Genomic DNA, 253,475 nt, shown 5'->3' with positions numbered 1-253,475 from the left:
AGAAATATTTAAGCAGAGACCTCGGGATGGTAATTTTTCCTAATGAAACCAACCACACAGAAAAATACAAAGAAAAAAAACATTTTTTGCCTTTTGTATGATTTTTTTGGTATTTTTAGAGATCCATTGAGTACCGATGTTAAGAAATTACAATACAAACACCTTTATTAATGCTTTTATTAAATTTCAAAGCAAAAATTTTAATAAAGTATCTAGAATCTCAAGATATAGCTATTGCTGAGAACCTAACATTAACTCGGCCTCTGAACAGCCGTTAAAAGAGACTAATAACAGTGATATATGCCACTTTAGAAATGAAAGAACCCTAGGAATTGTAAGCTTCAAACAAATCTAGCAAGTTAATATTAATTTTGTTCGTCTGAAAAATGTTCACCATGATAATAAAAACTGGCATTTAAGTTCTTGATTTTCCTTTGACTGTTGTTAAGGATTCATCACATCTTAAGTCTGAACAATAAATAAAGTGTTCTTAACACTGGAAAACATATTTCAGGTCACCAGGACATCACCCAGACTGAATATTTAAAAAAAAAAAGAGTGCTTAGTAAACCAATAAAAGAAAAACATCAATACTATAAAGTTCTGAGAGTCAGATTCAAATGAAGACCAAAGCAATCTTTACTCAACATGCACAATGCCAGCCCTCGTTTGTGAATATTTATAAAGATTTCCTTCTTCCTTATTGGCTTAAAGTTCTAAGCCAATAGGAAAAGTACAACACATCTTTTAAAGGGTGAGCCATCAGCGTTAGGTTAAAATGTTGGCTAAACGGATTATCATGTTTTTTCTCGTTCAAGATCATGTGTCTTAATTTCAAAGAAGAAATTTGACAATCTTTGAATTCTTGAGTATCTTGATGACTTTAAATACCAACGTGCTATTCCTGATCACACTCTGCTCTCTGTACTCTTCAATTGGTTACGTTACAATTAAGTTACAATATTTAATTCTCTAAAATGCCAGATGAATCTGAAGAATGGCAAAATGCCTACTACTTAGCACTTTAAATAAGATGAACCCTGGCATTTCTTTAGATAAAAGACTGGCCTTTAAGGAAATAATAAAGTTTATGTTTTGGAAAATGTTTGGATTTTTATAAATAAAATGGCCAATGCATCATAAATAAATCTTTTATATTTATAGTCTGAAGCCATCATTGGTCTATTTAACGGCTAAATTCTAAACATACTTGTTAATGTTTATGTTCATGTTTAGAACATAAGTATGATTTCCTCTCAATCAAAAATAATGTGTGCCACCTTTGCATTCCTACACTTTGATTTTGACTTGGAACATTCTGCTTAATTATAATTATTTACATATTTATAATTTCCCTTAGTAGATCATCAATTCCTTGAAGGTAGGTTCTGTTTCCCATTCAGCCTTGTATTCCTCTCTGCCAAACTCAGGGCCTTTCACAAAATAAATACTCCATGGATATTTGTGGAATGAAAGAATGAGTGAGCATTACTCTATGACACAGTATATGGCAAATCAAAAGAAAATCTGTTTCAGGATTTTTTCCTCCCCTACATAATAGCTGATAAATACTTGTTTTCATTCCCAATTAAACTTAGAATAGCACTGTTGCAAAAACTTTACTGAAAGAAAATAGGAACAACATATGCTGGAACTCCTGTGTTTTTCAATTTTAAATCTGGTGGAAACTGGATAGTGGGTAATATTGCTTTTATCTAAAGTAAATAAGTATTGGGCCGGCCTAGTGGTGTAGTGGTTAAGTTTGCACGCTCTGCTTGGGTGGCCCGGGAGTTGCAGGTTCAGATCCCAGGTGCAGACCTACACACCGCTCCTCAAGCCAGTTGTGGCAGCGTCCCACATACAAAACAGAGGAAGATTAGCACAGATGTTAGCTCAGAGCCACTCTCCCTCAAGCAAAAAGAGGAGGATTGGTGACAGATGTTAGCTCAGGGCCAATCTTCCTCACAAAAACAATAAATAAGTATCAATGGGCTCATCTTTAAAGAAGATTGCTTTACCACACTCAACAGGAGCTGCAAGCTCTGTGGCCTTGGGAAAATTACGTTAAGCCCTCTAAAACTCAGTTTTCTCATCTCTCAAATGCATTCATTATATCTAGTACTTTCTGATTAATTAAAATAATGAAAGCATGTAAAAGTAGACGCTAAATAGATGGTAGTTATTATTACTTGCAGATATTAGTGGACTCAATCATGAAGAAAAAGTAATTTTCTTTGTGCAATTATTTATCTATAAAAGGCAGGCTTAAAGTGCTATTTAAAAAAAAAAAATGAGGAAACAAATATCCTGAGGGAAGGAATAGGATACTAAGAACATCTACCAAGAAGAGATAACTTTTAAGAATTGAAATTTGCTAAGAGAATAGATCTTAAGTGTTCTCAACACATGCACACACACACACAAGGTAACTGGTGAGGTGATAGATGTGTTAATTAACTTAATTGTGGTAATCATTTCACAATGTATAAGTATATCAAATCATCACATTGTACACTTTAAGTATATACGGTTTTGTCAAATACCGCAATAAAGCTGGAGTGAAAAATGAAGGAAAAAAAGTCAAGCTACTATTATAAAACCAAACAAAAATAACAAAAGAATAAACAAACAAACAAAAAAATAGCAAACTAAAACAACAAGAAAAAAAATTAAGGAGAACGATGGCATTCCAGGCCAAACGAAAACTTCACAAAAAAACAAATCTGACTGTGTCTGTCTCAGAAACTTCACAGCTCTCCAGTATTCATATTAGCTTTTCTCAAAATTGTAATAAGAATTATATGAGAAAATGCATAAATGAGGGGTGAATAAGTTATACATTTCTTTTAAACTAGAGGGCTTCTCATTGCACTCTGCTTTTGAATAAATTCTCAGAGCTTTTAATATGACAATGTGCATTATAAGTTCTAAGAGAAGGATACAGTATTAAATATTTCCAAACTTACTTGACCAAAAATCCTTCATTTAAGAGAATATATCAGGATATATGATTTTATATCACACTTTGGGAGGAAACACTCTTCTATATGTTTGAAGATAAAAGCCAAACCATGCTCCCAAATCCTGCCACTCCTCCTACAGAAATGGAATTGAAATAGAACTCAAGTCTAGGTCCACTGAGGGATGTCCTGAGAAATTTTTACCCAGTTTCTCCATAAGTGAATGGGCAAGCATGAGGCAGTCTCCAAACTTTACAGGGAAGGGTGGAAATAGGATTGTCAGAGAGTATTAAAAAAGAAAATTCTCCCCACTTACATCAATGGATAGCTCATCCAGACAAAAAGTCAATAAGGAAATAATGGACTTAAATGAAAAACTAGACAAGATGGACTTAATAGACATATACAGAGCACTCCATCCAAAAACAGCTGACTACACATGCTTCTCAAGCGCACATGGAACATTCTCAAGGATAGACCATACGTTGGGAAGCAAGGAAAGCCTCTATAAATTTAAAAAGATTGAAATCTATAACAAGCATCTTTTCCAACCATAATGCTATGAAACTAGAAATCAACTGGAAGAAAATAACTGGGAAAATGACAAAGATGTGGAGATTAAACAACATGCTACTGAACAACGAATGGATCATCGATGAAATTAAAGGAGAAATCAAAAAATGTCTGGAGACAAATGAAAATGAAAACACACCACACCAACCATATGGGATGCAGCAAAAGCGGTCCTGAGAGGGAGACTCATACCAATACAGGCCCACCTTAACAAACAAGAAGAATCCCAAATGAGCAACCTTAAACTACGCCTAACAGAACTAGAAGAAGAACAAACAAAGCCCCAAGTCAGCAGAAGGAGAGAAATAATAAAAATTAGAGCAGAAATAAATGAAATTGAAACCAAAAGAAAAAAGAAAAAAAAAAAACCAGAAAGGATCAATGAAACAAAGAGTTAGTTCTTTGAGAAGATAAACAAAATTGACAAACCCTTAGCCAAACTCACTAAGAAAAAAAGAGAGAAGGCTCAAATAAATAAAATTAGAAATGAAAAAGGGGAAATTACAACGGACACCACAGAAATACAAAGGATTATAAGAGAATACTATGAAAAACTATATGCCAATGAATTGGACAATCTACAAGAAATGGATAAATTCTTAGACTCATACAATCTCCCAAAACTGAGCCAAGAAGAAATAGAGAATCTGAATAGACCAATCACAAGTAAAGAGATTGAAACAGTAATCAAAAACCTCCCAAAAAATAAATGTCCAGGACCAGATGACTTCTCTGGAGAATTCTACCAAACATTCAAAGAAGATTTAATACCCATCCTTCTCAAACTATTCCAAAAAATAGAGGAAGATGGAACACTTCCAAACATATTCTACGAGGCCAACATCACCCTGATACCAAAGCCAGACAAGGACAATGCAAAGAAGGAAAACTACAGGCCAATATCGCTGATGAACATAGATGCAAAAATCCTCAACAAAACATTGGCAAGCCAAATACAGCAATACATTAAAAAGATCATACACTATGATCAAGTGGGATTTATACCAGGGATACAGGGATGGTTCAACATCCACAAACCAATCAACGTGATACATCACATCAACAAAACGAGGAATAAAAACCACATGATCATCTCAATAGATATAGAGAAGGCATTTGACAAGATCCAACATTCATTTATGATAAAAAAAATCTCAACAAAATGGGTATAGAAGGAAAGTACCTCAACGTAATAAAGCCCATATATCACAAACCCACAGCCAACATCATACTCCACAGGGAAAAACTGAAAGCCATTCCTCTGAGAACAGGAACAAGACAAGGGTGCCCACTCTCATTCAACATAGTACTGGAGGTTTTGGCCAGAGCAATGAGGCAAGAAGAAGGAATAAAAGGAATACAAATAGGCAATGAAGAAGTGAAACTCTCACTATTTGCAGATGACATGATTTTATATATAGAAAGCCCTAAAGAATCCATTGGAAAACTATTAGAATAATCAACAACTACAGCAAAGTTGCGGGGTACAAAATCAACTTACAAAAATCAGTTGCATTTCTGTATGTTAATAACAAACTAACAGAACAAGAATTCAGAAAGATAATTCCATTTACAATCACAACAAAAAGAATAAAATATCTAGGAATAAACCTAACCAAGGAGGTGAAAGACCTATACAATGAAAACTATAAGACGTTATTGAAAGAAATCGATGATGACATAAAGAAATGGAAAGATATCCCATGCACATGGATTGGAAGAATAAACATAGTTAAAATGTCTATGTTACCTAAAGCAATCTACAGATTCAATGCAATCCTAATCAGAATTCCAATGACATTCTTCACAGAAATAGAACAAAGAATCCTGAAATTGATATGGGGCAACAAAAGACCCCGAATAGCTAAAGCAATCCTGAGAAAAAAGAACAAAGCTGGAGACATTACAATCCCTGACTTCAAAACATACTACAAAGCAATAGTAATCAAAACAGCATGGTACTGGTACAAAAACAGACACACAGATAAATGGAACAGAATTAAAAGCCCAGAAATAAAACCACACAACTACGGGCAGCTAATCTTCGACAAAGGAGCTAAGAACATACAATGGAGAAAGGAAAGTCTCTTCAATAAATGGAGCTGGGAAAACTGGACAGCCACACGCAAAAGACTGAAAGTAGACCATCTGCTTTCACCATTCACAAAAATTAACTCAAAATGGATCAAAGACCTGAAGGTGAGACCTGAAACTATAAAACTCCTAGAACAAAATATAGGCAATACACTATTGGACATTGGTCATAAAGCAGTCTTTTCAGATACCATGTCTACTCAGACAAGGGAAATAAAAGAAAAAATAAACAAGTGGGACTTCATCAGATTAAAGAGCTTCTACAAGGCAAATGAAATCAGGATCGAAATGAATAGACAACCCACCAGCTGGGAGAAAATATTTGCAAATCATATATCCAACAAGGCGTTAATCTCCATAATATATAAAGAACTTGCACAACTGAACAACAAAAAAACAACCCGATCAAAAAATGGGCAGAGGAAATGAACAGACACTTCTCCAAAGAAGATATACAGATGGCCAATAGGCATATGAAAAGATGTTCAAGATCACTAATCATCAGGGAAATGCAAATCAAAACTATACTAAGGTATCATCTTACACCCGTTAGAATGGCTATAATCGGGCCGGCCCCGTGGCTTAGCGGTTAGGTGTGCGCGCTCCGCTACTGGCGGCTGGGGTTCGGGTCCTGGGCGCACACCGATGCACTGCTTCTCCAGCCATGCTGAGGCCGCATCCCACATACAGCAACTAGAAGGATGTGCAACTATGACATACAACTATCTACTGGGGCTTGGGGTGGGGGGGAAGGAGGAGGATTGGCAATAGATGTTAGCTCAGAGCAGGTCTTCCTCAGCAAAAAGAGGAGGATTAGCATGGATGTTAGCTCAAGGCTGATCTTCCTCACAAAAAAAAAAAAAAAAAAAGAATGGCTGTAATCACCAAGACCAAAAACAACGAGTGTTAGAGAGGTTGTGGAGAAACAGGAACCCTCATTCACTGCTGGTGGGAATGCAAACTGGTACAGCCTCTATGAAAAACAGTATGGAGATTCCTCAAAAAATTAAAAATAGAAATATCCTATGAGCCAGCTATCCCACTACTGGGAATCTATCCAATGAACCTAAAATCAACAATCCAAAGAGGCTTATGCACCCCTATATTCATTGCAGCATTATTCACTATAGCCAAGAAGTGGAAGCAACCCAAGTGTCCCTCAACTGATGACTGGATAAAGAAGATGTGGTATATATACACAATGGAATACTACTCAGCCATAAAAAAAAGACAAAATCATCCCATTTGCAACAACAGGGATGGACCTGGAGGGTATTATGTTAAGTGAAATAAGCCAGAGAGAGAAAGACAAATACCGCATGATTTCACTAATATGTGAAATATAAACCAACACACAGACAGAGAGAACTGTATGGTAGTTACCAGGGGCAAGGGGGTTGGGGAGTGGGCACAAAGGGTGAAGGGAGACATTTATATGGTGACTGACAACAATGTGCAACCAAAATTTCACAATGTTATAAACTATTAAGACATCAATAAAAAAAATAAAAATAAATAAAAAGTTCCTAAAAAAAAAAACTAAAAAAAATACTGGAACCAGGTAGCACTATAACTTAATAAGAGGTAGTATGTGGGGAGTTGACTGCTTTTCATTTTCCACATTTCACTAAATAGAGGCTTTATACAATAAGAAAGAGACATTCTGACACTGGAAGAAACATATCTAAACTATACTTAAAAGAAAAAAATGCAAAACAGACACACAGATCAATGGAATAGAAACGAAAGCCCAGAAATAAACCCACACATCTATGGACAGCTAATCTTTGACAAAGGAGCCAAGAACATACAATGGAGAAAAGAAAGTCTCTTCAACAAATGGTGTTGGGAAAACTGGACAGCCACATGCAAAAAAATGAAAGTAGACCCTTACCTTACACCATACACAAAAATTAACTCAAAATGGATTAAAGACTTGAATGTAAGACCTGAAACTATGAAAATTCTAGAAGAAAACATAGGCAGTACGCTCTTCGACATCAGTCTTAGCAACAAATTTTCAAGCACCATGTCTGACCAGGCAAGAGAAACAAAAGAAAAAATAAACAAATGGGACTACATCAAACTAAAAAGCTTCTGCACAGCAAAGGAAACCATCAACAAAACGAAAAGACAACCTAACAATTGGGAGAAGATATTTGCAAACTATACATCTGATAACGGCTTAATCTCCAAAATATACAAAGAACTGATGCATCTCAACAACAAAAAACCAACAACCCAATTAAAAAATGGGCAAAAGACCTGAACAGACATTTCTCCAAAGAAGATATACAGATGGCCAACAGGCACATGAAAAGATGTTCAAAATCATTAACTATCAGGGAAATGCAAATCAAAACTACAATGAGATATCACCTCACGCCCGTCAGAATGGCTATAATTAACAAGACAGGAAACAACATGTGTTGGAGAGGATGTGGAGAGAAGGGAACTCTCATACACTGCTGGTGGGAGTGCAAACTGGTGCAGCCACTATGGAAAACAGTATGGAGATTCCTCAAAAAATCAAGGCTAGAACTACCATATAATCCAGCTATTCCACTGCTGGGTATTTCTCCAAAAAACTTGAAAACACCAATGCATAAAGATACATGCACCCCTGTGTTCATTGCAGCATTATTCACAATAGCAAAGACTTGGAAGCAACCTAAGTGCCCATCACGGGACGAATGGATAAAGAAGATGTGGTATATATACACAATGGAATACTACTCAGCCATAAGAAACGATGAAATCCAGCCATTTGTGACAACATGGATGGACATTGAGGGTATTATGCAAAGTGAAATAAGTCAGAGGGAGAAGGTCAAATACCGTCTGATTTTCTTCATTAAGTAGTAGATAACAACAACAATAAACAAACACATAGAGACAGAGATTGGATTGGGGGTTACCAGAGGGGAAGGGGGAGGGAGGAGGGCGAAAGGGATAATTTGGCACATGTGTGTGGTGGTGGGTTGTAATTAGTATTTGGGTGGTGAACATGATGTAATCTATGCAGAAACAGAAGTATAATGATGTACACCTGAAAGTTATACAATGTTATAAACCAATGTTACTGCAATAAACAAAAAATTTAAAAAAAAAGAAAGAAAAAAATGCTTAAGTTTAGTCCCAAAGGTCTATAAATTTAATGCTGAATTAATTAAATGTATTTATTTACTGATTTCAATACTTATTTTCATTAATAAAAACTAATTTCAATTAAAAAATAAATTCTCTAAGAGAACTAGAACTGCAGAATGGCAAGGATAGCTTCCTCAGGCCTGGGATAATCCTTCTGTATATATGATAGTAACCATAGGTCTGTGTCTTTGTGAGGAAGTTTTCCAGGAAGCCACACTTCAGTCCAGAAGCATATTGTGGTAGCTCTAGCTTTATCTAACTATAAGATTTCATATCATTTGCCAATAAAGAAATGTTATATCCTGTAACCATACCTGTTGACATCAGTCACATTACTCTTCCATTTGTGACAATCACACACTTTTCCAATACATCCTACTTCCAATGATGTTGAGCCACTGGCCAACCTAGTCATTCATTTTCACTTGTCTGTCTTTACAAACCCAGCTCAAATGCCCTTTTTCCTGTAAAGTTTTCCCAGATGCTCCACTGCTTCTTCCTCTATGCCCACTGCAATTTGTATATACCTTTCTTACTCAATTGCAATGGTGACTATTTGTTGGTGTGTATCTTCACTAAAACTGTGAGCTCTTTTCCCCTAGACAAGGAGATATATCGCCAGTGACTAGAAAATGTTCTCTATACATTGAAATGTAGTAGACCCCTTTTAGGGTACCTCCTAGCTCACAATTTCCCCTTTAGGTTTACTCACCGGCATTCCATAGGGTGGACTCTAGGGTATTAAAAAATGACTCCACTTCCCTGGCCATAGTTAATTAACCAAAGTCTCTATACAATTAGCCCCTTCTTGGAAAATTTTAGAATTGGGAAAGACAAAAAGCACCATTAGTAAAATCAAAAGACAAATGATAAACAAGAAAAAAAGTGCAATTCATATCAGAGACAAAGGACTGATTTCTCTAATATTACAAACACCTAGAAATCAATAAGAAAAAGACCCACAACCCAGTAGGGAAAAAAATGGACAAAGCATAAAAAAGACTGCTCAGAGAAAAAGAAATACAGATTACTCTTAAAAACTTATATGTATGTATCTTTTTTCCTGATTTTTTATTGCAGCAGCATTATTTGTAATAGCAAAAAATTGAAAAAATCTAAATGTTTATCAGTAGGGAACTGGTTAAATATAGCACATTACATCCAAACGTGGAATTCTATAATATAAAAGAAAGATGGCACTCTCTAAGTGCTGATACTGTACAATCTCCAGGATGAATTGCTCAGTGGAAAATGTGTGTATGGTATACTGCCATTAGTGTAAAAAAAAATGGGAAGAGGAGACAATCTAGAGAGATAGATGTACTTTATCACATATACATAAAATATCTCTGGAAGGAGATGGAACAAACTGGTAACATTGGTTGCCTTTGAGAAAAGGAACTGGGTAGCTAGAGGAAAGAGGCTGGAGAAACTTTTCACTGTACCTTTTTTGAACCAAAAGAATCTATTTGCTTTTTTTTTTTTTTAAATACCATTTAAGTAAGAATAAAATATTTGGGATTCTAGAGAGATTCAGTTTCTTTGTACAAATGAGCCTCTATGGGGCTAACTCAGGAGTTGGGGGCAGTTATATTCTGCATGAGTCCTGGGGAGCAAAGGAGAGAAGAATGAAGCAGACAAGCAGAGAAGAGAGATTGGAGAGATGGAGAGAAAGTATTGTCTGGGTTCTCCATAATATGGGTCTAGTCTTTCCTGGGGCCAGCTGCATCCCTGCCTTGGTTTCTTTAAAACATTCATATATTCTTATACTAAATCTCCCCTTTTTTGGCCTAAGGTAACTTGAGCTGTTTTCTCATAGTGGCATCCAAAAGAATGTAACTATTATAGCAGGTTTTCTATAAATGCTTGTTAAAATGAAATGTGAAGTTCTTTATAATGAAAACTATTGGGGTTCTCAAAATTTGTACTATTTTTTTTTTTCAAAAATCTCTCAAGTTGAGAGAGGGCAAGTGGGCAAGTTCAAGGGCATTCTGAAAGACACTCACCCTAAGCTAAAGTGGTTTTTGCTAATGGAAAATATAAACTGGGCCTGAGGCCAACTAGCACATTCTACCTGCTAGACTTTCCTCTCAGTCCCTGCCTAAGACCTGAGACTTCTCAATTAATGTTTGCTGATGGCCTGCCTGAAAGACAAATTATTGAATTTTTCTAAGGAGGATGAAGTTTGAAGATTGTGGGACATTTTTATTGGTTTGGTTTAGGCTAGTTTGTATTTTGATAGGAAAGGCATTAGGGAACAGGGCAAGAGCACCAATCCTAGGGTGAAGAGAACTTGGGTGATAATTACTTGAGCATATTCAAATATGAGTTTGTAAGACCTAGGGCACGTTAACACTTTGAGGCTAACCTTTTCAGAAAGCAGTGTCCATTTCTTTGTCCAGGTTTTCAAATCTATAGATAGAAACTATCCTTTTACTATTTATTTTATATCATTCTTCCCAGTACTGAAAAGATGGGAAGTATCTAGGAAAATTCCTAGAAGGCCCAGGATGGTATCTGTAAAGTAACTCCTAGAGTTAAACAGTCTGCAAATGAAGTTAAATATAGTTTTTATAAGCATGGTATCATAATGCACATTCCAAGAACTGCAGCATAGAAGCTTCATATATGTTTATATACCTTTTATATAAGGTGAATTTAAACAGGATGATGAAATTATCTCCGATGTAAAATAAGTTTGAATAATTGCATATAAATACTAAAGTGTAGAAGAGCACAATTTATTTTTATCATTGAAAATCCATTGAGGGCCGGCCCCATGGCTTAGCGGTTAGGTGCGCGCGCTCCGCTGCTGGCGGCCCGGGTTCGGATCCCCGGCGCCCACCGCTTCTCCGGCCATGCTGGGGCCGCGTCCCACATACAGCAACTGGAAGGATGTGCAGCTATGACATGCAACTATCTACTGGGGCTTTGGGGGGAAAACATAAATAAATAAAATCTTTAAAAAAAAAAAAAAAGAAACATGCAGTGAGTGACATTTAAAAAAAAAAAAAAGAAAATCCATTGAAAAACTAAATACCAATATATAAATACTAGGAGCTATTCTTCTTCATCCAACCAATATTTAAGAATTTATTATTAATGGTATTGTAAAAGTATGACATGGCCCCTGTCCTTCAGAAGCTTTGTTGTAATTTTTATGAGATAAGACATACACATACAAAGCATCCTCATTGTTATTTTTACTAAGAGGAACAGGATGGTGAAGTGGAAAATAATATGGGCTTTAAACTTGGTTCACATTTTTAGTTCTGCCGTGTCATTAATGTATGAGTTCTGCTACCAGCCTCAATATCTTCAATTGTAAAGTGGGGATAAGGATGCTAACCTTAGAGGGCCATTGTAGGGATTAAATGAGACAAAGTGGATGAAAATACCTAAGTAAATGCTTGATACATATCAAGTGCTTGATAAATATTAGTTTATTCTCTAACTGAACTGAAAGGATTATATATGTCTTCTAACTCATTTTTATTCGTTTATGAATAATAATGCTTTAGTTCTATCATCAGTGAATTTTAAAATTGAAGTTAGCTAAAAATTTCAATTATTTTGAGAACCAAAACTTTATATGCTTTAAAACTAAAACTCAAAGAAATATCCAGGATTTTAATCAAGTAAACTGTGTAAGAAAAAAACTTAGAATATAATTATTTTCCTGGAAAATGTTGTCATTCCAACTTGCTCTCTGAATGTAATAATATCACCTAACATAAGTGGCTTTTTAATATGTAAAACAGTGCCAGATTTTGCTTTAGGTCCCATGTAGATGTATATGAGTGTTTCAAAATATGTCCTATATTGGACATTTATTCATGGTAGGGCATAGGAATTTCTCATTGTTTACTTTAATGGATTGCTGCAAAAAACCTGTTCCACATCAGAAATCAATCATGATTTGTACGATGATGTCAATGAGTTTCCTCATTTTTATTTTGGCTAATTCCAAAATATAGAAGGATTTGATCTGCATGGAGCGTAGAAAAGGGAAGTTAAATAATAGTATTTTGGCTGAGATTGACCAGCGTTGATCACGGTAGCCCTGCTCAGTACACAAATTCTCCAGTATCCTTCAGTTTGAGTCAGTAAATATATATTCCTGTGATTTATGTTGGGGTCTTGAGGGAGCCCAGTAAATAGCATTGCTCTTCTCTGCCCAAATTGAGAATAAAGGGCAAGGGTAAGGTAAATGACAGGTCAAATGTCATCTTAAACTGATAAGGGCTAACTGGAGGATGTAGCTCATGAGAACCAACTGGCCTGTCACCTGAACCCCTGAATTAGGTAGAGTTCCCCACCCTGTTAGGCACTTTTGCCTGTATGTGTCCCTTCATCCATAAAAAAATATTTAAAATTATATTTTGTGAATGCACTGATATAAATTAAAACATATTAGTATTATATATTAAAATGTTTTCTTTGACCTACAAGTTCATTTTTTTCTTCTGATTCTTAAATTAAAATAAAACATTTTCAGTGCCCCTGAAAGTATCCCGGACCCTAGATATTGTGCTCACTGTGCCTAATGGAGAAGCTAGCCCGGGGCAACACAATGGACTAAGTAAGTCTTAAATCCTGGAAGAAGTATGTACTCTCTGAGAGCAGCCTTACTCAAGAAAGAGAAAAGAGAGGAAATGAGACAAGATGCTTCTGTCATTCTTCCTAAATTTGCCAATCAGATGTGACTTTCTTTTTCATGGGATGGGTAAAGGGATAGTGAGAAACTAGGGGTTACATCATTCTAGCTCAATCCACATAAAAGAAAATATCGGTAGAGAAAAAGCAACCCTCTCTTAGCAAGTCTGTCCTTACTACTGAAATGGTTGCATTCAGTTATCATAATTTGATCATCCTGGCCTTTAGGATTACGCATCTAACTCTTCTTGCGCCAGATTCCTGTTTACCAGAAAACTTTCTGATTACAACTATATGGCTTCCCAAATAGATTTTCCTACCAAGAAAAAATGCATCAAGCAGCGAGAAGACATACAATCTGCTCTCTGGTTACATTTATCATTGTAAATTAATAAATTAGCATTCTGGTTTACATGTTATTCTCACAAGAAATTGGTTGGCATGAGAATTCATGGATTCGTTTAACTCATTCATTTAACTGATTTGACCACGTTACTGAATCAGAAAAGTTGAGGTTCAAAACCTGAACCATTTATGGCTTAATCTAAGGTACTACAACCCTAGAGAACCCCATTTCAGTGGTCAGCAAGTCTTTGTTAGCTGCAGTTAAGCTTTCCCATTCTCTAACCACAACATACCCCTCTGCCCTCACACTGCTTCTAATGATAGTGTGTCCTTAAATTACATGAGTGCGAAAAAAAAAAAAAGAAGAAATACTCAGGCAAAATTTTTTTACAGCTATTATTTTCTTCCAATTCTATCCAATGTCAGAGGATTACGAATACATGACTTTTCTCCACGGTTCATAATTAGGGAAGAATTAATCATTATCAGTTAGTTCTGTGTAAAACAAATCATATCATTTACAACAAATTATCCATTGGAAATTTTCATTTGTTCTTAACCACCTCCATGGCCAGATAAGACGTCATCTTGGATCAAGATAAGAAAGAACTGGTGACATAACAAAGCTTATATTAAAAATGGAACATGTCAATAGTTATATTCTTTCATTAAACATATACTGAGAACCAATGATGTGCCGGTCAGTGTGTGCCTAACATAATTGGAGGCTGCGAAGCATTATTTAACTGTGTGTCCAGGAAGAAAAGGAAGCAGATTTTGGTGAATATATATTAATTTCTGACTCAACAACTGGGATTATTATCCCCAGTTTCAGAGGAACTGGAGGCAGAGAGAAAGTGACTTGCCCAAGGTCATATCTAGAAATCACGATATGATCATGATGTAGTCATGACTCAAACCCAAGCCTGTTTAGTTCAATAAACATTTATTGAGTCCCTACTGTGTGGCAGGCCCTGTGATGGGCATTGAGAGTGCAGCCATGGTCTTCCCTGGAAGAACTCCATCAGCTTCCTGCCAACAAGCCAGTAAACCTACCTGCGTGACCACTGGGGCTTTCTGCCAGCCCTTTTGGTTCCATGGGAGAGGCATAGCTTCTCCTAAGTAGGGCTACTTTTTCCACTGTGCTCTCCCTTTTTTTTTTTTTTTTTTTACTTTTTGTTTTGAAATAGTTTTAGACTTTCAGAAAAGTTACAAAAATAGTACACAGTTCATGTATACCCTTTATCCAAGCTTCTTGTAATATTAACAATTTGCATAACTATAGTACAATGATCAAAACCAGGAATTAACATTGCTACAACACTATTAACTAAACTCTAGACCTTATTCAGATTTTACCGATTTTTCCCCTAATGTCCTTTTTCTGTCCCAGGATCCAATCCAGGATCCCACTCTGCATTTAGTTGTTGTGTTTCCTTAATCTCCTCCAAACCATGATCATTCCTCCATCTTTCCATGTCTTTTGTGACCATGACACTTTTGATGAGTATTGGTAGTCATTTTGTAGAATGTCTCTCAATTTGGTTTCTCTGATATTTTCTATTAATTAGATTGAAGTTATGCGTCTTTGGCAAAAATACGACAGAAGTGATACTATGTTCTCAATGCATCCTATCAGAGGGTACGTGATGTCATTACATCTTATTACTAGTGGTATTAATCTTGATCACTTAGTTAAGCTGACATCTACCAGGTAGTAAAGTTACTCTTTTTTCCTTTCTATTGATAAATATCTTGAGAGAGTTACTTTGAGACTAAGCAAAAATCCTGTTTCTCCTCAAACTTTCACCCACTGATTTTACCACCCATCAGTGGATCTTGCCTGCAACAATTATTACTACTACAGTTGCCTAATAGAGATTATATATTTCCCTCATTTATTCTACACCTATTAATTGGAATTTTTCTGTGAGGAATAGTCATTCTTTCTCTCTAATTTATTTGTTTAATTATATTTATGTCAGTATGGACTCATGGGTATCTATTTTATTCTATGGGTTATAATTCAATATTATCATAATTTATTTTGTTTCTCAAATTGTTCAGCTTTGGCCATGGGAGCTCCTCCAGGCTAGTTTCTTGTCCCTTTGACATGTTCACTTCCTTCTTTAAGCACTTCCTTATTTTCTGGTACCACAAGATGTTCCAGGCTCATCCTGCCCCAGCCCTGGAATCAACCACTTCTCCGAGGAGCTCCTGGTTCCTTTTCTTAAAGAATGGCATTTAGGAACTGATCTGGGTGCTAGATGTGCTCATTGCTACTGGGGTATCATTGCCCCTAGGCCCTCTTAGTGAACAGAGCTAAGGAATTATATGTGTGTATATTAATACATGCATGCACACATATTTATATTTATTTCTAGCTCTCTGTGTATATATCAAAAACCATGAGTTTATTCTGACACCATTGTTTCCAGTCCAACACCACAAGGTTTATTCTAGCCTTTTCCCTTCCCTTATTTGTAACTTCTTTCTCCAACAGTGAGAAACCTGGCTGTCATTATCTACAATATATTCACTCATTTGTTCGATACTAGTATACACATACAGTAATTAGAAAATGCTAATGTGAGAAGCAGATTTACTGAGTATTTTTTTTGTGTCTTTAGTCTTACAGTATCTAGTCCATATACTGTTCAATTGTATTTTTAATATATTTTTAATGCCTCTTCTTTTTTGTTTTGCTGAGGAAGATTTGCCCTGAGCTAACATCCGTGCCAACCTACATCTATTTTTTTTTTTTTTTTTTAGCCGCCAGCACAGCACAGCCACTACCAGAGCCGTGTAGGTCCGTGCCCAGGAACCAAACCTGGGATGCTGAAGCAGAGTGCACTGAACTTAACCACTAGGCCATCGGGGCCAGCCCTATTACCTCTTCTTTTTTGTTTTCGTTTTTTGGTGAGGAAGATTGGCCCTGAGCTAACATCTGTGCCAATCCTCCTCCACTTTGTATGTGGGTCGCAGCCCCAGCATGGCTTGATGGGTGGTGTAGGTCCACACCTGGGCCCGCAAACCCAGACCACCGAAACAGAGCACATTGAACTTAACCACTATACCACTGGGCCAGTCTCCCTATTGCCTCTTCTTATCAGTATTGAAACACCTCAGCCCTCTCCCATATGAAAAACACTGTTCTCTCATCCCACGTTCTCCTTCCACTACATCCCTAGTTCTGAAAGCACTTGAATATTTCTATATTCACTATCTCTATTTCCTCCTCATATATTCACTCTTGAACTCATTGCACTCTGACTTCCATCTTCACTACTCCCCAGAAACTCCTCTTACTAAGATCACTTCTAATCTCTGTGTTCCTATAATCAGCAGACAATTTTTTGCTTGATCTCTCAAAAACATAGTTCACACTGTTGAGCTCTCTCTCTCTTCCCTTGACATCTATGGTTTGGACCCTCCCAGTTTTCCTGCTACCTCTCTAGCTGATTCTTTTTGTTCTTTCCAAGTTCCTCTCTTATCCCTTAACATGATGCTGTCCTGATTCTTTCAGCACCCTCTTCCATTCTTACTGTCTATCTCCCTGAATAATCTCAACATATCTAATGAATTTTAATTATCACCTACATGAAAATGACTCCAAAATCTAGAACTACAATTTAGATATTTCCAGTGGGCGCCAGAATCATATATCCAAAAGCCTTGTAGCCAGTCTTCACTTGAATATCTCATAGGAACTTCGGACTCAACACATTCAATTATGAACCTGTCATCAGACCTAGTTCTCCTCAATAAGCCTATTTTCAAACATTTTTTTAAAACTCTCTTCCCCTTCATTTATCTAAGACTTCAGATATAAATGAATTAATCATTTTTCATACTTTGTTTCATACTTTGTTCAATGATAATTCTGACATGTGACACATATTGCTAAAAACAACACATCTTCTGGTATTTAAATCATATTTATCTAAAATCAAATAGAGGGCTGGCCCCGTGGCTTGGTGGTTAAGTGCGCGCGCTCCGATGCTGGTGGCCCGGGTTCGGATCCCGGGTGCGCACCAAGGCACCACTTCTCCGTCCATCCTGAGGCCAAGTCCCACATACAGCAACTAGAAGGATGTGCAGCTATGACATACAACTATCTACTGGGGCTTTGGGGGGAAAAATAAATAAATAAAATCTTTAAAATCAAATAGAAATTTATATTATAACACTTTCAGAGCAGGAAAACATTTTTGTGTAGCAATGAACTACTTGCATCCAAATATCTTCTGGTTTCTCTCAATAAAAAATAATTAAATATATTTATGTTCCATTTAGATTGCATTCCTTTCAATTCCAGAAGTTTGAAAATTATATATTTAAATTTTGTTTAAAATACCAACTAATGAGGAAAATCCATCTCTAGTGTTCCTTTAATTACACTTGCAATGTGTCCTGAGGTTTCCAAAACCAAAGATACCTGGGCCTCATTCCAGATTTTTCTCTCTTTATTACACCCTTTCTACTCCTCATCAATAGGCAATCAATTTCCAAGTCCCAGACATTCCAGCTCCTACTAACCCCATTTCTCTCTGTTCTTATACTACTACTCAATTCCAGGCTACCTTTATCTCTTCTTTAGGTCACTGGAACTGACTCCTAACTGGTTTCACTTCTCCAGTCTTGCTCACCCACACACAATTAGCTAACCTACAGAGTATTCTTTCTAAAATGTAAATCCGGTTAGGTCCCTTTCCTGTTAAAACTCTCCCGTTTGTGTTTCAAAACACACAATCAACAAAGTGAAAAAACAATTCACAGAATAGGAGAAATTTTTTGCAAATCATATATCTGATAAGGGACTTGTAGCTAGAATGTATAAAGAACTATTGCAACTCAACAATAAAAAGATCAATAACCCAATTTAAAAATGGGCAAAGGATCTGAGCAGACACTTCTCCAAAGAAGGTATACAAATGGGCAATAAGCACATAAAAAGACACTCACATTGTTAGCCATCTGGGGAAGTGTATTAACCATGTGTTTCTGATGCCTTGACATTTGAGGGCCTTGCTGACCCTGCAGCACCTGCCCCTCCCAGGGCTAGCCAATTCTTAAGGATAGTAAAGAACTTTCCTGCAAGCATGCCTTTCAGATGCAAACCAACCAATCAAGAGCCCACACCCCCAACCACCTCCTCTAGCAGGCGCTTACACTCCAGGCTGCTATTTCCCTACCCTAATTACCCCAGGGCCAGGTACAAGTCCCTATGCCCCGGAGCCTGTGGAAATTAGTCCACCTAGCAATCCTAAACCTGCTTATCCCGCCTTGCCTGTTCCTTCCCACAGAAACCACAATAAAAGCTCTTGCCCACATTCCCCTCCCCTCCTGACTGAACTTGGTGCTTCCCCTTGTGGCTCCCTCTGCCACAGTGCGGCGTGCCCCATCCTCTTGGGATCTATGAGTATAACAGCTATCTTTTCAATGGCAATCTGATCTGTTGACCTTGCCATACTTGAATAATAATAAAACCTACATTTTAAAACAGAATGCAAATTAAAAACACAGTGAGATGCCATGTCACATCCACTAGGATGGCTTTATCAAAAAGACCAACAATAACAAGTGCTGACAGGGATGTGAAGAAATTGGAACCCTCATACATTGCTAGCAGGGATATAAAATGGTGCCACTGATAGTAGACAGTCTGGCAGTTCCTCAAAAAGTTAAACATATGGTTATCATATGACCCAGCAATTCCACTCCCGGGTATATACCCAAGAGAAATGAAAACATGTCCACACAAAAATTTGTACATAAATGTTTATAGCAACATTCTTCGTAACAGCCAAAAAGTGGAAACAACCCAAATGTCTATCAACTGGTAGATAAAATATGGTATATCCATGCACTGGAATATTATTCAGCCATAAAAAGGAATGAGGTACTGATACATACTGCAATATGGATGAAACTTGGAAACATGGTAAGTGAAAGAAGCCAGACTCAAAGGACCGCATATTATGATTCCGTTTATATGAAAGGCCCAGAAAAAGGCAAATCTATAAAGAGAAAAAGTAGATTAGTGGTTACCTAGGGACAAGGAGGCATGAGGGGTAACAACTAAGGGGTACAGGGTTTCTTTTTGGGGTAATGAAAATGTTCTAAAATTGATTGTGGTGATAAATGCACAATTCTGTGAATACACTAAAAGCCATTAAATTGAATACTTTAAATAGGTGAATTGTGTGGTTTATGCATTATATCTCAATAAGGCTGTTTAAAAATAAACAATGGCTTCCCACTGCCCTTAAAATAAAACTAAATCACTGAGATTAATAGGGCAATAAGAAATCTGGCTCCAGCTAATTTTTCCAACGTCATCACTCACCAACCAATCTTCTCCTCTTCAGTCAACACTCTCCTCCTTTCACTCTAATTCTAGCCATGCTGAATTTTTTTTGTCATTTCCCTAAACATGCGTGGTGGTTTTAAAATATGTTTATAAAATCTTTGATACTCCTTCTTTCAAAAATTTGAAGCCTAATTCTCCTGCCCTTAAGTATGGGGTAGATTTAGTGACTTACTTCTAATGAATAGAATGTGGTAGAAGTGTGGTTGCATGACTTCTAAGACTAGGTCATAAAAGGCATTGTGGCCTCCTTGTTCTCTCTTGGATCACGTGCTCTTGGGGAAGCGGCCATATTTCAAAGATACTCAAGCAGCCCTATGGAGAGACTCGTGTGAGGAGGAACAGAGGCCTCCTGCTAACAGCCATGTGAGTGAGCCATCTTGGGAGCAGATCCTTCAGTCAAGCTTTGTCAAGTGTCCAGATGACTGATAACTTGAAGGCAACCTCGTGAGAGACCCTGAGCCACAACCATCCCATTAAGTCATTTCCAAATTCCTGATCACAGAAACTGTGAGATAATAAAAATTTGTTTCTTAAGCTACTAAATTCGGGGGCTTAAAAAAGAGCTAACGAACACAATAGGACATGCAGCCCATTATCCCCAAGCCAAACATCATAAGACATTTACCTCACTAACGTCCAGTTATCCTTATCCTTATCAGTTTCAAAATCACTTTTTCCAGGCTTCCTTAACTACTGATTAGGTCCCCTTGCTGCTTGCTACCATAGCACATAGCACATATCCATTTAATTGAATTATTTGTACACCCCACTAGACTCTAAGTTCAATGAGGTCCTATCTAGGATCTCTCTTGTGAACACTGTGTCCTAGCACCTGCCACAGTGCCTGACATAAGTTAAACTATAAATAAATATTTGGGGAATGAATAGTTAAATGAATGAATGATTAAACTGGGGTGATAAAAGGAGATAATCTAAAGGTAATGAGACAAAGAACCCATGTGTGCAGAGGCTGCCGTGAGAACATAGAGGAATGGCACTTGATTCCATCTGTGTCACTCCCTTACTGTGTGACTTTTGGCAAGTTACTTAATATCTCCATCTCTCGCTCTCTCTAAGGGACAGTTTCCTTATGCACAAAATTAGAATAATAGTTTCTGCCCCATAGGATTGTTGAATTAATAAGCTAATACCTAGTAGAAAAAAAAATAATAACATCTGGGAATTTAGAGAAGAGCTCCATGAGAAACGAATGCCTGGGTAGAGTCTCAAAGCATGAGTAACAATTAGGCAAAGAAAGGCAGAGGGGAGAAAATCTAGGCAGAAAGAAAAGCAGAAATAAAGTTTCAGAGGTTAGAGCTAGCAAAAGTGCGTGCAGAAAACTTCATGCAATTCAGTATCACCAGAGTATAAAGTACAAGGAAGAGAAGTGGCAGAACATGAGGCTGGAGAGAGAGGGAGGTAGAAATAGTAACATGGAAGGTATCCTATGTTATATTACACCTTTGGAATTTATTCTGAAAAATAATTGGTACCACTGAAAGGGAGTGAGTTGGTCATATTTGCATTTTGGACATATTATTCTGATTGACTTAAAAGTCAATCATCTTCACACCCACTAATATGGCTATAATAAAAAAGATGGACAATAATAAGTGTTGGCAAGGATGTAGAAAAATTGGAACCTCATACATTGCTGTTGGGAGTGTAAAATAATGCAGCTGCTTTGGAAAATAGTCTGGCAGGTCCTCAAAGGGTTAAACATAGAGTTACCATATGATCCAGCAATTCCACTCCCAGTTATATATCCAAGAGAAATGAAAACACAATTTGTCCTTTCAAAAACATGTGCATGAACATTCATGGCAGCATTATTCATAACAGACAAAAAGTGGAAACCCAATGTCCATCAACTGATGAATAGATAGGTGAAATGCGGTATAGCCGTACAACGGAAACACAAAATTTGGCCATAAAAAGGAACGAAGTATTGGGGCAGGCCCAGTGGCATAGTGGTTAAGTTCACGCACTCCACTTCAGTGGCCCGGGGTTTGCTGGTTCAGATCCTGGGCACAGACCTACACACTGCTCATCAAGCCATGCTGAGGCGGCATCCCACACAGAGCAACTAGAAGGATGTACAACTGTGACATACAACTATCTACTGGGGCTTTGGGGAGGGAAAAAAAAGGAAAAAAGGAGGAAGATTGGCAACAGATGTTAGCTCAGGGCCAATCTTCCTCCAAAAAAAAAAAAAAACCAGGAATGAAGTATTGATTCATGCTACAACATAGATGAACCTTGAAAACATTTTGCTAAGTGAAAGAAACCAGACACAAAAGGCCACATATTATATGATTCCATTTATATGCAAAGTCTAGAATAGGCAAATCTGTAGAAACAGAATGTAAATTAGTGTTTGCCTAGGACTTGGGCAGGGTGGAATAGGGCGTGACTGCTAATGGGTAAGGAGTTTCTTTTTTAGAACATGAAAATGTTCCAAACTTAGATTATGGTGATGGTTGCACACCTCTATGAGTATACTAAAACCATTGTACACTTGAAATGGGTGAATTTCATGGTATGTGAAGGACATCTCAAAAATATGTTTGCTTTTTCTTAAAAAGTCAATGCTCTTTCCAGTAGACTACTGTGTTGCATGGTTATTACTATTATTATTATTATTACTATTTTATAGGTTTCTCTTAAATACATGTGACATAACATATGTGCCATACAAGGGTTACACATTTTGATTTATAATATTGCCTTTTGTAGTATTAAATTTTTACTTCTTTATCAATTTTAATGTAAAATTCCTAAAACAGAAAATAGTTTTAAAAGTTCCCAATCTAGTCACATCCTTATTTTAGTATTATTTTCATCATATTGAAATAGTAACATTTCTCTGGGCACATTGCAACTATAACATAAGGAACATTGGAGATGGATTTTCCTCATATAGTTGGTGCTTTAAGGCAAACTTAAAATATATAAATTTCTGATTTCTGGAAACTAAATGTGATCTGAAAAGAATATAAATACATGATATTGTTCAGAGTTGAGAAAAAACATAAGATAATGTTTGTATGCAAGAAGTCCATTGCTACAAAAAATCTTTTTCTTGTTCTTCAAGTGTTACAACAAAATTTTATTTGATTTTGGGCCGGCCCCGTGGCTTAGCGGTTAAGTGCACGCGCTCCGCTGCTGGCGGCCCAGGGTTCGGATCCCGGGCGTGCACTGACGTACCGCTTCTCCGACCATGCTGAGGCTGCGTCCCACATACAGCAACTAGAAGGATGTGCAACTATGACATACAACTATCTACTGGGCCTTTGGGGGGAAAATAAAAAAAAATTTTTATTTGATTTTAGACAAATATGATTTAAGTACTAAAAGTATTATTGTTTTTAGCAATATGTGTCATATTTCAGAAATATCATTAAATAAATATGGAGAAGGATTAATTCATTTATATCTGAAATCTCAAACTAAACCAAGGAAAAATATTTTTTTTTAAAGTTTAAAAGTAGTGTTTCCCTGCTCATGGAAAACATTTAAAAATATATGTAATGCTTGAAATGTTACCATATAAGTAATATGATATTTACTTAATTTTTAAGTGGGTCAAATCAACCGATTTCCTTTTATTTCTCCCCAGAACACCTTGTTTTCAGCCTGGTGAGACCTTGAGCAGAGGACCTGGCTAACGCAGGCTAGATTTCTGACCCACAGAAACTGTGAGATAATAAATGTGTGTTGTTTTGAGCCAGCCCCAGTGGCCTAGTGGTTAAGTTCAGGGTGCTCCACTTTGGCAGCCTGGGTTTGGTTCCCGGGAGCCGACCTACACCACTCGTCTCAGTGGCCATGCTGTGACAATGGCTCACACACAACATAGAGGAAGATTGGCCACAGATGTTAACTCAGTGCAAAGCTTCCTCAGCAAAAATAATAAAAATAAAAAATTAAGAAATGAACGTGCATTGTTTTAAACTATAAGTTTGTGATAATTTTTTACACAGCAAAAATAACCAATACAGAAGAGATAAGAGATAAGCCAGCTTCCCTTAGACTCTTTTTTTACTGTGGTAAAAAAAACGTATAACATAAAACTCACCATCTTACCCATTTTTAAGAGTGCAGTTCAGTAGTGTTAAGTTTATTTACATTGCTGTGAAACAGATCTCCAGAATTTTTTCATCTTGCAAAGCTGAAACTCTACACCCATTAAACTCCTTTTTTCCCCTGCCCTCAGCTCCTAGTAACCATCATTTGACCTTCTGTTTCTATAAATTTGACTACTTTAGATACCTCATATAAGTGGAATCAAAATATTCGTTCTTGTGACTAGCTTACTTTACTTAGCATGATGTCCTCAAGGTTCATCTATGCTGTAGCATACTGACAAGATTTGCTTCCTTTAATGTTTTATTTATTTTTATTTTTTTGTGAGGAAGCTCAGCCCTGAGCTAACATCCATGCCAATCTTCCTCTTTTTTTTTGCTGAGGAAGACTGGCTTTGGGCTAACATTCGTGCGCATCTTCCTTCACTTTATATGGGACACCACCACAGCATGGCCTGACAAGCCGTGCATCAGTACACACCCGGGATCCAAACCTGGGCCGCCTACAGCAGAGCGCACACACTTAACTGCTACGCCATGGGGCCAGCCCCAATTTGCTTCCTTTTAAAGGCTGAATAATATTTCATTGTTTGATATTGGATAAACATTTTGTTTATCCATTCATCTGTTGATGTACATTTAGGTTGCTTCCCGTTCTTGGCTATTGTGAATAATGCTGCAATGAACATGGGTGTGCACATATCTTTTTGATGTCCTGTTTTCAATTCTTTGGGATACATACCCAGAAGTGGGATTGCTGGATTATATGGTAGCTCTATTTTTAATTTTCTGAGAAACTGCCATACTGTTTTCTGCAGTGGTTGCACCATTTTACATTCCCACCAACAGTACACAAGGGTTCCAATTTCTCCACATCCTTGCCAACACTTGTTCTGGGTTTTTTTGATAATGGCCATCCTAATGAGTGTGAGGTAATATCTCATTGTGGGTTTTTTGTTTGTTTGTTTGTTTGTTTTGTGAGGGAGATCAGCCCTGAGCTAACATCCGTGCTAATCCTCCTCTTTTTGCTGAGGAAGGCCGGCTCTGAGCTAACATCTATTGCTAATCCTCCTCCTTTATTTTCTTCCCCAAAGCCCCAGTAGATAGTTGTATGTCATAGTTGCACATCCCTCTAGTTGCTGTATGTGGGACACGGCCTCAGCATGGCCGGAGAAGCAATGCATCGAAGGGCGCCCGGGATCCAAACCCGGGGCCGCCAGTAGCGGAGCGTGCACGCTTAACTGCTAAGCCACCAAGCTGGCCCTCATTGTGGTTTTGATTTGCATTTCCCTGATGATTAGTGATGTTGAGAATTTTTTCATATGTGTGTTGGCCATTTGTATACCACCTTTGGAGGAATGTCTAAGTCCTTTGCCCACTTTTTAATCGGGTTATTTGATTTTTTTATTGTTGAGTTGTAGGAGTTCTTTATATATTCTGGATATTGACCCCTTATCAGATATATGATTTGCAAATATTATCTGACATTTGGTAGGTTGCCTTTTCACTCTATTGACTGTGTCCTTTGATGCACAAAAGTTTTAGTTTGAAATAGTCCCATTTGTCTATTTTTGCCTTTGTTGCCTGTGCTTTTGATGTCATACCCAAGAGACCATTGCCAAGTCCAATGTCTTGAAGGCTTTGACTGTTTTTCAAATCCCAAGAATGCTCTCCAGATCCAGATTTTTCAAATTATCTATGATGAAATCCCAGTTTTTTCTTTCCAATCCATTGCCAACTAATATTTTATAAAATATAATAAAAATTTATCACTAGAAAATGAATTTTAAAAAACAGACATCAAAAATACAAGCTGAGGGCCGGCCCGTGGCTTAGCGGTTAAGTGCGCGCGCTCCGCTGCTGGCGGCCTGGGTTCGGATCCTGGGCACGCACCGACGCACCGCTTCTCCGACCATGCTGAGGCCGCGTCCCACATACAGCAACTAGAAGGATGTGCAGCTATGACATACAACTTTCTACTGGGGCTTCGGTGGAAAAATAAATAAACAAATTAAAAAAATTTAAAAAAAAGCAAAAATACAAGCTGACATTTTTATTATTAAATTCAACAGACATAAATTATTCTGTCAAATTGCTATAAAAGTTTCTAAGTGCTTGTTCTCAATTTTCATGACTATCTGAACACAGACAGGTAATACTAGTTCAAGAACTAACTTGTCCACAGTGTACACTCGGAGACTTTGAGTATCACTCCTCTACTTCTTCCTCAAGGGTGTGATATGGCAAGTAAGATAAGGTAACCACTGTGTCTTTATTCAGCCATGAATATGGCTTACAGACAGAGCATCCAAAAATAGTTAGGATTTCCTATAAACACACAAGGACTGAGAATGCCTTCAACACGACTGTTTTTCACTGTGGCAGTGCAGTGTACACTTAGTTAAAATAAGAACTCAAAAGAATTTAAAAAATTCACTCATTGCATCATAGTGCCCCATAGCAGGCAAAACACCTTCCTCCTCCATTCCCCACTTAGCCAACAAAAATCTTTTAATTAGCAAGAGAAGATCCTTTTCTGACACTGCTCATGTGTAATAGTGAGTGTAGAAATACCTGAAGAATTTTTACTTCTTTAACTTTATCTCGAGGTTTTTAGCAGAAAAATCGACACCAGAATTTAGAGGAAATGCTTCTGATTCTGTTGATGTCACATCATCTTAGTAAGAAAAGTTGTGGAACTGATTATTATAGCAGTGCCACACCTGTCCTTGTACATTTTGCAACATGTATCAATAAAGCTCTGGCATCTCAACTATACTAGGAGGAACTCACTTTGACCCAATGCTGTATGTCCTAGAAGAGACTAACTCTTGCTATGAACAGAGGAGAGGACTCAGGAATACCTATAGAGGTGCTCTTAGAAAGGCAAACTGACTGGAACGGTGACTATGGGATTTGTCTTGAAGCTGAAAGTTTGCATGGTAAGCAGGCTGCTTTTACTTAGATTGTATGTTTATACGTAGTGGCTTATGGAGGTGGGGTGGGTAGCTGATGAAGAATGTGATGCCCCCCAGGGCCAGGATTAGAGTGAAGCAAGTCGGTCACTCAACTAGGGTGTAAAATCAAGGGATGCCAAAAAACTCAGTAATCAAGATAAATAATAATTTGATGCAATATTTTAAAAAATCAAAATTGATGCAAAAACCCCCATAACGAGCAAAATATCAAAATTTTAAATAGAGATAAGATCAGTATTACTAATTTTCTCTTTTGTCTCAGGTTCCAATATAGCTAGGCATAGATAGCACTGCTTGGCACTCCCACTGGGCAAAGATTACGTGCAGACAGAATTGCTTTCAGAATACTCTTGTATTTTTTTCAAGTAAGTTTGGATAGTGACGACCAAAGCAAATGCTAGGATGTCACCTCTACAATTTTCAGAATTAAGATGGCTGAGCATTGACCTTTCTAACCTCTTCTTTTGAAAATCTCCTCCAAACACAATGAGAACAAGAAACAGAAACACAAACCCTATCTTCAACAAAACTGAGAAATATTTATACCCCCAAACCCACACATATGAAGACAAAAAGCAGGTGGAGGAATGATAACTAAATTAGCAGAGCAGAGGAAGGCCAAACTTTGTTGGAGCAAACCCTCAAGAAGCAAGACAACTCACCCCACGAAGGCTTAGGAATTGAAGCCTGTACTCTGTAAGGCAGTGGTAGGAATGAGCATTGAAAGCAATGAGGGGTGTCTGAAAAGACTGAAAAAGAAGCAGTTAGTCCTACAAGCCCCTCCTCTACGCTTATTAGTCAGGCAACCACCCGTCCCCCACTCCCACAAGTACTTAATCTGGGGAGGAAAAACCTGAGGGGCTTCTGGGGAGCACCGGGCGGGAAGAGGGCAGGGGTGAGGATTTAATGCAAGTCTGCGTACTGAGCTGTGAGATTCCTCAGTCCCTTACCTCGCCCTGCGCTACAGCGCCAACTGCCAGGTTTATCCTTCCCAGGCGGCAGATTAGAGGCTCTTTCTCTAGATAAACTAAATTGCTACAGAGAAAATACCTACGCATACTGACATTTGGGGGACCACACCCACACCCACACCCACACCCACAAGCTGGCTGACTACCTCCTCAATCTAAAAATAAGCCCACAAGCTGACAAGACCTGCCCACTCACACAGAGCTTCCGATCAGCCTTGCACCGATTCCTTTAAAAATCTGAACAAACAGCCAAGGATCACCAGATCTTTGAGGAAAGCTTCCAACAGTAAACGCAGAGACCAAAACAAATAAACCCGAGGGAGGAAAAAAGAACTCAGAGGAAATAGATAATGCAGTCAGTAGAAGAAAATTTCAAAAAGTAAATTAATATTCTCAGGGAGATAAGATTTTATGCCCATAAAATAAGACTGAAATTCTCTCAGGAAGGAATGAAAAAGAGAGAGGGAGGGAAATGAAAGAGAGGAGGGAGAAAAATTAGAGCATAAAAGGTGCTTTTGGAAGTTAAAAATGAGGGTGAAGTATAAAAGACAAGAAAATTAAAGGATCAATCCAGGAGGTTCAACATCTAACTAAAAGCATTCCCAAAAGAGAGAACAGTGGGAACAAAATTATCAAGGAAATAGCACAAGAATATTTCTCAGAAATAAAGGCCAGTCTCCAGTTTAAAAGAGCATATTGAATATACAAATATAAAATCATTATATTGTACACCTGAAACTAATATGTTATATGTCAATTATACCTCAATTTAAAAAAAGAACATATTGAGTGCCCAATATAATAAATTTAAAAAACAGCAACATCAAGACATATCAACTTGAAATTTCAGAACACCAGAGAGGAGATGGTTCTCGAAACTTTCAAAGAAAAAAAAAATACACAGAAGATTGAGAGTTAGAATAGTATTGAATTTCTGAATAACATTGGATGCTAGAAGACAATGGATCATTGCCCTCAAAAATCAGAATTAAAAAAACAATTTTAGGGGGCTGGCCCGGTGGCATAGTGGCTAAGTTCACGCTCTCCACTTCAACGGCCCAGGGTTCGCAGGTTCGGATCCCAGGTGCGGACCTATGCACCACTCATCAAGCCATGCTGTGGCACACTTCCCACATATAAAGTAGAGGAAGGTGGGCATGGATGGTAGCTCAGGGCCAATCTTCCTCAAGAAAAAGAGGAGGATTGGCAACAGATGTTAGCTCAGGGCTAATCTTCCTTACCAAAAAAAAAAAAAAAAATTTTAACTTAGATATATTTAGACACCCGAAGTATCAAAATGGTTATCTTCCTCACACTCTTTGTCAGGATGCTATTTGAGGATGCACTCCAGCAAAATAAGAGAGTAAACCAAGAAAGAGTACGTCATCAGATCCAGGAAACTGGTAGTCCAAGAATGACAGCTGTGCAGTGTCTGGAAAGAAATTAGTACAGATCCCAGTAGAAAGACAGACACCTCCAGGAGGGAGGTCTCCCTGTGGAGAGGAAATGGCAACGATAGTGTGGAAAATGGACTTTACCAGCATTTCACAGAGGGAGGATGTAGGAGGAGGTTCTTTGAAACTGGTCAGAGGTTCAAAGAAAACTAAGCAGAGGAAATAAAAAAGGGCGGGGGAAAGGGAGTTAATATCATTATTCTACACTTTTAGGCTCAGCAGTAAACAACCTTTACATGCTAGTGGTATTGAAAACTCTGGAAATTTGAAGAGGAGTCCCATATTTTACTAAATACAGAAAAACTTTTATGCATAAAGATATTACAGTAATTAATTATAAAATCAAGTATTGAAAACAATCTAAATGTCCAACAAGAGGCAGAATGTTTACATAAATTATGATATATCACTTGATGGAATTCAAATTAATAACATTACATTCTTTTCTGCACACCAAGGACTCATTACAGAACCTGCCTTGAGAGCAGCTTGTTAAATTGAAAGGAGGGATTGAGAAGAGAAGAATGAAATTTGCTTGTGTGTTACTGTTGTGGGAAACTAAAACTAAATGTGTTGTAGAAATATCAATCATTGGCCAGCCCCCTGGCCTAGTGGTTACCTTCAGCATGCTCCACTTCGGCAGCCCGGGTTCAGTTCCCCAGCGTGGACCTACACCACTCATTGGCGGCCATGCTGTGACAGTGACCCACATACAAAACAGAAGAAGATTGGCACGGATGTTAGCTCAGGGTGAATCTTCCTCAGCAAAAAAAGTAAAAAAAAAAAAAAAGAAGGAAAGAAATATTAATCAATCAAGTAAATCCAAAAGCAGGCAGCCTCAGAGCCCCATATTGTTAGTATTTAGTATTGTCAGTATGAAGTAGGAAACAGAAGGTAAATGTTTTGGTAAACCTGCATCTCATGGCTTTGGAAAGAAAGACCCAAGGATCAGTAATACCATGATCTCGAAGTGGTACAGCCTGGAAAGAGACAGATGACTGGGGCAATGTTGACCTACCTAAAGAGTGACCTGACTCCCTGTGCAATAGGAAACAAGTGGGGAAAGATCTTGGAGATAGCCAACAACAGAGAGCTCACATTCCCCTTTTCCTAGGATAAGATCCTCAGCCAATCAAAGAAGTTACCCTTTTACCCCAGCTTCTCTAGCCATGAAGTCCTGGCTGCTTCTGAACAGGGTCAGTGAGGCAAGGAGGCAGGGATTCTTGGAAAATCTGCTGGTGATTCCAAGCCCCAGAGGCTCTAAAGTCATCTGCCAGATCTCTGAGCCTTATGCAATAGGGCTGTTAGATGGTTTCAACAGAAATACCCTAAATGCTTGAAAAACTGATCAACTGGGGCTCTGCAATCCCCCCAACCCCCAAAACAAGACAAACAAACAAAAACACAATATGAGAAGTGCAAGAGTCTGGATTACATTTCTTGTCTTAGTTAAGACTATTTTGAACCAGAAACTGCTCCAATTTCCTTCAGTCAAAAAAGAAAATTCACTGTAAAGATACAGGGGAATCTCTGGAACCCATGGGCTAGAAACATAGCCAGGGAATCAGAAAGAGAAAGCTGTCATGAACCAGACAGAATGCCCTCTTAGTCTCTAGTGTCGCTCTCTCCTTCCCTCTCTCTCCCTGCATTTCTTCTTCCCTACCTTCCTCCATCTCTCCCTCTCTCTACCTCCCTTTCCCCACTCCCCTCATGGACTCTCCCTCTGTTCTCTCCTTGGGTCTGCCTCATTCTTTTCCCTCTCCCACCCATTGGCAAACCTTGAGAGGTAATTTGTCTCCTGCTCAGACTGCTTTTACTTAAGAGAAATATACCCCTTCTACACTCCCTCCCCAATAAAACTCCTCCTGAATAAAATTCTCTGTGGTTTATCATATCAACCACTTTTGACCAATATTTTGAACTCACTGGCTCAATTCTGGCAAAGTCTGGCACAAATCTGGCGCAAGTCTGCCAAAAATCCCAGCCCTGGATCAATCCAATGGTTTGTATTATCTGTAGGTGTACCTGTGCTGCTGTGGACATCTGGAGAAAACCATACTTTACTGGTATGATTGGGACCACTATGAATTTCATGGTGTCCAATCTCCCTGGGCCCTTAACACTGTCCAGGAATTCTTTGCCTCCCCTATCCTGTTCACGCACCCATTCTTCATAGATCTTTTCCGTTTTTCTCACATCTCCAATCCTACTGCCTCTCCCTCACTAGTACCAAATTCCCTCATCTCTTACTTTAGAAAGAAAAGGAAATTAGTAATAATAATAGATTACTAGAAATAATAATACAAGAGAAAAGTAATAGATAATAATAGTAGAAGAAAACTCTGTTATTCTCACCCACTAACCATTCTTTGATCTTTCTCCTGTTAAATAGACAAATCATTTCTTCCCTTACCTGAGGCAAATCCCTTTACAGTGCTCATTCAACCACCTCAGGGATCTCATCCCACTGATTGTCCCTCTTTCTCTCTCTTTTTTTTTTTTTTTTTTTGCTGAGGAAGATTCACTCTGAGCTAACATCTGTGCCAATCTTCCTCTATTTTGTATGTGGGTCACCGCCACAGCATGGCTGCTGAGGAGTGGTGTAGGTCTGCACCAGGGAACCAAACCCTGGCCACCAAAGCAGAGCACACAGAACTTAACCACTAGGCCATGGGGCTGGCCCCTGATTATCTGTCTCTTATATATAGATTGATGAAGACTCACACCCTCAGCCCTTCAACCCCTACCAGCTAACATTTTTTAATTTTTAATTTAAATAAAAAAGAAAAGTATGTCTGAAGTACTAACTGGTTTTAGACTGTGTGCTGGAGGGTATTGTGGTGAGCTAAACAGATGTGATTCCTGTGAACTTTCCAGCCCAGGAAACAGACTTTGAGTACAGAATTATAAGTCTGATCTTTGTTCCTTAACAGGAAGTACAGGGTGCTGTGGAAATATATTGCAAGGAAATTGAACCTTATTTAGGAAGTCAGGTAAGGCCTTCTTGAGGAAGATAAAATTTAAAGCTGCCACTTAGTGATGTATAAGAAGAGTCCAATAGGAAGAAAGAGGCTTAAATTCTATGCAGTCCCAACCAAAATCCTATCAGAGATTTTCATGAAACTTGACAAGCTGATTCTAAAATTCATATGGAAAAGAACAAGGTTAGGAAGAGCCAAAACAATTTGAAGAGGAATAAGATGGAGGAATTTGTCCTATCAAGACCTATTATAAAACTATAGTAATTAAGACAGCATGGTCTTGGTACAGAAATAAAATTAGAGCAATGAAACCCCCTCTATCCCTGTGCTTTCCTACTCATCCTTTAGGACACAGCATGGCTATGGTTGCCTCCAGGAAATCTCTGACTGACCCCTCCCTCAAAATCCTGCTAGGTTCCCTCTTATGGTGCTTCCACAGCACTCTTCCTCAATACAGAACCTGACACATTTACTCTGATATCTGTCTCCCCCACTAACTATTAGGACAGAGACAATTACTCTTTTTCACTGTTGATCCTCAGCCTACTGGAATTCCCTTAAGAGAAGACTTAAGTACTATCTTAAAGGTAGTATGAAGACAATACTATCCCCACCCCACTCTTGCCCATTTCTTGCTACCGTTGACTTCCCAGCCACTTTCTCTCATTGACGGAAGACTTTAGCACTTTTGACCATAGTCATACTCTCCTAATTTTCTGGGTTTTAACATCTACATTTAACCCAGCCAATTTTCTGGGTTTTAACATCTACAAAGGCAATCCATACAAAATTTGTCTTTGCAGTTTTTTGACACCCCTATCTTTCAAAAGACTTCTTCACTCCACCTCAGCCTCTCACTCAGAGGGCCATAAGTCTATCTTCAAAATCATGAATTCATCCTTTCTACTATGGAAATAAATGAAGATCACCCAAATGAGAACAAACAGAGGCTACTTATTCAGAGCTTGCTCTAGCAGGAGTCAGCCACTATCACTTGCTTTTGGCAGAGACTCAAAGGCAAGCAGGAAAGCTTTATAATACAGAAAAGAGAAAACTTCAGGTATGCTCTGCTTGGCAAACTGGCAGTCATTGACCAAGTCCTGATCATTCTGTGCCCATTGTTGCAGAGGTTGTGGTCAGAGTTCTATTGTCATATATGGTTTGGCCATTGTCCTTTTGTATATTCAGTCTTTCACTACTCATTAACCATAACCTTCAATCTTTCCAGATTATCTGTTCAATTATTCCCACTTTGATGATTCTTCACCTTACATTTGGACTGGTTACCATCTCTCTTACTGGATTTTCAACTTCTCTCTACTGGATATTTTCCTTCAATATTCAGATAAGTTGTAGTCTTTCCCAACATAAAAAACAAAATCAAACAACAAGAATAACCGAATCTGAACTCCATCTCCCCATCTCCAACTCAAGTCCCATTTCTCTACTATCCTTTGCAAGCAAACTTCTTAATTTTTCTATACATGCTTTCTGTTATGGATCCACCAATAGCCTCATTGCCAACTCTTCTCTCACCTTTTCCTGAGGCAGTTATTATTTGAAAATTGATGTGCATCGTTACCATCTTGCATGTATTTGAACTTGACCAATAGGTTTAATGTTTGATCATTAAGTTTTAACATTTGATCATTTTGGACTACGAAATAAACAATTTCATTTCATTCAAGGTAATATAAATGTATATATCCCTAAACAATATGTTTTTTTGTGTTAAAATTTTATAGAAATATGTCATAAATGTATATATACTTTTTGCATCTTGCTTCTTATGCATCATTATATATTTTTTAAACTTTTTATTTTGAAATAATTATGGAGTCACAAGAAGCTGCAAAGATAGTTTAGTACAGGGAGGTCTTGGGTACCCTTCATCTAGTTTCCCCCAACAGTTACATTTTACATAACTGTAGCATAATATCAAAACCAGGAAACTGACATTGGTACAATGTGTGTGTATAATTCTATGCCATTTTGTCACATGTGTGGATTTGTGTAACCACCACTGCAATTGAAATACAGAACTGTTCCATTACCACAAAGATCTCCCTTGTGCTACCTCTTTATAGTCACACATACACACCCTACAAACCCTGGCAACCACTAATTTATTTTCCATCACTATAATTTTGTTGTTTCTAGAAAGTTATATAAATGGAATCATGCAATATGTATCCTTTTGAGATTGGCTTTTTCACTCAGCATAATGCCCTTGAGATCCATTTAAGTTGTGACACGTATCAATAGTTTGTTCCTTTTTATTGCTGAGTATTCCATGGTATAACAGTTTATTTAACCATTCACCTATTGGGGAACATTCTGGTGATTTCCAGGTTAGGGCTATGATAAATAAAGCTGCTATGAACATTCAGGTACAGTTTATATGTGGAGATAAATTTTCATTTCTCTAGGATAAATGCCCAGGTGTGCAAGCGCTGGGTTGTGTGGCTAATGTATATTTCTTTTTTTTTTTTTTTTTTTTTTTGTGAGGAGGACCAGCCCTGAGCTAACATCCAATGCCAATCCTCCTGGTTTTTTTTGCTGAGGAAGACTGGCCCTGGGCTAACATCCGTGCCATCTTCCTCTACTTTATATGGGACGCCGCCACAGCATGGCTTAACAAGCGGTGCGTTGGTGCGCGCCCGGGATCCAAACCTGCAAACACCGGGCCGCCACAGCGGAGCACAAGCACTTAACCACTTGCGCCACCGGGCCAGCCCCAATATATTTCATTTTTTAAGAAACTGCCAAGTTCTTTTCCAGTGTGGTTGGACCACTGTACATTCCCACAAGCAATGTATGAGCAATCCAGTTTCTCTGCATTCTCACCAGCATTTGGTATTGTTGCTATTTTTTTGTTTGTTTGTTTTATTATATCTTTCCTAATAGGTGTGCAGTGATATCTCATTATGGTCTTAATTTGCATTTCACTAATGACTAGTGATTTATATCGGTATAGCGTTATCTTCCTTGGTGAAAAGTCTCTTCATGTCTTTTACCCATTCTCTATGTGGATTTTTTTTACTGTTCAGTTGAGTGTTCTTTATATATTCTCAGTATTTCATATGAGTCCTCTATCAAGATGTGGTTTGCAAATCAGAACAAAAGTTTTTAATTTTGACAAAGTCTAATTTATCAATTTTTTTCTTTTTTTATGGATCATTCTTTTGGTGTCAAAGCTAAGAATTCTTCACCAAGGCATAGATTTCAAAGATTTTTTCCTACGTTTTCCTCTAGAAGTTTATAGTGTTACATTTTACAATTAAATCTATGATCTGTTTTGAGTTAATTTTTACATTTATCCATGTTGATAACTGTAACTTTAGTCCATTTATTTTGACTATTTTTTAGAATTCCGTTGTATGACTAAGTCACAGTGCATATATCCTTTGCTGTGCTAGGCAACAGTCAGGTTATTTCCACAAACAGTGCTGCAGCGATCATCCTTGTTCATTTCATTTGATGACATATCATTTTGTGTACGCCATTCACTTCTCAACTCATTCCATCAACTTTTCTTGCTAAATTTAATCATTGCTTTTCATTTTTCCTCTTACTTGATCACTCAAAAACTGTTGACTTTTCTGACAGCTTTCCAGTGAAACATTCTTTTCTCTTGAATTTCCATTACTACACACGCTTCTGGTTTTCCTCCTACTTCTCTGGTCACTACTTTTCAGTTTTCTTTTGGAACTTCTTCTTTACCCAGCCTTTCAATGTGGGAGGATTCCAGGCTCAGTCATTAGCCCTCTCTTCTTGACACTCTATACATTCTTCCTCTACACCATGCGTTCCATCCCACTTCCATGATTTCCGATATTAAGTTAATTTCTTTACACAAGACTTCCGAGCTTCAGATCCCTATCTCTGACTCCCAACTCAACATCTCCACTCAGATGTCACACATTTGGTCATCTCAAAACTTAATATTGCCAAAACCATACTCATGCCGATCTCTTGCAAACCTAGTCTGCCTCCACTGCCCCCGTCTTGGTCAGTAACATCATTCAGCCATTCAATTATACCAGAAACCTGGGACTCATTTTGACAACTTCTTTTCCTTTTCCACTATTATACAATCAGTCAACAAGTCCTATAGACGCAAATTTCTAAATAAATCTGTGCTCTCTCCACTTACATCTCATCATCTCTACTCACATCACTTCAAGCTGTCAATAGTCTCTTCTTCCTGCTACATCTCCTTTGTGAACCACTGCAATAGCTTCTTAATTCATCCCTCTTTATTCACTCTTGCTTTACGTCAGTATATCCATAGCCATCTTCTTATAACATAAATTTAATTTTATATAACTTTCCAAGTTTCCTCACCTCTTTGAGCCTTTGCATATTTCACTTTCTCTACCTAGAATGTTCTCTCCTTTCTCTTTCATAGCTAACTTTTACTCATTCATCAAGCCTCCATTTAAATATCATTTCCTTGGTAATATCTTCACTAATCATCCCCAAACCAGGGTTATATTCCTTCTTACTTTTCCTTCATAGACCCTATCACAATTATAATTTAAGTATTTTATTTAGATAATTATTTGTTTAATATCCATCTCCCCTACTATGTGTCCTGCTCACTGTCATATTTCAAACCCTCAGCACAGTGCTTAGCACATGGCAAATGTCTAATAAATATTTCTAGAAAGAATGTATAATTTTTAAGTGAATATTTGAGTAGCTGAATGAATGAATGTTTGAGTGAAACGTATCAAGAATCTTATAAATACTTATATCATTGATTCACTAATCACTCTTCTGGGACTCATCCCATGTGAACAATACTAAATACAGGCAAAGCTTTATAACTATCTTAATTACAGTCATTTATAACAACAAAATGTACAGATGTAAATATCCAACAATATCCAAATATCCAACAAAAGGAAACATAAATATATTAAAATGAGGTAATTTCTTTCCAAATCTAGCTGCTCATCAGCACTTTATTTTAAAAAAATAGGGATTTCTGTGGGGCCAGCCCCATGGCATAGTGGTTAAGTTCGGTGGGCTCCACTTCAGCAGCCTGGGTTCATGGGTTTGGATCCCAGGCGTGGACCTACACCACTCGTCAGCCGTGCTGTGGCAGTTACCCACAAATAAAGTGGAGGGAGATTGGCATGGATGTTAGCTCAAGGCTAGTCTTCCTCAAGCAAAAAAAGAGGAAGATTGGCAACAGATGCTTAGGGTGAATCTTCCTCAGCAAAAAAAAAAAAAAAAAGGAGAATTCAGCAGTAGTGCATTAAAAAGAATAACAAGCCTTGATCAAATAGAGTTGATTCCTTAAATAGATGTTTAAAAAAATAGAGATTTCTAGACCTACAAAATTGAGCTCTCTGTAACTGGACACAAGAAAAAAAATTCCTTAGATTCCTCTGATGATTAGCCAGGTTTTGGAACCACTGGGTTTACTGGGAAGAATTTAGATTCTGAAGTAAGACTAACCTTGCTGCTTATCAGCTCTGTAACTTCAGGCAAGTAAATTTTCAGACTTCCCTGAAGCTCAGGTTCCTCATATGTAAAATACTAATGCCTAGGCATGCTGAGGAATGAATAAAATGGTGTCTGTAAAGTATCTGACATACACATTAAGTAATTGCTATTGTTGTTACAGTACATTGGCACTATAGAGTATTATACAGCTACTAAAATAATCTTTCTAAAAAAATTCTTGTTCTCCTGTGTGTTAGCCAAAGTCCTAGAAAAAAGGACATGGTACACTCAAACTGGGTAATTTGAGAGAATTTAAGAAAGGGATTATTTACAAAAGGTTTAGGGAAAGGAGTCAGGATTATTGCAGAGCTTCAGGTCTTTCAACAGCTATTACCAATCCTAGGCCTGGAGGGGAGATCCCAGCTGTATGGAGAGAGAGAAAGAGAGCCTCTGACAGGAGCTGGGACCTTCAGTAATGGGACACAGCCAAGCCACAGCAACCCCTCAAAGAGGGAGGGGGAAATAAATACCCTGACCTACTGTTCCCTATTAGCCAAATCCATACACAAGAACCCAATAGATCCTATTGATAGAGTCCTTACTGGTCAGCCTTCAGGGACACAAAGCAGAATGCAGAAGGAAGAGGAGTGGATCTGGACTAAAGTAGGATGCAAATTATATACACAAGTATTTCAACTGTGTAAAAATATATATATAGCAATTAGATTGTAAGTAAATACATCAACATTTTAATATTGTTTTGAGGAAGTGGGACTATAGGTTACCTTTCCTCTCTCTTTCTAATTTTTTGAATCTTCTAAAGTTTCAACCATAAATAATAATAGTTAACCTTTATCAAGCACTTATTATTGGTTGTACTTGTGTGTATTAATATATTTCATCTTTGTAGCAACACTATAAGGCAGGTACTCTTACTATCCTCATTTTACAGATGAAGAAACTACAGCTAGAGGGGTTAAGTGACTTGTCCAAAGTTGCACAGCCACAAAAAGTGTTATGGAGCCATGATTTAAATATAGGCATTCTGCTGTAGAGTCCATGCTTTTAAAAACTCTGCTATATTATATTCACAGTAGGTAACAAGAAAGACTTTTACAAAGGAAAAAAATGACTAAGTTTTAAAGAGAAACATTTTTATAGTACATTTTTCTGGTATTCAATTAATATTAAAAATACAGTATATATTATGTATAATAAACATAGTAGTGTATTAAAAAATATTTATACCTTTGCTTCACTAATCTCACTTCTTCTTCTTCCTTAGTAATAAAATCCCTGATTTTCATCTGGGCATGAGGCCATTCAGAATAAAGACCAAATTTTCCAAATCCCCGTGTAACTAGGTGTGGTCGTGTCTAAACTCTGGACAGTGAGATGTGAGCAGAAGTTATGTGTGCAAACATCCAGAAAGTGTCTTTGAAGGGAAAGGGTAAGCATTTCTCCCTTTGTCCTTTCTGTTGGCTGGAATGAGGGGACAGGATGACTGGAAGTTAAGCAGCCATCCTGGATCATGAGGTGAAAATGACATCTTAAGTCTGACTAAGTAGCAAGATAAGAAGAATTTGTGAAGCCCTTACCAGCCCTGGAATAACCACCTTCAGACTTTTTTTTTTTTTTTTTTGGTGAGGAAGACCGGCCCTGAGCTAACATCTGTTGCCAATCTTCCTCTTTTTGCTGAGGAAAATCAGCCCTGAGCTAGCATCTGTCCCAATCTTCCTCTATTTTGTATGTGGGATGCCTCCACAGCATGGCTTGATGAGTAGTGCATCACGTCCACGCCCAGGATTTGAACCCGCAAACCCTGGGCTGCCAAAGCAGAGTGCATGAACTTAACTACTACGCCACTGGGCCAGCCACCCAGACTTTTTTTACATAAGAGAAAAATGAACTTCTCTCTTCTATAAGCCATTGTGAGTTTTCTGTCAGTCACAGCTGAACCTAATCCTAATTAATACCCCTTGATTTTACTTCCCTTCCTTTAATCTTCTTTCTGCATATTTTTTTCCCTCTTCTGCTATGTGCCAGAAACATCTACTTTTCTCTTCCCCTCCATCACTTTCCTTGCTTTCTTGACCTTATTCAAATAAATGTTTATTGGGCAATGAGATTTACTAGATTCAAGAGAAATAAAAATGCAGAAGATTCTAACTCTACCATTTACACATTAATAGTCTAATTAGGGGTCAACTTGAAAGCAGGTGCAATATATTGCAGAAAATGCTATAAAGAGGCATGTACAAAAGACATGGAGAGACCTTCAAGACTCAACTCACGTGTAAGCTTCCTCAAAAGCCTTCCCTGCCGTGATTAAATGACCCTTTTCTGTACCCTTTAGCAGTTACCGTAGTGAATAATCCTCAAGGATTTTCCCGGAACTAAATCTGTATATTTCAAACAAGAATCTTTTATCTTTTCCTTTTTTCTTTATATCAACTGTCTTTCTCCTTCTCTAATATGTTAAATGTTATAGTGGTAACATAAAAAAAATGATGTGAAATCGGTATTACTAAGCTTTTGGGCACGCTCTTTTTCCTTTTGGACCCAAAGACCTTAAAAAGGAGGTTGATTTGAAATTGATGTTTGTAGAGATCATCAAGAGGCCTTAAAATATTGCAGGATGATAGAAAACCTGCAAACATGAAATGTGAAAATGTGGATCAATTGGTAGATTTAGAATCTTCTATTTTTTTTAATTGTTTTTTTATCTATGTGTACCACGCATATAACATCAGGCACTCAGAGGACTAAAAGATTAAACAGAACACTATCTGTGCTTCATGGAGTATATGTACTTAGTGGATTACAGTAGATCAGAGGGTAAGGGCCAAAACAGAGGTTAAAAGTGCTCCTTGGGGCTGGCCCCACGGCATAGTGGTTAAGTTTAGCATACTCGCTTCGGCGGCCTGGGTTCACAGGTTTGGATCCTGGGCGAGGACCTACACCACTAATCAGCCATGCCGTGTTGGTGACCCACATACAAAATAGAGGAAGATTGGCACAGATGTTAGCTCAGGCTGAATCTTCCTCAGAAAAAAAAAGTGCTCCTTGAGCAGATGTTGGCACAATTAATTCTAATTTTTGAAATATACTTACCTATATAATTATTAAAATTTAGAGTATTTCTTGGAGTCTAGAGATTATAAGGGTGTGCACATCAAAATCCCCTGTGAAGTTTTAATTATTTTATTATGAATTATTGCAGACATAAAGAAAGGTACAAATATAAAGAGCACTCCTGTAGCCTCTACTCAGAGTAAGAAATAAAATATTACAATGTCAAAATCCTCTGAGTGCTCTTCCCTATCCTTAGTCTGTTCCACTTTACCAAAGGCAACCTCTATCCTGAAATTAATGATTATCATCCCCAGGTACATCTTTATGTTTTTACTCTATGCATGTATGTCTCTAAAGAATAATTGTCATTGTTTTGTTATATATGATTTATATAAATGAAATAATTTTCTTGTATTTTTCTGCAACTTGTTTTTTGCTTATTATTATGATTTTGAGGTTTATTTATGTTGGCTCACAGAGCTATACTTCATTTCACTTACCTGTGTTTTTAAAAATCCTAGCATCCCAAAACTAAGTTATAGTGATAGAAATCAGAAGTTCAGTGGTTGCCTCTGGTAGGCTGGAGCACGCTGGACTGGACACAAGGGAATTTGAGGGTAAAGGAAATGTTCTGTATCTTATTTTGGCTGGTGGTTACTGAGTGCATATAACTGTCAAAATTCATTGAACCGAACACTTAAGATCTATGCAAATTTTATCTCCATAAAATAGATTAAAAATAAACAAGCTGGTGGGGACCAGCATGTGTATTTTTTCTTTACAAAGTTCTAGAGATAATTCTGAGGGGCACCTCCAGTTAGGACTACTGCCCTAGAATGATACAAAGTTGGGGCAGGAATTAGGAAGAAGAGTCATCAGTCAAAGACCTAGAAAACTATTCATGGTATTCTACATCCTCCCTAGACTTCTCGTAGTAAAGATGGAGTTGGCGTATTTTACAAAAGCAGAAATAGCAGTGTTTGACCCCAAATCAAGCATTAATGGCAGCTAGGCCTGACTGCAATAAAGCTAAGATGTTTACAACTTGGTAATGGACACCTTAATTGGCTTTAATTCTTTCTCACACATTGGTGTAGGCACAACTAAAAATATATCTATGTCTTGCACATTTAGGAGCTATACCTCCTCAGATTATCGAGTCTCTCTCCCACCCCCTTCTTTACGTTTTATCTTCTTCTTCTCTTTTTTTTACTGGAAGATTCACCCTGAGCTAACATCTGTGTCAGTCTTCCTGTATTTTGTATGTGGGTTGCTGCCACAGCATGGCCACCAATGAGTGGTGTAGGTCCGTGCGCAGGAACTAAACCTGGGCTACCGAAGCAGAGTGCACCAAATTAACCACTAGGCCACAGGGCCAGCCCCATTTGTCTTTTATCTTTGTTCTCCTATCTTATGTTCTTTTCAGAGTCAAGTCGAGGAAAGGATCCCTCAGTTCATTCTCTACGTACGACTTGACATTTTTGCGTGTGTGTGTGAGGAAGATCAGCCCTGAGCTAAACATCCGTTGCCAATCATCCTCTTTTTGCTGAGGAAGATTGGCCCTGGGCTAACATCTGTACCCATCTTCCTCTACTTTATATGGGATGCCGCCACAACATGGCTTGACAAGTGGTGCTTTGGTCCGTGCCCAGGGTCCGTGCCCAGGATCCGAACCCGCGAACGCTAGGCCAGCGAAGCAGAGCATGCGAACTTAACTGCTACACCACTGGGCCGGCCTCTGACTTGACTTTTTAAATTTAATTTTCAATGAACATTTTGAGAAGCTGTTTTGTGCACAGCACCATTTTATTATTATCATTATTTTGGTGAGGAAGATTAGCTCTGAGCTAACATCTGTTGCTACTCCTCCTCTTTTTGCTGAGGAAGATTGGCCCTGAGCTAACATCTGTGCCCATCTTTCTCTACTTTATATGTAGGAGACCCGCCACAGCATGGCTTGATAAGCAGTACATAGGTCCGCGTCCGGGATCCAAACCTGTGAACCCCTGGCCGCCGATGTGGAGCGCACGAACTTAACCACCTGGCCACTGGCCTGGCCCCTATGCACAGCACCGTTTTAAAGATAATGGGCCTGCCTCCTATAAGTTCAGAGAGAGGCACCTCCCCAATGATGCCAACTGAGGGATTGAATTCAACCTAAGTTGAATGTACTCTCTTCCCAGAGAGGCCCCTAATGTGGCATTCCCTGTGTGCATTTCTCCAGTGTCCTGGCTAGAGGTCTTGTGCCTCCTATCTCTCACATCACTTCATTACTGAAAACCCTCTCCAAATTTTAGCTCTCCCATAGTAGGTGACTGTGAAGAGTCTCACTTTCCTCACAGACAGCGGCCCAAAGAACAGAACAATTGATTAAATTGGAATCTATTTATATTTCCATTGTAAAAAACATTTTTTCTTATTATAAAAGCAATACATGCTTGCATCACTTATGAGTCTATAATTGTAAGCAACAAATAAATTTGGCTAACTTAAGCAAATAAAAAATTATCAGAAATGTAACAGAGTTGTTCATAGAATCAAAGGAAAAACTGAAGATCTGGGTATCTGAAAAGATAGCAGCAAGGGCAGACCCAGAAGTCTAGAACTAATGACCAATCCTTTCATGGGCTGTCTTGCAACAAATATTCACTGAGCTCCAACTATACGCCTGGCACTACCCTGGGCCCAATACAATCAGACATGATGCTTGACCTTCAGGGAAGGAAAAGGGTGAGAGTCAAGCAAGGCTTTGCCAAAGAAGAAATGCTTGAAACTGTCTTAAATTAGAGTTTGTGGGGGTGGACAAGGGAAAAAACGGCATGGATCAATATACAAAGTGTCAAAAAGGATGGATGGCATATAGGGGGAGGGAAAGTGGTGAGGTAGGCAGGGAAGGATATTGGAGGACTTTATGTCCAGTCCCCAAAACTGAAGGGGGATTCTCAGGGGTGTGGAGTTTGGGGGTCAAGAGAAGAGAGAGGAACTCAGTCTAAATTGTACTCTGACAGTGTTGCTTGATGAGAATGTCTCTACCTAAAGCTTCAATTACACCAAAATCACATAAGAATGAGAACTTAAAATCAGGTGAAGTTGGTCTGAGAGTAGCTGGGTGGTGAAATGATTCCAAACAGGTCAGAAAGACCCAGAAGTCTGATATAAATTTGGTGAGTAAGAAGTCAAAGAATCAAAAAACCTGGACAACAAGAACAAGAATGTTCTGGGTGAGCACCAGAGATAGGAGTTTAATGCTCACAGGTAGACTATGTGTGAGTGAGCTAGCTCCATTCTGGAGCTAGGGATGTTGCAAACATCTTTTATGTCACGAAATATTTAGACTTAATCATAGGTGATTAGGAAGAAGAGAGGAGAAATGGAGATACTTACCATTATTTTGAGTAATTACTAATGCCAAGCATTGTGCTAGGATTTTACATACACTATATAATTTAATCCTCAAAACAATCTTATGAGATAGATACTATTATTAATGTCTGTTTTATAGGAGAGGAAACTAAAAGACAGAAATGCTAAGCAGCTAGGAAGCTATGGCACCAGGGTTTGCTGGCGCTATAACTCAGGCTCTTTCTAATTCACCATCATGTGACTTTAATCAGGAGAAGAACATCTGCAGTTTTGAAATTTGGAAAGATCCCTCTGATGACAGTGTGGAAGGAATTCAGGAGATTAAGGGTATGGCAGTGGCAAGGAGGTGAGCAGAGTGGTATAAATGATGAGTGAAGGCAGCAAGACTAATTAGAAGACTATTGTGGTAGTCTGGATAAAAGATGTTTAGGATCTGAGCCAGGGTGGTTGCAGAAGGGATGAAAAATAGAGCACGACTTAGAGGAAAGAAGTATCAGGATTTAGTGACCTAAAGCCTCGTCTTAGGGGCATGCCACGGAGGAGGGCCGACTCTGTGTGTGTGTGAAGAACCAAGTGTTGGGAGTCTGGGTCTGTGGTGATTTGGGCCAACTATAGTGAGGAGCTAAAGAGACTTCTCACTTTGTTGCCAACCCTCATACAGCAGGGGCACACACTGGAAACGCACAGGGAGGTTGTAGGGAACAGTTATTGAGATTGTGGGAGGAGGGGTAGGGGTGAAACATCTTTGGGCAGAGGCCCAGGCAAACACTACACTGAGCTTTTTGTTCATTCCTGCTTACCCATGGTAGTAGTTAGAGAGAGAGTTATGGCAGTGGTAGCAGACTCTCAGCTTCAACGGTAGATATTTGAGCTTCAGCCCTCAAGTTTCCTTGGGAAACTCAGTGGTCAGGGTGCCTCCATGGCTTACCCAGCAACCCATAAAAAGCAAGTGGAACAGGCTCTCTGGTTTGTTTGAGGCCATTGTTTTCAGGCCTGAGTGAACCCCTAGAGCTATTGGATGTATCATGAGCAAAGAAACTCTTGAAAGAAAATATACTGTCCCTTAACCACAAAGTGGAGGCTCCATGTATTTAAGTGGAACACTGAAAAAAAAATGTGACCAGTGTAGTGGCATATCAATAAAACATTATATTTCAGGCAGAGGGAACAGCATGCACAAAGTTCAGAGTTCAAAGGAAAACACTCATTTGAAACTGGTTACACTAATAAGATCTTACTACATCTACAAGCAAGCTGCTCCTCCTCTTGTACTGTTTATTCTAGTTAATGAGTGAAGTATAAATCTGGAGGATTGATCACAGAAAAAATTAAACAGCTTAAGAAGTTATCATTTGTGGTCTTATAAAACATATTAAAATGTCTTTGTTTGCTCTCATCCATTGATTCTGGAAAATTCTGAGTCATTATTTCTTTGACTATTCCATTTCATTCTATTCTCTGCTTCTGAACCACTGTTAGAAATATATTAGATTTTCTTTATTCTCCATGTCTAACTTTTTAAATTTTTCATTTCTTTAGCTCTTTATACTATATTCTGTGTATTTTCCCTAGATCAATTTTCCAATTCCTTAACTCTCTCTTTAGCTAGTTTAATCAGATGTTAGACCTGTCCATAATTTTAAAAATTCCAATGACTACATTTTTCTTCTCTAGAAATTCTGTTTGTGATCTTCCTTTCTTTCTTCCTTCCCTCCCTCCTTCCTGTCTTTCCTCCCTCCTTTTCCTCCCTCCCTCCCTCCCTCCCTTCCTCTCTCTCTCTCTTTCTTTCTTTCTTTCCCTCCTCCTTCTCCTTCTCCTTCTTCTTCTTTTCATTTTTCTTCTGTGGAGGGGTAAGTGTTGTTTTCAAAGCTCTGATCTTTTTTCAATAATGTCTTGTTTTTGTTTTAATGTTTTTGATTTCTTGTTATATGTCTTTATTATTTTAATATATACTTAATCGATATTCTCTACTGAATAGTCTAGTTATCTGCAATCCTTGGGGGTCTCCTTTTGCTGATTATTGTTTCTCTTTTTATTGATGGAGGCTAGTAGTTTCCCTCTGTGTTTTGAAATTTTTGTGAAGTAATCTCATGGTCAGCTAGGCTTTATCTTTGGGAATCCTGTGAAGCCTGGTTTAAGAGTATGTCCCTCCAGAGAAGTTTTTGTGTTTGCCAGGAGCATGCTTACAGCAGACCACTTTTTTTGTCAGCTTTATTGAGGTATAGTTTACATACAATAAAATTCACTAACTTAAAGTGTACGATTCAATGAGTTTTGATAAATGTAGACAGTCATGTAAGCACCACCATAATTAAGGTATAGAATATTTCCATCACCTCAAAAAGTTCCTTTGTGCCTCTTTGTAGTCAATCTTTTTCCCTCACCCTGGCCCCAGGGAACCACTGATTTGCTTTATGTCACTATACTTTTGCTTCTTCTAGAATTTCATATAAATGGAATCATACAAAATGCAGGCTTTTGTTTCTGGTCCTTTCATTTAGCATAATCCTTTTGATATTCTTCTATGTTGGTAAGTGTATCGGTAATTTATTCATTTCATTTACATACAATAATTAGTTTAACTATTCACCAATTGATGGACATTTAGCTTCTTTCCAGTTCTTGATTATTATGGATAAAGCTGCTATGAACATCTGTATATAATTCTTTGTGTAGACATTTGTTGTCATTCCTCTTGGGTAAATACCTAGAAGTGGGATTCCTGGGTTGTATGATAGATGTATGTTTACTTTTAAAAGAAACTGCCAAACATTTCCAAAGTGGCTATCTGGAAACTGCCAAGCTTTTCCAAAATGATGATTTTGCACTTCCAACAGCAATATATGAGAGTTCCTTGGTCCATATTCTTACTAATACTTGGTGTTATCAGTCTTTAATTTTAGCCATTCTAGTGTAATGGTATGTCATTGTGATTTCAATTTGCTTTTCCCTAATGACTAATGATGTTAAGCATATTTTCATGTGCTTATTGGTCACTCACATATCTTCTTTCGTCAACTGTCAGTTCAAACCTTTTGCCTATCTTTTTTTTTATCATACTCTTTGTCTTCTTTTTATTGAGTTGTAAGAGTTTTTAAAAAGATGTATTCTAGATACAAGTTCTTTACCAGATATACATTTTGCAAATACATCCTCTCAGTATGTCGCTTGTCTTTCACTTTCTTAACAGTATTTTTCAAAGAGCAAATATTTTTATTTTTATGAAGTCCAATTTTATAAATTTTTTTCTTTTATGAGTTGTGCTTTTTGTGTCCTGTGTAAGAAATCTTTTCCCAATCCAACTTTTCTTTTGGAAAAACTTAGGTTTACATCTATGCTCCATTTCAAATTAATTTTTTATATAATATGAGGTAAGGATGAAGCTTTATTTTTTGGTTATGGATATCCAACTGTTCCTGCACCATTTGTTGAAAAGACTATCATTCCTTCCATTGATTTACCTTGGAACATTGCCCATATGTGTGAGTCTATTTCTGGACTCTACAGTCTGTTCTATTGATCTGTACATCTATCCGTATGCCAATATCACACTCTCTCAATTCCTGTAGCTTTATAGTAAATCTCAAAATCAGGTCGCATGAATTCTTCCAATTTTGTTCTTCTTTTACATAATTGTTTTGCCTATTCTAGGTCATTTGCATTTCTATATAAATTTTAGAACTTGCTTGTCAATTTCCACAAAAAATCTGCTGAGATTTTGTTTGGCATTACATTAAATCTATAAATCAACTTAAAGAGAATTAACATCTTAACAATATTGAGTTCTCTGATCCATGAACACATTATAACTCTCTATTTACTTGAGTAATCTTCAATTTCTCTCAGAACTGTTTTGAAATTTTCAGTGTGCAGGTCTTGCACATATTTTGTTAAATTTATCCCTAAGTATTTCATTTTTAGTTCACCCGTCACTTAGAGTAGCCATTGAAAGTCTCAACTTTATTAAAGGGACTTAATTCCAGCTCCCTACTTCATGAAGTGTCAAAACCTAAGCCCCGTGGTTATCAAGATGGGAAAACCACCTCTAACTGGCACAGGGCTCCTTGAGTGAGAACTCACTTGCTTATTGCTCTGGTTTTACCTTCTTTGTTTTTGGCTCCTAAGTATTAGTTATTCATTGTTGCATAACAAACAACACTAAAACTTAGTGGTTTCACTCAGCAATGATTTATTATATCTCACAGTTCTGTGGGGTGAATGAAGGTTTCCTCTGCTGGTTTTGCCTGGGGTCATTGATGAAGCTGCATTGGCTGGAGGGTCCAAGATGGCATCACTCACAGGATTGTCAGTCAGTGCTGGCCGTTGGCTGATGCATCTCAGTTCTTCTCCATTTGGTTTCTCATCCTCCAGTAGACTAGACTTCTTTATATTACAGTCTTAGGGCAGTGTTCCAAAAATACAAAGTGGAAAACTGTAGGATTTCTTAAGGCTTAGCCTCGGAAGTCATATAACATCATTTTCACCACATTCTATTGGTTACAAGGTGTTGTATAATACAGAATTTGACTAGCCTTTGTCCCTGGTTCCTGGGAGAAAAACTCTAAATCCTTGGCATTTCCTGAGTAATAGGAATGTCTTTGTTATTCATGAGCCCCTTGGATAACACCTTAGTTTATGCTATGAGATAGATGACTTAGGATGGGGTTGGTCACCAGAAAGACCAACTATGTGATTACAGGGTTGGGGCTTTGAGCCAGCCCAATCTCCAGGAAGAGGAGAGGGGCTAGACATGGAGTTTAATCATGTGGCCAATAATTCAATCAATCATGCCTACGTAATGAAACCCCAACAAAAACTCTGGATAGCAAAGCTCAATTGAGCTTCTTGGTTGAATACATTGATGTGCCAAGAGGGTGATACACCCTGATTCTACAGGGAGAGGGCATGGAAGCTCTGCATTCAGAACCCTCTAGACTTCACCCTGTGTGTCTCTTCATTTGGCTGGTCCTTTTTGTATCCTTTATAACAAAACTATTATGGTAAGTATAGTGCTTTCCTGAATTCCAAGAGTCATATTAATGAATTACTGAATTTGAGGGGGCTCATGGGACCCCCCCAATATGTGTAGCTAGTTGTTCAGAAGTGCAGGTGGCTGGGGGACTCCACTTGCAGCTGGCATCTGAAGTGGAGCAGTCTTGTTGGAGATCGTGCCCTTTAACCTGTGGGTTCTGACAGTAACTCCAGATGGCTGGCATTAGAATTGAATTGTATTGCAGCACACCAGTTGGTGTCATACAAGGGCAGTCCAGGTTTAAAGGGTAAGGAAATAGACTCTATCTCTTGAGACAAACAGCAGCAAATTCACACTGGAAAGGAATGTATGAATTGGGATGGGAGGAACTTGTGGCTATTAAACAGTCTATTATACTAGTTTCTTGCTGGCTCAGTTCTTCATTTAAAAGAATTTTTGTTATATTTTATCCAGCACTTCTATATGTTTATAGGGAGGTTTTTCCAGTTATCAGTTCACAACATTATCAGAAAAAAAAAATCTTTCCTCATTACTTACTGTACATACTCAGATGTGATAGTTAGAGGCTAAGAAGGAAAGGCTGAAAGAAAAAACCCTGCCAGTAGCACAGAAAGATCCATGAGAGAAATCTAGAGAATAATTAGAGAAGATGATGGGATAAGAAGCACTAGTTAAACGTGTGAAAAGAATGAATTATCTAGGAGGCTGGGTAAGGGTATTCACTTTGAGCTAAAGAAAAAAAATGTATAAAATAGAAAAGAAATATAGTAGAAACAAAAAGAATGTAAAATATGAAAAGTCCATAGAAATCTTCTCTGGAAAGAAAATTCCTGCAAGAAAGATGTCTCCTCTTTTTTTTTTTTTCCTGTGAGGAAGATTAGCCCTGAGCTAATATCTGTTGCCAATCCTCCTCTTTTTGCTGAGGAAGATTGGACCTGGGCTTACATCTGTGCCCATCTTCCTCTACTTTATATGGGACACCGCCACAGCATGGCTTGATAAGCGGTGCGTCAGTCTGCACCTGGAATTCGAACCCGCAAACCCCAGGCTGCCAAAGCAGAGCACACCAACTTAACTGCCCCGTCACCAGGCTGTCCCAATAAGTCTCTTCTTAGAGGGAAAAAAAATGCTTCAAGATATTGTCTTTTGGGGGGGGGCCGGCCCCATGGCATTGCGGTGAAGTGCGTGCGCTATGCTGCTGGTGGCCCGGGTTCGGATCCTGGGTGCTCACCGAGGCATCGCTTGTCAAGCCATGCTGTGGTGGCGTCCCATATAAAGTGGAGGAAGATGGACACAGATGTTAGCCCAGGGCCAGTCTTCCTCAGCAAAAAGAGGAGGATTGGCATGGATGTTAGCTCAGGGCTGATCTTCCTCACACACACACACAAAAATACTGTCGTTTTTACCTACAGAAATAAAAATTCACTGAAGACTGATATTCTTAGTACTATCATGTTTGAACAGTGTTGTACTTCAGTTTAAAGTCATAGATACAGTGACTGAGATTGGCATAATCATACAGAGATGCATTTGGGAGTAGCAGCTGCCTTTCCATAGTAGGCCTCAGCACAGGAGTTGTTTTAATGCTGGGACTGCTTCTGCTGAATATGCAGATACACTGAAAGTACGACGGGGTTATACAGTAAAACTAGAGTCACAAATCATTGCTATCAGGTCAGCCCTTTGGCGGAAGTAGGAAAGAGACAAGCAGAATAGGATTAAGACCATTTGACAGGAGATAAAGAGTCCCTTAGGTAGTCATGGATTCCTGTTAAGACTGGAGAGTATAAACGAGATCGGTTCCCCACCTTCAGGCATCAGCAAGAACCCTTTCCTACCTGGACTGGACATGCTCCATCTCGAAGTATGGTTAAGTATCAGACGCTGGTGATGTGAAACTCAGGCCAGGCTGTTGCTGTGTTTGTGTTGAATTACCTGACCCAGCTCTTCTTATCTGTAGATGCTAGAACCCAGCTACCTTGAGGAGGTCAACAAAAGGATCAGGCAGTTATTAAACTGTTCTTTGCATCTTTATTAAATCTTCTGTGCAACACAGAGCATATTCTTGCTTCTGTACTGCAGTGAGGTGGGGAAAATAGTGGACTAAAAATCTCACATCTCTTATACAAGAATGTTCATAGCAGCTCTATTCATAATGGCTCAAACCTGGAAATAACCCAAATGTCCATCAGCAGGTGAATAGATAAATAAATTGTGGTATACCCTTACAATGGAATAACATTCAGTAACAAACACCTACAAATACATGCAACAGCATGGATGAAATTCAAAAACATTATACTGAGTTAAAGAAGATTTATGCAAAAGCATATATGTTGTATACTCTAAATTTCAATTATATAAAGTTTCAGAACAGGCAAACTAATCTGTTGGATTCATTCACCACTTTCCCATTGCTTAGGACAGGCTAGCGACACTGGCATTCTATTGGTCCTTTGAAGTCAACAAGTACCTTCCCACCTCAGAGCACTTGTTCCTGCTCTTCCCCCGAGTAGAATACTTTCTTCTCCCTTTTATCTGGATTACGACTCCAGATTACATATTCTTTTTTTCAAGGAAACTTTCCTTAAAACCCAGACTTAGGTTAGCTCTCAGAGCATCCTGCACTTTTCCTTTATCACAATTATCCTAAATATAAAACAATAATTATTCATACAATTACTTGTTAAGGGCCTGCTCTACCTTAGACTATGAATTTCTCGATGTCAGGGAATATTTATATCTATTTACTGTTCTATTCCCAGCCCCTAGCACCATTCTTGAAAATATAGTAGGCAAATAATAAATATTTGTGGATTAAATAGCCAAATGAATGAATATTTCCATATTTCCATATTCTCATCTTCTGAAAATTTGGTGATCTTTGATCACCTTTTTTCATATGACAATGGTTTGTTATATTATTTTCTATATAAAGAATGAAAAAGTAGTGTAGTCTTTTCTCTGATCTGGTTATTCAATTTTTTTCCTATTGCTAGTTTTTAAAAGTTTATTTTGGGTCCAAAACTTTTTCAGTAATATCATAGAATTTTTAGGATCATCGTCAAATTTGGGAAGCCCCTTATCAAGTTTCTTTCACGTATGAGATACGAGATTACAAGGCATCTGAAGATCTCTTGTGCAATGAAGAACATTAAATACTCTGCACTGCCAACATTCATTGACAGTTTGCAATAGCAGAGTTCCTGGAAGCCATTCCTACACTGGGACAACTGGCAATAACTTAACTATACACAAAATTGATTGCAAATTACATAAATATGTTCCACTAAATCCAAATTAAATGTACCAAATTCAATTCTCCCTCAGCCAGATCCCAAACATGCCTAGGGACACTCCAGTGCCTCCCAACATGAGGGAGGTGCCAAGAAGGGGTAGTCAGAGTGGATAGAGACAGTTGTCTTAATCTATTGTGGTTAAACATTTTGCAAATTTTACAAAATCTTATGACCGTGTGACTCTGCTAAGGTCCTTCCCAGTGGATGCAGAAACTTCAACTTCATTAGCTGCATGGTAAATGTATCTCTGCCTACCTCATTGGGTTGTTGATAACATTAAACAAGATATTGGAGGTGAAAGTACTTTTTACTATAAAGAACTATGCACAGGTAAGATGATGATGATGGTGATGATGATAATGGGCTCCCAGCCTCAGTCCAAGCTTTGTCCACTGCATATACGTCTGGAGATACCTAGTAAACTGATGGGAAGAGCTAAAAGAATCCTACTTGCAAGAAAGCAGAACGAGCTCCTGGTGAGAAAATTTGTCCTAAGAGGAGAGCCAGGATTGACATATTTGACTCAGTAACAAAGCCCTTTGTGTCTACAGTAAGAGGTGATTATTTTCTAGCTAAGCCCTCTGTGGATTATGTCTCATCCCTTTGTGGGAGTCAGTTGAGGGATGTATCATGAATAAATACTAAAATAACTATTTCATTGAAATAACCTGGTAAATCACTGGGCCAAGGAATTTTGTTGGAAAACTTTCCAAAGCTCCACTCCAGAACTTTTTAGAATTTGAAAAGTCAGGGGCTGGCCTGGTGGCATAGTGGTTAAGTTCACATGCTCCACTTCAGCAGCCCGGGGTTCGTGGGTTCAGATCCTGGGTGCGGACCTACACACTGCTCATCAAGCCATGCTGTGGCAGCATCCCACATACACAAAATAGAGGAAGATTGGCACAGATGTTAGCTCAGGGACTATCTTTGTAAAGCAAAAAGAGAAGGATTGGCAACAGATGTTAGCTTAGAGCCAATCTTCCTCACCAAAAAAAAAAAAAAAGAATTTCAAAAGTCAGAGTGATATTCTCAAACCTTAAAACAGATCAGTTGACTGAATAATAAAATACACTTGATCCTGCCTATGCAGTTTCATATTCAAATATTAACAAGAAACTATTTATTTACACGCATTTTTATATTGTTATGCATAATTAAAGCAATGGTATTTTTTTTTTTTTTTTTTTTTTTTAAAGATTTTATTTATTTATTTTTTCCCCCCAAAGCCCCAGTAGATAGTTGTGTGTCATAGCTGCACATCCTTCTAGTTGCTGTATGTGGGACGCGGCCTCAGCATGGCTGGAGAAGCAGCGCGCCGGTGGGAGCCCGGGATCCGAACTCGGGTCGCCAGCAGTGGAGCGCGCTCACTTAACCACCAAGCCACGGGGCCGGCCCAAAGCAATGGTATTTTTATTAAAACATTTTTTTAACGTGTAACACTCTCCCATTTCTCCTGGGTCTTACGTCAAGCCAATCCATTTCACGGTTGACATGATTGGATAAATACTGGGAAAAGGGAAGAAGAAGAGAGCAGCAGATTCTATATTTTAATTTTTTTAATTAACATTGAAAAAATCTAATTCTATTCCATTGTTGACCCTAATTCCTTCTATATCTGGAATGAAGTTTGGGATAATAGCAGTAAAAGTCTAATACGACTGGTTGTGCCCATAAAGTATCTCCTTCTCCTCCGCCTCTCCTTATGCACATCACTTGACAAACGTTCTGGTACATTTCTAATGAAACACCAGCACTATGCCTTGAACAGGGAAGGCAGGGGTGGTATAGCCCAATATTAAACAACAATATTGTTCACCAGTCAGGCATATACACATAGTCCAGAATTTTTTTATTCAGTTGAACAAATATTTGTTGAGTACCTATAGGTGCCAGGCATTGTTCCAGGCATTTGGGATACATCAGTGAACAAAATAAACAAATATCTCTGCCTTTGCACAGCTTATATTCTATCATAACGTACATAATAGAGCCTTACTTCCAGTTAGTGTCAGATCTCCTAACTCAGAGTCACAAGGGAGTAAGGGTTTGGAAAGGGTTCCTCTACTCTTTTCATATCAGCTTCCCCAACCCTCAACGGGCAGGGGTCCTTCCATCTAGGCCCACTGAGCCGCCCTACCTGGCTGTCTCTCTCTCTGCCAGAAAAAGAAAAAAGATCTCCCCTTTAGCCTTTCCCCTTCCTTTCTTCTCCCTCCACGACACTTGTACCCTTTCCCCAGGATCCTTTCTCTTCTTCTCCACCTCTGGCACAGGCTATGAGCCTTGCAGCTCTTTAGACGAGACCTGGGGTGTGTCAAATCCTATCAGTGGAGTATATGCAATCAGACCTTTCACATTGCAAAGACTGACCTCCCTCATGTGTTAATATTCTAAAAGGGTCTCTGTCTCTTCCTGTGCATTCAGTCACACTGCCAATTGCCCTATCTGTTCACCGTGGCATATGCTATGCCCCAGGAAGAGAACAGCACACAGGGAGGAAAAGAATGTCTGTCCTGCCACAATAACAGTGAGAGAATCAGAGATGAAGATCAGGGTACAGAAATCGAGTTTCTTGTAGATAATAGTTTTCTGTCTCATTTGAGACAGAAAAAAAGATATTGTGTTATAAATTTTGAACTTAATATATATTAAATATTATTTATTAAAATATGAATGTATTTGCTTTTTAAGACTAAAGTCTAAAGTCTGAAAATTACATATAAATAATTAAATCTAATGTTAATGGAGAGGTTTTTTTTTTTTTACATGTTGATGGGTACATTGGGAAGTTTGTGTGTATATGAGTGTGTAAATACAAAGAACACTGCTTTGGTACTACTTTAACAAAGATAAAATTTTGGTGGAGACCTTTTGGAGGATATGCCTGGTCCATGACCCAGTGATCCTTTCTTACTCTGGAAACTGCTATTGGTCTCCCAATTCATTAGCAGTGGCTCATCTAGAGGTACATTTTAGACATGACCCTGCCCACCTGGCCCCAGTTGATTAGACCAGGCATGGGCACCTGAAGAGACAAACCATAAACAATAAATATAATAAATAAGTAAATTATTTAGTACCTAGATGATAAGTACTAGGAAAAAGAAAAAAGAATTATATCTATTGTCCTTGATACTTGAGATTTGGACTAAGAAATTCTAGTTTAGTCTGGGCTGATCTAAGATGAAGGAGATCTAAGCTCAGAAGATGAGGGTGGTTTTCTTATGTATGCCACGTGAATTGAAAAGCAAAGAAAGGGGTCTCTTCAAAGAGCAAAAAATGAAGCAAGTGTTCAGAGGGAAGTAGACTGCATCCTGATAGCTTTTCAGTTCTTACTTCCATTCCTTTCCTGAGGCATAGCTGTAATTTTGCTCTTGGGTTCTCTGAGATACCACCTTGTTTATCTATCTATTATCTACCTATCTATCTATCTATCTATCTATCTATCTATCTATCTATCTACCTACCTACCTATCTATCCATTTTCTGCTCAAGCTAGCTTCAGTTAGTTTCCTTATTCCTTGCAACCAAAGAGAACTAACTTACAGCAATAATGATAATAATATTAACAATAGTAGCCAACATTTATTAAACATATACAATGTGCCAGGCACTGTGCTAAGCACTTTAGGTACTTTATCTTATTGCATGTAGATTTTATCTGTCACATTTTAAAAATAAATTTATTTTCCAATTTTAAACATTTTGGAACCATTTTTCTTCTGAACAAACTTTTCCAGAAAGTTTGGAAAGTACATAAAAGTATGAAGAAAGAAAAATGCACATCCCATAATGCCATTAACAAGAGACAGTGAAAGTTAACTTTTTCTCCTTGCTTACACCTAAGATAATTCTTCACTTCCCACCACCACCCCAATTCCACTGTCTTCCATCCAGACTTCCGCTTTCCAAATTATCAAGTTAAGATAGTACAAATACATGAAAATATAGTAATAACAGAGTAATAACACAAGAAAACTACAAATTGCCTGTTGAATTCAGGGACAATATCTTGTCCACCTCTGCATCCTCAACAGTTAGTATAAAACCTGCCAGATAGTAAGTGCTAAGTGGATCAATGAACCAAAACCCAATTTAACAGAGGTTCTTAACTGGCCTTTTCCTGTTACATTTTTAAAAAACCCAATACACATAGAGATAAAACAAATTTCCATGGAAAGTTCTAGTCTCAGTATGTGTTTGGCTCAATCAATCTCTGATTCTATACCTACAATTTTGCAAATTTAAAGTGGCTTTCAGAGTGACAACCCTCAGGCATTGGGGTATGTTCAAACACCAAAAATTCTCCATTACTTTCTTTTTTTTTTTAATAATTTTTATTTATTTATTTTTTTCCCCCAAAGCCCCAGTAGATAGTTGTATGTCATAGTTGCACAGCCTTCTAGTTGCTGTATGTGGGACACGGCCTCAGCATGGCCAGAGAAGCAGTGCATCCGTGCGCGCCCAGGATCCGAACCTGGGCCGCCAGCAGCGGAGCACGCGCACTTAACCGCTAAGCCACGGGGCCGGCCCTCCATTATGTTCTCTAGTACTTTCTAAAGACTGAAAAGAGAACTGATGTATTCTAGAAATATTTTCAATAGAATGGAAAGAAAAGGAGTTTTCTTGTTAAGTTGCAATTTGTCGAAAAATTCATTTACAGGGCCGGCGTGGTGGCGTAGCGGTTAAGTTTGTCATGCACTCTGCTTCAACAGCCCAGGGTTCACCAGTTCGGATCCTGGGCATGGACATATGCACCGCTCATCAAGCCATGTTGTGGCAGCGTCCCACATAGAGCAACTAGAAGGATGTACAACTATGACATACAACTATCTACTGGGGCTTTGGGGGAAATAAAAAGGAAAAAAGAAGGAAGATTGGCAACAGATGTTAGCTCAGGGCCAATCTCCCTCAAAAAAAGAAAAGAAAACAACCATAAAGAGCAACTTAAAAAAAATTCATTTAACAGGAAACTTCCTATCCCCTGGAAATCATGATAAATCTCAGTTATGATTAGAAAGTGAAACAGCTCTTATTAAATTTCCTGCAGACTCAGTGTTTAATTTTCTTTAGTCTCTGGACAAGTCTATGCGTAAATGAACTCGGAAGAGTTCTTCCCAAACAGTATTTATCTAGGTAACCCACATTCCAAGAACTATTCACTTTCTGGAATTACTTGGAAAAATTCAGAAGGCAAAAGTTGCACGAATTCTTGGCACATTCCTTGGACAAGTCAGATAGTGCCAGCTACCAGTTCTAATGTGGTTACACTTCCAGTTAAACCAGAAATTTGAAGGTCAGCTAATTATTCTTACAGTCTGCCACAGTTATTATCATAATGATATTTTATTGTTATAAGTCACAGAAAATATTGCACTTATAAAAATTATTAGTTAATAAAATGAACATAAAAGCATTACTTGATTAAACAAGCAGACCTTGACTTTATCCATTCATTTAGTACATTATATATTCTCATTCCTAAACTGCTTTTAAAATTCCAGTTTTGGACTTTTGCATATCAGCTGACAAATGAACACTTTGAGCCAAAGCTTGGTAGAACTGTCTGCCAATGAATAGTTCCATTTTTGCAGTTTCTCCATCTTAGTTGTATAATTATTTAAATATTTGCTTGCATATTGTTCTTATTTCATAAGAATGTAAGAAAACAGAAAAACAAAAATGCAGATTCTAGAGATAAAATGAGGCTCACAAACTTAATACAATTGAGAAAAACGTAGAAATAAGATAAGCTGTTGGTCACAGCTTTGTAAACATTCTACAGGTCTCTTTCAAAAGCAAAAATTGAGGTCCAAAAGTGAAAGTGATGAAATTTGTTTCTCAGAAGGTAAAATGCTTTTGCTTTCTTACAGCTACTAACCAACCCACTTTAAGACAAGTGTCTTTTAAGGCTGGTGTATTAGTTTCCTAGAGCTGTTGTACTTTGTATCAAAGTACCACAAACACACCACCTTAAAAGAATAGAAATTCATTCTCTTACCGCTCCAGAGGCCAGAAGTCCGAAATCAAGGTGTCAGCAGGGCCATACTCGCTCTGAAGGCTCAAGGGAAGAACCCTTCCTTTCCTCTTTCCTTGCTTCTGGTGCTTGCTGGTAATCCTTGGTGTTCTTTGGCAGCTGCATCACTCCAATCTCTGCCTCTGTCGTCACCTGGCTTACTTCCCTTCACGTCTTCTTATAAGGACACCAATCTTGGATTTAGGGCCTACCCTAATCCAGTATGACTTCATTTTAACTAATTACATCTGCAAAGACCTTACATCCAAATAAGGTCATATTTTGAGTTTCCAGGTGGACAGGAATTTGGGGGGCACCATTCGACCCAGTAAAGCTGGGTTCGTAGATCATGGTTAAGATTTTATGAAGTCCAATTGTTAATTCTAAATCAGGTCATATGTAGTGTTTATAGATCAGAAATTTACTCAAATTAACTCAAGTAAAAGGGATTTTACTGAAAGGAATTCTTATGTGGAGTCCAAGGAAAAACAATCAGGACAAAAATTAGGGCAGCTCAGGTTTCCTTAGCAAACACATATGTAGAGAGCTAAAGGCCTTTATTGTTGTGTATTGATATAATTCAGCTAAAAGTTCCATCAGTTGTTGAGTCTTAGTTCACAGCCTCTCTCATGATATTTTGTTTGGCTCAGCTCAGTCTATGGACTGCATTTTCTTGGTTCAGGTATCACTGCAGGCTCAGTCAGCTCTGTGTGTGTGTGTGTGTGTGTGTGTGTGTGTGTGAGAGAGAGAGAGGGAGAGGGAGAGAGAGAGAGAGAATATATAGGACTGAGATAGGAACAGCTCTCTTAAAAGTGTTTGCAGGAGGGGAGGCAATGATTATCCTCTCTAATACATTTCCATTAATGAATCTCTTCTGCCTTTACTGTAGTGAAGAAGTATTTGTCATAAGTTTATTTTCTTAATTATTTTAATCATATAAAACATTAGGAGGCTGATATACCAAGCTTTATAATAAAAATACACTATAATGTGGTTGTTCAAAGTTTAATTACCTGAAAATTCTTCCAGTCCTATAATCATTTATCGTTCTAATACTAACAACTTGAGGAAGGGCTGCAAATTGGCATTTGTATAAAATATAATTCCAAATAATTTCTCATTTTACTACCACTGTTAGAAAAAAATTATCAAGGGGGCAGAATTTCTTTGACTTTGAGGGACATAATTTCAAAAAATATTAAATTATAATATAAAAATTTTTTGAAATTTCCTGAGTTTGTCTTCTTCTTTTTTTTCTTTTTGTCTCTTTTGGACCTCAGGTGCCCTGAATTGCATTAATCATAATCCTTGGATTATAAACACATCCCTCAGTGGTCCACGGATTGCCCTCATTCATTCATACATTCATTCACTTTTCATATAATGAACATATGTGAAGCCACCACTCTGCCCAAGAATAAAACTTTAACAAGAATATATCTACCTATGTATTCATTCACCCATTTTGTCCCCCTGTGTTCCCTGCCTCCCCTAGCACTCCAGAGGTAACCACTACCCTGAGCCTTGCTCTTGAACTTTATAAATAGATTATCATATTACGTCACTAAGATTTACCCATGCTGCTTACACCTGCAGTTTCTTTCATATTTGAAAATATTTAGTCTTCATTTGCTGTCCCTGCTTGTTAAATAATACTTAATTTTGATGAAACAACTTTAAGAAAGCTAATATAACTAATGATGCAAGTCAGACTTCACACTTTAAATTAAAGAGAGATGTGCATGAAGACTAAGTTATTAGACAGAATTCAAATAAAGTCTTTAAATTACTATGAAAAACAAGTTAATCATTAATGTCTTGGTCATACTAGACCAAAATGATTCAGACTTCATATTTTTTGTCTTTATCAGTCATCAGTGAAACATGTCAAACTCATTTCATTCACTACAGATAGATATGTTATTATCTTATGCCTAAATATACTTAGGTTTTAGCAACTCTAAGCCAAGATATCAGTGATATCTGGAAAGACACTAAAATAAATTAAAGCACCATTTTTTTTTAGTTTCATAGTGATTATGACATATTGTTAAAATTTCTCTGTGACCAGAGGTACATGGGTGATTCATATTTATAATTTGTGAAATTACTCAGGATAGATTTAGCTAGTTACATTTCAAATTGAAAAGCAAATAAGTAATTTCAGATAAATAGAATAAACATATTTTTAAAAATTGCTTTAACTCTTAGATATTTTTACATTATTGACTGGTTATATTTTTACTTTAGTTCACCTTTATATAAATGGCTTCAGTCTTCTATTTCCCCAATTCATCCTTTTAAACTATCACCCTGCTCAACATCTGCAGCATTCAGTATGAACAGTTTATCTTCTACCCTCATCTTCTGTCAATCATTCCTACAAACTCTATACTCTAGAACTGTACCGTCTAACACAGTAGTCACTAGCCACATATGGCTGTTAGATTTTAAAATTAAATTAATTAAATTAAATTTAAAATTCAGTTCCCCAGTTGCAGTAGTCACTTTTCAAGTGTTATATATAGTCATATGTGGCTAGTGGCTATTGTATTGGACAATGCAAGTATGAACATTTCTATCAATGCATAAATTTCTATTGGACAGAACTGCCCTAGAGTTTGGATCTAGAATTTCTACAAAGGAAGAATTTGTGGTTTCTAGTATGGTTGAAATAGGGGTTTGGGATTTCTCCTGAAGCTGCGTTGGATGCCATTTTGTACACAGATTGTGTGTGTGTGTATGCGGGAGGGGGGTTAAGTGAAATTATGTGGGGGTAGAATAAGGCTCACAAAGCCACTCCTTTATGCAATCACTGTTCTAACTACACCAAACTCTAACCACCACCCCCCTGCAAAAAAAAATTTGCACTTAATTACCTCCAGGCCTTTCTTCACCTTGTGGTTATCTCTCTTAGCTATTGCCCTTGCAACAACTACTCACCACCACAACTTACCGTTCAAGGCCCAGCCTCAAATGCCCCTTCCTTTGGGAAGCTCCCATAGCACCCCTTTTCTTGGCTCCCAGACAACGTAGTTTAAACCTCTATTATAGAACATATCATGGCCTTGCTTTGAATTATGGTTTGTTGCATGTATCTGTTTCCTCCAATAGATTCTGATCCTGTCAAGGGCAGAGACTTTGTCTTTTTTGTTTTTTAAATACTTGCCCAGTGGCTAGTACAATGCCTTACCCATTGCAGGAGCTCAGTAACTGTTTAACTTTTAAATAGCTTAAATGTCTAAAAGACTTCCTGACCCTAAATCTGCTCCAAGCACAGTCCTCCCCATCTCAGTTAGTGGTAACTATCCTTCTGGTTACTTGGGTCTAAAACTTTAGAGTCATCCTTGATTTCTTGACTCCTCTCTTTTTCTTATATTGTTTTTCACCACCTGCACTATTATTACCTGGTCCTTATTATCATCTCTCCTTGGGATTTTTGCAGTTGTCATATACTTCTTCTGTTATCCTACGTCTATATTTACATCTCTACATTATTTTCAACCCAGTGGCTAGAGTGATTCTTTCATTTTATGTAAAAAAATATAGATGTAGAGCTTAGTATGTGCCAGTTACTAGTCTACGCACTTTACAAATGTTAACTTATTTATTCCTCAATAATTACCCTCTGAGATAGAAACTATTATCCCTGTTTTACAGATGAGGAAAATGAGGTGCAGAAACATTAAGTAATTTGTCCAAGGTTGCCTAGCTCATAGAACAAAAAATCATATCATGTCACTTCTCTGTTTAAAACACTCGAATAATTCCCCACCTCTGTCAGAGTACAAGCCAAAGTCCTTCCAAAGGCCAAAGGCCTATAGGCTATATGTGATCTGCATCTCCCTTCTTCTCTACTTTATTTTCCTCCATAGCAATTTATTTATTTTTTTGTCTCTCTCTCTCCCTAAATAAATTAAGCTCCACCAGGGCAGGCAGGGACTTTTGCCCCTTCCCCACTACCCATTTTTTTCTCAGTGCCCAAAACAATGCCTTGCATAGCAGGCCCTGTTTAAATAATTGTTGCACAAATGAATGTATCTCTTCTCATTTACCCTAAGTGGAAACAAATATTTAAGAAAGTAAGTGAAAAACAGGAATTTTAGAATTCCTGAATTTTAGAATTATTTAAATTCAACTTATTTATGTGTTGTAATCCTTAGGGCTTACTCTCTTTTGAGTGTTTTCAGGTCAAACGATATTAACAAAGTAATAAATTGTATAAAATTAAAATTTACGGGCATATACAAAACTCCACTTAATAATGGGTAAATTGCTTAGAACAAGAATGAAAATGAAAAGCATCACTCTTTAGTTATTTAAATGTGACATAAAAAAACACCATAAGTGAGAGGGAGAGCCTAAAAAAGAGAGTAGGCCTTGGTCAACTTAATAGTTTGGATGAAGACTATTTAAGTGGATTCTGCCTGCTACTCTAAACGCCCAAGAACAAAGCACTGACTTTTGGGTAGAGTTCTAGCAAATGAGCAATGGAGCCATGTTAGATTCCAAGATCATTGCTCCCCTGTATAATTCCTGGAAAACAATTCAGTGAGTGCAGTACCTTTAATACTTTTAAGATCAAGTAAAGGATGTGGAAGACACCAATAGATATCCAACAAGAATAAAGAAGTAATCAAATAGTTTAAACTATGATAGTGGTCAGTTTCAAGAGCTGAATCCTATTCCATATGATTGTATTCTTTTTTCAGCTTCATCTTCTGAAGTTGTGTTCCTGAGGTTTATTTGCTTCAATTTTATACCTTAAATTGCGCATACCCACGGCATTGGGTTTTACTTTGGATGAAAGAAGGTTATTCTTTGGAATATTTAAAACATTAAGAAAACATATGAGGGGCCATCCAGGTGGTGCAAGCGGTTAAGTGCCTGCGCTCGCTGGAGCAGCCCGGGGTTGGCTGGGTCGGGTCCCAGGTGCGCACTGATGCACTGCTTGTCAAGCCATGCTGTGGCAGTGTCCCATATAAAGTGGAGGAAGATGGGCACGGATGTTAGCCCAGGGCCAGTCTTCCTCAGCAAAAAGAGGGGGATTGGCAGATGTTAGCTCAGGGCCGATCTTCCTCACACAGGAAAAAAAAACAACATATGAGTTCTTTCATATTCACAAGAAGCATCTCGCTAATTTATAAACATGCTTATTTCTGGGTTCAGAGATTCTGAACCCAGAGATTCTGACTGTCTAAGTTTGGGAGTGGAGCCCATGAATCTACGTTTCAGACCATTCTTTGAGACCTACTCAACTCAATGCTCTTTTCAAATTTTGTAGCTTACAAAATATTAATTTTAGAAATCTAGAGAGGGGAGGGCAAAATCCGGTGGCTGTCAAAGGAACAAGAAAGAGCAGCCTACGTTGGGCCATGTTGCAAAACTTTTCCTCAGTTTGCAGATCTTCTGTCCCTGGGGAGGAAATCACCTCATTTTCACGGAGTAATTAACCGTCTTTCAACCAGTTCCGTCCACGTCCCTCAGGATGACCCCAAAAAGTCATGAACTCATCTCTGGGGCATAAGGTAAAGAAGGTCTGTTCGCTCTGCGTGCCCTCACAGGGCCTCAGGGACCGGGTTCGCTTCCCGCCACCCGGGCTCCTCCTCTGCTGGCCTTTCGGGTCCGGTCCTCCCAAAGCCGCTCCGCGCGGCAGGTCTTGGCGCCAACCGGGTGGCGGCGCTGTCTGCCCCGCGCGCGGCCGCCTCGGGCCCAAGGGAGGCGGAGGCACGGCCGGCGGAGGAAGGGGAGGGAGCGAGGCGCGCGCCCTGCTCTCGCGTGCTCTCGCACCGCTCGCGTGACCGGCTGGTGTGTGCGCGAGGTGCCGGCTCCTGGGGGCACGGACGGCCGGGCGCGCGCCGCTGTGAGGGGCGTCCGGGGCCGGGTCGGCGGGCCCGGCCGGCGCGAGGTGCGGGCGGGCAGGCCGCGGGGGTCCCGGGCGGACACAAGCTCACACGCTCCCGGAGGAGCCTTCTTCGAGGGTGCTCTTCCTCGGCCAGACGGAGAGCGGCAGTGTCTCCCCGCCCAGCGCACACTCGCCCCGCGTCTCCCCCCGCGGCGGCTGCTCCTCCTCGGCACCGCCAGCCCCAGCGCCGCTCCGGGGCGGGCGGCGGCGGCGGCGGGACCCGCGGAGCCGCTTTGTGTGCAGCCTGACGAGGGGCGGCGGCGCAACCACCTGACAGAGGCCCGGGCGCTCGATGCACCTTCCGCCCGCATGAGGAGGAGGAGGTAAAGGCGGCGGCGGCTCGGCTCCCGCCCTCGGCTGGTGGAGGGAGGGGACGGAAGGGGAGACCGGAGCGGGGGCGCGGGACCGAGGCCCGGCGGGGCTGCCCGGAGGTGCTGGTAAGGCCTTGGCGGCGCCGAAGGGCGCCGAACGGCCGGGGCGAGAGAAGCCGCCGCCGTCCGTCAGCCGAAGTTGAAGGAACAAAATGTGAAGTGCGGAGCCGCGTCACCCGCTTCCTGGCGTGGGGTTCGGGGTGGAGGGCGGCTTGTTTTCCCCTCCCGCGGCGGTGGGGGAGCGGGACAGGGGAGGGGCAGTAGCGTGGCGGGGACTCCGTGGGTCCGAACCTCGTCCCGGCAAGGGCGTTAGTCTCCGGGAGCCGCCGCTGCGTGTGGGTCCGGTTGGGTCCCTAGTTTTGCGGCCTAAGCCGAGCCCTATAGGCCTCGCGTCTCCTCTCCCGGAGGGGACCGGCCGGGGGGGGACTGGGAGCTTCTCTCTGACCGAGCGGGGGCCTTGGGGGCCTCGCCGGGTTCCCCAGGCCACCAAACTTGGGACCTTGGTGACTGGGGGTGGATTTCATTGTGAAAGGCGGAATAGGAAACTCCTGGCGCCGCGCGGCGCTTTTCGCGGCCACGGCGGCTGGTACCGGAGAGCCCCGTGGGCCCGGGGCTGACGGGGCCCGCGTGGGTGGGGGCGGCGGGGCGGCCGCCGGGGTCCAGGCCCGGGGAAGGGACGGGTCGGGGGGCTGCCTTCGAGTCCCCGGCCTCCCGGGAAAAGGGGCCCTTTGCAGATTAGAGATTTTTGAAATGAAAAAAGAGGTTACAAAGTCGCCCCTTTCCCGCTGAACTTTTGTTTTCTGACCGATAGAGGCCGGTAGAGGACTGTGAAAGGAAAGTTGTCCCCCAGGATGGACTTCACCGCGCAGCCCAAGCCTGCCACTGCCCTCTGTGGCGTCGTGAGTGCAGACGGGAAAATCGCTTACCCTCCGGGGGTTAAGGAGATCACCGACAAGATCACCACCGACGAAATGATCAAACGACTGAAGGTAAGCGTCTGGACAGGATGTTCACACCTCAGACTTCTGTGGTAGGAGGTGCTCTCTCCTGTGGTATTACAGTACTGCTAGGCCTGGCCTTCAGAGTTTCGCCTACTAGGTGTTTTTAGATATGTTATCGTCTTCTCTTTGACCCCCTGTGAACGGTATTGTTCTATCTTTGAATAATAAGTTCTGTAGGGACATAACCATTATGAGAAATTAAAAGGAGTGTGTGTGTGTGTTTTTAAATTTATGTTTTTCAAGCATAAGAATTCAAGTGTTTTTAAAGTGTTTTCTAGAAATATTTATGAGAATACTGTTCAAAGTAGCTTGCAACCTTAAATGTAGGGATAATTTGCTGAAGACGGTTCGTATTTTCATCAGCTTCTAAGGAGGCTGATCTAAGCACAAAAGGCATTTTCTAAATTGTCACAATTTTCTAATATCGAGAAGCTTAAATATGTATATAGTATGGTTAAACTTTGACAGAGGTACTGACTTTTCAAAATTTAGGCTTTTGAAGTAAGATGATGATTTAGGTCCACATGTTCAAAGGGGTTTTAAGACAGAGTATTATGGCTCTTTTTATAAGGAGTCACTTTATTTAATTTAAGCATGGTGGTCCTAAGGTCAGGGTTGTAAGTTTCAGCCTTATGTTGGTCAGTTTTTTTGCTTTCTGCTGCATGGACATAGATTGTGGCCACAGCCTTACAAAATAAGTGCTATTCTTGTTAAGAGATGAACTTGATGCAGTGGTTCTCAACCAGGGCATCTTTGACCCTCAGAGACATTTGACAATGCTGAAGACGTTTTGGTTGTCACAATTGGGGCTGAATTGGAGCAGGAAAAGATTGGAGGCAGGAAGTCCACCTAGGAAACTAACAGTAGTACCATAGGTGAAAGATACTGAAATCGTGAAGTAGAACTATGATAGTGGGAATAGAGAGAGAGAAGGAATGAGCCAAGAGACATTTCAAAGTTAGAATCAATCAGACTTGGTGACAGATGAGGGAAGAAACAATGTTGACAATGTTTCTACCTTGGGCAAGTAGGTGAAATGTATTTTTAGGGAATGATCTTACCCTTTTGCTCTTAGAGCTTAGTCTAGTGCCTAGTAAATGTTTACAATGTTATGTGTGCTTAATGAATATTTAAGGTATTCGTTTAGTTTAGTTTTTAAAATCTATTTTGATTCTGCAATTTTTTGCCTCTTTGGAAGGAATATGACAATACCTTCCATTAAAATAAATTTTGATACTAAAGATTATACATGAAGTGAGGTGCTTAATTGATGCTTCTTAAGGTAATACTGAGTGTTTGGAGATGCTGTAAAATTATGAAATATAAAGCTGTTAAGTAAAAAATTTATACATCTTGTAATTTTTATTGTTTCCTATTAAGAATATTGAAACTTTGAATTCTGGTAATGGATAATCTAGTTAAAAAGTTATGAATGTATATACATTTTCCACTTGAAAATAAGATTAAATATCAGAAATGCTGTTAACTAAATGGACAAATAACCAAGTCGAGAATGAGCATCGGGTTAGAATATCCATTTGTTATGGGTTTTTTTGTTTTTAAGTTATAATTTACATACGTGTTAACTAGTTGGAATGTCCTGCGAAAATTTTGCTTTTCTCAAGAATTCTTATGATTTTGTCTTCCTCCTGACTTTCTAAGTCTATTTTGAGTTTGTACTTTTTAGGGATCCCTATTTGGTTAAAATATTACTGTCTCATTGGAGGTGTAGATTTTTAACAATATTTAACTGTATTTTTAATAATTTATGTATTATTGCCAAATTTTATAAATTCAGTAGTTTATTATTATTATAACGTAACAACAATGTTCAAATGCTGTGTAAATACAAAGAGGGCTTAAAGGCAAATAAAATCTTGGTCAATGGAATTTGGAGATGTTTGGTCCATTATCTTCCGCTTTCAAGAATGGAACAAGCATTTTTACAGTGAAAACATAATTTTAGAGTTAGAAGGATCTTAAAAGGAATTCTGGAACTCCTCTTATTTCACAAGTGACAAAAGTTAGGCCCAAAGTGGCCAAGTAACATTTACCAAGATCAGTCAATAGGGCAGGTTAGTGGCAGAACCAGAGCCGATAGCATTGTATTCATTTGTATTCTTATAGCTGCTTTCTTCTCAGGAATCTGAGTAGAACTAAGGAGTTATGATTTTTATTATGCAGTTGAAAACAGCATAGTGAAAAGAGAAGGGAATCAATGAGAGTTAGTTTGGTCTTTTGCAGGGAGATATAGGACAGCATTTTTTTTAACATTGAAAAGAAACTATTGTAATGCTTGGAAGCTTCCTTGAAAATAATTCTTAAAATATGTCTTTGGTAGAGCTCAGATATGCTTTTGTATATTAGAGTTTTAATTTATATTTCTAAGGAACTACTTTAAATATTTTTGTTTTGTCCAGTCACACTGGCTCTCTGTCAGTTCCTTGAACATGCCATGTTCACTTCTGCCTAGACAGATTCCACATTATGTAGCCCATATGTACCTTTCCTCTCAGTTCATTTGTCACTCATTTGTTCTTAACGGAAGTCTCTTAGATTTCCCATTATATACTCTTTTTTTTTTTTTTTTTTGGTGAGCAAGATTGGCCCTAAGCTAACATCTGTGCCAGTCTTCCTCTGTTTCCTATGTGGGACGCCACCACAGCATGGCTTGATGAGTGGTGTGTAGGTCCATGCCCAGGATCCGAACCCATGGACCCTGGGCAGCTGAAGCATAGCACGCAAACTTAACCACTGTGCCACCAGGCCGGCCCCCCATTGTATACTCTTTAACTCCTGTATATTACTTATTACAGTTGTGATGTTACATTTATGCATATGTTTATTTGATTTATCTCCCCAACTTCTCTGTAAGCTTCATGAATACAGGTATCATGTCTGTGTTTGTTTACTTTTATGTTCTCCCGGTATGGCTGGCACATAGTTAAGTGCTCAACAAATATTAATTGAATGAACAAATAAATACTTTGTATTAACATTGGATTAGAGGGGCCGGCCCAGTGTTGCAGGTGGTTAAGTGAGTGCGCTCTGCTTCCACAGCCGGGGGCTTATGGGTTCGCATCCCATGTGCTCGCCAATGCACCACTTGTCACGCCATGCTGTGGCGGTGTCCCATGTAAAGTAGAGGAAGATGAGCACAGATGTTAGCTCAGGGCCAATCTTCCTTGGCAAAAAAAAAAGAAAAAAAGAGGAGGATCGGCATCGGCTGTTAGCTCAGGGCTGATCTTCAAAAAAAAACGACACTGGATTAGAGAAATATTTTTATTTTTGAAAATGAAGGATAATTTGAAAATATTTTGAATTGCAGCTAAGTACTTTACCTGAGATTGCATACCAGAGATGATAACATAGATATTTAGAATTTTAGAACTAAAAGGTAGCTTAGAGATTATTTATTTGGTTTTGTTTTAATGTTCCACATGAAGAAACTGAGTCTGAGAGGTTGTGACCAACCCTAGTCACATAAAGCTGAAAATCGTCATTAACAGTTTTGTTACTTACATAAGTTATAATTACATATTAATTGACAGAAATATTAAAAGCCATACAAAAGTTAGTTAGCTATTTGGAAGGACAGAAGACAGTTTACTACCAATGTTACATTAAGCATCAAAATCTATAGTTCACAAATAGCCTTCCTTCTATATAGTCAAGGATTCTGAAACTAATGCAGGGGTCATGTCTGATTTTTAAATATGTTTAAAACATGTTATGTTTTTAACACATTCAAAATGGACCTATAAACAGTGTTGTACAAAGTTCCATGATGTGCTTCTGCCCACAATTTGGTATACACAGTCTATCCCAGATCATACATTACTACAGAGCTGTATGCTACACACATTTTGTTTCTTTCTTGCTATTTTGGAGGTGAGAGGCCCTTGATAAGCCTGGGGTTTTAGAAGGAGGGATGGGCAAGGTGAAGTTTGTTTCTTATTTCCATTTTTTATTACCTGGTCTCAGAGCTCAGTGCCCCAGATTGTTCTCTGTACCCAAATCTGCTATATTCATTCTGTTACAGAGTCAAATCAAAATACTTCTTACTTTGGTGCTAAGAATTAGGAAAGATTAAATAATAGGGTTTTATTGTTCTGAAAACATCACCCATTTTTCTCCCACCAGGTGTTACTTCTCTTTTCATTGTATTTTTCTATGATCTTTCTCTTTGTGTCGACCATTCTCCCTCTTCCTCACTCTCTCACTTCTGCTTTCTATAGTCTGGCCTGTTGGACAGTTTAGTAGGAATTAGTGTATGGTGGGCTTGATTTAAGGTAAGGCATCCCCCTTTTCTCATCAAACCTAGGTTGGGAGAGGGGAGGAATAGATTGGGACTAGGAAGGCCATGAATTCTTTCCCTTTCCTTCCCTTCAGTATTCAGAAATACTTAGTTTGGTTATAATTATTTTTACTTCTATAAATGATTTTTGTTTATTCCTAATTGTCACATAGTATGTTAATTTTACATATTCAGTATGTAATTTCAACTCTAAATTTATTCATTTATTTTATTTTATTTTATTTTTATTTATTTATTTTTTTTTAAAGATTTTATTTATTCATCCTTCCCCCCAAAGCCCCAGCAGATAGTTGTATGTCATAGGTTCACATCCTTCTAGTTGCTGTACGTGGGACTCGGCCTCCCGTTGGACGGAGAAGTGGTGCCTCGGGGCACGCCCGGGATCCGAACCCGGGCCGCCAGCATCAGAGCGCGCTCACTCAACCGCCAAGCCACGGAGCCGGCCCTATTCATTTATTTTAATATTTGTATTAATGCAGAAGATTCTGCTAAGACATTAAAATTAAATGGAGAGGCAAGATTTCTTAAAATCAAGTCCTAAAGTGTAGCCAGTGTGCATTTGTGAAGTAATACTTAGTACAGCACAGTTCTTATTTTAGACTTCTATTTGTGTACAGGGACTATTTTGGTTATCCATCAGTTGCTGTGTAACAAACTACCCCCAAACCTAGTGGTTTAAAACAGCAACTTTTTTTTTTAGTTGTGGTAAAAAAAATGTATAACACAAAATTTACCATTTTAATCATTTTTAATTATACAGTTCTGTGGCATTAAGTACTTTCACATTGTTGTGCAGCCATCACTGCCATCCATCCCCAGAACTTTTTCATGTTCCCCAACTGAAACTCTGTACCCATTAAACAATAACTCTATTTCCCCCTTCTCCCAGCCCAGGCAACCACCTTGCTGCTTTCTGTCTCTATGAATTTGACTACACTAGGACCTCGTACAAGTAGAATCATACAACATTTGGCCTTTTGTGACTGGCTTATTTTACTTAGGATAACTCAAGGTTCTCCATATTGTAGTATGTGTCAGAATTAACTTCCTTTTTAAGGAAGTATGTATATAACATCTTTTATTTATCCCTTCATTCATCGATGGACACTTGGCTTGTTTCCACCTTTTGGCTACTGTGAGTAACTTTTCTTATTATCTCACAATTTTGTGGATTAGGAATTCAGGCAGGGCTTGACTTGATGATTATTCTGTTCCACATTGCTTACTGTGCTTACTCAGTGGTGTTCAGCTGGTGACTAGACTGATCTAGAAGATCCACGCTGGCATCTCTCAAACACTTGGTGCCTTGGTAGGAACAGCTGAAAAAGTGAACTGAGCTGGGCCCTTTTTTCTGTCTGTGGTGTAGTTTTAGGGCTTCTCCACATGGTCCCCCCAGCAGGGTAGTTGGACTCGGCTCCAGGACACTGTAGAGGAAGTTGCCAGTACTTTTAAACTCTTGGTTCAGAATTGGCAGTGTTACTTCTATCTTACTCTACTGGTTAAAGTAGTCATAGCCCAGCCAGCATTCAAGAGGAGAAAAGTTGACCCTACTTCTCAATGAAAGAAGTAGGAAAGAATTTGTAACCATCTTGAATCTACTACAGGATTATAAATTTAAAAACATTTAATCTCAAAAACAACAGTATATATTTGCAGCCAACTTGCTAGATTTGTAAAATTTATTCTAAATATTGTAAGAAAAAATTCGTAGGGTTCTTTTTTTGGGGAAAATTGGCCCTGCACTAACATCTGTTGCCAATCTTCCTCTTTTTTTTTCTTTTTTCTTCCCAAAGCCCCAGTATGTAGTTGTGTATCATAGTTGTGGAGTTGTAGCTCTTCTGTATGCGATGCTGCCTCAGCCTGGCTTGATGAGCACACCCAGGTCCACACCCAGAATCCGAAAGAGCAAACCCTGGGCCGCCGAATGGAAATGTGCAAACTTAAGTGGTGTGCCACTGGGCCAGCTCCTGTAGGGATTTTTTTTTTTATGTGCTAGTTAGGGAAACATTATGGGGGAGGCTCATGATTTGATCTTAAACCCCTGTTTCTTATATTATTTGAATTTTTACTGGTAGGTGTTACTGACTGATTATAATGATGATTTTTCCATTCCCCCCCCCTTTTTTTTTTAACTATCTCAGCTTTTTGAGACATTTCAGACCTCTAGAAAAGTTGTAAAAAGTTGTACCTTCAACACCCGTATCCCTTCACTTAGATTCACTAATTGTTAACATTTTGTCACCTTCACTTGCTTTTGTTTCTCCATACACATACACACACAGAGGGAGACAGACATAACACGTTTTTGTTTGAGTTACTTTCAGACATCGTGACATTCTACCTCTGCATACTTCAGCATTCTTCTTAGAACAAGGACATTCTCCTACTTTATCACAATTATCATTATCACACTGAAGAAGTTTAACGTTAATACAGTGATATCTATTATACTGTCCATAATAACGTTTTCCCAGTTGCCCTAAAAATGACTTTTTTAAAAATTGTTTTTTTTCCCCTCTATCCAAGCTCCAATATAGGATCACAAGCATTTATCAGGTCTCTTTGGTTTCCTTTGGTCTAGGAAGTCCTCTCACTGTTTTTGGGGGTGAGGGATCATCCATAACAGGACATTTTTGAAACATTTGTCTTGTGGGAGTTGCATAATCTGTTTTGTCTTATTTCCTCATGCTTAGATTCAGATTGAACTTTTTTTTGGCAGGTATACTACACAAGTGGTGGTGTATAGTTCCCTTTGCATCGTATCAGGAGGCATATAATGTCATTTTGTCGTATTGGTTATGCTAAGTTTGATCACTTGGTTACAGTTGGCCAACTCTCTCCTTTGTAAAGGTATTTTTCCCCTTGCAGTTAATAAGTAATGTTTAAGGTGACAGTTTGTAAGAATAACTTGTTTTCCAACTATTCTTATTTAACTGTTTTAGCATCCACTTTGGTGGTTATAAAATGTTGACTTTTTTGATTCTGTCAATCCTTCATTTATTAGCTGGCGTTCTGTAAAGAATAGCCTGCCTCCATATAAAAAAAAATTACTCATGGATTCTTCATTCAATTCATTATAATCCATGATTGTCTGTCTTTCTTTTGAGAGGCAGATTGTCATAAATAAGCATGCTGGCTTTGGTGTCCTTTTGAAAAGTCTAGTGTCTTGTTGACATGTCTCTCTATGAATTTGTGAGCACTTCTTTGTTTTCCGCTACAGGATGTTCACCTTGCACTTCCTTGCCCAAGATTTGGATAGGTCATTTTTTTCCAAAGAGCTCTATTTCCATTTTGGTATAGAGTAGTGTTTATAAACCAAGATCTGGGCATAGGCATTTATGTTCACATTAGGATGTAATTTCTTCATTCCCTTTCAGTGTATAGAGCTAGGAAATATACATATATACTTTAAAATCATGAGTTTATCGTTACCTTCTACTGAAATCCAGCACTGCAGAGTTTTTCCTAAACTTCCTCTGTGTATCATCCATATGCAGTGTAAACTCTCTTTTCCCTTAACTTTGATAAATTTTTTGTACTACCCTTCTGTAAGCACAGAAAAATTCAGAACTAGTATACCAGTATTCTTTGCAATTCGTTGTGTCCCATTAAAGTTATATATAATATTGTATTTGTTAGTTACTTGGATTTGAATTCTTTTGTCTGAGTGATTATCAATTTTATACACAATTGGTCTATTTCTTTCTGTATTCAATTTTTTAATATGTATATGTATACTTGTTGACTCTTTTTATTTCCACTGACACATGTAATCCTTGCTTGATATTTTTGTGTGTGTGTGTGAGGAAGATTAGCCCTGAGCTAACATCTGTTGCCAATCCTCCTCTCTTTGCTGAGGAAGGTTGGCCCTGGGCTAACATCGTGCCCATCTTCCTCTACTTTATATGAGACGCTGCCAAAGCATGGCTTGATAAGCAGTGCGTAGGTCTGTGCCTGGGATTCAAACCTGTGAACCCCAGGCCGCCGAAGCAGTGCGCACGAACTTAACCACTACGCCACCAGGCCGGCCCCTTGATTTTTTTTTTTTTTATTGTGGTTAAAAACACAACATAAAATTTACCATCTTTTTTTTTTTTTTTAATTTTATTTATTTATTTATGTTCCCCCCCAAAGCCACAGTAGATAGTTGTATGTCATAGCTGCACATCCTTCTAGTTGCTGTATGTGGGACGCGGCCTCAGCATGGCTGGAGAAGCCGTGCGTCAGTGTGCACCCGGGATCCGAACCCCGGCCGCCAGCAGCGGAGCGTGCGCACTTAACCGCTAAGCCACGGGGCCGCCCCTAAAATTTACCATCTTAACCATTTTTAGCTGTACAGGTACAGTAGTGTTAACTATATGCACGTTGTTAATACAACAGATATCTAGAACTTTTTCATTTTGCAAAACTAAAACTCTATACCCATCGAACAACTCCCCTTTTTCCCCTTTCCCCCAGTCCCTGGCAACCACCATTCTACTTTCTGTTTCTAACTACTCTAGATACCTGATGTAAGTGGAATCATACAATATTTGTCTTTTTGTGACTGGCTTATTTATTTCACTTAGCATTATGGCCTCAAGGCTTATCCATGTTGTAGCATATGATAGGATTTCCTTCTTTTTTAAGGATGTATATTATTATTCCATTGTGTATATATGTAACATATGCTTTATCGATTAATCCATTGATGGGTGTTTAGATTCTTTCCACCTCTTGGCTATTGTGAATAATGCTGCAGTGAACATGGGTGTGCGTAATCTCTTTGAGATCCAGTTTTCAATTCTTTTGGATATATACCCAGAATATATATTGCTGGATCATATGATAATTCTATTTTTAATTTTTTGAGGAACCTCCCATACTGTTTTCCATAGCGGCTGCACCATTTTGCATTCCCATCAGTAGTGCACAGGGATTCCAGTTTCTCCACATTCTCACCAATGCTTATTATTTTCTGTGTTTTTTTGGTGAGAAAGATTGGCTGTGAGCTAACATCTGTTGCCAATCTTCCTCTTTTTTTTTTTTTTTTTTTTGGTGAGGAAGAGCAGCCCTGTGCTAACATCTGCCAATCCTCCTCTTTTTTGCTGAGGAAGACTGGCCCTGGGCTAACCTCCGTGCCCATCTTCCTCCACTTTATATAGGATGCCGCCACAGTATGGCTTGCCAAGCAGTGCGTCAGTGTGCACCCGGGATCCAACCTGTGAACCTCGGGCTGCTACAGCAGAGTGCGCACACTTAACCGCTTGCGCCACCAGGCCGGGCCCCGTCTTTTTTTTTTTTGCTTAAGGAGGATAGTCCCTTAGCTAACATCTGTGCCAGTCTTCCTCTACTTTGTATATGGGATACCGCCACAACATGGCTTGATGAGTGGTGTGTAGGTCTGTGCCCAGGATCTGAACCTGCAAACAACGGGCTGCTGAAGCCAAGTGCGTGAACTTAACCACTGCGCCACCAGGCCAGCCCCTATTTTCTGTGTCCCCCCCCCCCCCAAAGCCCCAGTAGATAGTTGTATGTCATAGCTGCACATCCTTCTAGTTGCTGTATGTGGGACGCAGCCTCAGCATGGCCAGAGAAGCGGTGCGCGCCCGGCATCCGAACCCTGGCCGCCAGCAGCGGAGCGCAGGTACTTAACTGCTAAGCCACAGGGCTGGCCCTTTTCTGTGTTTTTGATGCTGGCCATCCTGATAGGTATTGGGTGATATCTCATTGTGGTTTTGATTTGAATTTCCCTGAAGATTGGTGATGTTGAGCATCTTTTCATGCTTGTGGGCAGTTTCTCTTTGGAGAAATGTCTATTAAAGTTCTTTGCCCATTTTTTAGATCAGGTTATTTGTTTTCTTCTCGTTGTGTTGTAGGAGTGTTTGTATTCAGTTCTAGGGATTACTTTTTTCATTTAATTTTACATAGTTCTAGAGTCAGAACTATATAAAAACTTAGGCTTTTCAGAAGTTTTGCTCCCATTCTTATCCCTTCCACTGCATTTCCATGCATCCACCCACTATAGATAATCATTTTCATTAGTTTTTGGTTTATCCTTTGCATTATCTCTCTTCTTACTCAAAAGATAGACCTACTATATGTACTCTCTTATACTTTGCTTTTTTCACTTAATATATCTTGGAAATCGCTCCATATCTGGAAATCTTTTTAAATTCTTTTTCATGGTGTTATAGTACTCTATGTATAGATGTGCCATAGTTTTATTCAATTAGTCTCTCATTGTTACATTTGAGATCGTTTCTAATTTTTTTTTCGTGTTTTTTGTTTGTTTGTTTGTTTTTGTTTTTTGTTTTTTGTGTGTGTGAGAAAGATCAGCCCTGAGCTAACATCCATGCTAATCCTCCTCTTTTTGCAGAGGAAGACCGGCTCTGAGCTAACATCTATTGCCAACCCTCCTCCTTTTTTTTTTTCCCCCAAAGCCCCAGTAGATAGTTCTATGTCATAGTTGCACATCCTTCTAGTTGCTGTATGTGGGACGCGGCCTCAGCATGGCCGGAGAAGCGGTGCGTCCGTGTGCGCCTGGGATCTGAACCCTGGCTGCCAGTAGTGGAGCGCATGCACTTAACTGCTAAGCCACGGGGCTGGCCCATGTTTCTAATATTTTGTGATTACAAATAATGCTAAAGTGAATAACCTTGTTCACATGTTGTTTGTATTTGTGGAGGTGTATCTTTAGGGTAAATTCCTAGGAGTGGGATTGTTGAGTCAAAGGATAAACTCATGAGTGATTTTGTTAGAGGTGGTCAAATTTCCCTCCATAGGGGTTGTACCATTTTGGACTTCCACCAGCAAGTATAAGAGCGTCCAGCCTCTCAATAATGCATTGTCAAGTGATGCCTGCTTCTCGCAATACCATGATTTATTTTCCCTATATCAGAAATCTCTAGATGTCTAAGGAAAAAACTGATTGGTGCTCACAATAGGAGAACAAGTTTAGGGACATTAATGAATTTTGTTTATGTTAGCTTCTATTTTCAGCATTCATTGTCTAAATTAAACACTACTTTGGGTAAGATTGTTGGCACATGGAAGTATGTCCAGTTGAATTCCCTGCTCAGAAAGATAAAATGAGTGGAGTTTATACATTATATAAAAGCCTAACAAGTTTTTGTTTGCTGAAGAGAACAAATCAAGAAGCTTCTAGATAACAGTTGCAATAGAAAGCTGAACACAAACATAATGAAGGAATTTGCTAAATTTCTTTCCCTTGCTCTTGGCATTTGGTCTGTTACATTAATGTGGAGCTTCCCAGCTGGTGTGCTTCTACACAGTTACAGATGTGCCTACATATAGAGTCCCTCAGCCTTTGGAGGTTACAAATATGGTATCATTTTTTTGTATACTATGTGATATTTAAAAAGTTGGGAATTGCTATAATATGTGTTATTTTTCATGTTATAAAATTATCATTAAGATCAAACATTTAAAACTTCCTGTCAAACAAAGTAGGGGCACTGATTGGTGCTGATAAGGCCAGCCTTTGAATAACATTAGTCCATTAGTGAAAACTACATTTATACTAGAATAACACTGGAATGGATTTCCATTTATATGAAGAATATTTGAGATTATCATATAACTTATCATAAGTTAAATGCCAGTTATGTGCTAGGATTGCATGTTTCTTTGGATAAAGAAATACTAAGAATTTTGGTGGTCAAGAAAAGTTTCACGGAGAAAGTGACATTTGGACTGGGATTTGAAGGCTCAGACTTTGGTTGGCAAGTGGGTGGTAAAACATTCCAGACAGATGAAGAGCAGAGACAGAGACTGAGAGGCAGAAGCATGCTTGATGTGTTTGGAGAAAATGAGTAGAAGAGTTTTGCTAGAGTTAAAGCATCTTAAAAGAGAGTAGTTGCGAGAAAAAAAGAGGAAGGTTCCTATGAAATGTTCAAGTCCTTAAATGCCAAAGAAAAGAATTTGAATTAAAAAGAAAAAAACCTCTCAGGCATTTGAGCTGGAGAGTGATGTGTCTGTGTCATGGTTTTGCATGATTAACAAAGCTAGGTGACCAGGCAGTTTCTTAAGCACATGAATACCACCCTTTCTTTGTGGCCAGTTTGTGAAGTCTTTTTATCCTCATGTCCAAACCAGATAGCATCTTTGGTTGAACAATAATCCATTTCTAATTGATACTAAATAAATCTGTTTGTTGCTGAGCATTTAGTCATATGACAGTGGTTAGTAGAATTTTATGTACTAGATGATTATTATATGAATGTTTTTTTTTGTTTTTGTTTTTGTTTTTTGGTGAGGAAGATTAGCCCTGAGCTAACATCTGTTGCTGACCCCATGAATTGGATTTTTATCACATAGGTCAGTGTGTGTTTTTCCAAAATTTCGTAGAATTTCTATGGTAGGAATTCTAAGTAAAAATTAGTAGTAAATTGGTGCCCAATTATTTTGTTAAGTTTGATACTTGAAAATAGTTCAGTGGCCATATATAATTGTCCTGTAATTTCAAATGTTTGTTGAATTGAATATCCTTCATCTAACAACTATAAATTAAGTAGAGGAGAATTCCTTATCTGCAAAAAGAAAATCATTGAATAAAATTGTTTAACTTAAGATTCATAAGGATTGAGACAGTGTATATAAGAACACTACTTTGTGGCAGAAGTTTAGCAAATGGTTTTCTTCTTGAAGCATATACCTACATAAGTTTGAAGAAAGTGTTAAAAATCATCAGGCAGTAATAAAATGAAATTGGTTTTAGATTTCTAGGAAGTAATGTTATGTAATTTTGTCTAGTGTATTCAACTTTCATCCTTTAATTGATATTTTATCTTATTTTTTGGATTATAGCACATTGCTGCTGTCTCAATTGTTCATTATATTTTTCGATACTTTTTTATTCAATTGTTAATGCTTTTTTTTTAATAGATGCTATTTTTTAGAGCAGTTTTAGTTCACAGCAAAATTAAGTAGAAAATACAGAGTTCCCAACAGTTCCCCTGCCTCCGCTCCTACTCCCATCTACCCCCCATGACATCCAGCACTAGAGTAATACTTTTGTTACAATTGATGGACCAACATTAATATGTTATCATCACCCAAAGTCCATATTCCTGTTTTTAAATAAAATTTTAATTATACTGTAAATGTATTCTTTTGATTTTTATTGAACAATATAGCATGAGTATATCCATGTCATTAAGTAATCTTTTAAAACGACTTTTTAAAAAAAGAATTTATTTTTTAGAGAAGTTTTAGTTTCACAACAAATTTGAGGGGAAAGTATAGAGATTTACCATATACTCCCTTCCTCCACACATGCATGGCCTCCTCCATTATCAATATCACTCACCAGAATGGTACATTTGTTACCGACAGTGAACCTGCACTGACGCATCATAATCACCCGAAGTCCCTAGTTTACCTTAGGGTTTACTCTTGGTGTTGGATATTCTGTGGGTTTGGACAAATGTATAATGACATATATCCATCATTATAAAAACTTGCAGAGTATGTTCACTGCCCTGAAAAATCTGTGCTCTGCTTATTCATTCCTCCCCCCTTCCTATATATTTTTTAGCATGGAAAATCCCAAATGTTTATTATTTATGTGTAGCTTATGTTTTTTACTGAAGTTAGTTTTATTGTCCTCTTAATATGCCTAATTTTGACTTTTCTTGTTTGGCCAAGGTGGAGCTCTGAGTGTCAAATTTATTCATTTTAAGTGCAGAAGATTTTATATCTCGAAGATAATCAGCATGCTCTAATCTAGATGAGTGGTTCTCAGATTTTTAGAGTTTTTAAGTATTACCTGGTGGTTTTGTTAAGAATCAGATACCTGGTAATCTCCCACCCTCCCAACCCCCAAGCCAATTTTTAGGGGTTCGCTCAATTTTCTGCATTTTTTTCTTTTTCTGTATTTTGAATAAACTCCTCAGGTGATCTTGATCCAGAGAATATGCACTGAGAATCCCACAAATATATTTTACTTTCCTTATTGCTAAATTTCACATGAACTGTTGTCAAAAATTTTGTCTAAAAAGCATTTTTAAAATGAATTATAGGATATTTTACATTAAGTTTAAATTCTTCCCAGAAACAGACTTTATTCCCTAATTATTTTAAACTTAGCTCTATCCTGAAAATGTTTTAATTTATTTGGAAGGTACGCAACTATGTATACCATGATCTTTTTACCTTATCTGGTGGCAGTCTGTTATTTAGAATGCTATTAATCTGCATTTCTGTTATACAATTTTACTAGTAGTTATAAAATGTGATTTAACAAAAGAGTCTCTAAAGGTAATAGCTTACAAGCTCATTTGATGGGGTTATTTACTTATGAAAGCAGATGTTCTTGGTTTCCAAATGAAATCTCATTCCATCCCAGTCTTCCTAATTTTAGCTGACTGCAACAAATACAGCATGTTGGAATTTTAAAAAATTCGAGATGAATTGATAATTTGTATATGTTTTACTAATGAGAGTTTTACTTTTTCCAAAATAGGAGGATCAGTAAACATTGATCTGTTTTGCGTTTTCAGTAGTGTGTGGCGTTCCAAAACTAATCATTCTTATTTATATATGTGATGTGATTCCTGTGGAATTTCTGAATCATCAAAGATAAAAAGTTGATGTGACTTTATTACTTACCACCTCATTTTAACTATTTGCAAATTGGCAGTGCTTGATATGATAGTAATTAAATAGAACATTTCAAATAGTAAATTTTCCTATCCCCTAGTAAGAGAGATTACTTTCTTCTCAGCCTGCCCTCAGAATTTTCCCTTTTTTTGACAATGATGTGTCTTTTATGTTTTTGCTTTTTTATTTTATTTACTTTTCATTTATTTTATTTTTTTGCTCAGAAAGATTTACCCTGAGCTAACATCTGTTGCCACAGTCTTCCTCTCCTTTTTTTTCCCCTCCCCAAAGCCCTAGGACATAGTTGTATATTCTAGTTGTAAGTCCTTCTAGTTCTATGTGAGCTGCCGCCACAGCAAGGCTACTGACAGATGAGTGATATGGTTCTGCGCTTGGGAACCGAACCCGGTCTGCCAAAGCAGAGCACGCTGAACTTTAACTACTAGGCCATCAGGGCTGGCTCTGTTTTTCTTTGTATTTATCTTGTTTGGGGTTCTGTGAATTTCTTGGATCTATAGTTTATGTTTCATTATTATTGAAAAATATTCAACCATTATCTTCTCAAATATTTCTTTTGCATTTTTTTCTCTCTTCTCCTACTGTGCCTCCAGTCTGTTTGATAATGTTCAATGATTTGACATAGTTTCCATTTCTGTGCTGAAATTTCCCATTGTTAATGCATGTTGTCTACGTTTTCCACTATGTCTTTTACTATATTAATTATAGTTATTTTAAAGTACCTGTCTGATAGCTTTATCATTTGGGCCATCTCTGGGTCTGCTTCTGTTCACTTATTTATCTCTTGATAATGGGTCTTTTCTCCCCTCCTCAAGTTTTTGATTGAATGCTGGACATTATGTATTAAAAAACAGAGACTGAGGTAAATGATATTAATGCACAGAAGTAAACATCTCTTGTCAGGTTGTTAGTGTGAGGGATTGAGTCAGTTCTTATCTGGTTGAGTTGAGTTTGCTGTATTTTGCTTTATTTTGTGTGTGTGTGTGTGTGTGTGTACATCTATCTATCCATCCTTTTATTTTTGGTGAGGGAGATTGGCCGTGAGCTGACATCCATTGCCAATCTTCCTCTTTTTGCTGAGGAAGATTGGCCCTGAGCTAACATCTGTGCCCATCTTCCTCTGGTTTGTACATGGGACACGGTCACAGCGTGGCTTGATGAGTGGTGCATAGGTCCACGCCCGGGATCCGAACCTGTGAACCCCAGGCCGCCAAAGTGGAGCGTGAGAACTTAACCAGTACGCCACCAGGCCAGCCCCCCCTTATCTTTTTTTTAAATGTATTTCAAAGTAAGTTGCCATCATCAGTACACTTCACCTCTAAACACTTCAGCATGAATATCATTAATTAGAGTTCACTGTTAGTTTACAGTTTTTTTGTGTGGGAGGGTAAACTTTATATACAGTGAAATGCATGTATCTTTCTTTATTTTTTTATATATTTATTTTTTTGTGAGGAAGATCAGCCCTGAGCTAACATCCTTGCCCATCTGTCTCCACTTTATATGGGATGCCACCACAGCATGGCTTGACAAGCGGTGCGTCGGTGTGCGCCCAGGATCCAAACCTGCAAACCCTGGGCTGCCCTACTGGAGCGCGCACACTTAACTGCTTGCACCACTGGGCCGGCCCCAGAAATGCATATATCTTAATTGTACTATTTGATGAGTTTTAAGACTTGCTTACTCATGTGTAACCCAAACTCTTACCATGATATAGAACATTGCTATCACTTGAGAAAGTTCACTTATGCACCCTTGTAGTTAATCTCTGCCTTTATACCATCCCCATAGAGGTAACCACACTTACAATTTTTTAAACCTAGATTAGTTTTGCTTCTTCTAAAACTTCATATAAATAGAACCATACAGTGTATGTATACTCTTGTGCAAGGCCTCTTTCACCCAACGTAATGTGTTTGAGATTCATCTATGTTGTTGCACATATCATTAATTTGTACCTTTTCATGGCTAAGTATTATTCCATTGCATGAATATACCAGTTTGTTTTACCATTCTCATATTGATGGAAACTCGGACTGTTTACACTTTAGGCTGTTGTGAATAAAGATATAAACATTCCTCTACAAGTCTTCTATTGGACATATGGCTTAATTTATATTGGATAAATACCTAGGAGTGCAGTCTTTGGGTCATAAGATAGATTATTATGTTTAATAAGTACTGCTAGTCTTTTTCCCAAAGTGGTTCTACTGTTTTACAGTCCCACCAACGATATATGGTAATACTGTATTTTCAAAGAATTTGTCCATTTCTTCTAACTTGTCTAATTTATCCACATAAAGTTAATATTTATAGTATCTTATTATCCTTTTAGCGTCTGTAGGATCTGTGGGGATATTCCGCTGTTGCATGCCTCATATTGGTTCTCTGTTTTTTTGTGTGTGTGTGTGAGGAAGATCAGCCTTGAGCTAACATCTGCCAGTCCCCCTCTTTTTGCTGAGGAAGACTGGCCATGGGCTAACATCCGTGCCCATCTTCCTCCACTTTATATGGGACACCGCCACAGCATGGCTCACCCAGCGGTGCATCGGTGCGCGCCCGGGATCCGAACCGGCAAACCCCAGGCCGCTGCAGCAGAGCGTGCGCACTTAACCGCTTGCGCCACCGGGCCGGCCCCTGGTTCTCTTTTTTTAATGGCTCTGTCTAGCAAGGGGTTTGTCAAATCTGTTACTCTGTTCAAAGATCTCACTTTCGGCTTTGCTGATTTTCTCTATTGCTTGTTTGTTTTCTATTTCATTGATTTCTGTTCTTATTTTCTTCCTTCTTTGTAGTTTAGGTTTTCTAACACAAGGTTTTCTCAACCTCAGCACTCTTGACATTTTAGACCAGATAATTCTTTGTTTTGGGAGGCTCTCGTGCGTTGTAGGATGTTTAGCAGTATCCTAACAAAATTACCCACTAGATGACAGTTGTAAGTCCATTCCTCCCATTTATGACTTCTAAAAATGTTTCCAGACATTGCCAGATGTCTCTTGGGAGGCAAAATCTTCCCGGTTTGAGAACCAGTGTTCTGACATAAGCTCTTTAGAGCTATACATTTCTTTCAAAACACTGTTTTAATTGCATCTCACTAGTTTTGATATGTTTTCATTACCACTTAATTAGAAATGTTTTCTCATTTTCTGTGCGATTTTTTCTTTGACCTATGAGTTCTTTAGAAATGTGTGATTTAATTTCCAAATATTTGAAGTATTTGTAAATACCTGATTCTTAATGATTTGTAATTTAATTCTCCTGTGATCAGAAAAATACTCTGTAGGATTCCAGTCTTTTGAAATCTGTTAAGGTTTGTTTTTTTTGCCCAGCATATGGCCTCTCTTGGGAAACATACCATGTGTACCTGAAAAGAACGTGTACTTTGATATTGTTGGATGTAGTGTCCTTTAGGTCAGGAGATTGAGATTGTTATTTATCACCTAAGTCTTTACTGATTTTTAAACTTTTTATCTAGTTCTGTTGCTGAGAAGGAGTAATAAGGCCTCAAACTGTGGTTGTGGAATTATCTATTTCTCCCTTTAATTCTGTCAGTTATTCTTTCATTTATTTCAAAATTCTGTTGTTAGGCATGTATGCATTTATACATGCCAATAAGTTGACCCTTTCAGCATTATGCAGTGTTCCTGATATCTAAGCTACACACTTTTTATGGTTTTTGTCTGCATTATATGTTTTTCCACTCTTTTGCTGTTCAACCTTTATGTGTCTTTATATTTATTTATTTATTTTTTTAATTTTATTTATTTATTTTTTCCCCCAAAGCCCCAGTAGGTAGTTGTATGTCATAGATGCACATCCTTCTAGCTGCTGTACGTGGGCTGCAGCCTCAGCATGGCCGGAGAAGTGGTGCGTCAGTGAGCACCCGGGATGCGAACCCAGGCCGCCAGTAGCGGAGCACACACTTAACCACTAAGCCATGGGGCCAGCCCCTATCTTTATATTTAAAATGCACACTTGAGCCAACCCTGATGGCTTAGTGGTTAAAGTTTGGCGCTCTCACCACTTTGGTGGCCTGGGTTCGGTTCTCAGTCGCGGAACCACACCACCTGTCTGTCAATTGCCTTGCTGTGGCGGCGGCTCACCTAGAAGAACTAGAAGGAATTACAACTAGGATATACAACCGTGCACTGGGGCTTTGGGAAGGGGGACAAAAGAGGAAGATCAGCAACAGATGTTAGCTCAGGGCAAATCTTTCCCTGCAAAAAAATAAAATGCTTCCAGCATATATTTGAGTCATGCTTTAAAATTTTTTTAAAGTATTTTATCCATTTTGACAATCTTTCCTTTAAGTTGGAGCATATAATTCACTTAAATTTAATATTGTTAATATGGTTGGATGTATGTCTACCATTTTGTACTTTTTCTATTTATCTCATCTATTTGTTGTTGTTGCTCCCCCTCCTTTCCTGCTATTTGTCTTAATTTGCTATTTTTTAGAATTCTGTTGTAATTATCTATTGGCTTTATAGGCATACCTTTTTGCTCTCTTTGTGTGTCTGTCTGTGTCTGTCTGTCTGGTTGCACAGATATTGCAATACATATCCTTCACTTTTTACAGTCTTAGACTTTTATTTTTGTACTATTTCATGTAAAATGTAAGAACGTTCCATCAGTATGAGTCCATTTATATCCCCCCTTCATGGTGTACATACATTATAAACCCTATATTAAACAGTTAGGTGTATTTTAAATAAATTGCAGGGGAAATAATCTTCTACATTTATTCACTTATTGCCATTTCTTGTGCTTTTCATTCTTTCCTAAACTTTGGTTTTCGCCCTAATGATATATCCCTTCAGCCTGAGGAAATTCCTTTTAGTGTTTCAAGTGAGGATTTGCTGAGATAATTTCACTTAGTTTTCATTTGTCTGAAAAGGTCTATTTAACCTTTATTTTTGAAGGTTATTACTTTGAGGATATAAAATTCTGGGTTGACATTTCAGGGCTTTAAAGATGTAATTCTGCTGTCTTGTGCTCTCCAGTGTTTCAGATAAGAAGTCAGTGGTTATATGTATTTTTGTTCCCTTGTATGTAATGTGTCGTTTATTTCTGGCTGCTTTCAAGATATTTCTCTTTTTCTTTGAGTTTCAGCAGTTTCACTGTGCTGTCCCAAGGTGTATTTCCCCTTACTTGTCCTGCTTTGGAATCATTGAGCTTCCTGGATGTGTAAATTTGTGTCTTTCACTGAATTTGGGAAATTTTGGGTCATTATATTGAGTTTTTATTTTCTGCCGCTTTCTCTTCTCTTTCTAGGATCTAATTACACATGTGTTAGATTTTTTTTTTTTATATTGCCCTCAGGTCACTGGGCCTCTGTTACCTTTTTCAATCATTGCTCTCTGTGTTCTTCAAATTTGATAATTCCTATTGATTTATTTTCAAGTTGATGGACCTTTTCTTCTGTCCTCTTCAACCACAGGTACAGCCTGGGAAATATAGTCATAGGGATTTGAGGGATGATGTATGTGACATTAACTTGCCTGTGTGTTTTTCCTCTCTTTTTATATATATATATAATTTACAGATAGTAAAGTGCATAAACCTTAAGTGTAACATTCTGTTAATTTTTACATGTGTATACACACATTAACCATTATCCAGACCAAGATGTAAAACATTTCTGGCACCACGGCAGGCTGCCTATGTTTCCTCCCCAGAGATAGACACTCTTCTTTTTTGTTTTTCATCAAAAAATATTATTAATTAATTAATTTTTTTCATGTTCATTATCTTTTTTTATTGCAGTAACATTGGTTTATAACATAAATTTCAGGTGTACATCATTATATTTCGATTTCTGTGTAGATTACATCATACTCACCACCCAAGGACTAATTACAATCCATCACTGTACACGTGTCTAATCACCCCTCCCCCCCACCCCGTATAGACACTCTTCTGATCTCTATCAACATACATTAGTTTTGCCATCAAACTTTATATAAATGGAATCATGCAGTATGTACTTGTTTATGTCTGGCAGTTCTGCTAAATACTATATCTGAGATTCATCCATATTATTATGGGTTACAGTAATTCTTTTTTGTTGTATGAATATACCAAAATTTATTTATCCATACTATTGTTGGTAGATATTTGGGTTAATAGGTTTTTGCTTTTGTGAATAACACTTCTGTGAACCATGTATGTGTTTTTGTTTTCTGTTTTTGTGAGGAAGATCAGCCCTGAGCTAACATCCATGCCAATCCTCCTCTTTATGCTGAGACCGGCCCTGAGCTAACATCTATTGCCAATCCTCCTCCTTGTTTTTTTCCCTTTTTCTCCCCAAAGCCCCAATAGATAGTTGTGTGTCATAGTTGTACATCCTTTTAGTTGCTGTATGTGGGCTGCCCCTCAGTGTGGCTGGACAAGCGGTGCGTCAGTACACACCCGGGATCTGAACCAGGGCTGCCAGTAGCAGAGCACGCGCACTGAACTGCTAAGCCACAGGGCCAGCCCCTGTATGTGTTTTTTGATAGAGGTGAGGACAAATTTATCTTGGGTACTTATTGGGGGTTGGTAGATTTTTCCTGTGAAGGGCCAGATAGTAAATATTTTATGCTTTTGGGTCAAGAGGATACAGTGTAGGTACAATAAGAACAAATTTCCACAAATTTTTTTTGACAAAATTTGAAACATAATAATAATGATTTAGTACATTTTTTTGTGACATAGGTCTACTAATGAGAAGAATGGAATTCTTTGGTGGGAGGGGGGTGGTTGTGGTGGTGGAACTAACATTTTACTTAATTGGGGTTCAGAGTCAGTGTTCATTATCAGCAAAATTGATTTTTTTTTTTTTTTTTTTTGGTGAGGAAGATCAGCCCTGAGCTAACATCCATGCTAATCCTCCTCTTTTTGCTGAGGAAGACCAGCTCTGAGCTAACATCTATTGCCAATCTTCCCCCCCTTTTTTTCCCCCCCAAAGCCCCAATAGATAGTTGTATGTCATAGTTGTACATCCTTCTAGTTGCTGTGTGTGGGACACGGCCTCAGCATGGCTGGAGAAGCAGTGCGTCGGTGCGCGCCCGGGATCCGAACCCGGGCCACCAGTAGGGGAGCGCGCGCACTTAACCACTAAGCCACGGGGCTGGCCCAGCAAAATTGATTTTAAATGTTCGCCTGTTAGCGCTGATCTATAATGAAATTCTGTGTATTTCGTTTGAAAATATTTTTTCACACAGGTAGATACTCCCAAATATTGATATCAGTTCATGAGCTTATGATTTTAATTGAGCATATTCATTGCTTGGAAGACACTTAAGAATTCTTTTATATTCTCCTTTTGATAATTGCCTTTTAGCATGTCATTACATTGCATATTAATTGCTTCCAGTTGAAGAGTTGGTAGAAGCTCCTCAATTGCAGTTTGAAATGGAATTTGAAATGTAGAAATTTCCTGTGCATGTGCATTGAGGTCCTAAAAATGCTTCTGGAATTGTAGTTTGAGCTTGGCAATGGGGATCTCACATTTTGTTACAACTTTTGGCAACACAGGAAGAAGGAGCTTGATGTTTCTTGTGATTCAATACATGTTGGTTGTTGAAATGACTTTACTGCAATGTGTTTCACATATAAGTGCTTAACAGCCTTATAGTTACATCTTGATTTCATTGAGGAACATTATCAAGTCTGCAGGCAAAGCTACTTTCTAAAGCCATTCAGTGTTTAAAGATACTAACAACGAACACTGTCAATTAAGGAGTGTTGAGTGCTGGAAGAAGCTGTATGCTACTGGAGTGACATTGGCAGGAATAGCAGAAAAAATAAGAAGGAAGTCCCTTTTCCAGCTTCCTGTCAAAGAAGTCTGGGCAGTGCATTTTCCAGAATCCCAGTCTCAACATCAGAGAACAGAGTATAGAAGGGTGGATTTGGAGTTGAGAGACACTTTGTAAATAATTAACACACTGTTCTACTGATATTTGAACTTCCATAGACCAAGAATAATTATTTCATGTTTTCATCTAACAAGGTACAACTATCCTTCTTTAAAAAATGAAGATGCTCTTACCTCTTTCTAGATAGTCTCGGTAGTCACACTGTCCAATTTCTAGGTGAAAACATATTCAGTTCTGGGTGATGATAATTACTTTTTTAGTTAAAACACTATTTCACCTGAATAGTCGAACTCAGGGGTTGGCAAACTCGGACCTGCAGGCCAAATCTGGCCTGCTGCTTGTGTTTGTAGGCTTGGAAGCAAAGAATGGTTTTTACTTTATTGAGTGGTTAGGGGGTAAAATCAAATGAATAATAATCTGTGATACCTGAAAATTACATGGAATTTAAATTTCAAAGGCTGTAAATAAAGTTTTATTGGAACACAGCCATACTCATTCATTTATATATTGTCTTTGGCTGCTTTCATGCTATCACAGCAGTTAAGTAGTCATGACAGGCACCTTATGGCCTACACAACCTAAAACATTTGCTTTCTTGTCTTTTTCGGAAAAAGTTTGCCAACCCCTAAACACATAAATTAGAAACCACCACCGACAATCCTTATCTAAAATATGTCATTAGGAGAAAAGAAGAGGAAAGGAAAAATAAATTAGTTAATACATCAGCATACAGCTGTTAACAAGCAGAGACAATAGAATTGCATCACTGCTTACAGCCCTCATTTTTGTGCTGGTCATAGGGCTTTAATTAACTTGCTTCTTCCACAACCCATTCTGTTTCTTTTGCCTTCACTCAGTACTTCAGCTGGAGCTGGTCACCTTTTGTTTTGTTTTGTTTTTAACTTGGTAGGTTGTCCTTAAACTTCATTCCCAAGGGGTCTGACTGAAACTTTTAGGATCCTGACTTTATTAGGACACTGTAGTTTCCTATGAACTCTTAATATTGCATGCAGAAATCCTAAGATGTACTTTAGCTATAGAGAGTGTGGTGCCAATTAATAACAGGGTAAATGCAGAAATTGAGAGTGAACGTTTAGAAATGTTGATAGGCAATCTACGGTTGCTGCAACAGCTATGTACATTATTTTGTATTTTACAGTTGTGTTGGAATTTTTTTAAAAGCCACAACTGGTTCTTCACCACCAGTGGTTTGAGAAACACTGTCCTAGTCCATCTCCTGAGTTCCAGACATATTCCTCCCTGCCACTATTGCATAGTAGCAGCCTAGTTTTCCCATAGTAGTTGGGATCAGTCACACCAGCCATTACAGTAAACCTCTTTACCTGTTGTTTCAGTGGCATGAATAGCCCAAAATGGTCAGATGGCAGTCTCAACTTTAGTTTACTGGAACCATTGTTGTGTCTTATAATAGAAGCATTCTTCTTTTGGAAACCAAAACCTCTAAACCAACAGACCAAAAGTCTTAGGGATGGAAACAAAAATTCTTTGAGTAGGGTATTAGATATAATAGTGAGAGGAGAGACTCTGATTTCCACCCTTCAATCCAGACCCATGTACTGTGGAAGAAGTGGCATAATTAATGGTCACAAGTTTAGGGCATATGTCACATCGTATAAAATAGAACCTCACTCTTTCAGAGTGTTGTCTTCTCGAATGGTATTATAATAGCAAGTTATTCCACTGTACTATCAAGCTAGCTATTAGTGAGTGATAGGATCAGTAGAAAGACCAGTCAATTCCTTGGGTACGAGCCCGTTACCAAAAAAAGATTACCCATTAAATTATGGTCTGGTGATTATAACACTTAGAAATTATTTTCTACTTGTTGAAAGAGCTCATATAGATAGACAGTTTTTACGTACATAAAGGAAAATGAGGTTGCAATAAATTGGCTGTTATTCCTAAAAATCTTCACATTCAGAATTTGACCCTTCTAAATCTTATTTTTGACTGGATATTGATGTTTGTGTTTTTCCATACAGTGTTGTCATCAGAAATATTAGTGACGCAGAAGATCTTTCCAGTGTGCTTCTCTATTGTTTCTGAGATGTTCTTCCAAGTCATTAACACTTAATGCTGCAAGATTTGGTGCTAGTGCTTTCTAGGTATTATCAGACATTATCAGCACAAGATTTTCAAACTGAAGTTTGTACAAGTGCAAGTAACAACAAGTCTCTTCAAATTTCTCTGGCTGTCACTTTTTGTAAGACCACTGATTTTAAGACACATCTCAATATCAGACATTAAAATGTGGGTCTTAGAATTGATAAAAGTATGGTAATTTTTATTTATCCCATGTATGCCGGACACTAGGCTGGGAACCTCATGTCTGTTATCTCTAAATATCACAATCTTTGAAGATTGTATTATTATATTGTCTTTGTTTTACAGGCACAGAGAAACTGAGTGATGTATTCAGATCACGTATCCAGTAAGAGGCAGAACAGAATTCACACCCATGATCTGAATAAATCCAAAATTTAATTTGTCTTCTTTCTGGGCTGTAAGGAGGAGATCAGTTTCAGAGATTAGGGTAGAATGAGTGTATATGCTCATCAGTCCTTAGCATTGCTGGCCTGGTGAACTCAGCCAATAGAAACCACTCTGGATTGCAGATTGAAAATCAAGAGTTACCAAAGTCCAGGATGGAGGTGTGTGTGGTATTGTTAGAGCATGACTGAAATGGCTACACTTGGGTGTAGGCCAATAGAAGATAAGTAAGGCAGGAGAGGGCTATAGACTATGATTGAAGATTTAGGATTCATATTGAAGGCAAAGAGTAGATTCAGTAAGAATAAAAAATGGAGGAGTTGGGAGATAGAATGTTTTGTTCTAAAAAGGAAATTTCACAGTTAAGGATGCTGAAGGTAAAACAGTTTCTAATGAGGAGGTTCCAGGTGTGACTCAGTAGGATAAAGGTGAAAAACATTGATGAGATAAATTGATGAGAGGTACTTTTAGTAATTATGCTGAGACAACAGGTGTGAATTAGGGCTGTCTAAGGTGAATTGGAGCATATGGTCATTCTATGAATAAGGAACTGCAGTGCCAGGATGCTAATTGAGTTTCTGGTCTAAAGTGAATTATAAATTTAAATTCTTAGTCTGGGAATTCTGAATTGAGAATCTGAAGATTTATGTCTAAATCCTGGATCCTCTGCTTACCAACACTGTAGCCTATGTAAAACCTTTTCTCTGAAGTTAACTTTTTTCTTCTGTTGAAAATAGATGTATTTAGTCTCTTGCTCCCTCCCCCACATTCATAGTTAAAGGTTATACTGTACTACACACACTGCAAGCTAATGTAGTTCTTTTTTTTCCCCCTTGACTTAAATTTTGTGGTCTTACAATACTGTCTGATAATTCCCTGGGTCTTTTTCACTTTATAAAAGGAATGTACTGTGCCTTGCAGAAGATTGTCCTGTCTTTGAGCCTTTGCATTCTCCCTTAGTTTCTCTAGGTGACTCTTTTTGACTCCCTCTGTTTGCTTAGAACTTGTTGGAGAAAGAGTATAATATATACTATAGATGTCAATCCCCAGTGGTTATATAGAAAAAGCCATGGTTAGCTTATTTGGCTTACATAGTCTAGTACAATTATGTGTCTTCCCTTTCAGTTATTTTCTTTCCTAATATTGGAAGGTGGCTTATGAATCACAGTTTTGTCAGATGAACCTTTCTCATTTCCTTAAAGGGACCTAACCATTTAAAATAATATTTTTGTGGAAAGATAGGAAGATTATAGGAGATCCCTCCAGTTCATTTTTTATTCATCTATATTTTCTTTTTAGAAACAGCTTTATTGAGATATAATTCACATATCGTATAATTCACCCATTGAAAGTGTACAATCACTGGTTTTGACATATTCACAGATATGTGCAACCATCACCACAGTCAGTTTTAGAGCAATTTCATTACCTCCAAAAGAAACTCCATACCCTTTAGCTGTCGTTCCCATATGTCCCTCTAGCCCTAAGCAATCACTAATTTACTTTCTGTCTCTGTACATATCCCTGATCTGGACGTTTCATATAACTGGAATCATATAACATGTGGTCTTTCGTGGCTGGTTTCTTTAACTTAGCATAATGTTTTCGAGGTTCATCTGTTTTGTAGTATCGGTACTTCATTCCGTTTTATGACCAGATAATATTCCATTGTGTGGATGTATCGAATTTTGTTAATCCATTGATCAGTTGGTAGACTTTTGGGTTAATTCTACCTTTTGGCTATTAGGCATAATATAAACCTTCATGTGCAAGTTTTTGTGTGGACATAACATTTTCATTTCTTTTGTGTATAGGAGTGGAATTGTTGGGTCATACCAAATGTTTAGTCATCTGAGGAAGTGACAGACTTTTCCAAAGTGCATGCACCATTTTATATTTTCACCAATAGTGTATGAGGGCTCCAATTTCTCCACATCCTCATCAAGACTTGTAATTATCTGACTTTTTGATTCTAGCCAACCTAGTGGATGTGAAGTAGTATCTCGTAGTTTTGATTTGCATTTTCCTGATGATTAATGATGTCAGGAATCTTTTCATATGCTTATTAGCCATTTGTATATCTTGTTTGGAGAGATATCTATTCTGATTCTTTGCCCATTTTTAAATCAGGTTGTCTTTTTATTATTGAATTGTAAGTATTCTTTGTATATATTCTGGATACAAGTTCCTTATCGGGTATATGATTTGCAAAAATTTTCTTCTGTGGGTTGCCTTTTCACTTTCTTGGTGGTGTCCTTTGAAGTACAAATGTTTTTCATCTTGATGAAGTCCAATTTATCTATTTTTTTTTCTTTTGTCACTTACACTTTTGGTGTCATGGTTTAGGCGAGAAACCATTGCCTGAACTAAGGTTTACAAAGGTTTATGGCTGTTTTCTTCTAAGAATTTTATAGTTTTACCTCTTACATTTACGTCTTTGATCTGTTTTGATCAAATTTTTTCAAAATTTGTTAATTTTTGTATATGGTATGAGATAAGGGCCTAGTTCATTCTTTTGCATGTGGATGTCCAGTCGTCCCAGTGCCATTTATTGAAAAGGCTGTTCTTTCTCCATTGCATGGCTTTGTCACCCTTGTCGAAAATTAATTGACCATTGATATATGGGTTTATTTCTAGACTCTTAATTCTATTCCATTGATTTGTATTTCTGTCCTTGTGCCAATACCATACTGTCTTTTTTCCCCCAAGCTTATTGAGATATAATTGACATACAGCACTGTGTAAGTTTGAATTGTACTACGTAATGAGTTGACTTACATATATTGTGAAATGATTACCACAGTAAGTTTGGTTAACATCTGTCATCTTGTATAGATTTAAAAAGGATTCCTTTCCTTGTGATGAGAACTTTATACACTGTCTTGATTACTGTTGGTTTTGTAGTAAGTTTTAATATCAGAAAATGTGAATGATCCTGCTTTTCTCTTTCAGGACTGTTTTAGCTATTCCATATGAATTTTAGAATCAACTTGTCAATTTCTACAAAGAAGTCAGCTTGGATTCTGATGAGGATTGCATTGAATGTGTTTATCAGTTTGGGGACTATTGCCATTTTCATGCTAAGTCTTCCAACCCACGAACATGGGATGTTTCTCCATTTATTTAGATCTTCTTTGATTTCTTTCGACAATGTTTTGTAGTTTTCAGAGTGTAAATTTTGCACTTTTGTTAAATTAATTCCTAATATAATTTCTTTCAATGCTATTGTGCATGAAATTGTCATCTTAATTTTACTTTCAGATTGTTCACTCCAAGTATTTAGAAATTTGATTGAGTTTTGTATATTGATCTTGTATCCTACAACTTTGCTAAACTTATTTATTAGTTCTAATTGGTTGTAATAGATTCCTTCAGAGGAGTGTTTATATGTAAGGTCATGTAATCTGAATTGAGATAACTTTTTTTCTAATCTGGATGCCTTGTATGTCTTTATCTTGCCTGACTGCCCTGGCTAGAACCTTCAGTATAATGTTAAATAGAAGGAGTGAAAGCAGACATCCTTGTCTTGTTTTTAATTTTAGTAGGGAAACATCCCATTTTCCGCCATTAACTATGATGTTGGCTGTGGATTTTCTATAAATACCCTTTAAAATGTTGAGGAATTTCCCTTCTATTACTAGTTTCTTGAGTATTTTTATCATCAAAGGGCATTGGATTTTGTGAAATACTTTTTCTGCATCTATTAAGATGATTATGTGATTTTGTTTTTTATTCTATTGATATGATGTATTATCTTGATTTGCGAATGTTAAACCAACCTTGCATTCCTAGCATAAATCCCACTTGATCATAGTGTATAATTCTTTTTTATATGTTGCTGGATTTGGTTTGCTAGTATTTTGTTGAAGATTTTTGCATCCATATTCATAAAAGATAATGGTCTGTAGTTTTCTTTTTGTGTCGTGTCTTTGGTTAGTTTTGGAATCCGGTTAATAATGACCTCATAAAATGAGTTGGAAGTGTTTCACTGTCTTTTATTTTTTGGAAGAGTTTGCGGAAAATTGATATTAATTCTTTAAATGTTCACTAGAATTCAGCACTAAAGCTGTCTGGGCCTGGACTTTTCTTTGTGTGTAGTTTTTGATTACTAGTTCAATCCTTTCATTTGTTATAGGTTTATTCAGATTTTCTATTTCTTCTTGAGTCAGTTTCAGTAATTTATGTCTTTCTAGGAATTTGTGCATCTCGTCTAAGTTATCTGATTTATTGGCATATGATTGTTCATAGTATTTCTTTGTAATCCTTTTTATTTCAGTAAGATCAGTAGTAATGTCTCCTCTTTCATTTCTGAATCTAGTAATTTGAATCTTCTCTCTTTTTTTCTTGGTCAGTCTAGCTTTGTCCATTTTGTTGATCTTTTCAAAGAACTAGCTTTTGGTTTTCCCTTTCATTAGCAGTCATCAGATTCTTCTGGGTAGAAGTATTTTTGGCAACTGATATAGGGAGCCTTTGCCCAGTTCTGCTTCTCTGCTGTTGTCTACTCTTTCCCACCATCCCCTTTTCATCTGGCCCCTGGGGAATTTCCCTATACAGGCATACCTCAGAGATATTGCAGGTTCAGTTCCAGACCACCACAGTAAAGTGAATATTGCAATAAAGTGAGTCACAGAAACTTTTTGGTTTCCCAGTGCATATAAAAGTTATGTTTACACTATACGATAGTCTATTGTATGCAATCGCATTATGTCTAAAAAAAAACCATGTACATACCTTAATTAAAAAATACTTTATTGCTAAAAATGCTGACCGCCGTCTGAGCCTTCAGTGAGTCATAATCTTTTTGCTGGTGGAGTGTCTTGCCTTGGTGTTCATGGCTGCTGACTGATCAGGATGGCGGTTGCTGAAGGTTGGGGTGGCAGTGGCAATTCCTTAAAGTAAGACGACAATGAAGTTTGCCACATCGATTGGCTCTTTCTTTCACAAATGATTTCTCTATAGTATCTGATGCTGTTTCATAGCATTTTACCCACAGTAGAACTTCTTTCAAAATTAAAGTCAGTCCTCTCAAACCCTGCCACTGCTTTATCAACTAAGTTTCTGTAATATTCTAAGTTCTTTTTTTGTCGTTTCAACAATCTTCACAGCGTCTTCCCCAGGAGCAGATTCTATCTCAAGAAACCACTTTCTTTGCTCATCCATAAGAAACAACTCCTCATCCATTAAGGTTTTATCATGTCACATCTCTGGGCTCCACTTCTAATTCTAGTTCTCTTGGTATTTCCACCACATCTGCAGTTACTTCCTCCACTGAAGTCTTGGACCCCTCAAAGTTATTCGGGAGGGTTGGAATCAACTTCTTCCAAACTCCTGTTAATGTTGATATTTTGACTTCTTCCCATGAATCACAAATGTTCTTAATGGCATCTAGAGTGGTGAATCCTTTTCAGAATGTTTTCAGTTTACTTTGCCCAAATCCATCAGAGGAATCACTGTCTATGGCAGCTATAGTCTTACGAAATGTATTTCTTAAATAAGACTTGAAAGTTGTAATGACTCCTTGATCCATGGGCTGCAGAATGGATGTTGTGTTAGCAGGCATAAAAACAACATTAATCTCATTGTGCATCTCCATCAGGGTGCTTGGGTGACCAGGTGCATTGTCAATGAGCAGTAATATTTTGAAAAGAATCCTTTCTTCTGAGCAGCAAGTCTCAGCAGTGGGCTTAAAATATTCAGTAAACCATGTTGTAAACAGATGTGTTGTCATCAGGCTTTGTTGTTCCATTTATAGAGCACAGGCAGGGTAGATTTAGCATAATTCTTAAGGGGCCTTGGATTTTCAGAATATTAAGTGAGCCTTGGTTTCAGCTTAAAGTCAGCAGCTGCATTAGCCCCTAACAAGAGTCAGCCTGTCCTTTGAAGCTTTGCAGCCAGGCATTGATGACTACTCTAGCTAGGAAAGTCCTAAATGGCATCTTCTTCTAATAGAAGGCTGTTTCGTCTGCATTGAAAAACTGTTGTTTAGTGTAGCCACCTTCATTAATGATCTTAGCTAGATCTTTTGGGTAACTTGCTGCAGCTTCTACATCAGCACCTGATGCTTCACCTTAACCTTTGGTGTTGTAGAGACAGCTTCTTTCCTTAAACCTCATGATCCAATTTCTGCTAGCTTCAGACTTTTCTTCTGCAGCTTCTTCACCTCTCTCAGCCTTCATAGAATTAAAGAGAGTTAGGGCCTTGCTCTGGATTAGGCTTTGGCTTAAAGGATTGTTGTGGCTGATGTAGTCTTGTATCCAGACCACTAAAACTTTCTGCATATCAGCAATAAGGCTTTTTAGCTTTCTTATCATTTGTGTCTTCACTAGAGTAGCACATACAATTTTCTTCAAGAACTTTTCCTTTGCATTCACAGCTTGGCTAACTGTTTGGCACAAGAAACCTAGCTTTTGGCCTGTCTTGGCTTTCAGCATGGCTTCCTCACTCACTAAGCTTAATCATTTCTAGCTTTTGATTTCAAGTGTGAGATGTGCAGTTCTTCCTTGAACACTTAGAGGCCATTGTAGGGTTATTAATTGCCCTACTTTCAGTATTGTTGTGTCTCAAGGAATAGGAATGCTCAAGGAGAGGGAGAGAGATGGGGAATGGCCACTGAGTAGAGCAATCAGAACACACACAACATTTATTGATTAAATTCACCATCTTAGGGCCGGCCCCGTGGCTTAGCGGTTAGGTGCGTGCGCTCCGATGCTGGCGGCCCGGGTTCGGATCCCGGGCTTGCACCAACGCACCGCTTCTCCGGCCATGCTGAGGCCGCATCCCGCATACAGAAACTAGAAGGATGTGCAACTATGACATACAACTATCTACTGGGGCTTTGGGGGAAAAATAAAAAAATAAAAAAAAAAAAAATTCACCATCTTATATGGGTGGCACCCCAAGATAGTTACAGTAAGAGCATCAAAGATCACTGATCACAGATCACCATAATAAATATACTAATAATGAAAAAGTTCTAAATATTGCAAGAATTACCAAAATGTGACACAGAGACACAAAGTGAGCAGGTGCTTTTGGAAAAATGGCGCCAATAGACTTGCTCAATGCAGGGCTGCCACGAACCTCAATTTGTAAAAAAAACCGCAATATCTGCAAAGCACAATAAAATGAGGTATGCCTACATGTACTATTGCTTATCCTCTGACTCTTACTGCTTGTACCATAATTAATTCCATCTTCTTTTTCCCAGATATATATGCTTGTCTGCTTGAACCTCATTTTTCCAAATCTTAATCCACTTAACCTTAAGAAAAGCCAGCTGCTTTTTATTGCATTTTTTAGTAAAAAGACCTTAAATAATGATTGATTATTTTAAAAAGTAGGGCAAATGAGTCACCTTTATCAAGGAAAAGGAAAGCTAGAAAACTTGAAGTTAATAGATTAAAGGCACCTATTAAGCTGCCATGTGCTCACATCTAAATTCTCTACTGTAGTCTTCACCTAACTACATTGTGAGAAAAGTAGGCTTTTTGAGTTATAGGGAACATAATCACTTAGTAGTTATGGCACTATAACGTAGTATAGTTTCTGTAGTGTACTCTATACATATGTATAGATTTTACTTTTCTCTAGTCATTTTGGATCGTCTCGTCCTACTATATTATACTACATATAACATATAGGTTAAGAGTGGTACGAGGTAGGTAAGAGTGATTAGCCACACTGCCTGGATCTGAATTTTTTTTGTTTTTTTATTTTTGAGGAAGATCAGTCTTGAGCTAACATCCATGCCAATCCTCCTCTTTTTGCTGAGGAAGACCGGCCCTGGGCTAACATCCCTGCCCATCTTCCTCTATTTTATATGGGACGCTGCCACAGCATGGCTTGACAAGCAGTGCGTGGTGTGGGCTGGGATCCGAACCTATGAACCCTCGGGCTGCCGAAAGCTCACTTAACTACTACGCCTCTGGGCCGGCCTCTGGATCTGAATTTTTATGCCCTTGAGCAAGTTAGCCTGTTTTCTCATCTGTTAAATGGGGATGTTAATAATGCCTCCCACAAGGAATCATTGTATTAGATGAGTTAATAGTACATTTAAATTACTTGAAATATGCCCAGCACATAGCAAAAACTCAATAAATAATAGCTATTAGTACTGTTATGAATGCTTCACCTATAAAGAATATGCTTTCTGAATTGAGAATTTTCTCTGTTATCAAGAAGGTCAAACTAGAATAATTAATTGGTTTGTGTCATGTTGCCTTTACTTATTTTGTCCTTCTGCCTCACAAGCACCCCAGATTAGAGAACATCTAAGGTTACGTTAAAACCAAAAGTCAAAACCTCTGAAGCCTCAATGCAAGTGTCCGACTCAGGCTTTAAGGCCACTCATGATGTTAGGACCTTATGAATTTCCCTTGGAGCTAAAAATAGCTTCTACGATGACTGTCTCTGTTACAGTCAGTATCTAGGTTATTTTTAAAACCCTAGTAGTACTGGGTTATCTTTAGAAGGTGGAAATATATGGAGTAAAACATTTCCTCTAATTTAGAACCTTTCAGGAATCATTAAAAGTGTAGTTTTGGGGCCGGCCCGGTGGCACAAGCAGTTAAGTGCATGCGCTCCACTGCAGCGGCCCGGGGTTCGCCGGTTCGGATCCCGGGCGCGGGCGGACACGCCGCTTGGCTAAGCCATGCTGTGGCAGCGTCCCATATAAAGTGGAGGAAGATGGTCACGGATGTTAGCCTAGGGCCAGTCTTCCTCAGCAAAAAAAAGGGGAGGATTGGCAGATGTTAACACAGGGCTGATCTTCCTCACCCACACACAAAAAAGCGTTGTTTTGTGGTATATGCTGATTAAATGGTATGGGCTGATAGAATGGGCCTTTAGAATAGAATTGGGTTTGGAATTCAAGAAGAAGATAGCAAAATGTGTAGCATCTAACTTTTCTATAATTTAGGTATGAAATAATAACCTTGTCTCATTAAAGAATACTAACCTTGACTAAATATGTTAGTAACAAAACAGACTATATCTTCTACTAGTCTCTACTAGTTTGTTAGAAAAACAGGTTATTGAGTTTTTCCCCAAAGAATAACCTAATTTGTTGAAATTGAATGAAATAGGTATATTGATGCTTTGTTGTTTGTTATTGTTTTTTTTCCTCCCTGTCCAGGCGTAGGGTTTCTCTCTTTTTTTAAATTATAAATTATTCAATTTATTTAAACAGAGAAAAAAGATAGTTCACTCATTTCTCCCACCTCTCACCCCACACCTCTGGCAACCAGTCTGTTCTCTGTATCGATGAACTTGGTTTTTGTTTTGTTTAGATTAGTTTAGATATAAGAGAGATCATACAGTATTTGTCTTTATATGACTTATTTCACTTAGTATAGTGCCCTCTAGGTCATCCATGTTATCTCAGATGGCAAGATGTCATTCTTTTTTATGGCTGAATAATATTCCATTGTGTGTATATATATACCACAATTTCTTTATCTTTCATCTATTGATGAACGCTTAGGTTGTTTCCATATCCTGGCTATTGTAAATAATGCTGCAATGAACATGGGGGTGCATATATCTTTTCGAGTTAGTTTTTTCATTTTCTTCAGATTAATACCCAGAAGTGGAATTGCTGGATTGTATGGTAGGTCTATTTTTAATTTTTTGTTTTATCTTAATATTAGCACTTAGTCTTGAAATGTATATTGAATGCATAGCTATTGACAAATTAAAATTTCAGAGAGGTTTCCGTTCTCAGACTTGGTCAACCACTGAAGTCTAGAGTGTGTCAAAAAGTATACTAATACTTTTCGTTTCTTCAGAAAATATTATGCACTTAGATCTTACTTTATAAGACAAATGTAGAATATATAAAACATGGCACCTAGCCTTTAGGAGATCACAATCTTCTTGAAGAGACATGATTTTTAACCTAATAACCACAGCAAGCAGACACTGTAAGATAATTGCTTTGTAATTGGTACAATGTTTTCAATTCAAAGGACTCAGTGATCTTTTAAGACTAGGGTGGTAAAGTAGGGCTTCAAAAAGAGGAAACAGACTTTGGGCAGAAACTTTAAGGTTGGGTCAGATTTTAATAAGAGTGTATGTTTGAGGTAAGGAGTGAAGTGAGGGGTAGAAGCAATTCTAGGATTGATTCACATATTTCTTCAGCAAGTGTTGAGCTCTTTCTATGAGCTCTTTTTTCTGTGCAAAGCTGTAAAGATGCTCAGGATGCTTTTAGAAGATAATGAACAAACTCAATTTGACTAGAGTGGAGAGTTGAAATATAACATTTTATATTTACATATAAATATAAACAATTGTATATATACACACATACATATATGTATATAAACACATAAAAGATAAAATGATAAATTATGATTTTTAAATGTCATAAGGTATTAGGCAGTGAGAAACCATTGTTTGAATTAGGGTAGCATTAAAATAGATGTTTTAAGGGTAACTTAGAAACAGTGTGTTTCATTTTGAGAATTAGAGAGACTAAAAACGTGTATGATTTATAAGAAGGGCCTAAACTAGGTGTGATAGAAATGGAATGTAAGTTTTATCAGCTGTACTCAGTATGAAACTAACTTACTTTTCAGACGAGCAGTCTGGGCTCTTAAGAATACTGAAATTTTCTTAAAAGGAATTTACGGTCTAGGTGCAATGAGAAGACATAATAATAATGTGATAAATTTTGTCAGTAAGTCACCTAAACTTTGAGCTTTCAGCCTAAAAATTGTTCCAGTGTGTTGAACTCCAAAATTAGAATGTATATTAGGTAGACTTGATTTTTGTAGTTCTAATGGCTTATGCATTAACTGTGCCCCTGCCTCTCCTGCTTCTCTCAGGTTTCACCCTCAAATGTGTATTAGATAAATGGATTTATGTTACAAATAATTATGAAACTGGAAAAGAGTACATATTGGCCAATAGCTCAGTGCTCATTCTAAATTATTTATTTATTTATTTATTTTTCCCCCAAAGCCCCAGTAGATAGTTGTATGTCACAGCCGCACATCCTTCCAGCCGCTGCATGTGGGACACGGCCTCACCATGGCCAGAGAAGTGGCGAGTCACTGCACGCCCGGGACCCGAAACTGGGCCGCCAGCAGCGGAGCGCGCGCACCTAACCGCTAAGCCACAGGGCTGGCCCGTCAGTGCTCATTCTAATCTGACAGTTCATGTATATACTGAGAACCACCATTTTAATATAAAAATTATAAAGCTTATTTAACTCCAAAACTTATATGTTTTCACACCCAAAGGGTGGATTTTTTGTTAAGATTGTCTGAACTACTCGTTTTATTCATAATTCAGCAAATATTGAACACTAACTATGTATATGGCACAGTTTTATAGATTCTAGTACTACACAAATGAATACATTTTATTGCCTTCAAAGAACTTAAAAGTCTAGTGTAGGAAAGGGAGAGAATAAGCAAGTAAAATATGAGAAAAATGTTGAAAAGTAAAGCCCCAGCATGTGAGAATTAAAATTGTGTCCTGGAAAATATTAGATTAGTAATCCTGAGACCTGGGTTTTAGTTTTGAGCCCTAGACCTGCTGTTAACTCATGATTCTTCAGTTAATATCTTCAGGTCTCAGTTTCTCCCTCTACTTCATCCTCTCCATCTTCTCTCCCGCCTCCTTCTCTTATTTTTAAACGGAATTGAAATTTCTGAAGTCTTTACATTATAATAATGAACTCCTGAAGCAAATCCCAGACATCATATCATTTCGTTATTAGTTCAGAATGTATTCCTAAAATATAGGATACTTTATTTTTTAAAATCACACTATGAGTATCACACCTAAAAATTTAACTATTGTTATAATTAAAAATAGCGATTAAGTATTTTCCTAAATGCATATACATATATTATGGTGGTTCTCTCGTGTATACATATATATGTGAAATATACAAAAAGTATGTTAAATACATGTATAGTTTAACAGATAACTATAAAGTGAACATTTGAATAAAGAAATAGAATATCTACACCCCCAAAATCTCATCACCCGGAAAAGTCCAGTGTGTACCTCCTATTCATAAGCTGTTTCTTCCATAACCACTATATGAATGCAGTCTCCTTGGTTTTCTTGTAGTGTCATTGTCTGTGTCGTATGTCATCTCTAAAAATATAGTTTAGTTTTTTCTAGTTTAATTTTTGAATTTTATATGAACGGGATCATATTGTGTGGTTCCTTGTGTTGTGCATCTTTTTCAATACCATATTTGAGCTTCATCCATGTTGTTGCTTGTATCTGTTTTCAATTATTTTTATTGCTGTTTAGTACTCGATTGTACTACTTATTCAATCTTCTGTTGACATTGACTTCTAGTTTTTTGGCTTTTACAAACAACATTGCTGTGAATATACTTGTGTGCATATTCTATTGTACATGTACAAGCTGCTTTAGGGCATAGACATAGACGTAGGTGAAATTGTTGGGTCATTGGGTATCCATATCTTCTACTTCGCTGAAAACACCAAAGTGGTGTACCGATTTCCATTCCAATTAACAGTGAATTAGAGTTCTCATTTTCTATACTGGACTTTTTTTTTTTTTCCTCATTTAGTTGTAAACATATTTCCTTTTTGCTTTTAATAATGTTACAATAGTGTTAACCACTGGGTGCCATGTGTCAGGTTTTTAGTTTTTTTTTCTTTATTGAGGTCATAATAGTTTATAACACTGTGAAATTTCAGTTGTACATTATTATTTGTCAATCACCATATATATGTGCCACTTTACCCCTTATGCCCCCTCCCTTCCCCTTTGGTAACCACTAATCTGTTCTCTTTGTCCATGTATTTGTTTATCTTCCACATATAAGTGAAATCATATGGTGTTTGTCTTTCTCTGTCTGGCTTATCTCACTTAACATAATACCCTCAAGTTCCATCCACGTTGTTGCAAATGGGACAATTTTGTCTTTTTTTATGGCTGAGTAGTATTCCACTGTAGACATATACGACATCTTCTTTATCCATTCATCAGTCAATGGGCACTTGGGTTGCTTCCACATCTTGACTATTGTGAATAATACTGCAATGAACATAGGGGTGCATAAGTTTCTTTGAATTGTTGATTTCAAGTTCTTTGGATCAATACCTTGTAGTGGGATAGCTGGGTCATATGGTATTTCTATTTTTAATTTTTTGAGAAATCTCCATACTGTTTTCCATAGTGGCTGTACCAGTTTGCATTCCTACCAGCAGTGTATGAGGGTTCCCTTTTCTCCACGTCCTCTCCAACTTTTGTTGTTTTTTGTCTTGGTAATTATAGCCATTCTACGAGTATAAGGTGATAATCTCATTGTAGTTTTGATTTGCATTTCCATGATGATTAGTGATGTTGAACATGTTTTCATGTGCCTGTTGGCTATCTGTATATCTTTGGAAAAATGTCTGTTCTGCCCATTTTATTTTTTTTTAATTTTACAACAGGAGCAAGCTTTTGCTCGCTATAGGCATTGGTTCCTTTTTTTTCTGTATTGTGAAATTTTTGCTCGACGTTATTGTTTGTCAGTCACCGTATAAATGCATCCCTTCACCCCTTGTGCCCACCCCCCAGCCTCCTTGCCCCTGGTGACCACCAAACAGTTCTCTCTGTCCGTGTGTTAGTTTATCTTCTACTTATGAGTGAAATCATGCGGTGTTGGTCTTTCTCTTTCTGGCTTATTTTGCTTAACATAATACCCTCCAGGTCCATCCATGTTGTTGCAAATGGGACAATTTTGTCTTTTTTTATGGCTGAGTAGTATTCCATTGTATATATATACCACGTCTTCTTTATCCACTCATCAGTCGAGGGACATTTGGATTGCTTCCATGTCTTGGCTATAGTGAATAATGCTGCAATGAACAGAGGGGTGCATAAGCCTCTTTGGATTGTTGGTTTCAGGTTCGTTGGGTGGATACCCAGTAGTGGGATAGCTGGATCATAAGATATTTCTATTTTTAATTTTTTAAGGAATCTCCATACTGTTTTCCATAGAGGCTGTCCCAGTTTGCGTTCCCATCAACAGTGAATTAGGGTTCTCGTTTCTCCACAGCCTCTCCAGCATTTGTTGTTTTTTGTCTTGGTGATGATAGCCATTCTGACGGGTATAAGATGATATCTTAGTGTAGTTTTGATTTGCTTTTCCCTGATGATTAGTGATATTGCACATCTTTTCATTTGCCTATTGGCCATCTGTATATCTTCTTTGGAGGAGTATCTGTTCATTTCCTCTGCCCTTTTTTTTTCATCAGGTTGTTTGTTTTTTTGTTGTTCAGTTGTGTGAGTTCTTTATATATTATGGAGATTAATCCCTTGTGGGATATATGTTCTGCAAATATTTTCTCCCATCTGGTGGGTTGCCTATTCATTTTGATCCTGGTTTCATTTGCCTTGTAGAAGCTCTTTAATCTGATGAAGTCCCACTTGTTTATTTTTTCTTTTGTTTTCCCTTGTCCGAGTAAACATGGAATTTGAAAAGATCCCTTTATGACCGATGACGAATAGTGTACTGCCCATATTTTCTTCTAGGAGTTTGATTTTTTTTTTTTTTTACTTTTTTTTTTAATTTTTTTTTTTCCCCCAGAGCCCCAGTAGATAGTTGTATATCATAGCTGCACATCCTTCTAATTGCTGTATGTGGGACGCGGCCTCAGCATGGCCGGAGAAGCCGTGTGTCGGTGCGCGCCCGGGATCCGAACCTGGGCCGCCAGCAGCGGAGCGCACGCACTTAACCACTAAGCCACGGGGCCGGCCCCTTCTAGGAGTTTTATAGTTTCAGGTCTCACCTTCAGGTCTTTGATCCATTTTGAATTAATTTTTGTGTATGGTGAAAGAGAAAGGTCTACTTTTATTCTTTTGCAAGTGGCTATCCAGTTTTCCCAGCACCATTTATTGAAGAGACTTTCCTTTCTCTATTGTATGTTTTTAGCTCCTTTGTTGAAGATTAGCTGCCTGTAGATGTGAGGTTTTATTTCTGGGCTTTCAGTTCTGTTCCATTGATCTGTGTGTCTGTTTTTGTATCAGTACCATGCTGTTTTGATTACTATTGCTTTGTAGTATGTTTTGAATCAGGGATTGTGAGGCCTCCAGCTTTGTTCTTTTTTCTCAGGATTGCTTTAGCTATTCGGGGTCTTTTGTTGCCCCATATGAATTTTAGTATTCTTTGTTCTGTTTCCGTGAAGAATGTCATTGGGACTCTGATTGGGATTGCATTGAATCTGTAGATTGCTTTAGGTAGTATGGACATTTTGACGATGTTTATTCTTCCAATCTGTGTGCATGGAATATTTTTCCATTTCTTTATGTCGTTGATTTCACTCAATAATGTCTTATAGTTTTCATTGTATGGTTAAATTTCTTGGTTAAATTTATTCCTAGATATTTTATTCTTTTTGTTGTGATTGTAAATGGGATTGTCTTCTTGAGTTCTCTTTCTGTTACTTCATTATTGGCATATAGAAATGCAACTGATTTCTGTAAGTTGATTTTGTACCCTGCAACTTGGCTGTAGTCGTTGATTATTTCTCATAGTTTTCCAGTGGATTCTTTAGTGTTTTCTCCATGTAAGATCATATCATCTGCAAACAGTGAGAGTTTCACTTCTTTGTTGCCTATTTGTATTCCTTTTATTCCTTTTTCTTGCCTCATTGCTCTGGCCAAAACCTCCAGTACTATGTTGAATAAGAGTGGTGAGAGTGGGCACCTTTGTCTTGTTCCTGCTTTGAGATGGATGGCTTTCACTTTTTCCCTGTTGAGTATGAGTTTGGCTGTGGGTTTGTCATATATGGCCTTTATTATGTTAAGGTACCTTCCTTCTATACCAATTTTGTTGAGAATTTTTATCATAAATGGATGTTGGATCTTGTCAGATGCCTTCGCTCTGTCTATTGAGATGATCATGTGGTTTTTTTCACTCGTTTTGTTAATGTGGTGTATCACATTGATTGATTTGCGGATGTTGAATCATCCCTGTGTCCCGCGTATAAATCCCACTTGATCATGGTGTGTGATCTTTTTGATGTATTGCTGTATTCTGTTTTCCAATATTTTGTTGAAGATCTTTGCATCTGTGTTCATCAGGCATATTGGTCTGTAGTTTTCCTTCTTAGTGAAGTCCTTGTCTGGCTTTGGTATCAGGGTGATTTTGACTTTGTAGAATGTGTTGAGAAGTGTTCCATCATCCTCTGTTTTTTGGAATAGTCTGAGAAGGATAGGTATTAAATCTTCTTTGAATGTTTGGTAAAATTCTCCAGAGAAGCCATCTGGTCCTGGACTTTTATTTTTGGGGAGGTTTTTGATTACTGTTTCAATCTCTTTACTTGTAATTGGTCTATTCAGATTCTCTATTTCTTCTTGGCTCAGCTTTGGGAGGTTGTATGAGTCTAAGAATTTATCCATTTCTTATAGGTTGTCCAATTTATTGCCATATGGTTTTTCATAGTGTTCTCTTGATAATCCTTTGTATTTCTGTGGTATCTGTTGTAATTTCTCCTTTTTCATTTCTAATTTTATTTATTTGAGCCTTCTCTCTTTTTTTCTTGGTGAGTCTGGCTAAGGGTTTGTCAATTTTGTTTCTTTTCACAAAGAATCAGTTCTTTGTTTCATTGATCCTTTCTACTGTGTTTTTGGTTTCAATTTCATTTATTTCTGCTCCGATTTTTATTTCTCTCCTGCTGTCTTTGGGCTTTGTTCTTCTTTTTCTAATTCTTAGGTGTAGTTTGAGGTTGCTTATTTGGGCTTTTTCTTGTTTGTTAAAGTGGGCCTGTATTGCTATGGGTTTCCTTCTGAGGACTGCTTTTGCTGCATTCCATATGAGTGGGTATGGTATATTTTCATTTTTATTTGTCTCAGATATGTTTTGATTTCTCCTTTAATTTCATCAATGATCCATTTGTTGTTCAGTAGCATCTTGTTTAGTCTCCACATCTTTGTCACTTTCACGATTTTTTTCTTGTAATTGATTTCTAGCTTCATGGCATTATGGTTGGAATTTCTGGCTTCCTGGCATTATGGTTTGGCATTATGCTTGTTATGATTTCAATTTTAAATTTATAGAGGCATGCCTTGTTTCCCAGCATATGCTCTCTTCTTGAGAATGTTTCATGTGTGCTTGAGAAGAATGTGTAATCTGCTGTGTTTGGATGGAGTGCTCTATATATATTAAGTCCATCTCATCAAGTTTTTCGTTTAAGTCCATTATTTCCTTATTGATTTTCTGTCTGGATGATCTATCCATTGATGTAAGTGGGGTTGCTTTATGTGCTCTGGTGTTCTTGTGTTGGGTGCATATATATTTATAAGTGATATGTCTTCTTGATGGAGTGTCCATTTTATCATTATATATTGCCCCTCTTTGTCTCTCATTACCTTTTTTATCTTGAAGTCAGCTCTGTCTGATATAAGTATAGCAACACCTGCTTTCTTTTGTTTGCCATTAACTTGGAGTATTGTCCTCCATCCTTTCATTCTGAGCCTTTGTTTGTCTTTAGAGCTGAGATGTGTTTCCTGGAGGCAGCATATTGTTGGGTCTTGGTTTCTAATCCATCCCACCACTCTGTGTCTTTTGATTGGAGAGTTCAGTCCATTTACATTTAGGGTAATTATTGATATATGAGGGCTTAATGTTGCTGTTTTATCACTCATTTTCCAGATCTTTTGCATTTCTTTTGTTTCTCTTCCCATGTGTTTCGGACTTCCAGTTCAGATCGGTAGTTCTGTATGGTGATTCTCTTAATTTTCTCTTTATTTACCATGTGTGACTCTGTTCTGATTATTTGATTAGTGGTTACCATAAGGTTTGTATGAAAAATCTCTTGGGTGTGATGGTCCATTTTCTAATGGCCTCTTATTTCCTTAGACTAAGGCGATTCAATTCCTTTCCTCTTCCCCTTCTAAGTTATTGTTGTCACAATTTATTCCATCTTGTGTTGTGAGTTTGTGTTTAAAGTGATGAGGTTATATTTATTTTTGGTGTTTTCCTTCCCTTGATCTTTGGTTTTATAATTAAGTATTTGCTAATCTATTCTGATAGAGAGCTGCAATTTTTCTGGTTTTGTCTACCTGTTTTTCTTCTTGTTCAAAACTTTGCATCCTCTTTCTCTTTTTTTGCCTCGGGCATGAGGGCCTTCTTGGGCAATTCTTGTAGTGGGGGTCTTGTGGCAATTAACTCTCTCAGCTTTTGTTTATCAGGGATAGTTATTATTTCTCCATCATATCTGAAGGATATTTTTGCTGGATAGAATATTCTTGGCTGAAAGTTTTTGTCATTCGGAATTTTGAATATATCATTCCACTTTCTCCTAGCCTGTAAAGTTTCTGTCGAGAAATTGCCTGAGAGCCTGATAGGAATTCCTTTGTACATTATTTTTTTTTCTTTAGCTGCCCTTAATATTTTTTCTTTGTTGTTGACTTTTACCAGCTTTACTGCTATAAGCCTTGGAGAGGGTCTTTTCATGTTGATATATTTAGGAGATCTGTTGATTTCATTCACTGGTGTTTCCAGCTCCTTCCCTAGGTTTGGGAAATTCTCAGCTATTATTTCTTTGAACAAGTTCTCTGCTGCCTTTTCCCTCTCTTCTCCATCTGGAATACCTACAATCCTTATGTTGGATTTCCTAATTAAGTCGGATATTTCTTAGAGGGTTTCTTCATTTCTTTTTAGTCTTAGATCTCTTTCCTCCTCCATCTGGAGCATTTCTGCATTGCTGTCCTCAGTATTGCTAGTTCTTTCCTCCATATTGTCGGCTCTGATGCTTAAGCCTTCCAGATTTGTCTTTATCTCCTCTATTGAGTTTTTCTTCTCTAAGATTTCTGATTGTTTTTTATTTATGGTTTCTTTAAGCCTTCCAGATTTGTCTTTACCTCCTCTATTGTGTTTTTCTTCTCTAAGATTTCTGATTGTTTTTTCTTTATGGTTTTTCTTTTGTGAAGAAATTCCTGATTTCATTGAATTGTCTATCTGTATTTTCTTGTATTTCACTGAGGTTTTTTATGATAGGTATTTCGAATTCTCTCGTTAAGGTTATACATTTCTGTGCTTTCAGGGTTGGTTTCTGGGTGCTTGTTATTTTCCTTCTGTTCTGGAGATTTAATATATTTTTGCATAGTGCCTGATGGTTTTGGCTTATTTTTCCTCATGCTGAAAATATTTGGTTGCAGTTTCCTCTTGCACCACTGGATGGGAGTTAAGAGCTGTGTATTCTGTGCCCACCTCGATCCATGGGTGCTCTGGTTGGCCTGCGGCTGAGCTGAAGCACAGCTGAGCAGAGGCTGCTGGGGCTGGAGCGTGGGAACAGCTGGGACTGGAGCGTGGCTAGGCCAAAGCAGCTGGAGCTTGGGCGCAGCTGGGCTGAAGAAGCCAGAGCTTAAGGGCGGCCGAGCCTCATCATGGCTGAGCAGAAGCAGCTGGAGCTGGAGCATGGGAACAGCTGGAGCTGGAGTGCGGCTGGGTTGAAGCAGCTGGAGCTGGAGCGCGGCTGGGCCAAAGCAGCTGGAGCTGGAGTGCGGCTGGGCCAAAGTAGCTGGAGCTGAAGTGCGGCTGGCCTGAAGGAGCTGGAGCTGGGGCATGGCTGCGCCAAAATAGCTGGCGCCAAAGCAGCTGGAGCCGGGGCGAGGTCGAGCCAGAGCAGCTGGGGCCGGGGTGCCGGCGCGCAGCCACCGCTGGGGCCAGGGCTGAGCTGAGTGCTGCTGAGCTGAGGCTGCAGGGCTGCTGTGCTGAAGCACCAGGCGGGTGGGTGGGGAGGGGTGCTTACTTCACCTTCCCAATCCCAGGGGTTTCTCACTTCCCTCTCACTCTCTGCTCTCCTGAAATTCTAGCTTGTAGAAGATATCCCCACAACAGTTCTGCTCCCTCTGTAGGGGGAATTCCCATGGCTGTGAGAGATCTTGGAGAGCGACAGTTTTCCCACAGAGGGGCCCCCCCGAGAGCTGTGTCTTCTCAGTCTCAGGGTCACAGTCCTTAGGGAAGGAGGGGAGCTCCTTTTACCTCTTTCCACTTCCGCTGGGGATTCCAACACGTCCGCCCTTGGATGTATGGCTGCATGGGTCCCTCAGACGTCTCTTGTGTTGTGTGAATAACTTCTGTTGATATATGAACGTCCTTTTTGTTATATCTTAGAGGGGGAGATTTCAGTGGGGGAAGCTCACTGTGCCATGATGCTGACGTCCTGCCCAGTTTTTGATTGGGTTGTTTTTTTGTTGTTGAGGTCTATGAGTTCTCTCTATATTTTGGAGATTAACCACTTGTCAGATATATGATTTGCAAATATTTTCTCCCAGTTGGTGAGTTGTTTTTTCATTTTGTTCCTGGTTTCCTTTGCCTTGCAGAGGCTCTTTAGCCCAATGAAGTCCCATTTGTTTATTTTTTCTTTTGTTTCCCTTGCCCAAGTAGACACGGTATTTGAAAAGATGCTTTTAGGCCGATGTCAAAGAGTGTACTGCCTATATTTTCTTCTAGTTTTATGGTTTCGTGTCTTAACCTTCAAGTCTTTAATCAATTTGAGTTAATTTTTTGTGTGTGGTGAAAGGTAGTGGTCTACTTTCATTCTTTTGCATGTGACTGTCCAGTTTTCCTAACACCATTTATTGAAGAGACTTTCCTTTCTCCATTGTGTGTTCTTGGCTCCTTTGTTGAAGATTAGCTGTCCATAGATGTGTGATTTTATTTCTGGAGCTTTCAATTCTGTTCCATTGATCCCTGTGTCTGTTTTTGTACCAGTATCATGCTGTTTTGATTGCTATCACTTTGTAGTATATTTCGAAGTCAGGGATTGTGATGCCTCCAGCTTTGTTCTTTTTTCTCAGGATTGCTTTAGCTATTCAGGGTCTTTTGTTGCCCCATGTGAATGTTAGGATTCTTTGTTCTATTTCCGTGAAGAATGTCATTGGGATTGCATCGAATCTGTAGATTGCTTTAGGTAGTATGGACCTTTTAACTATGTTTATTCTTCCAGTCCATGTGCATGGAATAGCTTTGCATTTCTTTATGTCATCATCAGTTTCTTTCAATAATATCTTATAGTTTTCATTGTATAGGTCTTTCACCTTCTTAGTTAAATATATTCCTAGATATTTTATTCTTTTTGTTGCAATTGTAAATAGGATTGTCTTTTTGAGTTTTTTTCTGTTAGTTCATTATTAGAGTATAGAAATGCAACTGATTTTTGTAAGTTGGTTTTTTTTTTATTATTATTTTATTTATTTATTTATTTTTTGTGAGGAAGATCAGCTCTGTGCTAACATCTGCCAATCCTCCTCTTTTTTTGCTGAGGAAGACTGACCTTGGGCTAATATCCGTGCCCGTCTTCCTCCATTTTATATGGGACGCCGCCACAGCATGGCTTGCCAAGCAGTGCGTCGGTGCACGCCTGGGATCCGAACTGGCAAACCCCGGGCCACTGCAGCGGAGCACGCGCACTTAACTGTTTGCGCCACCAGGCCGGCCCCTGTAAGTTGGTTTTATACCCTGCAGCTTTGCTGCAGTTGTTGATTATTTCTAATAGTTTTCCAATGGATTCTTTAGGGTTTTCGATATATAAAATCATGTTGTCTGGAAACACTGAGTGTTTCACTTCTTCCTTGCCAGTGTGGATACCTTTCATTTCTTTTTCTTCCCTAATTGCTCTGGCCAAAACCTCCAGTACTGTGTTGAATAAGAGTTGCAAGAGTGGGCACCCTTGTCTTGTTCCTGTTTTGAGATAGATGGCTTTCAGTTTTTCCCTGTTGAGTATGAGGTTGGCAGTGGGTTTGTCATATATGGCCTTTAATATGTTGAGGTACTTGCATTCTATACCAATTTTATTGTGAATTTTTATCATAAATGGATGTTGGATCTTGTCAAATGCTTTCTCTGTGTCTATTGAGATGGCTGTGTGGGTTTTATTCCTCATTCTGTTAATGTTGTGTATCACTTTGATTTGTAGATGTTGAACCATCCCTGCATCCCTGGTATAAATCCCACTTGATCGTAGTGTATGATCTTTTTAGTGTATTGCTGTATTCTGTATGCCAATATTTTGTTGAGGAATTTCGCATCTATGTTGATCAGGGATATTGGTCTGTAATTTTCCTTCTTTGTGTTGTCCTTGTTTGGCTTTAGGATCAGGGTGTTGTTGGCCTTGTAAAATGTGTTAGGAAGTGTGCATCTTGTTCAATTTTTTGGAATAGCTTGAGATGATAGGTATTAAATCTTTGAATGTTTGGTATTAAATCTTTGAATGTTTGGTAGAATTCTCCAGAGAAGCCATCTGGTCGTGGACTTTTATTTTTGGGGAGGTTTTTGATTACTGTTTAAATCTCTTTACTTGTGATTGGTCTATTCAGATTCTCTATTTCTTCTTGATTCAGTTTTGGGAGGTTGTATGAGTCTATGAATTTATCCATTTCTTCTGTATTGTCCAATTTGTTGGCATATAGTTTTTCATAGTATTCTCTTATAATCCTTTGTATTTCTGTAGTATCCATTGTGATTTCTCCTCTTTCATTTCTAATTTTATTTATTTGAGCCTTCTCTCTTTTTTTCTTACTGAGTCTGGCTAAGGGTTTGTTAGTTTTGTTTATCTTCTCCAAGAACCAGCTCTTAGTTTCATTGATCCTTTCTACTGTTTTTTTTTTGGGGGGGGGTAGATTTCATTTATTTCTGCTTTAGTTTTTATTATTTCCCTCCTTCTGCTAACTTTGGGCTTTGTTCTTCTTTTTCTAGTTCTGTTAGATGTAGTTTATGATTGTTTATTTGATTTTTTTTTTTTTTTTTAAAGATTTTATTTATTTTATTTTTTCCCCCCAAAGCCCCAGTGGATAGTTGTGTGTCGTAGCTGCACATCCTTCTAGTTGCTGTATGTGGGACTCGGCCTCAGGATGAACGGAGAAGTGGTGCCTCGATGCGCACCCGGGATCCGAACCCGGGCCGCCAGCATCGCAGCGCGCGCACTTAACCACCAAGCCACAGGGCCGGCCCTTATTTGATATTTTTCTTGTTTGTTAAGGTGGACCTGTAGTGTTAAGAATTTCCCTCTTAGGATTACTTTGCTGCATCTCGTATGAGTTGGTATGGTGTATTTTCATTTTCTTCTGTCTCCAGATATGTTTTGATTTCTTCTTTAATTTCTTCAATGATCCATTGGTTCTTCAGTAGCATATTGTTTAGTGTCCCATATTTGTCACTTTCCCAGCTTTTTTCTTGTAGTTGATTTCTAATTTCATAGCATTATGGTAGAAAAGATGCTTGATATGATTTTAGTCTTCTTAAATTTATTGAGACTTGCCTGGTTTTCCAGCATATGGTCTGTCTAGAGAATGTTTCATGTGCACTTGAGAAGAATGTGTATTCTGCTGTTTTTGGATGGAATGTTCTACATATATCTATTAAGTCCATCTGGTTTAGTTTTTCATTTAATTCCACTATTTCCTTGTTGACTTTCTATGCTGGACTTTTAAGTAAATTTAATTTTTCCCAGTAAGAGAGTTATAAAAATCTTTTACTCTTCCCCCCACAAGGTAGTGACTTGTAAAAAAAGCAGCTGTATTGTTATAATTCAAATACAATGTATTGTACATATTTAAAATATACATTATGATATAATAATGTATGTAGTGTTTGTTGTCAGTTTTTTAGCAGAGAGCTTCAAAAACCCTTGGAATTTGCTGCATCATAGGAGTGTCTGTTATGCTGATAATCGACTCTTGGCCCACCCCTGGATAGCTTCAGGAGGCTGGTCATGAGTAAGTCCAAGCACAGAATTAGAGTTGGAATTTTCAGCCAACTGACCTCCTCCGAGGGGAGGGAAGCTAGAGGTTGGATTCAGTCACATGACAATGATTTAATCAGTTATGCCTACATAATTTGTTGTTAGTGCCAGAGTCAATTCCGACATCTAGCAGCAACCCTGCTAGACATACAGCAGATCACAGCCCTGCCCGATGTTTTTTGCACCATCCTCTCATCTTCTGGCACTTTATCAGACAATGCTCAGCTTCTGTTCATAGGGTTTTCATAGCTAAATTTTTCGGAAGTAAGTGGCCACGTCCTTTTTCCTAGTCTGTCTTAGTCTGGAAGCTCCTCTGAAATTTCTCCAACAGATATAAGCAATAATGTGACCGTGTTGGTATTTGAAATACCAGTGGCATAGTTTTCAGCATCATGGCAACATGCAGCCACCACAGCATGACAATCAACAAGTGGGTGGTGTGGTTCCCTCACCGTGAAACAAACACATTCCATGGTGGTGAGAGCGCCGAATCTTAACCACTAGGTGCTGTTATGCATATATAATAAAACCCCAGCAAACCTCTGGACACTGAGGCTCAGAGGAGCTTCCTAGTTGGTGAACGCATTGGTGTGCTTTGGAGGGTTTTGTGTAGGTTTCCACCAGAAGAGGGCATGGAAGCTCTCCGTCCCCTTTCAGTCCCCAAGACCTTGACCCATGTGTTGCTTCTATTAAGCTGTTCCTGAGTTGTAACCTTTATAATAAAACCGTAATCAGAAGTATAGTGCTTTCAGTGAGTTCTGTGAGTTGTTCTAGCAAATTATTGAACCCGAGGGAGTTGTAGGAAGCCCCAAAGTTATGGCTGGTCTATTAGAAGTATAGGTGGCCCTGGAGACTTGCAGGTGGCATCAGAAGTGGGGGCAATTTTGTGAAGAACTTTGCCCTTTAACTTGTGGGGTCTGTGCTGTCTCCGGATAGTTAGTGTCAGAATTGAACTGAAATGTAATACACGCAGTTGGTGTCAGAGAGTTTCCATCAGGGCATAACAATTTGAGGTTTTGACATACGTACATAGCCTTGAAACCGTCATCACAATCAAGATAATGAACATATCTATCACCCCCAAAATGCTCCCTCCTGTTTTTTGTTGTTTTTTTTTCTTTGCGAGGAAGAGCAGCCCTGAGCTAACATCCGATGCCAATACCCCTCTCTTTGTTGAGGAAGATGGGCCCTGAGCTAACATCTGTGCCCATCTTCCTCCACTTTATATGGGACGCCGCCACAGATGGCTTGATAAGCAGTGCGTCAGTGCACACCTGGAATCTGCGTCAGTGCACGCCTGGGATCTGAACCTGCAAACCCTGGGCCACCGAAGCGAAGTGCACACACTTAACCACTTGTGCCACCAGGCCAGCCCCTCTCTCCTGTTTTTTTAATCCACCTTGCTGCCCATTTGTGTCTGGCTTCTTTGACCCAATATATTTTTGAGATTTATTTGTGGTGTTGCCTATATCAGGTTCTTTTTGTTGCTGATAAGAATTCCTTTGTATGTGTATACCACAATGGATTTATCCATTTACCTGTTGACAGATAGTTGGTTATTTACAATTTGGGGCTATTATGAATAAAGCTGTTATGAACATTTGTGAGTATTCGTATAAACATATTTTTTTAGTAAATACTTGAGTGGAATTTTTGGCTTAGCTATTAAGTGTGTCTTTAACTTTATGAAGAACTGCCAAACAGTTATCCAAGGTGGTTGTACCATTTTATATTCTTATCACTAGTGTGTATTTCTTTTGTAAAGTGTCTCTTCATATCTTCCCTGTTTTTACATTGAGTTGAAGGACTCTCACAGTACCTGATTTCAAAACTTACTATACAGCTACAGTAATCAAAACTATGTGGTATTGGTAAATGAATAGATACGTGGATCAGGGGAACATAATAGAGAGTCCAGAAATAGACCTACAGTTACAGTCGTTTTTTTCCCAATAAAGATGACAAGGGGCCAGCCGGGTAGCGTAGCGGTTAAGTTCATGTGCCCCCTTTGGCGGCCTGGGGTTCGCAGGTTCAGATCCTGGGCTCGGACTGACACACTGCTTGTCAAGCCATGCTGTGGCAGCGTCCCATATAAAGTAGAGGAAAATGGGCACGGATGTTAGCCCAGAGCCAATCTTCCTCAGCAAAAAGAAGAGGATTGGCAACAGCTGTTAGCTCAGGGCTAATCTTCCTCACACACAAAAAAAATAAAATAAAGATGCCAAGACAATTCAATGGAGAAAGAATAGTCTTTTTACAAATGGTGCTGTATACCTTGACCCAAAACTTACAGCACACATGTAGAAATTAACTCAGAATGAATTGTAGACATAAATGTAAAAACCTAAAACTATAGAACTTCTACATTCTACAGGAAGATTGAGGAGAAAATCTTTGTGACATTTGCTTAGGCAAAGATATTTTAGGTAGGACACAAAAAGCACAAACCATAAAAGAAAAAATTGATAAATTGGACTTCATCAACTAAATATTTCTTCAGTTAAAGCATTCTGCACTGTTAAGAAATTTAAAAGACAAGCCACAGACTGGAAGAAAATATTTGCAAAATACATATATGGTAAAGAATTGGTATCCAGAATATGTAAAGAACTCTTCAAAACTCATTTATAAGAAAAAAACAAAACAGGCAAAAGATTTGAAAGGCACTTCAAGAAAACGTACAGGCAGCAAATAAATACATGAAAAGGTGCTCAATTCTGAATTAATTTCATTAGTCGTTGGGAAAATACAAATTAAAACTACAATGAGATACTACTACACACCTACTAGAACAGCTAAGAACAAACAAAAAACTAAAACACTCAGCAATGTTGCTGAGCCACTGCCCCTCATACAATGCTCATGGGACTGCAAAATAATACGGTAACTTTGGAAAATGTTTTGGCAATTTTATTATAAATATAAAGGTGAATTTACACTTGGCATATAGCCTAGCAAGCCAACCTTTTTTACCTAAGAGATATAATATAAACATGGTCACAAAAAAGACTGTATACAAATATTTATAGTGGCTTCTTTCATAATTATCAAAAACTAGAAATCAAATGCTGGGCCAAAAAATCTCAAAAAATTTAAAATGATTAAAATCATATCAAATATATTCTCTGAACACAATGGAATTAAGCAAACTGTATCCCCAATGGAATACTTCTCAGCAGTTAAAAGGAACGAATTACTGAAATATGCAACAACATAGATGGATCTCAGATGCAGTATGCTGAGTGAATGTAGCTAGATCCAAACAACAACATGGTGTGTAAATTCCATTTATGTAACATTCTTAAAAGGCCAAACTATAGGGACAGCACAGCTCAGGGGTTGCCAAGAGCTAAGGAAGAAGTTGAGAGTTGACTTCAGAGGGACACAAAAGAACTTTTTAGGGGGATGGAAATGTTCTATGTCTTGCTTGTAGTGGTGGTTATACAACTGTGCATTTGTCAAAATTCGTGGGATGGGACACCTAAAAAGAATGAGTTTTAAGTAAATTATACCTCAATAAACCTGTCTTTAAAAAAAAGGTAAAAGGAGTGGAAGAGGATATACCATGCTAATACAAATCATAAGAAAGTTACAAGGGCCGTATTTCAAACAAAGTAGACTTTAGAACAAGGAGTAGTGCCATGGATAAGGAAGGATATTTCATAATGGTAAAGGGATCACTACACTAAGAAAACACAATAATCCTAAATATGTATATACCTAATAACACCTTCCACATACATGAAGTATGAACTGATGGAACTAAAAAGGAGAAATAAATCCACAATTATACATGGATATTTTAACACTCTTCTTTCAATAATGGATTGAACAAGTAGAAAGAAATCAGTAGGGTCATAGAAGTAGTAATGTACCAATGAACTTGACCTAATTGATATTTATAGAACATTCCATTCAATAACAGCAGAAATACACGTTCTTTTCCTGAATCATTCAAGATAGACCATGTGGTGGGCCATTAAACAAATCTCAATACATTTAATATGATCTATATTATACACAAGGATAATATGATCACAGGGAGTTAAATGAGAAATCAATAAGAAAAAAATGTCCAGAAAATACTCAAATATTTGGAAATTAAACAGTATACTTCTAAGTAACATGTGAATAAAGAAATCACAAGGAATATTAAAATATTTTGAACTTAATGAAAATGATATCAAAATTTGTTACGATATAGCTAAAGCAGTGCTTATTGAGAAATTTATTTTGATAAGCTTTTAAATGGTTAGATTAGAAGAGAACCATCTAGAATCAATGGTAAGCTTCTACCCTCAGAACCTAGAAAAAACAGCAGATTAAACCTAAAGAAAGTAGAAGGAAGGACATACTAAAGATAGAATGGAAATCAGTCAAATAGAAAATGGACAAACAATAGAGAAAACCAATAATGCCCCAAGTTGATTCTTCGAAAAGATCAAAAAAATTGGCAAACCCCTTATTAGATCATGTTTCTCAACCTTGGCTCTTGACTCATTCAGCCTGATGATTGTTGTGGGGAGCTATCCTGTCCATTGTAGGATATTTAATGGGATCCCTGGCCTCTACCCATGAGATGCCAGTAGAACACCTTCTCTCAGTTATGACAAACAAAAATGTCTCCAGACATTCACTCCTCCCTCCTTGAGACGGCTACATTAGAACAGTCAAGAAAAAGGAAAGAAGACAAAAATTGGCAATGTCAGTGACAAAAGAGGAGAACATCAGTATAGATTTTCCAGACATTAAAAGGATAATAAAGGCATATTATGAGCAACTTTATCCCAGTAAATTCAGTATGCTAAATGAAATGAATATATTTCTAGAAAAATGCAAATTACCAAAACTGACTTAAGATGAAATAGGAAACTGATAGCCTTATACTGATTTTAGAAACTGAACTTGCAACTAAAAACTTTCCCACAAAGGCCCAGATGACTTCATTGGTGAATTATATTAAACATTTAAGGAAAAAATCATATCAATTCTGCAAAGTTCAGAAAATAGAAGAGTGAACACTTCCACCTCACTTTATAAGGCCAATATTACCTTGATACCAAAGCAAAACCCACGTTACAAGAAAAGAAAACTACAGACCACGAGTGTTAATGAACAACAGAATATTAGCAGAGCAGATCCAGGCAGCCAAACAAAAACAAACCAAAAATAGAAGGAAAAAAAAGAAACCACATACACAACACAATGACCCAATGACCACCATGTCAAGATTATTCCAGGAGTGCGAATTTCGTTTAATATTTGAAAATTAATAAATGTAGTTTAACATATTAGCGCTAGTATAAAATGGAAAAACCATGTTATCATCTCAACAGATATAGAAAAAGTATCTGAAAAAAATTCAACACATTCATCATAAAAACTAACAGCATATCAGGAATAGAAGATAACTTTCTCAGCTTGATGAAAAAGCATCTACAGAAAACTCCAGTCAACATAATACTTAATGGTGAAAGACAGAATGCTGTCTACGATCTGGAAAGAGGCAAAAATGTCTTCTGTCACCACTTTTGTTCAATATTCTGGTGGTTTTGCTAGAGCAATAAGGAAAAGAAATAAAACACGTACATATTAAAAAAAATAAAATAAAACTGTCCTTATTTGCAAATGATATTATTATGTTTGTAGAAAATCCTAAGAAATGCAGAAACAAGTTACCAGAACCGATAAAGCTGTGTAGCAATGTGACAGGACACAAGCTCAATGTACAAAAATTGACTGTGCATCTATATACGAGGAACCACAGTTGGAAAATAAAAGTTTTTTTAAATTTACAGTAGCATCCAAAAAGATAAAATAGCTTGGAGTAACAAAATAAGCAAGACCAGTGCACTGAAAACTACAAGAGAGTGCTGGAAGAGAAATTTTTAAAACCTAAATTAATGGAGAGATATACTATATTCACGGATCACAGAACTCAATATTATTAAAATGTCAGTTCTCTTACCATCGTTTTACTTTGCTTTTCCTTGGCCACCACTGGGATTTATTCCCTTATTATATTGACTGTTTGGGTTTCTATCAAGAAGTGCTTAGTCTAGCAAGTCATTTATCCATTTTACAATTGGGTTTTCTTTTCCTTATTGAATTCTAGGAGTTCTTTATGTATACTAGACTGGTTCTTTGTTGGTTATGCTTGTTGCAGATATCTACTTTCATTCGGTGGCATGTCTTTTAAGAACTTTTTAGTGATGTCTTTTGACGAATACACATTAATTTTAATTTTAGAACAAGAATCAGCCATTATAAATAGTGCTTTTATGTCTTGATTTAAGAAATCCTTCCTACTCAAGGTGATAAAGATATTTTCCTTTATTTTTTGAAAGTTTCTTAGATTTCGCTTCCAAATTTTGGCTTTTATTCCATTGGGAATAATTTTTTGTGTAGGTTCTAAAGTGATCTGTCTTTACCATGACTTATTGGTAGTGGAAATTTTTAATTTAATGATATTTTCTATGGTATGGTTGAGGAGTGTGTGCTATAAAATCTTCAGTAACATTTTGAAGGTTCTCTAGATCTTAATGATGTTCAGTTTATTTGGATATTTTCTTCATAATTTTTTTTTACCTAATTAAAGAAAACTTGTATTTCTATTTATGTACAAAAGAAGTGGAAAAATAGCTTTTCAGAATAATTCATTTACCTGAAAAGATAGCTATGTTGGCATTTTTCCTTTAAAATATTTCTAACAATTTGCAAAATGTTGATTTGAGGACCACGTGGAGCCTATAGACCTGTTTTGCTTGTCCCTTACAATGGTATGAACTTTTTGGAGTTCCTGAAATTCTCAAATCAAATGATTTCACTTAAAATTTTGTTGTGTTTTGAACAACTGGATGATTTTGCAATATTAGACCTGCATTCTCACCTGGCAGTCATTAGCTGAAGCCAGCTCTGTCTCTGGATGGGGCATGTGCTTTCCATTTCTCCCAATCCTTATTTCCGTGTCCTTTCTCTTGACTTGTGACTCCTGCTAAAGACACGTGTGTAGGAATAGAGTTACTTAAAAATTGTAAATAAATTTCTAGCCAACAAAAGTTATATGCTAATTGATTATCTAGAACTGAGTAAGTTATATGCCAGAATGGTAGGGACATATAATGGGTCATGTTTTTAAAAATATATATTATTAGACTAGATGTCAAAAATTCATTTCGTGTATTTTAATGTTCTTAAAAAAAAAAAAGTTTGCATGCCTGCCCACTTTGTGCCAGTCACTGTTTTAATCATTGAGGATACAGTTGTTAACAAAACAGCCAACATTTCTTTTCCTGAAAGAAACATACAATTCTGATATTTTTTTTTTTAAGTTTTAAAGTAGAATTAGAATACTTAAATGTGATTTTATTTCCATATCATTACCATCTCTATATCAAGCTAATGATGCAGTGATAAATATGTTTATTAAAATCAGAAACTTTCTTTAAGACCAGTCTTATTTGGTGAAACTTATTATTCAATTATTAATATATGTATGTTTGTCCTGTATCATGTGGTAAATTTTTTTTTAAATTCTACTTTGATATAATTTCAGACCCAGAAAAGTTGCAAGATTAGTACAAACAGATCCCATACTTTCCAGATGTTAACTTTTTCAACTTTTATTCCTCCTTCTTCCCTCCCACGCTCACAAAGCCATTTATAACAAAAACACCCTATTCGGTTTTTTAAGATGCCATTTCTAATGTTTGTATTTAGGCTCATAAGAGATAGTGATTTACAGTCATCCTTGTCTTTGTGTTTTCCAAGTTAGGTCATTCATGCCATGCTTGTCTATATTTTATGGCAATATATGTGATGCATTTCTTTCTAAAAGTTTTGAAAACTTACCTAGCAAATTCCTAAAGACCAAATTTTTTGTGTTATTTTTTTATTACACTATTATTACTTCATCCAGAACTTTATTTCTTTTAATACATTTTTTATATATTCATGTTTGTTCCACTTGGTTGTAACCTTAATTAACATGCAGTGGAGAAAAATGTTTCCCCAGTTTTAGAAGTCGTTTGTACTGATTTTTAAAAATGTGGTAAAATATACGTAACATAAAATTTATCATTTTAATCATTTTTAAGTGTTCAGTTAGTTCAATGACATTAAGTATATTCACATTGTTGTGCAACCATCAGCACCATCCATCTCCAGAACTTTGTCATCATACCCTACTGAAACTCTGTACCCATTAAATACTAACTCCCCATTCCCTCCTCCCCCAAGTCAATGGTAGCCACTGTTCTACTTCCTGTCTCTATGAATTTGACTACTCTGGATACCTCATATAAGCGAAATCATACCTCATTCCAAAAAGGATATAAGATATTGGTAAGGAACTAATATAGTACCATTGCTTTCAAATTTTTTTTTTTTATTTTACCACAACCCACATTAAGAAATACACTTTATATTGTGCTACCCAGTTCAGACACATATGTGGTATCACATGTGTGTGATATTTATCTGAACCCAAATTTCAGCTCAATAATACCCTTACTATGTGTGATGTACTTTATATTTTCTTCCCTCCCTTCCTTCCATGCTGGTATTGATCCTGTTCTGTGACCTAGGACAAATTACCTACAAGTGCACAATTTTCCTTATCCATAAACTTAGATGATAATAGCACCTTCCTCTTGGAGATATTGTCAGGAGTAAACCATTACCATAGTGATTTGCTCCAGAGCCTCACATATCTAATAGATCAGTACTGTCACAAAATGGATGCATCCTCCCTGTCTGTCTTCACGAAGCTAATGATGCTGCTGCTACTACACGCACACAAAATGCCTTCACTTCCTACTTGCCAAGCAAAAACAGCAGAAGCAACAGCAACACAACTTCTACACTTGCACCTTCTAAATCTTGAGTAAGTGCTTCTGATTGGCTAAACCAAAATTACAACTGCAACCCTATTGCAAGGGAACCTGGGAAATGTAGTTTTTAGCTTTCCTGCCTCTGTAGTACAGAAAGGCATATAAAAAAACTGCGGAATGGATACAGTTTCAGTTAATTGTTGTTGTCTAGTAAAACAAAAACTAGTAGGTTAAGATTACTATTTCTCACAATCAATGATTTGGCTGTCCCATATGGTATCAGCTGAGATTACTCTTGCAGCTAAATTCAGCTGGGAGCTCAGCTAGGGCTCTCAGTTCTCCTCTACATAGTCTACCTCTCTAGATGGTGTCTCACCTTCCAGGGTTCTATGCATGGCCTCTCCTTCTGGGATAGTCTGGTCTTCCTAACAGTGTAGTGGCTAGGTTTCAGTAGGGAGCATTCCAGCCTCTATGTGCAAGTGGTTATCAGGCCTCTCCTTGCATCATGTTTGCTAATGTCCCATTGGTCAAAATAAGTCACATGGCCAAACCCAGTGTCATTGTGAGAGAGGAGTAGATAAAATGTAAATACTAGAAGGTATAATATGGTAGTTAAGCCTCCAAGATTGCCCTGAATGATCCTCATTTCCTTATATTCCAACCGAATAGATCTGACTTGAGTAACTAATAGGCTATTGTGGAAGTGACAGCTTTTTGAGGTTAGGTCATAAAAGATTACCACTTACGACTTGCTCTCTTGGATTGCTCAGCTGCCGTTCCATGAGGGCACTCAAGCAGCTGTCTAGAGAGGACACATAGAGAGGAACTGAGGCCTTTTACCAACAGCCAGTGCCAACTTACCAACTATGTGAATGAGTTACCTTGGAAGCATGTCCTGCAGGCCCAATCAAGCCTTCAGATACCCGTAGCTGTGGCTGACTACAATCTCATGAAAGATTCCAAGCTAAAACCACCTAGCTAAGCCAGTCCTCAACTCCTCATCTGCAGAAACTGTGTGATAAATAAATGTTTATTGTTGTTTTAAGGCATCTCTCACTGCCCACTGAACTTGCTCTGACTGCTTCAGAATACTTGGTAAGATGTCTCTAATGACTTGAAAGTCTGGCTGAGTTAGATTTGATGGATCCATCAACCTCGTGAGTGAGATATTCCTTTACTGGCTACCTCTTAACTAAAGAGATATTTTCATGAAATGCTAATCTGACCATATTATGCTATTGCTCAAAACATTTCAGTGGCTCTTTCTTGCCTTCAAGATAAAAGCCAAAATGTCTCGGTGATTTGCATGCTCTCTCCTTTTGACTTTTGTCAACTTGCGTGAGGATTTAAACTGATCCTTAGTTTACTCATCTGTAAATATGAGCTTTGATTATTTTATTGATTGAGGTTAGACAAATTATGTCTGTGTAAAAGGGATCTTTTTGTAAGATGATTTCAGGTGGCCTGACCAGTCCTGCCAAAGTGAATGTTATGATTATCTTTGATCTCTCCACAACTCTCATTTTGGTGCTCTTTACTTCTCTAATAATTCCTAAATTTCAGGTGTTTATCTTCTGTGTCATTGTTAATTCCAACTAGTTAACAATCTCTTCTGAAATGTTAATAGATAAACAAAATATAAGACTTAATAGGTATTAACTCTCATAGGGATGTTCGTACTTTAAAAGTAAACTCTCACTGACTAGTGTGACTGAATAACCAAACCACAATATGGTTACCACAAAGTTGTAACAACAGAATGGCAGGGAGGGGCTTGATATTTTAAGCAGAGTAGCTAGTACTATACATATCTGTAGACAGTTGTCTTGTTTGGGACTTCACCAATGAAACCATCTGGCATTGTAGATTTCTTTGTGGGAAGGTTTTTAATTTCAGATTCAGTTTTTTTTCATACAAACAGGATTATTCAGATACTCTTATTTCATGTGACAGGTTCCCTTCCCCTGTATTATTATTATTGGGATGAGTAACAATATGTCCTCTTTTTCATTCCTGGTATTGGTAACTTGTGACTTTCCTCTCTTTTCTTGATTTATTTTTGCTAGAGGCATGTCATTTTTATTAGTCTTTTCAACAGTCAACGTGTTGACATTGTTGATTTTTCTCTTTTGTATGTTTGTTTTCCAATTCGTTGATGTCTATTCTTGATTTTTTTTTTTTTTTACCCCTCTGACTCTATCTTCTTTTTATTTACTTTGCTGTTTTTCTAACTTCTTGAATTGGAAATGTTAGATTACTGATTTTTCATTCCTTCTTCTTTTGTAGTATATACATTTAAGGCTATAAGTTTCCCTTAAGTACAGCTTTAACTGCATTCCATAAGTATTGACAATTTATATTTTCATTGTCATTCAGTTCAGAATATTTTCTGAGTTTCAGTATGATTCCTTCTTTGATCAGTTGAACTTCACTAAATATTTAAGGAAGAAAAATAAAATGATCTTACTATAAACTTTCCATAAAATGGAAAAAAAGGGATCATTTCTCAATTTGTTTCAAGCCAGTATAATCTCAGTACTAAAATCAACAAAGTTGTAACCTCAATGCTAAAATCAACAAAATCGTTTTAAGAAAAGAATTATAGAATAGAAGAATTATAGAATAGAAGAATTTCTTGGGGGCCAGCCTGGTGATGTAGTGGTTAAGTTCTCAACGCTCTGCTTCGGGGGCCCAGGGTTCGCGGGTTTGGATCCTGGGCGCAGATGTACGCACTGCTTATCAAGCCATGCTGTGGCAGGCATCCCACATATAAAGTAGAGGAAGATGGGCATGGATGTTAGCCCAGGGCTAATCTTCCTCACAAAAAAAAAAAAAAAAAGAATTTCTTTCATGAATATAAATGCAAAAAATGAAGTGATATGTTACCTAACCAAATCTAGCAATACACAAAAGTATTATGACCCAGTTGGCCTTATTGTAGGAATGGAAACTTGGACTAGAATTCGATTTTAGGAATGCAAATTTAAATTAAAACTAGAAAACCAGTCAGTGGGATTTACTCTATTAACAGAATTAGGAGGAAAATATGATCACCTCAGTAGGTGCAAAAAAAATATTTGATAAAATTCAACACTTATTCATGATAAAAAGTCTTGGCAAAATAGAAATACACGTATAACTTCAAATTTGACAATGGAGACTGGCTAGGTAAAGTATGATTTATTTAAAGAAGAATTTTGAAGGCATGAGGACATGATCGTGATTTGATAAATGAGTAAAGAATTATAGTATAGTTATTTGCATCTTTACAGAGAAAACACACCAGCATAAAATACACAAAAATGTAAATAGTAGTTATTTTCTGGGGTTGAGAAGTTATGGATTTTTGAATTATACTTTTTTGCATTTTAATATGATTCTAAAATGTACATTTGTTAATTTGGTAACCATAAATAACAACAGAGGTTATTTTATAATTAAAGCTTTAATCAGAAGTACCACTACATAAAAATATTTAAACATGGCTTTCTATTGTGAATTGCAAAACCTATTAAAGTATGAAATGAAATAGCAGTTTTAAGGAGCCTAAATCAAAGCAACTTTGATAATAAATTATAAAAGAAACAAAATCGATAATGTTGCAAAATATCAAATGAATTTGGTTGTGCGTATGAAGCCAAGAACTTTTTACCTGGGCTAGATATAAAATTAATAATGAGAGTCTTAAATTCTTCATAAATCTGGTGCAAATGCAGATAATGTGTTCATGAGTAATCCAAAAGTTGATACTTTTTCATGCTTGTGATCTTTACCCAAATGCTTAAATGAAGATTTAACAAAAATTGATTGTGAATCCTCTGATAGTAACTAATTGCTAGTTTGTGTTGTAGTGAAGATGATTTTTTTAAAAAATATATCTTCCACCGATTCCTAAATATCAGGAGTTGATCATATTTTTCTTTTGTACATTTTTACAGATGGTAGTAAAAACTTTTATGGATATGGATCAGGACTCAGAAGATGAAAAACAACAGTATCTCCCACTAGCCTTGCATCTTGCATCTGAATTTTTCCTCAGGAATCCCAATAAAGATGTGCGTCTCCTTGTAGCATGTTGTTTGGCTGACATCTTTCGAATCTATGCCCCAGAAGCTCCGTATACTTCCCATGATAAACTTAAGGTAAATACAATTTTTACAAAATTGGTTTACTTTTATAGTTTAGCTTACCCTTATGAACATAGCTTTCATGTTATTCATCTTATCATCATACAAAGATTATATGAGATTGTAAAGCAAACCAGTCATTCAGCTAATATTCGTTGAGTATCCACAAAAATGATTGGTATTTTTACGAGACGTTGAAAGGTGCAGATCAAAACTAGTCCTTGTCTGCTCATATCTAACCTTCAGGATAACACAATGCCCAGTTGGCTGAATTGAAGGGATAAATAGTGGATTAATGACACTTTTTAACATGATAGTGTAGCAGAATTTACACATTCAGATGACTATTTTCCATTGCAAGTTATTCTACACTCAAAACTATATGCTCGGGCCGGCCCGTGGCTTAGCGGTTAAGTGCTCGCGCACTCTGCTACTGGCGGCCCGGGTTTGGATCCCAGGCGCGCACCGACACACCGCTTCTCTGGCCATGCTGAGGCCGCGTCCCACGTACAGCAACTAGAAGGATGTGCAGCTATGACATACAACTATCTACTGGGGCTTTGGGGGGAAAAATAAATAAATAAAATTATTAAAAAAAAAAAAAAACCTGTATGCTCATCCTGGTGGCTCTGCTTTTGTTTGAAATGCTTGAGGAATTCCTCTTTTGAATTGATCTTTTAAGCTGATTTCATATGTTGGATAATTTTATTCTTGGCAAATTTTAATCCTTTGAACTGCTTTCTTTTAAACAGTCCTAAAATCAGTTTGTCCCGTACTGATACTATTTTGGGTTAAAATTGCTAAAGAAAGCTTATTAAGAAATGAAGCACTTTTGTGAAAAGTACAACCCATGGACCAGTCTATTATTGCTTTTGTTCCACACAACTTGGCAGTCACACATCAAATTCAAAACTAGGTACTGAAAATTACTATTTACATGTAGGAAAGTTCAGGTCCTTAAAATGAAGCTAATTGTTTGCCATGATGCAAGATGGAGATAGTAAAGTGGAAGTTCTATAGTAGAAGAAAGGGTAACAAGATATAGAACCTATGGTTCTGTTAGAATGAGAAAGCCTAAAGATTCGTGGCAGTGATGTTTATTTTTGCTTGTAAAGGATGTAGTTTTATATGATTTTCTCTTTTCCAGTTTTTGAATAATGAACTATGCCAGTCCCAAGTCATTTGGCTAAAGAAGAATTTTCTTTTATTGTAGTTTGTAATGGGGGAATATATATATGTATACGGACTATTAGTGTATTTGGAAAGGATGATAAGTATTTGTGTCTAAATTAATATATTTTATCATTTCTTTTAACAGGACATATTTTTGTTTATTACCAGACAATTAAAAGGTTTGGAGGATACAAAGAGTCCACAGTTTAATAGATACTTTTATTTATTAGAGGTAAAAAAATTTATTTAATAAACATCACACTATTTTACGTAGTAGAAAATTGTTTATAGTAACTTTATAATGTAAAATGAATCTTTTTTTGTTTTATACAAAGCCCATTTAATAAAATGTCTTTTATAACCCTTTTTTGCTCCTCATATCCTGAAAAGATAAAGTATATTCCAGTGGGACAACTGTTATATTATTTGAAACTTTTGTTTTCCTCTTTCTGTTTTTATTCTTTTCTAATCCAAAATGGAATTAAGTTGAATTAATTTTCACTACTCCGTATATTTTATATGTATATATGTCTACCAACCTCTAACAATTTAATATTTTTCAGTTAGAGAAGGTTAATGCCAACAGATATATGTCTTTTTAAAGATCAGAGTACAGGACTATTTTAAAAATTGCGATTTTGTATGTTGGGCCTTTATAAGCTTTCATATAGATTTCTAATTCTAAAAATTAAATTTGATTGAGTTTGCTCTTGTGTAACTGTGTATGTGTAAATAATTATTTTTATTTATTTATTTAAGAATTTAGCTTGGGTTAAATCATATAACATCTGCTTTGAATTGGAAGATTGCAATGAAATTTTTATTCAGCTTTTTAGGACTCTCTTCTCAGTGATCAAGTAAGTTATTTTTTAAGCATTTCTGTTTGTCTGTTTTTCTTGCTGTGTGTATTGAAGTATTGTGTACTGTGCATGTACACTGAAATCTTTTAGAGTTACAAGGAAATGTTTTCCTTAGAAGAATTAACATGAAGAGGAAAATAAATAAATAATTCTGTTGACTGAAAGCTGCCTTTGCCCTTACATTACCATTTGAAATTATGGTATCAGTTATATTGGTTGACTCTTGTAAACGCAAATGGTGTGAGACTTTATATAAGAAGTATAAATTATGAGGTGCAAGTTATAAATATTGTAAGTACCATTAGTAAGTGCTGGGAGACATAATAGTCCAATGGTTAGGCACGCTGACTTTGATATTTTCTCATTTTAGAGCTAGAAAAATATCTTAAACATTGCTCTTTCCTTTTAGAAATAGGGAAACTAATTCACAGAGAAGGAGTGTGGTGGCTTGCCCAAGGACAAATGGCTGAACAGGAGAGCCGAAACTCTGATTTAAGTCCATTGTTTTGTTTTGTTTTGTCGTATGGTAAAACAAGCATTGTTATGAGATGTGTTCTACAGCATTACATTATATACAAACATAATATATCTCACATAAATTTTAAATTTCCTAGTAGCTACATTAAGATAAAAAGAAACTAATGAAATTTATTTAAATAATATACTTTATTTATCCCACTATATCCAAAAGCATTGTTATTTCAACATGTGGCTCTATCCATATACTTCAAGTGTTCAGTAGCCAAGTGGCCATTAAATAATAGCTTCCGTATTGGAGAGCACATTTCTAGAGTTTTCTGTAGATATTTTATGAATACTATAACATGTTTTCCTTTTCCTTGAATGAAAAGGTAGGAATAGAATTTAACCTGGAATAAACAGGAAAGGACTGGACTGACCTGGTCTAGAGATAGAAGCGTATAGAGACTGCATGAGAAAAAGCTTCCTGTGACAACTGACTAACTGAAGGCCCTTAAATAAATGATAAAATATATAAACTTTACCTTTTGTATTAGTTAGCTTTTGCTACATAACAAAATGACTCAAATTTGGTAGCTTAAAACAACCACCATTTTATTTAGCTCGTGATTCTCCTTGGCAGTTCTTTTTATCTGGGCTGAATTCACTCCTGTATTTGCAGTCACTTGGCAGGCCGTCTGACAGTTGGCTGAGGTAATAGAACAACTGGGTTGCATGTCTTTCTCTCCTCATCCAGTAGGCTAGCCCAGGCCTCTTCATATTATGACTGGATTTTACAAGTAGCAAGTAAGGTTAAGCCCCACTGCACAAGCACTTTTTTAACCTCTGCTCGCTTTGTGTTTACTTACGTTTCATTGGCCAAGCAAAGCACATAGGCAAGCCCAGATTGAAAGGTTGGTTAGACTCCATGTCTTGATGAAGGAGCAGCACTTTAAATGCATGTGCATACAGAGATGAGAACAATTTGTGGCCATTGTTTGCATTCTACCACATTTTTGCAGCTTTTTCTTTAGAAATTAAAATCACCAACAAAATAAAAAAAACAAACTCCTGAAATTGTCATCATTCTGCCCCTTTTATGACTTTATCCACCTAAGTCTGCTTCCCACTCTCTAATTATACTTCGTTCCTCTCGCAATTACTTATACACACTCACACTTTTTTTGATCTTATTAATATTTTTATTTCCTGAACAATAAACTAAATTTATTGTTGACATAATTATCTAATTAAAATAATTCACAATAAGATATGAGTAAATAAAAGACTTGACTTTTGAAAGAGGAGCTTATTGATTTGTATTTACTGACACATTTACCAGGTAGCTGGTGTTCTTCATTCCTTTGCATGGATACAGATTTCCATCTAGTGTTATTTTTCTTCAGTCTGAAAGACTTCCTTTAACATTTTCTATAGTTCAGGTCTGCTGCTGATAGAATTCTTTCAGTTTTTGTGTGTCTGAAAAAGTCTTTATTCCACCTTCATTTTTGAAAGTTATTTTCATGTTAAGAGTACTAGGTTGATAGATTTTTTTTCTTCTTTTCTCTTTCAGTACTTTTAAACATGTTGCTCCATCTTTTTCTGGTTTGCTTCCTCTTTGTCTCATTGTTTCTAATGAGAAGTTTTTGTCCTTTTTAATCTTTGTTCCTCTGTACATAATGTATCTTTTTTTCTACCCACTTTTAAGATTTTCTCTTTATTACTAGTTTTAAGCAATTTGATTATGATGTAACATGGTGTAGTTTTCTTCCTGTTTCCCGTGCTTGGGGCTCATTGAGCTTCTTAGACCTGTGAGTTTACCTTTCTAATTACTCTTACTAGATGCCCTGTGACTTATGAGGTTTTCCACTGTAGTGGGAACGTGCACTATTGTAAGACCTGTGTGAGTTCCAGGGATTGTTCCCTCTTCTCTTTTCAGGTGATGCCTTCCCCAAACTCACGAAATTTCCTTACATGTGCGTGCTGTTCACTAAACACTTGAAGATTGAGGGGGTACCCTTTGTGAGCTTGCTCTCTGAGTAGCTCTCTCCCCTCTGGTATTCTGCCCTGCAAACTCGAGCCTCCCCAAACTTAGGAAAGCTGTTAGGCTCTGCCAGGGTGTTACCTCCCCACACTGTAGCCTGGAAACTTACCAAGCAGTAAGCTGGGAAAATTGTAGGATTGTTCACCTCGTTTGTTTCCCTCTCTCAGCAACATGTGTGTGATATCCAGTGTCTGAAAACGGTTGTTTCATATATTGTGTCCAGTTTTTTAATTGTTTCAGGTAGGAGGGTAAATCCTGTTATTGCATCTTGGATGGAACATGTGGAAATAATTTTTGCGTCTATTTTTATCTCTCTCCTCTTCATTTCTTTCCTATCCCCAAGTATATATGGATCTGAGAGCTAAATACTCTCTTCAGTTTTTTTTGCATCAAGCTTAATCTCTCTATTCTTCACCCCCTACTTGTACTCTCCTCAGCATACACACACACACACACACACACACCACTATATAATTGATCCTGCGCAATCTTGGCCTTTAGTAAAGTAAACACGATACGTGAGAGAGGGCATGCAAAAGAGGGGTCTTTCTAAAAGTAGTAGAAAACTGTGTATCTAATGATGTGACAATTTTTCCACCAATGTTTAAAATTTTCATCTTTCCTTTTTACCACTCAGTGCCCCACAGGTTTATTATACATTATTTCAAGTTAATTTTTTAAAAATTAGAGGTGAAAGATAACATGAATGATATTAAACTTCAGTTTAGTCTTGATTTAAACTTCCCTGTATCTATAGTAGTATAATTAAATTATATCATTTCTCTTGGTTTTTCTTTGCATATATATTCTGATAAATGTGAAAATGGGATAGATCAAGTCTTTAGTTAAGATGCAGTCAGGAGGAGAGAAGCCTAGATGTTCTACTAGTTATAACAGTTTTGTAGCCCCAGTCTTTTTAGATAAATTTGTATCAGCAGTAGACATATTTATTGAGGAGGACTACAGTTGACTCTTCACTGGCTAAGGAAGCAGGACTGAAACTGATTCTTGGCTTTATACCTTGTTGATTTTTTATTTGTTTGTTTGAAATTTTTTGAGAGTACGAGGGTGACATTTTCAGAACCTTCTATAATTCTGGTAACCATTTTGTATCAGACTTGATTTTCAGGATTGGTGAACTAAAACCTCTAGTGGCAAAGATATATAGAAAAAATTACTTTTATGGGCTTAGGCTTTTTTGTGTATTTATAGTTTAATCTTATCTTGAGGAATGTATTAAGATCTAAAAGGATGAACAACTATCTACCTTCATTATCTTGTACATTTTTTTTGTTTCCTTGCTCAAAATTTTATCACCTTTTAAAATCTGGGGATATATAAGCAAGATTGTTCTTTCTTTGAAGTTGACATTTTTGTTTGGTTAAATTTAACTCACTCTCTGAATCTTAATTGTGAAGGACTTAATTTATTTTAAAGTAATCCTGTAGGGACTTAATTCATTTTAAAGGTCTTTGTTTTTGTAAAATACTTTACAATACCTTACAGCTGTTGTAATAGTCGACAGAGGAAGAAAATAACAGAGCAGCCAAATTTCTTTGCTGTTATTGGCATGGTTCCCTCAAGCGAAAATCCTTTTACATCTGAGATAGTGTTTTAAATTGGGACGTTTCATTTTCTTTTTGTAAGCCTGAATTTTTTTTCTTTTCTTCTTTGTTTTTTGCTTTGTTTGTTTTTTTAGCAATAGCCACAATAAGAAGGTACAAATGCATATGCTAGACTTGATGAGTTCTATCATCATGGAAGGTGATGGAGTTACTCAAGAATTATTGGACTCCATTCTTATTAACCTCATTCCTGCACATAAGGTCTGTATAGTATGAAGATATTAAAGGTTAATATGTAAAAGTAGTACTACACGTGAAAAATAATTGTTTTTCACCATTTGCGATCCCCTGCAATTACTCCCACTGTCATTCTCCAGCCCCAAATAAAATAGAGTTACACACATCAGTCTTGCAGCTATTATTGTTTTTAGAAGATATATTGATTAGCATACTATATTGTGGAAGATTTTCATTTAGTTAAGTGTTGCTTATTTTCTGGAAAACTAAAAATGTTTTGAATTCACCACTCATATCTAATCTGGGAATTATAGGGTGTTGGAGTACTGTCTTGGTTAGTTTTTTTTTCTTTTTTTTGGGAAAAGAAAATGTATTTCCTCCTTTGTAACATAGATGCAGAGCAAAGGAATTTGTATTTCTCCTCAGAACCCATATCCTACATTTTTCTTAGGTACTTTCAGAAAAAGATTTGGGCAGAAGTGGGAACTATATGGTTAATTTTAAAGGGAAAAGGATGATTCAGAGCTGTGTCTTTCTCCCTGTTTCCTGTTTCTGTTTCTCTCTGCTAGGTCCTGCTAAGGAACTGAAAGACTTAGCTCACCACTCCTCCACTGGACTGTACTCTGGCCTACCCCCCTGTTGATATTTACCCTCCTGCTTTTTTTCCTCTGATGATTCAGTGACCTATTATCAGATGTTAGATGAACAATGTACTTATTCACAATAAGATGTAATTAATTATAAATTCTTCTCCTGACTCGCTGACTCTCTAAACGTTATTTGCATTTTACTAATTCAAATGAATATCTGTAATTAGTTAAAATTTTGAGAGTATGGCAAAGGGACTATATGTCAGGCAAAATAAGAGAGGAAAAACTTTGAGAGGAATAGGTAGTGTATTTGGTGTTTATGTTCTTGTTAAAGTATTTTTATGAGTGGTAAATATGCCCTTTTAGGAAATAGAAGAGTTGCCTTAATTTTGAGCTAATCTTATCCTTTTGCCAGTGGAATAAAAGCCTGGAGTAAGGGTCAGAAAGCTACGGCTTGTGGACCAAATCTGGCCCACTGCCTATTTATGTAAATAAAGTTTTATTTGAACACAGCGATGCTCATTAGTTTTCATTTTGTCACACTGCAACAGCAGAGTTGTGTATTTGCAGCAGTGACCATGTGGCTGACAAAACCTACATTATTTACCATCTAGCTCTTTGCATAGGTTTGCTGACTACTGACCTAGAGTATAGGGTTTCCTGGCCTCTTATTGGGAGAGGTGCAAGATGGTGGTGAATGAATCTGTTTGGTCCAAAACTTCAGAGTATTGCATTGTTCATAGGTACTCTTCAAAACAAGAATTCCATTTTCAATAAAGTTTTAAAAAATTAAAGATGTATTTTTTCTACAGTCTTTGTCAGACCCTTTAATTTGTTACAGTGCATTGGGAATCTTGAGGAGTAAGATTGGCATTTCAAAAATATAATTGATTGAGAATTTTACTTGGAACACTTTCCAGGTCTACTCCTCAGAGCACACTTTTGATTACACAATGAAATACTGAGAGAGATGGGTTAGAGAGGGCTGTGTGTGTATATTTGTTTAGGATACATGGGTGTAACTGGTTAACAAACAAAACCAAAAAACCTCAGGTCCATATTGACTTTAGTAAAACTAAACCTAATATAGTGTTGGGCTTTTGGCTGACTATCTAATGTATTTTAGTTTTAATTCATAGTTGTGCTATTTGCAACTTCTGCTTTAAGACCACTTGACTAGAGGGTATTGGGTAAAACCGTGATGGGTATTCACTTATATTTTTCGCTTCATATTTTTCGCTTCATACTTTGTAGATTTGAACACTACAGTGTTGTAATGGTGCTGTCTAAAATTCATTAATTCATTGCAACTTTACATATTTTTATTGTGTTTCAGAACTTAAATAAACAGTCCTTTGACCTCGCAAAAGTCCTGTTGAAAAGGACAGTCCAGACTATTGAGGCATGCATTGCTAATGTATGTATTTCTACCTGTATTTATTCCATAATTGTGTAATTCTTAACCTATTGTAGTAATTTATTAGAACCTTTCACATATAGGTTTATTTATGCTATAAACAGTTTCATCTATTTAGAAAAATATATTAAAAAACTGATACTTCCAGGTGTGACCAAATGCAGCATAACTTTATAAGCTTTTTTGACATTATTATTATTATTTTATATATATATATATATATATTTTTTTTTTTTTTGGTGAGGAAGATTTGCCCTGAGCTAACATCTGTGCCAGTCTTCCTGCATTTTGTATGTGGGTCGCCACCTCAGCATGGCTGATTAGTGGTGTAGGTCCACACCTGGGATCCAAACCTGCAAACCTGGGCTGTTGAAGCAGAGCGCACCAAATGTAACCGCCATGCCATGGGGCTGGCCTTTGACATTATTTTTAAATGGCACAAGTTGATGAAGGATGTTGTTTTATGAAAACTTGTCTACAACTTCCACCCCGTCTTCTGTTGCTTCTGTACTTATCTTTATATCTTCTGGATATGCTGATCTCTTTCACTTTCTCGCTTCATCTTCATCTTTGGCTCTCTGTGTCTGTCTATGTATTTTCTCTTCATGTTTCTAGGTCATTCTTCTAGAACCTTTTGTTTCTCCCTCTTAAATAGTTGTTATATAATAAAAAATTACTTTTTTTTACTGTATTGAATAAAAGTTCTTTTTTAACTAAAAAAATCAATAAAGTAATTTAGAACAAAAAAGAAATATTTATAATACTACCACCTTAATGTAACAATTCCATTATTGCACATTTGCTCACACTCCTACCTATTTTTTCACATACTTTATATAAAATTTTGAATTGTCTTCATTTATATATATATTTCCATATTTTGACATTATCTTTTTATTTATAATATGAATGACTATAAATATTCCTTTGAATTGACATATACCCATAATTTATCTAACCATTTCCCTGTTGTCTTGCATTTAGATTTTTTCCATGTTTTCCTGCAGTAACTATTTTTGTGAATGTAGCATTTATCTATTGTTGAATTATTTTCCACATATAAAAACCTAAGTGAAAGTATATTAATTTAAATGATATGAATTATTAGTAGTATTTATATTATTAAATTAATACTTAAACGTGGTAAAAAAAAAAAATGTTTTCTCAACTAGTACAAGAGTATACAGTGAAAAGGATCTCTTCAAACCCGAATACTCTATTCTCAATTCTCAGAAATAACCATCACCAATATGTTTTCATATATCCTTCCAGAATTAGTGTTCTGTGCTTACTCATGTGTGTGTGTTTTTTAATTTTGCTAAAACTGTTTTTCTTATTCTTTTCAAGGTCTTCATAGTGACTATGAATGTTTTCTAACTCATAACGTATGTTGCTTTTCAAAAGAAATATAACATTTGATGATACTACTGGAAATATATGCTTGTATCAGTTGCACACAACTGCCTCTTTAGCGTTTTTAAATTTAAAATTTTTTTCTAAGTGTATATATGTGTTGGCAGGGAGTGGAGGTGTTTTTTAATGTGTGCTCTTAATATTGTATTCTCTTGGTTTCTTCCTAGCATTCTTTTAAATTATCAGTTAGCTTTTGTATTATCACTTTTTCCTTCTCTTTGTCCTCTGAGTCAAAATGTATTTGACTTTCTCTGGGTATTTAAAAAGAAAAAAAAAACTCATCCTCCACCTTTAAATACTCTTTATTACTAAACTCATGGAAAAATTAATCAGACTTAAATAAAAATCAAAAAGATTGAGACTTAAAATTTTCTCTTCTATAAGGAAATTTCTCTATAAAATTCTCTATAGTGAATTACATAAACTATCAAAATTATTTTGTTTTAATGAAAGATTCCTAGAAATGCCATCCTAATTTGAAAGAAAGCTAACTCAATTCTTTTTTACCTTTCTCCCTGTAACATTCATAATTTGATAGTTAGAGGTTTATTTCTTCTGTTTTGGTGACTATCCTATCTAATATTAGTAATTTGAAACGTCTGTTCTGTTTCATCTCCTTCAGTTGTATATGTAATGCCTAAGTATATTGTTTTTTAACACATATTTATAAAAAACCTGTTCAAATTTTAAATTAAATGAATATGTTATTTTTGTTTTAATTCTGTAGTTTTTCAATCAAGTACTGGTGCTGGGAAGATCATCAGTAAGTGATTTGTCAGAACATGTATTTGATCTGATTCAGGAACTTTTTGCTATAGATCCTCATTTATTATTATCTGTCATGCCACAGCTTGAATTCAAACTGAAGGTAAGACTGACCATAATTTTTTTTTTTAACAAGTTTTTTCTTTTCTTTCTTAACAGTTTCATTTATTTATTTATTTTTGTGAGGAAGATCAGCCCTGAGCTAACATCCATGCTAATCCTCCTCTTTTTGCTGAGGAAGACCAGCTCTGCGCTAACATCTATTGCCAATCCTCCTCCTTTTTTTTTCCCCCCAAAGCCCCAGTAGATAGTTGTATGTCATAGTTGCACATCCTTCTAGTTGCTGTATGTGGGACTCGGCCTCAGCATGGCCGGAGAAGTGGTGTGTCGGTGCGCGCCCAGGATCCGAACCTGGGCCGCCAGTAGCGGAGCGTGCGCACTTAACCACTAAGCCATGGGGCTGGCCTGAGACTGACCATAATTTTTAAGCCCAATAAGCTTTGAGAAAAATATATAACAAATAGTTTTTCTCTAACTGTAAAAGAATAAAATATGTGTTCAACTTATATTTAGTTAAGGTACACATTTTTGCATCATTTGAATAAAACAGTATCTCTCATCTGGGTGATAGGAAAGGTTACATTGCAAAATTATAGCTTACCTAGTTAAATATCTGATAGACACAGTGACACAAATAATAGATATGAAAAATAGTATTATCCTAGAAACTTATAATGCATGTTGTTATTAAATGTTATTTATTAGTAGATAGGTATGTTTTAGGACATCAAAAGATTTCAGACTCAGTGCTCAAAGGGTCTTGATTACAACTCTATGACCCTTTCATGGTGTAGATCAAGGACAAAAATTTTACTGTATGACTTGAGAATGTATCTTTTAATAACCAACTAAGCAAGGAATTCATAACTCCTAAAAAAATACAAAAAACTTGGACATTTGATTCCCTATCCCAGCTGAACTACAGAAGATAACATCTTACATTTGCTTAATGTTCTGGACTTTTTGAAAAGTCTTTTTATATTCAATATCTTATTTGATCCTTAAATCAGACTATGATATAATTAGGACCAACATTACAGTTTTGATTTTTCAGATGAAAAAGTTAAGAAGAAATATTTTGCCTATTTACACAATTAAAACAGAATTGGGATTAGAACTTCGGTTTTCAGCCTCTTAAAATATGTATAGATAATGAAGAATTGTCTATATTGTCTTTATTACAAGCATTTGTTATTTATAGTATAAAGGACATTGTAGCTGGCTTCTAAGAAACTTTGTTATATGGAAAATGTTATATAGAGAACATTTTATTTGTTTTGTTTTTTAATATTAAGAGTTTATTTTAACAACAGCCTAAAGATGTTTCCATACCAAATTATTTCTAGGTATAAGGCATTAAAGTACTTTCTCCCAATCTGTTTATAGAGTCTGAACATGAAAAGTCAAGCCTCTTTAATCCTTAAAGAAGACTGCCATGATAGATGGTGGGAAGGAATTAGAAACTAGACTTTTAGACTTCCATGTATGGACTTAATGTAAACTGAGGGAAGCTAAGCTATAGTGGTAGTTCATACCCCATTCTTCTATAGGTTCATTTATCTAAAGCAGAGGTTGCTAAGCTGAGGAGCTGAATCCAGCCCCAAAATAGGTTTTCTTTGATAGATTTTATTTTAAATTCTCATACAAAGAATTTTCTCTTTTTAGTTGCTAACATTGAATGAATGAATAAATTTAAAAATGGGATATTGATTGAAAGTTCAGATGTATGCATTTTCTTTTTTTAAAAAAAAATCAGATGATTTGGCAACATTGGGCCCTTACTTCTACATGACAACAATGTAGCTAGAACTGAGTAGTAGTAGCACCTTCTTAAATGGGTTATGAGTTTTTCAGTTTACCACAGTCTCCAATTACTCCTTTATTTTATACCGTCTCTTCTTCGTTGATACAATTTGATTTCATAGGCATACTTTAAAGGTACCTGAACAACAATTTTTTTCATAGATTTCTTCTTTTTAAAAAAAAATTAACACCATAATCAGTTAATGTTATTTCTATGTAGTCTCTTTAAGTACAATATATATGACACAAGGCCATTGATTTTTATGTTTTTCTGTGTTCTTAGATAAATTCATACCTTTTTGTAACTTTATACTGAACTAATACTGTGTCTAAATAATAGTGATAATGGAATATTTTATTGTCTTAAAACAAGTGCCATCACCTGTGTTTGTATTTGCTTCTGACTGCAACCCTAACCTATACCAGTGTTAACTTTTCTCATCACAAATGAAGAAACTGAGATTCGGAGTAGTTTAGGTACTATCTATATATAATTAGGGTGCCTCTTTTTGAGTCACCAATATGTGTTAAGTAGATAGCCTAGAAAGTTTTTATGGCTGTGGTGATTTTCTGTAGTTATAGCTCTGAATCATATAGCTACAGCTTTTCATAATTAAGAGTCCTAGGTTACAGTCCTCTTTAGGACAGTAAAAATGTTTGAGAAAATGCTTCAAAATAACTATTTGTTTGATTTTACTCTGTACTGGGCCACTGCATGCAACTGTACACACTATCCACTGCATAGGTCCAGAGAGTGTATTTTCATATATTTAAGGGGTACTCTAGCAGCCTTGGTTATAATTATCAGGAAATTTGCCACCTTTTACATTTAAGACTTCCTTCATGGGATGCAGAGAGGGAGACTGACATTTACATTTATTCCCCAAATTTAAAAACATTATAAAGTAGCCATAATTGCCTTAATTTGGTTGGAGTGAAAATTTTTGCAGAGACTTGTTCTGAATCAATTACTTTGTAATTAGAAACAATAATAGAGTTAGTGACCTTTTCTAGCTGGAATTGAAGAGAAATGAAAACTAGATAGGCTTTTGAATCTCTTTTAAAGATTTTTTTTTTATTTATTTATTTTTCCCCCCAAAGCCCCAGTAGATAGTTGTGTGTCATAGCTGCACATCCTTCTAGTTGCTGTATGTGGGATGCGGCCTCAGCATGGCCGGAGAAGCAGCGCGTCGGTGCGCGCCCGGGATCCGAACCCGGGTCGCCAGCAGTGGAGCGCGCTCACTTAACCACCAAGCCACGGGGCCGGCCCTTGAATCTCTTTTAGAAAGTCACTGGTAAATTGTTAATGCAGAATTTCTAAATTTTACCAGCTTTTAAAATTACTAAGATATATATATTTGTATTCAAACAACGTATTATGTAATGTCTTAATGAGATAATTTTCACTTTGGAATAGATTTATAATACAGCTATACATCAGAGACACCAAATGATTTTGCACCAAAAAAAATGACCATCACTATAATCATTTCCCAGTCTCACTCAAGGAATGTATTTTAAAAAGACAAGGGGCAAGTTTTCACTTAGTTTTATTTCAGTAGTTAACTGTATAGATGTGAAATGTCACATCATTTGAAATAATTGCTAAGCTACTAAAGTAGTCACTTAAAAATAGAATAAAATTTCCACTTATTCTTTTGTTTGACATTTAAGGGATAGATTGATTTTTCTTTAAAAAAAATAAATCACATTGGCTAGTCAACTAGACTTACTAAAAGGTAGCTCTAATCTGTATGTTGTCACATTGCTTGAGAAAAACTTTGTCAAAGAAAATCATTTTTGTAATTGTAAGTGTTAAAGCTTGATACAGTTTTCATTTTTATATCTATTTGATAAGTGTGCCTATTTTACCCACAAAACTTCTATTCCTAAGAGTTAAGACATCCATAAGGAAAAGACTATATATAGCTTATGGTCTTTTTTAACTTTGTCTTTTCTCATGAATATTTGTTTATTGGATTTCTGGTATTGCTGTAAACATACATTATATTTGAACATTTCAAAAAATGAGCAATTACTTTTAGTTACTGCCGTTATTTTCCTAGTGAATATGTGATTTTTTAAAAATTTCAGGGCTGGCCCAGTGGTGTACTGGTTAAGTTTGCATGCTCCACTTTGGCTGCCTGGGGTTTGCGGGTTCAGATCCCAGGTGCTGACCTACACACTGCTCATCAAGCATGCTGTGGTGGCGTTCCACATATGAAATAGAGGAAAATTGGCACAGATGTTAGCTCAGGGACAATCTTCCTCACCAAAACAAAGAAAAAAAGTTTCACACACCATATGGTTTCAGAATAACTTAATTTATATTAAGACATGACATTGCTAGTGAAACTGGAACAGAATTTTCATAGCATATATTGATTCAAGATAAGAAAATAGGAGGCCCTTATCAAAAAACAACTTTAAACTAAGGTTTGGTTTTTTTGTAGTGTTCAGTTCACCTGACCTTTTAGATCTTCTTAAAATTCTTGCTCTTCTATTAAAATGAGTTTTCCTGAATCATGACATTCTTCAGTGTCATGTTCTTCAGTCAGTAGGGGATCCTTGATTAAAACTTCACATATCAAAACCTTAATTGATAAGGGCTTATATTGGAGCTCAAATTTTAGGAAAGATTTCTTATAAAGAAAGCTTACTAGGGCAGGAATTATTTGCAGCTTGCCCTTTACAGAATTTTTTTCTCGGACTCTTAGGGAATGTTTGAATTGAATGATTATCTTTATATTTCTACAATATAAATTGTAGAAATGTGTAAATTGCAAACAAGCAGTGAAGTAGGCATAAATTAGCAGTTGGGAGGGTGTGAAATAAGCGCAAAGAACCAGATGATCTAGCATGGAATCAAATCAATTTCTGCATAGTGAATGAGAGCATATGATATTTTAAGGGTCTCGTTATAAGCAGAAATATGAAATTGTAGCTTCTTGAGAATGTTTCATGTTGTTTTCTGTAATCTGATGAATAAACCTCAGGCTTCATTTATTTTCTCTTTTCCCTTAGAGCAATGATGGAGAAGAGCGACTAGCTGTTGTTCGACTTTTAGCTAAATTGTTTGGGTCTAAAGATTCCGATTTGGCAACACAGAATCGTCCTCTTTGGCAGTGTTTTCTTGGACGGTAAGAGAACATACAATCTTATGGATTCTAACTTGTATATTTTGGAGGCCAGTAAGTATGGTCCACTTGATTAAAACCACACATATCCAAACTTTAATTGATATATATATATATTTTTTTTTTTTAGTATCTGTGTTGCTGTCTTTCTTGGAGAATAAATTGTAGGACAGAGTTTTTATGAAGAAAGCTCATTATTTACCCACATAACACTTTTTAATCTTTTTTGTGCTAAAATAATGTCATTAGAATAAATAGATAGGCAACATCTGAGAATATTCCAAGTCTTAAGATTTTTAAATAAATCATGAGACTGAAGACATAATGGTCCAATCCATGCCATTTTTCAGTCCAGCAATTTATTCATTTACTAGTGCTTATCTTTTAGGTCTGTAGCTTATCTGATTACACGATATGTGTTTTGAACTATTTTGGTATTGTATGATTTTGAAATTAAAAATATCATTGCTCTTCACTCAAATAGTTTTTAATATTCCTTCTCAAGAACTTAGAATTATTACATTCTATTCAACTTGATGGTAAGGTTGAAAAATCGATGAAATTTATTAAATTCCACCTTGAATTCCATTACATGTTTCTTTGCTTTAAACATTGAAAAGTCGATTTTCACTACGTATTAGTATTCTGGAGAACGTAACAAATCTGAGAAATCTCTGACACTGACATAATGATATTTTAAGTTACTTGTTCAGAACAGGCCATTTTGAAGGTCTTAATAGGAATAAGGGTTGACTATTTGAATGATTAAACTTGAATTTATAAGAATTTAGAATAGAGAGGATGAAGCAACTGTACTTGTCAGTATACAGAGGAGTGATTCTGTCCTTGTGATTGACATCAATATTTACAGCAAAACATTTAAGCAAAAATGCAAGGTTCATATTTTACCTGGGTTACTGTAAAAACTAAATCAATCATTAAAGGCTTCCTATAGTCATAATTTTACATTCACTGCTGTCTCTAATAATGAATCTCTGATTCATAGAACAGAGAAGTATTACCAGTCTGTTTTACTGTACTGTTTTCCTTAGGTATTTAGCAATAAGTGTTTTGATTCTTTGTAATTTACTTGATCATAAGTGGTAATATTTTCATTTTTCTCTGGCAGTAAAAATTATCAATCCTAAATGCAAGGTTTTATTAAAATATGATTCTCTCTGGATAAGAAACTAGGAGGCCATGGACATTAAGACATTTATTAAATAACTTTAGTTTAATTGGTTGTTTTATGAGACTACTTCAGAAATAAAAATATCTCCTGCTATTTAAATCACATTTTTATAATTAATAAATGTTTTTAAAATTGTCCAATGATGAATTTTAAATTTGGGTGTTGCTCAGCTTATCCTTATTATATGCAGTTTTGAATCTACATGTGGTGTTTCATATTTACTGAATTCTTACAGTATACCAGACCTTTAAAAGAGCATTTTAATACAAGTTGGTCCTGGCCATATGAAATTTTTTGTTGTGCGGCAGTATGACACATGCATTTCACACACTCATCTTTGAACTTCTGGATCTGCCTCTTGTATGTGATTTGCTACCTCGAATCCCCCTACTATTTTCCTCTTGTATATTTTTTTCAGGTAGATTTTGTGCATTTTTGAATATTTGTTTTTTGTTTGTTTTATAGCATAATTTTAAGATCTTAAATTTTTGGCTTTACAAACTAGGTAGTTTGGGTTGGAGGATGTGTTTTATACTGGTTTTTGTTTGCTTTAGCATGGTAAACAAATTCTGTTTTCAAAAATGTTTTTGTGAAATTATCTTTTTCCTTTATATTCTTCCTTCAGAACGTATTAACTGTCATAATAATAATCGATACATTTTCTAATCAGTAACTGTTGTTGTTTATAGGCATTTACATAATGTTAGATATACCTTATTTGAAAATAATTATTTTGCCTTACAACTAATATTTAACAATCTCTTTCTATGTAGATTTAATGACATTCACGTTCCTGTGAGATTAGAAAGTGTGAAATTTGCCAGTCACTGTTTAATGAATCACCCAGATTTAGCAAAGGATCTCACAGGTAAGCTAGCTGATTTATTACAAATATGAGAGTAATCACACAAATCTATTTTAGATGTAGTCTTTAACCTTAACTTCAGTTTCTGGATAGGTTTTAACTCTGGCACTATATCAAGTCTTTATCAAGTCATGGACTAGTAAATGATTTCATGTTTATACAATAAAATTACATTTGAAATCTTCATATTGTAATCCTTTGGAATTGTTTGAAAATCATAGGAAGTAAACCCTTCCTTATGACATTGGGTTTGGGCACAAATCATTATACCTATGTGATAAATATAGTAACATATCTAATAATAAGCAAGAAAGTGATTATTTTCTGGACTAAACTAGAATTTCTCATTCTTCACTTGAACGTAGAGCATTTGAACCTACTTATTTGGTAGTAGCAAATAAATGGCTTTTATCAGAATGCTGTTTACCAAAGTAGAGGAAATAAACATTTTTTGTTTTGATTTTGTTTGTATTATAGCTATTCAGGAATTTTTTTAGAGGTCATAGAGTGTTATTCAGTATTTTGTGTCATGTGCAGATATATCAGTGAACTTACTATAAGCATTTTTACTATTTTTCTTTTAAGTCTTTTAATTTGTATTGTAACTTAAATTCTAAACTGTATAAATCAGATACTGTGTTGTGATTTGACTTTTCCAGAATAGTTCATGTAAAATACCTTATTTATTAAGATGTGACTATGCAGTAATAAATAGTATGGTTTAGTTTATTTTGTGATTATATATAGTAGGGTATTGCCACCTCAGAAATAAAATGATTTTAATTCATGCCACATTTTACAGACTGTTTTAATATGGACGGAAGCTTAAAGCATTTGTCTCTTCTGTCATTCTGAGCATGATAAATATCATAGCTAACATTTAGCTTAATTTTTTTTCTCTTGTTACAGAATATTTGAAAGTTAGATCACATGATCCAGAAGAAGCCATTCGTCATGATGTCATTGTTACTATAATAACAGCTGCCAAAAGAGACCTTGCCTTAGTAAATGATCAGCTACTTGGCTTTGTAAGGGAAAGAACACTGGATAAACGGGTAAAATCTGAGGAATTTTATTCTTTTGTTATTTACTGTGTTTAAAATGTTTGCTGAATTCAATAGAAATTATTTTCTATTATATTTAAAGCTTTTCTGTGTGAAAGTCAAGTTAATACAATACCAAATAAAGAGCTAATAATTTGTATGTTTCCTGCGTATCTTTTAATTATCTTCACAAATGAATACATTGGATTCTATAGCTTTTCAGATCTTAGGTGTGGCTTTGTCTTCTAGCTTACCTTTATAAAAAGAACAGCTAAATTAAAGTTTTATTTTATCTTTTCAGTTACATGATGAATTTCAAAAGAATAGTGATTGATCACCTATATTTATCTCTTATAGTTAGCATTTTCAAAAGTGACAGTCTTATGCAGTTAAAAACGTGAGTTGATAAGGAAAAGTAGTAGGAAGGACAGCAATAGCAGTTGCTAAAGAATAGTGTCAACCATAAGCTAGAGACAGACATGCAAAGCAGCCTGATTAGACATGCTACTTAGTAACATTTTTCGCAAAGGTTGCCTTTGCAGTGTGCTGTTTTATTTGAGGCATAGTTGAAAACCTGCTGTCTTCCTGAAACCAATGTAGTTTATCGATAATTTCAGAGTAGAAAAGTGATATTTTTTGGTTTTGAAATATATTAAGAGGTAGTCTTTAAGTTCTTTTTAAATAGGTAGCAGATATGTAAAGCAGACACTATTTAACTTGTTCAACTGTGTCAGTAATTCTAACTTTGAAGACTTTTTTCCCCTCAACTTTAATTTAAATGAAATGACACTCTCTTAGTGGTTAGTTGGTAACTCCCCCCGATGTACACACTTGATTTAAGGTATTGCCACTTGTGTGATTTCCGCCTTTTAGGTACATTTCACTCCTCCTTCTGTCAATGTTTGTATATAGTTTCAGAAAGAATTGAATAAGTGAATCTTCCTGAACTGTGGTATGGTCATAATAGCATCTACTACACGTTTTAAGACCTGGATTTTGGTGTAATAAATTAGATGACCTTGGCTGTAGCCTGTCTGAAATTTGTTTTCTCCTCTGTAAAATCTAGGGAAAGGACTTAATCTTAGATTTCTTAGATTGCAAACATTCTTTGTTTTCATGTAAGAAATGTCAGATGACATCTGCTACCTGTTGTATGGGGAGCAGAGTTTCATTCCGTCCACTAAATAGCCTAAAAATGAGAAAATTATGCAAAAGATTTGTAGGAAAGTATTAATTTAAATAAACCAAAGATAGTATGCTCTGGTTTGTTATTGAGACAAATATCTTTCTTTGTTATTGTTTTTATTACATCTTATGATCATGGTTCTAACTCTAGGTTTTTAGTCTCCTTTTCTGTTCACCCTCCTCCTACACCATTCTTTCCTCCTAGTAAACCATCCCAATCTCTAGAAGTCCCAAAGAGTCTTCCACTAACTAGGATGTGGCTAGGTAAATCATTTGCCCTTTTAATCTACAAAGCAAGGAAATTCACTTAAGATGATCACTAAGGTGCTTTCCAACTTTGTAATTCTAGGATCTTGGTACTAAATTTTGCTCTTCTTATTCTGAATTAACATCAAAAGGGATGTGACTAGAATAAAACATTCTAGATGATAGGGCTTTTGTTTGCAGAGTAAATTATACACTTTCTCTTTTACCCCTTAGTCGCTTCTAAAACTTGGCCAAAATTTTTTTAGACAGAATCTAATGAAATCTCCTGTAAGATTTACTGTTGCTTGGCTTTGAGGGAAATAAAAACATTGGTAGATGATTTAGCAGTATTTGCATTGGATAGTTTCTAAAGTAATCTGATTTCTACATAGCAACCTACACTAAATTGTTGGTAAAGCAATATGTCTACCTCTTATGAAAATGAATTATTGTGCCAGTTTATATTACACACAAGTCTGATTGTACAACCTAATGAAGAAATGGCAATTTTTACAGATTAGTATACTAAAGTTTGGTATCTAGCTCATCCAATAAACTTTATACTTTCTAGTGGCGAGTAAGAAAAGAAGCTATGATGGGTCTGGCTCAGCTTTATAAGAAATACTGTCTTCATGGTGAAGCAGGAAAGGAAGCTGCAGAGAAAGTCAGCTGGATAAAGGACAAACTATTGCATATTTATTATCAGAATAGCATCGATGACAAGTGAGTCTAATATCTTGGTAGACTGTGAATATAAAAGTGCTTTTAATTTTTTTTAAATAATTTATTTTTTAACAATGATTTATTTCTAAGTTTAGAAATCACTTTCTGCATATTTGTATAAACTATATTTGAATAAGACTCTAGCCAAGATTGTAAGGTAGCATAACAATAGTGAAATAGGCATGGGCTTTGAAGTCAGACCAGAGACCAGATGTTCCCTCTGCCTCTTAAATGTGTGTTCGTGCACAACTGACTTAACTTCTCTGTAGCTTGCTTTTGTCTGAAAAGAGGTAATAATAAAACCAACCTTGCAGGATTGTCATGTGGATTAAATAAAATAATGAATGTGAAGCCCCCCAGCCCAATGCCTGGTAATAGAGCACTGTTCAATATCTGCTAGTTATTATTTTTCCTTTTTGCAACACTATAAGTACCAATAGAGGTATTGTGTTGTTGTTGGTTTTTTTCCTTTAATTGAGGTATTGAGGTACAATTGACTGATATAACGTTGTATTAGATTCAGGTGTACAGTATAATGATTCTATATTTGTGTATGTTGTGAAATGATTACCACAGTAAGTCTAATTAACATCCGTCCCCATAGATGGTTACAAATTTTTTTTTTCTTGTGATGAGGACTTATGATGTTTTCATTTTCTGAGTGTTACATATAATTCTATATTGGATTATATAGTCATGATTTTTGTTTTTGCAAAATACTTTGCAATGTTTTATTGAATTAGACTGACTACTTGGTCATCACTGGATATGTATTTCGTTGATTAATGAAGAGCTCTTGTATTTTCTTATTCCAGTGATACTGAATAATAAATATAAACTTAGCAAGAAGGATATTCTAGTACTGGTAAGGAATTTAGACTGTGGAAAGAAGAGAGATCAAATGTGCACAGGAAAAGCTAAACTTTCAGGAAGTAATATAAAGGAAGATCTCCCTGATTTTACCAAATGATAATGTGGGAAAGGAGCAAAACTGTAATCAGAAGAAATTAATGTTTTTTTGAGAATTAGCTATTCTTGAGATCATAGCTTTATATGTAGTGTTAAATAATTTGCTATAGCTCCAGACTGATGATGAAGAATAGGTGGAACAGCCTAGCACCCTGTCTTTAGGAGTAAGATATAACCCTTTTAGAACAAATGTTTTGTACTGACAGATTAAAAAGTAAAGCCACAGATAGCAACTGCAGCTCTAAATTTAAAAATAATTGTACTTCCAAGGAAAGGAACTAATCACATACTGATCTTTTCCATTGTATTTGCACACACAGGTATCACCATTGATAGTGGTGTCTTTGCATGAGATGGTTAAGCTATAAAATGGCTATTGCTTCTAAAAAATAGAATAATTGTGTTATTTGGTTTTTTTTTTTTTTTTTGTCTCTTTCATAGACTGTTGGTAGAGAAAATCTTTGCTCAGTATCTTGTCCCCCACAACTTGGAAACAGAAGAGAGAATGAAATGTTTGTATTATTTATATGCTAGTTTGGATCCCAATGCTGTCAAGTAAGTTATTTTTTAAATGACTGTTTGGAGTATTTCCTGAAGATTTCATAAAATTACTTCATCTTATCTAATTGTTGATGGGGTTGTTGCTTCTTCTGGTTGAATCAAGAACCTCAGATAGGGCCGGCTCCGTGGCTTAGCGGTTAAGTGCGTGCGCTCTGATGCTGGCGGCCCGGGTTCGGATCCCGGGAGCGCCCCGAGGCACCACTTCTCCGTCCAACGCGAGGCCGAGTCCCACGTATAGCAACTAGAAGGACGTGAACCTATGACATACAACTATCTACTGGGGCTTTGGGGGGAAAAAACTGAATAAATAAAAAATCTTTAAAAAAAAAAAAAAAAAAGAACCTCAGATAAATATTTATAAAGAAAAATTTTATGATATAAATTCAGGTAAGTTAAAAGCAAAAATATTCCTATTGCATAGGCATATTTGGCAAATGAGTCAGTAACGTGGTTTCAGGGATTCAGAGAAGTCCCCATGTCAAAATTATCTTTTGTCTATGACAAAAGATGACTGGGGTCTAACTTGCGCTATTGGAGCTTTACTATACTAAGCCTAAGAACTAGGTACTGATTCTTTGTCAGGAGAGCATATCCAAATCTCTTCTGTGTAAAATGACCACATGATTGATTGTCCAAACTGGATATTTTTGCTACTGAAAGGAGGCATTATTAATAATTTTGTTTGGACAACTGACATGAACTTTAACTGTCCCAAGATGCTAGGATGTGTAGTCATTCCACTTTTTATATAATGCTTTTTAAAAAGAAGGCCTGTCATTGAGAATTCTGATTCTCCTGAATAAGAACCTCAGCTATTATATATGTGTGTGTGAGTGTGTATATATATATATATATATAACCTTTAATTTTCATATAATTTCAAACTCGCAGAAAAGTTACAGGAATAGTACAAAGCATTGTGATATCTGCTTTACCCAGATTCATCATTTTGGACCATTTGCTTTTATCATTTGCCATTTGCATATGCTTTTTCTTTATCTCTATATACGTATTTTCTTCTGAACCATTTGAGAGTAATTTGCAAACACTGGGTTTCTTTACCACTAAATACTTCAGTGTCTATTCCCTAAGAACAAGGATATTCTCGTATATAACCAGAGTACCCTTATCAAAATCAAGAGATTTAACATTGATACAATATTATTATCTAACTCAATGTATATTCACATTTCCTCAGTTGTCCAAGTAATATCCTTTATGGATATTTTTTTTCCCTTTCTAGGATTACACATTGCATCTTTAGTTGTCATGACTGTAGTATCTTTTAATTTGGAACCATTCCTCAGTCTGTCTTTGTCTTTTATGACTTTGATGTTTTTGGGGAAGAATATTGCATAGACCAATTATTTTGTAGAATATTCACTCAATTTGGGTTTGTCCAGTGTTTTCTCATTATTAGATTGAGGTTTTGCATTTTCAGCACAAATTCCAAAAGTAACATTGTATCCTCGGTGTATTATATTAGGAGGCATTAGCCATCTTTTTTTGTGTGTGTGTGAGGAAGATCGGCCCTGAGCTAACACCTGCCAATCCTCCTCTTTTTGCTGAGGAAGACTGGCCCTGGGCTAACATCCGTGTCCATCTTCCTCCACTTTATATGGGACACCACCACAGCATGGCTCGACAAGCAGTGCGTCGGTGCGCGCCCGGGATCCGAACCGGTGAACCCCAGGCCGCCACAGCGGAGCATGCGAACTTAACTGCTTGCGCCACCCGGCTGTCCCCGAGCCATCGTTTTTAAAAAGATTTGCAAGTGGTTCCTAATGCACACGTGATGTAGTAAGCCCCTGGCCTAAGGTTTTGGTCTCTGTTTATATTTCAAAATATTTGGCAAAGAATACTCAGAGATAGACTCATTTCTCAGGGGTCTTCTGGGTACCTGAAATTATGGACTGGATTTGTAAGAGAAGAAAATCTGCTTTCATGGAGAGAAAAGTCTAGAATGAACACTCTCAATTTAAATTTGGTGTCTTGAATCTACATCATTTCTAAGAAATTCATCTTTGTAAATGGTCTGCAGTCCTTCATATGTCCCCCTCTTAGCCTGGCATAAAAAGGCCTTCTTGATCTGATCTTTTTCTGTAGTATGTTCCAGCTTCCTGATACTCCTGTACTCACACTCTGTGCTCCAAGCCTATAATTTTTTTTCGGTTTCCTATATGTGCCATGCACTTTGATGACATTTTATCTTTTTTTGTACCAGAACATTCTAGCTACCTCTGCTTAGAATGTCCTTCAATCCCTTCATTTACCTGGCAAGATCCTATTCATCCTTCTAAACTTCTCAAATATTTTCTCTTACAAGAAGGCTTACATTTACCATTTTAAACTAAACTATCATAATCCTAATAAATAAATTTTCTGGTGCTTAAAATTTTAGGTAGATGTAAAAGAATGGTGTGTTACATCATGCAACAATAACAGTAGTTGAGTTGAATAATTACCAGTATTGTTATATTATGTATTTTCTTCATATTTATAACTATTTACAGAGCTCTCAATGAAATGTGGAAGTGTCAGAACATGCTTAGAAGTCATGTACGAGAACTATTGGATTTGCACAAGCAGCCTACAGTAGGTTCATGATTTGTTTAAATTCATAGTTTGTGGTAGTCATAGTTCAATTTTTCTGTAGTTATATATGGTAAAACAGGCAAAAAGTATCTCACGTATTTTATTTTCTAAATGTCAGTTAAACATAATTTCTGTAGTTATCCAAGCTAAATTTCCACTTCAAATGAATATAACAAAATCTTATTTTCCAGCACAAGCAAAGAAATGGTGTTTTCTAGTTTATCAAGTATTTAGACACTAAGAATTTATTGAGTTTATCAATTTTCAAATAATTAGAATTAAACCTCAAGATAAAATTGTATTAGAATTCATAATTTTTTTTACTCTGTGATTTTTGGTCTTTCAGTGTAGAGTCAGTATCAAATCCTATAAATATACCCAAGTCCAATTAACAAAGAAATTCTGCCCAGCATTTTCTGGAAGGTGGGAGAAAGAAACTTAATCTCTTAATATACTTCTAAATGTATTTATTAGAATAGGTATTCTTAATCAGGGAACCATAGACAAGAGACCCCTCAAGGACCCCATGGACGCTAAAGCAAGGGTTGGCAAACTTTTTTGTAGGTGACCAGATAGTAAAAATTTAGGCTTTGCTAGCCATACAGTCTCTGGTGAACTGTTCAGCTCTGCCTTTGAAGTGGAGAAGCAGTCGTAGACAGTACGTAAATGAATGGGCATGACTGTGTTCCAACAAAACTTGAACAAAAACAAATGGTCCATGGGCCCACAGTTTACCAATTTCTGATCCAAATTACTCAAATTTCACACAAATTTAATAATAAAGTAATATTGTGATGGATGAAAGGGAAGTACTTTTGGGAGGGGAGGCAATATTCTGAGGTTATTTAAGTAATAGATCACAAAATAGCTAATAGAACTCTTATTCAGAAAGAAAATTTTTCTACTTCTCACATTTTTAGTTAGTTTTCTTTGTTGTAGGGTTTCACAGTAATTTTGATAGGATAATTGTTTCAGTTATCTTCTCTTCAATCTTCTGGCAAGATAATTTCCCTATGAAAGTTATGTGCTCTTTTTTAATTTTAGAATACCTTCTTGCTGACATCTCCTTTCCTTCTATTTGTCCTAACTTAATAGTTGTTGCTAGTCCCCATTTCTTTATCAACTTAGGGTAGGCCATTTTCTAGTGGGTAGATTGTGATGAGTTTCTTTTTTTTTTACTTTAAAAAAGGTACTATACTGAGTATAGATTTTCTTAGAGAAATTTGTTAGCACATATGACTTCTTTTGTTTCTGTTTTAAATTTCAGTCAGAGGCTAACTGTTCTGCCATGTTTGGAAAACTGATGACCATAGCAAGTGAGTATGTTTATTCACTTCGTAGATATATAATAAACATCAAAACAGACAAATAATGTACCCAATGGGACTATCAATTTACTACTAAGAAAATAATTCTTAATAATCTTATTTCTAAGAACCAGTTAGGCTGATTGTCTTTTGATGGCTCAGCATTACTTTTAAGACAGCTTGCTTTTAGTTTAGTAGAGTAGTTTTTCTTTTGTAATATTGGTTCTCTTTTAATTTCATAGAGAATTTGCCTGACCCTGGGAAAGCACAAGATTTTGTGAAGAAATTTAACCAGGTTCTCGGTGATGATGAGAAACTACGGTCTCAATTGGAGTTACTAATCAGCCCAACCTGTTCGTGCAAACAGGCAGATGTTTGTGTGGTTAGTAAAGTATACTTGTACATTTGTTCTTCTACCTTGCTTATAGAAATTTATATTTCATTAAAGCCTGCTTTACATAAGATTATTTTATTTGTGTGAGTTTAACAATGTCGTGAGCTCTGAATTACCTAGGAGTATATGTGTGATCAACTTAGTACTCTTTACTTAGCACTCTTCACCCAGATTTCAGGAAAAACACTAGCAAACTAAGCTGGGGAGATTGGTTCTAGGAATTGGGCAAGGTAAAATGCTTTGTATTTAGTAGACATTCAGTAAGTAAATAAGAATTTTCTAAATGCTTGTCTGTGCATACATTTTCTTCTCCCATGTATTAGCATGGAAATAACGCTTGTCAGTACATCAGCAATAGTTACATTGCCATATATGCATTTATAGATAAGGTCATTCTTATTTAGGCTTTTGTCTTCATTCTATTCTTGGACTCTTTATTTTATAGAAAACCAGTATCATTGAAAATATCAGGAAAGAAAACTTCATCCATTCATTTATTCAGCATTTTATGAGACAGTTGTATGTTTGAATTTCAGCAATACCATTTACTACCAATGTGACCTTTAGTAAGTTGTTCGATTTTTGAGCTTTGTTTTTATCGTCTATAAATACCATCAACCTTATAAGGTTGTTAGAAGATTATATATATATATATTTCCTAATAGATGGCCCTGCGCTACTCTTTAGGATTCAAGTAAATTGTATTTCTGTGTATTACACATATATGACAAACACTATGCTTGGGACCAGGCTTATAGAGGTAAATAAGAAAAAGAAGATTGTTTCAGATATTTATGTCTAACTTTGTTCTAGAAAGAATTACAATGGGATAATTATTTAAATATGTGATAAGGGATAAGGACTATAAGAGATGTATGTACAAAATGGTCTGGGAGCGTGGAGTAGGTATTTTTTATTTAGTCTAGGTACACAGGGTCTCTAAGTGGATCTGAAAAAGACCAGTAATTAGAAAGAAATGGGGAGGAGCCAATTTAGAGAAGAGAGCAGTGGACTCTTCTATTGGGCCTAGGGATGTGGATGTGCCAAGTGCCCAGACTACCTCATCCTTTGCACATCTGAGCTGGGTGGTTTGCTGAGAACATTTAAAGGTTTCATTTACTTCTTTGGCATTTAGAATTCGTGTTCCAGAGTATTGTGTCCTATGGGACATCTACTAATATGATTGGATCATAGAATGAAATAGCTTAGAAATACCTTAGAGATACTTGGTTTAACCACTTCATTTTACAGATAAGAACATCGAATTTTAATGAGGTGAAGTTTCTTATCCAGTGTTTCACAGCTGATTATAGTGGCTGAGGTATAGGTAGAGTCTAGATCTCATAGACTCATGATAGTGTTCTTTCTATACATTCCATCATTGTTCACAAGAAGAACCAGTACAAACTGAGAACTGCTCGAGAAATATGGACCTTAAGAAAGAACAATCAAGTGGTATTTTTGGTCTGAGAGAAAACAGGAATTGAGCCTGAGTTTTAAAAAATGACAGTAACATGAACCCTACTATTTGTCAGACCAGAAATATTTAAGAGTTTCCAAATCCAAAAAGTATATGCAAAACAGATGTTTGTAACCACAATTCTCAGGAAGAATACTACAGCCATGCAGTGCAGCGAAATCAGTACTCCTGATTTTAGGAACCAGGAAAATAGAGATGAGGACTACACTTGCACTGATAAGAGCATAGTAATGATACCTTTTTGGAGGAGAGGTTATTCTGAGGATAGTTGAGTTATGGGCCACAAAATAGCTAATAGAACTCTATTCCAGAAGGAAAAATTGCTACTCTTCACATTTCTTGGTTAATTTTCTTTGGTGAATGGTTTTACAGTAATTTCTCTTCTAGGTCTTACATTAGCATTGTGTATTCTGAGCACATTAAATTATCTATATGTTCTCGTGTGTAAAGTAGGACTTATAATACCCTTTAAACACTCAAGAAAACAAGCACTGTTAGAATAGTTTTTGCTGTTTTCCAGAATATCTGTATCATTTGTCCTTCTCCCAAAGGGATACTGATATTAGTTACATATGTCCTCTAATATACACATTCCTTTTTTCCTGGTAGTTTCATTCTGAAGTAGAAGAGTAAAGAAGAAATATACAAACATAAAATTTAATTTCTATCATTCTCTGTAGCTTTCATTCCATTGGTATTGAAATATGTGCTATATAGATTTGCTTTTGTCTTTGGACTTCAGGTTTTGAGTTTCCACACCTTAGTTCTAGAGAAGGACCGCATATTTGCCATAGCTTCAGCTCTGCTAGCTCTTTTATGCTCTAGCGCCTTCCTGTGACCATGGTTCCCAAATTTTAAGATTTTCCAGGAAGCTTATTAATTCAGCATATGAGGCAGTCCTAGGTTTGAATTTCATCTATACCATTTACTACCAGTGTGACTTTTAGTAAGTTACTCAATATTTCTGAGCTTCATTTTCTTCATCTATAAGTATTAATATCTCATAGGATTGTTAAAAGAATAAGATAAACAACACACAAAAAATTACAGGCCATTATCACTGATAAACATAGATGCAAAAATCCTCAACGAAATACTAGCAAATTGAATACAACAATATGTTGAAAAGATCATACACCGTGATCAAGTGGAATTTATTCCAAGGATGCAGGGATGGTTCAGCATCTGCAGATCAATCAGTGTGATACACCACATTAACAAAATGAAGAATAAAAATCACATGATCATCTCAATAGATGCAGAGAAAGCATTTGACAACATACAGCATCCATTTATGATAAAACCTCTGAGTAAAATGGGTATAGAAGGAAAGTACCTCAACATAGTAAAGGCCATATATGACAGACCCACAGCTAATATCATACCCAACAGTGAAAAACTGAAAGCTATCCCTTTAAGAACAGGAACCAGATAAGGATACCCACTTTCACCACTCTTACTTAACATAGTATTGGAAGGCCTAGCCAGAGCAATCAGGCAAGAAAAAGAAATAAAAGGAATCCAGATTGGAAAGGAAAAAGTAAAACTATCACTATTTGCAGATGACATGATTTTATGTATAGGAAACCCTAAAGAATCCACCAGAAAACTATTAGAAATAGTAAATGAATACAGTAAAGTTGCAGGATATAAAATCAACATAGAAAAATCAGTTGCATTTGTATATACTAACGAAGTAGCAGAAAGAGAAATTAAGAATACAGTCCTATTTATAATCACAATAAAAAGAATAAAATACCTAGGAATAAATTTAACTAAAGAGTTGAAAGACCTGTACACTGAAAACTATAAAACATTGTTGTAAGAAATCGAAGAAGACAAAGAAATGGAAAGATATTCCTTGCTCTTGGATTGGAAGAATTAAGATAGTTGAAATGTCCATACTTCCTAAAGCAATCTACAGATTCAGTGCAATCTCTACCAAAGTTCCAATGACATTTTTCACAGAAATAGAACAAAGAATCCTAAAGTTTATGTGGAACAACGAAAGACCTTCAGTAGCCAAAGAGATCCTGAGAAAAAAGAATAAAGCTGGAGGTATCACACTCCCTGATTTCAAAATATACTACAAAGCTATACTAATCAAAACAGCATGGTACTGGCACAAAAAGAGACACAGATCAATGAAACAGAATCAAGAGCCCAGAAATAAACCCACACGTCTATGGACAACTAATTTTTGACAAGGGAGCCAAGAACATACAATGGAGAAAGGAAAGTCTCTTCAGTAAATTGTGTTGGGAAAACTAGACAGCCATGTGCAAAAGAATGAAGGTAGACCATTATCTTACACTACACAAAAATTAACTCCAAATGGATTAAAGAATGTAAGACCTGAAACCATAAAACTAGAAGAAAACATAGGCATTACGCTCCTCGACATTGGTCTTAGCAGCATATTTTTGAATACCGTATCTCACGAGGCAAGGGAAACAAAAGAAAAAATAAATAAGTGGGACTACATCAAACTAAAAAGCTTCTGCACAGCAAAGGAAACCATCAACAAAACGAAAAGACAGCCTAACACTTGGGAGAAGATACTTGCAAACCATATATCTGGCAAGGGGTTAATATTCAAAATATATGAAGAACTCATACATTTCAACAACAAAAAAAAACCCAATTAAAAAATGGGCAAAAGATCTGGACATTTTTCCAAAGATAGACAGATGACCAACAGGCACGTGAAAAGATGTTCAACATCACTAATTACTAGGGAAATGCAAATCAAAACTACAATGAGATACCACCTCATGCCCATCCAAATGGCTATAAATAACAAGACAAGAAATAAAAAGTGTTTGAGAAGATGCAGAGAAAAGGGAACTTTATATACTGCTGGCTGGAATGTAAACTGGTAAGCCACTATGGAAAACAGTATAGAGATGCCTCAAAAAATTTAGAACTACCACGTATGATCCGGCTATTCCACTACTGGGTATTTATCCAAAGAACACGAAAACACAAATGTGTAAAGATATATGTACCCTTGTGTTCACTGCATCATTATTCACAATAGCCAAGACTTGGAAACAACCTCAGTGCCAGTGAATGGATGAATGGATAAAGAAGGTGTGGTATATATACACAATGGAATACTACTCAGCTTTAAAAAAAGATGAAATCTTGCCATTTGTGACAACATGGATGGACCTTGAGAGTATTATGCTAAGTCAGATGGAGAAAGTCAGATACCTACCGTATGATCTCATTCATAAGTAGAAGATAAATACAACAATGAACAAACACACACATAGACACAGAGACTAGATTAGTGGTTACCAGAGGAGAAGTGGGGCAGAGAGGAGGGCAAAAGGGGTGACAGGGCACATGTGTACGGTGATGGATAATATTTAGTCTTTGGGTGGTGAACATGATGCAGTCTACACAGAAATCAAAATATAATGATGTACACCTGAAATTTATATAATGGTATAAACCAATGTTACCTCAATTAAAAAAAAATAGAATGAAATTTTATGTTTGACTTAACGCAGGGTCCCCTGCACTACCCTATAAGATATAAATAAATGGTAATTCTTACGGTTTTACATATACATGACAAACACTAGAAATTCTTAAAATAGGTCTCGTGTGGGATGATGAATCTCCATCAAAAGTCTCAGAGTGATACTGTTATGAGTAGTTCATGGACCACACTTTAAAAAACCCTTCCCTCTAGGATTATCCAGATATGCCTTGTATCTTTAGAAGTCCAAATTTTATTTTATCTCTTGATCAAACTACACTGTTATAATTTGCATAATTTAGTAAACTGTATTATACATGGTCTCTCACCAAGATTACAGTTTAGGTGACAGATACAGGCAAATATTTCAGTAGAAAATAGTGTTTTAAGTATTCTAAATCATAGAATACTTAGGCGTTGGTAACATAAAGGAATAGCACCCATCCCAGGCAGGGGTGGAAATGGGAGTGGCTTGTTCTAAAGTTAAGTGATTCCTGAGTTAAATCTTTTTCTTTTTCTTTTTTTTTTTTTTTGTGAGGAAGATTAGCCCTGAGCTAACATCTGTTGCCAGTCCTCCTCTTTTTGCTGAGGAAGACTGGCTCTGGGCTAACATTTTGTGCCCGTCTTCCTCTACTTTATATGGGACGCCGCCACAGCATGGCTTGACAAGCGGTGCGTCGGTGCGCGCCCAGGGATTCGAACCCTGGGCCGCCGCAGCTGAGTGCATGCGCTTAACCATTACACCACCAGGCTAGCCCTGTGAGTTAAATCTTAAAGAATGAGTAGGAGTTAGAGCACGATTCAAGCATGACTGCTGTATTTCTAGTTTGGGTGACTGGATATCAGAGGAAATGATTTAGTGATAGGAGAAGATAACAACGTGTGGCCTCTCAACAGTTATGTTTAGAATTCTGAGATTCAGGCCTGGTTGGTGTATATTAGCACAGTTGTATCTCCTGAAGGAGGTAGAGAAAAAGATCGAAAGGAGAGAGAGATGCTAACTTGCACTATTTAGTAACAATCATAGAATGCTTCCTAATTTCTTTCAGTGAAACTTTTTCTATAGTTTAATGAGAATTGATACACAGGTGTGATATTGTGATGTACAATAAGAAATATGTATTTGGTCTTCATCCCTGTTTCTGGCACAGAGCTCCTAAAGCCTTTGGAAGTTCCTAATGATGAAAGCAATGAAAGTGTCTTTTGTTGTGCTAACGAGGTAATTTTTAGAACTCACCTAAGGTTGGGGGCTGGTTGCCAGGGGAACTAGCCTTGTGATTAGACCTCCAGGGAGGGGAAAGGGGCTGGAGATTGAGTCCAGTCACCAATGACCATTGATTTAATCAATCATGCCTATGTCATGAAGCCTCCATAAAACCCCAAAAAGGACAGAGTTTGGAGAGCTTCCGAGTTGGTGAACACATGGAGATTTGGGGAGAGTGGCAAGCTTGTAGAGGGCATGGAAACTCTGCATCCTTTCCCCATACCTTGCCCTATGCATCTCTATCATCTGACTGTTTCTGAGTTATACCCTTTTGTAATAAACCAGTGGTCTAGTAAGTAAAATATTTCTCTGACTTCTGTGAGCTGCTCTAGCAAATTCATCGAACCCAAGGAAGGGAAGAGAGTCGTGGGAAACTCTAATTTATAACCAGTTGGTCAGAAGTACAGGTAACAACCTGGACTGTGACTGGAGTCTGTAGTCCAAGGAGGAGGTCCTGGGAACCCCCATCTATAGGCGGTCGGTTAGAAGCGTGGATGATAATCTGGGCTTGCGACTGGTGTCTGAAGTTTATAGGCAGGGCAGCCCCATAGGACTGAACCCTTAACCTGTGGGATCTGATCGGGTCGGAATTGAGTTGAATGGTAGGACACCCTACTGTCATCCGGAGAATTGCTTGTTGGTGGGGGAAACCCCCTCCACATTGGAATTGGGTCCAAGAACCCAAAAGAATAGGTCACTGTAACATGAAAGTTAAACCTTTGGAAATTGCTTCTTTTGAGAAATTGCTTTATCTAGTTTACTGATTCCAGTTGTGAAAATATATTGATAATATTAAATCCCAGTAGGAGTACTTTTGATTAGCTAGGAAAACAAAGTCTAGCAGTGGGAATACTGTGTACATTGAAGAATACTTTTTTTTAAACAAATATATGTTTTTTATTGTCAAAATGAGAAAGGAAAAATGTATGAAGAAAGGGGATATAGAGATGCAGCATTTTTTAAGCTTTTTTATAACGGGATTAATAAAATATAAGCTTGTTGAGAATAGGGACTATTTCCTTATTTCTTTGATATTCCTTAAGGGTGCTTAGTATACTAAACAACTTATATAACTAGTAAATATGTATTAGTAGTAGTAGTATCCATCTGCAATGATAGCATAGATTTGATCACAAATTTCTAAACTTGTTAGGGATACAGAAAGAATTAATTTTCTTTACTCTCTCTGTGGTCATTTCCTAAAAGAATTAAAAATGATTACTTCTGTTTGAAGCTTTCTCAACTACTTTTCAGGTATAAAACTTCTTATTGGTCTTAGGTGTTTCTGTTTGTGTATTGGGAGTATATGTGTGTACCTTTTTTTTTCCTTAAATGTATAAAGAAGGAAGGGAAACTGTTTATTCGTTGCTACTTACCTGCCACAAACTAATTTGGCTTGCTGCTTATCCCTGGTATCACTTAAGATTATCACACATGTAATATTTTTAACTAATTGTTATGACATAGGAATTACCTAAATATTACATATATAAAATATCATTGTGAGGGATTATGTAAATGTAAGGTCGTTATGTGGGAATATAAAAATGTCAGGTTTTAAAAACTGTCTAGTATTATTGATTATATACATAGGTATATTTTATGTGGTGCTTTTACTGTGTTTAAGTAACTGAATTATTCTTTTCCCTTTAGCATTTCCCTTTTTATTTTTTCTATGCTTATATGTAATACCATAACTGTCTTCTAATGCCTAGTTTTTCTATTTTTTAGTAACCTTTTCCAAAGTACTGACTATCTAGTTTGCCTAACAATTTTCCAGTAGGCATGTTTGGTGTTAGACGATCACTGACTTTGTCTTAGGTTAAAACAACTAAATTTTATACTGGGGGGAAAAATATCTCCTTTTTGCGAGACCTGCACAAAATAAGTTTGATTTCAAAAGAGAGTTTAGTATTTAAATTCAGATTTAAAATGTGTATCTGTGGCTTGGAGCAAAGTATTTAAGGACTAAGTGCTGACTAGAATATTTTTATTTTCTTAAATGCTGAAATTTTGCTCAGTTCCTTACAGCTTGCAAAATAAATCAGGCATCTCCTAATGACTAATAAGTTTTCTTTAGAGTCTCAGTCCTTTGGACTCACACTGTAATAACAAATAGGGATGGTATCTAATTTAATATGACCTTTATAATTTGTCAAGATGTCACTGAAACTACAATAGAAATTATTTTCCTTTCTCCTTTGTGCTCCTGAACATATGTCACTAAAATGTTATTTTTTATGAAAGAAGCTTATAAGTAGAATGACTGTGATTTGTTATTGCTTTATAGTTTGGAAAGCACTTTTAACGTGCATTATCTTCTCAGCTAAAATTTACAGGTACTCGTCAGAGCTATTCAATTAAAAGCCTTGTTATTAAAGTAAAAATTTTTCCCCAGTGCCTCGCACATTGTAAATTTAACCTTGTCTTTGGTGGAATCAGTCTCTATAATCATTAAGTCCCTATATTCTTTAGAAACTTCCAGCAATAATGTCTTTTGTTTGTAATAGGTATTGGATGTAGGGCCACCATCTTTGAACTCAACTGTGTTCTTCCAGAGCTGAAAAACCTTAGAAAAATTTGTACACTTAAGAATCTCACCTTCTTTAAAAAAAACAAATTGTTAACTGAAGTAAAACACAATATTCTGTCAAATTATGAAATAAACCAGTAAAGCATACCTGTGAAAGTATAATTGTTTTGTCAAATTTTTTCAAAAGTAGAGAATTAAAGAAGATTGTTTTCTAAACAATAAGTTCATGGGAGAAATATGAGACAAAAGGCATAAATCACACCACATCAATCCCTTTCTGTTCTCCACAGTCCGGATTTTGCATTGATTGCCTAATGAGTGTGTAATTTTAGTCAGGGTCTAAAGCAGAAAAACTTTTTTTTACTTCTGCTGGTTTTGAATCTTTAAATGGTTTTGATACCTACAGTCATTTTTATTTTGAAAAACGTGAAATGAATTATAATTATGATAAAAATCTTTCCTTTCTATAGAGAGAAATAGCTCGGAAACTTGCAAATCCTAAGCAGCCAACAAATCCTTTTCTAGAGATGGTCAAATTTCTGTTGGAAAGAATTGCACCTGTGCACATCGATTCAGAAGCCATAAGGTAAGTTAGCAAATATCTTCACTCAAAAATAGAATATAATCTGAAACCATAGTATTGTAAGTTTAAATTCTGGGTCCCTAAGGAGACCTGAAAAGGTTCCCTGTTTACCTTTTTATATAGCAGAAGCATACCTCATTCATGTTGAAAGAAGGGCCAGCTTGTTTTCCAGTCTTTGGCTTACTTCAATGCTTTTTATTTTTTAACAGTTTTTCTGTTTGTTTTTAGCCTAAATGTGCTCATTAAAGAAAAACTAGAACATAAGAACAGAGAAAGAAGAAAAATTTAAATCAATAGGCTGTCAATCAACCTTTGAGTTTTCTTAATCATTCATTAAAATGGCCACATAATCTTTATTTTTTTTATTTATTTTTTTAAATTTTTTATTGCAGTAACATTGGTTTATAACATTGTATAAATTTCAGGTGTACATCATTATATTGTATTTCTGCATAGATTACATCATGTTCACCACCCAAATACTATTTACAACCCATTACCACACACTTGTGCCGAATTAACCCTTTCGCCCTCCTCCCTCCCCCCTTCCCCTCTGGTAACCACCAATCCAATCTATGTCTCTATGTGTTTATTTGTTGTTGTTGTTATCTACTACTTAATGAGGGAAATGATAAGGTATTTGACCTTCTCCCTCTGACTTATTTCACTTTGCATAATACCCTCAATGTCCATCCATGTTGTCACAAATGGCTGGATTTCATCGTTTCTTATGGCTGAGTAGTATTCCATTGTGTATATATACCACATCTTCTTTATCCATTCGTCCCTTGATGGGCACTTATGTCCACATAATCTTTAGTTTGTATTACTATGTCACTATTCACTTGAGATGTGTGAAAACTGATTAATGTTTTAGAGCACAAGATTGCATTAGACTAATCTGGTTCCAAAACATGTGTCTACTATGTTACCAGCTTTGTGGCTTTGGCAAAAGCCTTCTAATTTATCTGAGTTTTTAATTAATTAATTAATTAATTTTTTTTTTCCTGAGGAAGATTAGCCCTGAGCTAACGTCTGTTGCCAATCTTCCTCTTTTTTGCTGAGGAAGATTGGCCCTGAGCTAACATCTGTGCCCATCTTCTTCTACTTTATATGTGGGATGCCTGCCACAGCATGGCTTGATAAGTGGTGCATAGGTCAGTGCCCAGAATCCGAACCTGCGAAACCCGGGCTGCCAAAGCAGAGCACATGAACTTAACCACTACACCACCGGCTCGGCCCCCTAATTTATTTATTTAAAGGAACAGTTTATTTTTTTATTATTATTATTGTTTGTGTGTGCATGTGTGAGGAAGATCAGCCCTGAGCTAACTAACATCCATGCCAATCCTCCTCATTTTTTTTTTTTTTTTAAAGATTTTATTTATTTATTTTTTCCCCCCAAAGCCCCAGTAGATAGTTGTATGTCATAGCTGCACATCCTTCTAGTTGCTGTATGTGGGACTCGGCCTCAGGATGGACGGAGAAGTGGTGCCTCGGTGTGCGCCCGGGATCCGAACCCGGGCCACCAGCATCAGAGCGCGCGCACTTAACCACCAAGCCACGGGGCCGGCCCCCTCCTCATTTTTTTTGCTAAGGAAGACCAGCCCTGAGCTAACATCTGTTGCCAATCCTCCTACTTTTTTTCCCTTTTTCTCCCCAAAGCCCCAGTAGATAGTTGTATGTCATAGTTGCACATCCTTCTAGTTGCTGTATGTGGGACGCCACCTCAGCATGGCCGGACAAGCAGTGTGTCGGTGCGCGCCTGGGATCCAGACCCAGGCCGCCAGTAGCAGAGTGCACACACTTAACCGCTAAGCCACAGGGCCGGCCCCTGCTAATTTATTTTTAACTTTAATTTGGGTATAACATCTCTTTGTTGGATGATTGTGAGAATTAGTGATAATATATAAATAGTAAGGAGCCTGGCATAATGGACACTGACAGCTCTTGTTTTTTAACTATTCCCATAATTTCATATATTTTAGTTGTTTCTAATGATTTCCTAAACTTCTGTGAATGCTTTTCCCTTGCACTAATCATTTTTCCAGTATATAAGCTATATATCTTTTTTTTCATGTTAGGTTACTAAGTAGCATTTACTAGTTCTCTTGCCAAACGGCACTGGATTAGGAAACCTGGTTTTAGCTATTAGTTATTTCACCTTATGTGAATCACTGCTTTGGTTGTATTGAAATGCCAATTGTATTCGTTTGCTAGGTCTGCCATAACAAAATACCACAGACTGAGTAATTTAAACAACAGAAATTTATTTTCTCACGGTTCTGGAGGGTAGAAGTCCAAGATCAAGGTATCAGCAAATTTGATTTCTTCTGAAGCCTCTTTCCTTGGCTTGCAGATGGCCTCCTTTTCACTGTATCCTCACATGGTCTCACTTGTCTTTGTCCTAGTCTCCTCTTCATATGAGAGTCATATGATAACAGTCATATCGGATTATGGTCCATCCATTTGACCTCGTTTTACCTTAATTATCTCTCTAACGGCCCTATTTCCAAATACAGTCACATTCTGAGGTGCTGGAGGTTAGGACTTCAACATATGAATTTGGGAGTACACAATTCAGCCCATAACGGTGATGTTTGTCTACTTTTTTTCTTTTCAACTAAGATTTCCTGATTCTTTAATTTCTTATTTGCAAAGAAAACTAAGCTTTTGAGAGAGTAAGTGGTTTGTTCAGAGCTGGGTAATGGCAAAAACAAGGACTTAAGCTTAGATTTATTATTTTCGATGTCAGTGCCCTTTGCTCTACCATTTGATTTTAATGGAGTAAATCAAGGATATGGTAGAAGTAGGCACCCTTCTCTTTGTGTATTGACTTTGAAAGAGACATATAATGGCATCAGGAAACCTTTGTTTTTTTGGGGTTTTTTTGGTGAGGAAGATTAGCCCTGAGCTAATATCCATTGCCAATCCTCCTCTTTTAGCTGAGGGAGATTGGCCCTGAGCTAACATCCGTGCCCATCCTCCTCTACTTTATATGGGACACCGCCACATCATGGCTTGACAAGCAGTGTGTTGGTCCGCGCCCGGGATCCAAACCTGCGAACTCTGGGCTGCCAAAGCAGCACACACAAACTTAACCGCTATGCCACCAGGCTGGCCCCAGGAAACCTTTGCTTTTTGTCTCCATGAGACCTCACAGGGTTTCATTACTTCAGTAAATTATCATAAGCTAGTGTGTGATCTCCAGTATTAAAAGACCAAAAACTCAATTATGTCAGGAGCTTCTTGGGCTGTTCAGGCTCAGAGAAATTAACTTATGGTTAGGATTTCTAGGAGAATAATTTTATGCAAAATTCCAATTTATTAATTTTATTGAGAAATATATGTCATATAATACTCCTTCCGTGTGACCATATCATCATGGAATATTAAATTGCAAATAAAGAGTTTATTCATTTAACGTGCATAATGGAGCAATTTGTAAAATACATGAGGTAACTAGGGAAAGATAGTTACATAACCCCAATTATGTAGGATGGATTTGTTGTTAGGGAAGGCGCCTGAAATAGATGGCACATAAAATGGGTAGTGGAAGATCAGTAGGAATTATAGGGTAGCCAAGTGAAGATTGCAGGGAGAGAGCAGGCCAGGCTACTAGCCCTATGTCCTTGGGTAGATTATTTAAGCTGCTCTGAGCTTTGATTTCCTCATCTTTACAAGAAGGACAGTAATAATTACTACTCAATGGAGTTGTTGAGAGGCTTAAGTAACATATGGATATGTAAAACACTTAGCACAATACCTCACACATAGTAAGTGCTGAATGAATGTTAATAGCTATTCTGGAAAGAAAAAATAGCAGACAAAAGAACAAAGGCAAAGGAAGTCAAGAAATATTTAGGAAATTGCATATACTTCAGCCATAATGAAGAATTTTGGAAGAAAGGATTGGGGATAGTAGAAAATCATCCTAAATATAACCTATTTTCCTTTGTTTTGTGGGTGTGTCCATACAAATACACATATGCATGCTACAGTTAATTATTGTTCTGCAGATAGTGCTTAAAAATGAAATAGTGCTTGTAATAATGCTTGAAACCTGGGAGAGAGGGTAAAATTAATAAAGAAAAAGGTTGAGGACTTAATCCTGAGGAACATTAATAATTAAGAGGCTGCCAGAACATAAGGAATTCATTGAATTAAAAAAACGTTTTTTTAAGGAGGCATGGTCAAAAGTGGAAAATCAGGAGAGTTATATCATAGAAGCCAGAGGAACTAAAAGTTGGAGGGAGCATATGCTACCCAGAAGTAAAATAGTTGGTAAAAAGCATCCATTGGATTTAGAAAAAGGGAAAACATCACAATGGTCAGAACAGTTTCTTTGGGGGCAGTAAGGGCAAATCCAGATTACCATGGATTGAGAAGGGCATAAGATAGTCCTTCTCAGCATCCATATCATGCCACACAGAGAAAATGATAATATTTTAGCAGAAAAGACTGCTCAAGCCTGGAGGTAATTGGCCTAGCTCAACAGGAGCCCACTAGGTCCCACTTGGTGACCTTAAGTCTGAGAAAATCAAAGGGATAAATACCTTGTTGCAGTTCTAAACTCTGCTTTATGAGATAAGTTGGGATGTGGGGACTGCCAGTGTACACAAAACTCTAAAAAGTTAAAGAGAAAAATGAGATGGTGGTAAGGGAGTAAGCTTGAAGAAGGGTCTTTTGTCGTTTTTAATGAAAGAATTTTAAATATTTAAATACCTTTGAAAGGTGCTAATAGAAGATAAGAGAGGTGAAGATGGGAGAAAGGGAATAGAACTATGATAGAGTAACATCCCTAAGGAAGCAGAACAGGAAGAAAGAAACCTTCCCCTATGACATAGATACAAATTAGAGGAGGTTAGGAGATAGGGTATGGAAAATGAGAGTATTCACTCAAGGCCTCCATTATTCCTCATTAAGTTAAAAGTAAGGCAGTCTGCTCAGTGGAAGATTTAGACCTGAGTTAGAATGGGGAAGATTTGTAACAGTTGTTACACAGCACAGGAGAGAAAGGGACACACAGAAGACTTCCCAAGCAGTTATGAACACGCGGTTGGATTGGTGATGATCTTTTGCTTCACGATATCCTTGTGAAGTATATGGACTATATCTTATTTATCTAATTTAGAAATGAGACACAATACTTGAATAAGAGGAAGGACTACAATCCTGGTTTCAAGACTTGGGTCTTTCTCTTAATAGTTCCTTGACTCATAATAGTGATCTATCCAGATTATAATGAAAGCAGAGATTATGCCTGTCTTGTTTGGCACTGTATTTCTAGGATAGACCCTCAGATTTGGCACATAATAAGTAGTCAATAAATATTTATTAAATAAATGCATGCACGAACTCTATTACGAGTAGTCAGATACATTTATAAATGTTTTCAAACACATTTGTAATCTTGTTAATTCATGCATCATTTTATAGGATTTTCTCCTAATAGAAAATGTAATTCAGAATATTTTTCTCAAATTGGAAATAAATTTTTTTTCATGTATAATGTCAGAGCTCAAACTTCTAGAACAAAATATAGAGTAGGCAAGATTTCTTAGATGGGATGTAAAAAGCACAAACAATGAAAGAAAACTAAATACTTTTTTCCTCTTTGCAAGACACCATTAAGAAAAAGAAAAGCCAAGCCACAGCCTGGGAGAAAATATTTGCAAAGCATATATCTGATAAAGGGTTATATCCAGACTATAAAAAGAACTCTTACTACTTGATAATAATAAGACAAATGACCCAATTTAAAAATGGACAAGGGGCCAACCTGGTGGTGCAGCAGTTAAGTGTGCGCGCTCGGCTTCAGCAACCCGGGGTTCACAGGTTCAGATCCCAGGTGCTCACTGATGCACTGCTTGTCAAGCCATGCTGTGGAGGAGTCTCATACAAAGTAGAGGAAAATGGGCAGGGATGTTAGCCCAGGGCCAATCTTCCTCAGCAAAAAAGAGGAAGATTGGCATTGGATGTTAGCTCAGGGGTGATCTTCCTCAACAACAAAAAAATAAAATAAATAAAAATAATAAAAATGGGCAAAAGATTTGAACAGGTACTTTACCAAATAAGATATACAAATAGTAAATAAGCACAGGAAAAGGCAATGAACATTATTCCTCATTAGGGAAATGCAAATTCAAATTACAATGAGAAATACCACTACACACTCACTAGAACGGCTAAAATTAAAAGATACTGACTGTACCAGGTGTTAGTGAGGATGCAGACTGACTGAACCGAGTGTTGGTGATGTGGAAAACAGTTTATTATAACATTAAGTGTGCATATAACATTAACATACAACTCAGGAGTCCCAATACTAGATAGTTGCCTACAAGAAAAGAAAACATAGATTCCCGTAAAGACTTATTATTTATATCTTTAAACTAGAAATACTCAGAAGTCCATCAGTTGGTAATTGGATAAACATACTGTGGTATATCCATACAATAGAATACTTCTCAGCAATAGAAGGAAACAAACTACTGATTCTACACAATAACACGGAGGAATCTCAAAAGCATTATGTCACATAAAAGATGTTAGACATGAAATATATGAAATTCCTGAAAAGCTGAAATTATAGCGACAGAAACCAGATCAGTGATTGCCAGGGTGGGAAAAGGAGATTGACCACAGAAGAGGCATAAGGCAATTTTTTGTGGAGATGGGGATGTTATATATCTCCACAATGATACATCACTTTACACCCACTAGAATGACTATAATTAAAAAGACAGATGAGTTGGTGAGGATATGGAAAAGTTGGAACCCTCATATATTGCTGGTGGGAATGTAAAATGGTGGAGCTGTTTTGGAAAACAGTTTGGCACTTCCTCAAAAAGTTGAACGTGGAATTACCATATGACCCAGCTATTCCATTCCTAAATATACACCCACGAGAAGTGAAAATATATATCCATACAAAAACTGTATATGAATATTTATAGCAGCGTTATTCATAATAGCCAAAAAGTAGAAATGACCCAAAGGCCCATCAACTAATGAATGGGTAAATAAATAGTCTTTATATGCACACACTAGAACATTATTCAGAATTAATATCAGTGAAGTACTGGTACATACTGTAAAATGGATGAACCTCGAGAACAGTGTGCTAAGTGAAAGGAGTCACAAAAGACCACATATGATTCCATTTATATGAAATGTTCCAAGTAGGCAAATGTACAGCCACAGAAAGTAGATCAGTGGATGCCTAGGCCTGGAGGAGATGGGGGTGAATAAAGAGTGACTTCTAATGGGGAAGGGGTTTGTTTTGGGACAAAGGTGAAATCTAAAATTAGATTGTGGTAATGGTTATACAACCCTGTAAATATACTAAAAACCATTAAATTATACGTTTTAAATAGGTGAATTGTATGGTATGTAAATTATATTTCAAACTAATGTTTGTACAAACATCCAGTTTTCAAAAAAGTGTTTTTATGTCAATTGAGGAAGTATTTAAATAATTCTTGTGATGTTAAAGGGGAAATGAAAGTACTAAAGGTGGTTTAAATTTTAACACCTGTGCATCTTATATATATAGTACTTAAAATTTTTTTTATTAATAATTTGACTAAAATATGCATACCACCAAAGGAAAAAATTTTAATCTAAAACTTTTATGATTAGTTTCCATTTGTTGAATATTTGCTATGTGTACTAGGTCATTTACTGTAATAATTTAATGTCTTCAACATAAGGTAGTATCTTCTTCTGTTTACTCACAAGGAAGCGATGTCTCAAAACCAAAAATCACATTCTGTTTTTACCTAAAATAGTACCATGTTGCTACATAGTGTGATTTTTATTGACCAGGTAATATTCCATTTTGTGGTGATTAGGTATGTTTGAAAAACTAATTCCATAATGTTGGACAATTAAATAGTTTTCAGTTGATGAATCTATTTATGAATATAACAATGCTTCTGATGAATTGCTTCTTTGCTATAAATTTCTAGGAACGGAATTACTGATTCAATAAATTAATTATCAGTGATTAATTTAGTACCTTTGTCCATGTGTTTGTTTACTATATTTTTTGCTTAAGTGAATCGTCATTTGTCCATTTAGCACTGCCATCTTATTATTTTTCTTAAAATTGTAAATTATCTCTTTATATATGGAAATGAATGTTAAATTGCTTATACTTATATAAATATATTTCCAATATGTATACCATTTAATTTTAGTTGTGTTGTTTTTCAGTAGTTATTATATATTGAGTTTAGGATATGGTGGGAGAAGAAAAACTGAAAATAAGCTCAGCTGTCAAGTAGAAAGCAAAGTTCAAAGAATCACAAAATAATTTTTTCCCCCAGAAACGTATTTGAATCTGATGTTTAGATTCTATATATGTTCTGCTACAATGCAGTTAGGATACAGTTACTAATCCAGTAGTGTTACTGATTTAGATTTTCTTGTTTTAATAGTGCACTGGTAAAATTGATGAATAAATCAATAGAGGGGACAGCAGACGATGAAGAGGAGGGTGTAAGTCCAGATACAGCGATTCGTTCAGGACTTGAACTTCTTAAGGTATTTTTGAAACAATTTTGTCTCCGTGCATTTGTGCAGTCATAATTTGAATTCCCTTAAGGATATGCAAGAGTCAGGCTTTATTTCATTGGAAACTATTCAGAAGATTAAAAGTTTATGATAGAAATCATATTTTATAAAAATAATATATTTTTACATTATAATAATGTAATTATTTTTCATTATAAAATAATAATGTTTTTTGATTTTTGCTGTTTCCTTCATCATTTGCATGCCTGCTATGCCTGTAACAGTGCATGCTAAATGGTCTAGTCTTACCTTTCAAGAAATCTGCATTTGGAGTAGTAGGACTGCTCACAAGAATTATTATATGACAGCATCTGTCTGATCAGGGAATTTTTACACAATTGGTAATCATAATAGATGACAAAGAATTCAGAGAATTAAGCAATTAGTAAGAGCCAGATCAGGCAAGACTTTGTGGGCAACATATGACCTAACCTAGAGGAAACACAGCATCATCAAAGAGAATAATTCTTGGCATATTTTAGGGATCGTTGGGAGACTAGCCTGACTAGAGAATAGAATTGCTTTGAGGAATAGTGGGAGACAGGGTCGGTTCCAGATTGTGGAGTGCCATTAGGGCAGAAAGGTACTATCAGGGGCTTTTAACCTAGCTTTTATTTTTTTTATTTATTTTTCTTATGAGGAAGATCAGCCCTGAGCTAACATCCATGCCAGTCCTCCTCTTTTTGCTGAGGAAGACTGGCCCTGAGCTAACATCTATTGCCAATCCTCCTCCTTTTTTTCCCCCTTTTTCTCCCCAAGGCCCCAGTAGATAATTGTATGTCATAGTTGCACATCCTTCTAGTTGCTGTATGTGGGAAGCCGCCTCAGCATGGCCAGACAAGCGGTGCGTCGGTGTGCGCCCAGGATCCAAACCTGGGCTGCCAGTAGCAGAGCGTGAGCACTTAACTGCTAAGCCACAGGGCCGGCCCCCTAACCTAGCTTTTAATATGATACAACCCTCCATAGAGCTTTCATTGGATGGAGTAAAGAGGAGAAGAAGTTGAAGGCAAAGAAACATGTGGATCACTAAAACATATAACCTAAGGGAGAAGAGACAAACCAGTGCAATGACTGGTAGATAGAAAAAAGAGTGATGGGATTGTATGGGATGGTCTTAAATATCATTTCATGGAAAGAATTGATATGATGCTTCATGAGAAAGATTTTAATTAATTATAATATTAATAATGGGGTTATATTTTTAAATAGTTTTGAGGGAAATCATCTTTAAGGTAAACATTTTTAATAGGTTGTTTGATTAAGTTTTTCAGAATCTCCATTCTTCTGTAAGTAATGAAAACCTTATAACTAATATTATCATTGTAAACCTTACCAAATGAGACAGTCTCTTCACTTTATAACCCATTAAATAAATGCTTATTGAATAAGTTACTGAAGACTGCATACTCCATTCCTCTGTCTCTGCCTCACTGCTTTTAGCCCTTATTCTCGCTATTATGGTAACTTAAATTATTTCCACTCCATGCAAGGTAAACTTTGTAGACATACTATATCTAACTTGCTATAAATTCCTTAAGGATAGACTGGGACTTGCATCATAATAAATAAGGGAGTAATTATTTATGTTTGTAATCATGATTAAAAGTTCACAATAATGGCTTGTTGATAGTTATGATGAGTGAACTTTTTGTGGTAGATTCCACTTAAAATATTTCCTTATAGAGTATCTTTTGCCAGTGCAAGAAACCTCTATGTTACCATTTTGTTCACATCACAATATCAAATGTCATAAAAAAGGAGCCACATTTTCTGCATTCCTATATCAGAATAGACTAAGAGGTGAAGAAGAAAATAGGACAAGGGCTATATATCAGCTGTCTTAAGGAATCTACTACACAGTCTTTCTGCTAGTGTCTCATTAGCCACAACTAACTGCAAGGGAGGCTGCAAGATACAATCTTTATTCTGTGTAGCTAGCATATGCAGCCCATAATTTTAAATTTTACTTACAGTAGAAAATAATTCTCCTTTTAGTGGATTAAAACTATTGTCTGTACTTCTAAAGCTATATCTATTCCTCCAGGTTCTGTCTTTCACACATCCTACCTCGTTCCACTCTGCAGAGACATATGAGTCCCTGTTACAATGCCTCAGAATGGAAGATGACAAGGTAGCAGAAGCTGCTATACAAATTTTTAGAAATACAGGCCACAAAATAGAAACAGACCTACCCCAGATACGATCGTGAGTATATTTTTTCTCATGGTAAACACAAAAGTTTTTAAGTGTGGGAGCCATAGGATCATTGTTTCCCTTTCACGTAGGAAGATAGGACAGAGGAAAGACAGGTTTTATTATAAAAGCTACTTTTTCGTATCCTCTATTTCATCTTTTCTCTGCCTCACGCTCCTCCCCTACCATTAGAATATAGGCAGAGGAACAAATGAAACTTTGTTTATAACAAAATGATTTTAAAATATTAATAATCAAAAGTTATCATAGAATTGAGAATTTGTGATTCACGGATCTTGCTAATCTATGTGTGTTCATCTTATTCTCTCCAACGGGTTTGTAAATTCAATAGCTACTATCTTCCTATTCTACCAAAGAATGGGATAATCAAGTAGTGTGCTTAATAAAATATTTATTAGTTGCTTGGTTGTTGGCAGTGGTGCTTTTATTGTTTTAATCTCTCCCTCTAGATTACCTCCCCTCTCATAAGAATGAAGTACATTTTGGTATTTTCCCTTTGGCATCTTAAAGAGGTTGCCTTAGGATCAAACTTGTTCTGAGAGTTTATGTTTAGACATAAGATATGAGAGATGTCTTTTGGAGGAAGAACACATTGCTGATAGCTATTGAACTAGATGTTCAGCGTATATGCAAATAGTTCAGGGTATATCCAAATCAAACCAGTTTTTCCTCACAGGGTAATAATAGGACAAGAGGACTGCTAATAAAAACTCCTAAAGTTTTTATTAAATTTATGAGCTTATAGTTTAACTTGAGAAACAATTTAATATTTATCGTACATTCTCTTCATTGTCAGTGCTGTACTGGCTAATATAAAAGAATTACCACAATCAGTCCCTGCTCTCAAGGAGTTTATAGTCTAGAGATGATAATCCTTATATTTGTACATTATAGAAAAAAATCATTGACACAGTAGGTTAAAGGTTCTGGTGAGTTTTTAAAGGCAGGAAAACCTATAAATTTTTTAAGGAAAAGGATTTATTCTTAAAGGAATTCTGTCCCACAGGAAGCAGTGGAAAAATAGGTATAGGTGGAAGAGTTAACTTAGGACACGAGGAATAAAACCGCTTGTTCTTAAGACTAATGGAGAAGGAAGGAGAGAATCAGCAAAAAGCAGAGAAGCACAACACTGCAGACCTCAATAACAACACTAATGGCATCTTTGGATTATAGCACACTAGAAAAACAAGGAGAAAGGTTAAAGTGGATTTATGTATCATCATTTCATTAGACTAAGAAGAATTAACAATACATTTAACAACAACTTGATCAACACTCTATCTTCCTTTGATACTTACTGGTGTTGTTTACAAGAACTGTTACTCTGGTAAATGAATTTGTGAAAAAAAGACTTAAATAGTGCTTAGTCAAGGAAGCTATTTGGGCATGGAAATCTCTGTCTCATAATTCCAGACCTGCATGGAGAGAAATGTGGCATATTCACAAATATCAAATCAGACTTATACTGACTGGCATATGTTCTAGTTTTTGGTTGAGGTACATGACCTGGGGTCTGAGGTATTGCTCTTAATGTCTTGCCTCCCGTTATCATAAGAGGACCCTTGGTCGCCATTGTGTGTGATACCACTGACCTTATAATCTATAAAATAGAATCATTGTATTAAATGTATGACAAATATCTTTCCTTAAATTTTTATTTTGCCTTATAAATTTTCTTCTGATTAGAAAAATACTGATATGTTCATTGTAAAAAGGTGAAACTTTAAAAAATATAAAGGAAAAATAAGGGTCACAGTTAACATTTTGCTATATATTTTTTTTAATGTGTATCTATGTACTTGATGTGTATGCTTATTTTTTTTAATAGGTTGTTACAAACATGCTGTTTTCTTCGTTCCACTTAATGTTTTCCCATATCATCATTTAATGCTTTATGACTATAATATGTATTTCCATATTGTTCTAGAGAGAGATTGTTTTACTTTGATCTTCAAGTACGGAGGTTAAGTGAATGGATTTTGGGACAGAAATGCTTATCTTCAAGTCCCAGCTCCACCATTTCCTAGCTCTGTCACCTTATGCTTAAATAATATTTTTGTGCTTCAGTTTTCTCGTCTGTTTAATGACTGTAATAGTAGTCCTCTTTGGGTGATTGTGAGGATTAATTGAATTAATCTGTGTAAATAAAAACACTTAAAATGATGCTTGGCACAATTACTCAATAATTGTTAGATGTTTTTATTACTCTTCTACCAGTGTATATATGTTTATATCCTTGCATACTTTCTTCCACTGGTATGATCATCTCTGCTTTTTAATGAAACTTAGCCCTTTGCTACTTTGTTTCCATGGCCGCAACTGAAGGGGATTGTGAAAGGGAAGTGGAAAATTAGGAATATCTACTTAGAAGGTAAATGTAAAAATATGGCATGGGGCAAGTTTTAGATCATAAATTAAAGGTGGTTTCTTTATTTCTCCATATTTATGAAGTGGCTTTAAACGAAAATTGTCTCCTGAAGGAGCCTTTTTCATGAGGCATTGTATTTCTTGCATTATACTTGGGGACAGAGAAGGAACTTTAAATCTTTCTATATATCAGGTAATTTTTAAGAGAGACTTCTCTACCGGCATACATCCAGATAGTTATAAGAGAGGAAGTAGGAGACGACCGAAAGAACTACTTGTGGTTTATGGGCTTTCTTTTTTTTTAACTATGATGTTATTTTTTACAGGACCTTAATTCCCATTTTACATCAGAAAGCAAAGAGAGGTACTCCACACCAAGCAAAACAAGCTGTTCACTGTATACATGCCATATTCACAAATAAAGAAGTCCAGCTTGCACAGATTTTTGAGGTATATAAAATTATATAGGATGTGTTTATATTGGTTTTTATTTTTTGCACTGTGGTTTTATGAAGATAGAGCTAGATTTTTTTAGCTATGTAGTCACACCCTAGAATATAAATTCCATGAGAGTAGGGACTCTTTATTGTATTCAGCACTATATTCCTGGCCTTTAGATCAGATTATACGTTCAAATACTACATATGAAAAGATGTTTTGTGTGTTTCTGTTAGAACATTTTACTTAAAATTTTAGGTTTATTGGCTCAGTCGTCTATTTATCTTCAGAAAGTTTTAGTAGATGACTTTGAAGCACTCAGTTTAACGTACCTAACAATCATACTTGAAAATTAGTCCTGTTTGCCTTTCCTTATGTATGTTGCTTGGTCTGATTCCACTACTAGGAAGGTATTCCTATTATCATAAATTGAATACACTATGAACAGAACCCCGTGAACTCTTATTTTTTATGGTCTGCAGTCATTTAGAATGATATCCACCAACAGGATAAGATATCCACCAACATAACAAACCTTTTGTTGTAGATGGCTTGAAAGTAATGCTGATTTGATGATGCAGAAATGTTCTTGTTTTTACTTCTACCTTTTATGTGGGTCTTATTTTTTTCTTTTATCTGCATTCTTTCAAACTTGTTAAATTTCAGTAGGTGAAATAAAAATTGAGTGTCTAATATGGCTGAAGTTAACTTTTTATCATATCGTTAGAACAGATTTGTTTGGGCATGATAAATTCAGGAGGACTTAGGAACATTTAGTGTTTCCATAGAATGTCTAGATATTTATAAAACAAACTGGTAATTTTGACTGTTTTATCTTTATAGCCACTCAGTAGGAGTCTGAATGCTGATGTACCAGAACAACTTATAACTCCATTAGTTTCATTGGGCCACATTTCTATGTTAGCACCAGATCAATTTGCTTCCCCAATGAAATCTGTAGTAGCAAATTTTATTGTGAAGGATCTGCTAATGAATGACAGGGTAAGTTTCTCATTTAATTAAATTTAGAATCATGAGATTGAGTATTTACATCTTTATTGCAGAAACAACATTTCTGCTTCTCTCTCTATATAATTCTCTTTTCCTTTTAAATTATTGTCTCTTTGCCTCCTTATTTACTTAAATTTCCACAAGGCGTCCTGATTTCAGTTTAGCTATTATTAGAGCTTAATATTTAAGAAAGAAAAAACGAGAACATGAGATGGGTGAATCATGAAGTGAAAAATATAAGTCACATGCTGTTATCCTAACATTTGAAGGACAGTTTACTGGAGTGCTACAATTTTGTTTTATCAAACATTGTTAAAAATATAAGTGGAATTGTATTTGACTAGCATTTTGAAATATAATTACATTGCACTTTCGGCACTAGATTTACATATTCTATTTTAGTTATTGAATTGCCTGTGTGTGTGTGCACATGCTGATTTATTAGCTCTGGGTTGGAGCCCAGGAATGTATAGCTTGAAAAGGCTCCCCAAGTGATTTCTGAAACACACCTCTGATTAAGAATCACTCCTTTACCAAATGGGTCTAAATTAAAGAGTTATTGAATGAATAACTTCTTATGAATGTGAATATGAATATGAATCTTATGAATGAATAAGTCTTACCTGCTGGCTCATTGTGGATAACTTTCAATGCAGTGCTAACTTATCCAACTTAACCTAATCCTTCTATGTGGTCCAATAGTTGTTGAGCCCTCAATATCTGAACTTAAAAAGAAGGACACTTGCCAGTGCACTCCTTGCTCTTTTCCCTTGCCTTGTTTGGCTCTAATAGACAAGGATGGAAGGACGTGGCCAAAATCTCATTTCCTACTCGTCGCATTCATGCTGTTCTTTGCACTATTGTGTGGCTGGCAACAAATGTAAAATTTAAGACACCTCTTAAATGATGACTTGATTGTTGATAGATCCTATTTTAATATGGTTCTTTGTGTGTGTGTGGTAAAGTATATACAATATACACTTTGCCATTTTTACTATTTTTAAGTGTACAATCCACTTACATTATATACACCCACAGTTCTTGTTGTTTTTCTTGTTGGGTGTTTTTTTGTTTTTGTTTTTTTAAAAAACAAACAGAAGTTTAATAATATGTATACCTCCTATATATATGGGAGATATCCAGCAAAGCTGAGTAATTTTCCAAAATAGCCCAAGCTACCATCTAAAATATGTACCCACATTGTTGTGTAACCATCACCACTATCTATTTCCAGAACTTTATCATCTCAGACTGAAACTCTGTATCCATTAACCAGTAACCCCCCACACACCCCCGGTAACCTCTGTTCTACTTCCTGGCTCTACAATCTGCCTGTACTAGATACTTCTTATCATACAATATTTGTCCTTTTGTGTCTGGCTTGTTTCACTTAGCATAATGGTTTCAGGGTTCATCTGTGTTATAATATGTATCAGAACTTCATTCTTTTTATGCCAAAGTAATATTCCATTGTGTGTGTAGCCTACATTTTGTTTATTCATCTATTGATAGACACTTGGGTTTTTTCCACCTTTTGACTATTGTGAATAATGCTTATATGAACTTTACAAATGTTTTGGGTATATACCTAGGAGTGGAATTGCTGGGTCACATGGTCATTTATGATGAACTTTTTGAAGGACCGCCAAAGTTTTCACAGTGACTGTACCATGCCCACCAGCAATGCACAAGTCTTCCAATTTCTCCACATTTTTATCAACACTTATTCTTTTCTGTACTTTTGATAGTTCCCATTGTAGTAAGTACGAAGTAGTATCTTGTTGTGGTTTTGATTTGTGTTTCCCTAATGACTAATGATATTGAGAATTTTTTTCATGTGCTTATTGGCCATTTGTATATCTTCTTTGGATATTCAAAGTCCTTTGCCCACTTTTAATTGGGTTGTTTGTCTTCGTTGTTGTTGACTTGTAAGAATTCTTTATATATTCTGAATATTAAACCCTTGTCAGATGTTTGCCAAATCCAAGATCATGAAGATTTTCCTCTATATCTTCTTCCAAGAGTTTTATAATTTTAGCTCTTAAATTAAGATCTTTGATCCATTTTGAGTTAATTTTTGTATATGATATAAGGTAATGGTCCAGCTTCATTCTTTTGAAGAAAGAATAGTCTTGGGCCAGCCCGGTGGCTTAGCGGTTAGGTGCGCGCACTCCGCTGCTGGCGGCCTGGGTTCGGATCCCGGGCGCGCACCGACGCAGTGCTTCTCCGGCCATGCTGAGGCCGCGTCCCACATACAGCGACTAGAAGGATGTGCAGCTATGACATACAACTATCTACTGGGGCTTTGGGGGAAAATAAATAAATAAATAAAATTATTTAAAAAAAAAAAAAAAAGAAAGAATAGTCTTTCATTTATTGAAGAGACTATTCTTTCCCCAGTAATTGGTTTTAGCACCCTTGTTATGTGAACATTTTCTGGGTTCTCTATTTCATTCCTTTTGTCTATGTGTCTATACTTATGTCAGTACCAACCATACTGTCATGATTACTGTAGATTTGTAGTATGTTTTGAAATCAGGAAATTTGAGCCTCCAACTTTGTTCTTCTTTTCCAAGCTCTGCTTGGTGACTGTGCTATAGGCTTCTTAGAGCACTGCATTGTTCAGCATGAAAAGCTTAATGAGTGCAACTTTAAAATTCTTTCTAAGTTAAATTTATTCAATTGTCTATAGTCAACAGGTGAGAAGAATGGAAAATTATGGTCTCCAGATGAAGAGGTTTCCCCTGAAGTATTAGCAAAGGTAATTTTATGTAGGTCTTGATAACTTTTATGTTGAAATAATGAACGTTCATAGATATCCTTTTTTTTTAACCTAACAGTTAATAAGCATTTTTTAATGAGGTGCTTTATTTTTAAATCAAAAGTTGTGCGTTTATCAAAGAAATTGTAGTTGTCAATGAGTTATTTATATATAGATACATGTCAGCATCTTCTGTAGACCTTCCTGCCTGCTAAAACAATTTCAATGAGGCTGTTTTACACAGAGATTTTTTTGTAGAATGTTGATGCTAAGAAGCATCTCACGTCTAGCCTCACTACCACTGTCTACAAGCATGTGAATATCAACTTGGCAAAAACAGATGGCTGTCATCAAATTGGTAACTTTTGATAAATGTAAATTGTACCTCAATAAAGCTAATTTTCAAAGTGGTAGTCTTCGGATTTAAAACAAGACTTCTTCATTATCATCTTTCTTGATAATCTGTTTCACCTTGTCTAGCTTCATAGTCGTCATATATTCCATCAATTCCTTTTTCCAGGTTGTCAATAAATATAGTAAATAATACCTAAATCCTTTAGCTAGTTCTTTCACGTATGTTGGTAATCATGTTTTGAGTATAAGTCTCTAAGTAACTATGACCACAAATAATTATGGAATCTCCTAGTTTTGTGTTTTGTTTTTTTTTTTTTTTATCAGAATGTCAAGTGAGACTGAATCAAATTTGATTATTCTCTAAAAATAGTTTTTCAGGGGGCCAGCCCAGTGGCATAGCACTTAAGCTCTCCTGCTCTGCTTCGACGGCCCGGGGTTCACAGGTTTGGATCCTGGGCTTGGACCGATGCACCACTTGTCAAGCCATGCTGTGGCGGCGTCCCATGTAAAGTAGAGGATGATGGGCACGGATGTTAGCCCAGGGCCAATCTTCCTCAGCAAAAAGGGGAGGATTGGCATCGGATGTTAGCTCAGGGCTAATCTTCCTCACCAAAAAAAAAAAATAGTTTTTCAGTACCAGAAAAAATATCTGAATAGTTCTTTTTACTCACTATAATATCGGTATTGTTTAAATAGTTGTTTTCAAACAACTTGAAAATCTTGAGCGAATGTCCAAATATGAAAAGTCTGAGTCCAGGAGCCAGGCCTAAGGCAAGTTGTCCATTATAGTAGTGTGTCTCAGTTGCCTTATCTGTTGGAAATAAGAATACTCTCTCATAGAGTTGTTTGGGAGATTAAATAAATTAATACATGTACAGCTCTGGGAAAAATGCCTGGTACAGATTAAACAGAATAGATATTAGTTCTTATCGTTATTATTCTTCAGACTTGTTTAATAAAACATGTCTGCCAGCAATTAAGCCATCTCACTAATCTAATTAAAATAAATTAATCTTCCCCTCAATTGGAATTTTAAGTTGCTTTCTTTTTTTAGCATGTTAATATTTTATAGGTACAGGCAATTAAACTTCTGGTAAGGTGGCTGTTGGGTATGAAAAACAACCAGTCTAAATCTGCCAACTCAACTCTTCGGTTATTATCAGCGATGTTGGTTAGTGAGGGTGACCTGACAGAACAAAAGAGGATCAGGTGAGATTTTTCTTCCTTTCTAATTTTTTTAGCTCAAAATGTTGGTTGAGCTTATGTAGGACTGACTTACCTAATTAATATTGAATGTTGTAATTACACCATGTGCTTTGGTATCAAATCTTATGTACTTACTTTGGGGTTTATATCTCAATAATGATGGTATATTTTCCTTTACTCCTAAAGACTGAACTTTTTCCAGAAAATTTTTAGTCATAATCACTGTAGTAATGTTATAGTTAGCGTCAACATTTGGTTCAGTTAAGTAACTATTTGTTGAATTACTACTCTTTGCAAAACACTGTGAAAAGCATTGCAGCAAAAACATAAGATTTGGTTCCTGCCTTCAGGGAACTACCCTGTAATATGGTGATTGAACAAGTGGAGTGACTTGGTACCGTGAAAGGAATAAAAATATCAGTGGAAGTTCAAAGAAGAGTCACAGCCTCCTGGTGGTTTGCAGAAAATGATACAAGGTTCTGCAAATGCAAAAAAAATTTGTTTCCATTTCTACACATTTTCACTCTTCAAATCTGTGATATCACTGTCTCTTCTTTCTGTTCCTTTTAAGATGAAAATCAAAGCCAAATTTTCCATGATCCTTATTTCTTTCAAATCTTGATTTACTAGAGTCCAGGAACACTAACAGAAATAACTAAAGAATTCTACTTGTGATGCATTCCTACTTTAAAGTTTGTGTTAGTGGACAGATTTAATTATTCATTTATGCATTCGGTATTTATTGAACACTGTCATACTGCTGTGCTTTTTAAAGGTACAAAAATCTCTCCTTCCAAGGAGTATGAATACTGTGGAGATAGATAGGAAATAGGATAGTGGAAGAGATAGGAAATGAGCAGTTACAGTAGAGATGCCAAATGCTTTGATAAACTGAAGAAAACCATGAAAAATTTTTATCATAGAATAAGCTGAGGGTAGCTTCGTATGAACAGATTGAAAACGAGAACTGAGTTAGGGATAATGGGAAGTTTTAAGTTGGGGGAAACTGTACAGTGTATGGCAAAGGCTTAATAATATTGAGTTCTTACAAATCAATGATAAATAGGACCCCCTATAGAGGTGAAGACTACATGTTATCAGTTTACCTTTAAAAAAATGTTTAACATCATTAAATAAAATAAGTACAATTTAAACTTACGTGACACCTCTTGCCTATCAAATCAGCAATAAAACCTTTTAAAGCAATCATTGCTCCCATGGGATCAGAGAAATGGGTTCTCTCATTACTCCTTGAGTATAAATTGGCACAGTCTTGGCAGAACAGTTTGGCATTTTGGGTCTAGATCCTTAAAAATGTTATTCTTGGGGCCGGCAGTGGCATGGTGGTTGAGTTTGCGCACTCTGCTTCGGTGGCCCAGGGTTTGCAGGTTTGGATCCCAGACGTGGACTGCACACCACTCATCAAGCCTTGCTGTAGCAGTGTTCCACATACAAAATAGAGGAAAATTGGCACAGATGTTAGCTCAGGGACAGTCTTCCTCAGGAAAAAAAGAGGAAGATAGGCGACAGATGTTAGCTCGGGGCCAATCTTCCTCAGCAAAAAAAGAAAAGTTATTCTTTAACTCTTTATTTTTACAGTAATGAAGTAATAAAAGAATCGTACAAAAATATACACAAACATGTTCTTTGCAGCATTTTTTTATCGTCACAAAAAATAGGGGAATGGTTAACTATGGAACACACACATCATGAAATATTAGGCAGAGCTTAGTTAGATATTCCATATCCCATGGTTTAGTTTGGGCTCTAGAATCAGAAACTTATACAACTCTACACTCCATTTGCTAGCGGTGTGAACTTGCATAAATCATTTTTCTAAGCCTTAATTTCCTCATCTTATAGAGTGAAAATTAGATGAGATAAAGCCTGTTAAGTGTTTCACACACTGCTTGGCACAGGGTTAAGCACCCAAATAGTAGCTGTTATTTTTTTAATTTCTAAATCATTTGCCTCAGAAGCTATTTGAGGGTCCCTCTGTTACCAGTGCTCACTTTGACAATCCTGTTGTCCAAGAGTGTATGTTTTCTCCTCTTGTATGCTAAGTAATAGTTCCTCGTATTTTCAGGCCAGCTTTCCACATTTCCTAAGTCTTCAAAATATCAAAGCCATGCTATATTCCACATAGAAGTTGAAGTAAGAAGACTGTCTTTTCCCCCTATTCATTGTGACATTTTACCACTCAGGTAGTAAAAGTCCACTGGGTGGGGATGGGAGTGCCTGGACCTCCTAGATTCCCTTTGAAAACTTCATGCTGCCAAAGGAAGTCTGCCCCAGAGACTAGTACCTGAGATAGACACTGGCTCTCATCTCTGTATCCTTTCCTTTTACATATTTGTCTGATACCTCCTCTTTTCTGTTACAAATCAACTCCTAATTGCTAGCCCCTCCATTTCATCAGACATGTGCATAGGCTTAAGCTAGATTTCTGTTAATGTGTGTATATATATATGTATATGTATTTAAAAATTGTAAGAAATAGATTTAAAATGATAGGTGATTTTTTATTTTTCAGGTTTTTCTTAAATCAAGTTTGCTACAGTGAATATATATTTATTTTAAAATGAGGAATATAGTTCCCAGTGTATGGTTCTTCCTTGTGTTGCGGTTAGTGTGGTTTTGATCGTAAGCAGAGTTGCTTGGCTGTGGTAGAGGATCTAAGCTAGAAGATAACTGAAAATGAAGGCAGATAAATTTATTATCAGATTGTCACAATGATTTGAATTTTTTCCCCCTATTTTGAGTTCAGGGACTCAAAGTAGCTTTCCCATATTTGTACGTTATGTCATTTTAAGCATAAATTATGCTAAAGACCTTAACACTCAAAAGGGATCAAAGCATTTTTTTGAATGATAATGGTTATAGGAAATGTTCATTTCTTTTTTGTTTGTTTATAGTAAATCTGATATGTCTCGCTTGCGATTAGCTGCTGGTAGTGCCATAATGAAGCTTGCTCAGGAACCTTGTTACCATGAAATTATAACCCCAGAACAGTTTCAGCTCTGTGCACTTGTTATTAATGTAAGTAACAATTTTATTTTTGTCACTTACTTGACATTCAAGTACCTTCAATTTCTTTGGATACAGATCCATTTGCTGCATGGATGTGTGCACAAAAAAGATTGCTATTATTACTATTCTAACTAAATATCTCCCAAATATTGTTACTTATTCTTCCAGTATAATTATCATTTTTTTAAAATGAAGACATTAAAAATATGTAAACTGCTCTTTTGTAGATGTTTGCCAATTTTTATTTAAGTATTTTTGTTTTTGTGCTGCTGTAGGATGAGTGCTACCAAGTAAGGCAGATATTTGCTCAGAAGCTGCATAAGGCCCTTGTGAAGTTACTGCTCCCATTGGAGTATATGGCGATCTTTGCCTTGTGTGCCAAAGATCCTGTGAAGGAAAGAAGAGCACATGCACGACAGTGTTTACTAAAAAATATCAGTATACGCAGGGAGTACATTAAACAGAACCCCATGGCTACTGGTAAGTAACTTTGAAAGTTCCCAGTGTGCAAATATATCTTGTCAGTGTGTCAATTTGTGTGTGGTGGGGGTAGGGTATTTCATATATTTCTATTGTAGTTTATAAGAACACTGGAATTTTTATAGAATGCTGTCATTGTAGTTATGATGTACTTAAAATCTAAAATCCTGGTTTCTGAGTCCTATTTATAATTCATAAAACTGTTTAGGGGAACTGCATTTTTCTTGTGGGATCAGCAGTGTGGCTTGATTTGAACACATTGTTCAGATGTCGGAGAGTAAAGAATTATTTTCCTAGCTTTGCCAGGGACCCACTGTGTAATCTTAAATTATCCTTTTGGCTTGAATAGCCTTCAGAATTGACATAAAAGTATTTCAGTATCATCTAGACATCATGTTGCCTCTATAAATAACTGATAAAAAATGGAAACTGAAGAGGTTAGAACACAAAACTAGAGAGGAATTTTATAAAAGCTTTTATTGCTGTTGTTAATAATAATGTTTTCATTTTAGAGAAATTATTATCACTGTTGCCTGAATATGTAGTTCCATATATGATTCACCTACTAGCCCATGATCCAGATTTTACAAGATCACAAGATGTTGATCAGCTTCGTGATATTAAAGAGTAAGTCATGTTGATTTTCGGGAATTCTAAAAATTATTTTTACTATTTTAAAAAATGCTAAATTTTTTCCTTTTACTATTCCCCATTAGAATAAAAACCTTTTTATGGTTTTGTTCGTTTATTATAAATTGTAAATTTCATCTTACAAAATTATTCCCATCTAAGAAGTTCTTTTTGGTTGTTTTGTTTGTTTCCTATTTGTTTGCATTTAGCTGTCTGAGTCTTTGAACTTTGGTTTGGTTATTTTAGTTTTTCTATTATGTTATTTTTACTGTTTGTATTAAGATGAGCTTCAGTTACTTCAATTTGATAATTTAGAAAACCATGTAGTAAAAATTTCTCTCCTTAAAACTAAACTGTACTTTCAACCTCAAAAGATAATGCCTTAAAAATATGCGTGCATGCATACATGAAATATTCTGTGGCAGGCCTATGGTAATACGAAATGAGATTTGTTATACCAGTCAGAGAGATTTTTCTCTAGTGAAAAGACAAGCAAGTCGACAGTTACAAAACACTTATTTAAGAAGTGTTGTTTATGTAAAATAGAACTTTGTATTTGATACAGGGTGAAAGAGTGAGAGGCGACCTGTGATGGTCTACAAATGACCTCCAAGAAACCTTAAAGCAATATTTGTTTTCTTTGCCATTGCTATGCTTTTGCTTTGCACTCTTAAATTGGTACCTTCAGTTTGTGTTTAAAGTATTATAATTTTTCTATGTGGGACATTAAGCCTTATTCCTAATCTTATTTAAGGTTGTAATCAACATTTGTCTCTGCCTCCTATAGTTTTGGTCACTCAAATTGTGTCAAAATCTTAACAATTGGAAGAGATGTTATATCTTGTTCAACATTACTGTTAAGCATCAGACTATGAGCTTCTAACATTTTGAAGGCTTGTCATTCCATTGTTGTTGCTTCCAACACATGATCCCAGTGATATTGTCTTTATAGTTTAAATGCTTGAAAATAAGTCTACATAAAAAAAATTTTGTTTACAGTTTTAATTGATACATATTTTAAGAAGCCACATAATTAGGTTTCAGGAGACATAGGTTCTAATCCCAGCTATGTGACTAAAAACTTTACTTCTCTGGGCTTCAGTTGCCTTATTGGTAAAATGCAGGATATGAAGTAGATAATTCCTAAAATGTCTTCCAAATCTAATTCTTGTTTATTTTGTAAATGTTTATATTTCTATTCTGTTTGAAAATTCTTTTTCTTGCTTTAGAAATAACTTTTATTTTGGGATTTCCCAGAAAGCACTTTCATAAAATGAAAAAGTGATATATGTATTTGCCTAGAACACAAGATCTATGTTAGAGGACCTTATATATTTTGGATATTAACCTCTTATCTGATATATAGTTTGCATTTCTCCCATTCCGTAGGTCGCTGTTTCGTTTTGTTGATCGTTTCTTTTGCTGTACAGAAGCATTTATTGATTTTTGCTTTTGTTTTTTGTGCTTTTGGAGTCATGTCCAAAACAATCATTGCGAAGACCAATATTGATAAGTTTCTTCCCTATATTTTCTTCTAGGAGCTTTATGGTATCAGGTCTTATGTTTAAGTCTTTGAGCCATTTTGAGTTAATTTTTGTGAGTGGTGTGATAACAGGAGTCCAATTTCATTGTTCTGCATGTGTTTCTTCAGTTTTCCCAGCACCATTTGTTGAAGAGACTATCCTTCCTCCACTGGGTGTTCTTGGCTCAAATATTAGTTGACTATAAATGCCAGGATTTAATTCTGGGCTCTCTGTTCTGTTCCATTGGTCTATGTGCCTGTTTTTATGCCAGGACCATACTGTTTTTATTACTATGGATTTGTAGTATAGTTTGAAATCAGAAAGTGTGATGCCTTCAGCTTTGTTCTTTTTTCTCAGGAATGCTTTGGCTATTTGCTGTCTTTTGTGGATCCACACAAATTTTAGGATTGTTTCTTCTATTTCTGTGAAAGATGTCTGTGGTATTTTGATGGGGATTGCATAGAATCTGTAGGTGACTTTGGGTATTCCTAAATATTTTATTGTTTTTCATGCTCTTGTGAATGGGATAGTTTTCTTTATTTTTTTCCCTGATGCCTCATCATTTGTGTAAAGGAATACCACTGACTTCTATAAGTTGATTTTGTAAGCAGCCACTTTATTGATTGATTTATTTTATTGGTTAATTTCAACAGTCTTTTGTTTGACTCTTGGCGATTTTCTATATATAAGATCATATTGTCAGCAAATAGCAACAACTTTACTTCTTCCCAAATTGGATGTCTTTTATTTCTTTATCTTGCCTAACTGCTGTAGCTAGGACTTCCAGTACTATGTTGAATAGGATTGGTGAGAGTGGGCAACCTTGTCGTTACCTGATCTCAAAGGAAACCCTTTCAATCTTTCTCCATTGATTATAATGTTAGCAGTGGGTTTATCGCATATGGCCTTTATTATGTTGAGATATGTTCCTTCTGTACCCAATATGTTAAGGGTTTTTATCATGAAAGGATGTCGTATTTTCTCAAATGCTTTTTTTATGTCTATTGAGATGATCGTGTGATTTTTATCTTTCATTTTATTGATGTGATGAATTATATTAATTGATTTGCATATGTTGAACCCATCCTTACATCCCAGGGATAAATCTCACTTGGTCATGGTGTATAATCCTTTTAATGTGTTCTTGAATTCAGTTTGCTAATATTTTGTTCAGAATTTTTGCATCTGTATTCATCAGGGATATTGATCTATAGTTTTCTTTATGCTTATCTGATTTTTCAGTATCAAGGTAATGCTGGCTTCATAGAATGAGTTTGGAAGTGTTCTCTCTTCCTCAATGTTCTGGAAGAGTTTGAGGAGGATTGTTATTTATTCTTTTTTTACTATTTGGTAGAATTCACCTGTGAAGCCATCTGGCCCTGGAGTTTTCTTTGTTGTGAGTTTTTTAATTACTGACTCAATCTCTTGACTTGTTATTGGTCCATTCAGATTTTCTATTTCTTCCTGATTCAGTCTTGGTAGGTTATATGTTTCTAGAAATGTATCCATCTCTATTAGGTTATGTAATTTGTTGGCATATAATTGTCTATAGTAGTCTCATAATTCTCTGTATTTCTGTAGTGTTGGTTATAATGTCTTCTCTTTCATTTCTAATTTTGTCTTCTCTTTTTTTTTCTTAGTTTAGCTAAAAGTTTGTCAATTTTGTTTATCTTTTCAAAGAGCTAGCTTTTAGCTTCATTGATCCTTTCTGTTGTTTTTCTAGTCTCTATTTCATCTGTTTTCACTCTGGTTTTTATTACTTGCTTCCTTCTGTTAAATTTGGGCTTAATTTGTTCCTCTTTTTCTAGTTCCTTCAGGTATAAAGTTAGGTGGTTTATTTGAGCTCTTTCTAATTTCTTAATATATGTTTTTATTGCTATAAATTTTCCTCTCACAACTGCTTTTGCTGCATCCCACAAAATTTGGTATGTTGTATTTTCATTTTCATTTGTTGAGAGATAATTTATTTCCCTTTTGATTTCTTCTTTGACTCCTTTGTTGTTTAGAAGTGTGTTGTTGAGTTTCCACATATTTAAAGATCTACTCACTTTCCTCTTATTGTTGATTTCTAATTTTATGCCACTATGGTCAGAGAAGATAGTTGGTATGATTTCAGTCTTCTTTAAATTTGCTAAGATTAGTTTTGTGGCCTATCATATGATCTATCCTGGAAAATGTTCCATGTACACTTGAGAAAAATGTGTATTTTATTGCTGTTGGATGGAATATTCTGTTAAGTCCATTCGTTCTAAAGTGTAGTTTAAATCCAATGTTTCCTTGTTTATTTCCTGTTTGGACAATCTATCTGTTGCTGATAGTGGAGTATTGAAGTTTCCTACTATTATTGCATTGTTATCTATTTGTCCCTTAAGATCTCTTAGTATTTGCTTAATACATTTCAGTGCTTGGATGTGGGAGCTTGTATGTTTATGATTGTTATAACTTCTTGATATATTGACTCCTTTATCATTATATAATGACCTTCTTTGTCTCTTGTTACCATTTTGGTTTGAAATCTAATTTGTTTAAGTATGTCTGCATCTGCTTTCTTTTGTTTACCATTTGCTTAGAGTATCAACTTCCACCCCTTCACTTTGAGCCAGTATTTGTCTTTGGAGTGCAAATAAGTCTCCTGAAGGCAGCATATAATTGGGTGTCTCATGCTATTTTCTTTTTTTTTTTTTTTTTTTTTTTAAAGATTTTATTTATTCATTTTTTTCCCCCCAAAGCCCCAGCAGATAGCTGTATGTCATAGGTTCACATCCTTCTAGTTGCTGTACGTGGGACTCGGCCTAGGGTTGGACGGAGAAGTTGTGCCTCGGGGCACGCCCGGGATCCGAACCCGGGCCGCCAGCATCACAGTGCATGCACTTAACCGCTAAGCCACGGAGCCGGCCCCTATTTTCTAATTTATCTTGTGATTTCTCCTTGGACCCATTGGTTGTTTTGGAATCTTTGGTTTAACTTCCCCATATTTGTGAGCTTTCCAGCTTTCCTTCCATTACTGATTTCTGGTTTCATGCCATTGTGGTCAGAAAAGATACTTTGTATAATTTTAGTCTTTTAAAATGTATTAAGACGTGTTTTGTGGCCTAATATATAGTCTATCCTGGAGAATAGTCCATGTGCACTTGAGAAAAATGTGTACTTTGGTATTGTTGGTTGGACTGTTCTGTATGTCTCACAGGTCTGATTGGTTTATAGTGTTGTTTAAGTGCTCTATTCTTTGTTTCTTTCTCTTTTTTAATTTTATTTAAACTAAAATAGAAATAAAAAACAGTTCACCTGTTTATCCCATCCCCCACCCCCTGCCTCTTGCCACCCGCCAGTCTGTTCTCTGTATCTACGAACTTGAGGGTTTTTAATTTTTTTTGCTGAGAAACATTCGCCCTGAGCTAACATCCGTTGCTAATTTTCCTCTCTTTTTTGTTGAGGAAGATTGGCCCTGGGCTGACATCCATGCCCATCTTCCTCTACTTTGTATGGGACATCACCACAGCATGGCTTGATAAGCGGTGCATCAGTCCATGCCCAGGGTCCAAACCCACGAACCCCGGGCCACCAAAGCGAAGCTTGTGAACTTAACCACTACACCACTGGGCCAGCCCCACCAGTCTTCCTCTTTTTGCTTGAGGAGGACTATCCCTGAGCTAACATCTGTTGCTGGTCTCCCTCTACTTTGTATGTGGGTCACCACCACAGCATGGCTGCTAACGAATGTTGTAGGCCCATACCCTGAACCCAGGCCGCCAATGTGGAGCACACCAAACTTAACCACTAGGCCACAGGGCCAGCCCTGAGCTTGGGCTTTTTTGTTGTTGTTTTGTTTTAAGATTCTACATGTAAGAGAGATCGTACAGTATTTGTCTTTGTCTGTCTTACTTATTTCGCTTAGCATAATGCCCTCGAGGTCCATCCATGTTGCAAATGGCAAGATTTCATTCTTTTCTATGGCCAAATAGTATTCCATTGTATATGTATATATCAATCAATATATATATATCACAATTTATTTCAAATTTCTTTCAAACAATCAATATATATATATCACAATTTCTTTATCCATTCCTGCATCAGTGGGCACTTAAGCTGTTTCTGTATCTTGGCTATTATAAAAAATGCTGCAGTGGACATGGAGGTGCATATATCTTTTTGAATTAGTGTTTCGTTTTCTTTGGATAAGTGCCCAGAAGTGAAATTGCTTAGATCGTATGGTAGTTATGTTTTTAATTTTTTGAGGAACCTCCATACTGTTTTCCATAGTGCTTGCACCAATTTACATTCCCACTAACAGTGCACTAGGGTTCCCCTTTCTCCACATCCTTGCCAGCACTTGTTTTCTCTTGTCTTTTTGATAATAGCCATTCTAACAGGCCTGAGGTCATATCTCCTTGTGGTTTTGATTTGTATTTGCCTGATGATTAATGATGTTGAGCATCTTTTCATGTACCTGTTGGCCATTTATGTCTTCCTTTGAAAAATGTCTATTCAGATCTTCTGCCCATTTTTTAAATTTTATTTATTTATTTTTTCCCCCAAAGCCCCAGTAGATAGTTGTATGTCATAGCTGCACATCCTTCTAGTTGCTGTATGTGGGACACAGCCTCAGCATGGCCAGAGAAGCAATGCGTCGGTGCGCACCCGGGATCCGAACCCGGGCCGCCAGCAGCGGAGCGCATACACTTAACCGCTAAGCCATGGGGCCGGCCCTCTGCCCATTTTTTAATTGGATTGTTTGGTGTTTTGCTGTTGAGCTGTATGAATTTTTTTTATATTCAGGATATTACCCCCTTATATCAGATATGTGATTTGCAATTATTTTCTCCTGTTCAGTCAGTTGCTTTTTCATTTTGTTGATGGTTTCCCTTGCTGTGCAGAAGCTTTTTAGTTTGATGTAGTCCCACTTGTTTATTTTTGCTTTTGTTGTTTTTGCTTTTGGTGTCAGATTCAAAAAACTACCAAGACCTATGTCAAGGAGCTTACTGCCTATGTTTCGTCTAGGAGTTTTATGGTTTCAGGTCGTATGTTCAAGTTTTTAATCCATTTTGAGTTAATTTTTGTGTGTAGTGTATGATAGTGGTCCCATTTCATTGTTTTGCATGTGGCTATCCAATTTCCCCAAAACCATTAATTGAAGAGACTGTCTTTTCTTCATTGTATATTCTTGGCTCCTTTGTCATAAATTAGTTGACCGTATATGCATGGATTTATTTCTGGGCTCTCTGTTCTGTTCCTTTGATCTGTGTGTCTGTTTTTATGCCAATACCATACTGTTTTAATTATTATAGCTTTGTAATATAGTTTGAAATCAGGGTGTGATGCCTCCAGCTTTGTTCTTTCTCAGGATTGCTTTGGCTATTCCATACAAATTTTTGCTCTTTGTGGGTTCTTTGTGATTCCATACAAATTTTAGGTTTGTTTGTTCTATTTCTATGAAAAATACCATTGGAATTTGGAAAATGCATTGGGATTGCATGGAATCTGTTTTGGGTAGTATGAACATTTTAACAATATTAACTCTTGCAATTCATGAGCATGGAATATCTTTCCATTTATTTGTGTCGTCTTCAGTTTCTTTCATAATGTATTGTAGTTTTTGATATACAGGTGTTTTACATCCTTGGTTAAATATATTCCTAGGTATTTTATTCTTTTTGATGCAAGTTTAAATGGGATCGTTTTCTTAGTTTCTCTTTCTGATACTTCATTAGTAGTGTAAAGAAACACAACAGATTTTTGTGTATTGATTTTGTATCCTGCAACTTTACTGAACTCATTTATTAATTCTTACAATTTTTTGATGGAGTCTGAGGTTTTCTATATATAATATAGTGACGTTTTACTTCTTCCTTTACAATTTGGATGCCTTTTATTTCTTGCCTAATTTCTCTGGCTAGGTCTTTGAATACTGTGCTGAGTAAAAGTGGCAAGAGTGGACATCCTTGTCTTGTTCCTGATCTTAGCGGAAAAGCTTTCAGCTTTTCACCTTTGCATATGATGTTAGCTGTGGGCTTGTCATATATGGCCTTTGTTATGTTGAGGTACATTCCCTCTTTACCCACTTTGTTGAGTTTTTATCATAAATGCATGTTGATTTTTGTCAAATGCTTTTTCTGCGTCTATTGAGATGATCATATGATTTTGATCCTTCATTTTGTTAGCATGGTATATCACATTGGCTGACCATTGAACCATCCTTGCATCCTTGGAATAAATTCCACTTGATCATGGTCTTGATCCTTGAATTTGGTTTGCTAAAATTCTATTGAGGGGCCGGCTCCGTGGCTTAGCGGTTAAGTGCGTGCGCTCTGATGCTGGCAGCCCGGGTTCGGATCCCGGGCGCGCCCCAGGGCACCGCTTCTCCGTCCAACGTGAGGCCGAGTCCCACGTGCAGCAACTAGAAGGATGTGAACCTATGACATACAGCTATCTACTGGGGCTTTGGGGGGAAAAAAATGAATAAATAAAATCTTTAAAAAAAAAAAATAATAAAAAAAAAAAAATAAAATAAAGTTCTATTGAGGATTTTTGCATCTATGTTCATCAGAGATATTGGCCTATAATTTTCTTTTTTTGTGGCATCCCTGTCTGGTTTTAGTATCAACTTAAAGTCCTTGTAAAATGTGTTTGGAAGAATTCCCCCCTTTTATTTTTTGAAAGAATTTGAGAAGGATTGGTATTAACTCTTCCTTGAATGTTGGGTAGAATTCACCAGTGAAGCCATCTAGTCCTGGACTTTTTGTTTGTTGGGAGGTTTTTGATTACTGATTTAATCTCTTTGCTAGTCGTTAATTGCCATTCACGTTTTCTATTTCATCATGATTCAGTCTTGGTAGGTTGTATGTTTCTAGGAATTTATCCTTTTCTTCTGTGTTGTCCAATTTGTTAGCATATAATTGTTCATAGTAGTGTCTTATGATCCTTTGTGTTTCTCTGGTATTAGTTGTAACATCCCTACTCTTTCATTTCTGATTTTGTTTATTTGAATCCTCTTTTTCTTGATGATTCTGGCTAAAAGTTTGTCAATTTTGTTGTTCTTTTCAAAGAACCAGCTCTTAGTTTCATTGATGTTTTCTTTTTTTTTTTTTTTTTTTTTAGTCTCTATTTCATTTATTTCTGCTCTAATCTTTATTTTCTTCCTTCTACTAACTTTGGGCCTCATTTGTTCTTCATTTTCTAGTTCCTTGGGGTGTAAAGTTAGGTTGTTTATTTGAGACTTTTCTTGTTTCTTGAGATAGGCATTTATTGCTATGAACTTCTCTCCTAGGACTGCTTTTGCTGCATGCCATAAATTTTGGCATGCTACTTTTCCATTTTTATTTGTCTCAAGGTATTTTTTGATTTCTCTTTTGACCCATTGGTTGTTCAGTAGCATGTTATTTAATCTCCACATATTTGTGAATTTTCTAGTTTTCTTCATATAATTAATTTCCAATTTCATACCATTGTGGTCAAAAAAGATGCCTGATATTTCAGTCCTCTTAAATTTATTAAGACTTGTTTTGTGGCCTAACGTATGATCTGTCTTGGCAAGTGTTCCATGTGCACTTGAGAAGAGTGTGTATTCTGTTGCTTTTGGGTGGAATGTTCTGTAAATATCTCTTAAGTCTATCTGGTCTAACATGTCATTTAAGATCAATGTTTCCTTATTTATTTTCTGTCTTGATGAGCTATCCATTGATGTAAATGGGGTATTAAAGTCCTGTACTATTATTGTATTTGCTATCTCTCCCATCAGATCTGTTAATATTTGCTTTATATATTTAGGTGCTCTTATGTTGGGTGCATAAATATTTACAAACGTTATATCCTCTTGTTGGATTGACCCCTTTATCGTTATGTAATGCCCTTCTTTATCTCTTTATTAAGGTTTTTGTTTTAAAGTCTATTTGTCTGATCTAAGTAAAGCTACTCCAGCTTTCTTTTGGATTCTATTTGCATGGGATATCTTTTCCATGTCTTCACTTTCAGTCTGTGTGTGTCCTTCCATCTACAGTATGTCTCTTATAGGCAGCATATGGATGGATTTTGTTTTTTTATCCATTTAGCCACTCTGTGTCTTTTGATTGGAGAATTTAGTTCATTTACATTTAAAGTAATTACTGATGAGTATGTACTTATTGCCATTTTGTTAATTGTTTTCTGGCTATTTTTGTAGTTCCTCTCTGTTCTTTTCTTCTTCTCTTGCTCTTTTCCTTTGTGGTTTGATGACTTTCTTTAGTGGTATGCTTATATTCCTTTCTCTTTTTCTTGTTTATTTACTATAGATTTTTGCTTTGCGGTTACCATGAGGTTTATGTATAACAACTTATGTCTATAGCAGTCTATTTTAAGTTGGTAACAACTTAAGTTTGATCCCATTCTAAAGCTGAACATTTTTACTTCTTGCCTGCCTCATGTTATGTTTTCAGTGTCACATTTTAAATCTTTTTGTCTTGTGTATTCCTTAACTAAGTATTGTAATCCTAGTTCTTTTTACTGCTTTTGTCTTTTAACCTTCATACTAGCTATATGAATATGTAACTAATCCACTATCTTTACTGTATATTTACTTTTCCAGTGAGATTTATTCTTTCATATGTGTTCTCATTACTAATTAGCACTCTTTCTTTTCAGCTTAAACACATCTCTTCAGTATTTCTTGTAAGGCCACTCTAGTGGTGATAAACTCGATTAGCTTTTGCTTGTCTGGAAAACTCTTCATCGCTACTTCAATTCTGAATGATGACTTTGCCGGGTAGAGTATTCTTGGTTGGAAGTTGTTTTCTTTCAGTACTTTCAGTATATCATGCCACTTCCTTCTAGCTTGCAAAGTTTTGCTGAAAAGTCTGCTGATAGTCTTATAGGCGTTTCCTTGTACATAAAAAGTTGTTTTTCAGGCCGGCCCCGTGGCTTAGCAGTTAAGTGCGCACGCTCCGCTGCTGGCGACCCGGGTTCGGATCCTGGGCGCGCACGGACGCTCCGCTTCTCAGGCCATGCTGGGGCCGCGTCCCACATACAGCAACTAGAAGGATGTACAGCTATGAAATACAACTATCTACTGGAGCTTTGGGGGCGGGGGGGAGTTGTTTTTCTCTTGCTGCTTTTAGTGTTCTCTCCTTGTCTTTAACTTTTGACATTTTAATTATAATATGTCTTGGTGTGGGTCTCTTTGGGTTCATCTTATTTGGAACTCTCTGGGCTTCCGGGATCTGGATGTCTGTTTCCTTCCTGAAGTTAGGGAAGTTTTCAGCCACTATTTCTGCAAATAAGATTTCTACCTATTTCTCTCTCTCGTCTCCTTCTGGGAGCCCTATAATGCAAGTTTTAGTCCATTTGATGTTGTGCCATAAGTCCCTCTAGCTATCCTCACTTTTGAAGTTCTTTGTTCATTCTTCTCCCCAGTTCGGTGAGCATCTTTATGACCATTACTTTTGAACTTGATTTTATCAGATAAATTACTTATCTCCATTAAAGTTTCTTGTTCTTTCATTTGGAACATATTTCTTTGTTTCTTTATTTTGCTTGACTCTCTGTGTTGGTTTCTATATGGTAAATGAAACAACCACCTCTCCTAGTCTTGAAGGAGTGGCCTCATGTAGGAGTTGAATCTTTTCATTCAGCCCTGCCCCACCCAGCTCTCGGCCATCTCTCAAACCTCTGCTTCTCCAAGCAGCCTATTAAACAATCATGTGTCGCTTAACAATGAGGATACATTCTGAGAAATGCATCGTTGGGTGATTTTATCATTTTGCAAACATCATAGAGTATATTTACACAAACCTACTTCGTATAGTCTGCTACACACCTAGGCTATATGGTACTAGTCTTATGGGATCACCATCATATATACAGTCTTTCATTGACTGAAATGTCATTATGTAGCACATGACTATATTTTTAATAGTTCTCAGTAGTTGAGGATGTGCCAAGACCTGTCACTGTCCCATAGGAGAGGATCTCAGCACCTAGATTCAGGCTGACTTGAAGCCTGACCCTCAGGCATCAGGTTTTTAAAGATTTTATTTATTTTATTTTTTTCCCCCCAAAGCCCCAGTAGATAGTTGTATGTCATAGCTGCACATCCTTCTAGTTGCTGTATGTGGGACTCGGCCTCAGGATGGACGGAGAAGTGGTGCCTCGATGCACACCCGGGATCCGAACCCGGGTCACCAGCATCGCAGCGCGTGCACTTAACCACCAAGCCACAGGGCCGGCCCTAGGCATCAGGTTTTTAAAGTATGCAAATATATACAGTCTTGAGGGGCTACAGGTGTAAGCGCCACTGGCCACAAGAGCCAGCTGATCTGGAGGTGTCACCTGGGCAGCAATTGCAAAAATCAGGGCTCCAGATGACTGTATAAGCTCCTTTCCAGGAGATATTGGCAAGCTGAAGCAAGGCAGATGGAGAGTGAAGATGGCATCCATAATGTGTGTTCCCTGTAAGTGGCTCCATAGGCCACTAAATATGTGCCAAACCTGAAGCCAGCCCCTCAGTCTAAATCTCCAGGACAAGCAGAGTGGCCTCCTTCACAGAAAGACTGGGCGGTGTACCTCCATTTGCTGTCTGTACAGTGTCTTGGGGGTGGTAGCCTGCAAAGAACTGTCCCTCCAATTGCCACAGTCCCATGGGACCCAAGAACGCAGGCACCTCCCACCACCAGAGCCAAGTGATCAAGGAGTGTCCCCTCTGCGTCAGCTGCAAAACTGGGCACCAGACACTTGTAAAGCTCTCCCCCAGGAAATGCTGGCACTCTGGAGCATGGCAGAGAAAGAGTATGAAGATAGCGCCTGCCCTCCAAGGTCTAAGAATTACAAACAGCCCCTAGATAGGCATTTAATTAGAAGCCTGCCTGTCAGGCCATAGTCATGATGATTAGCTAATAGGACTCTTTTACAGAAAGATTGAGCTCCTGGGTCTGTTGCCTCTTGCTGTGCCCTGAGAGTGGTAGCTATTTAAGAACTCTTTCTCCGTTGGTTACAGTCCTGTGCGACGCACAAATGTAAGCCCTACTGGCTGCCAGAGCCAGGCACTGTAGAGGTGTCCCCTGACAGCAGTCACAAAAATCAGGTCTCCAGACATGGATATGAGCTCCTTTCTGGGTGACTCTTATTATTACAGTCCCATATGATCAAAAAGGCAAGTTTCCCTTGCCTCTAGAGCCAGACAACCAAGAGGCATCCCCTAGGAGGCAGCCACAAAAATCAGGGCACCAGGCACCTATAAAGGCTCGCTTCCAGGAGATGCTGGTGCTCTGGAGGCCGGCAAAGGGAGGGCATGAAGATGGTGCCTGCCAGTCCGTGTCCCCAGAGGGTTTTCCGACAGGCTCTAGATGTGTATGTTAAATTAGATGCCTGCTCCTCAGGCCAAGATTTTAATGTAAGCAGTTGAGCCTCCTTCACTTTTAAGTCTGGGCACCATCACCTGTCTCTGAGCTGGGCCCTGGGGTGGGTGGGCCCAAGCACATGAGCCCTTTAAGAGGTGTTTCTCAGATTGCTACTGTCTTGTGGGTCTCAAGACACAAGCCCCATTGGTTTTCAAAATTAGATGTTTTGGGGGCTTGTCTCTCAAGTGCATGTCTTGAAAGTTGGGATGCCCAATGTGGAGTTTGAACCCTTCGCTCCTTAGGGAGAAGCTCTGAGTTTTGAGTTCCCTCCTGGTTGTGAGTTGCCATGCCAGGGGTGGGGTTTATGGCAAGGTTGTGTCCCAGCCCCTTCTACCCGCTTTGATTGATTTTCTTCTCCTTTGCCTGATGTGTAGTTGTCACTCAGCCAGCCTTTAGGTTTTTTAAGAGAAAATTGTTCCATATGTAGCTGAAGACTGAGCATGTCTGTGGGAGGAGATGAGTTCAGGATCTTCCTACATCATTATCTTGAACTGGACCAAGTTCTCTGTTTTCTTACTGATCTTCTGTATGGTTTTTCTATCCATTATTGAAAATAGGGTATTGAAATCTATTATTGTATTACAAATCTACTATCTGTCCCCTCAATTCTGTCAATTTTTGCTTCATAAATTTTGGGGCTCTACTGTTAGGTTTCTATGTGTTTATGATAGTCATATCTTTTTTTTTTTTTTTTTTTAAAGATTTTATTTATTTTATTTTTTCCCCCCAAAGTCCCAGTAGATAGCTGCATGCCACAGCTGCACATCCTTCTAGTTGCTGTACGTGGGACTCGGCCTCAGGATGGACAGAGAAGTGGTGCCTCGATGCGCACCCGGGATCCGAACCCGGGCCACCAGCATTGCAGCGCGCGCACTTAACCACCAAGCCACAGGGCCGGCCCTATGATAGTCATATCTTCTTGCTGGATTGAATCTTTTATCAATATAGCCCTTTTGAGTCTTTTGTAATCTTTTTTTTACTTTAAATCCATTTTGTCTGATCATAAAATAACCACCAGCTCTCTTTTGGTTACTATTTGCATGAAATAGATTTTTTCCAGCCTTTTACTTTCAAAAGCTTTGTGTTTTTATATCTAAGATGGGTAAGTCTCTTGTAGACAGGATCTAGGTGGAACTTTTTTTTTTCCTGTCTTAATCCATTCTGCTTAACTCTGCCTTTTAATTAGGGATTTAATCTATTTTTATTTAAAGTAGTTACTGATAAGGAAGACATTACTTTTGCCATACAGCTATTTGTTTTCTCTGTGTCTTAAATGTATGTTTCTTGTTACGTAATTCCTCCATTACTGCCTCCTTTTTTTGTATTTAGTGATTTTTTGTAGTGAACCTTTTTGATTCACTTCTTTCTGTATATTTTTTAGTTATATTTCTTAGTGATTATAGTTAATATCTTAAACTTGTAACAAACTAGTTTGATGGCAACTTTGTCTCAATAGTATACAAACACTCTGCTTCTATACATCTCTATCCCTCACCCTTTATTTTATTATTACAAATTATATCTTTATACATTGTTTCCATTATATAGATATTGTTTTATGCATTTGCCTTTAAAATCATATATAAAAAGAGTTACAAATCAAAAGTACAATAATGCTGGCTTTTATATTTACTTACGTAATTACCTTTACCAGTGTTCTGTACTTCTTCTTATGTTACTGTCTAGTGTCCTTTCATTTCATCCTGAAGGATTCGATTTAGTATTTCTTGTAAGATAGGTCTACTGACAACAAACTCCATTAACTTAATGCCGATTTCCCCCTTACAGTAGTGTCTTAAAACATTTACATAGAATATAGACAAAGTACACATAGATTATCATCAAATGATCTCTCCCCTGTTGATGAGTAAAGCAGTAAGTCCCATGGCTGCCTCAGAATCATCCTGTGAACTTTTTAAAAACAGGCCTTTCCCTAGATTTGTCAATTTAAGTTCCGCAAGTGATTCTAATGTTCATCCTGATTTGGAATTCACTTTTACTTAAAAATTCAGGTGTCCCCTTCAGGCACTTTATGTATTCATTGAGTGTACAGTAACAAGTAGAAAACAGCAAAAATGGTTTGAGGTGTGACTGCTTAGCTGAATGACTGGTTACTATGCACATCAGCCTCATAGCACATGCAATTCAAAGTTATGTCACAGCAGAATTACATACAAATCCTAGACCTTCTACATAGCGTGCAGATAGTCAAAAAGGCAAGACTGTGCTATCTGCTGGTTTGCTCATCATTGCCAGGCATTACTTCACGTCAAATCCTCTAAATGTTTATTGAATACCTATAGAATGAATGTTTATGTGCCTCATAAGACTGTCAAGACTTTCTTATATTAAGCTATGTTTTCATTTTTAGTATTTTGTGATTTAATTTTCCACTTGAATATTATTAACAGTATATTTCTATTAATCATCACGGTTTTCTCTATTTTATTATATTCAGACAACAGAACTCAATAAGATGTTTAATCCATTAAGCAAAAGCACCTAGATTTAGTCTCTTTAATAGGTGAATATGTTTACCATTTAGGTGCCTATGGTTCATGCTTGAAGTTTTAATGACAAAGAATGAAAACAATAGCCATGCCTTTATGAAGAAGATGGCAGAGAACATCAAGTTAACAAAAGATGCTCAGTCTCCAGATGAATCCAAGACAAATGAAGTAAGATAAGTTAGGCCAGTGGGTATTAAGATGTTACAGGAAAAAATATTATGGCCTTTGTTCCACTTGTTTCTCCTTTTACATAATAAATTAGATTAAAGAATGTTTATAAAAATATATATATTTATAGTCAGTTTTTATTTCATTCATATGCATTTCATTGCAATTGAATTCTTTTATTTAATGAATGTTTATTACTCTGAAAAAGACATTAAAACTTCTACAGAGCCAGGGGATAAGAACTAATGAAATTTACAACTATGCTATTTTATGAACTTTTAGTAAGAATTACAGACAAGTAGATATTCTTTTTGTATATTTCCTTTGGTTTAGTGTGGTTGGTTGGTTGTTTTTAATGCATAATTGGCATTCATATAAAATTGAAGAGTTTTTTTGTTTACCAGGAGGCTACATAAGAAGAAATGCCAAACACAAATGTGAAATGTTCAAGGAATAAATAATCACCACATATCCTTCTTTTGATTTCATTTTATACATTGGGTAGAATTGGTACTTGTGGTTATTTTGCACTACTGAAAGTTATATGTGATCTTTCTTTTTTTCCTCCCTAGAAACTTTATACAGTATGTGATGTGGCTCTGTGTGTTATAAATAGTAAAAGTGCTTTGTGCAATGCAGATTCACCAAAGGATCCAGTCCTTCCGATGAAATTTTTTACACAACCTGAAAAGGTAATTTTCTTCCCCTTGTTTTTCCACCACACTAAACTGATTTAAATTTCACTTACCATCAACCCTAGTGGCAAATTTTGGATTATCTTGACTACAGAGTAAAAAATATCCTTGTGAATTTATCAAGGAATGGGAAATTGTCTTCTGAAGTCCTAACAGTATCATTCTCACATTACGAAGTAGGAGAATACAAATCAAGCTTGGTGCTGGTATTCTTCTGTGAGCTGTTGCTTCTGGATATTTCTAGTATGTAAGAGGAATTTTCAGATTTCTTAAATTATTTTAATAAAACAGTATTTTTGCAGACAAATAAAATGTTTGGTACAGTGTAAATATATATACATCTATATATGAAATAAAATGTTAGAATTAATGGAATTGGTCTTGGCAATTAATAGAACTGGATTCTAATCAACTAACTTCTAACTTGAAGGACTTGAGACAAGTTTACTTTTCTAAGCCTCAATTTCTTCATCTCTAAAATGCAGATGATAATACCTATGAACAATTACTAATATAATATCTAGGTTTATAAGAGTTTGTCACATAGTAAGCATACAATAAATGGTATTAATAATTAATACACAGCACGTTTATTCAGCTAAAGCAAATTAAGTTTTCTGTGTAAGTAAATTTTCCAGCTAACTAAAGCTCTTTATGTTTTTCCAGCTAATTTGGATTTAAAAACTTTATTTTAAAAAGTTATCTTTCAGGGGGCCAGCCCAGTGGCATAGTGGTTAAGTGCCTGCGCTCCGCTGCGGCAGCCCAGGGTTTGGATCCCGGGCCCGCACCTACGCACAGCTTGTCAAGCCATGCTGTGGTGGTATCTCATGTAGAGTGGAGGAAGATGGGCACGGATGTTAGCCCAGGGCCAGTCTTCCTCAGCAAAAAGAGGAGAATTGGCGACAGATGTTAGCTCAGGGCTAATCTTCCTCACAAAAAAATAAAAAGTTGTCTTTCGGACCAGCCCTGGTAGCCTAGTGGTTAAGTTCAGCATGCTCTGCTTCAGCAGCTGGGGTTCAGTTCCTGGGTGTGGATCTACACCATTTGTCAGTGGCCATCTGGCAATGGCCCACATACAAAATAGAGGAAGATTGGCAACAGATGTTAGCTCAGGGTGAATCTTCCTCAACAACAACAACAACAAAAGTCTTATTTATTTCCTGCTTTAAGGTGGCATTTTGAAGTTTAACTTTCCTGTGCTTTGTTTAAAAAATAGAATCCTTTGGGCCGGCCCCGTGGCTTAGTGGTTAAGTGAGCGCGCTCCGCTGCTGGCGACCCGGGTTCGGATCCCGGGCTCGCACTGACGCGCTGCTTCTCCAGCCATGCTGAGGCCGCGTCCCACATACAGCAACTAGAAGGATGTGCAGCTGTGACACGCAACTATCTACTGGGGCTTTGGGAGGAAAAAATAAATAAATAAAATCTTTAAACTTAACCTTAAAAAAAAAAAAAAAAAATAGAATCCTTAAATATTTTTAACTGGGAAAAATATGGCATTTAAAATTTTTTTATGCATTTTCAAACATGAAGATATGCTTCAGAGAATACCCCCCTTAGAGTATTTTATGGAAGAACATCCCAGGAAATGGAGCTTCCTAGTTTGAATGCCATACTTTGACACAAATTTTAATCATATTTTCTTCTTTTTTGTGAGGAAGATCAGCCCTGAGCTAACATCCATGCTAATCCTCCTCTTCTTGCTGAGGAAGACCAGCTCTGAGCGAACATCTATTGCCAATCCGCCTCCTTTTTTCCCCTAAAGCCCCAGTAGATAGTTGTATGTCATAGTTGCACATCCTTCTAGTTACTGTATGTGGGACGCAGCCGCAGCATGGCCAGAGAAGCCGTGCGTCAGTGCGCGCCCGGGATCCGAACCCGCGCCGCCAGTAGCGGAGCATGCGCACTTAACCGCTAAGCCACGGGGCCAGCCCTAATCATATTTTCTTTAAAGATTTAGTATTCAGCATTTACTGTGCCTGGTTGTTGATAAGAGGATTGCAAAGTTATTTGCCCTCTAATTGAATTTACTGGTCTTTATAAATATTCCTAAGTGAGCTCTTGAATTTAAATTTACTTTATTATTGACCCAGCACTGTCATGACTAGAAACATACCCAAATGGAATCTTCATACAATAGTGATCCCATCATAAAGAATTAAATTGCTCTTTGTTGCTACACCTAATTTTAATTGGTTTTTGTTTTGATATCTGAAACTTAGTGTTTTTAGCCTTCTTAATAACTTAGGTTTTTTTCTGTTTTCAATGAGCATCTTTCCTCATTTCCTTTTCTCTGATATGTTGCTTTTAATCTGGTATAAATTCAAACACTAGGCATATTAAGATTAAGCCCAGGCTTTGTAACATTTATTTTAGCTGCCTAAAAGGCTTTGTGCAAAATAATAATAATAATAATAATACAGCTTTGCCTAGAACACATGCTAGAAGTGTCATTTCTTTACAGACTCATTTAAGCCCTCTCTTCTCTCCTATGACACTAGTGTTAAGGTAAACTTAATAAAAGAAAAAATAAAAATTTTAAGTGAGTTTACTTAAAAATTGATGAACTTTTTTATTGTAGTAAATAATTTTGCTTCTGTGACACCATTTGTGTGCTATTTCCGGGATATTTAACAGTCATCAAAAGATCAAATTTGAACTCCTCTTAAGTTTTATGTAGATATAACTTTCAAAAAAGTACCATAAATGTCCACATTCAGTTTAATTCATTTATTAACTGGTTACTATCACTGCTGCCAAGGAACATTATAATTCACTTTATGGTATTTTGATGGTGTATTTACCTTTATAATTTGAATGGTGTATTTACCTTTATGATTTGGACAGTCTACTTATGGTTCTGAGAAACAAAAGAAATTTAAATTTTTAAATCTGAATTAAAATGACAGATTTTTTTTTCAGTGAGGATAATTTTCTTGAGATTCAGTGTGGAGTTCTTTTAGTGAATATTAAGTGCCTAATATAGGCATAGTATCATTTTGGATGCTTTGGGAGCCCAAAAGAAGTAGATTTTATAATAGAGTGGGGAAGAAGATAGTTCAGTGAATAAACTGGAGACTATTTGCCCTGAACCGTTTTAAAAAATAGGAATGTGTTTTATTTAAAATGTGATTGAAGTAATTTATCTCTGACATTTGTCTAAATCTTATATGCCATTGATTTAATTTTAAAGCTAGACTTATGGTATGGTTCATTAAATGTGCTTTGATTATTCGATGAATTTATATGTAAGCACAAATGTAATTTTTATTGTAAGGCACAATGCCTGAAGAGTTTTATTTGGACAATAAAAATACACATGTTCACTTTGATTTTTTTTTTTTTTATAGGACTTCTGTAACGACAAGAGTTATATTTCAGAAGAGACAAGAGTACTTCTGTTAACAGGAAAGGTATTATGTACTAGATAATTTGAGAATCTTTATATCATGTTTATATTACTTTTGCCATTCCTAGAAATAACTTTTAAATGTCCCCCAGATTTTATAGTTCTTGATTCTTAGGGATCATGTTGCAGATTATAACATCTAAAGCAATTTGTTCTCTCAGGCTTTTTTTTTTTTTTTTCTGTGAACCACTCTTTTGAATTATGACCATATGTTCTCATCAGTACTGATTGGCTTCAAGTTATTTAGAATCCACAAAGCAGATTTTTCTGAAAAATGGTATAATAAATTTAGATGTGTAAGATAAAGAATTTTAAAGTATTAATGAGTTAGACAATTTATATTCTAGAAACTGGAAATGATACCTAAAAAAGCAGAAGGAAATTTAATTTTTGATAAACATTGTCTAAACTATTACTGTATACATTCAGTAGTTTATTTGTAAGACATTTTATGATGTCTTATTTATTATGTATTTCACTGTGTTTTAGGGGCACTTTTTATTTTGATTGAGCAATGAGGAATAATTAAAGATTGCCTAGTTATTATTAAGTAGAAGTGATGCTTATGACTTGTATTCAGGCAAACACAATTTTACAGAATTATCATTTCTGATAAATTTAGGATTTAACTTTCCAAAGTAATGATTCCTTGGCTTAGGCTAAACAATATCTCTTACATGTGTCTAAATTTATGTGTATTCCTTTGAGTAAGGTATAAAATAACATGTGTATGTGTGATTTTTAGCCAAAACCCGCTGGAGTACTAGGTGCAGTAAACAAACCTTTATCAGCAACCGGAAGGAAACCATATGTTAGAAGCACTGGAGCTGAGCCTGGAAGCAATCTTAATGTCAATTCAGAGCTGAACCCTTCAACCGGAAATCGATCAAGGCAATTGTTTTTGTTACTATCACTCACTACTTGGTTCATCTTTTAATTTTTTCCTGAAGCACTGTGTCACAAAAATGAACTTTAGGAAACGTTTGGTACAAAACAATAGTGCTGAATTTTAGTAGAATTAATGATGAAAATTGAGATTGTACTATACATTTTGAAACCATTTAGCATTCTAAGTGTATAGAAAACTTAAATGGAAAAAAATGTAAGAATTTATACTACATTATAACTAATTTACATGGGAGTGTGTAATATATGTATGTATATGTGAAAATTTAACACTTCAGAAAACTATGAAAATATAACTTTTTTTTTAATTTTATTTATTTATTTTTCCCCCAAAGCCCCAGCAGATAGTTGTATGTCAGAAAATATAACTTTTAAATTGAATTTATGTGCTTTTTAATTTTTAACTCAATCAAATTAGTATAGTATGAGTTGAATAAAGGTAATGTTGTTAAAGCATTTTCCACTTATAAAAATATTCCATGTTTAACATGTGAAGTGTTTACGATCTTAGCTACTACGTAAAAATTTCCACCTGACCCTGCTCTTATCAACACTAAATATTGAGGCTTTTAAAGGTTTTATTCTTGGGGCGGGCCCTGTGGCCTAGTGGTGAAGTGGTTTGGTTCCTGGGCGCAGACCTACACCACTTGTCAGCAGCCATGCTGTGGCGGTGACCCACATACAAAATAGAGGAAGATTGGCACAGATGTTAGCTCAGGGTGAATCTTCCTCAAGCAAAAAGAGGAAGATTGGCAACAGATGTTAGTTCAGGGCAAATCTTCCTCAGCACAAAAAAAAATCTTATTCTTACTCATTAAATTTTAAGAATAAATTCAACTAGTGGTGTTTTCAACACATTTTTAGCAGTACAACCCTGAAATGTAAAATAAATTAATGTGAAACATCTGTGGTTTACAGAGATGGTGGGGCACAAACACCTCTCCTGTGGCCTCTTCTTACAGCCCCCTTCCTTTGAAACGTTAAGAACATAGACTGGAGACAACTGTACTATACTCTCATCTATCGTTGTATTTTTGTCTTGTTTTAGAATTTCCCACCCTCAAGAGATAGGCTTAAAATAGTTGTGTTATTTTGTTTCTTGGCAACTCATCTTTCTGTCAGGTGGTTTTAAGCAGTCATCTGTGTTACATTAGTCAGGTTAAATGGAAATCAATAACATGATATAATAGAGCAATAGTCTATAACCACAGAAGATCTGACTCTTGCTAACGTTGCTTCACTTGGCCAGGCTTCTAAACTAGCCTCAGCCTTTCTTTACTTATTGGTATAGTGAGAGCAGACTTTTCTATTCATGTGGTGAAATAAAGAAGTTTTGGTTGATTTTTCTTCAGCAGGGAACAGAGTTCAGAGGCAGCAGAAACTGGAGTTAGTGAAAATGAAGAGAACCCTGTGAGAATTATTTCTGTCACACCTGTAAAGAATATTGACCCAGTAAAGAATAAGGTAAATTTTAAAATTTAGCAAGTGGATTTCTCTCATGGAGATTGTTATTACAATTTCATGTTAGGGTTAAGAAACTCACAGTCAACATGTTAATGTGTACTACCTATTATACATATGTGTACCACCCCTTGCTAAACTGTACTTCCACTCTCCAAAAATGATTCTGCCTACGTTCACTCACTTCATTTTACAAGAGTTTATGTGGTCATCCATAATAGTATCCTTCTCCCACACTACTCCCAACACATTGAAAGAATAGGAATTGAGAGTTTTTGAGATCTTACTTTGAAAAGTTCAGTGACTCCTGCCAGAGGTCAGCACTCTATTTTGTTTCTATTATATTTTTAAAAGTTAAACTTATGAGATAACCTTTTAAAATGTTTGAGTTTTTGTTTAATAGCTGCATTCTTTGTTGTTGATCTTCTAACTATGACACCCAATTTTCTTAACAATCGTTTGGCAGGGTAGAAAGAAGTATAACATTGGTAGGAGCATCAGACAGACGTGGGTCTGAATCCTGGCTCTGCTGTTCACTGGCTGTGTGTTTACTTGGGTAGATTGCTTGACTTCTCTAAGCTTCCATTCAACTGTAGATTGAAAATGATAACCTACCTCAGTAGCAGTGGCATGAAGATACTATTATTTCTTTTCCTACAGAATCATTTTCAACTTATCCTTTTATTGCCCATCATATATTTACTGTATTCATCAAATGTTTTAGGAATTACCCTCAGTTACATAAAATATAGACATTATACAGTTATTCCACAGTTAGCTGAACTTTTCCTATCCAAACTTATCTGAACCTAAACTGAATAGATAAGGATATATTCTTAGATCAGTCTCTCACTATCCAAACTCTTGCTGTTTGCTATCTGAACTCTTCAGTGTGTCAGTAGATTCCGATAACAGGGAATCTCTCACTGTCAAACTCTTAGAATTCAGAAACCAATAGATTTGAATATTGTGGGATCCTTGTATAGAATTAAACAGTCTTGATGTAAAATGCATATTGCCGCAGACATTCAGTTAAACATACTTGTAATACGGATTAAGAGCTGGTACAGGGGGCTGGCCCAGTGGCGTAGCAGTTAAGTTGGTGCACTCCGCTTCAATGATCCAGGATTCGCAGGTTCCAGTCCCAGGCGTGGACCGACGCACTGCTTGTCAAGCCATGCTGTGGCGGGGTCCCATATAAAGTAGAGGAAGATGGGCACAGATTTTAGCCCAGGGCCAATCTTCCTCAGCAAAAAAGAGGAGGATTGGTGGCAGATGTTAGCTCAGGGCTAGTCTTCCTCACCCAAAAAAAAAAAGAGATGGTATAGAGATATAAATGTTTATCTAGTACAAACAGATATCTATATAACCTTTCCAGCCTCTACTATAAAATTCTGTATAAGTTAAACATTTAAATTCTAATTTCTGAGAGGCCAAAATGTTAGTTTCTGATTGATCCATATTATATTGTTCCAGACCCTCATTTTAACTTTTTTCACACTTCTGAAGACTGGTTTAACAACTCTGCTGTAGCCTGAAGAGACGGGTTGTATTTTGGCAAAAGCCCGATAGCTTCCCAGTCAGGTCTCCCATAAGTTGATATGGTCATTTCGTTCCAGGATCTGGTTCTCAGTCTTGTAGGCTAAAACTATCTTGTTAGTATACTAAAAGAAGGTAAAGATCTAAGGGAGTGTTTCTTGCTAACCAGTTTCTCAAAGAGATTGATGCATAAACCAATTTATTAGTTATGTATATAAAAATTATTCAGCAAACTGGATATACATTTTACAAATCAGCACATTCTCTCCTATTAAAAGAAGAACCAAGATATATACATCCCGTAGATTCAGGCAAATGATACTGCCAATGTGGTTCTTTAGGAGTCTTATTTTTGTTTGTACCTGTAGCTGTCCAACTGATTTCCTCTTCATTTGACTTTTACATGAGTTCTTTATACATATGCACAGGTATATAATGTTCATAAATGTGTAAATATGATCATGTGCATGATTTTTAATGCAGTCTTTTTCATTTTAAACAGCCTAATCTGTATGTGTTCATTTTTTCCTCTACAGTCTTATCACTTTCACGTGTATACACATAAATACTTTCTTCTCCCTTTTTTGCCACTACAAACAATGTTGCATTAAATATTCTTTATAGATTTTATTTCTATGGGCTAAGTTCCTAGTAGTGAAATTGCTGGGTCAAAGGGTAAATGTATTACAGATTTTAGGTATTTCCGTATTGCTTTCTTGAAAAATTGGAACACTTGACATTTCTACCAGCAGCGTATGTGAGTACTTTTTACTCTACATACCCACCAACGATAGGGTTTTTAGGTCCTTTGAAATTTTTTCAGTCTCAAGTATCAAAATTAATGCCCCACTATTGTTTTAATTTGTATTTCTCTGACTACCAGAATTTTTGTTGACCACTTGGATGCGTTCTTCTGTGAATTGCCAGTTCATATTTGCCTAATTTGAAATGATCTTTTTTTTTTTGTCTAACTCCATTTCTGGTGCTGTACTAGTTTTACCTCTTGTTAACATTCTTGCTCCATTCCAATCCAATCACCATATAGCAGCCAATTTGATCTTTTTAAAACGTAATTTGGGGGGCCAACCTGGTGGCGTAGTGGTTAACTTCACATACTCCTCTTCAGCGGCCCAGGGTTCATGGATTCAGATCCTGGGCGTGGACCTACACCACTCATCAAGCCATGCTGTGGCAGCAACCCACATACAAAATGAAGAAGACTGGCACAGATGTTAGCTCGGGGACCATCTTCCTCACCAAAAAAATATATATAATTTGGATTAAGTTTGTCCTCTATTTAAAGTCCTTCACTGACTTTCATTTTGTTCACTTAGAATAAAATCAGATTTCTTAACATGTCCTATAAGGCATTCACGATCTGGCCCATGCCTGCTTCTCCTGCGTTATCTTATACCATTCTCCTATCACTCCTTATGGAGCAAGTTCCTTAAATCTTGCAAGCTCTTTCCCTCTCAGGTACTTGATGCTGCCTCTTTCCTCTGTCTAGAATGCTTCACTTTTCATGTGATAGGTCCTGCTTTGATATTGTTTAAATAATATTCCCCAAAAGAACCAATTGGAAATTGATGCTTCCTCTGATTTTTTTCAGAATGCCGTGTTCTTTAATATCTTAGCAGTGATGGTAATTTGTACGTAAATGTTTGTTTACTTTTTAAAAATTAGTCACCTACATACTAAGCTACATAAGGACAAGAACAATTTCAGTTTTGTTCTCGAATCTGTGCCCAGCAGCCTCTATACCTACTAGGCATTCAGTTAAATGAATGATTCCTACTTCAGGTTTAATAATACTTGTGCGTTTTATTGACCCATCTTGTTTTGCTTGGGAATCACCATCTTTCCCCAGGGTGACTTTGTATCTCTTTTCTCTGATCCATTTTGTATTGTTTTACAGTTTAATTCTTGTGGACCACCTTACTCTTGTTCCTTTATTATGTATTATCCATTCTCTTAAAATGAGGATTAACATTAAAGTAAACCTTAAAATGAAACACTGATTTGAAAAGTAGATTTTCTCACTTATATTTACTACTTTCATGAGTTTTTGTTTAAGTAGATTTTCTTGAAACATGAAGATTTATAATTTTTTCCCCAGTCATTCTGAAAAGATTTTCTGAGGGAAATGAAAATTAATTAATTAATTGAAGAGGTATAGTCTAATTTTTTGGATGATGATAGTCATCCTTTCTTTCCCTTTAATCAATTAAAATTTTATCAGTTAAAATTATAATTGCTTCCTAAATATCATTCCTATAAAGATCACTTTCATTCTGAAACTTTTTACAAATTTTACAAATTTGTAAATACTCCCTGTGCACTTTTTACAAATATTTTTACAAATTTTACAAATTTGTTTTTTACAAATACTCTTTTTTTCTGATCTATCCTCCCCGTTTGTTTTTTCTTTTTTTCAGTTATTTTATTGAAGTCATACTGGTTTATAACATGTAATTTCAGGTGTACATTATTATTTATCAGTTTCTGCATAGACTGCATTGTGCTCACCACCAATAGTCTAATTTTTATTCATCACCATATGTATGTGCCCCTTTACCCCTTTCGCCCAACCCCCTTCTCCTCTGGTAACCACTAATCTGTTCACTTTATCCATGTGTGTGTTTATCTTCCACATATGAGTGAAATCCTACGGTGTTTGTCTTTCTCATTTGGCTTATTTCGCTTAACATACTACCCTCAAGGTCCATCCATTTTGTCAAAAATGGCCGGATTTCATCGTTTCTTATGGCTGAGTAGTATTCCATTGTGTATATATACCACATCCTCTTTATCTCTTCATCCCTTGGTGGGCACTTAGGTTGCTTCCAAGTCTTGGCTATTGTGCATAATGCTGCAGTGAACATAGGGGTGCATTTATCTTTATGCATTCATGTTTTCATGTTCTTTGAATAAATACCCAGCAGTGGAATAGGTGGATCATATGGTAGTTCTATTCTTAATTTTTCAAGGAATCTCCATACTGTTTTCCATAGTGGCTGCACCAGTTTGCACTCCCACCAGCAGTGTATGTGAGTTCCTGTCTCTCCACATCCTCTCCAACACTTGTTTCCCATCTTGTTAATTATAGCCATTCTCATGGGAGTGAGGTGATATCTCATTGTAGTTTTGCTTTTATTTCCCTGATAATTAGTGATGTTGAACATCTTTTCATATGCCTGTTGACCATCTATATATCTTCTTTGGAAAAATGTTTGTTCATATCCTCTGCCCATTTTTTGATTGGGTTTGTTTTTTTGTTGTTGAGGTGTATAAATTCTTTATATATTTTGGAGATTAACCCTGTGTCGGATATATGATTTGCAAATATTTTCTCCCAGTTGTTGGGTTGTTTTTTTGTTTTGTTCATGATTTCTTTTGCCTTGCAGAAGCTCTTTAGTCTGATGTAGTCTCATTTGTTTATTTTTTCTTTTGTTTCCCATGCCTGAGTAGACAGGTATTCAAAAAGATGCTAAGACTAATATCAAAGAGTGTACTGCCTATATTTTCTTCTAGGAGTTTTATGGTTTCAGGTCTTACATTCAAGTCTTTAATCCATTTTGAGTTAATTTTTGTGTATGGTGTACGATAATGGTCTACTTTCATTTTTTTGCATGTGGCTGTCCAGTTTTCCCAGCACCATTTATTGAAGAGACTTTCCTTTCACCATTGTATGTTCTTAGCTCCTTTGTTGAAGATTAGCTGTCCATAGATGTGTGGTTTTATTTCTGGGCTTTCAGTTCTGTTCCATTGATTCTTGTGTCTGTTTTTGTGCCAGTGCCGTGCTGTTTTGATTACTATAGCTTTGTAATATATTTTGAAGTCAGGGATTGTGATGCCTCCAGCTTTGTTCTTTTTTCTCAGGATTGCTTTTGCTATTTGGGGTCTTTTGTTGTTCCATATAAATTTTAGGATTCTTTGTTCTATTTCTGTGAAGAAGGTCATTGGGCTTCTGATTGAGAGTGCATTGAATCTGTAGATTGCTTTAGGTAATATGGATATCTGGTCTAGTTTTTCATTTAAGTCCACTATTTCATTGTTGGCTCTCTGTCTATATGATGTAGGTGGGGTGTTGAGGTCCCCTACTATCATTGTATTGCTGTTAATTTCTCCCTTTAGATCTGTTAATAGTTGCTTTATATGCTTTGGTGCTCCTGTGTTAGGAGCATATATATTCATAAGTGTTATGTCATCTTGGTGGACTGTCCCTTTTATCATTATATACTGCCCCTCTTTGTCTCTCACTGCCTTTTTTATCTTGAAGTCTGCTTTGTCTGCCAAAAGTATGGCAACACCTGTTTTCTTTTGCTTGCTATTTCCTTGGAGTATTGTCTTCCATCCCTTCACACTGAGCCTGTGTTTGTCTTTAGAGCTGAGGTGTGTTTCCTGGAGGCAGCGTATTGTTGGGTCTTGTTTTTTAATCCATCCAGCCACTCTCTGTCTTTTGATTGGAGGATTTAATCCATTTACATTTAGAGTGATTATTGATATATGAGGGCTTAATACTGCCATTTTACCTCTTGTTTTCTGGTTGTTCTATATTTCCCTTGTTTCTATTCCCTTGTATTTCTGACTGCCATTTCAGTTTTGTGGTTTTCTCAGTTTTCTTTTTAATTATGATTTGTGGCTCTGCTCTGACTTTTTGTTTAGTGGTTACTATGAGGTTTGTATAAAAGATCTCATAGATGAGATAGTCCATTTTCTGATAGCCTCTGATCTCCTATAGCCTAAGCAGGTTCCATTCCTTTCCTCTTCCCCATCTAAGTTATTGTTGTCACAAATTATTGTTTTGTGTTGTGAGTTTGTGATTAAAATGAAATGTGTTGTGAGTTTGTGATTAAAATGAAATATTTATAGTTATTTTTGATGCTTTCCTTCCCTTTATCTTTTATGTTATAATTGTTTGCTAACCTGTTCTGATAGCTGCAATTTTCTGATTTTTTTCTGTCTGTTTATCTCCTTGCTTAAGGCTTTGTAAACCTTTGCCTTCTTGTTTCAGGTATGAGGGCATCCTTCATCATTTCTTGTAAGGGAGATCTAGTGGCAATGAACTCCGTCAGTTTTTGTTTATCTGGGAAAGTTTTTATTTTTCCATCGTATCTGAAGGATAGTTTTGCTGGATAGAGTATTCTTGGCTGAGTTTTTGTCTTTCAGTATTTTGAATATATCATTTCAATCCTTCCTAGACTGTAAGGTACCTGCTGAGAAATCCACTGAAAGCCTGATAGGGGTTCCTTTGTAGATTATTCTCCCTTGCCTTGCTGCCCTTAGTATTTTTTGTCATTGCCTCTTGCCAGTTTTACTATTATATTCCTTGGAGCAGGTCTTTTTGCATTGATGTAATTAGGAGTTCTATTGGCTTCTTATACTTGTAAGTCCAGTTCCTTCCCTAGGGTTGGGAAGTTCTTAGCTATTATTTCTTTGAACAAGCTCTCTGCTCCTTTCTTCCCCTCTTCTCCTTCTGGAATACCTATAATCCTTATGTTGCATTTCCTAATTGAATCAGATATTTCTCGAAGAATTTCTTCATTTTTTTTAAGTCTTAGTTCTCTCTCCTCCTCCACCTGAAGCATTTCTTTGTATCTGTCCTCTAACTTACTAATTCTGTCCTCCATAACATCAGCTCTGTTTTTTTAAGGTTTCTAGATTGTGTTTTATCTCATTGATTGTGTTGTTCATCTGCAGAATTTGTTTGGTTTTTTTTTTTTTTTAGAGTTTCAGTCTCTGGTGAAGAATTCCTTCTGCTGATTAATTTTATTCTTGAGTTCATTGACCTGTCTTTCTGAGTTTTCTTGTACCTTGTTGAGTTCCTTTATGACAACTATTTTGAATTCTCTGTCATTTAGATTATAAATTTCTGTGACTTCAGAATTGATTTCTGGAGACTTATCATTTCTTTCTGCTCTGGAGTGTTAATGTAGTTCTTCATGGTGTTTGATGAAGTGATCCTTTGCCAGCACATAGTGGTAGTATCCAGTCACAGATTCCACCTGCCACCCCTGGGGGATGTTGGGGGCAGGAGCTGTGTTTTCTGAACCCGCCATGTTTGCTGGAGGTTGTGCCAATAGGGCTCATCTGCGTTCGCCCACTGGCCGTGCTTGCTTGATGGGTCACACACACACACACGCACTCACAGGCACTCTGGTGTAGATCCACTGCCTTGGCCAGGGACCGGCCGAGCTGGTGTACTAGGCAGGGGTGAGGGGGTGGCTTTCTTTTGCGCATGCACGGGCCCACTCTGCATTCACAGGCAGTTCACCTGGACTGCTGCGCTTGGTGGGGGTGCCCATACAGTGGCTGAGCCATGCCACTCAGTGTGGAGTGTTCCCGTGGGCCGGGTTGCCACTCTGAATGCAAAAGCATTCACGTGTAGGCCTGCCTGCTCTCCACCTCCTCTTACAGTAGCGCACTAGCTTCCGTGTGAGGACCTGCAACCTAGATTGCTGCCACTGGGGTTGGTGGGGGGGATCCATTCACCCCCTTCCACTGCTTCCGGGGAATCCTGTACCCCCACCTTCAGATGTATGGCTGCGTGGATCTCTCAGACATCCTACTGTGCTTTGTAGGGAATCCTCTGTTGGTTAATGAATGTCCATTTGGTTGTACCTTAGCAGGGGAGAGACTAAGGGAACAGCTCACTCTGCCATGATGCTGACATCACTATTCCTACTGCCTGTGCCTTTTAATAAGCATTTATTGAGTACATTATATATGCCAAGCACTATGGTAGGTACCCTGCTCAGTTCCTACCCTCAAGGAGTAAACATTCTTAATGGGACGTAAGCAGTTAACTAGAAGCCCTGAAATCCCAACTCCTTTAAAATACTTTCAGAATACTTCTTTCTAGTACAAATCATTGATATTTAAGGAATTTGTGTTTATAGAATTGTTTTGTGCTCTTTCAGGAGATTAATTCTGATCAGGCTACCCAGGGCAACATCAGCAGTGACCGAGGAAAGAAAAGAACAGTAACAGCAGCTGGTGCAGAGAATATCCAACAAAAAACAGATGAGAAAGTAGATGAATCAGGACCACCTGCTCCTTCAAAACCCAGGAGAGGACGTCGACCCAAGTCTGAATCTCAGGGCAATGCAACCAAAAATGATGATATAAATAAACCTCTTAGCAAGGGAAGAAAGAGAGCCCTGGTTGGTCAGGAAAGCCCTGGGGGTTTGGAAGCAGGTAATGCCAAAGCACCCAAACTGCAAGACATAGCCAAAAAGGCAGCACCAGCAGAGAGACAAATTGACTTACAAAGGTAATGTACACCATTCTTCCTGAGCTTTGAATTTAGACATTTTATTTTATTCTTAGTATGTGCCAAACACCCAGGCTTTTGGGAGTCAAAACTGCCCTTGGTTTTCCTGAGTGGGTTATAATGTCCTTTGTATTTAGCTCATAATCTCCAGGACACCAATTTGAAGAGAGATCTCCTTTTTTCTTTGGTTAATTTTTAATTTAGGATATGGTATTTTGCTATTTCTATTTCTTAGTGAGGACAATGTTATCTTTTGCTTGATGTCCTTCACATAGTTGCATGGGATTTACTTAATATAAAAGGTTACCTTTTGAATACAAAGGTCCCAGAATGGAGAGGATGGAAGTCATGACACACAAACCAGTATACCCTGTTCTTTAATTCCTCTTGTTACAGTTAATTTTAATATAAGTCAGCAACTTACCTCTCCCCCACCCTCCCCAATGAAATAACCTCACAGCCGCTCATCTTTATCATTCTTGGGCTGGGATTTCAGATTTTCCGCACTGTAACAGTGGTGCCCCAGTTGGAGATCTAGAAGTTGGCTCCGTCCAAACTTGGCCTACAATTAGAACTTAGCCCTACCTGCCTTCTTTTTCCCTTACATACCTATACCTAACTCATCTTCCCCTGAATTAGACTGTAAGTATCTGAGTTCCTTCTAGGAAAGAGCCAGCTTTGATCCTCTCAGGATACCCCCACCACCCTCCTTCAGTATTTTTATAACGTACAGTGTTGCTGAAGCATGTGTGTTTGTAAGTACATTTTTTAAATTACCATTTATGAAATTCTAAAGTTTGAGGCTATTAAATTTTCTTATATTTTAAATGTCTCTGGGTACCTTTTACAACCTCTCATGGCAGCAGATTCAGGCCCAAACCTGATCTAAGTAATGGTTGTTTCTCCTACTCACTTCTAGTTTTATTGACTAATAAGTGTAGTAATGAAAGCCAATATTGGGGACAAATTTATTACTTTTCTCTTCAAACCTGGACCTTTGACATGAAAGAGTATTTTCAACCTGGGCCTCCTGTTCTTCATCAGTAAGACAGTATGATAATACCTTCTTTAAAGGATTATTCTTAGAATTAAATGGATCAATAAATATAAAGCACTTAACAAAGTGCCTTGCACAGAATATATGCTCAATAATTGTTATATGCTCAGATCATTGTTTTGAATTTTCATTGTTTTACCCCTTAATACACTTTTCAGTTATACAAAAGTTCAGCAGTTTCCTTAGAAATTTCCAGAATTCTCTAAAGGGTTTCTACAATTCTATTCTAGCCATTCCTTACCTGTACAAAATAGTACCAATCATCACACAGGCCACCTGAGCCACCTAACCTTACCTCTTATTAGCTGTCCTTTTGCCATCTAACCAAAATGTCCAGGTACGTACTTGGACCCTGACAATGTTTTCAGTAGCAACCAGATTTTGTCTCTGAGTTAGGGCATTGTAAAACCCATTGCTTTACTTGTAGCTACATCATATGCCTAAACATCACTAAACAAACGGAAAAAAATGGCTTATATGCCAGAGACTGGTTTTGATTAAAAATGTCATTGGGCCTTCTTTAAAATCTTAAAATATCTCTTTTAAGAGTGAAAAAGTGCCTTAGAAGTCTTAAGAGTACCAGTTAGTAGATCAGTGGGCAGTACGGTATCCGAAGTTCAGAATTCTGTGATAATTTTATATTCTCAGTGAAGGTAGATGGTTAAATTAGATGTTCATGATAACATTGTACTGTGTTGATTCACTAGAATAGAATAGATCAAACTTCTGATTGAATGGTTGATTACTAATTCATGATTAACAAAACAAAGAAGTACATTCTAAAGCTTTCTCCCAGGCTTCCTTTTGTCTTTTCCATTCTTTCCTAAAGCTAATATATGACTCTGCCCTTAAATTCTAGCATTGTGACTTAGGCTTGGAATCCTGATGAACTTATTCAGTGAAACCTAACTTACTACAAAAACGCTGTATTGCTCATGATATCCTCTTGCATAGAATTGAATGCATTGTAGGCACATCTGTGTTGCTCCTTGTACTTTTCATTCGTTCTTTTAACAAATCTTTAACTGATTAGAGTGCCAGGCATTGTGCTGGGTGTTGGGAATACAAAAGTATCCAAAATGGATAGGTTCTTGCCCTCAAAGAGTATACTTCCCCAGTTTGTTGAGGCCAGAAGAGAGCAGAAAACTTTCACTTTAGGTCTGTTGATTGATACAGTAACAATATAAGAATTATTTTTAAAATTTCTACATAAAACAGAATGGAATTCTGACACGTGCTACAACATGCATGAACTTTAAGACATTTTGCTAAGTGAAATAAGTCAGATCCAAAATGGCAAATACTGTGTGATTCTACTTATATGAGGCACCTAGAGTAGTCAGATTCATAGAGACAGAACATAGAATGGTGGTTGCCAGGGCAGGGAGAGGAGGGAATAGGCATTAGTGTTTAATGGGTACAGAGTTTCAGTTTGGGAAGATGAAAATGTTCTAGAGATGAGTGGTGGTAACTGCACAACAGTGTGAATGTACTTAATGCCACTGAACTGTGTACTTAAAAATGGTTAAAATGGTAAATTTTAAGTTGTATATATTTTATTACAATTTTTAAAGTTGCTACATAAGAATAATAATAGCTAACATTAATATAGTGCTTATTATGAGCCAGGCTCAATTCTAAGCTCTTTGTTAACCTATTAAATCCTTAAAACATCTGTCATTATCACCACCTTACAAAGAGGAGGAAACCCAGGCATAGAGAGTTCATGTAGCCCTTGGTCCCTTTGCTTCATTAAATAGTGGAGCCAGGATTAAACCCTGGCAATGTCACTCCAGAGTTTGTAACCACCATACTCTATTGTACTTTCAAGGTAAAATTATGTCTGAATTCTACAGGCACTACATGCACACAAAAGTGGTATAACAGAGGATGCTTTAAAAATACTTACTTGCATATTGTAAATAGCTAATGTAGTTCATATATATAATAGTTTCCATAAAGTGGAATATATTTGCATACAGTTAATTTTTATAACTATTACGTAAAAAGCTGGTTTATTTAAAATAGTCACAGGTTAAACCAAACAGACCAACTGTAGTCTTCTTTTTAGCATCTTTCAGAGTACATGCAAACAAAAGCCCCTCCCTGCATTTTAGCATCAGAGAGGAAAAAACCAAGAGAGAGATCAGATGTTCTTGAAAGTGGCAAGCAAAGTAAATGAAGCACCTAGCACTAAGAACTTGGTCATACTGTGGTGAAAATTAGGTAGAATGATGTGTGGAAGATGTTTGGCGTGGTGCTTGGCATATGTATTAGTGGAAATAATAGTGATACTAGGGAAAGGTTGTTGAACGTATATTTGCCTTGCCAACAATTATTATGAAGCAAGTATAACCCTGTGTTAGAGATGAGGCGATTAGACCTGAAAAGATTACTTTCTCAGGTCACCTGGCCAGTAATACACAGAGCAGGGCTTCGAATCCAGGTGCATCCCTTGTACTGCTAACAGTGGTAGCTGCAGTTAACATTTCTCCTCTAACTTAAGCAGTATTTTAAAACATTTTCAAACTATGAACATTCAGAATTCTATTATTTGTTTGTTTTTTCTCTTAATGTGTAAAAGGAGATGTTTTAATGTGTAGTTACCACCAAAAGATAGAATAGACAGACACACTAAAACTAAAGTTCCTTGTTTGTCACTCAGCTAATGTTTTAACTATCCCTCAACTTGAGGAGAAAACGTTGAATGTTGAAAATTCTGAAGGTGCCAGCTTTATTTTTATTTCATGTGGAACTGTAGCTTCCACCTCCTACAGGATTCTAAACAAACTTTTCATTAACTGCAAGTATTACCTGTGATTGGTTTGATCTCCCACCTGTATTTTCCTGAGATCTGGTGAGGATCGGATACACGTTAAAGTCACAGGATTGAACAATTCTGAATATAGAGCTAATATCACTCTTTGAATCATCCTGTTAAGATTACCATTACAGGGCCGGCCCCGTGGCTTGGTGGTTAAGTGCACGCGCTCTGCTGCTGGCGGCCTGGGTTTGGATCCCGGGCGCTCACCGACGCACCGCTTCTCCGGCCATGCTGAGGCCACATCCCACATACAGCAACTAGAAGGATGTGCAACTATGACATACAACTATCTACTGGGGCTTTGGGGAGAAAAAGGGAAAGAAAAAAGGAGGAGGACTGGCAATAGATGTTAGCTCAGAGCCAGTCTTCCTCGGCAAAAAGAGGAGGATTAGCATGGATGTTAGCTCAGGGCTGATCTTCCTCACAAAAAAAGAAAAAGAAAAGATTACCATTACAGTTTCAACTAGCGAACTAGTAAAAGAAGAAATAGGGTTGCCAAACCTGAGAGCCATCAGACACCACATCTGTGAGCTAAGGATGAACCCAGAGTGATAGAATCAGTTCACCTATTGCCCTGGCAACTCAAAGCATAGCCTGGGTACCTTGCCTTGTGGAGTCAGATCTGAATTGCTGCACTAAAGTAGTTTACCCCTGGATTTTAAGTTTGAATGCAAGACTTTGATAAATAAGGCCCAGCACCCTGGTTCTTCTCTATGGCCCTGCTGTCTAGCTCCAGATCTCACTTCGTCTTGTCCTTTGACCTTGCATTATTCTTCACACCTTTCACATCTTAATTTCTCAATTCCCAGATGGTCAGTTCCTGCTCTGGTCACAACTGTCTCCACAGTAACATCTGAAAAGAGCCTCCTCCTGACATTATGCTAATCTTTACTCCATGTATTCTGTTGGTCTTAGTACAGGATCTCCTTAAGGTAGCCAGTCTACACCTTATGCTAGCATCACCTCTGGAAAACTCAACCAATTTTATTACTTAGTATTTATATTATTATCATATTTTGTATGATTTATTTACATTTCATTATTAATTAATGAAAACCATTTTCTTTAATAGATGTTCTATTCCCCCCCTCCCCCAAAGCCCCAGTAGATAGTTGTATGTCATAGCTGCACATCCTTCTAGTTGCTGTATGTGGGACTCGGCCTCAGGATGGACGGAGAAGTGGTGCCTCGGTGTGCGCCCGGGATCCGAACCCGGGCCACCAGCAGCGGAGCGCGCACACTTAACTGCTAAGCCACGGGGCTGGCCCTGAAACCCATTTTTGAGGCCCAAATATATGCCAACCACAGTCTAGATGCTTTATATTTATTACCTCTTTTAATTCTTGAGCCCTCTTAGGTAGGACTCTTGATAAATGGTAGCCTTTAAAGCCATTTTAATACCACAACCATCGCTTATAATGTGCGGCAAGTGCTAACCCCTTTAGAATTCCTCTTATTGACAACATTAGGTAAATAATAATTAGATTTAGTATGATTCCTACTTACATAATTTATTTGCTAATTTAAGGGTGGATACTTTATTCCACCAAAACATGGATAGTATGTACAAATTTACTGGCATAGATTTTACTTCTTAATCTGGGAGTTGATGCTGAGCGTTTTAACTTGTAAACTTAATTGTAAAATTGTTAGATGCCTTTGTGTTTTTGCAGTATAAGTATTCCTTCAGCTGTTTACTGTGTGTGTGTGTGTGTGTGATCCAATAAATGTTCCTGTTGATATTTTGAGCTGCATTTGAAATTGTTACTTTTGAGAAAATTCCTTGAGTTCCCCCTCTACATTTATAAAAATCAGCCATTTGTATACTAAGGTCAGAAAACAGTATATGAACAACTGGACAATTAATGTTAGCTTTCTGAGTTCGGGGTAAAAGGTTGATCATTATTTCAGTTGTTAAGTTCACTTGTTTTTCCTTTATGTTTTTGAGCTATTATCCAAATGGCAAACAATTCCAAACATTTTACCTTGAAAATGTACTTTTATAGGTCTGCTGATCCTTGAGTATGTTTTGCTTACACTTAAGGTCAACTTCTTCTGCGAAAAAGAGATTATCATAAACATCAGTGGAGAAACAGTCCTTAAACTTGGGACTTATTTAAAGAAATTATCTATAGGATAATAGACTATAGTTTTCCCGTCTTTGGATTAATATGTTTTGCTTAGCATGCTTAGTATTGTGAGAATGTTAAGAATCTTGAAATTTCTATTTTTTTAAGCAAAGAATTTCCTGATTTCCTGTGCTTATTTGTATATTGAGAAAGTTTCCTCACATCACATGGGTTCATATCTTAAAGTAACCCCTAAGTGTGTATCCTCATGTGTTAAACAACCGTATATTAGTTTGATGTGAATATTCTTTCAGTAACAAGTGAATTTTTATGAAAATAATATGAAATTTTTCAGAAGCCAAGTGCTCGGAAGTGATGGCGATTCACTTTGGGACATAGAATCAAGTCCAGGAAATTCTTCCAGTGATCTGGATCGTTTAAAAGTCTGTGAGAGCAGCCAGGAAGATACTGAGGACTCAGAGCTAGTAAAGGGAAGCATCCTGAAGGTGCAGCAGGCAGCTTGTAGAGGATTCTTTGATATCATATTATTAAATGTTTTGTATATTATAACAAGCTAATTTAATTGTCTCTGTAAGAATCTTAATCACCTAGCTTTTTTTTAGCGTTGTTATCTTTATGAAATGTATATGTAGTGTTGGGGTTTGGGAATATAAGTAAACGAGTCCCTTATCTTTCTCTACCAAGTTTGGAATTGTTGAGAAGGAGAGACAGTCTTAATATTGATATGGCTGATTAAAAATATGGAGGAATACTAATGCCTTGCCCCTAAATTGAACAACCGCAGGCCCACCAGAATGCACCTTTTGGGGGCAAAAGAGAACAAATCTAGAAGAAGCCAAGCACAGCATACTCAGTTTCTGCCTGACCCCACCCATGAAGGAGTGGTTCTTCCCACTCCCTCATGCTTCCAGAGGTCAGAATTTCCCTCCCTACCAGGGAAATGGGACCAGTGGGGGATTCCTCTAACCTCTTAACAGAATTAATCTAAATTTTCCTCCTTGTTTGTTTAGTGTACTAAAATGTATTTGTTTACCCAGTTCAGGAGTCATAACTTATTTTGCTGCTTATAGATTTATTTTGCCATAGTGTCCAGTAATTTTTCTTCTATAATATCATTTTAGAAGTATTAATAAAGATTACAATTATTTCAAGTAAATAGCTTTTATTGTTTTATTGTTGGAAGCAAATCAGGCATTGGGTAGCAGCACTTAATGGTTGAAAATAAAAACATCTTCATTAGTATTTTGTTTTTATATACTTTAAGGAAAGATTCCTTAAACCAAGTAAAATCTCAGGTGAAAAATGAAAAAAAATATTTTCAGATTTTAGATAATAACTAGAGAAATGAAATAATTCTGGTTTGGCTTATTTTCCTGTTTACATCTTTTCTAACTTTGCTTTCTTCTATTCCTATCCCCAAGGTAAAAAGAAAACTCATTTGCAAAGGGAGAAAATGAAGGCCATACAGAAGCAGGCTCCAGCTTCTGTAAAAACTTGGATTCAAAAGGTCCCTGAACAGAAATGAAGTTAACTTCAGAACACACACTTTCTGCCTTGAAAACTGAAAGAAACTATTACTTCCTTTTCACATGACCACAAGTCCTTTGATGGAAATGTACAGCAGAAACTCTTGAGAGAGTTGCTAAAAGCAACTCTATTCTACCCTCCCCGCCCCAGACTTTTCTTATGAAAAGTCAATAATTAAGCAAATTGCTTAACACTTGGTTCCAGTTCCTGCATATCTGGAGTTTAAAGGCATAATACACCATTAATTTCCATGCTGCAGTTTTTATTTTAAAGAAAGTAACAAGATGTCCTTACACTGACACTGAAAATTCATCAATTTTAGAGCCAGGAATTCCCGTTGTTACACAAGGAAAAAATAGAAATCTACTGAATTAATTTTTTAGAAGAAAAGAGATCAGATTAAATATTTCTTTGTTTTTCCTTTTGGAAACTTTTATGTATAATTCTTTCTGCCTGCCTACTTTTCTGCAAAAATGAGATGTACAGATTTCAGTTTCCTGCTATGAAAAGTGATGTGGTGGCAATTTTATAAATGTTGCTTTCTGATTTTTATCAGAGTGAGAAAATAATTAAAATTATTATTGATTTCATATCACTTCATATTTTGATTTCCCCTCCATTTTAGTTTAATATAATTTGCAATAAATGTACATATTGTTTGTTTCATAAAGCATATCACTTTAAAATGGTTTTTACTTCTGTGATTATGTTGGAATATTTGGAATTTTAAAGGAGTAAAGACTGTCCAGCATTTGGTTTTATAATGTTTGTCACCAGATTTTTATTATTGATGTAAAAAAACAGTCAATTTTTTTAAGTAGTTGGACTTTGGCAGCTCTGTAAGGAAAGTTGGAGGTGTTTAGAATTGCTATCAGTTTCAGCATTGTGCTATTGGGAAATAAGTGTTTTGCTTTTGTCTGCCGGTCTGGGCTCAGTTTTTATGTTTATTTTAGAAGACAACTGTTGCATCGATATATTGTTTCTTGGCATTGTTCAGCATAGGTAATGTGTGCACTTTTTGTGTACACATAATCATATTTAAGTTTTTTGCATAAAATAAATGCTTCTAGATGTCATATGGTAGTCTTTTAATCTTTTTATCATATTTTGTGAATGTTTTTTTATGTGAAAGGGCTAATGTCATAAACAACATGATTACAGTCAACTCTCCATTATCTATATAAAATAGTGACTATGCCTCAGGTTTTTAATTTTGCAGTAATCATAAACTTAAAATAATGAAGTCATACTGCAGGAGCTAATTCAGGAGGAACTTGGATTTGTCCTTTCTCATGCTCAGAGTTACAGCCTGCCCCCATTTTCCACTTTAGGCTCTTTCCCCAAAGCCCTAGCTGAATGTTCTCACTCAGTTTCCTAACGTATACCTAGCCTGGGTTAGAGGACATAAACAACATTTGCATTATAACTTGGTCTTGATAGGCTGTAGTCTACATGGGATGTAAAACAAACGGTAAATGTGAGCTGTGTCAAGAAAGGATGATTATGTTAAATGTGAAAATTTGTTGGTAGTAAATGTCACTTATGTTCTCATAGATAATCAAGAGTTGGCTGTATATTGACTGAGTGAAAGATGAGTAATTCTTTTAAATATGCATATACACACATTTAAGTATCAGATGATGGTTAGGGAACAATGGATACCAGTGATAGAAAACAATATCTTTTGAAAGGGCATAAAAAGCCCTACTCTTCCGTATTGCCTCTTCATAACCCTTTAGAAGGAAAGTATAAAAAAAATTGCCTCCAACATGCTGAAAAAGAATAACTATGCATAAGCATCAGAGAAGTCCCTCAAGCAATCAGTGGGCATGTTCTATTTAGAAAGATTTTTAAAGTTCTCTTAGCATCAGACAACTTGACTCTTAAGGGCACCAATTAGTCACCAATAAAAAGCACACCGGTAGGGAACTTCTTTCTCTCTTAACTCCTTTTGATTAATTACTCAGCATCACAGCTGATAGATGACCTAGTGTTAAGTCATATTTAACATTATGTAGCAGAACCATTTGCATCAGTTTATGGCTGCTTAGATTTTTGCAGGAGAGGACTTAGCTGAAAGGATCTGGTCTGCATACACACGTAAATGGCCCACTCATGATTTTGTAAGGTGAAGCAAGTGTCTGGTACTAAGGGAAGGGAGAGTAGGATGATAAAAAGATGGAGCTGATGGGGAGGGACTTGTTTAAGGGAAATTTTTCAGTTTTCCTTTGAAAAAGGAAAAAGTAAAATCCCTTAGGAATTTGGTATTCACATCTCAGAGAAATACAACACAAAGTGCAGACTTATATTTGAGAATTAATGTTAACCCTTTGTGTCTAGTTTGAAGCTTCTTGTATTTGTCTAAAACTACAAGCCAGAATTTTGTATCTCCTTTGATAAAAAGTGTGTATAATGTAAAGTAGTTTTGCATATTGTGCTGCACATGGGCTGAATTTTTAAAAATTTTTTAAAGACTTGAAGCAGAACCTTGTAATTTGTGTAAATGACAAGTGTAAAATCCTACCATAAAATGCTAAAAATATGCATTGTTTCAAATAAAACCAAGAAATGCAGCATTATATAGTAGTGTGGAGCCCTGAATATTCCTGTACCCTCTGGTATGTCAAGCTGATAAAATGTCTTTGCTTATTTTGTGTTTAGATTCTGGAGTCTGCATATCCTTATAGAAATCAAATGACACCTTCAAACTTCCTAGCTACGTACTCTGATCTGGCTTACAGTGACTGAGGGAGAACATAATAGATGATAAATTCTGATGGACATTTGGGAAACTTGAGAAGTTGCTTTTAAACCTAAGAACTCAAAAGTGGCCTTTCATTTACACTATTTATGATACATGTTTATCGCAAATTTCGGACATGCATATTAGTTTAAAAACTAGGTCGTGGAGGGCAGGCAGATTACATAAATGTATCTAGAATAAGGCGTGGACAGAAAGAAGAGAAGCCGTTATGCCTGGTTCTGTGTTTTACCCTCAATGGGATTATCATTCCACACCTTGATACTTGTATTGTCGAGACTTTTCTGTCTTCACTATTCACATGGATAAACTGTCAGTAGAAACCACTGGAGACCAACAAGTCTCCAGCAATCTTGACAACAGCTTTGTAGCCTGCCTAGATAATATTGATGGCATTGCCTACAAGCAGTTAAAAGTTTCCTACAAGCCAGCAACAGTGTAGAACAATGGAAATGAGCGTACATAATCACACACCTCCTCGGCCTGGAAACCAGAGCTCCAATTTTTCACTCCAATAAGAGTCATAGCCTTCATTTCATTTTGTGTCTTATTTCAAAGTCCAACAGAAACATGTACAAGGTCCGATTTCTAAGGAACCTGGGCCAGACTAGTGATCAGAACTTCAGTTTTGGGGGCAGTTCTCAACATTTATCAATACTGATTGCTAACTTAAGGCACTTTCCTCCCGCCGTTCTCTAGTTTAGTCCTGTTCTCTAGCAAAGACCATGCATTCTGAATAAAATCCATTCCTTTTAGGAAACAGCACTGTATCTGCTCTTCCAAGAGAAACTTGAAAAGCAATCAACTGGAGGTCAGTTATACGTATAAGGAGCACCACAGTGCAAGGTCCAGATCTGTGGAAGCCAATAAAAAGGGTAATGGTAATGATTTTCTTCATTACAGGTATTTATTTAATCTGTACAAACTAGGCACAATGCCAGGGGCTGACATTTAAAACACTACGGTTGGTGCCTTAGAAGGACTCACAATATAAAGCAAATAGCACAACACAGGCAGATGTGACTGTTCAAGATGATACATTAAGTCTGGAATTCAGAGCCCTGACAGATGCTGTAGAAGGAGGAAATCCCTGCATTTTCTATATAGAGAAGTGCAATTCTGAGACCTGTAATGAGATGTAGGTCCCTAAAGAAGTGACTGGGCTGAGCAAGCTGCTGCCTCGGGATGAGCTGGCCCTGATGTAGGATGCTGCTCGCCAGGTTGGGGGCCCCCTGGGCAGAGGTGACCATAGAGGTGGACAAGCTGGCTGGGGAAGGACCAGAAGACTGCTGCTTCAGCAGTAGCAACGCTGCTTGAGCACGTCCCATGTGCGAAGCATTGCTCTTTTCGCAGACCGGAACACCTGGTCCCAGCCCCCAACCTTGCTCGTCTGTGGCCCTGAGTGCACCCCTATCCTAAGCACAAATTCAGGTGTGTTGATAATTCCTGTGGCTTCTTTGGACAAACTTTGTGTACCTCTAGGGACTTGATGGGCTTCTCAAGAAGCAAGTTTTGGTGGGGACCCAGGTAGCATCCCCTTGAAGCACCCATTTTAGTTTTGTTCTGAGCCTTTTTAAGAAGAGAGACACCCTGGTGGCCACACACCCTCACCTCCGAAAAAACCGAAACCCTTTTCCTCGGGAAGGTTTTAGCAGTTTTGCCATCTGGTTTCACCTGGCCTATGATGGAGTGTACCTTCCAAGAGAAAGTCAGCTGCAGAGACAGAAGAGAAACCTGCCCCTTTGCAACCCACCTCAGGTTAAGAGCTGAAAGGCAGAAAGCTGGTACCCCTAAAACTATCCTACTTGTGGCTATTTTACAGAGGCTCTTTTAAATGTAGTATGTAGAATAGGCCCAGGAGGCCAGGGTCTCTGCATTTAATTGACCATTTGGCAGCTTGGCCTGCCCATGGAAGCTTATAATGATGGGCAGCAGGGCCTGCCCCTCTTTTCAGAAGTCATGGCTCATGGTGATCAAAACTAGACAGATCCCCATTGCTTTCTCTCCAAACATACAACTAGGATCTTTTATTGATCACAAAACATCCATCACACCATGGTAGTCAAGCCAGTCCCAGTCGCCAAAGCTGATAGAGGAAAACTTTCACAAAGATTTTATAAACTCGTATTACATCATCTCCAGTCTCCTGCTAATTCCACCTTTTCATCACAATGGCAACATAAATGGCAGCAAACATGTCCAAAGGCCTGTTCTTCCTTGATGCGTGATTTCTACCTTAACTGATAATATCGGCATTGTGTTTTGAGGGTCAGAGCTACCTAAATAAATATTATAGTTCCTATGGAATAATGAAGGAAATCACAAACATTCCAAAGCAATTAAGTGGAAACAAGAAGAAAGTCATTGTACAAACACATGGCCTTCACTACCATCTGGCTTTCAGGAGAATAGGGTTCTGAAAGTGGGAAGGAGCAGATTAGAAAGATTTCTGCCTGAGTTCACTTCCATTTTAATATCCTTGCTTATGATTAATATTTTTCAACAATAATAGTTGAAGAGAGAGGCCCAGAAAGGGCTGGCATTGCAACTGGATTCTGCCCCTTAGGAAAGCTGAATCATGAGAGCACAGATTGCTCAGATGCAAGAGAAACATTTGCTCTGTAAATGCAGGCAGGAACCCTAGAAGGCTTGGGTTGAGTACCTCACAGCGTCAATCAAGTGGCAGCAACCAGGTGGTGATGGAAATGTGCCTTAAAATAATGCAGCGTCCAGGAGGCCAAACCTGGGTCTGTTGGAGAAAGGAGTTCCTTGGAGGCCTTACCACCTCTCCTGGATACTCAAAAGGGCAAGTGCCCCAAGGGAAGCCCAGTCGGGGAGCTCTAGAGGCTCTGAAGGGGGCCCCATACTGTTGGATGTGAGCTTGACACACAGACCTTCATTTATGTTGGAACTGGCTGATTGTGTGGAGGAAACCGGAATATTTTCCTACTTAGGAATTCAGATTAAGAGTTGCTTCCTTGGGCTTCATAAAGCGCCACTGAGACGCTTTTCATTTTCCTCACTCCATAGACCTTGTTCCTCTCATGGGGCAAGGCTCAGTCAGGCTCTTTGGAAATGGTCACTCAGCCCCTTTCCCATCCTAATCATCAGATCAGAGAGTGCTGGTCCTTGATTGCCTAGTCTTTAGGCTCTGCTTGAAGTATGAAGAAGATGAGGCACAGAAGAGGCTAGTTGTTCTGCCTAAGATCTAGTCCCCCATCCCACACCCAAAGCTAGTAAAAATGACTTGTATCAAAAGCTTAGCACTTTGCATATACTGGTATATATAATCCTCACAATAATCCCATAAAGTAGCTACTATGTTCATCTCCATTTTATACATGCCATTGAAGCTCAGAGAAGTTAAACAATAAACCCAACTCTTCTCAACAAGAATGGGGCAGTTTTGGGGCGGGCCCAGTGGCGTAGTTGTTAAGCGTGCATGCTCTGGTTTGGTGGCCCAGGGTTCGCAGGTTCAGATCCCGGGCACGGACCAATGCACTGCTTATCAAGCCATGCTGTGGCAGGCATCTCACATATAAAGCAGAGGAAGATGGGCACGGATATTAGCCTAAGGCCAATCTTCCTCAGCAAAAAGAGGAGGACTGGCAACGGATGTTAGCTCAGGGCTAATCTTCCTCATAAAAAAAAAAAAAGAAGAAGAATGGGGCAGTTTAACCCTAGTAGTTTAAACCCAGCTGATCTGACTACGCAACTCAGTGCTTCCTGCTTAAGCTTTCCCACCAGGTTACCGAGAGGCCCAAGACCTCTCTGGAACTTGATGGTGAATGAAATATGGGAAGAGAAATGAATAATGAATACAAGACAGTGGGGAGAAATTGAGATGAGACCACCTATTGGATTCTGTTGCCTGTATGTACGCATTCAGCAATCAATATCCTAAGGAAATTAAGATAAAATTAAATGCAACTCCATCAATTGGTGAATGGATAAACAAAATGTGATCTATCCAAATATATCAAATATATAAACAAAATGTGTATATACAACGGGATACTACTTAGCAATAAAAAGGAAGGAAATACTGATCATGCTACAACATAGATGAATCTTAGAAACATTATGCTAAGTGAAAGAGGCCAGACACAAAGAACTACATATCGTAGTTGAAATATCCAGAGAAGGCAAATGTACAGAGACAGAAAGTAGATTAGTGGTTGTCTGGGACTACATCTGAGACCAGGGATTAACTGTAAATGGGCTCATGGGATCTTATTGGAGTGATGGAAATGTTCTAAAACTGGATGGTAGTGATGGTTGCACAAGTCAGTCAGTAAATTTACTAAAAATCATTGAATTAAACATTTAAAGGGGGTGTATTTTATGGTATGTAAGTTATATCTCAATAGAGTTTAAGATAAATGAGACATCCTCCAAAAAATATGTTTAACCGTACAAAGCAAAGCAGCATCTACTTAAGTACCAGATTTTCAAATCCACATCATATCAAAACCATCATTTACAATAACTGAGTTTACAGGCAGAACACCCTTCTCATTGGTGAGCTCCACTCCTCACAGTGTTACGTGCTGGGATCAGTCTGGTTGTCAGCTAGGAGGGTCTGGAAATAATTTTCTCTACCGTGGTCATGGTCACGGTTCTGGTCTTATAACCAAAGACACCAAAGACTATGTGTAAACCAGGGGCCAACATGTTCACAAGGGCTGATCAGTTGCTTCTCTCTGCTTGGGAAGTCTCTGTGGGAAGCTGAGTTTGAATGAGGTCTGGGAAGTGTAGACTCTGCAGGGAGGGTTGGCTGGGTCATCATGATCAGCCTCCATGAGCTAAAACTGCCTGTGGAATCTCTCTCTATTCTGATATACCTGGCATGGTGAGATCCTGGAAATCTTACAGGCCCTTCTACAACTCAGTTTTCTCACTTTAAAATAATAACTGCTTTGTAGATAACTGGGAGGATAAAATAAGGTAAAATATGGAAAGCACCTCGCACAATGCCTGGCCAATACTAAGTGCTCACCTGCTCACAGCTGTGAGCTCAAACGGACTGGTAGCCCCAATACTGCCAGAATATCCTCAGGCAGCGATTGAAGACAGACTCAGATACTTTTGTTCTTTCTGGTTGCATCTGTTTTCCAGGCTCTGAGCCAACCACTCCACTTCTGTTAATTAGGCTTTCTTGAGCCAGGGTATAAAGTTTCCACTTCCTCACATTCCCATACAGTTCAGCCCCAAAGAGGCCGTATCTATGGTAAAACTTTATCATCATTTTTTGGACAGTCAGCATACTGAACACCCTTTTTGTGTTTGGGGAATCCCCCCCACCCCAAACTGCCATCTCATGAGGCAGAGCCCATTTCCCTCGGCAGAAGCTGAAAAAGCCATACACTCACTTTCCCAGCCTCCCCTGCAGCCAGGGCTCAGACATACGACCTGGGTGCTGTTAACCAAACACCTACACCTACTTCGAGAGGCGAATCGTGACACCACTCCATCCTGGAAGTGGTAGGTGGCAGTGCCAACATCCGGCATTGCTGGTATCAGTGCTGCAGGCTGGCTGGGGTGCCCCAGGCATTGGCAGTGGAAGCTATATCTTCATAGGACCAGTTCTGTGATATTATTGTTGGCATTGCTTCTAGCTCTATAACCTCTGAGCCCTCCCAGAGACTCTGAACTACTCCATATCCATTAATAAATTTCTTTTCTCCTTGAATTAGCTAGAGTTGATTTCCGACTAATAATTGGTACCAGAAGAAGTTGCAGGCAGCAGACGCTCAGGGAAATAGGGGTAATCTGGATCAGCTCCCAGGCCTGGTTAGGGCAGAAGTCAATGAAAACCCAGCAGATGCTAAGGGATGGGATTTTAGCAGACCATGGACACAACGGTGAAACAGTTCATCAGATTATTGCCTGCTATAGACTGAATTGTGTTTGACTTTATGGATTATCTGGCTTTTTCTTGTTAGAGTAGGAACCACCCTCTTTACAGCTTTCTACATTCTAGGCAGAAGACAGAAGCCCCTAGATTCAAAATAATCAGAGAAAGAGGGGCCAGCCTGGTGGCGCAAGCCGTTAAGTGTGCGCGCTCTGCTGCGGCAGCCTGGGGTTTGCTGGTTCGTATCCTGGGTGTGCACCGATGCACTGCTTGGCAAGCCATGCTGTGGCGGCGTCCCATATAAAGTGGAGGAAGATGGGCATGGATGTTAGCTCAGGGCCAGTCTTCCTCAGCAAAAAAAGAGGAGGATTGGCAGATGTTAGCACAGGGCTGATCTCCTCACAAAAAAAAAGTAAAAAAAAACAAAAGTCAGACAAAGAAACTGAACTTCACTTACTTCAATTTTGTCATCTTATATGACAACTTGGAGTTTTTGTGTTTGAATTTTTTCTATTGAAGTCCCTAGAATCAATCCTGAAAAGCAAAAACACTGACAGTATTGCAATTTCTGGAATATACTGTGTTTTGGGATTTCCATGAAATTCTGACACACTTATCCTTATGTTTAAGACTTTTCCGACAATTTGTTTCTCTGTTGCTTCATGCAATACTTTTCAAAATTAAAACAGAAAGGTTCTTCACTCAACTATGAGTGAAGATAGATGACCAATCTGGGTATAATCTTTTCTGAACATTTTTAAATATATATATTTTGAACATATATAAAGATCAATTTTGACAGTTTAATAAATTTGCAGAAGTTAATGCTCAAAAAATAGAAACTGCAATATAATTCATCATGCAACAGATTAATATATAGGTTTTTCTCCTTTCTCAAAAAATACATTAATGTAATTTAAAACTATTAGTCTATTACTTTTCCTCTTGTACTGTAAAATTTTATTTTATGACAATTATACATATATTAAGTTCAATAAAAGAAAATTTTCACTGTTTATTATTTTTTTTGTATTATTTCATGATTACTGAAAACAATTTTGTAGCATAGAGGGTGTTAAAAATGATCCACTCCGGGGGCTGGCCCTGTGGCTTGGCGGTTAGGTGCTCGCGCTCCACTGCTGGCGGCCCGGGTTCAGATCCCAGGCGCGCACCGATGCACCGCTTCTCCGGCCGTGCTGAGGCCACGTCCCACATACAGCAACTAGAAGGATGTGCAACTGTGACATACAACTATCTACTGGGGCTTTGGGGAAAAAAAAAATTAAAAAAAAAAAAATGATCCACTCCAGATGTTGAATGCACTGGGTATGTCACTGATAGAAAAATGTTACAGTACTGATTGGGGTGATTAATCTATATTATCAAATTGGGAAATGAATTGCTGTCCCACAATAGTGGCAGGGAGGGGTGTGGGAGGAATCCAGGGAGCCTAGTATTGTACTGAAGAAAACCCAGTCTATTGAGGTGCTAGCTAAATGGAAGGTGAATTTGGAATAGACACAGGGAAATCATAACGGTGATACTTGTCAGCTACTGCCTCATGACCAGTTGCAGATATAAGGACTGCAGCAATGAACTATAGTTTCTTGCTCTATGATTTAAATAACACATATTTACATACTTTAGTAATTTATATAAAATTTTAAATAATATATACTTATATATTTTAAATTATTTTCCACTTTTCTCTTCTGCACTGTTTTGTTTAGAGTATCTTTTGTAGTTAACTTTTCAATTTAGTCCACTGGTTACATAATATCTAGACAGGATCAGAGTCAGAAGAGACAGGCATGACCCAGAGATCCTAGACTTGGAACTAAACACAGTACTGATGGCGCTTTGATGTGGCCCCTGTGAGAGGGCAAAATCACTTTGGGAGGTATAACAATTTCATGCTTGCACAGTTAGTCTTCTTTCATTTGGTCCTGACTCTCTGTTCTCTTCTCCTTGGACCTAATACAATTATTTTACCATTAATTTACAGGCATACATTGTTTTATTGCATTTTGCTTTATTGCGCTTTGCAGGTATTGCATTTTTTACAAATTGAAAATCTGTGGAAACCCTGCATTGAGCAAGTCTATCAGTGCCATTTTTCCAACAGCATCTGCTCACTTCATGTCTCTGTGTGATATTTTGGTAATTCTTGCAATATTTCAAACTTTTTCCTTATTATTATTTTTGTTATGGTGATCTGTGATAAGTGATCTTTGATGTTAATATTGTAATTGTTTTGGGGTGCCGTGAACTGCACTCATGTAAGATGGCACACAATCCATCAATGTGTGTGCTCTGACTGCTCCACCAACTAGCTGTTCCCAGTCTCTCTCCCTCTCCTGGAGCCTTCCTATTTCCTGAGACACAATAAGATTGAAATTCGGGCAATTAGGGCCGGCCCTGTGGCTTGGTGGTTAAGTGCGCGCGCTGCGATGCTGGTGGCCCGGGTTCGGATCCCGGGTGCGCATCAAGGCACCGCTTCTCCGTTCATCCTGAGGCCGAGTCCCACATACAGCAACTAGAAGGATGTGCAGCTACGACATACAACTATCCACTGGGGCTTTGGGGGGAAAAAATAAAATAAATAATAAAAAAAAAAAAAAAAAGAAATTAGGGCAATTAATAACCCTACAATGGCCTTTAAGTGTTAAAGTGAAAGGAAGAGTCGCACATCTCTCAATTTATATCAGAAGCTAGAAATGATTAGGCTTAGTGAGCAAGGCATGTTGAAAGCCTAGACAGGCTGAAAGCTGGGCCCCTTGCACCAGTTAGCCAAGTTGTGAAGGCAAAGGAGAAGTTCTTGAAGGAAAGGAAAAGTGCTACTCCAGTGAACACACAAATGATAAAAAAGCAAAATAGCCTTATTGCTGATATGGAGAAAGTTTTAGTGGTCTGGATAGATGTTCAAACCAGCCACAACATTCCCTTAAGACAAAGCCTAATCCAGAGCCAGGCCCTAACTCTCTTCAATTCTATGAAGGCTGAGAGAGGTGAGGAAGCTGCAGTAGAAAAGTTTGAAGCTAGCAGGGGTTGGTTCATGAGGTTTAAGGAAAGACGCCATCTCTACAACATCAAAGTGCAAGGGGAAGCAGCAAGTGCTGACGTAGAAGCTGCAGCAAGTTACCCAGAAGGGGGGCCGGCCTGGTGGCATATGGTTAAGTTTGCGTGCTCCGCTTCAGTGGCCCAGGGTTCACAGGTTTGGATCCTGGGCACGGACCTACACACTGCTCATCAAGCCATGCTGTGGTGGCATCCCACATACAAAATAGAGGAGGATGGGCAGAGACAGTTCAAGGCCAATTTTCCTCCCCCCCCAAAAAAAAAGTTACCCAGGGCCGGCCCCGTGGCTTGGCGGTTAAGTGCGCGCGCTCCACTGCTGGCGACCCGGGTTCAGATCCCAGGCACGCACCGAGGCACCACTTCTCTGGCCATGCTGAGGCCATGTCCCACATACAGCAACTAGAAGGATGTGCAGCTATGACATACAACTGTCTACTGGGGCTTTGGGGGAAAAAATAAATAAAAATTAAATTTATAAAAAAAAAAAAAAAAAAGTTACCCAGAAGATCTAGTTAAGATCATCAATGAAGGTGGATACTCTTAAACAACAGATTTTCAATGTAGACAAAACAGCCTTCTATTGGAAGAAGATGCCATCTAGGACTTGCATAGCTAGAAAGGAGAGGTCAACGACTGCCTTCAAAGCTTCAAAGGATGGGCTGACTCTCTTGTTAGGGGCTAATGCAGCTGCTGACTTTAAGTTGAAGCCAATGCTCATTTACCACTCCAAAAATCCTAAGGCACTTAAGAATTATGCTAAATCTACTCTGCCTGTGCTTTATAAATGGAACAACCAAGCCTGAATAACAGCACATCTGTTTACAACATGGTTTACGGAATATTTTAAGCCCACTGTTGAGACCTACTGCTCAGAAAAAAAAGATTCCTTTCAAAATATTACCACTAATTGAAAATGCACCTGGTCACCCAAGAGCTCTGCTGGAGATGTACAATGACATTAATGTTTTCATGCCTGCTAACACAACATCCATTCTACAGCCCATAGCTGAAGGAGTCATTTCGATTTTCAAGTCTTATTATTCAAGAAATACATTTCGGGGGCCAGCCCCGTGGCGTAGCAGTTAAGTGCGCGCGCTCCGCTGCTGGTGGTCCGGGTTCGGATCCTGGGCGCGCACCAACGCACCACTTGTCAGGCCAGGCTGTGGCGGCATCCCATATAAAGTGGAGGAAGAGGGCCGGCCCTGTGGCTTGGTGGTTAAGTGCGCGCGCTCCGCTGCTGGCGGCCCTGGTTCGGATCCCGGGCGCGCACCGACGCACTGCTTCTCTGGCCATGCTGAGGCCACGTCCCATGTACAGCAACTAGAAGGATGTGCAGCTATGACATACAACTATCTACTGGGGCTTTGGGGGAAAATAAATAAATAAATAAAATTGTAAAAAAAATAAAAATAAAAAAAAATAAAGTGGAGGAAGATGGGCACAGATGTTAGCCGAGGGCCAGTCTTCCTCAGCAAAAAAAGAGGAGGATAGGCATGGATGTTAGCTCAGGGCTGATCTTCCTCACAAAAAGAAAAAAAAAGAAATACATTTCGTAAGACTATAGTTGCCAGATAGTGATTCCTCTAATAGATCTGGGCAAAGTAAATTGAAAACCTGCTGAAAAGGATTCACCATTCAGGATGCCATTAAGAACATTTGTGATTCATGGGAAGAGGTCAAAATATCAACATTAACAGGAGTTTGGAAGAAGTTGAGTCTTCCTGGATATCTTTGACATGGCTTATAGATAGCACCTTTGGGACTATTTCCACAGATTAAAATGATTCATAACAAGAGGAATACCAATCTGAAGACATTACTGAGCACGAGCTCTCTGCCAGTTTCTCTGCTAGGGATAAAGGTAAAAAAGACGTGATTCCGACCTGTAAGGAGGAAAAACCTGAAAACAAATCATGCTAATGCAGTGTGATGTGTGCTACAATAAAAGTTTACACAAAGAACTATGAGAGTCTAGAAAAAATGCACTGTGCCTGAATGAGAGGGAATTCAGAGAGACATAAGAGAGAAGGTTTCAGAAAGTGACATTTAGTTAAATAGAATTTCATTAGGAGGCAGACAGGGTATTTCAGACTAGGTAAGGAGATGAGGGAAATATGGATTTGGAGATAGTTCAAGTCCCAGCTACATGATTCATTAACAACGTATACATGACTTTAGGCACATTTCCGCTTGAGCTCACCAGCAAAATGAGAGTGTTTGCCTGAAAGATCTCTATGGTTCTTCCTACTAACAGGGTATATCTGTGGCCATCTACACTCCAGACAATAATTCCTACAAAGCAGTAACAATACAGTATTTTATATCCATTTTTACATATTTCTTGATTATAGAATCCATACATGTTCTGTATCCCACTTTTACCACCAAGAATACTTTCCATCTCCCCAACATCTTCAATTTCTCTCTCTCCACTGGCTTTTCTCCTTTCGTCACAAAATGTGCCTGTGCACAAGTTTCTCACATCCTTAGAAAGCAAACCTTCACCCAACTCTACTTGGTAATTATTTTAGTTCCCTTTTAAACAGCCAAACTCCTCCTGAAGGAAGTTTTAGCTCACCACTGTCTAACTTCTAAACTAGCTTTTAATCCCATCATTTGATCAAAACTGCTTGGAGATTGGAAGAAAACTAACAAAATGCTGAAACTATTGCCCAAATGCAATGACTAGCTCTAATTTGCGCCATCTTTCTGTTGCCATTAATGTTGCTGATGGTGCCCTCCCTAGTCCCATTTCCTCTGCTCCTCTCGATATTTATTTCCTTAGTACACACCTAATTCAATTCATATGACATTTGTTGAGTGCCTATTATATGTCATGAGTAACAAGATTGTGTTTAAGGAGTTTACAATCAACTGCAGTAAACCACCAACGAGAATATAAGGTAGACTGTATGTAAGTACTGGGACACTTAAGAAGTCCTATGGGAGATTTAGGAAGGTTCACAGAGGTGGTAGCATTTAGGAGTGAACCTGAAGGATAAGATCTCAATTTATAGAAATGGAAGAGAAACCATATCCAAAAGCAGAAATAGTAATTTTAAATGCACAGAGGCAGGAAGCACAATGTGTACTTAGACAAACACTACTATAGGGAGAAAATGGAAGATCTGTTTTTTTTTTTTTTTTTGTGAGGAAGATCAGCCCTGAGCTAACATCCGTGCTAATCCTCCTCTTTCTGTTGAGGAAGATCAGCCCTGAGCTAACATCTATTGCCAATCCTCCTCTTTTTTTTTTTTTTTTTCCCCAAAGCCCCAGTAGATAGTTGTATGTCATAGTTGCACATCCTTCCAGCTGCTGTATGTGGGACGCGGCCTCAACATGGCCAGAGAAGCGGTGCGTCGGTGCGCACCCAGGATCCGAAGCCAGGCCACCAGTAGCAGAGCGCATGCACTTAATCGCTAAGCCACGAGGCCGGCCCAGAAGATCTTTTAATATAAACTTTTATTTTTATGAAACGAATAAATGAATGGTGGTTAAAGAAACAAAAGGCTTATAATGAAAATAAGTCTTCTGCCCAGACTTTTCCAGTCTCTGGTCCCACTCTTGCGACAAACTTTCTTAACTGTTTATTCAGATGGTTGCCACCATATTTTTAAACAATATACTTTGAATACTATTTTTTTTTTTTTTTAAAGATTTTATTTATTTATTTTTCCCCCAAAGCCCCAGTACATAGTTGTCTGTCATAGCTGCACATCCCTCCAGCTGCTGTATGTGGGACGCGGCCTCAGCATGGCCGGAGGAGCGGTGCCCCGGTGCGCACCCGGGATCCGAACCCGGGCCGCCGGCAGCGGAGCGCACGCACTTAACCGCTAAGCCACGGGGCCGGCCCCTGAATACTATTTCTTAATTTATAAATTCTGGATATATCTACAATCTGCTTTGAGAGATGCAAATCTGGCATTCTTAGAGATCCCCCTCCCCACCTCTTGCAATAAAGATTTAGCACTACATTTGGTTAAATCAATTATCAGTATTTATTGCCTTGCAAATGTTCATGAAGAGCCAAGTTGTGTATTTTAATTATATTTTTTCTCTTGGGAGGACCTATAGGATATTAGTTAAGAGTATCAGCTCTGCAGCCATACTGGAGTTCAAACGCTGGATATGGCACTTCCTAGCTGTGTTAACTTTGAGCAAGTTATTTAATATTTCTGCCCATTTCCTATCTGTAAAATAATAATACAATCTATAGGGCTGTTGTAAAATCAGATTAAATGAGTTAATATATATAAAAGTATAGAAAACAGTTACAGGCACTTAGTATATACTCAAAAAATGTTAGCTATTCCTATTACTGTAGGGTTTTGTCCTAGAGTTTACAACTGTCTTTCTCTTGTGCATTTCCAGTTGCTCCATCCATGCAGGACATGAACTGTACAACTCCAGGCGCTTCACTCATGTGGGAAGAATAAATGAGGTTATGCGATAAGGCAATCTGTCTCCATATCAAGTATTTTTCAAGTCCTCTTTCTGAGAGTCCTCCCTCCTGAAGCCCTCTGTCCTGCTCTAGTAAGGCTGCTTTCTTTTTGTGTTGTCATCATGGGTCTTTCCTGTATTGCTCTCCCCAATTAGATCCATTGTTTCTTTGACACCAAGTATCTTTATTTCTTAATATACTCCATTTTGCAACAGCAAAATATCTACAAGCAACTTACGATGGTGTGTATAAGTAAAATTTATGAATCTTCAAATGTTAAAAAAAAAAAAAAGGTTTTATTCCATCTAATGACTGACAGTTGAATGAAAATTTAGATGGAAAATAATTTTTATCAGCATTTAAAAACAGTTCCACTATCCTCTAGAATACAGTGTACTTTTAAGAAATCTGATGCTATTGATTCTTGCTCTTTTCTTTCAAGGGAACTTTAGAATACTTTCTTCCACCCAGTGATGTAAAATTTGACAAAAATGTGTCTTTTTTCATTGATTGCACTAAGCTGGTGGATCTTTCAATCTGGAAATTTCCAGAATGAGTTCTGTTGTTTTCAAGGAAGTGGTCCATTTCATCCAAAATTGAATTTACAAATTTATGGGCATAGAGGTTTTTGTGGTATTCTCTTATTGTTCTTTTAAATTTTTATTTATTTATTTATTTTCCCCCAAAGCCCCAGTAGATAGTTGTATGTCATAGCTGCACATTCTTCTAGTTGCTGTATGTGAGACGCAGCCTCAGCATGGCCGGAGAAGCGGTGCGTCGGTGCGCGCCCAGGATCTGAACCCGGGCCGCGAGTAGCGGAGTGCGCGCACTTAACCACTAAGCCACGGGGCCAGCCCCATTATTGTTCTTTTAATGTCTGTGGGATTACTAGTGATATCTCCTCTTTCATTTCTGATATTGGTAATTTGTATCTTCTCCATTTTTTTCTTAATCATTCTGGCTAGAGGTTTATCAATCACATTGCTTTTCGAAACAACCAGATTTTGGTTTCATTTATTTTTTTTACTATATCCTGTTTTTACTTTCTTCAATTTTCCTTTAATCTTTATTGTTTACTTCTGTTTGCTTGGGTTTAATTTCCTTAACCTAATAAAGGGCATCTATGAAAAACCTACAGCTAACATCATATTTAATGGTGAGAGACTAAATGCTTTCCCCCTAAGACTGGGAACAATTCGAGGATGTCCTCTCTCACCACTCATATTCAGCATCACACTGTAAGTCCTAGAGAGCAATTAGGCAAATAACAAATAAATAAATAAAAGGAATACAGGTTGGAAAGTAAGTAAAACTGTCTCTATTCACAGATGATCTGATTGTCAACATAAAAAAATATAAATGCCAATTGAGGAGACTCTAGGGGAAACAGTGGCCTCAGGGAGTAGTCAAGTTTCAATTTTGCTCATGACAATTCTAAGAACTAGGGCATGGTGGCAGGAGGTGAAGAGAGGGTCGAGTTAGTAAGATTAGGTCAGATTAGGAAATAATTTCATAGGGTTAAAAGTCTAGGTATTGAGCCAGCTCTGATGGCCTAGTGGTTCAAGTTTGGTGCTCTCATCGCTTTTGTGGCCCCAGGTTCGTTTCCCCATCACTGAACCACACCACCCCTCTGTCAGTTGTCATGCTGTGGTGGCAGCTCTCATAGAAGAATTAGAAGGACTTACAACTAGAATATACAACCAATGCACTGGGGCTTTGGGGAGGGAAAAATTAAAAAAAAAACAGGAAGATTGGCAACAGATATTAGCTCAGGGTGAATCCTTCCCTGCCAAAAAAAAAAAAAAAAAAATTACATATTTAAAATATAAAAAAAGTCCAGATGTTATCAAATAAACTTAGAGTCTTGAACTGTACGAATAAGGTAAACCAAGATGAAAAGCATGATGGGATTATTCCTGAAAGAGTTTTGGAAGTTGAGAAATCAGTTGATTATAGCTTCCTTCTTGGGATAGGCTGCTTAGGCAGTTTGTAGTGGAAAAGTGGATGACAGATCATGGTGGTCTTATCAATATCACAAGGAATGCTTTGGGTCTCGTTAAATCTTGTCAAGACAGAAATAAAGTTGGGGGAAAATCAAATTTACATTTTTTGTGTGTGTGAGGAAGATCAGCCCTGAGCTAATATCTGTGCTAATCCTGCTCTTTTTTTTTTTGCTGAGGAAGACCGGCTCTGAGCTAACATCTATTGCCAATCCTCCTCCTTTTTTTTTTACCCCCAAAGCCCCAGTAGATAGTTCTATGTCATAGCTGCACATCCTTCTAGTTGCTGTATGTGGGACCTGGCCTCAGCATAGCTGGAGAAGCGGTGCGTAGGTGCGCGCCTGGGATCCGAACCTGGGCCACCAGTAGCAGAGCCTGCGCACTTAACAGCTAAGCCATGGGGCCGGCCCTACATTTTTTTTTTTTTTTTTTTTAAAGATTTTATTTATTCAGTTTTTTCCCCCCAAAGCCCCAGTAGATAGTTGTATGTCATAGGTTCACATCCTTCTAGTTGCTGTACGTGGGACTCGGCCTCACGTTGGACGGAGAAGTGGTGCCTCGGGGCGCTCCCGGGATCCGAACCCGGGCCGCCAGCATCAGAGCGCGCGCACTTAACCGCTAAGCCACGGAGCCGGCCCTACATTTTTTTTTTTAACTTCAGTGATCATTTAAAATTTTTAAGAGCTCTTTGTTATTTTCTTAAAGTCCCTTTTTCATAATATCCTGTTCTTGTTGGATGGGTGCAATGAATTCTTCAATGTCAATAAGAATAACTAGATTTTTGTTTTAACTACTTTTCTGTTCTCTACATTGTTTCCTTCAGGTTAATTTTTTTTTCATCTTGGTTTATCTTTCATGTTGAAGGCTTTTCTCAAATTTTTTATCTTAGTTTTATGCATATGGTTAAAAGTGAGGCACTAAAAGAGTGATTAAGAGTACTGTGACTATAGTTTGTTGACTATCTGGCTTTTTTTTTCAAAGCTAATCACGCAGGGTGGGGATTAAGAATTACATATCTCCATTTTCATTTAATTCCCATTTTCAGCCTCTTATCTTGTACCATCACACAGTGCCTAGTTCCTTCAAGAACTGTACTTCTCCATAGTTCAAAGCTCTCTGCATTCCAGCTAGGCTATGGTTTTTTCCATATGTAGCTTTAGTTCACATGTATTTGGTTTCTACTTTGCAGGATTTTGCTTTCATCCATTGTTGGGTCTATCCTATTTTCTTTTTCTTTTTTTGGTGTGTGTGTGAGGAAGCTTGGTCATGAGCTAACATCTGTTGCCACTCTTCCTCTTTTTGCTGAGGAAGATTGGCCCTGAGCTAACATCTGTGTCCATCTTCCTCTATTCTGTATATAGGATGCCTCCACAGCATGGCTTGACGAGTGGTGCGTCAGTCCACACCTGGGATCTGAACATGCGAACCCTGGGCCACCGAAGCGAAGTGCACAAACTCAATCACTATGCCACCAGGCCGGCCCCCTATTCTATTTTCTTCACTGTTGTCAGCTTATATGTTTCATACCCTTGTATTCATTTAAGTGTGGTCATAGGAGAAATGGGGGATAAATGTGCCAATCCATTTTAGCTTTGATGAGAAGTCAGCATTGAATTGCTACGAAGAGAAATCAGATGTTTAATGTAGTTTTGAAAATAACTGTTGAGATGTCTCTTAACAGGATGGTAAAATAGGAACATAGGTTTGGATGTCAGAAAGGTCCTCAGTCCTGGTCAGTTGTTCACCTCGTTTCTTCAATCATAAATGAATGGAATTAAAAAAACACTCCATTTGTTTTGAAGAATTCAACGAGATAACACATAATATCTAAAAGGCCATCTGATACATAGCAAAAGCCCAACACTAATTCCCATTCTGCGTTGAAAAACAATGCTAAGATTATTCTTAATCAAATTAAAGAAGTATTCTAATTTTCTAAGAAATAATTACAACTGCAAAATGCAAGTGAATAAGGGACCTGAACAGAGGGGAATACCAATGTAAACTAACCCTTGAAAAAGATGCTCAATCACAGTAAATCTTAACTTAAAAACAAACACACATTACTTTCACCTTCATGTTAGCTTTTTCTAAGAGAATACTTACATTCAGCAATGACAGGGTGACCCTTTTATATATGTTAGTGTTAATATTTGTTAGTATAACATCATGGGAAAGCACTTTAGTGATAAAGCAAACCTCTGCAGATTGTCCTTAATAATCTGAAATGCATACAATGTGGCTCAATATGGCGTTCATCAAATTAATATGTATAGACTTTAAGTCAAATATTACTAAAAGATTATTTTAAAAAACAAACCCACGACTGCTAAAGGCCGAAGAGTTTTGTTTTGGGGTCATGAAAATGGTCTAAAATGGATTGTGCTGATGGATGCACAACTCTTCAAATATACCAAAAGCCACTGAATTGTACATTTTAAATGGGAAAATAATACGGTGTGTGAATTATATCTCAATAAATCTGCTAAAAATATAGACAGCAGATTTTGACACATATCCCATTTCATTCTTTTTTTTCCTGAGGAAGATTTGCCCTGAGCTAACATCTGTTACTAATCTTCCTCTTTTTGCTTGAGGAGGATTAGCCCTGGTAACATCTGTGCCAATCTTCCTCTCTTTTGTATGTGGGTCACCACCACAGCATGGCCACTGATGAGTGGTGTAGGTCTGCGCCTGGGAACCGAACTCGGGCTGCTGAAGCGAAGCGTGCCAAACTTAACCATTACACCATGGGGCCAGCCCCCATTTCATTCTTCAAAGGCAAACATTTTCAATAACATGCTTACACTACCATATTCGTATTCATTGATTGAAAACATACTTTCTTAAGGTAGAGTACTTAGCTCTCTTCTATGGTCCACCCCCGTTTCCATTCTTCATGTCTTAGTACAGTAGTCCTCCCTTATCAGTGGTTTCATTTTCTGTTGTTTCAGTTAGCCACGGTCAACTGCAGTCCAAAAATACTAAATGGGAAATTCCAGAGATAAACAATTTGTACGTTTTAAATTGCACACCATTCTGAGTAAGGTGATAAAATCTTGCACCACCTTGCCTGGGATGTGAATCACCCCTTTGTCCAGCACATCCAAGCTGTATACACTACCCACTCATTAGTCACTTAGTAATCATCTTGGTTATTACATCGACTGTTGCAGTGCTAGTGTTCAAATATCCTTATTTTACTTAATAATGGCCCCAAAGTGCAAGAGTAGTGATGCTGGCAATTTGGATGTCCCAAAGAGAAGCCACAAAGCACTTCCTTTAAGTGAGAAGATGAAAGTTGTCAATTTAATAAGGAAAAGAAAAAAATTGTATGCTAAGGTTGCTAACATCTACGGTAACTTTTATTACAGTATATTGTTGTAACTGTTCTACTTTATTATTGATGTTAATTTCTTACTGTGCCTATTTTATAAATTAAACTTTATCATAGGTATGCATGTATAGGAAAAAACATAGTATATGTATGGTTTGGTACTATCCGAGGTTTCAGGCATCCACTGGGTGTCCTGGAACATATCACTCATGGATAAAGCGGGGCTACTGTATTTGGCAATTCTGGTAAAATAGTTTACATTATGACTATATAGTTATTGATCACCTAACGGGTATACTTTGTTTCTTTTTTACATTTTTGTTTTCATAGAACAGTTACACCTTTTTCTATTTGTTTTGAGTACCTACTATGGCCAATTCTTTCCTTGCACTCCAATTAATTCCAATGTAATTTCACACATGATAAAATGTATCAAATAATCTATCAATTCCTTTCTTTCATTTTGTTGCTCTTCCTCTGGACTTCATTATCCTTCTGGTCCTCTATGTACTGAAATGGTTGCTCAAGGCTGCTGCACAGCTGACATTCTGGATTTCTCTCTACTCATTCCAGAAATAATCAGCTCCTGTCTTGTATCTCATCTTTCTTTTGCATGCCGTACTCCTCCATTTTGGTGGAGTATATCAGTCAGGCGCTTCCCAAGAAAAGGACAATGGAAGACAAATTTTTTTTGAGACTCTGATAAATGAAACTATCTTTATTCTGCACTGACACCTCAGCTGGGAATAGAATTCTTAGCTAGAAATAATTTTCACTCAAAACTTAGAAGTCATTGCTTCAGCGTCTCCTAGCTTCCCATATCGTTGATGAACTTAACGTCATTCTTACTCCCAATTCATTTTAGGGGCCCATTCCCCACACTTCAATCCGTTTTTGGACTTTCTCATTTTTCCTAATGTTCTGAAGCAAACTATGCTTTACTATGGGTCTTTTTCCATTCATTATACTGGGTGCTTGATGGGCTCTTTAAAAAGTGGAGGAGTATCCTTGATTATTTTCTTGATACTTTGCTTCATTCTATTTCCTTTAAGAAATCCCTATTGGTCAGATGGTAGACCTTCTGGAGTGGTCCTGTAATTAAAAAAAAAAAAATTTTCATCTTGTATTTTTAAATTGTTCTTGTACTCCTTAAAGTTGAAATGCTTTACCTAATTTTTGATTTGAGCTATAATATTTAACTTACAAAATCTATTTTTTTAAGCATTCTGTATTTTTTTCATAGATGTAATTAATATCTTACCTTTGAAGACAGTTATATTTTCAGGTTTTGTTCTCTCTGTATTGATGCTGTTTTGGTCTTGGTCAGTATTGGGGCAATCTTTGAAAATGTGGTGATTCCTCAATTTGTTCATACTTTGAAATTTACTGGGTGGGACTCAGTTTCCTCATTGGAAAATCTTCAAAAGTCTGAATCCCTTTGAAGGTCTTTTCTCTGGGACCACTAAGTTTCTGCAGAAAAGGATCCTCCTCCCTTTTCTCTGAGACTTAACTGTCAGCAGTCTTTCTAGAAACCAGAAATCTACCATCCAAGTACAGACAATTTTAAATAATCTTCATTTTCAATCTGTGACTCATATCTCAGTCTGAAAACTTGCTTCAAATTCTCAAAAGAGCAATTCTCCTCCCATGGTAAGAAGACAGTAGTAACCTAGCTACCCACCTAAGGTAAAAAGGAGTAGATTTTCAACCAATCCCTACTCCCAGCACAACAACTCACCCCACATTCTGCAGGGGCTGTTTTCTCCCATTTTTAGGTCTTTCTGAGTTTTAAGGAACAAATCAGCTTGCTTCTATAGAAGCACTCCTTCTGCAGACAATTAGGTTTGAACTTCCTCTACTCTACTAAATCAGTTTCTACTCCTGTCTGCTTTCCATCTTCCAAAGTATTTCACATTTTGTCTTCTCTTCCATTCCTTGTCCCTACCTTTAAAAATATGTCATTCCAGTGGAGTTTCAGGAGGCAGCTAGTATTAAAGCATTTGTGGTACCCATTATGTTTAATCAGAAGTCCATGCGGCACAGTTTCTGACAGAGAAAAATCAGAAACAATCTACACATCTAAAGGGTAGCTGAGATGTAAAATATGGTAGCCCTACCCAATGGCCTATTTATAGCCATCCAAAATATTTATATAAAGAATTTTTAAAGAACTGTGATTATCAGCTTTAAAAAGCAGAATATTGACAATTATATAGTATTAGCTTAACTGTGTAAAAACAGTACATCAAAGGAGAGAATGCTCCAAAATATTAAGTAAATTCTAGGAGGCAGGGTTAGAACTTGTTTTTTAAGTCTAAGTTTCTTGAAATGAGTACATTTTTATCACTAAAATTGCTTTTAAAAATAAAAGTATAGCAAGAAATACAGTGGATAGAAAATCCAAGTTCTCAGTCTGACATCACTACCCATGTTACCTCTCGGCAAATTAAGGCCTCAATCTTTTCATATCTGTAATTTGAAGGGCTGCAGGATTTTTAGACCAATTTTAGTATTATGATGGAGGCCAGGCCCAAATTTTGAGTTAAAGAAAGAAAAGGATAAGAAAGCCAACTATTCAGGAAGCAACATTTTGTAAATGTGGTAGTAAGTGCAGTATGGAAAAGAGGAGGAAATAAAAACATGAACAGTTTAATGGAAAGAGGTATTGGGGGAAAGAACTGCTAGATGACACACACACACACAAAATCTAAGTAAGAGTATAAGGAGGTATCCTTGGGAAGGCAGCTCCTCAAAGGCCCCTGAAGAGTATTAATCTACTGAATGAAGCTGAGCGAGTTGGGGATAGAAGGTAGGACTGGCAACTTGAACAAACTAAAAGGATTAACATTTGAGGTCAAGGTTTTCGGTTACACTCCCTATATGGAAGTCTTTCCCCTTCCTACCCTGCCCTCTGCAGGTTCACAACCTTGATCTTCTTTTACATCTTGCTTTTTCTTTCTTCCTATCATAATCTCTCCCCTACCTCTTCATCTTCTAATTCAATCTAGGTATCATAGTCTCCTTGTTTCACTTTACTTTTTATCTCCACCTCAGTTCTAAAGTAATTTCTGCTTCAGGGAGTAGGTGCCCTTTACCTATACATACCCTGCCCCCAAAGTCACCCTATTTTCTTAATGCTTTTGTGCATGCAACATCCCTCCCTCAACCCAAACTCCATTACTTAGTGAAGAAAAAGATTAAGGATAAAAAGAGGGAGTCAAGAGGTATTAGGTATAACTGACAGAACAGAAATGTATTTAACCCACTGTTACAAACGAAGCCTAGATTTACTTAAAGAGGAATAAGCATATTGCTTAGTGACCTGGAGGCAAACTAAAAACAAAAATCAGACATTTAAAAGCTGTCTCTATGGATTAGTACTAGAGGTAGGAAAAGGATCATAGATTTTCCAGAATGAACTCTTCACTACTACTGATTTTTAAAAGTACACGTTGTTTGGAAAAATAACTTTTTAAATGAAGAAAATCAACCATACTAATAATCACCTCAACAGACTATTATTCTGAATTTGTTTCCTTATAAAATTTTTGCCTTTTGATTCTACCTCTATGTCATGACATGTTAAGATTAACCTAGGTTGGCCCAGTGGTGTAGCGGTTAAGTTTGCACATTCCACTTCGGCGGCCCGGGGTTTGCAGGTTCGGATCCTGGGTGTGGGCCTACGCACTGCTTATCAAGCCATGCTGTGGCAAGCGTCCCACACATAAAGTAGAGGAAGATAGGCACAGATGTTAGCCCAGGGCCAATCTTCCTCAGCAAAAAGAGGATTGGCAACAGATGTTAGCTCAGGGCTAATCTTCCTCACCGCCCCCCCCAAAAAAGAAAAAAATTTAACCTGAGAGGAGCTCGCTCTCTCCTCATGTACACAGAAGCATGACATTATGCAATTAAGAACTAAAGTATCTGTATAACATGGCTTTTAGGCGCAATTTGATTTTGTGATTTAGCAGATCATTTTCTATGGGTCTCATAAACCAAGAACACTGCTATTTATTCTATTATTCCAAAAATAAGAAAAAAGTGTTTGATGCATATAAAGCAACTTGCAAAGTCACAGAACCCTAAAAAAAGTTGAAGCTAGTTCACCAAAACATTCTGTTCAATTCATACCATGAGGACTGTTTTGGGTATACTTTCCTTAGAGTGAAGACCTCACTTCCACCTGAATTGGTTTTCCTTTTCATGCTTACAAATGATCCCTCCACATTTCCTATTTTTAATGAAAACAAGAATAGCGTTTTATGTCTCAAAATGCTACCAAGTTTAGTAGGCACATATAAATAACAATATTATGGGATTTCCACTAAAAAATAACCTGTGACTCTAGATAACCAATTCATTTAACTGATTAAAAAAAAGGAGACTGGAAGGCCCCTTTTTTCCCTTAAAATTCTGTAATTATACGAATATGGTTAGGAGATACAGTAAAATGTCATTAATCCTGTTCCTCAATATTGCTTAGGACACGAGATCATTCATCTATCAACATAATGCAAATAATAATGTGTATAGAAAAGAAATATATATATATTTCATATACTACAAACGAAGAGATGAGGAATCAATACAATAACAAAGGAGCTCAATGTTAGCCGTGTAAATGAAGAAAAGGCACTACTAGTTACCCTCAATTCAAGTTAGGTGTTATTCTGCACATTTAGCAAAGCTTTTATGCTGTAAGGGAGAAGCAAAGCACTATGTATATTAACTGAATAAGAAATAAAATATACTTTGAGTTTCTCAAATTTCATCCAGTTCTATACAGTGTTTGTCTTATCTATGTATATTAAATAAAGGCTCTATAAGTATTATAAACTGAGTATTTAAACAGCTTGGCCTTCTTGACTTTGGTTCAACATCTCATTAAAAGGTAATTTACAATAGGAAGATTGAATAGCATGATAAAATTGTGCTTTAAAGTATTTTTACTGAAATCAAACAGGCTGAAATGAACATTACGACATGAATACATGAGTAGATAGTATATTACTGTAGAATATACTCCTAAAAGCTTATTAGACATGTTATTCACTGAAAATCTTTCTTTGATGATCCAAACAAAACATGTACAAAGTGTTTGCTACCCCTTAAATTTGATCATCCTTTCCCAGGGACTGGCATGAGAGCTCATTTGAATTCCATTTGTTAGCCTTGATTTTTAATATGTAAAGATCCAGCTTGCACCATGAAAAGAGCACTTCATACTGGTATTCCAGTCAGGAGCAATTCCATTTCCAGGCTAGAGAAACTCATAGTCCTGGTGGAAGCCGGTTATTAGTGCCCGAGAGACACAAAGTTAACAATGAGTTTTTGCCAGGTGAAATAACTACTACAAATCTAAACTAATATAGCCTCTTCCAATTACAGTATTAATGGAGGCAGGGGTAATCCAAGGATAGTAACCCAAGACTTTGTGAAACAATTCAGAGTGCTTTCCACAGCAACAGGCGCCCTTTCCAGAAAGATCTGTGTGCATACATGAAAAAAATAGACAGTATTACTTTCAGTACCAACTAACTCTGGATTACTACTCTAAATTTTGGTTTAGAACCTAGCCAAATAATGTTCTATTTTCAAATAAATAACTTTAATTAGAATTTCAACCCATTTTTAAATTCAAAGACCCAATATAATTTATTGCATTTATTATCATCACTCATCACTATGAAACTTATCTAGGAGAAATATCTACCTGGTTCTTTTTCTTGTTTAAAGTAATGTGGAGGCTTAACTGCCTGTCCTTAGTTGAGTACCCAAAAAGAAGATATAAACCATTTTCAGGGGAAAACATGCATGCATTTATTTTTAAGAATTCCCAATAAGGGGGGGAAAATTCAACATCTTTAAAAATGTGTTTATTTTTTAAAAAATCAGTTGTGTACAAAAGTGTTTCGTAGTTTTTCATTCTCAAGACAAATACCCAACCCTCCACCCACAACCCACCCTGCTTCAATGGTCTTTCTGGTAACCCACCCATTTTCCCCTTACAGGAAGTAATGGCTCAGAATAGACCCTCCTACAGAATTTATCACTAACAGATTGTTTAGAATAGAGATCTAGAGAAGCTAACAAGCAAGGTTCTTTCTCGGTGAGGTTAATGAGAATCCCTACAATGGCAGTAGACTTCCAGCAGACACCACAACAAAGCACCATCAATTGCTGAAAGCTAAAAAATAGATATTATTTTCAATAGTATTTCATTTTCTATTGGAAAAGTCTTTAAATTACATTAAATAAGTCTCTTTCCCCCCAAAGAAATAGTCTAGCTTTTATTATGATGCCTGTAAAAAGTAGGTAACAGCAAGCACAACAAGGATCATTTAACAGCACAGTGCAATGATCTGTGTCCACTCATCCCCTAGAACTAAACTGATAAACTGTGCCACACCTGATTATATATAGCAGCATGGTTGAAATAACCAAGCAAAAGGTGACACATTCACAACTTATATTTAGGTGATGATCACAGGTTTATGAGCGTAGATCAGTCCAATAAAGCGGTAACAGAACAAACAGGACAAGGGAGATACT

The 253,475-nt window shown here is 37.0% G+C and overlaps 1 protein-coding gene across 5 annotated transcripts; it reads left to right on the top strand.

Moving 5' to 3' along the window:
• The first annotated feature begins 64,684 nt into the window (after positions 1-64,684).
• Positions 64,685-226,528, top strand: PDS5A (PDS5 cohesin associated factor A). Of its 5 annotated transcripts, none has more exons than XM_087434212.1 (34): positions 64,685-65,045; positions 65,905-66,082; positions 127,895-128,098; positions 129,402-129,488; positions 130,016-130,113; positions 134,319-134,445; positions 136,348-136,428; positions 138,569-138,709; positions 143,494-143,609; positions 145,572-145,666; positions 146,573-146,718; positions 148,709-148,860; positions 150,271-150,384; positions 152,904-152,985; positions 154,253-154,301; positions 154,535-154,674; positions 163,924-164,039; positions 172,481-172,586; positions 174,661-174,821; positions 177,524-177,647; positions 178,479-178,637; positions 181,339-181,407; positions 182,834-182,970; positions 185,883-186,006; positions 186,273-186,477; positions 186,990-187,104; positions 202,542-202,674; positions 203,247-203,366; positions 206,717-206,779; positions 207,521-207,666; positions 209,037-209,145; positions 217,602-217,954; positions 224,260-224,410; positions 225,347-226,528. In XM_087434212.1, the coding sequence occupies exons 2-34, from the start codon at positions 65,945-65,947 to the stop codon at positions 225,380-225,382; spliced, it is 4,197 nt and encodes a 1,398-aa protein (XP_087290338.1). In that variant the 5' UTR covers positions 64,685-65,045; positions 65,905-65,944; the 3' UTR covers positions 225,383-226,528. The 5 variants fall into 5 exon arrangements, with proteins under 5 accessions (XP_087290338.1, XP_087290337.1, XP_087290340.1 ...); XM_087434211.1 differs by having other exon boundaries at positions 209,034-209,145; XM_014786828.2 differs by lacking the exon at positions 224,260-224,410 and having other exon boundaries at positions 64,687-65,045; positions 209,034-209,145.
• Positions 226,529-253,475: the final 26,947 nt, after the last annotated feature.

The sequence above is a fragment of the Ceratotherium simum genome, chromosome 8 (assembly GCF_057802395.1).
Source record: "Ceratotherium simum simum isolate JZ-2026a chromosome 8, ASM5780239v1, whole genome shotgun sequence".
Taxonomy (NCBI): Eukaryota; Metazoa; Chordata; class Mammalia; order Perissodactyla; family Rhinocerotidae; genus Ceratotherium; species Ceratotherium simum.
This window is presented reverse-complemented; position numbering and strand designations above follow the sequence as displayed.

Coding starts and splice junctions, on each gene's coding strand:
- PDS5A (XM_087434211.1), top strand. CDS start 65,945: ATGGACTTCACCGCGCAGCCCAAGCCTGCCACTGCCCTCTGTGGCGTC. Junction 66,083..127,894: donor AAATGATCAAACGACTGAAG/GTAAGCGTCTGG, acceptor ACATTTTTACAG/ATGGTAGTAAAAACTTTTAT. Junction 186,007..186,272: donor TCTGTGCACTTGTTATTAAT/GTAAGTAACAAT, acceptor GTGCTGCTGTAG/GATGAGTGCTACCAAGTAAG.